Source organism: Muscardinus avellanarius, assembly GCF_963383645.1.
Source record: "Muscardinus avellanarius genome assembly, chromosome: 2".
In the NCBI taxonomy this organism is placed as follows: domain Eukaryota; kingdom Metazoa; phylum Chordata; class Mammalia; order Rodentia; family Gliridae; genus Muscardinus; species Muscardinus avellanarius.
In genome coordinates, this window is record NC_137787.1 from 779328 (window position 1) to 1051416 (window position 272089).

Genomic DNA, 272089 nt, shown 5'->3' on the forward strand with positions numbered 1-272089 from the left:
TCTTTGATCCATCTTGAGTTGACTTTTGTACAGGGTGAAAAAGTGGGATTAACTTCCAATTTTCTGCATATGGTTAACCAGTTTTGCCAACACCATTTGTTGAAGAGGCTTTCTTTTTTCCAGTGTATGTTTTTGGTCCCTTTGTCAAAAATCAATTGGCTGAAAGTGTGTGGACTTGTTTCTGGGTTTTCTATTCTGCTCCATTGGTCTATGTGTCTTTTTTTGCGAGTACCATGCTATTTTTATTACAATGGCTTTGTAGTATAGTTTAAAGTCAGGTATTGTGATTCCTCCTGCATGGTTTTTGTTGCTGAGAACTACCTTGGCTATTCTGGGCTCTTTGTTATTCCAGATAAGTTTAAGGACTGACTCTTCTATGTCTGTGAGGAATGATCTTGGTAGTTTAATGGGCATTGTGTTAAATCTGTAGATCACTTTTGGAAGGATGGCCATTTTAATGATATTTATTCTGTCAATCCATGAACATGGAAGATCCTTCCATCTTCTAAGATCTTCGATTTCCTTTTTCAGTGTTTTATAATTTTATTTGTAGAGATCTTTTACCTCCTTGGTCAAGTTTATTCCTAAGTATTTCATTTTTTTGTGGGAGATCCTGAGTGGAAGTGTCTTCTGAATTTCTTTTTTAGTGGATTTATGGTTGGTGTACAGGAAAGCTTCTGATTTTTTAAGATTGATTTTGTATCCAGATACTTTGCTGAATTTGTTGATCAGTTCTGTAAGCCTTTTGGTTGAGTTTGTTGGGTTTTCTAAATATAGTATCATGTCATCTGCAAATAGTGAAAGTTTGAGTTCTTCTTTTCCTATTTGTACTCCTTTGATTTCCTTTTCTTGCCTTATTGCTCTGGCTAGAGTCTCTAGTACTATATTGAAGAGAAGTGGTGATAATGGACATCCTTGTCTCGTTCCTGTTTTTAGGGGGAATTCTTGAAGTTTTTCCCCATTTAACATGATGTTGGCGGTGGGCTTATTGTAGATTGCCTTAATAATATTGAGATATGTTCCTTCTATTCCAATTCTCTGCAGTGTTTTTATCATAAATGGATGTTAAATTTTATCAAATGCTTTTTCAGAGTCTATTGAAATGATCATGTGATTTTTGTCCTTGATTCTGTTTATATGGTGAATTACATGGATTGATTTTCGTATGTTGAACCAGCCTTGCATCCCTGAGATGAACCCTACCTGGTCATGGTGTATGATTTTCTTGATGTGGTTTTGAATGCGTGTTACTAGTATTTTGTTTAGTATTTTTGCATTCAAGTTCATCAAAGATATAGTCCTGTAGTTTTCCTTCCTTGAACTGTCTTTATTTGGTTTGGGTAGTAGTGTGATGTTGGCTTCATAGAATGTATTTGGGAGAGTCCCGGTTTTTTCTATTTTGCGAAATAGTTTGAGGAGTATTGGGGTTAGCTCTTCTATAGAGGTTTTATAGAATTCACTTGGGAAACCATCTGGTCCTGGGCTTTTCTTTGATGGTAAGCTCTTTATTGCTGTTTCAGTCTCTTTGATTGTTATTGGTTGGTTTAAGTGTTCTATATCTTCTTGACTCAGTTTAGGAAGGTTGTATTTATCTAGGAAGTTATCGAATTCCTCCAGATTTTCCATTTTGTTGGAATATAGTTTTTCAAAGTAGTCTCTGATAATCCTCTGGATTTCTACGCTGTCAGTAGTAATGTCTCCTTTTTCATCTCTTATCTTCATAATTTGGGTTCTTTCTTTTTTTTTTCAGTTAGGTTGGCTAGTGGTTTATCTATCTTGTTAATTTTTTCAAGAAACCAGCTTTTGGTTTTGTTGATTTTCTGTATTTTTTTATTCTCTATTTCATTAATTTCTGCTTTAATTTTAATAATTTCCCATCTTCTGCTGGCTTTGGGGTTCAATTGTTCCTGCTTTTCAAGGGCTTTGAGGTGTGTCATTAGGTTATTTATTTGAAGATTTTCTGTTCTTCTTATGTGAGCACTCAGTGCTATAAATTTTCCTCTTAATACTGCCTTCAAAGTGTCCCAGAGGTTTTGATATGTTGTATCTTTATTTTCATTTGTTTCTAGAAATTTCTTGATTTCACCTCTTACATCTTCTATGATCCATTCTTCATTCAGAAGTGTGGTGTTCAGTCTCCACATGTTTATGTTGTTTCTCTTGGTCTTCTTATAGTTGATTTCTAGTTTTATTTCATTATGGTCTGAAATGACACAGGGAAGTATGTAACATTTTTTAAATTTGCTAGTGCTTTTTTGTGTCCCAGGATGTGATCTATTTTGGAGAAAATTCTGTGAGCAGCTGAGAAAAATGTAAACTCCACTGTAATTGGGTGAAATATTCTATATGTGTCCAGCAGGTCCATTTGGTTAATGGTGTTCTTTAGTTCTGAGGCATCTTTACTGACCTTTGTCTGGAAGATCGGTCTAGTGTTGTGAGAGGTGTTTTGAAGTCACCCAGTATTATTGTGTTGGGATTTATGTGTGACTTCATGTCACAAAGAGTTTGATTTATGAAAGTAGCTGCACCTATGTTTGGGGCATAGATGTTGATTATTCTTATTTCCTCTTGCTGGATTATTCCTTTTATCAGTAAAATATGACATTCCTTGTCTCTTCTAATAAGTTTGGGTTTGAAGTCTAGCTTGTCTGATATCATAGTTGCTACTTCTGCTTGTCTTCGAGTTCCATTAGCATGGATTACCTTGCTCCAGCCCTTTACCTAGAGTTTGTTCCTATCTTTACTTGTAAGGTGTGTTTCTTGTAAGCAGCAGATGGATGGATTCTGGTTTTTAATCCATTTTGCCACTTTATGCCTTTTTATTGGGGAGTTGAGGCCGTTTACATTCAGTGTGATTATAGAGAGATAATTTTTAATTCCCAACATGTTAAGATATTATTTCTGTTTGAGATACTGTTTATTCTTCTTTGCTTAGTTGTCTGCTGGATGGGAAATCTTGTTTCTTTGGTTCTGGCGTGTATTACCTATTTCTTCTTTGCAGTTAATTTCCTTGAGTATTTTCTCTAGTGCTGGTTTTGAAGACATAAATTCCTTCAGTTTCTGTTTGTCGTGGAAGCTTCTTATTTCCCCATCTAATTTGATAGAAAGTTTTGCTGGGTAGGAAATTTTGGCTGGAAGTTGTTTTCTTTCAGAGTTTGGAATATGTTACTCCAAGCCCTTCTGGCTCTCATGACTTGGTTTGGGAAGTCTGGAGTGATTCTAATTGGTTTGCCTCTGAATGTTACTTGGCCCTTTGTTTTTGTTGCCTTTAAGATTCTCTGCTTGGCTTCCACATTGGTCATTTTGACAATTATGTGGCGTGGGGATCCTCTTCTCCGATCCTGTCCAAAGGGAGTTCTGTAAGTTTCCTGGACCTGTGTATCGACCTCTTGCTCTATGTTTGGAAAATTTTCTGCTATTACTTCCTTGAAGAGATTATTGATCCCTTTGGTTTCACCTTCCTTTCCCTCCTCTATTCCAATTATTCTTAGGTTAGCTCTCTTAAAATGGGCCCATATTTCTTCAATATCAGATTCCTGCTGTCGGGTTTTTTTTTCTAAATTAGAAACTATGTGTTCATTTTTGGAGTGATCATCTTCTAGAAGCAAGATTCTATTCTCCATGTGGTCTGATCGGTTGTTTATACTTTGAATTGAGGCCTTCATTAATTGCATCCTTTATCTCTTTATGACTCTCTCTGAGTTCTTTTAGAAAGTCTATTATTTCTCAGGTATTTTCCTGATTTGATCTTCTAGAGATCTCTGAATTTCTGTTTTATCAGGTTCTGATGTTGTGGGGTTGTGGGCATTCATTGCTCCATTGTTATTCCTATTTCCCATGGTTTCGGAAGTTTCTGCCTTCTCTGGGTTCTTCCCTGGGCCACTACGACTTCACTTAAGGTGCTCTGGATCTTGAGTCTGTGGTATCTCAGTCACCACTACTCCTTTACTGGGTTGTATCGCAAAGTCTCAGACCCAGGGAGTCAGTCGAGGCTGCTTTAGACCATGGGGGTGCCAGGTTGGGTGTTCTTCCACGGGGAGTTGTGACTATGCTGTGATATCTCTGCCACCACCACTCCCCCACTGGGTTGGACTGCAAAAATCTCCCACCCAGGGAGACTATCTGCACAAGTCCCTGGGAGTGCAGTACTGGGATTTCTCTTCTAGGGGCTGCAATTTGACTCATGTTTGTTGAGTGCGCTGATGGAGTTATAGTGGACTCGGTGAATTCGCTGCTGCGCTGCTGTCAATATTGGCACCTCTGTCGTGTCCTCGGCCATGAGTCTGGAGTATATCTTCTCTGGTTTTGAGCTCTGCTCTGAGTCCCTGCAGGATGTACTCAGCTTGCTGTCAGCCCCTCCTCTCTGGAGCCTGGTGGGCTGTTGAGTGCCTTGGGTCTGGAGCCATCCGGTGAAGTCGCTGCTGCTGCCGGCAGTAAAACGCTGCTGCCGCGTCCTCGGTCCTGAGGCTGGCATATCTCCTCTCAGGTTCAGAGCTCCGTTCTGAGTCCCCCTCCTCTCTGGAGCCTGATGCTGCGAGGGAAGATGTTGTTCGCACGGCTCTGCGCCACGGCTCCGGCCGCAGTACTGCGGGCTGGTTTCTTTCTGGTGTCCCGTTTTTCCAGCCCTCTTTTTCTCTGTCCCTTGTATTACAGTTTTTGTTTCTCTGCTGATGGTGTTTTCTGGCTATGAAAGGTGCTGATTTTGTGGTAGTAGAGATCGATTGTTAGTGGGACTCGTAAGCCCCGCTTTTCTGTTGCCATCTTCCCGGAAGCCCCCAGCCCTATTTTTGATTCTTTATTTGGAAACAAGGTCTCACTAAGGTGCGAAGGGCCTCACTAAGTAACTGAGGCTGGCTGCAAATCTGTGATCCTCCTCTCTCAGCCTTAAAAATCCAGTGCTGGAGCCGGGCGTGGTGATGCATGCTTGTATCCCAGCATTCGGGAGGCTGTGACCTGGAGGATCACGGTTCGCGGACAGCCTCAGCTACTTAGGTCCTCTGCAACTTAGTGAGATCAGGTTTCAAAATAAAGAATAAAAAAATAGGGCAGGGGGTGTAGCTCGGAGGTTGAATGCCCCTGGGTTCCATCCCCAGACCCGCAAAAAAAAAAAAAAAAAAAAAATCCAGTGCTGGGAGTGCAAGCATGCACCATCAGGCCCGGCTATCATTGTTTTTTTTTTTTTTTTTTTTTTTTGTGGTACTGGGGTTCCTGGCAGCCCTTCTACCTCCGGGCTACACTCCCAGACCCATTTTTATATTTTTATTTGGAAACAGGGTCTCTTAAGCCAGCATGGCTGGCTTCGAACCTGCGCGATCCTCCTGTCTCCGCCTCCCAAGCTCGGGGATTACAAGTGTGCGCCACCACGCCTGGCTCATTGTTTATTTTGAAACAGGGTCCTGCGAAGTTGCTGGAGCTGGCCTCCCCCGACTATCCTACCTCAGCCTCCCACTTACTGAGATTACAGGCATGTGCCACCATGCCTGGCTTAGACTTTTCTTTGTAAGAAAGTTTTAACTTTATTTTTTAGTTCTAAATTTTATATTTATTTATTTATTTATTTTTTGCGGGTCTGGGGATGGAACCCAGGGCATTCCACCTCCGAGCTATACCCTGTGCCCTATTTTTTATTTTTTATTTTATTCGTTTTTATTTTTTGGTGGTATTGGGGTTCCTAGAAATCCTTCTATCTCAGGGTTATAGTCCCAGACCTATTTTATATTTTATTTGGAAACAGGGTCTCTTAAGCCAGCGAGGCTGGCTTTGAACCAGTGTGATACTCCTGTCTCTGCCTCCCCAAGCGCGGGGATTACAAGCATGTGCCACCACGCCTGGCTTATTTTTTTATTTATTTTATTTTTTTTGTGGGTCTGGGGATGGAACCCAGGGGCATTCGACCTCCGAGCTACACCTCCTGCCCTGTTTTTAATTCTTTATTTTTGAAACAGGGTCTCACTAAGTTGCGGAGGGCCTCACTAAGTAGCTGAGGCTGTCTGCGAACCGCGATCCTCCAGTCTCAGCCTCCCAAATGCTGGGATTACAGCGTGCGCCACCACGCCCGGCTCTATTTTTTATTCTTTATTTTGAAACCAGGTCTCACTGAGTTGCAGAGGGCCTCACTAAGTAACTGAGGCTGTCCGCGAACCACGATTCTCCGGTCTTAGCCTCCCGAATGCTGGGATTACAAGCATGCACCACCACGCCTGGCTTAGTTCTAAATTTTAAAAACATTATTTTGTGTGTGTGTGTGTGTGTGTGTGTGTGTGTGTGTGTGTGGTACTGCGGGTGGAACCCAGGGGCTGTTCTACCTCGGGCTATACTCCTAGACCTATTTTATAGGTTTTTTTTGGGTGTGTGTGGGTCTGGGGATGGAACCCAATGGCATTCAACCTCTGAGCTACACCTCCTGCCCTATTTTTTATTCTTTATTTTGAGACGGGGTCTCACTGAGTTGCAGAGCGCCTCACTAAGAAGCTGAGACTGTCCACGAACCGCGATCCTCCAGTCTCCGCCTCCTGAATAATCGGATTACAAGCGTGCGCCACCACGCCCAGCTTTTTATATTTTTTATTTATTTATTTATCTATCTATTTATTTATTTATTTTTGGTGGTACTGGGGATGGAACCCAGGGGCCTTCTACTTCTGGGCTACACTCCCAGACTTATATTTTATTTGGAAGCAGAGTCTCTTAAACCAGCTGAGGCTGGCTTCGAACCTGCATGATCCTTCTGTCTCAGCCTCCCAAGTGCTGGGATTACAAGCATGCGCCACTACGCCCGGCTTTAAGAACTTCATTTCTAAAAGGCTTGTTTGAGCCGTGCGCAGTGGTACACGCCTGTAATCCCTGTATTTGGGAGGCTAATACAGGAGGATCACAGGTGTAAGGCCAGCCTTAGCAATGTAGCAAAACTCTCAGCAACCTAGTGAGACCTTGTTTCAAAAGTGAAAATGATTGAAATCCCAGTACTTGGGGGGGTGTCCACACCTACAGCTCGATTTTCCTGTAGACCCGCTGGGTAGCTGTTTCTGTTTCTGTGGAAGAGAATGTAATCTTTGGAAAGCTTCCGCGAGGTTTCGGGCACTCTGCTTCTGAGCAGCTTACCTTTGCTGGGACCTGCGGGCTTCCTGAGGTGGGGCTGCCCTGGCTCTTGGCTCCTGTTTTGCCTCTTTGGGGTCCCCCCTCCCAGCACTCGGGGTCAGCTCTGTGGCTGTCCGTGCTGGGAGCCTGGCCACCCACTTCTCTGTGTTCTCAGGCCTGTTCCTCCTTGAGCGTGCGTCTTGTTCTTCAGCTCACATGGAAGTAATGTCTGTGCCCGGGAAGACAGGAGTGCAGTTCTACCCCAGCCACTTCAGTCCACTTCTGCCGAGCAGAGCAGGAGCATTAGGATGTGGTCTCCAGCCCTGACTCGGCCGGGTGAGGCCTCGCTGCAGGCGTGCGCTCCCCTCACCCACACTTCACAGGAGGCGATCCTGACGCGGCCATCCACTCTGGGGTGGGCTCCGCGATGCACTTGGCTCCCACACACTTCGTAGTCTGCTTCTGAGATCAGCTCTGTTCTGTTGATGTACGCATGCAGTCTCTGGGCCGCTCTGGTGCTGTGCTTGGTGGGGCTCCCGGTTTTTCTTTGGTCTTCCAGGCCCCTGTCTTGCTGATCTCAGGAGGTGGCAGCTGAGGTGGGAATTGGTCAGGCCCTTCGCCAGTGACCAGCATATGCGCAGTTATAATCGGGCCCTCAGTCTGTTAATTATGGTAGGCACTGCCTGCCTATCGTGATCAGTGCACCTTTATGATGGTTGAGGTAGAATTGGAGGGTTGGGGCTCCTTGGAGTTCCTTATTGGAATACTGTTGGTGTCAGAAGGGTGAGTACCCTTTCCCTCCCGCCCCAGGGCTGACCTGCACCAGAAAGGGCCTGGTATGTGTGGGGCAAGGGGCTGCCTGATTGCCCAGCTCGGTCTCCCTTGTGCTCTGCTCTGGTGAGCCAGTGTGGGCCGTGATGGACGTGCTCGGGGTGGGCCTTGATGGACGCGCTCGGGGTGGGCCGTGAAAGCAGGCTCCGGTGTTTGGTCAGGGACTTTGGGGTTCTGGATACCCAGAAAGTGGTCTAGAGGAGGGGTCAGGCTCTGGGCGGCTTTCCCCGTGGGTCCCCACTTCGCAGGGAGTTCCAGCTAGTGGCATCGGTCATGGTCTGGCTGTGTGGTGTTTGCCCTGGGTGGCCAGGCCGGTCCCAGCTGCTCCCAGCAGAGGAGGTTTTCTTCCCAGCACTCTATTGAGTGGCCAAGGTACTGGGGGTTGTGTGCTTATGTTTCACATGCTTGTGAATGGAAGGCCGGCGCTGCTCAGTGTTTCCATGGGTGCTCACAGGACGAGTACGTGCCACAGACTGCAGTGTGCTCGTGTGCACACACACATGCAGACCAAGCCATAGCATCGCTGCCAGCTTCCAGCTGTGACCCTGTCCCATAGTTCTGCAAGTTGTTGCCATTGGACAAAACTGAGTGAGGGATACATAGGACTCTTCTGTAGTTTTCCTTCTGTTCTCATTCGAATCTGTACCTACATGGAAGGAAAGAGTTAAACCCAAACAGGCGCCGTGGTGCGGGCCCACTGTGGCTCTGCTCTGCGTCTGCAGGATGCACCCAGAAGGCTCTGCCGCTGGGCCCAGGAACGGGGCGCCTGCAGACCCAGCCCTCTTGACCCAGGCGCTTTCCACTGGTGGGGGCCACAGCGCCTGCCTTCCTTCCCCGGGCCCGTCCTCGTTTTCTGTATCTCCCTGTGGACTTCTCCACCACGGCTTTCAGTGTGCGTTGGGCCGAGTACTCCGCAGTTCTGACCTTATGTGGGGCTGCCATGTGTTTTTGGGGCTGAGGTCTACTTGCTATTGCGGGGTCAGCGCCTTGCCCCGCCCTGCGTACTTGTGGTGGTCGTGAATCCGACGCACTTTGTTTTCCTGGCAGGGGCTGTTGGAGGCCGGGCCTTGATGACCGGCCCGCCTGCTCCCATGGAGGCCAGAGGCCCACCAGCCTTCGAGGAGGACCGGAGATGCCTGTCTGGGAGCCTTCCTGCTCCCTTACCCACAGAGGGCCCAGCTGCACAGGAAGCCTCCGAGCCCAGCAAGCTGCTCTCCTTGGCCCACAGACATGTGAGCCGGAAGACTGGGCTTTCTAAACTGTGTCAGAGCAGAATGGCGCTTTCTGGTAAGGACCTCCTGATTTCCGTGGGCATCGGCCTTGCACGCTGAAAATGTGACGTTGCTGTTTTCTCCCTAGGAGCCCTCCTGCTGGATGTGGCTCTTCTTTTCTTTTCTTCTTCTTCTTTTTTTTTTTTTTTTTTTTTGATGGTACTGGGGTTCCTGGAAGCCCTTCTACCTCCGGGTTACACTCCCAGACCTATTTTTACATTTTTATTTGGAAACAGGGTCTCCTAAGCCAGTGCGCGGCTGGCTTTGAACCTGCGCGATCCTCCTGCCTCTGCCTCCCAAGCGCGGGGATTACAAGCGTGCCCACCACGCCCGGCTGTGGCTCTTGTTTTCTGACCAGGAGGAGTTTTTGCCGAGGGCGGAGCCAGGCTGGGGCATTCTGGGGACTGCTCCCCTGCTACTTCCAACCTTCTTGCTGGGAATCCCGGGCACACAGTGTCCCTCTTCGGCAGTGCTGGAATTCGCTCCACACTTCAGGGCTAAATTAGAGCAAGATGTTACTTCTTCCTTGGACTATGAGAGAGCACTGTATCAGGCCAGGCTCTTTTAACAGGAAAATACGAGTTTGCTGCCGGGCGGGCGTGGTGGCGCAGGCTTGTAATCCCTGCGCTTGGGAAGTGGAGACAGGAGGATCGCGCAGGTTCAAAGCCAGCTGCTCTGACTTAAGAGACCCTGTTTCCAAATAAAAAAGTATAAAAATAGTTCTGGGAGTGTGGCCCGGAGGTAGAAGGGTTTCCAGGAACCCCAGTACCACCAAAACCAAAACAAAACAAAAAACAAAGCGAGTTTGCTAACTAATTAGCTTAGTGAGCGTTTGTTGACTGTGTGGTCGACTTAGGCTTTCTGCCTGGACACAGAACCCAGTCAGACGGTTCCTGCCCTCGGGTTTCACGCCAGAGAAGAGGATGAGGGCAGCCACTGTACAGTGCAGGCACCCCGCCCCACAGCTAGCTGATTCATCCAGTTAGTGGGTGCCTCCTAGGCCCAGACACTGCCTGGCCCTGGCCAGAGCCAGGGAAAGGACACTTCCTGCCCGTCAGGGGCCTGAGGTCAGGGTGGGAAAACAGGGAGTCCTTTGGGTTGACAGAGGTGGCCAGGAGCCGGGTCAGGGCTGTAGAGAAGGGATCGAGGAGCAGGCTGACCAGGCAGTGGCGTTGCTGCTGAGTCTGCGTTGGTCCCAGGGCTAGGTGCATGGGGGCCGGGGCGGGGTCTGGAGGTGCTACGAGAGGCAGGTCGAGGCCGCCGCCTCTCAGGTGAGCTTTGCTGGGTGCTGGTGAGGCAGTCTCAGCAGACCATTGATGTGACCGATGGATTTTAGGAGGGTCTGGCCCTACACTGGGAGCCGGGGCAAGAGCTGGAGGCGTGAGGAGGGGGCTCGCCACTTGGCAGCTGCTGCCTGGGAAGGAGGAGGGGGCACAGGGTGGCCGGGTGGCTATGTAGACACCAACTCAGAGACTGGTCAGGGTAAGGCCAGGAAGGTAGGAGGGAGGGTGCTCAGCTGAGGGCAGGTGGTGGAGGGGAGTGCAGTGCCCGGCAGCTCAGGGCTACAGGTAAGTCAAGTGGGGTGCGGGTTGACTGCTGCCTTGAGGGCTTCAAGCCACTGCAGAGGCTGAGAGCAGCTCTGTGGAGCAGTGGGAGGTGGGCTGTGGCAGCCCTTGGATTCTGTAACACTTTCAGGAGTAAGTCCCAGGGCAGTTAGCAGAAGGGCTGTGGGGTCTTGGGTTGAGTGGCATGGGAGGGGCGTTTGTGAGCCAGTGCTCCTCTGGGGCTCGGGGCCTTAGAGTGTGATTTAGTCCAGGCTATTAGTGCTCGTGGATGGGTATTTCTCTGTGCCATCAAACTCCTAAAGCTTGTAGTAGGCGCTGGGCCCGTTGAGGTGCACAGTCAGTGTGTGAATCAGCTCTGCAGGGAGCCGGGTCCCAGGCTCTGTGCAGACTCCGCATGGCTCCCGGCCGCTGCCGGAGGGCCGACCCTTTCTTCTTTCTTCAGAAGACAGATGGAGCTCCTACTGCCTCTCCTCACTGGCTGCCCAGAACATCTGTACGAGCAAGCTGCACTGCCCCACAGTGCCTGAGCAAGCGGACCTGGCCGGGTCCCTGGGCAGCACCTCCTGCTGCTCCCTGCTGCGTGGTTTGTCCTCAGGCTGGTCTGCGCCCCTGCTTCCAGCCCCTGTGTGCAACCCCAACAAGGCTGTCTTCACCGTGGATGCCAAGACCACAGAGGTAACGGCTTCAGTTCAAGGCTCAGCTGTGGGCCTGGGCCTGGGGTTTGTGCCTTAAACCTGGACCCTGAAGTAGAGGGGTTCATGTTTTTGAAATGCAGTGAGGTTGCTTACCTATGTAGTAGCAAAGAGATAAGAATTTGGGGAAATAGAAATCAGTGACAACAAAAGGAACCCTTTCCTCAGGACAGGTTGAGGAAAAACCAGGTGCCTTCTTCTTTTTTTTTTTTTTTTTTGTGGTATTGGGGGTGGAACCCAGAGGTTTTCTACCTTTGGGCTACTCCCAGCCCTATTTTATATTTTATTTATTTATTTATTTATTTATTTATTTATTTATTTATTTATTTATTTATTTTTTGGTGGTACTGGGGTTCCTGGAAGCCCTTCTTCCTCCGGGCTACACTCCCAGACCTATTTTATATTTTTGAAACAGGGTCTCTTACGCCAGTGTGGCTGGCTTCGAACCTGCGCGATCCTCCTGTCTCCACCTCCCAAGCGCGGGGATTGCAAGCGTGCGCCACCATGCCCGGCTAATATTTTATTTGGAAACAGGGTCTCACTAAGTTGCTAAGAGCCTCACTAAGTAGCCGAGAGCCTCACTAAGTAGCCGAGGCTGGCTTCGAACCTGCGCGATCTTCCTGTCTCAGCCACCCAAGCACGGGGATTACAAGCGTGCGCCACCACGCCTGGCTACCAGGTGCCTTCTTTCCCTGCTTCTAGTGTGCTTCCAGCTAGCGCAGATGGTCACCATTTGCATTAAAATGCACTCGCACCATATGTGTTTATATACACGCAGCTAATGCGTCGTACAGGCACACAGTATACTATAAACGCCCCTGCTTTCTTTAGAGTCCCGATGCCCCGTTTTGGCTGGTGCAGGGGTTCTGGGTGTCTTGGGGTGAGCCTGGCGATCCCAGCCTCTGGCAGGAGTGCGCTGAGCGCTGTGGGAGAGGGCGGCCGCTCCTGCATTCTCCTTGGTTGTTTCTCAGGAGCTAGAGGAGATGCGGTTGACATTCATGTCCTTTCTGCTCTACCTCCTCAGATCCTGGTTGCCAATGACAAGGCCTGCAGGCTCCTGGGGTACAGTAGCCATGATCTGATAGGCCAGAAGCTCTCCCAGTTTTTCCTGAAGTCAGCTTCCGACGTGGTGGAGGCTCTGAGCGAGGAACACATGGAGGCTGACGGCTGTGCCGCCGTGGTGTGCAGCACGGTGGTGAGTGGGCGTCCCCTGGCTCCCAGGGAAGGGCGGCACGTGGCGGGGGTCCTGCTTGGAGCTGTGCCTGCTCGGCTGGGCATCCCTGGCAGCTACAGCACCTTCACTTGAACCTGGACCCGGTGCCAACTCCCCCTTGGCTGAGGGGCCTTGAACGCAGTGCTGTTGCTGGACCGACTTGGTGTTCTGGAGAGGCCCTGCATTGAAGTGTTTTCAGAGCACACACCAGCTTCTCTGGAAACACCTCTTGCCGGGGGAAGGCGGGGCCTGCGTTTGCACCTGCAGTGACTACATGCATCACTGCAGAGGAGTAACGCAACTTTATTGTCTCATCTGATGCTTGCATCTCGGTTTGCTCATTGCACTGGTGTTTGGTGGTGGGTGGTGTGACTCGAAAGCTTTGATCCTCTCACATACGCCGCCGGGCTCATCCTCAACAGTGTCAGTGAGCTGAGTTGTTAGGTGCTGGGAACTGAGTACGAGGCGGGGGAGGAGCTTGGACAGGGGCAGTTGAGTCAGAAATTGCTGGTTCCAGAAGCTAGCTACTACAAAGAAAAAAAATGATAAACTGGGTGTGGTGGGATACACCTGTAAACCCAGTACTTGGGAGGCCAAGATAGTAGTAGGATCGCAGGTTCAAGGGCAGCCTCGGCAACTCAGTGAGACCCTCTTTCAAAATAAAAAGGGCTGAGGGTGTAGCCCAGAGGTAGTACAAAAAAACCCAAACCACCCTTGTCCAGAGAAGGGTCCAGTGTGCGCGTGGGAGCCTGCCTCCTCGGCCCCGCTTTCCGTTCCGCCCAGGGCCCCGGCCTGTTGGATGGCACCACCTCATTCAGGGCAGGCCTCCCACACAGTCCACTGGCGCACACCAGCTTTTCTGGAAACACTCTTGCAGACATGCGCAGTATGTGACCAGTTTTCTAGGTGTCTCAGGCTAGTCAAGGTGATAGCTAAGAGGAACCGCCACATTGAGGATGAAATAGCTGTGCTGAGCCGGGCGCGGTGGCGCACGCTCGTCATCCCAGCACTCGGGAGGCTGAGACCAGGGGATCGCGGTTTGCAGTCAGCCTCAGCTACTTAGTGAGGCCTTCGGCAGCTCAGACCCATTTTCAAAATAAAGAATAAAAAATAGGGCAGGGGGTGTAATTCGGAGGTCGAATGCCCCTGGGTTCCATCCCCAGACCCCCCCCCCCAAAAAAAAAATAGCTGTGCTGAGCAGCGTTCCCTCAGACGTATCACTCACAGGCGGGAACCTCCTTTGCACTTGGGCCAGCTTCTGGCGGGCGAGCGGAGAACGCAGGCTCCGTCCGCCGCGTGGGGAGGCCCCTCCTGCTGCCCCGCTGTGCAGGTGCCGCTGCAGGGTCTGTGTCTGCATGTCTGCAGGGGGACGTTGTCAGCCGCAGTGGCGAGAAGATTCCGGTCTCGGTGTGGATGAAGCGGGTGCGGCAGGAGCGCGGCCTGTGCTGTGTGGTGGTCCTGGAGCCCGTGGAGAGGGTCTCAGCCTGGGTAGTCTTCCAGAGCGACGTGAGTGTGTGTCCGTGTCCGTTCCTGCCGCTTGGGCTCGCGCACGGCACGTGGGGCCCAGTGGTGGTTGGAGGTCTTGCCGGCAGCGCTCTTGCTGTATGTGCCTGGGCAAGGAACCTAATTGTCCATGCCTTGGCTTCCTCATTGTCAAATAGGGAGATAGTCAGAAATACCCCAGGACTGTTTTATAATTAAGTGAAGTGTATGTGAAGCCCCGAGCGGTGGCGGGCGGCACCGCAGATAGCCCTGGAAGGTGAGCAGTGCTTTGTCACTATTTTTTTTCTTTTTTGCAGGTCTAGGGATGGAACCCAGGGGCGTTCTACCTCCGAGCTGCATCCTCAGACCTATATTTTTATTCTTTTATTTGAAACTAGATCTCACTGAGTTGCAAAGGGCCTCACTAAGTGACTGAGGCTGTCCTCAAACAGTGATCCTCCAGTCTCAGCCTCCCAAATGCTGGGATTACAAGCGTGTGCCACCATGTTCAGCTGCGTCGTCACTATTAACCAGTCTCCTGTGTGGGCTAGGGCTTCTGGGGAGCATCCGAGAAAGCCACCAACTCACCACTCCTGGTTTTTGGGTTTTTTTTTTTTTTTTTTTTTTTTTTTTTTACTGGGGATGGAACCTTTCTACCTCCGGGCTACACTGCCAGACCTATTTTATATTTTTATTTGGAAACAGGGTCTCTTAAGCCAGTGAGGCTGACTTCGAACCTGCGTGATCCTCCTGTCTCCACCTTCCAAGCGTGTGCCACCACACCTGGCTGTCACCACTCCTGTTTAAGAGGGAGACGGTGGTGGTCTCATGAAACCCCATTTCTGTTTCGCTTGAGCTTTTGATAGGGAATTCATGAGAACGGTCTTGCTTTTAGCTTGCATGTGCTGAAGTTGAGTGCAGGTTAAAGCCCACGTGCAAGAGGCTTCTAACAACTGAGGAGCGCTGCTTTCTCTGCAGGGAGCCATCACATCCTGCGACAGTCTCTTCGCTAACCTCCACGGCTTCGCGTCTGCGGAGGAAATGGTTGGGCAGCGCATCACAGACCTGATCCCGTCTGTGCAGCTCCCTCCTCCTGGCCAGGATGTCCCGAAGGTAGGACCTGCCGCCAGCAGCGCATGGTGGGTGCGGGATCTTAGAGGACTCTGTAAGCTTACAACAGGCCGCCCCTGGGGCGCGGCCTGCTCCCGAGCCTGTGCGCAAGTCTTGGCCAAGCGCCAGAGCCCGTGTGTTCTCCTGGCCGCTCTTGCCTCCGCAGTCTGCTCCTCAATGTGGGGCAGGGAGGGCTGGGTGATCATAGCCCTATTTAGGTTAGAATTCTCCAAGCTCACCAGTGGCATATATGTCCCGAGAGTCACAGAGGGGATTTGTGAGGCGGAGAAGCCCTGCGCTAGGTCATCTGTAGCCTGGGGCCCTGGGGTGAGACCCTGAGTGTGGTTTCCTCCAAGGCTGAAGGCCCACGAACCTGGGCTGCTGGTGTAAGCCCTGGATCTCAGCCAGGAGGAGGATGGCTCCCAGCTTCAGCAGAGAGAGACCAATTTGCTTTGGCTCTGTGTTCTCTGAGCCTCCGGCCAGCTGGGCAGGGCTGTCCACTTCCAGCGTGGCTCTCTTTCTCTCGGTCTGTGTCTCCCGTGGACTCTTGAGACATCTTTCCAGGCACACATAAATAGTGCTCAGTCATCTCTGGGTCTTGGCACACCTAAAATCCGCCTCCCTGGAGGCAGGGAGGGCTGACTGTGACGGGAGGTGGGCAGTGGGGTTGGGGCAGGGCTCTATTTGTATTTGAATGCTTGGTTTCCTCAGTTCCCAGCTAGTTGTGGCCTTCATGCGGGGGACTGAGTCCTTTGTGTGATGTCCCATCTCTACCTGCAGGCGGGGCATTTTGGACAGTCAGCTCTGGGCTGCAGCAGGAGTGAGCGGCCTTCTGGGTGCCCCCTGGGGATGTGGTTCTCCAAATACAGCCGAGCAGGGGTAGCCAGCTGAGCTTCCTAGCTCTGCGTGAAGTGGTCTCTGCCCTCTGTTCCTGTACTCTCTGCTCCCTCTATTCTGTTCTGAGGCAGTAGGCACTTGGGCCACAGCTGGCAGGGGCATCCGCTGTCCCACGCTGAGAGACTGCTTGGCAGCCCCACTGGCCTTGGGGCAGACTCTGCCTCTGAGACACCTGTCCTGGAGATGCACAGCAGAAGGCACGTGTGGGGTGTTCTTAGCCCGAGCAGCCACCACCTCCCTCAGCCACAGGTGAACCAGGCACGGAATCCAGGAGAGGGGCCCGTGCCCTGCTCCCCGCACTGGGAGAATCGGCACCCGGCTCACGGCCTCACCTGGCCGGGCCTGGCTCTGCGGGCCTCCGTCAGGCCGCACTTGTGGCAGATCTCTCTGACACAGGTGGGTGGAGAGCCACCCCACCTCCCACGTGGCCCCTGAAGTCCTCACAGGGTCAGCCCTTGAGTGAGGGCAGGCGCAGAGCCTGCGTCCCTACCCTGAGACCAGGAAGGAGCTGGACCCTGCAGCACTTGGCTAGGAGCACGGCCTTGGCCAAGACTTAGTTGGGAAGCGTAGCACCTTCCAGGCAACTGGGCAGAGGGAGCAGAGCACAGGACTTGGCTGCGTGGGAGAGGGGGCTGAGAAGGCCGTGGGCGTGGCCGGGTCCCCAGAGGTCAACAGCAGCAGGAAGCTGGGCCCTCAACACAGGTGTGCCCTGGGACACCGTCTGGAGGCCGGCCTACTGTGGCAGAGTGCAGGTGGCTGGGACGCTACTGGGGGCCAACCCGAGCCCCAGTCCCCTCACTGCCATGCCGCCTGTGTCTGCCCCCCCCACCCCCCGCCGCCAGGGCTCTGCCTTCCCTGCACAGGTGGGGCCCGGGCAGGTGGGTGAGGTGCCTGGGGAGGCCCCGCGCCTTGCTGCTGCAGCGCTGAGTTGCGCCTCTCTTCCAGAGTCTTAAGATTCAGAGGTCTGTTGGGAGAGCCAGGGATGGCACCACCTTCCCTCTGAGTCTGAAGCTGAAGTCCAGGCCCCGCAGCGGGGTGGCCCCTGGCGAGGTGGCCCCTGAGCCGGAGTACCGGGCGTCGGTCTGGGTGTTCTGCACCATCAGTGGCCTCATCACCCTCCTGCCGGACGGCACCATCTACGGCGTCAACCACAGCTTTGCGCTGCTGCTGTTCGGCTACGGGAAGACTGAGCTCCTGGGCAAGGTGGGCCCCGTCCACTCAGGCCCTGGGCAAGGTGGGCCCCGTCCATCCACTCAGGCCCTGGGCAAGGTGGGCCCCGTCCATCCACTCAGGCCCTGGGCAAGGTGGGCCCCGTCCACTCAGGCCCTGGGCAAGGTGGGCCCCGTCCATCCACCCAGGCCCTGGGCAAGGTGGGCCCCGTCCATCCACCCAGGCCCTGGGCAAGGTGGGCCCCGTCCATCCACCCAGGCCCTGGGCAAGGTGGGCCCCGTCCACTCAGGCCCTGGGCAAGGTGGGCCCCGTCCGTCCACCCAGGCCCTGGGCAAGGTGGGCCCCGTCCACCCAGGCCCTGGGCAAGGTGGGCCCCGTCCATTCACCCAGGCCCTGGGCAAGGTGGGCCCCGTCCACCCAGGCCCTGGGCAAGGTGGGCCCCGTCCATCCACCCAGGCCCTGGGCAAGGTGGGCCCCGTCCATCCACCCAGGCCCTGGGCAAGGTGGGCCCCGTCCATCCACTCAGGCCCTGGGCAAGGTGGGCCCCGTCCGTCCACTCAGGCCCTGGGCAAGGTGGGCCCCGTCCGTCCACCCAGGCCCTGGGCAAGGTGGGCCCCGTCCACTCAGGCCCTGGGCAAGGTGGGCCCCGTCCGTCCACCCAGGCCCTGGGCAAGGTGGGCCCCGTCCGTCCACCCAGGCCCTGGGCAAGGTGGCCCCGTCCGTCCACTCAGGCCCTGGGCAAGGTGGCCCCGTCCACCCAGGCCCTGGGCAAGGTGGCCCCGTCCGTCCACTCAGGCCCTGGGCAAGGTGGGCCCCGTCCACTCAGGCCCTGGGCAAGGTGGGCCCCGTCCATCCACCCAGGCCCTGGGCAAGGTGGGCCCCGTCCATCCACCCAGGCCCTGGGCAAGGTGGGCCCCGTCCATCCACCCAGGCCCTGGGCAAGGTGGGCCCCGTCCACTCAGGCCCTGGGCAAGGTGGGCCCCGTCCGTCCACCCAGGCCCTGGGCAAGGTGGGCCCCGTCCACCCAGGCCTTGGGCAAGGTGGGCCCCGTCCATCCACTCAGGCCCTGGGCAAGGTGGGCCCCGTCCGTCCACCCAGGCCCTGGGCAAGGTGGGCCCCGTCCACCCAGGCCCTGGGCAAGGTGGGCCCCGTCCATCCACCCAGGCCCTGGGCAAGGTGGGCCCCGTCCATCCACCCAGGCCCTGGGCAAGGTGGGCCCCGTCCATCCACTCAGGCCCTGGGCAAGGTGGGCCCCGTCCGTCCACTCAGGCCCTGGGCAAGGTGGGCCCCGTCCGTCCACCCAGGCCCTGGGCAAGGTGGGCCCCGTCCACCCAGGCCCTGGGCAAGGTGGGCCCCGTCCATCCACCCAGGCCCTGGGCAAGGTGGGCCCCGTCCATCCACCCAGGCCCTGGGCAAGGTGGGCCCCGTCCGTCCACCCAGGCCCTGGGCAAGGTGGGCCCCGTCCACCCAGGCCTTGGGCAAGGTGGGCCCCGTCCATCCACTCAGGCCCTGGGCAAGGTGGGCCCCGTCCGTCCACCCAGGCCCTGGGCAAGGTGGGCCCCGTCCACCCAGGCCCTGGGCAAGGTGGGCCCCGTCCATCCACCCAGGCCCTGGGCAAGGTGGGCCCCGTCCATCCACCCAGGCCCTGGGCAAGGTGGGCCCCGTCCATCCACTCAGGCCCTGGGCAAGGTGGGCCCTGTCCGTCCACTCAGGCCCTGGGCAAGGTGGGCCCCGTCCGTCCACCCAGGCCCTGGGCAAGGTGGGCCCCGTCCACTCAGGCCCTGGGCAAGGTGGGCCCCGTCCGTCCACCCAGGCCCTGGGCAAGGTGGGCCCCGTCCGTCCACCCAGGCCCTGGGCAAGGTGGCCCCGTCCGTCCACTCAGGCCCTGGGCAAGGTGGCCCCGTCCACCCAGGCCCTGGGCAAGGTGGCCCCGTCCGTCCACCCAGGCCCTGGGCAAGGTGGCCCCGTCCGTCCACTCAGGCCCTGGGCAAGGTGGCCCCGTCCACCCAGGCCCTGGGCAAGGTGGGCCCCGTCCACTCAGGCCCTGGGCAAGGTGGGCCCCGTCCATCCACCCAGGCCCTGGGCAAGGTGGGCCCCGTCCATCCACCCAGGCCCTGGGCAAGGTGGGCCCCGTCCATCCACCCAGGCCCTGGGCAAGGTGGGCCCCGTCCACTCAGGCCCTGGGCAAGGTGGGCCCCGTCCGTCCACCCAGGCCCTGGGCAAGGTGGGCCCCGTCCACCCAGGCCTTGGGCAAGGTGGGCCCCGTCCATCCACTCAGGCCCTGGGCAAGGTGGGCCCCGTCCGTCCACCCAGGCCCTGGGCAAGGTGGGCCCCGTCCACCCAGGCCCTGGGCAAGGTGGGCCCCGTCCATCCACCCAGGCCCTGGGCAAGGTGGGCCCCGTCCATCCACCCAGGCCCTGGGCAAGGTGGGCCCCGTCCATCCACTCAGGCCCTGGGCAAGGTGGGCCCCGTCCGTCCACTCAGGCCCTGGGCAAGGTGGCCCCGTCCACTCAGGCCCTGGGCAAGGTGGGCCCCGTCCGTCCACTCAGGCCCTGGGCAAGGTGGGCCCCGTCCATCCACCCAGGCCCTGGGCAAGGTGGGCCCCGTCCACTCAGGCCCTGGGCAAGGTGGGCCCCGTCCGTCCACCCAGGCCCTGGGCAAGGTGGGCCCCCGTCCACCCAGGCCCTGGGCAAGGTGGCCCCGTCTGTCCACTCAGGCCCTGGGCAAGGTGGCCCCGTCCACCCAGGCCCTGGGCAAGGTGGCCCCGTCCGTCCACTCAGGCCCTGGGCAAGGTGGGCCCCGTCCACTCAGGCCCTGGGCAAGGTGGCCCCGTCCACTCAGGCCCTGTGCGCCGCGGGCTGCCTAGTTCATAGGCTTCACCAGGAGGCCCTCAGTCCAGGGAGAGGTTCCTGCTGATGACCACCCTGGCCAGCTCCACTTGGACCATCTCCAGTCTGTGGGGTGGGCCGGGAGTGTCCCCCTGAGACCCGGTCTGGCAGATAGGTCAGGGTTAGGTCACAGTTGTGGAGGAAAGGGAATTGGAGCTGCAGTCTTTCCTGAGCCCACGAAGTAAACGGGGTCCTCTCAGGTTCTGATACGTCACGCTTTTGTTTCCTAGAATATCACTTTTCTGATTCCTGGTTTCTACCACTACATGAACCTTGCGTGTGACAGTTCTTTACAGCTGCCAGACCTGGCCAGCTGCCTGGACATTGGCAACGAGAGCAGGGGCCCCGGGGAGATGAGCTTGCAGCCCCAGCCCGGTGGGGACCTGGCCGGCGGGGCCCAGGGTAAGACATGGCTGCCTCCTCCCCATGTGCATGAGGTTCCCAGCCCCTGCGTAGCGGGACGGAAGGAGCAGAAGCGGCAGCGGCTGGGGCGGAGGGCGCAGCGAGGGGCTGTTCCTCTCCGTGTCACAGGCCTTCTTGTTCACCGGGGATGGAGCACTTGGGGGTCATTCTTAGGAATGTGTCAACAGCAAGAAGGCCTGGGGGGTCTCCTAAGACTGCAGCACTGTGCCGGTGTCTGAAACATTAGCTCAGTTTTGTCGTTTCAAAGAAAACTGATGTAGCTTCATGTAGCATAAGATTGAGTTGATGTAGCCTATCCCAGATATTCCTAAGTTAAATATTCCTAACATATTTGTTGACTCTAATGCTCACCTTCCACAGTTTTAATTCAGCACTTTATTTTTTTGCGGGTCTGGGGCTGGAACCCAGGGGCATTCGACTTCCGAGCTACACCCCCTGCCCTATATTTTTTATTCTTTATTTTGAAACAGGGTCTCACTGAGTTGCAAAGGGCCTCACCAAGTAGCTGAGGCTGTCTGCGAATCACGATCCTTTTGTCTTAGCCTCCCAAATGCTGGGATTACAAGCATGTGCCACCACACCCGGCTTAATTCAGCACTTTCAAGCACCTCAGCATGTATTCCCAAGGCCCCGTATGTGAGCAAGCTTAGGTGGGTGGTTTGTGGGAGCCTGAGCCCCCGGCTTCCTGCCTTGTGCCCACTCTGGCTCAGGACCTGGGGACGGTGTGGCAGCTGCGGATGCGCTGCAAAGCCAGTGTCTGACCTGTCACTCTGCACTTACCTTTCTGTTGCTGCAAGGAAGAGCTGCAGGCTCTGTGTGTGGGAGGGCCTGGCGCGCGTGGCCCAGTTCTGCCTCTCTGGAGTACCTGCAGGGTCTCTGCTCCCAGTGGGATGATAAAACTGTGAGGGGGCCCCACAGACGCTACCAGAAAGTGGAGGAACATCCTGCTGGCGCTCATGGGTGGGTGCTGTCCTAGGATGTGTCCTGCAGGAGGGCTAGCTGAACAAAGGAGACTTAACACCAGTACTGAGGGGTGACTTTCAGCAGGTGCGCCTGTGAGTACAAAGCTCTCCACATTGCTCTTAGGTCCGAAGGCAGAGGTGGTGCTTGCTGCTGACCACAGGCCGCCCCAGGACGAGACCCTGAAACTTGTGGGAGGCCAAGGTGTCTTCCCTGGGACTAGGACACAGCTGGAACCTGAGGAGTTGGCCTCCTCTGTCTCGCCTCTGCCCCGGACAGAGTAAGTGTCGGGAAGGTGCAGGCTTGCTGGGTTGGAGGCAGGAGGGAGGGGGGCGGGCGTTTTATAGAGAGCACTGCTTGTCACTGATGCGTGCTGTGCATCTGCGCAGTGCACACTCAAGGCCAGCGCTCTCCCGGGTGCACAAGGTGCAGTTACTCTCATTCTGTGGATGAGGAAGCAGGCCCTGTGATGTCAGGGATGGGAGGCAGAGTACAGAGAACTGATATAGCCTACCTTGAAAATCATACGAAGCAATTTTTTTGCACATTATTTTTGTGTGTGTGTGTACGTATGGTTCTAGGGATTGAACTCAGGGACATTCTGCCTCTGAGCCACACCCCCAGCCCTATCTTATTCTTTTATTTTGAAATAGGGCCTGAGTAGGTGAGGTGGCCACAAGCCTATGATCCTCCTGTTTCTGCCTCCCAAGTACTGGAATTACAAGCATGCACCACCACACTGGCTTTTTTTTTTTTTGGTGGTGGTACTGGGGGTGGAACCCAGAGGCTTCCTACCTTCAGGCTATACTCCCAGACCTATTTTATATTTTATTTGGAAACAGGGTCTCACTAAGTTGCTGAGAGCCTCACTAAGTAGCTAAGGCTGGCTTCGAACCTGTGCAATCCTCCTGTCTCAGCCTCCCAAGCACAGGGATTACAAGTGTGTGCCACAATGCCCAACTTAAAAAAGAAGATTTGTGTGTGTGGGTGTGGGGGGGTACTGGAGATGGAACCCAGGGACCTTCTACCTCCGGGCTATACTCCCAGACCTATTTTATATTTTTATTATATTTTAATTTGGAAACAGGGTCTCTTAAGTCAGCTGAGGCTGGCTTCGAACCTGCGTGATCCTCCTATCTCAGCCTCCCAAGTGTGCAGGGATTACAAGCATGCGCCACCTTGCCCGGCAAAAAGATTTTTTAAAAAATAAGATTGGTTCAGCCAGACATTGTGGCACACGCTTGTAATACCAGTACTTGGGAGGCTGAGACAGGAGGATCGCAGGTTCATGGTCAGCTTCCTACTTATTGAGGCCCTCTGCAAGTTAGGGAGATCCTGTTTCAAAATAAAGGAATAAGCTGGGCGTGGTGGTACACGCTTGTCATCCCAGCATTTAGGGAGGCTAAGACTGGAGGATCATGGTTCATGGACAGCCTCAGCTAGTGAGGCCCTCTGCAACTCAGTGAGACCCTGTTTCAAATAAAAAATAGGGCAGGGGCTATGCTTGGAGGTCAAATGCCCCTGGGTTCCATCCCCAGACCTGCAGAAAAATAAAAAAATAAAATAAAATAAAAATAAAGAAATAAAATAGGTCTGGGGGTGGAGCTCGGGGGTAGAACATCACTAGGTTCTATCTCCAGTGCCACAAAACATAAAATAAATTGCTGGGCGTGGTGGCGCACGCTTGTAAGCCCAGAGCTTAGGAAGCTAAGACAGGAGGATCGCACAGGTTCGAAGCCAGCCTCAGCTACTGAGTGAGGCTCTCAGCAACTTAGTGAGACCCTGTTTCCAAATAAAGTATAAAATAGGGCTGGGAGTATAGCCCGAAGGCAGAAAACCCCCTGGGTTCCACCCCCAGTACCACACCAAAATAAATAAATTAATTAATAAAATAAAACTGGTTCAAAAGTACACCAAATTACTAGGCACAATAGAACAGTGATAACAGGATGAATAGATTTTTTCCCTTATTTTCCTAAATTGCCTAATATAAACTTCCTTTACTCCAAGTAGAATATTTAAAAATGTGTCAAAGCCAGCCTCAGCTACTGAGTGAGGCTCTCAGCACCTTAGTGAGACCCTGTTTCCAAATAAAATATAAAATAGAAGTTTTTTTTTTTTTAAACTGGGGATTGGACCCAGGGGTACTGTACCACTGAGCTGCATCTCCAGCCTTTTTATTTAATTTGAGACTGGTCTTGCTACGCTGCTAAGGCTGGCCTCAAACTTTGACCCCTCCTTCCTCAGTCTTACTGTTGTGTGCCCCCACGTCCAACTTAAAAATCATTTTTTTCTTTTGCATGGAAGGTTGAACCCAGACACATTCTACCAGAGACATTCAACACCCCAGCCCTGTTTTATTTTTTACTTTGAAACAGGGTCTCACTAAATTGCTGAGGCTGGCCTTGAACAGTGATCCTCTTGTCTCAGCCTTCCAAGCGAGCCCCCCCCCCCCAGGTGTGCATGTGATGTGTTGCCCATAGAGGAGGCTCACCAGGCCTCCTTCCCGTTCAGCATTGTCCGCTCTGGGGCAGAGCCCAGGCCGGCTCCTGTCCTTGAGCCTGTGTGTCGTCCTCCCTCTGCCTTCCTTGGTCAGCATTCTGCGTGTCAGATTTGGCTGCGCTATTGTACTTTTCTAACATGCGGATGTGTTTTCAAGTGCAGAAGATTAGTGGTAAAAAGTGACCCCCAGCCCAGAGCCTCCCGGGACGTTCTTCCTCTGCAGTCTGATGTAGAGGTGTCGTGTGTATGTGTATTTGTGCGCATACTGCTTTTGTTTCTGTACTGAGGCTGGGGTCACGCTGTGCACATGTCTCTGCCTGTGCCCATCTGAGGATCCTCTTCTGTAGCACTTCAAAAGCCAAGCCCTCTGGACAGTGCCAGCCTTGACATCTGTTGTTGATACCATGATGAGTCTCTGACTCTCGAGCGCAGGAATTACAAGCGTGCACCACCACGCCTGGCTGAGTGGGTTATGTTATTTCTGTGAGACAGATTTCAAAGAACTCCAGGCAAAGTGCCATGACAGCACTGGGTTCTCAGAGTCACCAGCAGCCAGGCCTGGTGACCCCTGGCTGGAGGATCGGAGACCCCTGGGGCTGCCCTGGGTGTAGATCTGTGTGAGCTCTGGCAGGTGGGAGTGGAGGGAGCGCTCCCCACTCCCAGAGGCTCACCTGGAAGTCACGTGCACACGTACTCGCAGTGGCCAGGACCTGCCGATGGGCGGCACTTGACTGCTAGGGCCACTGGGGAATGTCCTGTAGCTTTCTGGGTTGCTATCGTGCTACAGATTTTGGGAGTCTGCCTGTTTATACCCTTAACCAGAATCTTGAAATCCCACAAGTCAACAACACAGAATTTTTTTCCCTAAATTTGATGCTAACATGTGTTGGGTGACTACTCCAGCCCTGCTCTGACGGGGATGCCCTTGGTAGCTTTTCTTCTGCCCCAGGGTGTGGGTGTTCAGAGGCTTACTGCCCTGTAGGACCATGGCCCTAGCCTGCCAGTCTTCCCAGCAAGTGACTGGGACCTTTTTGAAATCCCAGAGCAGCTGATTCCGAAACTTGGCCACAAGGTTTTGGGTAGAAGGGTTGTGGATAGGTGTGACCAAAGAGAGGGGAGCAGATGTTGGGTGCCACCAGTGGAGATCTCAGAAGGCGAGTGAAGGAGCAGGCTGTCTGGGCCGTGGCAGCACGTCCTGACCACCCAGCAGCTCACCAGACGTGTCTATCCCCTTGGCAAGGACACAGTGAGATCCTTCTGGTGTGGATGCAACCCACTGCTGGTCCCGCAGGATGTGTGCTCCCTGAGAGCACACAAGACTCATCTCTCAGCATGGGATGGGAGGGCAGAGAGGAAATGGGAGGGAAGAAGCAGGGACACTTCTCATCTGGCCTCTGCAGACTCTTGCTGCGCCCCGCCTCCCGTGCCCCTCCTAGCATGCTCCTTGTGCCTGACCCTTTGATGGCTTCATGAGTCTCTGGTGTACCTCCGCTAGGTTGCCGACATTAACTTGTGTGTCTGTTAACTCTGCTTGCCTGCTGCCCACCGTCGGCCTTGGACTCACGGGGACAGGGATGTGTGCAGTAGCTGTGCAGACGGTGGGCCGCCGGAGGAATCTCAGCCCCGCCCTGTGCTCCGGGGCCATCCCGTCTGCACTGTGCGGGGCCTCCACATTGACCGCCGTGTGCCAGAGGCACTTAGGGAACCCTGCCTGGCTCTGCCAGCCGCTCGCTCCTCCGCACGCCGCACACCTACCCTGTTGAGCGCTGTCTCTCTGTCGCCTGTGATGTCAGGCAGTGTTCATAGCCAGTCAGTTTCCAGTGTGGAGCTGGGCCCCTGAAATCCCCTTTTGTCCCGTACCTCAGGGCAGCTGCTGGGGTGCCCGCCTTGTGGGGGGGCTGGGGCTGTACTGCACTCTGGCCACAGGAAGCATCGGGTCACTGAGGACCCCTCCATGTGAAGTGGGAGTACTGCCCAAAGCCCGAGCTTGCATTTCTACACTTCGGTGTTGGGTTCTCGGTAGCATTATTTGATAAATCATTGCTAAGTATGGATTTATTTGGAGGTTGTTTGAGAATCGGTGCTTTTTAAGTCTTGGTTCCAAAACTGAGCCTTTCCTATGCTAAGCTTTTGGCATAAAATGCTTTCTACTTGCTCTAATAGGGTGTTGTCTTCTGTTTCCTTTTTGGGCCATTAGTGATCGTATCATCTGAATTCCTCTTCCTAGGGTAGACAGTGTCCCAGAGTCAAGCCCACCAGCCCACAGCAAACAACCATTGCCCATGGGCCAGCGAAGCATCCCAGAGGGAAGCCCCCCGGCTCCCAGAGAGCATCCATTGCCCCAGGACCAGCAGAATATCTTGGGAGGAAGCCCTCCAGCTCAGGAGCAGCCATTGAGCCAGAACCAGGACCAGGACCAGGACCAGGACCAGCAGAGCGCATCAGAAGGAAGCCCGCCAGCCCGAAATGAACAGCTGCCGTCTGAGAACCAGCAGAACATCTCAGAAGAAAGCCCAGCAGCCCATGGTGAATGGCTGTTGCTCGAGGACCCGCAAAATACCCCAGAGGGCAGCTTACCAGCCTGTGCTGGACAGTCATTGCTTGCAGACCAGCAAATGACTGCCTTGGGGAAAGAGGAATCTTTGTCAACAGAGAGCCCCGGGCAGGGTCTTCTGGGAGAAGGCAGGTTGGCACTAGTGGATTCAAAGTTCTTTGCTCCATGTAAGGATTCTGAGTCTCCAGCCCCAGCCGAGGACAGGAACCACAGTGCTGAAGTGGGCGGCCTGCATCCAGCAGCTCCGCGGGAACTGACGGGGGCTAGCAGTCCCTACATCTCTGGCCTTTGGGCGGACACCACCATGCCTGAGTCCCACGCCTGGGGGCAGCTGGGCCGGGGCCGTGTTCTGACACACTGCCCACTTTACAGGAGCGAGTGGGTCCTGCAGCAGCGGAGCCGTCCCCCTGGAGCGGCCTTTGTCTCCTTCGGGACACCCACTCTGGATGAGCCCTGGCCAGGGGTAAAGAGTGACCGAGAAGAGCTGCACACATGCTTGCTTAAGGAGCAGCTGTCTGAGTCGAGCTTTGTGGGGGCTCAGGGCGTCTCCCGCCTGGAGCACCCAGCAGAGAATCCCTCCCTCACCACTACTGAGCCCTTCTGTGATCAGAGAGGCAGAGACCTTCACGACAGCCGCTCGGGCAGCTCCTCAGCCTGCTACGCCTTGGCCGCCGATCTCCCCAGCATCCTGGAGGCCACGGAGGCCCAGGAAGCTGACGTGAATTCTTATTCCTGGAACCTCAAGGAACTCTTTCTCAGTGACCAGGCAGGCGGCACCTCGTCAAGCTGCTCCTGCGCCACGTCTGAACTTGACGAGACACCCTCCTCTTCAGCAGTGTGTTCTGATGTAGATGTGAGCGGTCTCCACAGGCTGGGGCCAGATGCTCTGGGTGACAGGGAGCTCTTGCTGCTGACGGGCACCTACTCTGACCTGGGTGGAGGCCGACAGTTGCGAGAGAGCTGCTCGGGACATGATCAAACAGAACTGTCTGAGGTTTACTTGGCGTCATCTGAACATAATGATGTTAGCGACAGAGAAAGCCCAGCCTGTGTCCTCCCCACGGCGGATGCTGCCCCTGAGGACATGGGCCCATCAGCCGTGGACCTGAGGACGAGCGCCCAGCTCACTTCCACCCCAGTGGTGCCGGGGGCCACGGGCCCGCAGGAGATCCAGGAGGGAACCTACACTGGGAGCTGCTACCATCGGGACGGCTTACGGCTGAGTATGTCCCCAGCCTGGGGTGGAGCTGCTGCCCAGAACACAGTGCAGGGCACAGTGCCATCCTGTCCTGGGGCCGGAGGGGCTTTGACCTCTGAATGGCTTTGTTAAAAAGTAACATGTCATCATTTGTTCCTTTGACATAAGCATTACAAATACATGTGCTCTAGCCAGGCGTGGTGGAGCACACCTGTAGTCCCAGTACCTGTGAGGCTGAGACAGGAGGATTGCAGGTTCGAGGACAGCCCCAGCAAGTAGAGATTCTCATCAACCTAGCAAGACCTTGTTTCCAAAGAAGAAATAAAATCGGGCTGGGGGTGTAACACTAAGGTAGAATGCCTCTGGGTTCTATCCCTGGTAACACACACACACACACACACACACACACACACACACACACACAGTTCTATCCCTGGTCTCGGTCTCTCTCTCTCTCTCTCTCTCTCTCTCTCTCTCTCTCTCTCTCTCTCTCACACACACACACACACACACACACACACACACACACACACAGTTCTATCCCTGGTCACACACACACACACACACACACCCCAAAAACAACAAACAAAAAACCAAATGCATGTGCCCAGGGAGAGGGAGCCTGAGGTCCCAGCTGCCCTGCTCGCCCCGCCACTGCCTTCCTAGGAAAGCACTCCTCACAGCACCTGGTAAAGGTGCCCGGCACAGACACAGGCAAGGGGCATGTGTGCCGCTCTGATCCCGCAGAGCCTCCTCAGGGCACAGCAGCGGCTGCTCTGTCCTCACCTTCCCCTTTATCTCCCCAATGTCTTAATACCCTCACCTTGTTTTAGTTAGTGCTTCCACATTGCTGATTTTGTAGTGTTGATTGCTGTGGGTGTTTTCCCCAAGTTTATAAAAGAAATGTACCTAGTAAAGGCCAGGCGTGGTGGCGCACATTTATAATCCCGGTAGTTGAGAGGCTGAGACAGGAGGCTCGCAGGTTCGAGGACAGCCCAGCAAGTAGTGAGGCTGTCATCAACCTAGTGAGACTGTCTCCAAATAAATAAAATCGGGCTGGGGATGTAGCTCGGAGGTTAAAGCCTAGGGTTCAATCCCCAGTTCCACTATCACCACCACAGCAAAAAAAGCTGGGTATGGTGGTGCATGCTTATAATCCCAGTACTTAGAAGACTGAGACAGAAAGATCACAGGTTTGTGGCCAGCTTCAAATACTTAGGCCCTCTGCAACTTAGTGAGACCCTATTTTAAAAATAATAAAAAAGAGCCAGGTGTGGTGGCACACACTTGTAATCCCAGCATTCGGGAGGCTGAGACCGGAGGATCGCGGTTCGTGGACAGCCTCAGTTACTTAGTGAGGCCCTTTGCAACTCAGTGAGACCCTGTTTCAAAATAAAGAATAAAACATAGGGCAGGGGGTATAGCTTGGAGGTCAAATGCCTCTGGGTTCCATCTCCAGACCTGCAAAAAATAAATAATAAATAAATAGATAAAAAAGCCAGGCATGGTGGCTCACGCTTGTAATCCCCTTGCTTGGGAGGTGGAGACGGGAGGATCACACAGGTTCGAAGCCAGCCTTGCTGGCTTAAGAGATCCTGTTTACAAATAAAATATAAAATAGGTCTAGCAGTGTAGCCCAGAGGTAGAAGGGTTCCATCCCCAGTACCACTGGGTGGGGGGAAGGGCTGGGGGTGTAGCTCAAAGGTAGAATGCTCCTAGGTTCAGTCCCCAGTCCCCCCCACCCCCACAGAATGTACCTACTACATAGTACTTGTTACTTGTAGAAATATTATAAAACATCAGTTAAAAAAAGATGCCACATTTATTTTGGTGTCTACCCAGGAGGCCATGTAAAAATGCATGTTAAGCTGGGCCTCATACATGCCTGTAATCCCAGTACTTGAGAGACTGAGATAGGAGGATCTCAGGATCAGGGCCAGCCTCAGCAACTTAGTGAGATTCCGTTTCAAAATAAAAATAGGGCTGGGGTGTAGCTCAGAAGTAGGTAGAATGTGTGTGCCACCGTGGCTGGCTTTGTCTGGCCCATTCATTTTCTTTTTTTTTTTTTCTTTTTTCTTTTTTCAGTCCTGGGGATTGAACTCAGGGACATCTACCTCTGAATTACATCCCCAGCCCTATTTTTAAACATTTTTGCTTTGAAACTGGGTCTTACTAAGTTGCAGAGGGCCTCACTAAGTAACAGTCTGTTTTCAAACCTAATGATCCTCCTGTTTCAGCCTCCCAGATCCTGGGATCACACGCCTGGCTCTGAGCTGGGGAGAGCCTGCCCCTGCCTGGGTTGCTCATAGACTTCATGCTGTCCTGGGAGTGGGCTGCTTCATCATAGCTGTCCAGCAGGGCAGCAGGGCTCAGTGCTCCGGCCCTTCTCACCTCTCGCCCTCCAGGCATACAGTTTGAAGTGAAGCGGGTGGAGCTCCAAGGCTCTGCAGCCCTGCTCTGCTGCTGGCTGGTGAAGGACGTGCTGCACAGCCACCGGGACGCGGCCACCAGGGCGCGCCTGCTCCTGGCCAGCCTGCCCAGCTCCACCCACTCGCTGCAGGAGCTCCCTGGGTCCAGCCTCGGGGAGGTGGGTGTCTGAGTCTGCGCGGGCCTTGCGCTTGCCCTTGACTGTGTGCCACATTCCCAGCTGGCTTTGCATTCTTGCTTTTTTCTGGGATAGGAATCGGGTCTATTTGTGGCTTTTTAACCTAATATACTGTGTAAGTATAAAGCAGACTAAGTGTGTGTAGTCGAGTGTAAACATTTCTGCACATGTGCCAGTTTAGACGGGTGAGCGGAGGCCCCTGGAAGTTGGAGGCCAGCTTTCCGTCTGTGGGCGGAGGCCCTTGTGGCGAGGGTGTCTTGCTGCTGGGGTGGGCTGGGACATGATGCATCCTCTCTTGGGTGCAGTAGCGTGGGGATCCTTAGACCTTGCTTCGCATTTGCAGATGCTCAGAGCCAAGCCCTGGTTTGAGGAGTCCCCGACACCTGTGGAGTTGGAGGGGCTGGCGGCCTGCGAGGGCGAGTATTCCCATAAGTACAGCACCCTTCGCCCGCTCGGCAGCGGGGCCTTCGGCTTCGTGTGGACCGCGTTGGATAAGGCGCAGAACAAGGAGGTGCTCTGCGTCTGGAGGGAAGGGTCCCGACTCTGGGTCTCTTGCTCTCTCATCTCCAAGTTTTAAGAGAGAGAACACCTCCATGCATAGCACCAAGGACTCGGCCAGTGTGTGGGAAGTCTGGATATGAGGAGGGCAGTCCCAGCGGTGTGCGTCTTGACTCCAGAGGCCACATGCATGTAGCCTTTCAGATTCAGACCCTGATCTAAATGGGCCGAGGCTCAGCCAGGCTCAGGGCTGTGCTTACCACCGTGTGTGTGGGCCTCTGTCCACTCCTCCTTTCCCTTTTCCTCTCTGAGTTTTAGGTGGGGGGTACTGTTTTGCTGCCCACGTGGCATGCTGACCAAGCTTGCTTTTACTGTGTGTGTGTGTGTGTGTGTGTGTGTGTGTGTGTGTGTGTGTGTGTGTGTGTGTTATTGGGGATTAAACCCAAGGGTATTCTACTTCCAAGCTGCACCCCCAGCCCTATTTTTTTTTTCAATACTGGAAATAAAACCCAGGGAGGGACATTCTGCCTCTGAGATATACCCCCAGTCCTATTTTTTATTCTTTATTTTGAAACAGGGTCTCACTGAGTTGCAAAATACCTCACTAAGTAGCTAAGGCTCTCTGTGAACCACGATCCTCCTGTCTCAGCCTCCCAAATGCTGGGATACAAGTGTGTGCCACCACGCTCTCAGCCCTATTTTTTGAAGCAGGGTCTTGCTAGGTTGATGAGAGTCTCAGTACTTCCTGAGGATGTCCTTGAACCTGTGATCCTCCTGCCTTAGGTACTGGGATTTCAAGTGTTCACTACCACACCTGACTTCAAGCTCACTTGAAAACCAAATTTAAGACCTCTTCCACTCAAGTGTGGTAAAACCAAAAAGCCTCCCCACCAAGAAAACAAGCAAGCAAGCTATCCAGCAGGCACTCCCGGTGGTCTCCTGGGTTCCCCAGTGGCCTCCCATGGCTCCCGACTGGTTTGCAGGTCACGTTTGCTGTGCACGAGATCGTCTTCCACATGAGCTGGATGCCTCCGTTGTCATGGCTTGATGTGACAGTAGTGACCTTTTACTCAGGAGTAGTGTCCGCTCCCCTCTGTGAACACTGAGAGCCAGGCGTGCCCGCATCCAGCCTGCTGGGACCTGGAGGCCGGGGGTGCTTTCGGGGGTCCTCTCGCCCCGGAGGGTCTCAACATTGCTGGGTGGTGCTGGAGGGACGAGTCTGGCCGGGTGCTGTCTTCTTGCTGTCGTGGTTGGCAGTGGGCTCTGGATTTTTTTGACCAAATCAGCAGGCATTCCTTCTCTGCAGTTACAGCCTTGTGCTTCTCCCCATCCTCTCTCCCTTCCCTCCTCCCTCCACTGCTGGACCTGAAGGGCAGTCCCACCACGGAAGCTGGACCACCATCTCTGGTTTCCTGTCCATCATGGCAGTGCCTTTTAGTTTCCATGAACACCTTTTGGTTGAGGATGTTTCATTTTCTTTTTAGCCCACTAACATCTTTTTAAAGGAGTAAGTGTTGAGTTCTTTCACACTATCAGCAGGTGTCTTCAGCACTGGGATGGCTGAGCCCTTGTTTCCATTGTTAATGTACGGAGTGATGTTATAACGCTTCCTTCCCCCATGCGTTGCTGCGGTTGGCTGGCTGACCTGTGCACCTGGCTTCTCTTTCTGAGGGAGTGTGAGCCTCTCTGCCAGGCAGCTTGTGCTCCCTGCCTGCCTGGTGCTTGTGTTGACTCTGGCTAGAGCTGTCAGAGAATTGTCTCTTTTATTCCCAAAGTGTGCACCTGTCAGCAGCCTGCAGCCATAACCCAAAAATCTGGCCACAGAACTTAGAGGAAAGATTTGATTTATTTTCTCAAGGTCTTGCACTCAGTCCATGTTAAACTGGGGACCGTGGGTCTCAGGGCAGGGTGGAGGGAGAGCACGTGGGCTATGTTCGCATCATGGACTCTGAGCGTGGGGGAAGAAGAACCTTTATACAAACCCAAGGTCCACCCCAGGGCCCCTCCTCCTGCACACCTGCTTACAGGCCTACCCAGTACACCAGGTAAATCCTCTACAATGGGTTTCTCTCTTTCTGGGATCACAGCCTCTTGACTCCATTACACCAGCCCCAAACATTACATGAGCTCTGTGGGGGACATTTTATAGCTAACTATAACAAGTTTTTTTTTTTTTTTTTTTTTTGGTTAGTTTCCTTCCTTCCACTTGCGAAATTAATTTTACTATTTTTTCTCATTTATCAGGTTAAGTGTGTACTTTTTTTTTTTTTTTTTTTTTGGTGGTACTGGAGTGGAACCCAGAGGCTTTCTACCTCCGGGCTATACTCCCAGACCTATTTTCTATTTTATTTGGAAACAGGGTCTCACTAAGTTGCTGAGAGCCTCACTAAGCTGAGGCTGGCTTTGAACCTGTGAGATCCTCTTGTCTCAGCCTCCCAAGCACAGGGATTACAAGCATGTGCCACCACTCCCGGCTAAGTGTGTACTTTTAATGCTGTTAATAATGAAAGCATGTGCAGTAGTAAGTTTTCTGAGTATACTTTAGCCATGCATTAGTGATTTTACTTTTATTTTCTTTTTATGAGTATATTTGCTGAGCATGGTGGTGTGCACTTGTAATCCCAGTTCCTGGGAGGCTGAGACAGGAGGATCATAGGTTCTCAGCCAGCCTCAGCTACTTACTGAGGCCCTCTGTAACTTTTTAAGACCCTGATCAAGAATTAAAAAATACGGCTGGGGGTTTAGCTCAGAGGTAGGATGCCCCTGAGTTTAATCCCCAGTACCGGGAAAAGAAAGTTTTTTTTTGCGGGTCTGGGGATGGAACCCAGGGGCATTCGACCTCCGAGCTACACCCCCTGCCCTATTTTTTTTTTCTTTATTTTGAAACCAGGTCTCACTGAGTTGCAGAGGGCCTCACTAAGTAGCTGAGGCTGTCCATGAACCGCGATCCTCCGGTCTCAGCCTCCCGAATGCTGGGATGACAGGCGTGCGCCACCACACCTGGCTGAGTCTGTTTTATTTATACAGAATAATGGATTTTATTGTGGCATATACCATACTTTGTTCATATCCAACCCCCTGCTTATCATACGCATTCTTAATATACAGCGCTCTTGTTATTTGGGGTCGCCAAGCAGTCTGATTTCTAAATGTGCCTTCATACTTCTCTGAGGCAGACTTTATTTTGAGTGTGAGGCAGGAGTCTGGCAGGCTCTGTGGGTGTCTAGATAAGCCTATAACTAAGGAAGGGAGAAGCCCAATGTCTTTCGTATGGTTTAAAAAGAATCTACACAAGCTTTTTTCCTTTCAAAAAACAGAGATGTCCATTTTAATATTTTTGCTGGGCTAGCAAGTTGTGGAGCCAAGTATCCAAGCAGAAAGTGGCCTCTTGAGGGTTAAGTCGTCATCATGGCATGGGGAGCATCCAGGTCAAAGGGCCAGAGGCCCCAAGGGAGCCACCATCTTGGCTCTGACAGCACCTTAGCCTGCCTATTGTTGGACAGTACATAAATAGTGTAACGGCAGCAGCTTTGAAGATGTGGAGCAGCTTTTCCAGGCCGAAGCTGTCTGCGCTATTTTCTTGTGTCTTTTTTCATGTCTTAACAGTGCCTTTTGGAGAGCAGAGGTTTTTAGTGTTGATGAAATCCAATTTATCAGTTTTTCTCTTATGCATTATGCTCTCGACATCCTATATGACCCAAGATCACAAAGATTTTCTCCTAGATTTCTTTCTTCAACATTTATGGACATAGGCTTTGCCTTTAGGTCTATGATGTGATTTGGGTTGATTTTGTATGTGGTATCAGGTATGTGTGTGTGGTTTTTTTTATTTTTATTTTTTTGCGGTACTGGGGATGGAACCCAGGGGCATTCTACCTCTAAGCTACACCCCCAACCCTATTTTTTTATTTTTTATTTTGGAACAGGGTCTCACTGTTGCAAGGGGCCTCACTAAGTAGCTGAGGCTGTCCATGAACCACAATCCTCTGGTCCCAGCCTCCCAAGTACTGGGATTACAGGCGTGCGCCACCATGCCCAACTCTTTATTCTTTATTTTGAAACGGTCTCACTGAGTTGCGGAGGGCCTCACTAAATAGCTGAAGCTGTCCACGAACCCGGATCCTCTTGTCTTAGCCTCCCAAATGCTGGGATTACAAACGTGCAGCACCATGCCTGGCTTGCGTGAGGTTTATTTTTTTCACATACACATCTGCTATTTAGCATCAGGTATTAAAAGATGCCTTTTCCCCACTGAATCATCTTGGTACCTTTGCTGAAAACCAATGGGCCATACAGGTGTGGGCTGGTCAGCTCACTGGCCTCTGTCCAGATGTTGGCCAGCCACTGTAACTCAGTCAGGCTAGACACTCTGTTCTCTTGCAAGAGTATTTTGAACATACTAGGTTCTTTGCTTGTTCCTATCAACTTTAGAATCCACTTATTGATTTTCTTTATATTTGCTATTTATTTTTGGTCCTGGGGATTGAACCTAGGGGTGTTCTCTATGGGCTATACCTCCAGCCTTTTTATTTTTTATTTTGAAACGGGGCCTTGCTAAGTTGCCGAGGCTGGCTTCAAACCCACAGCCCTTCTGTCTCAGACTCCCAAGCTGGGATTACAGGTGTGCGCCACCATGCCCAGCTCACTGATTTTATTAATGATGCTTGCTAGGATTTTGTTTAGGATTGTATTAAGTTTGTAGACTTCTGTGGGGAGTCTTCCGTGCCGCTTTTTGGTCCCGTGAGGTTGCTCTCATTAACGTTCTACAGTTTTCAGCTGTAATTTCACATATTTTGTTAGATTTATTCCTAGATATTTCATGCTTTGGGTGCTATTGTAAATGGAATTGAATTTTTTTCCCTTCAGTATTGGGGATTGAACCCAGGGCCTTGTACAGAGTAGACAAGTACTCTACCACTGAGCTACAAACCTATATCTTTTTTTTTTTTTTTTTTTTGAGGTACTGGTATTGAACGCAGGGGCATTCTGCCTCCCAGCATCCTGGTGGGTTGCTGACCTCCTCCTCTGTGTGTTTGTGCTACCAGGGTTGTTACTGTGGAGCTGGGGGAGGCAGTGCAGAAGCTCTGTCTGCCACTGTGAACTGCCAGTGGGCACCTGGGAGATGGGGTGCCAGACTCCTACCCTCTGCTTCCCTTGTAGGTGGTGGTGAAGTTTATTAAGAAGGAGAAGGTTTTGGAGGATTGTTGGGTCGAGGATCCCAAGTTTGGAAAAGTTACTTTAGAGATTGCAATTCTGTCCAGAGTGGAGCACGCCAATATCATCAGGGTGAGTGACAAGTCCTCCCAGTGATGTGCTTGACTGGTCTTGTGAAACTTTTTTAGTGGGGTGGTCGAAAACATTTCAGCAGAGCTGGCTTGGCCCCTCCTTCCCAGGTGCTGGATGTACTTGAGAACGAGGGGTTCTTCCAGCTCGTGATGGAGAAGCACGGGTCTGGCCTGGACCTCTTCGCCTTCATCGACCATCATCCCAGCCTGGACGAGCCCCTGGCAAGCTACATCTTCCGGCAGGTGAGGGGCCAGAGCTTGCTGGTGGACCTGGTCACCGGCCCACGGTCAGTCCTCTCTGAGCCGGATCCAGCCTGTAGATTTGGGGTTTTATGGAGTAGGTATGTATTTTGAGAAGAGAGTTCTGTTTTTGTTTTTGTTTTGTTTTTTTTTTTTTTTTTGGTGGTACTGGGGTTCCTGGAAGTCCTTCTACCTCTGGGCTGCACTCCCAGACCTATTTTGTTTTTGGAAACAGGGTCTCTGAAGCCAGCGCAGCTGACTTCGAACCTGCGCGATCCTCCTCCTCCGCCTCCCCAGCGCGGGGATGACGAGCGCCCACCGCGCCCGGCGCGAGAGTTCTGTATGTGAAGTGGAGAAAGTGGAGTTAGGAAGAAGGAAGCCAGAGCGGCCTGGGATGACCGGGAGTCTGTGTGATGATTGTATTATCCAGAACAGTCCAAATACTAACCAACAAAGTTGCCAGGCTGCGAGCCCCGGGATGGGTCTGAATTCTCGTCTCCGCAGGCCGTAAGGGAGATCATCGCTTGTCCCTGTGCCTCAGTCCTCTTGTCTGTGTGGTGGGGATCACTGGGCGCTGTGTGATAGGCCGGGTTGAAGTGGGGAGGGCCCTTAGGCCTGTGTGCAGCTCGGGGACCTGAAGGTTCAGCGCTGATAACCAGCAGCAGAGGTTGAGGTCCGGCGGGCTCATTTTACAGCAGGCGCTTGTCCTCATCCGTTCTGTAGCTAGTCGAGTGTGCACGCCCATTCATTATCCCACTGCAGTGGGCGCCGGGAAGGGGGCACAGGCACCTAGAAGGCAGCAGGAGCTCGCGCTCTGCACAGTGAGGGGAGGGGATGTCTCCAGCCTGGACTGCCCCAGCTCCCTGGAGAGGACGGAGAGAGCCAGCCAGGGTCAGTGTGAGCCTCCAGCTTTGCCTGTGGTTTTGTGCTGGTGGTGATGCCACTCCTGGGGACTGGCGGCTGGCCCGACTGGCAAGGCTGCTTTCCCTCCTCACTGCCGCCGTGGGCCTCGTGGCTGCCATCCTTCTAGGTGGTCGTGGGCACAGCTTGGCGTGGAGTCACACCTCTGCATCATTGTGTACTGGAGAATGCTCATTCTGTCTTGATTGCTCTGCTTTGTTGGCAAGGTCTGTTTTGAGCGGAATTTACCTTGAATGGCCTTTTGAAAGTCCTGCGGCCTCTGTTGCAGCTGGTGTCTGCCGTGGGGTACCTGCGCTCCCAAGGCATTATTCACCGCGACATCAAGGACGAGAACATCGTGATCGCCGAGGACTTCACCATCAAGCTGATCGACTTCGGCTCAGCTGCCTACCTGGAAAGGGGCAAACTCTTCTACACCTTCTGTGGGACCATCGAGTACTGTGCCCCCGAAGTGCTCATGGGGAATCCGTATGTGTCGCCCTGGCTGCAGTGGGCGGTTGCTGATGGGACGGCTCCTGTGTGTCTTTGTGACAAGGGTGTTGGGTGAAAAAGGGCAGCGTTTTGGAGAATACGTAGACAGGCAAAGTAAGATTGATCAAAGGTTGCTGGGCAGTGAACACAGGTTCCTTCTATTTTTATTTTCTCCGTTATGTCTGGAGTTTGAAATAATAGAAAGTTAGGGAAATATAAAAGGTAAAGATGAGAGTTCCCAAAGCTGAGACTCCTCAAGGAAGTGCAAAGGACCTTGAGCGGGTTCGTTCCTTCTGGGGACAGGGATAATACATTGAGTAAGGTCTTACAGGGCTGGCCACAGGGGACGTGGAGCAGTGGCAAGGATCATGGCGTGGGGGTTCCTTGAAAGCTGGAGCCCAGCACCGGCTCTTCTGACCAGCCGGGCTGGCTCTCTGGACCCGCTGGGCTGAGCCCCTGGGTTCCTGCTGGGGGAGGAAGCGGGCTGGGGAGGGCGCGGTCAAGTTAGCTTCTCTGGGTTGCAGGAGCGACTATGGCAGGGCCTCATTTTGGGGAACTTGAGAGGAGGGTTGAGGAGGGTTGTGCTGCTTAGGGAGGTGGAGTGGGATCCGCTGACGGGATTCCGTCGTGTGCAAAGGGATTCTGTCTCGCATGCACAAGCTCAGCCTGGCTGCCTACGAAGTGACCTAGGAAGCTTCCTGTAGACCGCAGGGCTACCCCACACCCTGCTTGGGTGTAGAGGAGAGCAGCTAGAGCTAGCAAGCCCTTGAGAGCAGGGGCCGGGCCAGTGTCCCTGCTCCGTGTGGTCCTGTAGGATGCCGTGTGGGTCCCAGACGCACCCGGTTGGAGCTGGAGCTGGGCCTCGACCGCCAGTCCGCAGCCTTTGCTCTTAGCCCTGCGGTTCCCGCGCTGTGCCTCGGGCTCATGTGAGAGGCCACCAGGCCCAGGTGGAGTCTGCGCAGGCTGGAAGTGCAGGTCCCAGCCCTCCATGCTGGGTGGCTCCTGGCCGTCCTGGGCCTGGCTGGCCCTGCATGCAGGGACGGGATGTTTTGCCAACAGCAGGGTTTGTGTGGAGGGCATTGAGCCCTCACTCTGGGACCCTGTGTGTGTGGAGGGCCACCACACAGGAGAGGGGCTGGGTGGTGGTCTAAGAAGGGCATGGGGCTTCTTTTCAGATGCTTTGGTTACCCTGGTGCCCACTTGACCTGCCATTCTGTCCACAGTGGTGGAGGGGAGCTGCACGCCGACGGCCCCTGGCCAGCAGCCAGTGCCTCTCAGCAGATCCGCTCCCACCCCTGCTGCTTGAGCTGCCTGCGCCATCTCCTCTCGTGGCCCGGCACCCCTCTTCAGCTGTGTGAATGGCAGCTCTGGGTCAGGCCTTGTCTTAGGGGCCCTGGGCCCACCCCACATCCTGTCCCCATCTTGTTGGTGAGAGGCTGAGCTCCGGTCCCAGATCCCGTCCTCTGGAACGACCTTCCTTATCCGTGGTTCCCATATATCCTTCTTCTCCAGGTGTCAGCCAACTATGGCCTTTGGCCAAATCCAGCCTGCCATGTACAAGAAAATAATATTTCTATTGTGGTAACGCACACAGTTTACTCTCTCAACCACCTTGAGTGTACAGCGGGCGGCATTGGGCTCATTCACACTGCTGTGCGACCACCAGGAGCCCTCACCTCCAGAACACCTTCGTCTCCCTAGTTGAGCCTCTTTCCCCACGAAACGCTGGCTGCACCCGCCCAAGCCTGACTCCCCCACGCCGCACTCTCTCTGTACAGCATTCCCGTAGATACCTCACCCATGGAACTGGGGACCTGTCCTTCAGTCTCACCCCCAGGGTCCCTGTGTCCAGCTCGCCTTCCTCTGAAGGCGAGTATTCCACTGTGGGTATCTGCTGCGCATTGCTTAGTTAGCTGGTGACGGGCCACGGGTTGTCTGTACCTTTGATGATTGTTGTTCTTATTATTATTTTTTTGGTGGTACTGGGGGTAGAACCCAGGGGCTTTTCTACCTCCAGGTTATACTCCCAGATCTATTTTATACTTTATTTGGAAACAGGGTCTCACTAAGTAGCTGAGGCTGGCTTTGAATCTGTGCGATCCTCCTGTCTCAGCCTCCCAAGCGCTGAGATTACGAGCGTGCGCCACCACGCCTGGCTGACTGTTCTTATTAATACTGCAAAAGTGAGTGGGCACATAACTTCTGCCACTTGTTTTTTATTTTTATTTTTTGTGGTGCTGGGGTTGAACTCACTAACATCCTACACTCTTAGCCCTATTTTGTTTTTTCTCCGGAAATGCTCTTGTTAAGCCCCTTGCTCAGTTGCTGAGGCTGGCCTTGAACCTCTAAGCCTCCTGTCATGCCTATGTGGGAGTATAGGCATGTGCTGCCATGCCTGGCCTGCCACTTAGTTTTTACAGATAAAGTTTTATTGGAACACAGCCTATGCTTATGTCTTGTCTGTGGCTGCTTTGCGCCCTCAGGCAGAGCTGAGCAGTTGTATCAGAGACCTTGTGGTCTGCAAGTCTTATAATGTTTATTCTTTGGCCCTTTACAGAGAACGATGGCTGGCCCCTGTATGACTCTGTGGCCATTTCCTCTAAGTTCCCAATGTTTCAGGCCTCTCTGTAAGACAGCAGCTTACAGAGAGGATTTTCTTGCTACAGCTGCTGCAGTCTTGTCCTTCCGTCTCACCTCTGAGGCTGACCTCTGCCCTGCTGTTCCTGAGGCTCCACGCTCTACTCCCCTGGGCTGCCCTTTCTGTGGCCAGCACCCACCCTTGCCTGGGCTTCTGCCTGCTGAGGACGACAGGCTCCCGGTGGCCCCAGGACAGCAGAGGGCTGGGCCTCCTGCTCACCTACAGTTGCTCTCGGCTCCCTGTCTGACTGCGGCCGTGGCTCTTAGGCCAGGCTGCCCTGAGCTCTGCCCCCAAGACTCAGAGCCCAGGCCCTGCAGGGTGGTGGTGCGGTTACTTGGCCAGGTCCTGCTTACAGCTCCACTCGTCACCAAGCCTTGCTGCCATTCTGTGTTGTGTGAAGACAGTTCTGGTCTCACTGTGTGGTTGTGGGGATAAGGGTTATGTTACAGCTTAAATGATATGAGGGCTTTTTTTTCTTATTCAACTAAAGTTTGTGGAATAGAAAAATTAAAACTAATTAAAAAATTAATAGGCAGCTTGGTGCAACTTTAACAAATCTTTATTACAAAATCAGTAGGAAATAGAGAAGGAAAAAGCAACATGCTGACACGTATGCTGAAGAGCCCCAAAATGGAACTCTGCCCCCCTCTCCATCCACAGCCTTTAAATGCATTTTGTATCGGTATCTTAGCAGCGTTACCAAGGCAACGGGCTAGTAACTTACTCCTTAGCCAGGTGGTGCCTCTCTGTCTCCAGACAGTGCATTTACCAAATGCAGGGGTCAAGAATCTATCTGGCCTTTGCCTCTATTGTATTGGGCAGTACTGGTTGCTCATCAACAATTGGTGCCCTGTGCCACGTGGTCCTTCTGCAAGGCCCGCTGACGCCCTTACAGGCCCAGGGATGCTCTGCCTCCCCAGGGCATGTGCTTCCCTACCTGCCCAGGGCCTCCTGGTGCCATCCCGGTGTGTGGCTGGGCTGAGCGCCCTATGCCCTAAGATGCCCCCTCCTCCTCGCAGTTACAGAGGGCCGGAGCTGGAGATGTGGTCTCTGGGCGTCACACTGTACACGCTGATCTTTGAGGAGAACCCCTTCTGTGAGGTGGAAGAGACCATGGAGGCGGCCATACATCCGCCCTGCCTGGTGTCCCCAGGTGAGCCCGAGCGCAGCTGGGGGTGGGCCACTGGTGTGAGGGCTGATGGCTTCCTTCCTGACGGTCACATGTACTTCCTGCTTCCTCACGCAGTGATTTGAATGTAAGAATAGTTTGTATGGAGTGTGGCGGTGCACACTGGTCATCCCAGTGACTCAGGAGGCGGAGGCAGGAGGGCCTCAAGTTCAAGGCCAACGTGTGCAACTTAGACCTTGTCCAAAAATAAAACCAAAAAGGGTTGTGGTGTAGCTCAGTGGTAGAGCACTTGCCTGGCATGCACGAGCCCCTGGATTCCATGCCAAAAAAAACAAAAAGGAAAGAATCATTTGAATATGACTTGAAAACATTTCGATGACGGATTGGTTGATTCTGGGGATTGAACCTCGTGGAGTTCTAACTCTGAGCTACTACCCCAATTTATTTTTCCCTGAGGTATTGGGGATGGAACCCAGAAGCATTCTACCTCCGAGCTACATCCCCAGCCCTATTTTTTTTTTTTTTTTTTAGTCTTTATTTTGAAACCGGGGCTCAATGAGTTGCAAAGGTCCTCACTAGTAGCTAAGGCTGTCCACGAACCCAGACCCTCCTGTCTCAGGCTCTCAAGCGCAGGGATTGCAAGTGTGCGCCACCACACCCGGCTTCCGTTTTTACATTTAGCGCTGTCCCACTGACTTGCTGAGGATCCTGCTCAGGTGCTGAGGTTGGCCCAAGCCCCATCCTCCTGTCTCAGTTTCCCAAACTCTAGATTACATGGTGCACCACCATGCCCAGCTACCCGGCACATCTGGATAACCTTTATGAGTGCTCCTTGGACCTTAGAGGCCCTCTTTGGGGTGATGGGCTGTGTAGTCAGTAACCTTCTGGGGCAGTACCTGTAAGACCAGGCACTTAGTCAGGAACCCCATCGCATGGGGAAGGGGAGGTGCTGAGTCAGGGTAGGCTTGACCCCCAGCAGCGCCCACGAGGCTGCAGGCCCCTTCCTGCGAACCGTGTGTGTAGCAGGCTGCTCAGTGCCCTGTGGCTAGTGGAGGTTCACGTGGGGTGAGGACCCGCACGGGGAGGCAGATGTGGGGCCAGTGTCCAGAAAGGCTTCCTGGGCCTGCAGTGGGTACCTCAGAAGCCCACACCAGGGAGATCCATGGAGCTGCAGGAAAGGTCAGGTGCCTGTGGGGAGCAGCCGGCCAGGCCTGCTAGCTGCTCCCCTGCTCTCGAGGCCTGCAGGCCTCGGGGGTTCCAGGTGATCTCGACCTGGACCCACCCAGGTTCCTGTGTCCCCAGAGCTTATGAGCCTCGTGATGGGGCTACTGCAGCCCTCCCCTGAGCAGCGCACCACCTTGGAGAAGGTGCTGACAGACCCTTGGGTGACCCAGCCCGTGAACCTCGCAGACTACTCCTGGGATGAGGTGTATCGGACAAACAAGCCAGGTGAGCAGCTTCGCAGCACCCCCCACGTGCCCGGGCCCAAGTGGCAGGCCTGGCTGTCTTCCTGGGTGGGCACCTTCCTCCATGCCTGCCTTGTGCCAGAGGCCCCTGGATGTCACTGGAGTTCCGAATGTGGCAGTGGGCCCATGGGAGCCCTGATGCGAGTTGGGGGCTGATGGTTTGAGGGGTGCCGTGGGTGGTGGTCTGTCTAGGCTGTGGGGGCCAAAGCCACAGATGAGCAGACCACCCTGGGGCTGGGGTGGCCTTCAGACGAGGCTCGTGGGCACAGGCCTGAAGCCCTGCTCAGAGCAGATGGCCCCAATGGGGCTGGTGGCTCTGGGCTTAGAAGCCAGCATCTCAGCAGGCGCTGTACGTCCAGAACACTACCTGTGGGTTTCTGCATCTGCCTTCCTGTTCTCTTGGTCCTTGGGCTTCCAGGAACAAGAACAGGTCCTGTGTTTATCATTAGCAAGAGATACAGGGTCTTCTTCCCCTCAGGAAGCGGCCTCCTGTCCACTGCGGGTCTGGAGCTCAGGAGCCAGAATGCGAGCGAGGCGGCCCGGTCCCAGCCTCTCTGCAGACCTCCCACCCCTGGGGAGGCGCCGGTCGGCTGAACGCCAGCATCCCGCGGCTCACCTCCACTTGCTTTGGAGAACCATTGGGTTTCAGGCCCTTCTGCTTGGATAAAGCAGATCCTTGAGGACCGGACCCAGTTTACCTCCTGAAAACCCTCCTGCAGCTTCGACAGGTGCTACGACAAAAGCCAGTGAGACTATTTGTTTAGTTTTATAAAAGAGACTTGGAATTCATGTTTTTATGACCTTGAGAAAACATTCTAGTGTTCATTTACTTTGTACTCTTAAAGGGCTTTTAATATGTAGCTTCTGAAAAGAATAAAGAATAGTTAATTCCCTTTCTGCTTTTGTATATGTGCGTAGATTTTGTTTCATTTGACTTGGTAGATGCTCCACTAAGTGATAGATGTGTGGAATCTGTAGAACTGGTTAGCCAGATAACCAGACTATTCCCTTAATTGATTTCCCTGAACATTTTCAAATTAAAATAACTGTTAATAAACACCCCCCACCCCCCCACTGGGCCTGTATGGATTGTTCTCTATGCTGGTAGGAGAGGCACTGGTTTCTTCGGGTTTTTTTTTTTTTTTTTTTTTTTTTTTGCGGACCTCACTTGCTGCAGCTGGAGAAAGGTCAGCCTCAGTCAGGCTGGGGGAGCTGCCGGAGGTTGGCCTGGGGCTTTGACGCTCACTCCTTGCAGAAGACTGGGAAAACTACCGTGTTCCCCATGCAGAGCTGGGTCTGCCAGCGTCTGGGTTGTGCGGGGAGACTCTGCTGTCAAACATGAGGGCCTCCTCAGAGGCCCTGCAGCTGGCTCAGCCCCAACCCTGTGTATGCGAGGGGCTCCAGACTCAACTCCAGTGCCCTGCCTCTGTGTCTGCCTGAGGGGCTCCAGGCTGAGCCCCTAGAAGTTACTGACACTTTCACTTTAGAACTTGAGTTTTCTGATGATCTAACAATGCTCTTTTCAAGAATGAAACAAAAATTTTTTTCTTACAGCATTTATGATGCTTATAAAGCATAAGACATTTTGGATTTTTTTTTCCCCAGACAGCTGTCAATGGACAAACTCCTAGCTTTCCAGAACTCTTACTTTTGTGTGTGTGTGCGGGTCTGGGGATGAACCCAGGGGCATTTGACCTCCGAGCTACACACCCTGCCCTATTTTTTATTCTTTATTTTTTGAAACAGGGTCTCATGGAGTTGTGAAGGGCCTAAGTAGCTGAGGCTGTCTGTAAACTGTGATCCTCAGGCCTCAGCCTCCCGAATGCTGGGATTACAAGCGTGTGCCACCACGCCGGCTTGAGAAAAAGTTACTAAAATTCATTGGACTTGACAGCTGTTGGAGGTCTGATGCTTTGCAGTTATTCTTTGCAGAAAGAAACTGGAGAGAAAAGTTTTGGAGCTCCAGCTGACAAATTTTCCTCTCCCTGTTTCAAGGATAGCTTAAGAAAGCAAAGTTTTCACAAACAAGCAAAACAAAAAGAAAACCTAAAGATGCTGCCGATTTCTCATAACAATCCTGTCTCCGCAGATACCCCTTTATTTCTAGAGTGCTGATTAGTTGAGATTCCTCAGTTCTGCTCAGGGGGATGGGGTAGCTCAGAGAATTTTTATAGATTTTGGGTGTAAAAGCATTAACAATTTATTTTGAGGTGTTAACAGCTGAGTATTTGGTGCTGGGTTTTTATTTTTTTTTATTTTTTGGTGGTACTGGGGTTCCTGGAAGCCCTTCTACCTCCGGGCTTACACCTATTTTTACATTTTTATTTGAAAACAGGGTCTCTTAACCCAGTGCGTGCGGCTGGCTTCGAACCTGCGCGATCCTCCTGTCTCTGCCTCCCAAGCGCGGGGATTACAAGCGTATGCCACCATGCCCGGCTTGGTGCTGGGTTTTTAAAAAAAATTTTCTTTTGGTGTTACTGGGCGTGGAACCCAGGGGCTTTCTACCTCCAGGCTATACTCTCAGGCCTATTTTATATTTTATTTGGAAACAGGGTGTCACTAAGTTGCTGAAAGCTTCATTGAGTAGCTGAGGCTGGCTTCGAACCTGTGCGATCCTCCTGTCTCAGCCTCTCAAGTGCTGGGATTACAAGCGTGCGCCACCACGCCCGGCTGGTGCTGAGGTTTGAACGTAGGGACATTCTACCTGAGTTACACTCTTGGCCTTATCTTATTATTTTTTATTTTGAAATAGGGTCTAAGTTGCAGAGGACCTCACTAAGTTACTGAGGCTGGCTGCAAACTTCCTGTCTCAGCCTCCCAAGTACTGGGATTACAAGCATGTGACAATACGCTCAGCTAAAAGCAACCAATTCTACAGCCTTCTTTTTTGAGAATCCTGTCAAAACATATGTTTGAATCAGTACCATAACACCAACCCAGTGGCAGGCACGGAGCAGGTAAATTTAGATCCAGGCAAGACTCAAATCCTTTTTCTCAGTTGTTGATAAAACAAGAAATGCACATAAATTAAGGCTTACAAGTGGTGGAATTTAGACAGCTGAGAAAGCACACCCTCTTTTTCACAAGTATCCTCTTTTGAAAGATGTCTATGCTTTATACTCAAACAGGTCCAGGTCTGAAATTTAAGAATGAATCCTCCCTAGGCCGGGACATTACTGTATTTCATCTTCAAAGGAACCGAACCTTCCTCCAGGGAGGGCTTCTGAAATCCTTAGGAGAAACGGAGCCTGTGGTTTTATTACTTGGGTCATGTTTCTTGAAAACGGTAACGCTTTCTTTTGGCGCGTGCGGCTGGGTATCTGCTGGACCCTTTTTTAACAATAAAGCGACGGCCTCTCTGGGGCTGGATCCCGTTTCCCTGCTTCGGGAAGGGCTGGGCTCGCGGTCAAGTCTCGGCCGGGCGGGGCGGACCCGGCGCTCGCGCTCGACTCCCTTCCGCCTAGACCTGGCGGGGCACCTTCCGAGCCACGGGAATTGCGAGCGCGGCGCGGGGCCGCTCGTTCGTGGTCCTGGGCCCGGGAGCCCCAGCAGGCCGCGGCGCAGGGCGGCTGCGCCGGAGCAGAGCGGCCCTCCCGTTCGGAGGAGGGAGGCGACGGGGACACCGGCGCTGAGCCCAGCGGCGGAACAAAAGTCCCGCGCGCTCGCACGGACGCTAGGGACGGCTGCGGGGACGGACCGGCGGGCCGGAAGTGACGTCGGAGGGCCGGAAGTGCCGTGCGGGCCGGGGCGCCGCCGGGGCGTCGCGCTATGGCTGCGCTCGGCCGGCAGGTGAGGCGGCGGGTGCCCGGCCCCGGTGCTCCGCGTCAGGTCGGGGCGCCTCGCGACGGGGGCCTGACCCGCGGGTCGGCGGCGCTGGCGCTGGCCTCGACCGTGGACTTCAGGGGAAATCTGTGTAGAGGCCGGCTCATTGTATCCTAGAATGTTCTTGTGGGAGGAATGTAGGTGACGGATCTGGAAAGCAGTCTGCGGCCTAGAATTTTCAGGCAGGCTTTGAAATACATCTTCCTTCTCTTGCCGCGTGGACCCTGCAGTCACAGCACAGACTTACAGTACCGCACTTGGAAACGCTGCTCTCCATATGCGAACTTCCTTTCCTGTGTGCTTTTAAAGTACAGAAATGGAGAGGGCGTGGTGGTGCACACCTGTAATCCCAGTGCTTGGGAGACAGACAAGAGGGTCACAGGTTCTAGGCCAGCCTAAATTTAGGAAGACCCTGCTTTAAAATTAAAAATAAAAAGCCCTGGGGATATAGCTCAATGGTAGAATGCCCTTGGGTTCAGTCCCCACCCCTCCCAGTAAATTTTAGAAATGGTTTTGCATATTGCTTGTAAAAACTGTTAGGTCCCGTGTATGACAGAGGCACCAAACATCCTGGCTCAAAAATCTTGTTTATTATGCTTGGATGGAATTGATTCTCTTTTGGTCGTATCTTTTACAGGTCCTTGATTGGCATCGCCTGATCCCCCTCACCTGGGCATGTTTGGGTAGGCGGACTTTTCATTTTGGAGAACAGAAAAGGACTGTTTCTTTGTTGCGTAAACTGACTACAGCTTCCAGTGGAGGAAGCCTTGACGTAGTCGCCTGTGTTGGACCCAAAAAGTGTGTGCAGGAACCAGAGTGCAGGACAAATCTTGTTCAGTGCCTTCCTGAGAAGAGGGCTCCTGTGGATAGAGTGTCCTTGGAGCCAGAGGAGGTCATCACTTCCCTCCTGGACATGGGTTTCAGTGAGGCCCATATTAAAGACTTGCTTAGTGTACAGCCAAGTGCCAGCCCTCAACAACTGCTGAGCGTCACTTCAGAATTGATACTCCTGGGTCTGAATCCTGAGCCTGTGTGTGTGGCCTTGAAGAAAAGTCCCCAGCTGTTGAGATTGCCAGTACTGCAAATGAGGAAACGCTCCAGTTACCTGCGGAAGCTTGGCCTCGGGGAAGGTACAAGGAGATGCAGATTTGATGTAGTTGAGAGCTGGGGAGAGCATAGCTCCAGGCGAGATGGGTCAGGGAAGGTCTCGGAGAGGAGCCAAGCGCCCTGGAGGAAGATGTGTGGCATGGCTGCTGGAGAAGGCCCTGCAGGAGGGATGTGTGGGAGATGGGGCCTGGGCAGGCCCTGCACCGTGCGTTCAGGGAGGAAGCTTCTAGAACCGTGTGGTGGTGGTGTATGTGCATATGTGTAATCTCTGATGTGAAAACTGGTTTGATCTGGGCTAGTGCTATGTAGGGTGTGTAGCGATTGGCACCATCCCTTACAGAGACTTAGATTCCGGAGAAGTGATTGACTGTCTGACTGGAGAGGTCTTGCAGGTTCCCAGGAAGCTGGTGGGGAGGTCGCCCCTCTGCTGTCCTCCTCCCCACAGTGTTCACACCTCAGGGACCCTTGAAGTTCCCATGTTTCTTTAGGGATCTTTGGAGAAGGGGAATGGGACCCACGAGGGTCTTCTAGGACCCTGAACACTTTGACCAGAGTTGTTCCATTATTTTTTTCAATATTGGCTCTTCCTAGTTAAAAAAAAAAAAAAAAACTTTAAAGGTTTAGGGTGCCAGGCACGGTGGCACACCTGAAATCCTAGTACTTGGGGGAGGGTAAGGCAGGAGGATCACAGGTTTGAGCCTCAGCAATTAGTGAGAGTCTCAGCAACCTAGTGAGACCCTCTTTCTAAAAAGGGGGGCGGTAGGGGTATAGCTCGGAAGTGGAATGACTTTGGGTTCAGTCTCCGGTACCACACACAAAAAAAGGTTTAGGGCCCACTATTGGTTAGGATCGCTACAGGACTCTCTCTAGAAGATAAGTTAAAGGGTAGCCTTGTGTATTTCTCTTAGCAGATTATCTCTTAAAATGTAAAAGCTTAATATAGCATGTGCTATGGTCTTTAATTACCCATGACACCACATAGTCATTAGGGTTGAAGATAAAGCCTAAATTTCCCAAATCCATTTCTCACACAGTTTAAAAAGAAAGTAACTAACTCACCTGTTATAAAAATTTCAATTTGCATTTTTATTAGTTAAGTGAGTAACTTTTTAAAATTTCTAGGTATTAAATTTTGCCAAGCTGTCCTTGGGAAGACCTTGTGCCCAGTTTGCAGGGACAGTCTCAGTTTGCCCCAGTCATCTTGATGCGGGCCAGCTTCGTCACTCACGGGCTGTGGTGTGGACAGACCACGCGGTGCTTTGCCTTTGTGGGTCATGTGCACGCTTATTTACCCTCATCATTGTTATGAAACTGCTTTTCAGGAGGTCATGCTCCCAGGTTTTGGGATTGTGGGTCTCGAATGTTTCAATGGCAGTTTTATTGCAGAGGAGCCCTAGAGTACATTGGCGCCTTTAATTAGATGGGAGGCCAGAAGGCAGGGACGTGGGGTGGGCGGTGAGCCAGAGAGGTCATTTCTTGGTGCTTCTGGAAGGCATTTGTGCAGTGGGGCAGTACTCGTTCATGTGTGATGCTGGCTTGAGTAAGCTGCGGCTCGCCCTTGGGTTTCTGGGATATCCTGAATTGTCTGTTGACCTTTTCCCAATGTCTTCTAGGGAAGCTGAAGCGGCTGCTCCATGGTTGCCCGGAGGTCTTCTCCATGCGCCAGCAGGACATTGATGCGGTCGTGAAGGTCCTCAAGGAGAAGTGCCTTTTCACCGTCCAGCAGGTCACTGAGATTTTGCACAGATGTCCCGGCGTTCTCCGGCAGGACCCCAGTGAGTTGGAGTACCAGTTCCAGGTGAGAATGTCCAGTGTGCAGTGGAGGGGGGAGTCTGCGGGGGCTCCGAGGGTCCAGGCCAGCGGCCTTCTCTCCCCACCTCAGCCAGAGCGAGCCTGGCCCTGTTCTCTTGCTCCCCACTCCAGATCCCGCCTGCTCTGTAACTCTTCCACAGTGGACAAGAGCCAGTCCTGTTTAGAGTGGGGGCTGGGGGGGATGTGAAATAGCTGATTTTGGAGACAGCTATCCTTGGAAGCTGTTTTTGCATGATTGTACTGCTGTTACTAGGTTACAGTTCCTTGTGGATGTTTTTGACGACTTAGGTTTTCTATGACTGTAGGATGTAGGTGTTTGGTCTCTGTACTTAGGATTCCTAAATGTGTTTGTGTCTTTCAGTATGCATATTTTAGGATGGGAATTAAGCATCGGGACATAGTGAGGACTGAGTTCTTGCAGTATTCGATGGCCAAGGTCAAACAGAGACACATTTACCTGGAGCGACTAGGACGCTACCAGACCCCGGATAAGAAGGGGCAGACGCAGATCGCAAACCCTTTGCTCAAGGACATTCTCAGCATTTCAGAAGCCGAGTTTTTGGCCAGGACAGCCCGCTCCTCTGCTGAGGAGTTTGAGGTGTTTAAAAAGCTGTTGGCTCGGGAGGAGGCGTCAGAAGAGGAGGAGGAGAGTGACCCATCTGATGCGGAGGAAGAGGAGGAGGACGAGGAAGAGGAGGAGGAGAAGTAGCTGTGATGGGGGACTGGGTGAAAGGGCCCAGGTGTCAGCATTCCCATGTTCTCAAAGTTTTGGACAGCTTCACCTGGGCAGTCTAAGCATTTTCTTATTCCAACACTGGTCTTTTTTTTTTTTTGGTACTGGGGATTGAACTCCAAGGCATTTTACCTCCAAGCTATATTCTCAGCCCTTTGTACAGTTTTTTGTTTTGTTTTGTTTTGAAACAGGGTTCACTAGGTGCTTAGAGTCTCACTAGGTTGCCGAGGCTGGCTTAAACCTGTGATCCTCCTTTCCCAGCCTCTCAGGTATTGGGGTTACAGGTAAGTGGCACCATATCTGGCTAATGCTGGTCTTTTCTGTGTGTGTGTGGTACTGAGATTGAACCCAGGGGCATTCTACCTCGGAGCTACACTCCCAGCTCCTTTTATTTATTTATTTTTTTGCTTTGAAACAGGGTATCACTGAATTGCTGGGACTGGTTGCAACCCTGAGATCCTCTTGTCTAACCGCCTAAGGACTGGGGTAACAGGCATGTGCCACCACATGGAGCTCAACACTGATCTTTTGATGAAAAAATTATCATGGACTATCCAGGATTAAGATGCATCAAACCAAAGAAGGGATGCTTTGGTGTGATCTCTTGTTAAATTCTGTGGGGCGGTCATGTTCTACCCTAAGTCACATCCAGGAGACAAGCTGGGCCTAGTAGTGCACACCTGCAATCCCAGTATTTGGAGGCTGAGACAGGAAGATCTCAGCTTTCAGGACAGCCTCAGAAAGTTGTGAGACCCTCATCAACCTAGGGAGACCCTGTTCCAAAATAAAAATAAAATAGGGCTGGGGGTGTAGCTTGGAGGTAGAATGCCCCTGGTTCAACCCCCAGTACTACCAAAAAAAAAAATCTAGGAGACTTAATACCAGCACATTGTTGGTTGTATTCCCTCTGTGGAGGCGTGCCAGTGTTAACTCTGACGTGTGGCAGATGGGTGCCTCTGGCTCAAGAGTCGCTGTACCTTTCCCTCTCATGATAAAGGTAAATCGCGAGGGGGCAGCGTGAAGCTTTTGTACACCATAGTACTTTATTTTATGAAAACAACTGGTAGGCTTCATAAAAACACTCGTGTTTTAACCCCAGCGCATCTCGTTGCTTCCTAATTGCATTCTGTGCAGCCGAGTGGAGGGGAGCGGGTCAGTGGCATGTGCTTCAGCTCTGCGGCTGCTGGGCCAGCGAGGCACCGGCTCCTCTCTCTCTGAAGAACAGGCCCTCCTGCTCGGGCCAGTTGGCTTTCGTACCAGCTCCTGGCCAGTGGTCACCTCCAGCCTGGTGTCTCTGGCCTGAGCCTACACCATCAGGGTGCTGTCCTGGAGAGCCCAACTCCCAGGCTCCAGGAGCAGTCTTAGACTGCCACCCCACATGGGACAGACCAGCTTCCCAGGACAGAGAAGAGCGCAGGCCAGGTCCGCTCTTGGCTTGTCCAGGGAGCTCCAGGGGCACCAGGAGTGGGCATCACCTGTGAGGCACGGGTGCCGTGCTCTGCCGTGTGGGCGTGGGTAGCTGAGGTAGAGGCCTGGCTTGAGAGTGTTCAGAGGAGGAGCCTGGACGTTCTCTGTAGCCTTTCCTCTGGGGAATGGCACAGGATTGGTGCCACAGAAGGCATCTGTTGACAGAACCAAAATTCAGGTCTGCTGGCTGGCATTTTAGCAACCATGTGAAGTGAAAGCCCTGAGGCTTGGCCTTGTTCTTCCACGCAGACAGTGCGGGACCCGGGAGGCACAGCTGTCACCTGGGGCGGCCTTGCCCCTTGTGTATCGGCAGTCTTTGGAGACACGTGGTTGTCCTTATCAGGAGGGAGGCGTTATTAGGATCTGGTGGGTAGATGCCAGGGGTGTGCGCAGGAGGGTCCCGGCGTCGGTGCTCGGGTGGAGAAGCTGCTCCCGGCCTGGCCAGGTATAATAATGCAAGTCTGTCTGTGACGATTCTAGACGGTATCATTTTCAGTGGTAGTGTTTTTGCTTCTGTGTAGAAGATGCAGCTTGGCAGGTCTGAAGTGAAGCCAATAACATGGTTGCTTCTTTGATTTTGACACAGAAGTCTGTGCCCTGACTGCTTTCTGGGGCGTTAAGACCAGTTTCCCCTGGATGGACTTGTATGTTTTCAAGGAAGGTGTTAGTCACAGGGACACGTGAGAACAGCAGGGCAGCTCATTTGGGATGTTCCCAGACGGCTGTGATCCCCCAGCACCAGGAAGTGCTGGCCAGATGCCCCGCTTGTGAAGCAGCAGGGCGGGTGGTCATGTGGCTGACAGGCCCACCGTGTGCACCATTCACAGCCATCTCCCCTAAGCTGAGCACCGAAGCCCACCCCTCTGCCCGGTGCCTAGGGGCTCCAGGCGGTTAGTGTGGTGGAGACGTCTCATCTGCTTTCCTGGGGCGTCACGTGGATCACGTAGGGCTGTGATGTGTCCCTGTGCTGCAGCGGAAGTCAGCCCTGGTGTCTGGGCGTTGTTCACCCGGGTCTCAGCCTTCACGCGCTCTGCTCTCAGCCCTCAGGTGAGTCTGGACGCTGGGCAGTGTTTCTAAGGTACAGTAGACATTTTTCCACATGACTTCTCTGAACAGAGATAAGTTGCATAATGTAGATATGTACAGAATTCTAATAAAAAGGCCTAGAATACAGCTCTTCAGAGAGTTTTTTCTTGGGGTAGGTATTGAGGATTGAGCCCTGGGACACTCTACTTCCAAGCTATAGCCTCAGCCCTTTATGTTTTAGTTTTAAGCAGGGACTCACCAGGTTGCTGAGGCTGGTCTCAAACCTGTGGCACTCAGTGTTGGCCTCCCAAGCACTGGGATTGCAAGCTTGCGCCACTGCGCTGGCTCGAGGAACATTTCTGAGTGGCATGGGGAGGCCTCTGCTGGATCCTGCTGGGTCAGTGGTGTACCGCGCGGACAGCGGCGGTTCCGCTTCCTCTGCTTCGCTCTTGGCTGGTGCTGGGTGTGGTGCGGTGGGTGATGTGTAAGGTGTGTTTTCTGGCCCAGCCCACAGCAGTCTACGGCAGTCAGGGACCAACAGGAGCCTGGACGTGACTCGTCCAGTCTGCCCCAAGGCCCCTCTGCTGCCTTCGACTGGTAAGGCTTCCTGGCTGCGCCTGGTGGTGAGCCTCGGCTCCCGCAGGGGCGGGATGGCTGCTTTCTGTGAAAGCCCCGGGGTTCATGGTGTCTTGGCAGTGACTTGGCACTGAGCGATGGCTTGCTGAAGCCCAGGTGATCTCACAGGCCCCAGGTTCACCACGGTCCATGGGCCAATGGCCACCAGCTGTCTTTGTGCATAGTCTTGCTGGAACACAAGCATGCCCATCAGTGACCATGGCCACGGAGGCAGATAACGCCTGAAGCGGGTTGCAGACACTGTTACTGCATTGCTACCCTTGTACCATGCGCTGCTCCGTCGGTGATGGGGGAGCGCGAGGGCGCGCCTGTCTCCACCTGTGTCCTCCTGCCCCGTCCTGCCTCTCCTCCTCTGCCAGGGCTCAAGGGAGACCTCTCACGTTGGAGTCAGGGCTGGCTTCTGAGCTCCGTAGACGCTCTGCCAGCGACAGGGACGCCTCGCTAACCCAGGTGCAGGGAGGCACGGGCTACACTCCTGGAAAACCAGCCTGGGTCAGCTCGCAACTGGAGTGCGAGCAGGCCTGGATGACCGGGACAGACCACAGAGGGGGCTGGCCCAGCCAGCACCGTGTCTGTGACCTTTTCACCTGTTTTAGACCCCATCTTCCAGGGTTTTGGCAACTTGAGGTGGGCGTGTAATGGCATCCAGAACCCTTTGAAAGAGAAAGGCAGCGGGTGAGGTTGAGGACGTGGCCGGGAGGCCGCAGGGAACTCCTATTGGTGCTCTGGGTCAGGCCCAGCTGGCCAGGGTGTGGGAGGACAGCCCCAGGAACAGGCTCAGCAGTCCCACTCTTAAGTGAGCTGCGGCTGCTGCTCCTCCGCCCTCCGCCGGGTGTGGCGCCGGCCTCCCTCTAGGCGAATGGACTACTGTGCTGAGCTTGGGTGCTGTCCGGGGCATGCTTCTGTTCCTGCTTGTTTGAGGACTTGTTTCAAGAACAGGTGGGTTCCAGGAGCCGTGTTTGGTGCTTGTTTGGACTCCGAGGAAGTGTTTAAAGGTGCACTCGTGTGTCAGGTGACTTTTGCTCTACTTGTCTTTCAAACCCACGTGGCGTTTGTGGGTTCTTGGTCCTCCCCAGGATCAAAGGGCTCGCATGCCTTGGGCTGTTCAGGGCTGAGGTGAGGGGTGAGAGCGGTGGGTGGACAGGGCCACCGTTCACGTCCAAAGCGGCCCCTCCGAGAGCTCACCTCCCCACAGTGGGTGGGCCTCTCGGGGAGCTGCTTGCTTCTGGGTCTTTTGAGACATTTCTCCTTCATTGTTTCCTGAGCCGCAGGAGAAAAGGTGGCTGTGCCCCAGAACCCACCGGAGCCCGCAACACAGGAGGCTGGGCCGTGAGGCTCTCAGGCCGGCAGTCAGCTGCTGTAAGCCGGCCGGTCTGGGGCGCCCAGCGACGTCACGTTACCAGACGTTCCGCTGTGTGTGCACTGGGCGCAGGCTGCAGAGGGGCTTCTGTGGTGCACCTCGGTATCTTCCTAATCATTGTGAAGAACACCCTTGCTCTTTAAGACTCCAGGAGTCTGTATGGGAGGCAGGGCTGGGTAGGTTCCTTTTCCAGATGAGTGTGGGAGATGCTGGGTTAAACCACAGTGAGGTTTCTTTCATTTCGGGTGCATGATGCTTAGAATTCCAGTGTATGCTGTGCCGCTGCAGGTGGGAGGCCACCTTCAGGACTTCCCAAGTGTTGCCTGATCACCCCTCCCCATTTTCCCTCCAGTGGAATACCATTTGCAGGGTCTGGGGGGCACCCGGAGCTCGTGGGCCTCCAGGTCCTCCACCAGTCGGTCCTCCCGCCCTCCAGACGCCAGATGTCTTGCAGCCTCTGCCACAGCTGGCCTGCACTGGCCCGGGGGAGGCTCATGTCCAGGTGAAGATGAGTCTGGGTCTGTGGTGGGCCAGGCTGTATCTGGTGGAGGCCTGAGGGGGGGTCCAAGCCTTCCTGGCCAGAGCTTGGTAACCCAGCAGCTCACCCGGTGCCTAATGAGCTGCAGGCTGCCAGAGGCCCAGGCCTGGGCGCAGCCGCTCTCCTGCGTCCAAATCCAAACAGCTCTCAGGGCGTTGGGAACATCCTTGAAGCTTCAGTGTTTGACTGTTACTTTGTCTCCTGAAATAACTAAGAGAATCAGTTTAATGAGGGGGAGTCTGAGGTGCACACAGCCCTGTGGGTCCCCCTTAAGTCCCAGCAGCGCCCCTGGGGGGGGGGGCTGGAGGGAAGACGGTGGGGGGGCTGTGCCGGGGGCCGGGCTGGCGTGGTGTGGGAGAGCAGGTGTGCACTCTAACTACCAAGCAAGTTCTCAGTAGCTTTTTTTTTTTTTTTGAGGCACTGGGGATGGAACCCATGGAACCCATGGCCCTTCTTCTGAGCTACACCCCAGACATTTTTTTTTTTTTTTTTTTTTTGGTGGTACTGGGGATGGAACCCAGGGGTTCCCTCCAAGCTACATCCTGCCCTATATTTTTATTTTTTATTTTGAAACAGGATCTCACTAAGTAGCTGAGGCTGGTGACAGACCTGCAATCCTCCAGTCTCAGCCTCCCAGGTATTGGGATGACAAACACGCACCCACATACCCAGCTCCAAACAGTGGTCATTCCTTTGACCACCTTGAACCTTTTGTGGAGGAACCTGGTCTGAGAAAATTAAAAAATTACCAGGCTTTACTGTTTGTGCAGTTTGCACGTGGGCCGGGTCCCACCATGTGCTTTGCCGTGGTAGCGCTGTTTTCTGTGTGTGCAGGAGCAGCACCAGAGCGGCCCCTCACCTCTGCACCAGCCACACCCAGCTGTGTGCGCGCACCCCCCCACCCCCCTGATTTGGCAGAGCTTGGCTGCACAGAGCTACATTTCGGGCAGGCAAGCCAGCTCCATGCCGGCATCACCGGCCCATCACCAGCCCCGCACAGAAGCCTGGCTTGAGTCACACCTGTCCTGGGTTTCTTGAGGCTCCTGGTCTCGCAGCGCTCCTTGAAGCAGATGTCTTGGTGAACTTTGTAGACTTTTTTGTACCTGTTGGCAAAGAAAGCTCTATGAGCCGGGAGTGGTGGTGCATGCTTGTCCCAGTACTTGAGAGGTTGAGGCAGGAGGATCGCAGGTTTGAGGCCAGCCTCAGCAACTTTGACCCTGTTTCAAAATAAAAAATAAAGTAGGAGCCGGGCGTGGTGGCGCACGCTTGTAATCCCCGCGCTTGGGAGGCGGAGACAGGAGGATCGCGCAGGTTCGAAGCCAGCCGCGCTGGCTTAGGAGACCCTGTTTCCAAAAATAAAAATAGGTCTGGGAGTGTAGCCCGGAGGGAGAAGGGCTTCCAGGAACCCCAGTACCACCAAAAAAATAATAATAATAAAAATAATAATAATAAATAAATAAATAAATAAATAAATAAATAAATAAAGTAGGGCTAGGGGTGTAGCTCATGGGTTTCAATCCAAAAGAGCCCTATTGCCAGGCGTGGTGGGCACGCTTGTAATTCCAGCAATCGGGAGGCTGAGACCGGAGGATCGCAGTTTGCGGACAGCCTCAGCTACTTAGTGAGGCCCTGTTTCAAAATAAAGAATAAAAATATAGGGCAGGATGTAGCTTGGAGGTCAAATGCCCCTGGGTTCCATCCCAGACCTGCAAAAGAAAAAAAGAGCCCTATGAACCAGAGGCTGAGGCAGGGCATTGCCCTGCAGCCCAGCCTAGGCTTCACAGACCATAGGTGACCGCAGAGGTGTCTGAGGGAGAGACCACTGTTTTCCTAATAAAATGTTATCTCCTGGGCACATTAAAATGGCCAAAATAGGCCGGGCATGGTGGCGCACGCTTGTAATCCCCGCGCTTGGGAGGCGGAGACAGGAGGATCGCGCAGGTTCGAAGCCAGCCGCGCTGGCTTAGGAGACCCTGTTTCCAAAAATAAAATAGGTCTGGGAGTGTAGCCCAGAGATAGACGGCCTTCCAGGAACCCCAGTACCACCAAAAAAAAAAAATAATAAATAAATAAAAATAAAATAAAATGGCCAAAATAATTATGTGGCTTTCTAAAATTTAACTTGGAAAAATACACCCATTTGCAGTGCATTCTGATGAGTGCTGACAAAGTCACACAGTGTTCAGGGTAAATGTGAAGTCTCAGAGGTGGGCCTGGGGCCGGGAGGTGGGACCCACTATTGCCGGGCACTTGGGGGAGAGGGGAGGGGTGCAGAGGGAGGGGTGCAGGAGGCCCAACTGCACGCCGCCTCTTCCCTCCTTAGCCAGGCCACTTAGAGCAGTTTCCTAAAGTCTCAGCTTTGAGTAAAGTGGCTCCTCGACCACCTTACAGCTCTGAAGAAGCCAGGAATGGGCAGGCATCGGGCTCTCCTCGCGGCCCTCAGCGCAGGAGCCATTTGAAAGAAACCTGGAGAGTCGGATGGCAGGGTGGAACTGAGGAGCTGGGCACGAAGGGCCACAGTGGAGCCCGCCTGCCCATGAGAGCTTGTTTAATAGGTCTGTTCAGCCGGGCCTGGCGGGCACGCTCATAATCCCCATACTTGAGAGGCGGAGACAGGAGGATCGCACAGGTTCGAAGCCAGCCACACTGGCTTAAGAGACCCTGTTTCCAAATAAAATATAAAATAGGTCTGGGAGTGTAGCCAGAGGTAGAAGGGTTCCATCCCCAGTACCACCAGAGGGGGGGAAAAAGTCATTCACAGAGACTTCTGAAAGCTAAGCCAGAGATGGGCCAAGCTGAAGCTGCCCACAGACTGCCCCAAGGGGCCCACGCTGCCCACGACTGCCTCGCAGAAGGACTTTCTGCTTCTTGTTTGTGTGGGACTGGGGGTGGAATCCAGGGGCATTCTGCCTCTGAGCTATACCCTCAGCCATATTTTACTTTTTATTTTTATTTTTCTCTCTATATTTTTTTTTCTTTTTTTTTTTTGTGCAGAATTGAAGTTTGAACCCAGGGTCATTCTACCTCCAATCTACACTCCCAGCCCTATTTTTTATTCTTTATTTTGAAATAGAGTCTCACTCATTTGCAGAGGGCCTGAGTAGCTAAGGCTGTCCACCAACCGTGATCCTCCTGTCTCAAGCCTCCCAAATGCTGGAATTACAAGTGTGCACCACCACGCCCAGCCTACTTTTTATTTTGAAACAGGGAGTGTCTCACGAAGTTGCTGAGGCTGCCCTTGAACCTGTGATCCTCCTGTTTCAGCCTCCTAAGTACTGGGATTACAAATGTGTGCCATCATGCCTGGCAACATAAAGTTTTTAATGTTTAGCATCCAATAAAAAATACCTTAAGACATTCAAAGAATCATGTGCAGAAAACTGTGACCCCTAACCTGTTGAAAAACAACTAAATAAAAAGATCCAGAAATGAATGTGTTCACAGAACAGACTAAACCTTATTACATCTCTTATGCTGGGCATGGTGGCACATGCCTGTAATCTCAGCACTCAGGAGGCTGAAACAGGAGGATCATAAGTTTGATGCCGGTCTTAGAAACTTAGTGAGGCTCTCAGCAACTTAGCAAGACTCTGTCTCAAAATAAAAAAATAAGGCTGGAGGGGTGGCTTGGGGAGAGAGTGCCCTGCTTTCAATCCCCAGTGCCCCCCACATTTGTTTGCTGCACATGTTCACTGATCTAAAGGAAATTATAAACATGAGGAGAGTTTTGGAGAACTGAAGGGAGAACCAGACAGAACTGCTGGGGTGATACGGCACAGCATCTAAGGTGGAAATTGGCCGGCGAGGTGGGTGCGCTTGGGATCCCAGCATCCGGGAGGCTGAGACAGGAGGATCGCGGTTGGAGGACAGCCTCAGCTGCTGCTTAGCGAGGCCTCTGCAACTCAGTGAGACCTTGCTTCAAAATAAAAGAATCAAAACTAGGGCGGGGGGAGTGTGTAGCTCAGAGGTGGATGACTCTGGGCTCCATCTCCAGACCCGCAATAAATAAGTAAGCGGAAGCTGAGTGGAACAGTGTCAGTGCTAGGTTACCTGGTCAGAAGAGAAGGCCAGGCGGGCCCTGAGGGACAGTGATGGGCCTTCACACCCGAGAGCGGCATGCCGCCATTCCCAGCCCCTCACAAGTCTGACGCGGTCGTCATTGGAGTTCCAGGAGAGGAGCGAAGCGGAGGGGCAGAAAGGATACACTCCAGATTTGATAAGAGCTCCAAGCCCAGAAACATAGGAAGCTGGACCAACTCCAGAGCGTAGAAACACAGCCACAGCCTGATGAAGCTGACCCAGACCAGTACCGGGTAAACTAAGAAGCAGCCAGAGCCGGGGGCGCGGGCCGTAACCCAGCCAGGGCCAGCTCAGCAGCCAGTGGGGCTGACGCGCAGCCTCGTGAGAGTGAGGCCGGTTCAGGAAACAATGGGCTGGGGCGCAGCTCGGCAGCACCACAAAGACGCGTCGCGCTGAGTCGTGTGGCGACCGTGGAGGAGGAGGCGGAGACTGCCCAGCGTCTCCCAGAGCGGCTCCGAGGTGAGCAGCATGCTGCGCCGTTCACAGCGTACGGAAGTGGGAAGTCGGAGAGAAATTCAAAGGGTGAGGGGGTCAGAATGGGCTGTGGGAAGTGCCCACCATTCTACTGAAGTTTTTTTTTTTTTCCAGTACCGGGGATGGAACCCTGGGGCATTCTACCTCCGAGCTACACTCCCAGCCTTCTTTTTTTAGTCTTTATTTATTTATTTTTTGGTGGTACCAGGGTTCCTGGAAACCCTTCTACCTCCGGGCTACACTCCCAGACCTATTTTTTAAATATTTTATTTGGAAACAGGGTCTCTTAAGCCAGCGAGGCTGGCTTCAAACCAGTGCGATCCTACTGTCTCCACCTCCTAAGCACGGGGATTACAAGCGTGCGCCACCACGCCCGGCTAGTCTTTATTTTTTGAAACAGGGTCTCACTGAGTTGCGAAGGGCCTTGCTAAGTAGCCGAGGCTGTCTGCGAACCACAATCCTCCGGTCTCTGCCTCCCGAATGCTGGGATTACAAGCGTGCACCAGCATGCCCAGCCCTCTGAAGTTGTTTACTAGAAAGTGGAGGTAGATTGTGATAAATTGAAGATATACTGGAAATCCCAGAACAACTGCTAAGCAAATGAACAAAAACATCTGAAGAACTATAACTAGGAAGCCAACCATGGAGGCAGGATGGAATCCTGGAGCATAACTAACCCACCATCAGGCAGGAAGAGGACGAGCGCAGAGGATAAACAGGACACAGGTGTCAGCACAGTGGCCTTAGACCCACCCCTTGGCCTTAATACTGTGTCATGTGAATGTTCTAACTGGGAAACGTGGAGATGACTGGCAGGACACAAGACAGGACGCTAGATGTTACATACAGGAGAGCGCCTCCAGAGATGCAGGTGGGCAGATGAGGGAGGACTCCTGGAAGGCCCCTGGCTCCCGGCGGCAGGTGCCACGTAGCCCGCTGGGCTGGAGGCCAGGCTCCTGGGCACGGCTGCCCTTCAGAGCCCCAGGCTGGCCCCCACCAGCCTACCGGCCCTGGGTGGCAGTGTCTCTGTGGGTTCCTGCGATGACACGCTCACTTCTCATCAAGTGATGCTGTATGCCTGTCTGTCCTGGAGCACCAGGCCTCCTCTGCTTGGGGAGCGCCCATCCTCTGGGGATGAGTCCTGAAGTGCCCTCTGCCCTCTGTCACCTTCTCCAACCCCGCACCACACCCCAGTACAGGCCATGGTGACGGAAACTCTCTGGAACATTCTTTCCCCACACCCCTCCTCCATGTCTGTCCAGTTTCCTGCCCCTTCTGCGAGGCCCAACCTGGCACCACGTGGGGCCCGGGGCTCTTCTAGCCTCTCTTCACCTCTGTCCCCTCAGCACTCTTCCTCTGCTGCCTGGGGCTCTGCGGGCTCTCACTCAGCCACGGCACACTGCCCTGCCCGTCACATGCGCGACGGAGTGAGTAGGCGCAGCCCAGTGACGAGTGTTAGCCAGGAGCTTCCCTGGAGACCCGTGGCAGCCCCCCCTCCACAGCCCACACCACAGATGGGGAAACAGGCACGGGGATTTGCCCAGGGCCACGTCATGAGTCAGTGGTAAAATGGGACTGAAGTTCCTATGTGCTGTTTCTGTCCCAGGGCCTTGAAGGAAGAAGAAAAGGAACGCTCAGCTCTGGGATCCCTGTGTGTGGGCCCGGTCTCCTCTGGAGGGTCAGGGCCTGGGGGGCAGGGCCGGGGAATGGGGGCCCTGGGATCCCTGTGTGTGGGTACGATCTCCTCTGGAGGGTCAGGGCCTGGGGAACAGGGCTGGGGAATGGGGATCCTGGGATCTCTGTGTGTGAGGTCTGTTCTCTGGAGGGCTGAGGGGGCCCTGGGATCCCTGTGTATGGGCACGGTCTCCTCTGGTGGGCTGAGAGGGCCCTGGGATCCCTGTGTGGGGGTGTGTTCTCTTCTGGGGGGCCAGCAGTACCCTGGGATCCTGGTATGTGGGTGCGGTCTCCTCTGGGGGCCCTGAGATCCCTGTGTGTGGGCGTGGTCTCCTGGGGGGTCCAGGGCCTGGGAGCAGGGCTGGGACGTGGAGGGCCCTGGGATCACTGTGTGTGGGTGCAGTCTCCTTCTGGGGGTCAGGGGGTGGCCTGGAGTCCCTGGTGTGGACATGCCTCCTCTGGGGGCCAGGGGGACCCTGGGATCCCTGTGTGTGGGTGCGGTCTCCTTGGGGGTAGGGGCCGGGGCATGGGATCAGGCTGGCTCCTATCAGCTAGTTCTCCCAGGCTGCATGGACCCGGGCGAGTCACACAGCCCCTCTTGGCCTGCAGTGGACTGAGTGGTCAGAGCCAGAGCAGCTGCAGCCCCGGTCCTGTCAGCGCTGGTGAGAAAGCGCTTTGGACAGGTAGGAACACCACCCAACCCGTGTAGCGAGGCTGGGAACAACTTACACGTGGTGGCAGACGCCTCCCTCCCAGACTGGGAAGGACTTGGTCTCTGAGAAGAGCCGTGTGCAGGGGCGCGGCACCTTCTTACAGGCTGCGATGGAAGGAGAAGGCGGGGCGTAGGAGGAGGCGCCGGTGCAGGCCCCCTGCTGCGTCCCCCCTGGGAGGCCCTGGCAGCCCACCCCATGGGCCCGAGGCCTGGCCTGGGACGTCCTGGCTGCTGGCCTCTGCCCTCCTCCTGGCGACCTCGGGCCGGGGCTGGCTCCCGTAGGGCTGCTCAGCCTTGAGGCCCTGCTCAGCCTGAGCCTCCATGCCCCCGTGGCGTCCTTCAGGAGCCCGTGCCCCTCCCAGCCATCCCAGTGCCTCAGGGGTCGTCTCCGAGGCGCCTTCCGTCAGCCATCGGCCCAGTCCTGAGCCTCCTGGTCTGGAAGGCCATGCCAGCCTCCCAGAGCCGAGCCAGGCTGTGGGTGCAGGTGCTTGGAGGCTAGGCCGCTGCTGGCCTGCCTGACTCACCCAGCTCACAGCGCCTGCCTTTGAACCCCGGCCCGCAGTCACAGCTGTGGGAGTCGGCACCTGGCACACACGTGCCTCCATTCTGGCAGGCGTCTTCTGAACAGCTCCCAGGGGTGCCTGGAAACAGGTCAGGAGAGGTTAGCCTCCGGCCTAGGGGGCAGGTGCCGCAGGCCACGTCCTCAGTGGCCTGGCCAGGGTGGCGACCGCGACAGGCCTGCGTGGTGAGCTGCAGTGTGTGCCTGGAGCTAGCAGAGGGGAGGCAGGCCTCTGCACCCTCGGACTCCTACGAAGGAGGGAGGGGCGAGTCCTCTGACCCATGCTGAGCCTCCATGTCCCCCTCCCTCCCCACACCTCTGTCCTGCTGACTCTGCCCCTGGCGGGCTGCAGAGCGGGCTGTGTGTCCTGCCTCTCTGTGTCCTCATGCTGCCGCAGCAGAGGCCAGCACGGAGCGGTCAGCAGTGCCGCCAGCGAGGAGCGGCCAGCCCCCACGGGACGCTCCCCTTATTATTCTTTAAGACACCTTGTATTTAGCCGGGCGTGGTGGGCACACTTGTAACCTCAGCATTCGGGAGGCTGGGACAGGAGGATTGTGGTTAGTGGCCAGCCTCAGCTATGAGTGAGGCCCTCTGCAACTCAGTGAGACCCTGTTTCAAAATAAAGAATAAAAAACAGGGGTGTAGCTTGGAGGTAGAATGTCCCTGGGTTCCATCCCTAGTACTGCCAAAAAAAAAAAAGTATATTGTATTTTAGTTTTTAATTTTAAAAACACTGAAAATCCACAAAATAGTTGTGCCTTTCCAGCACATCGAGTCCCAAAGGCTCAGCCTCCACCCGTCTAGTCCAGGCCCCACCTGTCCGGCTGGTCACCGCACCGCCCCCTCCGTCCTCACGGGCTCCACTGCACTGTGTCTCCCCTCTGTCCTCTGGGGCTCTGCTTGTCTTTCTGTCATTCCTGATGTGGTTAAAGTGAGCTGTGGGCTTTTCAAAAACAGCCCTTTGTTATGAAGTGTCTGGAACCTGCTGCGTGCAGGGAAGAGCAGAGTCCAGCTCTCCCATCCCGGGCCTCCCACCTCTCTGTTGCCCTCTTTCTCTTGAAGAATCACAAGGCCACTTGCAGGTTCCAGCTCTCCCTACACTCGTTGGCAGGTGTCTATCACAGGGCTCATGTTCTCCTAGCCACATCTTCGGCTGCAGGTTCCCAGGGGTTCCTAGCAGCACAAGACATTCCAGGCCCTGTCCCAGTCTTCCTGCTTATCCTGAAATGTCATTTACAGCTGGCCTGAGAATCTAATCAGGGCTCAAAAGTGCTCACACGGCCTGTGTTTGGTGTGTCTCAAGTCCCTCTTAGTCTCCTTTAGTCTTCTGGTCTTCATTAAGAAACCAGGCTGTTACCAGTAGAGTTCCCTCAGGACATAACTTAGGCTTTTTTTTTTTGCGTGAACTTGTCCCTCACACCATCTTCCCTATAAACGCTCTAAAATCAGAGAAGAGGGATCACTGGGGCCAGGTGTGCGTGGTGGTCCCTGCATACCCTCAGCCACACGGGAGGCATGAGATGCCCCAAGTCCTACTTGATCAGGGCTCGGCATTGGCAGCCCAGTCAGACCAGAGTCAGGTCCTCGTGTCTCGAGCAGGCCAAGGTCCCTGTCCTGGCTGAACTCTGATCTGAAGCCAAATCTAAGGTTGTGTTTAGCCTTGAGTCTGCTGTTACACATGCACACAAAATAAAACCAGAGAGAAGGCTGTTTTGAACTGGGTGGGGGCAGCATGTGGCCACGCGCCAGGCAGGACTGGGCCGCCTGTGCAGGATGGAGGACCAGCAGAGCAGGTCAGGGGACAGTGCCTGCCTGTCTTGGGGCAGCCACCCACACCATCAAAATAGTGTGCAAGGGGATACAACCAGGATGGTCCAGAGCCCCATGTAGTGGAGCTGGGTCACTTGACAGTCCTAGCACTCTTTCACACCTCCCTCCAAACTCCAAAGTCTTGGGGACCCATCTCCTCTCATGAGACTCTCCCTCAGACTTGAGGGTTCAGTCCTGACCTGGGCAGATGCTCGGTGAGAAAATGCCCATTGGGAATATTAACTGTGCTTTTGGGGTACCTGGGGGCTCTCTAAGGTTTTCCTTTCCTTGAGAAAGAAAAGTCTAACAGCTTCTAGGGAGGAGGAGCAGATTATCCGACAGAGAAACAAGAACAAGATTGGTGCCAGAGATATCAAGACTGGATCCAAGGCCTTTGAATATGGGATTTTATACCCAGCCGCGCTGTCCTTCACTGTGAGGGCTAATAGGAGTTTTTATAGGCATTCATGGTCTCAGAGTTTGGCCATGTGAAGTCCCAACAAGTACTTGGTGAAATCCCAAAAGCTCTCAAAGGGTGAGATGGGAGGATCGGCTCTGCAGCCTCGCAAGTCAGACCAAAGGCAGCATCATTAAACTGGGGGCACGGGGCACATGCTTGTGATCCCAGCAAGCATTCGGGAGGCGAAGACTGGAGGATCGCACTTCGTGGACAGCCCCAGCTACTTAGTGAGGCCCTTTGCAACTCAGTGAGGCCCTGTTTCAAAATAAAGAATAAAAAATCGGGCTGGGTTGTAGCTCAGAGGTAGAATGCCCCTGTTAAATCCCCAGCACCATAAAAATAACAGAGTCCATCATGTTCTTAAAGGCCCATCAGGACTCGGGAGATGACCAAGATGCCTGAATCATCCTGTGGTTACTGGACCGATGCCACCCTCACACACCTCCTCCCGCTCACTCCTCCCCAAGTTCCCTATAAAAGAGGAGCCATGCGCCCCAGTGCGCCTGTCACTGGAGATCCACACACTCCCTTGAACGCGCGTGTCTCACTTTCCTAAGTAAATCTGCCGGCAGCTCCACTCTCTGTCTTGGAAGTTCTTTTCTAATCCACAGGTGTGCCTGCAACAGATTGCTCCTAACCTGGCAAGACTGGGGCCTGGAGCGCGTGTGGCCACACCTGTGGGTCACTGTAGGCGGGTGGTGTACAGAGGCGTCGCCGCTGAGAGACCAGTCAGCGTCCTCTTGGAACATGGCACTCACACCCGATGCCGCGTCTCTGCGCTGGCACAGGCAGCAACAAGAACACAGCTCGCCGCCTTGCTGGGAGCGCGCGCGCGCATGTGTATGTGTGTGTGTGTGAGTGTGAGAGAGAGTATCACTCCTGCTGTCCACTCCAGCAAGACTGAGGGCCACAGACTCAGCGTTCAGGGTTGTGCACCTGCAGGGAGAGCCCCTGGGGAGCACCGGCAGGACCCAGTTCCTGCCCACCTTGTAGTTCATGGCTGGGTTTCAGATTTATCACAGGCTAACTAAGCTGATGAGAGTCAGCAGGAGTCTGGACGTACAGATCATGACTCATTTGCACACCTGGGGGCCATTAAGGATTTGTTTTTTCATATTGAAATCATCTGCCCCGGTGCTGGCGAAAGCTTCAGGATGGCAGTGGCCTCAGGCCAGCCCTGCAGGGGCCCCGGGTGGCTGCTCACACTCTTATTTCTGATTTTTATGAAATGGAACAAACTGAGTGGTGAAACGTCTGTTTTATTCACTGGAGGGGCTGCTCCTCAACCAAGGTCCTTGGCTGATGGCCGCTGAGGCGCAAGCCCGTGCTGCTGGCGACGGGGCCGTGAGCCATTCAGACCTCAGCAGCCAGGGCAGCGCTGCGCTCGGGCTCCTTGGAGCCACTGTCTGTAACCGCACCCTTGGGGGCCACAGCTACTCTGGACTTGAACACCCCTGAGCTGCTGGGCACCTCCTGGAGGTGCTAGCCTGAAGGGACATGCTTGTTACCTGGCAGGGCACAGGACCAGGGACTGTCCAGCCCTGTGTAGCCATGCGCCTGCCCAGCCTGGGAGGCCCCGCCCACTGATTCCCATCATCCCCCTCAGCGCCTGGGCTGCAGGGAAGTGAGTGGTGGCTGGGGCCGGCTGTGCTGCACTTGGAGGCCGGCGGGCGGCCATCTGTGGGGGCAGTGGTTGGGCCAGTCTGTCCAACACAGCCCCTGGGTGGACCGGAAGGGGCCTCCCCCACCTCTTCCCTGAATGGGGTAGGTGGTCTGCCCCCCTTCCCGGGCTGGGGTGCCTGGCTGTCCAGGGGCAGGCCTGTTCCCCGACCCCACTGAGGGTGGCCCGGGAGCAGTGGGTCGGAGCCCCTCCCACTGCCCTGACTTACTTTCGTTGTCCGAGTCGCTGCGCTCAGGGAGCTGGAGGGCCTGCTGGGGGGCCTCCTCAGTGACCGCGAACGGCACCAGGGTGGTGGGTTCTACGAGAGGCCAGGGTGACCACATGACACACCGCAGCTTCACGCCAGCAGGGTGTGCGCTCCCGGGGTGCCCGCGAGCCTGTGCATCACCTGGCCCGAGTTACGAGCCAGATGGAGGCTGGCAGCCCGCGGCTGTTGTTTCCTGGAAGCTCTAACAAGGCTGCTGGTCCAAGGCCCACACTCCAAGTAGCAAGGCGTGGCCCATCACCGCGTCCATTACTGCGTACTTAACAGAACTCGGAGCAGGTTCCGGAGAGCTGTGCACCTGCTTCTAGTGTTTTTGTCTCTGTCAAGTCCTGAGGGCAGCCCGCTCCTTCAGCTCACAGTGTGGGGACCTTTCCAGCGGCCCTCTGTGGTGGGCGGCCCGTGCCCTTGGGCTGGCCCAGGATCCCAGAGCCTTGCTCACGGTTAGGGTCAAGGCCCGTGGCTGGAGATGGGGCTGGGCACTGGGGGTCTTTAAGACCAGGCTCAAGGGCCTCTCCACTCAGGTGGGAACAGGCTGGGTGAGAGTGGCTACTAGAGTTGACCCCAGGGGGTCCTGTGGGGATTGCAGCACTCACGCGATTTCACAGTCACTGGTCTGCTGGGCGAGCCACTGAACCTGGCACTCGCTCTTCCTCGTCCGTCCATGAGCTCCGAGAACCTGCAGAGTGGGTGGGAGGGTCACCACCTGAGCCTGGCCAGGACCGTGGCAGGGGAGGCTGGGCATTACCTGGGGGGCTGGGTGGGCGTTGCGGGGGCACTGTGGGCGTTGAGTGTGCGTAGCTCTGGCAGGCGTGTGAGTGGCGGTCTGTTTCTGAGCACCCGCGGGCGGTGTCCTCCCTGGGACCAGCGTCTGTCGGTGCCACTGGGACCTTCCCTGGGGGCTGTGGAGCAGATGGGGGGGTGGGGAGGCTGGTCTGGGCAGCCTTCTGCTCCTGTCCCAGGCCGCTGCAGGGACCAGGCAACGCACACTGCCAAGTGTTGGGGGACGGATGGGGTGCTACTGCACCCTTCTGAGGACAACCTTGCACTGGACATGGACACACACTGGCCCAGGAGGCACCAGGACCCATGTGTTTTTCTCTGAAGGCTGGGCTGGCCCCAGGCGCCCTGGACACAGGCCTGCTCTTCAGTGGGCCTTCCTGACCAGGCCTGAGAGTAGGGCCCCAGTGGTCACCCCAGGAATCCCTCAGTTCCTGGTGGGGCACCTCTGTCCCTCATCCCAGCTCTGACTTGCTTGTGGGGACTGGCTCACAGGCAGGCACCAACCTGCTGTCCATGAGGCAGCATGCCTGGAGCTGGACGGTGGTGGGTGCGTTGAGCTGCTCAGTGCGCCCTCCGTCCTCCCTGTGAGTGCTCCCTGAGGAGCCCAGTGGGCTGGGAGGAGGCTCCCTCCATCCTCCCTGTGAGTGCTCCCTGAGGAGCCCAGTGGGCTGGGAGGAGGCGCCCTCCGTCCTCCCTGCTCTGGGCTGTTCTGTCTGCCCACTCTGTTTTCCGGCCGCTCCTGCGAGCTCTGAGAATACACGCAGTCCATGTGGGACTCTGGTGACCCCCAGGGTACCCTCTGCACTTGGGCACAGACGGCCTGGCTATGTGGTCTGAGCCTCCCACCCATGCTGAGTGGGCTTCCTCCTGTGCTCCGGGCCCTCTCCCTGCGCTCTTGTCCAGCGGCTCCTCGTGGCAGCCTGGGTGGCAAGGCCACTTCTGGGGCCTTCCCCATGCTGCTCCTGGGCACCTGGATCTTGCTGGCCCTTGGGTCTGTGAGGAGCCGTGCAGGATGGGGTGCCACAGGCTAGTGTTCCCGAAGCCAGTAGCCTGCCGCCCAGCCTCAGTTTCCTACTTGAGCACCCTCTACCTGCACGTGAGCTTCCTGTCTAGACTGTGGTGCCCAGGGGCCGCGGTGACCCACCCTCCTGGACGAGGACGCCAGCCCGGGACGGGCCACGGAGCACTCACAGGTGACAAGGTAGAGATGCGCTGGCTCGCTATGCAGCTGGCCCTGCTCCGTGCTCTGCACGGCCGTCACCGAGAGCTGGTACCGTCGCCCCGGCAGCAGGTCACGCACCAGGTAGGACACCAGCTTCCCGTTGGGGACGTAGCGGCTCTTGGTGCTCAGGCCGGTGGTCACATTGATGACATAAGCCTCCAGTGAGCTGCCTGGAGCAGGGGCATCCCAGACCACGTGGGCAGAGGTGGCCGTGACTCGGGAGGCTGTCAGGTTTGCTGGAGGCAGGGGACCTGGACAGGTGGGAACAGCAGAGGGGGTGAGGGCTGGGCGGAGGGCACCGGATGGACGAGGACAGAGCCTGAGACCTGAGTGGAGCTGCAGAGTCCTGGCCCGAGCCAGATGTGGAGGTCATGGACTTGAGAGCGGTCTGGAGAGTCCATCTGCCGTCCTGCAGAGGGCCCTGTGTCCAAGTCCTCCTGAGCCTGGCTGCACAGACCTTCCCTGGGACGTGGAGGAAAGGGGGCTGGAAAGGCAGCCGGGCTCCTGGGGGCCTGTCCTGGTGTCTCCTTGAACCCCCCGCCAGGTGGGCCACGTTCCCCACCAGCAGAGCCCGGGAGGCAGAGCTGTCCCTGCAGGCTGGTCCTGCACAGACTCTAACTTCTCACAGGCCCACCTCCCTGTCCACCTCTGACTGGCTGCTCTCCCTCCCCAGCCTCTGAGGGTGGCACCAGGGAGCTTAGCAAGAGCTGATTACGCGGCCCAAGGGCCTCGGGCAGCGCGGCCTCCTTGGCCGGTGTGTTGTAGGGCCCTCTGCCCAGGGTCCATTGGGTAGCTGCCCCGAGGAGCCTCCAAGGGCGCTTGTGTGCCGGGTGTGGCCTTGGGTGGTATCCCTGGCAGAGGACCCAGCCAAGCACAGGGGTTCCTCCCGGTGGTCAGGGTGAAGAGGCTTCCGGGAGTCCAGGGGCTGTATTCCTGGCATGGACACTTTTGAGAGGGCTGGAGATGCTGGAGGAGCAGGACGCGCCGCGGACAGAGGCCAAGCCGGCCTACTCACGGGTCCACACGTGCAGCGGCGCCGAGGCCTGGCTCTCAGCGGGGTGCTCGCCTCCTCTGGGCCCACTGAGCGTGGCCACCTGCACGACATATCTCCTTCCCGGCAGCAGGGCCCTGCCAGGGGGCGAAGGGCAGACACATTGAGGGCCTGCGGCCAGCTCCACCCTCAGGTGTGGGCTCTGTGTGGGAAGCCCCTCCACGGTCTGCCTAGGCCTGCAAGGGGGCCGAGGAGGCTCCTGTGTTGGGGCTGGAGCAGGAAAGGGGCAGCTGGAGGTCACTGTGCAGGCCAGGGCCACGAGGGGCCGGCTACTCTCCCCAGCCAAGAGGCTCCAGTCCCCTTGAGATGGACGAGCTCCCTGAGCTGAACTGCTGCCCAGAGCTGGTCCACAGAGCCCCGCCCTGCTCCAGGGGTCTGCAGTTTCATACCACCAGGGGGTGCTGTGCCCAGCCCCACACAACCCTGAGCAGGACTCTGGCAGCCCCGAGGGGAGCATTCTGTCCTTGACCTGAACTCCTGCCGGGACTGGGGGTGCCCTGTGGGGGTCCAGGGGAAGGGCCTTGGGAGCCCACACCCGTCCCTATGCTGTGGTGGGTCTCTGCTGCAAAGGCCACTCTGCGCCCAGCCCTTCCGGTGAACATGGCCAGGGTGGTGTTGGGGCCTCCAAGACAGTAAAGAAGTTGCCCCTTGGACCCCATACGTGTCTCTCCCTGGGCCTCCTCGAGTCATTCTTTGGAAGAAGCCAGGATGTGAATCAAGAAAAGTCATGGCAACATTTAAAACACAGTGAGCAGAGGGTTCTGGGAAGATGGCGGAGTGGGAAGTGGCAGGAATCTCTCCACCTGGACAAGAGCCAGGCAGGCTAGTTTCAATTCTGAGCGCAGCAGCCACACCCACCCTCACCCCTGTGGCACTTGCTCCTGGAGCGACCTGCACTCAGCTGCCGGAGCCAGGAAAGGGAAAGGCCTCTCCCCAAACTTCAGGGAGCTACTGCTGCTTCTGATCCCAGGTGGACGCAGAGGTGGTGGCGCTCCCTGGTCAGCCTCTCCCCCAGCTAACCCCGGGGCTCAAAGGACCCTGCCCTTCAGCCTCCTTTTCTTTTGGTCTGGAGAGCCATACATTAAGGACAGGGACATTTAAATGCATCTGCACCTCTGGGGAAGATGAGAAGGCGTGAAATTGCCCCTCAGCTTCCAAGCATTAAAAACTAAAACTGGAGCCGGGCGTGGTGGCGCACGCTTGTAATCCCGGCGCTTGGGAGGCGGAGACAGGAGGATCACGCAGGTTCGAAGCCAGCCTCGCTGGCTTAAGAGACCCTGTTTCCAAAAATAAAAAATAGGTCTGGGAGTGTAGCCCGGAGGTAGAAGGGCTTCCAGGAACCCAGTACCATCAAAAACAAAACAAAACAAAAAACAAATAAATTAGGAGTTGAGGACATAACTCAGTGGTGCAGTACCCCTGGATTCAGTATCTAGGACTGAGAAAGTAGGAGAGAATCTGAATTCCAGTGGTCCCCCATCAGCGGATTCAAATGCCCAGGGTTAACCAAGAGTCACAGTGTACAAAGAAATACAGCACATTCAAAGAAAAAGGATCTGGAGGCTGCCTGGAGAAGACACACCGCCGGCCTGCTAGACGGACTTTGGGGCGAGAGTCCTGGAAGATGTGCGGAGATGCAAGACAGCCGTGGGGAAGCAAGAACAATCCCAGATAGAACCAGAAAGGAGTTCAGGAGCCCAGAGAAGAAAGCAGTCCTGAGCACGGCTGAGCCTCTGCATGGAGGGGAAGGACCTGTCACAAGCTGGGAGAACAGGCATGCCACTTCTGCACGTGACCCACGTTCAGAGGGGAAGACGGAGCGGCCTGAAGGAGCGTGCCAGCTGGCCTTGCTGGCCAAGCCCGACGCCCCCCTGGACGGGGTTGTGCCGGCCTGAGTTGCCGAGATGGCCCCTCGAAGCCCGCTGGAGCACCTGCTGTCGGGACTGCTGCCCAGGGAGGGGGCTCAAGATGAGGCTTGAGCGTGCAGGGGACACGGAGGGGCAGCTGGGGAGGCGCCCCTCAGCTGCCCTGAGCCGGTGCGGGGTCCCTCTGTGGCAAGGCGCCCCGGAGTTGGACCTTTCCCTCTGACCAGCCCCACTCGAGCCCTGCAGGAGCCTGGGCTGCGCTGGCCCGCCTCCCTCTGCCGGAGGCGCTGCCCGGGCACCAGGGGTCTCTCCACCCTTTCTGGGCCTTCATGTTCTCATGCTGCACCGGGGCCCAGCCCACCTGGGCAAGGAGCACGGGGGCTTAGGGACACACAACCACTCAGAGGCCCCACACCCCCGGGGTCCCTCTCCTACCCAAATGTGATTCGGTCCACGCTCCTGTCCACCTCGGTGGTCTGGGGCTCAGCCTCCTCGGGGTGGAGGATGGACACTCGCACCCTGCTGACGGTGGCGTGGTGAATCCTGTGCAGAGCCCACCGGACCGAGATGGCGTCAGCTGTCAGGTTGGTGACCTGCACGTCCTCCACAGGACGGGGCCCTAGGGGCAACGGGCTCCTCAGCAGGTGCTCACCTGGCTCTGGGAGGGGTCCTCTGAGCTGCCCAGCAGGACCTGGGTGATGGGGTGCAGGCTCCACCTGAAGGGGTGGGCGCCACACTGGGCCAGCCAGGGCCTAGTTTAGGTGTGGCAGTGGCATGCGGGGAATTGTGCAGGGTCCTTCCTAGCCAGGCTGGCCAGGGCACCCTCTCTTCTTTGTGCCGGCTGTGTTGGCCCTAGCAGTCGACCTCAGTACCTGCTGGGCTCCGAGGGGTGCAAGGGGTGGAGCCCTCCAAGACCACAGGGAAGGGTGGCCGCTGAGCTCCCACCTTTAGAAGCTCTAACGCTACTGCTGAGGGCTGGGAGGGCCCCACAGCCCAGTGGGTGCTGCTCAGATGGTGGGTCCTCCCACACATCTGGGTCTCCTGGTGGAGGTCCCGCTCTGATGGGCGGGGAGAGGCTCCATGTCCTCCAGAGCCCTTGAAGGGCAGGTCCACCTCGGGAGCCTGGCAGGTGCTTCTTTCTGAAGCTGCTCTCGGGATGAGTTTGCCCCACTGCTTGGGCCTCGATGGCTCCAAGGACCACCTGCTCCATGCCACCCTGTGTACGTCCCAGGGCTCCCGTGGCCAGGTGCACTGTGTCCTCGAGTGCTGGAATCTCTGGCCTTTAGCACAAAAGGTGCTGTGGGCTCCTTCCCTGCCCCTGCCATGGGCTTGCTGTCTTGATAGCCTCATCCTCAAGAGTGTCCAGGCAGGGTCTCCTCGGGCTGACCAGTGGCCCCTCCCCAGGCCTCACCGCCTGCCTCGCCCCAGGAGCCTCACTCCGCCCCTGCACAGGGGGCCGCCCCACCCCCGCTGCACCCTTCCCTGTCCCCCAGGCCTGGCCAGGCCCCCGCAGGGCTGAGTGGACTCACGGGTGCGGGTGAGCAGCGCCGCGGGCCTGCTGATGTCGTTCTTGTTGTTGGCGTTGCGTTTGACTGAGAAGACAGAGATGTTGTAGGCCCGGCCGGCCGCCAGGGCCCGCAGCTGGTGTGAGGAGCGGCTCCTGTCCACAAAGTCTGTGCGGCGGTAGGAGCCATCGGAGGAGGCGTAGGTGACCGCGTAGCCGTCCAGCACCTGCCTGGCAGCGGTGCCCTCGGGCGGGCTCCAGGAGATGGAGACCCCGCTCTCCTCCACTCTCTCCACCCTGAGGGCCGTTGGCGGGAGGAGCTCTTCAGGGTGGGGGACACAAGAGACGGAGGGTCAGCTGCGGCCAGGGCAGCCTGCCCAGTCAGGCCTGCCTCCCGGCGCCTGAGCATCAAGGTGGCCCCCGGAGGAGCCCTCTCCTGGCCCTGCCACCCTGTGGGTGCCTTCCCTTGGGCAGGGGTCTGCCGCCTGGTTCTGGAGGCTCCCTCTTCTGGGCAGGTGGCCACGTTTATGCCCACTCTCAGGGAAGGAGCCTGGGGAGGCAGCACTGCGCGCTGAGTCCTGGGACCCTGGTCTGCCCATCGGGCCCTGCCCTGCTCCCCTGCTTCTCCGCCCGGGCGTCTCCCCTCACCTTTGGCGCAGTCCTTGCCCGTGAAGCCCACTTTGCAGGTGCAGCTGTGGGACCCATTGCTGGCCAGGCAGTAGCCGCGGCCCCCGCAGGGGCTAGAGAAGCAGGGGTCACTCACTGGGGAGGAGGGCAGCAGTGAGTCTGGGGTGCCGACGGCCCCTGGGCCCTGGGCACGGGTGTGGCTCAGGCGGCACCCTGACCTCACCTGCCCCTGCGATGCACCTCCAGCCTCCCTGTGCAGCCAGGACCGGCCTGACCCGGACTGACCAGCACACGAGGCTCCTGGCCTGGGCTGGGAGGGGAGACCCAAGGCTGGGGGAGGGGCCGGGATGTGATAGAGGAAGGTTCTGCTCTGGGAGGAGGGTGCTGGGCAGCGTCCACCCCAGGGAACCGGCCTGGAGACCTGCTGGAGGCCCCGCCTCCTGCGGGCCGATGAGGGCATATCTCAGAGGAGGGGGCAAGTGCTGGCCCTGGGCTGAGGGAGCGTGGACACAAGGCCATAGCGGATGCGTGCAGAGGGTGAGAACTGGGAGGCGTCATGTTGGGGACCGAGGTGGCCAGGAGAGGCCACAGATCTGGGGCGTAGGCCTGGTCCTACCTGTCTCACAGTGGTAGCCATAGAAGCCCTCTGGGCAGACGCACAGGTAGGCCCCCGCGCTGTTCTCACACCGCCCTCCGTGCCGGCAGGGGCTGGAGTCGCAGGCGTCCACCTCTGGAGAACACCCAGAGAGTGGGCCCAGGCTGCAAGGGGGGCTCTGGGGGAGGGAGGAGAGGACAGCGGGAAGAAGGGCCGGGGAGGCGGGGGTGCAGGCCGGGAGGGCTCTTGGGAAGCCCGCAGTCCTCCCCCACCTCCTTCCCTCCCAAGGCAGCCACAAGGCCCTGCCTGTCCCTCTTGGTGTCCTGTCCAGCACGCCACCGGCCCGCCCACCCCGACCTTCCAGCGGCCAGGCTCTGTCTCGGGGAGCGGGACCTGCCGGGATCCCTACCTGCCTCACACTGCGGGCCAGTGAAGCCCGTGGGGCACTGGCAGACATACGCCCCTGGGAGGTCTGTGCAGGAGCCCCCGTTCCTGCAGGGCTGTGCCAGGCACTCCGCGGTCTCTGCACAGACAAGGGTGTCTCCGCCTCAGGCTCGGCCTTCTGTGTGCTTGGGAAGGAGCCGCCCAGGGGCTGGCCTCTTACCCAGTTCGCAGCGGGCTCCCTCGTACCCGGGGCTGCAGAGGCACAGATACCCAGCGACACGGTCCTGGCAGGAGCCCCCGTGCAGGCACGGCTGAGACTGGCACTCGTCCACCTCTGAGGGAGGAAAGACCACAGGAATGAAGCCATGCGGCCATTACTGGGCCACAGAAAGATGGACACAAGTTAGTTTTGAGCTGGACAAATTCCCTGACATGTTTGGTGCTGGACACAACCCTAGAGGTCAGAGCCGCGCCTGAGGTGAGGTGCTCGTGACCACCTACAGGCTCACACTGTGGGTTCAATTCCAACAGCTCTCAGGTGGACAGGGACAAGGGACTTGAGTCCTGGCCAAAACGGCCTCTGCCCAGTTTTGCCATCTCGACATGCACCCGTCACGTGTGGAGCCAGTATATTTGGGGGCAGCCTGTAGTTTTAGATTTCTTTTAAACTGGGAGCTGTGCTCCGGAGCTTAGATGTTCAGTGTGAGAGAAGTCAATGTTTGTACTTAGAAAGTCAGAAAAGCCGGGTGTGGTGGCACACACTTGTAATCCCAGCATTTGGGAGGCTGAGACCGGAGGATCGCGGTTCACGGACAGCCTCAGCTACTACTTAGTGAGACCCTGTTTAAAAAAAAAAAAAGAATAAAAAATAGGACAGGGGGTATAGCTCAGAGGTAGAATGTCCCTGGGTTCCACTACTGGCACCAAAAAAAAAAAAAAAAAAAAAAAAAAGGAAGTCCATGGTGAAGATCTAATGGCTAGAATGTGGCATGCTCGTCTGCCAGGCTCCTCCTCAGCCTGGCCATACCTGCTTTTGTGTTTACTGATAAAGCACTGAACTAGAAACATCCTACCTCTGAGCTACACCCTCAGACACTTATTTATTTGTATTGAAACAGGGTCTTGCTAAATTGCTGAGAGTCTAAGTTGCTGAGGCTGGTCTTGAACCTGAAATCCTCCTGTCTCAGCCTCCCAGGTATTGGGATTACAGCCATGACCCACCACACTTGCCTCTGTCTTTGCCTTATAAAAATTACCTTTTAAAGCCAGGCATGGTGGCACACTCTTGTAATCCCAATATTTGGGAGGCTGAGACTGGAGGATCCCGGTTCGCGGGTGGCCTCAGCTACTTAGTGAGACCCTCCGTAACTTAGTGAGACCCTGTTTCAAAATAAAGAATAAAAAATAGAGCAGGGGGTGTAGCTCGGAGGTGAATGCCCCCTGAGTTCCATCCCCAGACCCACAAAAAAAGAAAAAAGAAAAAGAAAAATCACCTTTCAAAACTTTATGTACCACCTAAACAATATATGGCTTTTTTTGGTGTGGGGGTCTGGGGATGGAACCCAGGGGCATTCTACCTCCGAGCTACACCCCCTGCCCTATTTTTTATTCCTTACTTTGAAACAGGGTCTCACTGAGTTGCAAAGGGCCTCACTAAGTAGCTGAGGCCGTCTGCAAACCGTGATCCTCCTGTCTCAGCCTCCCAAATGCTAGAATTAGAAGCGTGCACCACCACGCCCGGAATATATGGCTTTTTGACCGTGAACTTTAATACGAGGCCCGTGCTGTGTAGATGGCAAATCGCCAAATCATTTTCCAAGTGCTGTACCGAATCTCAACCCCACCGGTAGTGTACAAGGAAGCCGTTGGTCTACCTGCAGTCTCACCCGCCCAGGCGTCCTGGATCTCTGAAATGTTGCCGACTGGATGCATCTCATTGTGCCTTGCTTTCTGCTCCCTAGTTATTGAGGAGGTAGCAGGTTTCTTTTTTGGGGGGGAGTACTGGGGCTTGAACCCAGGGGCATATCCCCAGCCCGATTTTGTATCTTACTTGGAAACAAGATCTCACTGGGTTGCTGACAGCCTTGCTGCATTGCCGAGGCTGGCTTTGGACATGTGATCTAGAATCACGTTTCTTTTTGTGTGTTTGACCCCCTAGTATCTTTTCTTCTAAGAATGCCCATCTGTGTGTCTGCCTGTTCTGCACTGGGCTGATGTGATGGTTAGTCTGGATGGTCAGCCTGACTGATCGTCAAACACCTAGGACTCGGGGTGCTGATGTGGTGATTGGGTCGTGTAAGGGCAGGTGAGGGGTTCTGCCCTGAATGTGGGCAGCGCCGTTCTGACCGCGCGAGACTGGGGTGGAACGCGCTAGCCGCGCGAGGGTGTGCATGGTTCACAGAGAGCCAGAGGAACCAGCAGCTGGTCGGGCTGAAGAAAGCACATCTGCTGGTGTCTAAGATTTCACCCTTCAGCCCTGCAGACCCAGTCTTCCGCTATCGTTTCTCTGGAGCGCGTCCTGGCCCCTGCATCTTGGACTGGGCCTGAGCTCGAGGTCGTTCTGATTGTGAGACCCCGGCTCCTGGGCCGCTGACCAGTTGCTGGTTCCTCTGGCCCCCACGTGCAGTCAGACATCTGGGGCTACACTGCTTGGACTGGAAGCTGATTGGATAAATCCGCTTTGCCTTACACCTGTCCTGTTAGTGCTGTTGTTTAGTGGACCCTGACCAACACAGCCGATTCTTCTTGTCTTATTCATTAGCGTTCTTCATGTAACCTTGAAGCTAGTCAAATGTAAACTATACAGCATACATGCATGCACACATGCTCCCAGGTTTCAGCTTAGATTTCACTTTATCTTCAAGGTCTAGGGACTTTGGTTCCTAGTTTTATACACTCGAGTTAGCTCATATATTTTTTACAGTACTTTTTGTGGCTTTCCTTGCCCTAAAGTAAAAAAGATATTTACCTATATTTTCAAACATAATTATATATAGTTTGGGGACTTTTTTGAACTGGGGATTGAGCTTGGGAAGCACTGCTACTGAGCTACAGCCTCGGCCATTTTTATTTTGAGACAGGTTCTCACTAAGCTGCTCAGACTGCTGGTCTCCAATTTCCTCCTGCTTTAGCCTCCTGTTACAGATCTCTCTCCCTCTTCTCTCTCTCTCCTCTCCCCTCTCCCTCCTCCCCTCCCCTCCCCTTCTCCCTCTCTCTTTCTCTCTCCCTCTCTCTCTCTGGTACTGGGGATTGAACCCAGGGGCACTCTACCTCCGAGCCACACCCTCATCCCTCTTTATTTCGTGTTTTAAAATTGTCTTGCTAGGTTGCTGAGCGCCTCCTTACATTGCTGAGGCTGTCCTTGAACCTGGGACCCTCCGGTCTTAGCCTTCCAAGAGCTGCTGTAGCCTCCTGCTTACAGGATTTAGCTGGGGTTACAGGCGTGCACCAGCACACTTGGCTTACTATGTAGTTAAAAATCAAGTCTTTAATTCACTTGGAATTAATCAGTGTGTATGGTGGGTAGGGAACAAATGGGACATTTTTCCAAGTACGTGATCATCTTATTGTAGCTGTCATGATTTATTTTCTCATATTCTTTTTTTTTTCGGGTCTGGGGATAGAAATCAGGGGCACTTGACCCTCGAGCTACACGCCGTGCCCCAGTTTTTATTCTTTATTTTGAGACAGGGGCTCACTGAATTGCAAAGGCCTAAGTAGCTGAGGCTGTCCATAAACCACGATCCTTCAGTCTCAGCCTCCCAAATGCTGGGATTACAAGCGTGAACCACCATGCCTGGCTTATATTATTTCCTTTTTTATTTTCATATTTTGAAACAGGGGCTCACTAAGTTGCAGAGGGCCTAAGTTGCTGAAGCTGGCCACGAACCTGCGATCTTCCTGTCTCAGCCTTCCAAATCCTGGGATTAATGCGACCAGCTTCTCACATGCTTTCTTATGAAGTTATGGTTTCAGCGCTTGCATTTGTGTGTATAATTCTTTTCACACGTTAAAACGTCCATCTTTTTGATGCTACCGCGCGCGCCGTCCTTCGCTCCTCGAGCTCTCATGGCCGTCTGTCCTACCCACTACCCAGGTGCTGGCGCTGCGCGCCGTCTGCGGACTCTCTTGGGGTGTTCTGCTCACACAGCGCCTTCTCTCGCTCTTTCTTCCCCACAGCAGTGGACCCCGTTCCCTCCTCTCACCTCGGCACCGACGGGTGGCACAGAGTCTCAAAGCCGGGGGTCCTGCCCCTGCCCCGGGTGGCGGGAGGGGAGTGCGGGAATGATCCGGGCCAGCAGTCGTCTCAGGGAAGCTGGGGCGCTGGACTGAAACAAGGGAGCAGTGGTTCCAAGACCTGGGCCTCGTCGCAGGTGAGGAGGCTGCTGCCTGCGGCGCTGGGAGCCCAGCCCGGCGGCCTCGTCCGTAAGCCAGGCTCGCCCTTCTCAGGGGGCTCTCCTCCGCAGCGCAGGCTTTCTTCTTCTTTCCTTTTCTCTGCTTTCCCTTTGCCTTTCCGTCCTGCAGCCTAGTTTCGGCGGTGCCCTGCCCTGCGGCGTTCTGGCTCACGTTTGTGTGACACTGGCGCGTGACTTCCATTCACCCTTTGGAGGTCCTGTGTCTTCACGATTCTCCTCCAAGACTAGAGTGTGTTTGTAATAAATCTGGCAATGTTTTTAACCTGGAGAGTTTAGTCTACTCATTTGTCTGTATTTTCTCTCATAATTCTTTTTAATTTTAATATCTGCCACATTTTTTTTTTGCAGTACTAGGGCTTGAACTCAGGAGCATTCAACCTCCAAGCTTCGCCTCCAGCCCTACTTTTTATTCTTTATTTTGAAACAAAGTCTCACTGAGTTGCGTGGGCCTCACTAAGTAGCGGAGGCTGGCCCCCGAACCTGCGATCCTCCTGTCTCAGCCTCCCAAGTACTGGGATGACATGTGTGCACCACCACGCCCAGCTATTTGCCACTTGTCCTTTTTATGGCTTTTCTTCTCCTTTTAGATAGTGATGAACCTTCCCATGGTAGTTAATAACTCTTCTTCCTCTTATCTGGTTAATCTTACTAATTTTCTCTCCTAAAAGGAACCTTTTGGCTAAGCCTCCGAGGCGGTTTGCATGAGAGTATTTTTATTATGCGTCTGCTTCCTGCTATCACATCTGAACAATCTGACGAGAGACTTTTTAGGTATTAAGTTTGTTTATTTCACTATTTATCCTGTTTGGGATTGGCTGAGCTTCTTGGGCTTGTGGGCTGATGTATTTCTTCAGTTTTAAAAAATGCTCAATGATTATCTCTTGGGATATTTCTTTTGCTCATTCTGTCCTGTTTCTGGGACTCCGGTTATGGGCTCATTGCCTGTTCTATATTGTCCCGCAGATAACTGATTTCTGTCCTGTTTTTTTTTTTTCCTCCTTGCGGTACTGGAGATAAAACCCAGGGGCATTTGACCTCTGAGCTATACTCCCAGCTCTATTTTTTATTCTTCAGTTTGAAACAAGTCTCGCTGAGTTGCAGAGGGCCTCACTAAGTAGCTGAGGCTGTCCTCGAACCGCGATCCTCCGGTCTCAGCCTCCCTAATGATGGGATGACAAGCGCACCCACCACGCCCGGCTTGTCCTCTTTTTCTTTAATGTTATAATTCCTTGCTTCGGAGACACGCTGTGTACAGGAACCAGGGAGTGCCACGTGGCACCTGCGGCCTCGGCTTTCCTTCCCCTTCGTCACGTCTGGCCGCTGTTGGGAGGCGAGACGCCAGCCTGGCTCCTTTCGCTTGGTGGTGCTTTGTCTTCCCTCGGGATGCCCAGGTGTCCCCGTCAGTCCAGGGCACTCCTCCAGGTGACTAGTGAGCGTGGTGCGCCCTGGTTCCCGGTCAGTGGGAGCTGCTGCGCCCTCCCGGCGCCCACGCTCCTCTTTCCAACTTTCCCCTCTCCTTCCAGCTGTCGTTCAACTTACTGACTTACTCTCCATTGATACCCACTTCTAAGTGATGTTTGTTATTTCAGTTCTTATCATTTAAATTTTTTTTTACTGTATTGGGGATGGAACTCAGGGGCATTCTACCTCCGAGCTACACCCCCAGCCCTATTTTTTATTCTTTATTTTTGAAACAGGGTCTCACTGAGTTACAGAGGGCCTCACTAAGTAGCTGGGGATTTCCTTGAATCGTGATCCTCCTGTCTCAGCCTCCCAAACGCTGGGATTACAAGCGTGCACCACCACGTCTGGAAATTTAAAATTCTTTTATTCCTTCTTGTTAAAAGTGATCTCTTGATCCTGTGCTGTATAGGCAACACCGTGTTTGATTTTGTTTCGTTGTCACTTTATAAAATACATGTTGTACAAAGTATGTGTCCGATGCGAAGCGTGCGCGGTGTAAGAGGTACTCATTATCCTGTGCGCTGGTCTGTCTGCCCCTCGCCTCAGGTGTATGCCGTCTGGCTCACTCTCACTCTTGGAGGTAGCCGTGCTTCTCGGGGCTCCCTGTCTTCCTCGGCTCTGTGGACACTGGACTCTCGTCCGGCAACATGCTAGGGAGAAGCGCACTGGGAAGCATCTTCTGACAGCCGTGCGGGAGCCCTGGCCTTGGAAGGACAGCCACAGAGGCAGGCTCTGCGGGGCCGGCGCAGGGGAGGGGTTGGGCTTTGGAGCCATTTGGGAGGCAGCAAAACACTTAAACACTCCATTCCTCTTAGGTGCCATTACTCCCATCCCCGAGCTCAGTTTTATGAAAATCATACTTAAAAAAAAAAGAAAATAATACAATATCACATGGCTTTTCTGATGGATGGAGTTGCCTCAGGGCCCTGGATCTCCAGGGCTTTGGTCAAGGGGACCTACCCCAGCATCGCCCCAGCTCTGGATACAGACCTGGGTAGAAGCCCAGGGCCACGCTCTGGGCAGCCGTGCTCCTCGGATGCTGTGCGTGGGGTCTAGTTCACATGCAGAGTGTGAGTCCACAGGTGTGTGGGGGCCGGGAGCAGGAGGCAGGCCCTGAACCTGGCCCTGCCTCTTTAGGGCCTGGCCACGCTGCTTCCTCTGCGGAGTGGGCTGTGGGTGTTTGACCCCCTGCCTTGGGTTTCCCTGGGGCAGGGAAGCCCTGAGTGGGAGTGGTCAGACCCCAGCTGACAGTGGCCCTCGTTGCTGTTGTCCCAGAAACCACAGCCCCACTTCACAGAGAGGAGCTGAGACCCTGTGCTCTTCCACGGGGCTGGGGAGGAGGGTGTGGCCCCGCCCAGGGCCCACAGCATCACCTAGGCACTGGGGAGGCGGGCTCCAGACCCCGTGCGGCTGGCAGATGCGGACGTGGCTAGGGGCTCTCAGGCTGTAGCCGTGGTCGCACGCATACAGGGCCACGGCGCCCACGCGGGTCCCGTTGAGACGCACGGTGGCATGCTCCACTTCATCTGGGTGGCCGCAGTCCGCTTCTGCAACGGCACAGCTGCCTGTCAGGAGCTGTGGGGCCACCCGGCCCCTCACCGCTCTGCTTGCCCTGGTCGCAGGGTCCGAGAGGCTGCTTCCGCCCTTCTGGGTGGGGGAGGCACTGGCTTCTGGGGATTGGCCCTCCTAGGGGCTTCCTTCCTTCCTGCCCTGCTCCTGGGAGACTAGGGGAAACCTCCATGCCCTCAGCCCCGTCCCTGCTGACGCACCTGCTTGGCACCGGTGGCCTGTGAACCCTGCTTGGCAGTGGCAGGAGAAATCCGAGCCTAGCTCCTCACAGGTGCCCCCATTCACACACGGGCTCCAGAAGCAGGGGGACGGCACTGCCGGAATGGGGAAGGCCCGTCACGATGGCTCCCTCGGCGGTACCCTGCGTCCCCCCCCACCCGGCCTGGGCCAGCCCTGCTCACACGTACAGAGGAAAGTGCCCCAGCCTCCCCGGATCTTACCTATCTCACAGTGTCGTCCGGAGAAACCTGGGGGGCAGTCACACTTGTATTTGCCGATGTAGTGGAAGCAGGTGCCACCGTTGTGACAGGGTCCGGAGGCGCAGGAGTCTGGCTTCCCTGAGAAAAGAGGGCACCTGGCAGGGTCAGGTGCCACGGCCCATCCCCGCCCACTTCCCCGACATCCTGGGCTGGCCTTCAGGATGGTGCTTCTGGAAGATGTACGGTGGGGAGGCTGGGGCTCAGGGCTTCAGGTTGGAGCACCCCCACTCTGCTCAGGCCGATTTCAGCTGGTGGGACCCCAGCCCAGGCTCGCCAGCCCTCCCTTGCCCCGCCCCAGGGCCACACCGATTTCGCAGTGCCTCCCGGTGAAGCGGTAGGGGCAGCTGCAGTGGTACTCGCCGCCCGCCTCCTTGCACGTGCCCCCGTTCCGGCAGGGTCCCGAGCTGCACAGGTGTGGCCGGGCTGGAGGACACAGAGACATGGGTGCTCGTGAGCCAGCCGCCAGGCCTGCTTCTCGGCTGAGCCCCAAGGCGCAATGCATGGGGCAGGCTCACACTGGTAGACCCCTGCCTGCCCCAGGTGGGCCCTGTCCGCATCTTCCCCTCCCTGACCCAGCACTTCCTGGGCAAGAAGGGCCCCAGCACAGGGCGCTTCCTCCTTCCTGCCACAGTCGTGTGGCTCGTGACCGGGGCGGCCGGCTGCGCTGGCAAGATGCTGGCATGGGCAGCAGTGGGTTAGGGTCTTAGTGTTTCCTGTGAGCGTACTGGCAGGGGCATGTCTTTTCAGAGTCCTGGTCACTTTTAGGCTTCTGAGGAGCTCAGGCACCTGCCTCTGTTTGGGGCATACCCTTACTAAGTTACAAATGGATGGCAATCACTAACCCAGACCCAGCTGTCCTCGGGACTCACATCTGGGAGCAGACTCCCGAGTCCTCCCTTCCTCCCCCTCTGAGCTCAGAGGCAGCCACGCCGTCACCTATGTGCTCTCAGGAGCAGGGGCCTGGGGGTGGGCTGGGGGACCATGCAGTGCCTGAGGTGGGCACAGGGTGGTCGGGGCAAGGGTGCTGGCGCTGGGGCCTGGCCTGGAGAGGCCTGGGGCTTGGGGGGGGGTGCTCTCAGAGCGGTGCCGCCCTCAGGACGTGTGTAGCTGGAGAGACCAGAGCCTTTTCTGGGCAGTGCCCAGATGTGGGCATGGTGGTCCTAGGAGTGCTTGGAGGATGAGGGCACAGCAGGCCCGGGAGGGGACAAGCAGGGACGCTTCTCTTTGGAACCCCGTCTCCTGCTGCAGGGTAGGAAAACCATGGGGTCCTGGCTTACGTCCATGGGCAGCTCCTTGGTGAATCTGATACGGTCTTGGTTCTCCAGACATCCCAGAGCTGTGGCCTTGCCCAGGGCCTGCCTGAGGCAGAAGAGCAGGCAGGGCTCCGGCCAAGGGGTGCTGAGACCCAGGTCCACTGAGCATGCCTTCACATTGCAAGGGAAACAGTCCCGGGTGTGTGTGTGTGGCACCCGCAGAGCTCTTGGGGAGGAATGCTGACATTCACAGCAGATAATGCTGTGAAATGCCTGTACTCTCCAGGTCGTATTAAATTTAACAAAACCCTAATGAAATCAGGGTTTTTTTTCCCGGGTGTGGTGGTGCACATTTGTAATCCCAGCGCTTGGGAGGCTGAGACAGGAGGATCGCACAGATTGAAGCCAGCCTCAGCTACTGAGTGAGGCTCTCAGCAGCTTAGTGAGACCCTGTTTCCATATAAAGTATAAAATAGGTCTGGGGGTGTAGCCTGGAGGTAGAAAAGCCCCTGGGTTGCACTGCCAGTACCACCCAAAAAAAAAAAAAGAAAAGAAAAGAAAAGACAAAGAAAAAAATCAGTTTTTAAAGTTGTGTTTTTTTTAAAATGCAATACAATGATTCTAGGATCTATTTAGAAAATATATTGAGCAGAAACAAAATGCAGCCAGTTCTGGCGGATGAAGATCAGACCAGGCGACAAAAGCAAAGCCGACAGGACAGAGGCTGCCCTGTGCAAGCTGTGCGCGCAAGGGAGGCCAGAGTGAAGGAGGGATGGGAAAGAAAGCAAAACCGCTGCGGGCGGCCGCTCTCCAGGGTGCTGACGCCGGGCGGCTCCGCCTCCAGCTCCAGCTCCGCGCTCCAGCGGGGTGCTCCCCCCGTAGCCCCCCCCACCCCAGGACCCTGCAGGTTCTCCCCTTCCTCTAGTCCCTCCCAGAGCATCCCTGCAGGCCCCTGGATGGCCTCCTGGTTCATTAGCTCAGACCACACTCCCTGCGGGGCACTTCCGCATCTCTGCAGGAATCCACTCTCCCTCCCGAGAATCCCTGCTGCCCCGCCCTGTGCTCCCACTAGCCCCAGCCCAGCATCCCCCAAGGGCCATGCGGCCCGCCCTGCCCCCGCGCCTGCAGGCCCTTCCCTTCCCTGGCACCTTTCTCGCAGTGTCTGCCCTGGAAGCCGCGGGGGCACTCGCATGTGTAGTAGTCCTCATGAGCATCACAGGAGCCGCCGTTGAAGCAGGGGTCCGAGTCACAGGGCGAAGGCAGGGCTGCGGGGGCAGAGGGCGGTCCTGGGACAGGCGCTTGCCAGGGTCACCCTGACATTCTGCCTGGAACCAAGGCCACTTAAGACGCACTCTGCAGGCCGTCTGGATCCCCACCTCTGCTGAACGCCCCTCCTCGGAATTTCTCTCATTCTTGATTTTAGCAGAATTCATCCTCCCTCTGCCGAGGCAGCTTTGGGCTGGGACACACTGCTGGCGTTATATGTAATGACACGGCACGTTTGTGATTAACCACCCTCATGCCAACAAGGGATGGCAGTGCACATCCCGTTACACAGATGCATGTATGCATCACATACCGGGGACCCAGGAAGACAGCAGCTCTGTGGCTGAGGCTGCCGGCTAGCGGGGGAGAGCCCTGGTCTGCCGCCCCTGCCTCCTGCGCCTCCCCCCCCCCCGCCCACCGGGAGCACTTACAGTGGCTGACGTTGTGGTCGGTGTGGCAGACACACAGGTAGCTCCCGCCATACTCCATGCAGTAGCCACCGTCAGGGCACTGGGTGTTCATATTGCAGGGTGTGGCTGTGACCTCTGCAGGGGAAGAGACTGCTCTGAAGCCCTCCCATCTTCCTTGACCAGAGCGGGGCTGCCTAAGACCCAGTGACCCACCAGGGGCGCCTGTGCCCGGCCCCCAGGGTCCAAGTGGAAGTTCCAGAGCTAAGGTTGAAGGTCCGGACCATTCGTGCCTGGGTTATGTGGATACCCAGGGACGAGGCAGGAAAGGTGCCCCTCCCCCAGCCCCGCCTGGACATTTACGTACCAAATTCGCAGAGGAGACCAAAGAAGCCCGGGGGGCACTGGCAGAGGGTGGCATTGGCGCCCAAGCACCGACCTCCGTTGCGGCACTCACAGCTGTGCGGGATTCCTGCCACAGAAAGGGGGAGGGCTCCCGCTGTAGGTCACAGGGAGGCGGGTCCTCCCTCCACCCTGCTGGGTCCTTGCTACCCTCCAGCAAAACTGCCACCCCCCCCTCCCAGACCTGCATTTCCTCTCCCGGAGTTCCTGGATGCACCACCCATGGGTGGACCCGCTCCCGACTCTGCTGCCCAGAGGCAGAGCGCAGCTCCATCCCGGGCCTAGGCCACCTCCCCGGAGCCCTCACGCACTCTCCCTGCACTCCGGGCCCATGAAGCCTTCTGGGCACTCGCACACGTAGCCCGGGTCCGCGTCCACACAGGTGCCCCCGTTCTGGCAAGGGGCTGAGAGGCAGGCATCGGACACTGAGGAGCTTCCTGCAAGAAAGACGGTGGTCACCAGTGGCCACCCAGAGGAGTGGGCAGAAGGCAGACTTTAGTGGGAGAAGCGGCCTTGCCACCCAGATCCCGTGCTTTCCGTAGTACTCCCTGGTTTCCTCCCCGGGCCAGGACCGAGCAGGACTTAAGCCACAGGCATGGTTTTCAGAAACTGATTTATAGCAGCTCTGCCCCCTGCCCCAGCTCAGCACCTGTGCCAACCCGAAGCCAGGGGCCTCCAGACACCTGACCAGACATTCCCAGCGATGAGGTGACATTTCCCAGGTGTCTTCCTGTGGTCAGAAACAATCCTTTTCAATTTGCGGACCCTTTTTGGGCCCATCATGGGGACGCTCCAGGACACTTGAAGAGAACATGTGCACTCTTTAAATGTCTGCGAGGCCCGGTCAAGTCCTGGCAGTCTTCCTGATAAAAAAAATCTGTGGTCTATGAATTTCTGAAGCCTCCGGCCCATCGGCGGGCCCGTTTCTCCTCGCGGTCTGCCATCTGCTGGTCAGGCACTTTGATTCGTGGCAGTCGGTGTTGACAGGTACGAGGATATTTTGAGTAGGTCCTGATGGATTGATTCCTTTACCATTATGGAAGGCCCCTCGTCATGTCTGGTGCCCCTTCTTACTCTAATGAAGCCTCTAGCCTCCTCTTGCTTACATTTGCCAATCTATTACTCCCCCACAAAGTCCAATATTTCCTGTCCTTTCAAAATGTATCTTTGTAAAATGGTATACAGTAAAATTCCTGTTTGGTGTATGGCACCTGTATGTGTGGACCCCAGCATAGTCAGGGCACAGAACGCCCATCACTCTATGTGCAGACGTCCATGTTCTAACTCTGGGTCGAAGCCCCTGCCCCGGTCCACCCCTCACCACAGTGCTGCCCTTTCAAGAATGGCAAATAGGTGCGGCCGGATGGTTGGGGTTGGATCTGAAATGTCCCCAAAGCCCCCATGTGGACGCTTGTGCACAGCTGACGCTGCTTCCGGGAGGCGGTGGGAGCTGCAGGGTGTCAGGAGTGCTCCTGAAGGGGAGCCTGGGGCCCAGCCCCATCTTCTCCTTACTCTCTGGCGGCCCCAGTGGCAGAACCCTCTACCTCCGCCACCCCCACGGCTGCAGGGCCAGGTGACCATGGACACCCGGCAGGTGTTCGTCACAGTGACAGGAAGCTAACCCACACGCAGTATGCCATCGCTTGAGCCTGGCTCCTCCCACTCAGCATAGTGCTCTGAGATCCACCTGTGTTGTGTGTATCAATACTTAGTCCTTTTTTAATTTTTAAAAATTTATTATTATTTTTGGTGGTACTGGGGTTCCTGGAAGCCCTTCTACCTCCGGGCTACACTCCCAGACCTATTTTATATTTTTATTTGGAAACAGGGTCTCTTAAACCAGCTGAGGCTGGCTTTGAACCTGCGCGATCCTCCTGTCTCAGCCTCCCAAGTGCAGGGATTACAAGCGTGCGCCACCACGCCCGGCATTAATGGGCCATATTTTTATGGATCTAATTCTAGATTCTCTCTTCTGTACCATGGATTTGGTGGGCATCCCTTTGCCAATAAAATGTGGTCTCCACCATTGTAGCTTAAAGTAAATCTTACTATTTGGTAGTGAGGTTCCTCCATATTTCTCTTTTCCAAAATTGTTTTGGCTATTCAAATTTTATTTCCATTTCATATTAATGTTAGAACCACCTTTTCTATAGCCTAGAAAAATCCCACCAATATTTTGGTTGGAATCACACTAAACATATTAATCATTTGGGGAAAAAAGACATGAAAACTATGTTGAGTTTTTCTCACCCATGAACGTGGTATGTCTACCCATTTTCTTAGATCTTCTTGGGTTTCTTTCACCAGCATTTTGTAGCTTTCAGCATACAAATTCTGTGCATGTTTTGCTAGATTTATATCTAAATACCTCATATTCAGGGAAGCTATTATAAAAATAGTATTATTTAAAAAAGTTTGGAGCAGATTACACATACCTAACTTGGGGAAGCTCGAGAGTTCATACATAACTTTCTGGAGTTGCTGTCCAAAACCCATCCTCTCTACAGTCTTCACAGCTCTCTGGGGCCACCCTTTTTGTTTCTCTGGCTGGAAAGCTGGGGCTTTCACTGTCCTACCCTACTCCTTGTGACTGTACTCATGGCGGGGCCAGGTGGAGGGGAAGACAGAGAAAGAGGAAAATGGTAGGAGTTTGCCCTTTCAGAACAGTGGCACCTCCAAGAGGCCAGGGCGGTCCCCTCCCCCATGGTGTGAGGTCCTGTGGCCCCCACCTTGCCACTGTTGGGTTGGTCCTGCTCCTAAAGTCTGGCTAGAGGGCGTGTCCTAGGCGCTCTAATGTGTGTGCTGCGGCTCACTTTGGGTTTGGGGTGTCTTTACATCCAGGCTGAGGGGATGCCAGATTAAAAAAATGGCAAACTCTCCACTGGCTTGGCGGGCTTCAAGGCTTGGGCTCTGTCCCCAGTTCACATGCTACTGTTTACTTCCAGAGTCCTCAGATAGCGACTCAGCTACTCCCCGCATCCTGCCCCGGGCTCAGGGCTGCATTCGGTGGGAGAGACGGGATGCAGCCTGTCTCTATCTTACGCAGGCCAGACGCCCACCGACACTCTGAAATGACTTGCACCCTGCACGTAGAGTGGGTTTCTTTAGTGAGTGTAGCAGGGTCCTGCTGTCCAGTGCTCGCCAGCCGCCTCTGAGCTGGAGCGCTGGCCACCTCGCAGGCTAACGCGGCAACCACAGGCCCGAGTGAGCGGGCCGGCGCGCACCGGGTCCCTCCGTTCCACTTCTTCACCCCTCGTCCCTTTGTCTCGTCTCTGGATTAGCAGCAGTTTGAAAGGACTGTTTTCCCCACAGTTGGGCTGGCTGTGACTGATGATGGCCGCCGTCTCTAGGTTCACAGTGTCTGTGCTTTCCTCACACGCCGCTTAACATCATCCTGCCTCTGCATTGTGCTCCCGTCCCCCGTCCTTTAGCAGACATTGGTGAACTCTGGCCACAGAGCAAATCTCGCTTGCCACCGTTCTTAAAGTTCTGTTGGCACAAGCCAGGGTGGCAGCTCACCCTGTGCTCCCACTGCTTGGAGGGCGAGGCAGGAGGGCCACAGGTCTGAGGCCAGCTTCAGCACCTGAGTCGATGCCGTCAAGGAAACGGAGGCCATGTTACTTGTCTCTCTACAGAAAAAGTTTGCACACTCTGGTATGCATTGTACTTCTACATGTGTGACCAACCCCGTAGTATGTATGACTTCTTTACTTATTCTAAAACTATCTTAAAAAGACCTTAAAGGGAAAGTGTGTGTGTGTGTATGCATGTATATGTGTGTATGTGTGTGTGTATGCATGTATGTGTGAGTGTGTGTATGTGTGTGTATGAATGTATGTGTGAGTGTGTGTGTGCATATGCATGTATGTGTGAGTGTGTGTATGCATGTATGTGTGAGTGTGTATGTGTGTATGTGTGTATGTGCATGTATGTGTGAGTGTATGTGTATGTGTATGTGTGTATATGCATGTATGTGTGTATGTGTGCATATGCATGTGTGTATGAGTGTGTATGTGTGTATGTGCATGTATGTGTGAGTGTGTGTATGTGCATGTATGTGTGTGTATGTGTGAGTGTATGTGCATGTATGTGTGAGTGTGTGTGCATGTGTGAGTGTGTATGTCCGTGTGTGTGCATATGCATGTATGTGTGAGTATGTATGTGTGTGTGCATGTGTGTGTGCATATGCATGTATGTGTGAGTGTGTATGTGTGTGTATGCATGTATGTGTGAGTGTGTATGTCCGTGTGTGTGTATATGCATGTATGTGTGAGTGTGTATGTGTGTGTGTATGTGTGTATGTGCATGTATGTGTGAGTGTGTGTATGTGCATGTATGTGTGTGTGTGTGAGTGTGTATGTGCATGTATGTGTGAGTGTGTGTGCATGTGTGAGTGTGTATGTCCGTGTGTGTGCATATGCATGTATGTGTGAGTATGTATGTGTGTGTGCATGTGTGTGTGCATATGCATGTATGTGTGAGTGTGTATGTCCGTGTGTGTGTATATGCATGTATGTGTGAGTGTGTATGTGTGTGTGTATGTGTGTGTGTATGCATGTATGTGTGTGTGTGTATGCATGTATGTGTGAGTGTGTGTGCTACTGGAAACTGAACCCAGGGGCATTCGACCACCAAGCTACACCCCCTTTTTTTAAATCAGTTTTAGTTTGGAAATGGGGTGTTGTTTCTCAGTTGTGGCTGAGCGTCTCACTATGTTGCTGAGGCTGTCCTCGGACCTGCAATCCTCCTGTCTCAGCCTCCAAGTACTGGGATTACAGGTATGTGCCACTGCCCACCATTATGAAAAAGTTTTGTCCTGATATCCTGTTTCTTTTTTTCTTTTTCTTTCTTTTTTTCTTTTTTGGTGGTACTGGGGTTCCTGGAAGCCCTTCTACTTCCGGGCTACACGCCCAGACCTATTTTTACATTTTTATTTGGGAACAGGGTCTCCTAAGCCAGCGCACGCGGCTGGCTTTGAACCTGCGCGATCCTCCTGTCTCTGCCTCCCAAGCGCGGGGATGACAAGCGTGCGCCACCACGCCCGGCTGATATCCTGTTTGTAACACTTCATTCCTCTGTGTAGATCCATGTTTTTATCTGGGACATTTTCTTCTGTCTAAAGATTTCCTTTAATGTTTTTACAACACCGGCATGTTGATGAACGCTCTTGGCTTTTGCTAACGGGCAAAGCCTTTATGTCATTGTAATTTCTGAAGGGTAGTTGCTGGGTGTGTTCTGCTAGGTTGAGGCTTTTCCTCCAAGCTGCCCGGCTGTCGCTGCGGCGCCTTGGCCTGCGTGCCTGGCTCCTGGAGCCTCTGCCGAGGCTCTCCTGCGTCTCCTCCGCTGCCTGCGAGACGCGTGTCCGCGTGGTGTCCGGTGGAGTGAGCGTGTGTGGCTTTGCGCAGCTTTCTTGATGCTGTTCTTGGGAACGAGCTTTACTTTGCAGCAAGCCTGGGGAATGGTTATTTCTTCGCTGCAGCTCCCTCTCCCGCCTCCTTCCTCCTCCTTGACGCCGAGCGCTTTCTCTTCCCGTCCCCTTCCCTCAGTTACGTCTCATCTGTGTTACTGCTCTCCAGGGCAATCTGAAGATTCACATGTACCTTTTATCACTACACTTTCTTTGTAAATATTTTCTGCTTCTCATTAAGCTCCTCCTTTCCCCTGGAGAGCCTGGAGCACCTGCAGCACATTCACGAGGAGATTAAACGGATGTGGCCCATTCTGCAGTCTCTGTCACTTTCTTCTCCGGTCGGTTTTCCCTGGATGTGGCCTGACGTCGCTGGTGGAGTGTTAGGATCCTGGGTTTTGGTGCCCCTGCTTCCCCCGTGCTGTGCTGTCCAGAGACCGCAGGCGGGCTTCTCAGAGAGCTCAGGGCAGTTCAGCCGCGGGCGGCGGGCACCTGTTTAGAAGCCAGTGTTCGTGCCTGTGGGGTGGACAGGAGCGTGCCTTGGTGGCCTGAGGGCCCTTCTGTCGTTTCTGTTGTTTCCAGCAGGTCTGGACCTCAAGGACCCCAGCCAGCCCCTCTCCAGCCCCCCATGCTCGGCTTCTGTGTTTTATTATTCCCTTTCACTTGCGTTATTACTCTGTATAAAATGTGGTCTCCTGGCAAAAACCTTTGGAAACCACTTACCCATTTTCTGACAGGAGTTTAGTGAAATATACTGATCCTTATATAATGGCTTGGGCAAAGTGGGCTGTGACAACACGAGCAGACTTTAAAGCAGCTAAACAACTCACCCCCCACCCCCGTCCGCACACCATAGCCCACCCTCCCTGGGGACTGTGTGGCCGTCCCCCTGCCTGGTGGCCCTCCACACAGAGATGGATGGAAGGTAAGGTCCATCCGCGCCTTATTTAGGGGTAAAATGTAACTTCCTCTCTCTTTTTTTTTTTTTTTTGGTGGTACTGGGGTTCCTGGAAGCCCTTCTACCTCCGGGCTACACTCCCAGACCTATTTTTACATTTTTATTTGGGAACAGGGTCTCCTAAGCCAGCGCGCGCGGCTGGCTTCGAACCTGCGCGATCCTCCTGTCTCTGCCTCCCAAGCGCGGGGATTACAAGCGTGCCCACCACGCCCGGCCCCTCTCTTTTGGTTGGTTTTTGAAGTACTAGGGGTTGAACCTAGGGGTACTCTACGACTGAGCTACACCCCATCCATCCAGCCTTTGTGTTTTTATTTTGAGGCGGGGTCTCCTACGTTGCCCAGGCTGGACTTGAACTCGCCACCCTCCTGCCGAGCCTGGCTGCCTCCAGCCTCCCGGGCCAGCTCAGTGGGCCAGGCCCTGGGGAGGGGCAGTGGCCTTACACTGTACTTTACAGTTCCAGCTGGCCTTTCTCTTGGTCTACAAAGTCCTAAGCCGCATTTAAAATGTATGAAATAACACAGAGAAGAGATTTCCTGACACGTGGGAAAGCCACTTTTCTTTCTGGGTCTGGAAGACGTTAAAAGCTAAGTATCTCCTGAGAAGAAGAGGAGCCTTGGGACTCCTGTCCCTGCTTTTTACAGATGGAGACAAGGCCCAGAGAGGGGAGATACTCTTTGGCCTCACGCAGCTGGGCTGTGCGTCCCATTCTGGAGTGGGGAGAGGCAGAGCGCTCCCCACGGGAGAGGAGAGGCAGTGACATCGAGGGCTGGGCCGCACACGGAGGCAGGGAGGGCAGAGACGTGGTGCCCGCTGGCTACCTGTCTCACAGCGAGGTCCCTCGAAGGGCTCCGCACACAGGCAGGTGTAGTTCCCCACCAGGTCCACACACGACCCTCCGTTGAGGCATGGGTCCGAGCTGCACTCGTCCAGATCTGGGGACAGAGGCAGAGCTGGGCCGGAGCCAGGCGCACCCTGGGAGTCTCCCCTCCTGCTGCTCACCTCCCAGCTGAGGTGGGCTGCTCACCTGTCTCGCAGGTGGTCCCTGTGTACCCGCCCTGGCACACACACACCGCAGAGCCACCGTCCTCCTGGCACTGGCCGCCGTTTCGACACTCTTTGCTGTCACAGGGGGACTGGGCTGCAAGTAGGAGGGTAGAGGGGACCCTGGACCCTGCTGAGCTCCTGGCGGGCAGAAGCCCTGTGGCCCTCCCCCGAGGGGCCTGGCCAGGGCAGCCGCGTGTGACCTGGGTCTAGGTGAGGCCCAGTGCTGGGGGATGCATGCACGGCACAGGACACCAGGCCTGCCTCGTGGGCGGACCCTCCCGGGCTGGCATGCCAGCAGACCATGAGAGAGCTGCACTCGAGGAGCGGGATTCCGAAGTGGGGGCTGCTGAAATGGCCACGAGCCAGGCCCTCACGTCCCTTGGGGAGCCTCACCAGACTGCACCTCAGAGGGCCTCCGGGGATGCGGGGTGCCCGTGTGCGGCTCCCAGCCTGTCTGACGCGAGGAGGGGCAGCTTCTTCCCAGGAAGCTCCATCCCACCAAGGCCACCCTCAAGGTCATGCCCTGCCCCACCCCACTGTGCTGGAGCACTTGCTGAGATGGGCGAGACCCCTGCGGTGGCTCCAATGCCATGGAGAGCCCAGTAGTGCTGATGTGTCTCGCAGCTGGTGGGCCCGGGTGGTTCCTCTTACCTGACTCGCAGGTGGGCCCTCCGAAGCCAGCAGGGCACTGGCAACTGAAGCTGTTGACTCCATGGGTGCAGGTCCCACCGTTCTGACATGGGTGGGAAGCACACTCGTTCACATCTGAAACACAGGGCCGTCACAGGCTGGGACACCAGCAGAGGAAACGGGTTGGGAGGACCCACCACGGCTTCTGCTGGGGGGCCGACGGGTGACGGGTGAGGATCTACCCTCTGCTGGGGGGCTGATGGGTGATCCCTGAGTGTGGCTCAGAGAGGGTGTCCAGGGCAGTGGCAGCAGCGCCTACCATGCCCCCTGCCACAGCCAGAGCTTTTGGCCCCCAGAGCCCCCCCACGGTGGGGACAGACTCTTGACCTAGGCCCTGAGGCACCGGCTAGCCCGCTGCACTCCCCAAGCCCACCCAGGCCAGCACTCACCCAGCTGGCACTTCCGCCCGGTGAAGCCGGCGAGGCAGGAGCAGGTGTAGGAGGGGTTGCCCGTGACACAGTCGTCGATGCACTTGCCGCCATTGAGACACGGGCGCAGGGCCAGGCACACGGAGGCTGCAGGCAGGGGAAGGAGCCTCTAGGACTGGGCAGGAGCCCCAGTGGCCCCGTCCTCTTCCTGCCCCTGCCCCTGCCCAGAGGGTCCCTGGGGAGCACCGCTGTGGCTGCACCCCACACCCCACGGCGCACTCTAGGTCTGCGCAGGGAGCCCGTGACCAGCAGCTGACCCTGTGTCCTGAGCTCCAACCCTGCCTCCTCGGAGGCAGAGACCCCAGAGCCATGCCACACATCCCTCTGACCCCCCAGCCCTACTGTGGACAGCTCTGGAGGCTCAGGCCTGTCCCGGCTCCCCTCCTGGTTTCCTTCATAGAAGGGAAAGGCCGGCTCCATTTTCAAAACCAGTTTTCCCATGTCATGGAGGTCACTCACGGAGGCCTCAGTGGCCCCCACACCCAGTAGGGTGCCAGGGCAGGCAGGCATGGCTCAGCCAGTAAACATGCCCGGTGGGCGAGTGTTTCACCAAACACCAGCACCTCTCAGCGACTTCTCCCTGTGCTTACCACATGTGCCCACCCAGCCTGCCAGCCGCATGGCCACCAGCAAGTGGTGGCTGCCTACTTTGTCAGGAACCAGACTCCAGACAGTCCGTGCTGCACTGCCCCCCTTCTGACATGGCTCCTGAGCCCCAGGGACTTGCTGTGTGTCGTGCCCACCCCACCGCACCCTGCGCGAGCGCCTCTGTGCACGCTGTTTCTAGGGCTCCGCCCTCTGCTGGACAGTGAGAAGCAGAGGAGAGCCCTCGGGGTTGGCCAGAGCCTGTCCTGAGGCCCCATTCTCAGGCCCGCCTGCCCACCCAGCCCCACCTGCGTGCTGCTCCTCAATGCCACCCAAGGCCCCTCTGCCCCACAGGCTCTGGTGTGTCCAGCCTCAGCCACCACCCTCCCTTCCCCAGGTGGCCAGCAGGCGCCCAGCCCAGGGGCTTGGTCCTCGGCCGGCCTGCCTCTCCGGGACTGAGGGTGGTGGCTCCTGGGCTCCCTCCCCTTGAGCCCCCTACTCCCTCAGCTGGGGTTCAAGCTGGGGCCCAGCATGGACACGGAAGCCCCAGCTTGCGTGGGGATTGCGTGGTTGGGGCAGGAGGGGACCCGGAAGTGCCTCATTGGCACGATGTCACACCAACCCGCAAGCACACGCCCTAGCCGTTGGTCCTGAGGACCTGGAGGCCCCCAGGGCGCTACTCCCACCCCTCCCCGGCTGAGGGGAGACAGGCTCCTGCTCCTCCCTGAGGACCCAGGCTCCTGCGGCGAGCCTGTGGTCACAGCAGCTCGAAGGCCCCTCCAGGGAAGACAGGCATGGGGGACCCACTGTGATCTGCTCGAGCTCTCGTGCCTTTAGCCGGATGGACTGGTCCAGGTGCCCGCTGGGCTGCGCTGCACCGGTGCTCCTGTCCCCGGCGGGCACTGGCCCCTCCTCCCTGCCATCCCCCAACACAGCCCGTGCCTCACCCCGCCCTGGGTCTCGCTCTTGTCCTCTTACTTGTATGGCCGCAGCCCCCCACGCGCACCTGGGCATCATCGATTCTGAACGCCCAGCGCCCGGGCACGCCCACGTTGGTGGTGGTCTCCACCTCGGCCATGTCCGTGGTGCGCGAGCCGGGGATGTTGAAGTAACGCTGCCCGTCTCCTGCGTTGAAGCCCGCCTGGGGGTGGGGGTAGTGAGGGGGGCAGGTCTCCTTAGGGTTCCTGAGACTCCTCCCCAGGTGGACAGGGCCAAAGATGGTGGGGGAGACGGCCTCGTAAGCCGGGGACTCCATAGGTGCTGGTCTTGACAGCCAACAGTCCCTCCAGCCTAGGAGAGCGCTGCCCTGGCCCCCTCCCACACTCCTGCAGGGCTCACCTCTGGGTTTCTGGGCAAGAGCGACCCCAAGAGGAAGTAGGGGCAAGGAGGTGGGTGGCGCAGCATGCTGGGTGGGGTCTTCCTGCCGCCGTGCAGCTGCAGGTGCCTCTGGCTCTGAGGATAGTGGGGGACACTGGACATCTCCCATGGTGGCCACATCTGCAGAGCACTGGGGGTTCTGCCTGCTCTGAGCCCAGCCTATCTCCTCAGCTCAGGACAGTCCTGGGGGTGAACAGAGCCCCTGAACACCGAGCGCCAGCCCGTGTTGGCCTACCTGGGCTGCGATGCCCCCCAGGCCCTCGGCGTTGCCCCCGCTGCTGGCGTGGGTGCCGGTGGTCCAGGAGATGGACTCGTAGTTGAAGATGGTGAAGGAGAACCTGCCATTGGTGATGAGCACCGTCTGGAACGTGTTGACCTGCCGAGGAGGGGGCTGGATGGGGGCCTGCAACCCCCGACCCGCTCTGAGGTCCTGCCCTGGCTCCATGGCTGTCCCTCCTGGACAGCAAGGTGGACCTTGGAGGCCTCATCTGCCCGAGTGCCTGGGCACAGAGTCCCCTCTTGCTCCCCCTGGAGTGAGCCAGTGGCGGAGCAGACGGAGCAGACGCAGTCCCTGCCCTTGGGGCTCAGCTCCTGCAGGCCTGGGGCACACAGATTAGTGCTCACAGGGCCAGAGCCACAGGAGCTCCTGTGCAAAGAGAACAGAGCATGAAAGGAAAATGAGGAAGGTGGAGAGGGAGGGAGGAAAAAGCAGCTTTTACTGCTATGAGCTCTGATCCAGAACACACTGGACTGGGAATTGTGTGTATAAGAGGTGCCATTTCAGATGGGGGAAGGACAGGATGGCTCAGAGATGAGCTTGGGACAAATAGAAAACTCTCTGAAGAATGCAAAATTAGGACCCTCCTTTATACTGCATATGGAAAGAAATCCCTAGCCAAGTATGAGTGTAAAATAAAATCTTAAAAAATAAGCTGGGTGGTGCACGCTTGTAATCCCTGTGCTTGGGAGGTGGAGACAGGAGGATCGCGCAGGTTCGCACAGCCGTGCTGGCTTAAGAGACCCTGTTTCCAAATAAAAAAGTATAAAAATAGGTCTGGGAGTGTAGCCTGGAGGTAGAAGGGTTTCCAGGAACCCCAGTACCACCACCAAAAAAAAAAAAATCTTAAAAAATAAAACCATAAAAATTCTAGAAGAAAAAAATACGCCAATGTGTATAGCATATCCAGGAAGGGTTTTTTTTTTTTTTTTGTACTGAGGATGAAACCCAGGGCATTTCACCTCTGAACTACACTCTCAGCCCATTTTTTTTTTTTTATTCTTTATTTTGAAACAGGGTCTAAGTTGCAGAGGGACTCACTAAGTAGCTGAGGCTGGTCTCGAACCTGTGATCCTCCTGTCTCAGCCTCCCGAATGCTGGGAGGTAAAAGACTTTAAGGTGTGATATTAATTAACAATAAAAGCCAAAAGAGAGGCTTATGCATTCGAGTACAGGAAGCCTCAGGAACAGGTGCTGTACTATCCAGCTGAACGGCAGTGAACTTAGCATGTGGCAGATAAAGCTACTGACACCCTGGATTCCAGAAGAGTCTCTACAGACCGGTAAGAAAAGACCAAAAGTTTTCCAGAAATATGGGCAAACGTATGAACAGAGACATCACAGTAGGCTCCAAGTAGCCAATAATACTAGAACAAATCCCACATCCCCAGAAACCAGAAAAGCCCGTACTGTCGCAGGGAAGGAAAACGATGGTTCTAGCGCTTAGCTGGGGTGCGGGGTCCCCGCAAATGTGCCTATGTAGGTGCACCTGCTGAGGGCCGATGTGGTTCAGAGGCGTGTCAGCTGCTTCTGCTGAGGCACCCAGGCCACACGGGCCACCTGTCTCCTCAGAAAGGAGGGGAGCTGCCCAGCTACTTTCTTAAATAAAAGCGGATGCAGGAAACCAAGCTCTCCGCTTCAGGGAATCAAGCTCGAGTGCTACCACTCAGAAGACAGAAACCAAGAGTGGAGGGCCAGGCCTGTGGGGAGTGGAGGGTGAGGGCCAGAGGTGAGCGGGGAGGGGCAGCGGACGCGAGGCGGACCCTGCCTTGGGGAGCCGGCTCCTGTAGGTGCCGCTGGACATCTGCGTGGCGTCTGGGTTACCGGCTGTGCCCCTCACTCGTCCTCTTTGCTTTGGTGAGGGCTGCTTCCCATCCCTTGACAGCAGCCCTCGGAAGGCGCCTTTAAAGAGTGCTCATGGAGATGTGTGAGCAGGCCCTGGGCACCACGGTGCTGCTTCCTTGAGAGCTTAGCACTGTCTGGGTGCGGTGTTGGGCGGCCACAGGAATTCCTGTGTTGGTGTTCCTGCTGGCTGCCCTTATTGAGGGGTGAAGCAGAACACCCCAGCGGGACCCCTTCGGTGCCCCTCCCGACCTGCGTCGTCTGCCTGAAGTCCCCAGCGTGCGAGCCACTGGGCAGGGTGCGCGATGTTTCCGTGTGCTGGGGCGGGGAAGGCCAGGCTCCAACTCCTACACCCGAGCCCTGTGACCTCAGCTAAGAGGCTTGGGCCTTGAGGTCTGTTTTCCTCCCAGTATGACCCAGTGACCGTCTCTGACCTGCCTCAGTGGGGATCCTAGCCAGACACCCCTCCCAGGCCGCAGGCTGCGACTCACAGGGGAGGAGGAGCTGCCTCCGAAGAAGGTCACTCGGTACCACGTGGCGATAAAAACCCAGGTGGCAGAGAAGTCTGGGAGCTCGGGGAAGTAGCGCCTGACGTCGTCCGTGGCTCTGCGCAGCGTGGCGGGGTCGGAGGCCTCGCGGTAGTAGACATCGCCCGCCCGCCGGTTATCCACGTCTGCCCAGAAGGCGGCCACCACGCAGCGGTCCTTGGCGATAGGGAAGGCCACGGGTGTGAACTGAGAGACCTCCTTCAGGAAGGAGATGACGCCATTGTTGTTTACCTGCGAGACAGAGCCGACGGGGAGGGACCAGGGCTGTGGCAGGTGGCTGGCCCCGCGGCCTCCCCGTCCCCACCCGGGCAGTCTGGGAGGGGGAGCCAGCCTTGGGCAGGCACCGGAGGGCAGCTGACGCACCGTGGCCTGAACCGGGACCATGTGCCCTTTCCCTTCCGCCCCCAACCCAGGCAGTCCGTGTGCCCAGGCCGGCTCTGACCTACGGGGGACCCAATGATCTGCGGACTGCCCGGCCCTGGGCTTCCACCATGAGGCCCAGCGAGGACTTGGCCTCAACAGACAGACACACAGCCCTGCCTGACAGCCCGGCTCCTCAGCAAAACCTCAGCCAGGGACCTCGGAGGGCGCAGCAGTGCCCACAGGGAGCCGGGCCTGGAAGGGGAACAGGAGGGGCAGGATGGCAGTCTGGGGGCTCGGGAGGGGCCGAGATGGCCAAGTGGGGAGTCTGTGCCCAGGCCTCCAGTCAGTGGGGGCCCCGGAGGCTTCAGAGAGCGGGGCCTGTGCAGCAGCTCTGCATCCAGCAGGCAGGGCTCAGGCCTGAGGGCACCGCTGGCTGTGCTCCTGCTTCCCTCATTTGTGAGACTCAGCTTATGCAGCGGCCACAGACTGAACATGTGCACCCCCGAATTCACATGTGCACCCCGCCAGTGATGTGCTAGGAAGCGGGGCCTTTGGAAGGTGATGAGGTCATGAGGGTGACCCCCACCAGTGGGATCAGGGCCCTTCTAAGAGAGGCCTGTGTGCGGGACACAGAAGGCCACCCAAGGACAGGCAAGCAGGCCTCTGTAGCACCGGAAGCAGGTAGCCCCTGGATCAGGGACTTGCTGATCTCCAGAGCCAAGGTAGAGGCGCTCCTGTTGTTTATGAGATGCCCCGTCTGAGGCATTGTATTATAGCGGCTGAGTGAACGGGACGCTGGCTCATGGCGGCCGCGTGGTGCTGTGTCAGCCATCCCAATATGGGGTCCACCTTGTTTATCATTCGATGCCGGGGAAAACGTGCTCAGAACTGGGCCTTTGGGAAAGGCCCTGGACCTCCCTCTGGGGAGGACATACTGCATGGCTGGGCTGGGTGCAAGGGTGGACGCACGCGCCAGGCTGAGCAAGCCAGCGAGGCTGCTTAGGGCCCGCGGAGACGGCGGCCATGGAGGCTTGCCACTCACACTGCTCCTGAGCGGGACTGCAGTTTTAGTAGCTCAAGGAAGGAGAGGGAACGGTGAAAGTTCAGGGCTAGCCCCAGTCAGGAAGCCCGATACGCCTGCGAGCTGAGCCAGGTCAGTCAGGGAGAACCAGAGCAGCAGCCCCAGGGGACTTGAGTCCCCGGTGTAGGACGGTGGGCCCAGGCTGGCAGCTTCCCTGCCTTAGGGAAGTGTGCTTGGAGGAGGGTGCCATTGCCTCGGCTTCCAGGTACCCCTGAAAATACTGTACAAAATCCTGGACACACAGGTAACCGGGCACACAAGAAAGCCAGGCACCACCAACAGGAATCAGCAGAAAGAGAGAAACATCAGCAAACTCAGGCTCTAAAATAACTGGGTTCGAAGAGTAAGTGGCCAGCTTTAAAATCTCATCAAGACAGTAGTCAAAATGTAAAGTAAGAAGAGAGTTATAGGACTCACACTTCCAGATTTCAAAACTTACTCCAAAGTGACAGCAAAACAATGCACTACTGGTATAAAGATAGACTTAGAGACCGAAGAGAGAACGGCGAGCCCGGAAACAGACCCTTAACCAGGCGTGGTGATGCGCACCTGTGAGCCCGCTACTCAGGAGGCCGGGGCCGAGGACCTCAAGTTCAGGGCCAGCCTGGGCAGCCTAGCAAGACCCTATCTCAAAAAAAAAAAAAAAAAAAAAAGAAAAAAAAAAAAGGTTGCCGGGCGTGGTGGCACACGCCTGTAATCCCCACGTGCAGGTTCGAAGCCAGCTGTGTGTGCTGGCTTCAGAGACCCTGTTTCTAAATTAAAAAGTATAAAAATAGGTCTGGGAGTGTAGCCCGGATGTAGAAGGGCTTCCAGGAACCCCAGTACCACCACCAAAAAAAAAAAAGTTAGACAAGAAATAGAACGACTTTGGGGTATATTCATTCGAGTCACCCCTCCATGCCACTCTGGCATGGGGCTGTATTTCTATTTTCTGTATTTCTATCTTCCTAATAAACTTCTTTAAATCGTCAAAAAAAAAAAAAAGAAATAGAACGACTTTTTTCAAAGGATGCCAGGACCAGTCAGTGGGGTAAGGACCATCTTTTCAACAAATGGTGCTCAGAAAACTGAATATTTGTGTGCAAAAGAATGAAGTTGAACCCTTAATACTGTGTACAAAACCTGACTCAAAATAGATTAAAGACCCAAGTGTAGCAGATAAAACTTTTATGAAACTCTAAGAAGAAAACACAGTAAAAAGCTTCAGGACATTGGCTTTGGCAGGGACTCTTGGCTCTGATGCCAAAGGTACTGGCATCAGAACAAAAGAAGACATGGAGAATGGGGCTGCCTGACAAACTGTGTGTGTCAAGAGACGCCATCAACAAGGGAAAGGGCGGCCACAGGATGGAAAAACAATATCTGCAAGTCATAGGTCCGGTAAGGGACTCGTACCAGAATATCCTGAGAACCAACGACTAGACAGAAGCGGCCCAATCCAGAAGAGGCACCAGGGCCTAATCACCCACAGGACCCTGCTCCCTTGCTACTTTGCTTTGATGGAAACCGAGTGTTTCCTGCAGGTTTACTCATAAATGAAAACACTGCAGGAATACCAAAGATAATAGCGTTTGTGTTCGTGTTTCATAACAGCAGCATGGAGCCAGGCATGGCGCACATTTAGAATCCCAGCACTTGGGAAGCTGAGACAGGAGGATTGCAGGTTTGAGGCCAGTCTCAGCAATTTAGTGAGATTCTCAGCAACTTAGTGAAACCCTGTTTCAAAATAAAAAATAAAAATGGCTGGAAGTGCAGCTCAGAGGAAGAATGCCCACAGGCTCAACCCCCCAGTACAAACAAAACACCAAAACAGTAGACTGGTGCCAACATCGAATACTGACGGCTCCCTCCTGAGACCCTGAGACTTCTGGGGTGCACCTCGCTGCCTGTGTGCCTCACTTCAGGGGTCACTGGAGGTTTGGGGAGCCTTTTGTTCATGTTTTCTTCAAGTTTCCTTTCTGTGACACAGAGATTGCCAGCCGCTCCTTCTTCTACACTGTGCCAGAAAGAACGCTCTTAACACCATGATTGAAACATTTTGCTATTTCCTTCATTACACTTGTAAACGTCTTCTAAAGTGTCTGGGCTTCTCTGAATTTAAAATGTGGGGCAGGTCATGGTGCTGCAAGGTGTGGGATCCGGTAGTCACACTGAGCGGCTCGCGGTGGTGTGTGACCCGAGTCTGTGTCCTGTGTGCGGTGCCTCCCAATCCTCAGATGAAAAGGCTGTCAGAACAGTGGAAGTACTATGATTTGACTTAAATGTCTTCTCAATAAAAAAATTATGTACTCTTAAAAATAAAAAAAAAAATAGGCCAAGGACTGCAGAAGATATTTCTCCAAAGAAGACGTCTGAGTGGACGGCAAGCCCAGGGAAGGAGGCTGAGCAGCTAATCATGAGGGAGATGCAAGTCAGGGCTACGAGAGACACCACCACACGTCCACTGGGATGGCGACTGGAGACAGACAGACAGACGACAGACAAACACATCCCAGGAAGTGAGGCTTGGGCACGGACGAGGAGAAACGGAGCCTCCTGCACGGCTGGGGGGCCTGAAGGTGGAAGGTCCCTCAGAACACTAAGTGTGGGAGTGCCACTCGGCTCAGCAATTTCACTCTGGGTAAGAGACCAAGGTGCTGGAAAGTGAGGCCTGAGGAGTCGCGGGTTTCAGAACCGCCCACGGCGTGGCGACCCCAGGAGCCAACAGGTGCCGGTGGCCTGACAGCCCCACATCCCCTGAGAATGAATTAAACGGTCCAACTTAAAGGCAAACTGTCTAAATGCTGGCCAAAGGAACGCTGGTGTGGTCAAATGAGGATCAGACAAGGCAGGCCGCGGGGCAGCGTCGTCAGAGGTGGGGCGGTGGAGACGGCAGGACTCTGCCCTCAACGCAAGGCCAGGACCTACACAAGCCAAAATGGACCAAAGCCCTCGGGCCGCTGAGGACCGCGGCAGGACACCCAGCGCACCGCTGGTGAATGTTTGGCTTCAGCAGACCAAAGGAGGAAACCGTAGGATCATCTTAACAGGAGTGGAGATCGTATTTCATGAAAGTCAACACTCATCAGCGATAAAAATCCCCAGAGAGTGGGTCGTCAGGGACTTGGATTGTTTTTTTTTTTTTTTTTTTTTTGGTACTGGGGATGGAACCCGGGGGCCTTCTACCTCTGAGTGACATCTCCAGCCCTATTTTTAATTCTTTATTTGGAAGCAGGGTCTCACTGAGTTGCAAAGGGCCTCACTAAGTAGCTGAGGCTGGCCGCGAACCCAGATCCTCCTGTCTCAGCCTCCCGAATGCTGGGATGACAAGTGTGTGCCCCCACGCCCGGCTGGTCGGGGACATTCTTAACCTGGTGAGACACAGCAAAGGCTGTGTTTATTCTGAGACATAGGACACTTTCTTTCTGAGATGAGGAACAAGTCAAGGACTCCGCTGGCACCGTTTCTGCTAGATGATTCACAGACTCAAGCAACAGCCGGGCGAGAAAACGAGTCAAAAGCTAAAACTCTCTTAAAAACCAACTATCCCGAAGGGGCACCGCAGGCTGAGTTTGCCCAGGACATGAATGTGAAAGTCCAAGAGAAACCGCAGATGGGCAACTCCTTCACATCAGGGAGAGATCTGCTTAGACTGTGGGATGGAGTCAGGAACACCAGGAGTCCTTTGTAATTCCGTACATCAGCAACGGAAGGCGATCAAAGAAAAAATACCATTTACAGTGGTAAACAAAATCAAGGACCTGCGAGCACCTCTAATAAAGGGTGGGCAAGATCTGAAACGCTTACAGCTTGCTTTTTGTTGTTGTTGTTGGTTTTGGTTTTTTTTTTTGTTTTTGTTTTTTTTGCGCGTCTGGGGATAGAACCCGGGGGCACTCAACCTCCGAGCTACACCTCCTGCCCTATTTTTTTAATTCTTTATTTTGAAGCAGGGTCTCACTAAGTTGCAGAGGGCCTCACTAAGTAGCTGAGGCTTTCCTTGAACTGCGATCCTCTGGTCTCAGCCTCCCAAAAGCTGGGATTACAAGCGTGTGCCACCACGCCCGGCTACAGTCTAGTTTTATGACCCTGTCCGTCAATAAGGAAAAAAAGTAACTCATAGAAAAGAGCTGGTCACCTCACAAGGGAGAGCATCTGATGGTAAACAGACGTGCCTGCTCAGCCTCATTTAAAGGGATGCCAGGCTGCCTGCCCCACGCTGAGGATGTGCGGCGAGGGCCAGGCACCGGGGCTCCTGCATGCTCTGCGTCCAGCAGGGCCCAGGACCGGCATGCCACGCACCCGGCCTGGCCCCAGGTGGGTGTCACAAATGTGTGCTTGTATGCGTGGGGACGCGCCTCCAGGAGCTTCCAGAAACAATGTAAGAGGAGCCTACAACTAGGAACAGCCCCACCTCAAACAATTACAAGCAGAACTACCATATGACAGACCCAGCATCCCACTTCTGGGTGATACCCACAGAGATGCAGTCAGCGCCTCACGGAGACACCCCACCGCCACCCCGTTCACACGGTCACAGAGCAGCACACAGTACGGCCAGGATACAGAATCAACCTCAGCATCCACTGGCGGAAGAAGACACACACACACACACACACTATTCAGCCATAAAAAGAAGGAAATCTTGCCATTGGAGACGATATGGTTAAACCCAGAGGACAGTATATTAGGTGAAATAAACCAGCCACAGTAAGACAAGCGCCACACCACCTCCCTTTATGTGGATTCTGAGAACGCTGGACTCAGACAGAGGGCAGAAGAGGCCACTCGGGCGGCAGTGAGAGGGGAGGCAGGAGTGCAGGCCAAAGGGTCCGTCCACCCTTTCAGCTCCACACAAGTGAGTCTGGGGTCTCCTCTGCAGGAAGAAGCTCTCTTAATCAGGCAGGATTGTTTACCTGAGGTCTGCTAAGAGACTAGATCCTCCTGAGTGGTGACTGTGGCCAGGGTGTTAACGCATTTGGTCATGGAGACCATTCACAGTGGATGTATATCAAACATCACCTTGAGTAACCTGAGTATAGACAATTTTATCCGCCAACTGTATTTCAATGAAGTTGGAATCTTTAAAATTAAAACTAGCAACAACCCCAAATGTCTTCTACTGTAAGTCAAAGTAGCAAAAGATGGCCCTAGACCAAGCCAGGGAGAGAAGGCGGAGCACTGGGGTGCCTGGCTGGAGGCTGGGTGGGCTGGCAGCTCTGGGCCTCAGCGGGCGCTCTGGGTTTGAAGTCCATCGCTTGTTTCCTGCACATTTACCAAGAACCCTTTTCTGCACGTGTTTTGAAGGAAAGAGTTAGACTAGAGGTCACGGGTGGGAAGGTGCCTCTGGATGGAGGAGGAGCCATGGGGTGGGTCCACCCTGGGAGGTCCCTGAGGATGGCCACCAGCACCCCTCCATGCTCTTCTTAAGGCCCCCTCCCGAGTCCCGCCTTCCTCCTCTTCCTGAGCTCAGGCCTGGGGTCCAGGAAGGACGCAGAACAAGCCGGCCCTGTTCCTCTGCCAGGACCACAGGCGCCCTCACTTGGGCAGGGGCCTCCTGGACTTCCTTCCTGCAGATGGAATGTTGTACTTTCTGTGGTGGGTAGGGAGTGAGGCCGGGCCAGGGGTGCTGGGAGCCGCGTGGCAGCCTGTCCACCTGGCACTGGGGCCCTTCTCCTTCAGGGCTGGGCACAGGCTACTTCCCAAAGATGTCAATTTTGTTACTGTTTTCTGAGCTTGCAATAGCGCTTCATAACAGGCAGTATAAAGGAGGGAAACAAGGATAAGGGGCTGGAGTGCAGCCCTGCAGGCTGCCCGGGAGCCATGGGCATGGGCGCCAGGCACTGAGATGGTCCCAGTCCTCACTTGGCAAGGCAGGACCTGCTCAGCTGCTGGCACCTCGGAAACCTGGTGTTGAAGCCAGTGCTGGGGTCTAGGGCCTGAGCCAGCTGGCCGGCCTTCAAACCAGCCACATTCATACACTCGCAGCAGCACCCAGGGACCTCCCACCCCAGGCAGGGAGGGAGGTGGTGCTCTTGAAGGGTCTGCAGGCCGGGCTCCCGCCCTGCCCTTCCTGCCATCCCGGGCCACCTCCTGTCTCTTCTGGGCCTGAGGCTCGTGGTCAGCTCTGGCGCTGGCCTCCTCCCAGCCACCTGGGAGTCATGGTCCAGGGCGGTGGCATGAGTTCCTGGGAAGGTCTCATGCCGGCAGCCTAGTGAAGTCTGAGTTGGACAGCCGAGTGGGGCTGTGTGTGTGTGTGTGTGTGTGTGTGTGTGTGTGCTCCTCACCCCAGCTGTGCCCCCTCCTCCTCCCGGGTTGCGCTGAGGGCCAGGTGCCTGGCCGTGGAGGGACTCTGTCCCCTTCCAGCAGACTGAGATTCTTGGTGGGGGTAGGGGTTCGCTGGTCAGCTGCCTGGAGGTGGCTTTTTGAGGGCCAGGACCTGCGGGGACCAGTGCAGGGCAGGCAGCAGAGAGAGGTGGTGCACCCAGCTTTCCAACTTGGATGAAGCCAGAGAACCCCAGAGACACGCCAGGGAGCCCCTGTGGCCTGGGCTTGGTTGCCTGTGGCTGCGGCTGCGGGCGAGAAGCACTCTGGACCAGTGGGCCTGGAGGGGACAGGGTCCCAGCGCGCTCAGAGGAGGCCCCAGGTGCTGGCGGAGCTGTGCCCAGCGCTGCCAACATCAGATCAGAAAGGTGGCACCTCGGCTCCCCGCTGCATCTTCTCTGCCAAGAACCAAACAATAAAGCCCCGAGGCATTTAATAAGCTTGTTTTGAAAAATGCAGGCATGTCTTTTATTTCCTGGCAGCTTTCCGGGTGGTTAGGATTCCTCCCACAGGCATGGAGGGGGCTGGCACCCGGGCAGAGGGCACAGAGCCTTGGCCAGCCGGCTTCACGCTTGGCCCCGGAGGAGGGCTGGCCCTGGCTGAGCACCCGGCAGGGCTGGGCCTCAGGGAGCTGCCCCGGCGGCAGTCACCAGAGAGGGTTTTAGTATCCTACAAGGGGAGGGCCACGCCAGGGCTGGCAGGGCCATCTCCTGAGGGCCCAAGGCGGAGGGGTGGGGAGGCCAGGGTAGAGGGCCAGCCCCTCCCTGCCTCCTTTACCACCCAGGGCCTCCGCTGGGCCCCAGGCTGGACTGGGCAGTGAGGTCCTAGGGCTGCCTCTCCTCTCTCCTGTCCTGTTCTGTACAAACCTGTCCAGGTGCCCTCCAGTCTCATGTTCAGCAGGAACAGAACCCAGCTCTGCAAGGCCCCCTGGACTCACCTGGCCCACGGGCAGTGGGCCCACCTTGCGGGGTACCCTCACCCCATCCCTCACTGCTGGCTGCTGTGCCCAGGGCCTGGCCCTGCTCCGATGGAAGAGCTCCTCATGGCACCCTGCACCCCTGTACAGCTGCAGCCACAGGCGGGCTCCAGGCCATGCTGGCACGTCCCATGTTCCCCACACACCAGGGACCCCAGCCGCCAGCTAGACTCTGGGGAACAGGGCCACTCCTCCAGGACGCTATCCCAGGTCTCATCCCTCATGGTCTCCAGGGCTGGCCTCCCTCCACCCCCTCTGAACGGCAGCAGAAATGTTTGCTGAAGCCTAGTTCAGGGGCCAGGGGGCTGCGTCTGACCCTCAGCGAGCCCCTGCACAACCTCAGAGGACATGAAGATCAGGCTGTCGGTTGTGCAGGTTTAGGGTCAGGGTCCGGGGCCCACTGTCCCAGTCCTACTCATCACAGAGTCCAGGGAACCCAAGCACGAGCTGGATGCCAGGCACTGGGGAGAGAGCAGTGGCTGTACACAGCAGGTGCTTAATAAATGACATGTGTCTGGCAGAGTGATAACTTGTCCTGCTTCGTAAAGAGCCAATTTAAAGGTTTGAGGCTCTGAGCCTGGGGAACGTTGTGCCCCCACCCTATCTGCTGGTGTAGACGTGCATGGTGTTATCCACAGGACCAGGCTCTTCCATAGTCTGTCCTTGGGTCTGCCCCCCCCTTCCCTCACCAGTAGGACCAGCAGGACCCTGTCTGCCTGGAGGCCAAGTCTACACGAGTGCAGCGGCCGGGCCCGGGACCAGCTTCTCTGGCCACCCCTTCACCATAACAAGGTGGCAGGAAACGTCTGGAGCTTTTGGGATGGGTTAGGGGCTCAGGGCCACTCACAGCACAGAACGGGGGCGGGCCACCTTTGGGAGGTGTAGTGATGCTCGGATGGACCCTGAACGGGCCCCGGGGACACAGGAGGAAATGCAGGCACTAGGCTCACCCTGACCTCAGATGTGCGGTGCCTCCGTGATCCTGGACATGGCACACAAAGTCCTACCCTGGGGTGTACTGTCCTCACTGGGTGCCAGAGCCAGGGAGGGGCACTTCTGGGCTTCTGTGGCACCTTCACTAGCAAGAGGTGTAGATGTGACTGTTTCTCCTCTGGGTGGCAGGACACAGTAGGGAGGCTCCCTGCAGAGCCCCTGCCTACGGCCAGGGAGCCCTCTGGGGGGGACCGGTTGTCAGGTGGGGGCCCTGCACAAAGGTGTCGAAGGGCAGATCACACCACAGCATGGTTAATTCTGGAGAGGCAGATGCCGGCACACAAGTCAACCGCCAGTGGTTGGTTTAAGCCACTTACAGTGCACACCTAGGGTGGAATGTTATTTGTGGTTAAAAACTGTGGTGCCAGTTGGGTGTGGTGGTGCACACCTGTAATCCCAGTACTTGGGAGGCTGAGACAGGAGGATTTCAGGTTTGAGGCTAGCCTCAGCAACTTAATGAGATTCTCAGAAACCTAGTATGAAAGACCCTGTTTCAAAATTTAAAAAATGGGAATGGTGGTGTACCCCAGTAATCCTAATATTTGGGAAGCTGAGATGGGAGGATTTCCGGTTTAAGGCCAGCTTCAGCAATTTAGTAAGACCCTGTTTTGAAATAAAATCTAAAAAGTGTTGGGGGTATACGTTTGAGGTAGAATGCCCTTGTTAAATTCTCAGTACAAAAATTCATAAAGTACAAAGGGTTGAGGGTATAGCTCAGAGGTAGAATGCCCCAGGTTCAATCCCTAGTACAAAACAAAACAAAACAAAACAACAACAACAAAAAACACAGCTGCACAACAAATTTAAGGCATGAACTAACAGCAAGAGAAACGTGCAAACGCAGAACTCTGTCTGTGATGACAACCCCAAGCTGGTTCGATAAAGCTCCAAACAGCTTGAAAACAAGCTATTTAGGAAGAAAGCCATTCACAGTTGTGATGGAATTATGGATGTGACATCCCAGCCGTCAGGAAATGAGTAACAATTATTTACCAGAACCTCCGAGGAGCTGGCACGTTCTGGAGGCACGGTGGACAGACAGACAGAAAGCTCCTAGCACAGAAGGAAGACACGGGGCTGCTACGGAGGCAGGCCCAGCAAGGAGCCGGGGTGGGGACAGCAGGCGCACGTGGGAGGTCCGCAACAACGCGCGCCCATCACTTCCACACCCGAGGTCCAGCGTCACACCGCCTCCAGCGGCTGGGGAGCGGGGCACGCGGGCAGACAGGGCTGCCGGGCAGCGCAGGCCTGGCGGGGAGGTGGTGGTCAGGGGCACGGTGCTCACAAGGGCCTTCATTCTGGTCACATCATGTGATGTCAAACTTCCGGAAATGTCAGGGAACCGTGACTCGCGGAGTGCCAGCCCTTGTCTGCGCTGGCTTTCTCTCTCCCACCTCAGTCAGTAGGAGCCCATCTCCCCTAACCGCTTAGAGCAGGCTGCAGGCAAGATGACCCTCACCCCAGTCATTGTGTCGTATGTTTCCCACAAACAAGGACGTGTGAGCAGATACAAAGACTCAAACCGGAAATTCAACACGGATGCCGTAGTATTTAGTACTACTTTCTCCCCATTTAGATGTTTAGTCATTTATTTACCTACGCCACTGTGAATGCACGGATCCTCCTTTATTTAGCAGATTAAACCTGTGAGTTTGTTTGCTTGTTTGTTTATTTATTTATTTATTTATTATGTGGTACTGGGGATGGAACCCAGAGGCCTTCTACCTCTGGGTTATACCCTCAGACCTATTTCATTTTTTTATCTGGAAACAGGGAGGGTCTTGCTAAGTTGCTGAAAGCCTCACTAAATTGCTGAGGCTGGCTTTGAACATGTGATCCTCCTGTTTCGGCCTCCCATGTACTGGGATCACAGGCGTGCACCACCATGCTCGGCGCCATTATTTACTTACGGGTCAGTTTTTCCAGACACGGCTCGTGGAGCCCCTTCCAGTGGCCTGTGTCCTGACGTCTCCATTCTTCTCTAAGCACATCTTCATTTTATGGCACAAGGTGTCTTTTTCCTGCCACAAACTAGAATCTCCAAAGAGCCTGTTCTTTCCAGGGGCTCTTGGTAGTTAGAAACCAAGATCTGAGTGGGGGAGGTGCTCACTGGCTGCTACCGTTTCCATTTCTCAGTGGGCAGAGCTAGGAAACACAGTCATACACCACTTAACCACGGGACACATTCTGGGAAAGGCATCATTAGGCAACTCTGCCACTGGGCAAACGTTACAGAGAGCACTTACGCATGCCTAGATGGCTTAGACACGGCCTCTTGATGCCAGCAAGAGACACAGGCACACGGACGCATGCTACCAGCCTAAGATGGCTTCAAGACAGCAGACGGGGTGCAGCTAAAATAACAGAAGCACAGTGTGGGAAAACATAAAGCAGTAAGAGCTGTTCATTGCACTATCAAGTACTATGGACTGCACGGCGTGTGTCATACTTCACTTTGAGTGTACAGTGCTGGGGATTGAACCCAGGGCCTCACACACCAGGCCAGTGCTCTCCCACTGAGGTACATCCCAGCCCTTGGTGTGCTCTACTTCTATATGACTAGCAGACACCGGCATCACCACAAACACACAGTGCGCTGCATATGATGTTCTGATGGCTCTGACATCACTAGGCGGTGGGGAATTCTCAGCTCCTTTGTGATCTTACGGGACCACCATGGCAGTGTGAGCAGCCAGTGACCAAAGCACTGTTATGCAGGACATGGGGCTATAGGACGTATGCATGAACACATACATATGTACCAGTGTCCAAATCCACCTATCACAGCTGGGCATAGCAGTGCACACCTGTAATCTCAGTACTTGGGAGGCTGAAACAGGAGGATCATAGGTTCAAGGACAGCCTTGGCAAGTAGTGAGACTCTCATCAACCTGCTGAGACTGTTTCAAAATTAAACAGAGTAGCTCAGAGGTAGAACACCCCTGGGCTCAATTCTTAGTACCAAAAACTAAAATAAAAATAAGCCCACCTATGTACATAAGTGCACAGGTATGTGACAAGTGTATCTTGACATGTCCGATTTAAACCCACACAGAATCACTGGTTTCATCTTGTGCTTTCTCTCTTCTGCCTCTGCAGCTCTTCTGTCAGCAGTGAGGCTCAGATCACTCTCAGTCCGTCCACTCACTCACTCAGTGGCTCAGAACTGCTAACCGTACCACTCTGAACAACTGGGCTGAACTCGGACTTTGCCATCTGTTTAACATTCTTCATGTTTACTTTGCAGGTATATAGTCAAAGTATGGTATTTAAACTACTTGCTAAGGTGAGTAAATAATGAAACTATCATAAATATTAAAATATGTTCAGAATATGAGAACATCAACATGGACAGTAAAGAAGAGAAAGATGCAGAAAGGATCCAAATAGAACTTCTGTCAGTAAAAAAATAACTGAGATGAAGACACACTGAATGGGATTAACAGCACGTTAAACAGTGCGGAAGAAAGAACCTGTGAATTTAAAGACATAATAATAGAAACATTCAAAATGAAGGACCCAGAAAAAAGAAAGTTCCAATGAGTCTTGAACAGTTATATGCACTTTGATGTCAAGTCTTCAAGAGGAGCAAAGAATAGGAGAAAAAATTTATGAGGGTGTCAGTTTTTAAAAATTTTTTGATAACTATGTACCCACAAAGCATAAACCCAAACAGAAGAAATATAAAAGAATCACAACAATGTACCTAAAAATCAAATTGCTGAAAAGCAGCGATAAACAGAAAAATCTTGAAAGAAGTCAGTGGAAAAGATGCATTACGCAGAGATTGGCAGCAGACTTCTCATGAGGAACTATGCAAATCTGAAGACAGTGGGACTTGTCTTTACCAAACTGGAAACAAAACAGAAGCACCCCAACCCACACAATCAACTCAGAATTCCACACACACTTAGCAGAAATATCTTTAAAATTTAGACGTAAACAAATAATTATCAGATAATGTATACCAGGAGGCCTACACTATAAGAACATTTCAGGAAGTCCCTCAAGCAGAAGGATGATAGTTTTATGGAAATTTGGGTCTACCCAAGGAGACTGGACATGGTAACGATGGAAGCAAATATAAAATACTTTCTAATTTTTAAACCTGTTCAGATGATAATTTTTCACAGCAGAATATTAACAGTGTATTATGGGGATTATATACAAAGGGACATTCATGGAGCCAATAGCAGGAAGACCAGAAGAGGGCACAGATGCTTACTAGAATAAGGTTCTTACAGAGTGCTTGAAGGAGCATTCTATTATTTGAAGGTAAATAATCTGAAGTTTAAAATGCACGTGAACCTAGAGCATTCATTAAAAAGCAAAATAAAAGCCGGGCGTGGTGGCGCACGCTTGTAATCCCCGCGCTTGGGAGGCGGAGACAGGAGGATCGCGCAGGTTCGAAGCCAGCCACGCTGGCATAAGAGACACTGTTTCCAAAAATAAAATAGGTCTGGGAGTGCAGCCCGGAGGTAAAAGGGCTTCCAGGAACCCCAGTACCACCACCAAAAAAAAAAAAAAAAAAAAAAAAGTAAAATAAAGAGGTAAGTAATGAGTAAGCCAATAGTAGAGATAATATGAAATCATCTAAAAAGTTCCAAAGAAGAAAATGGAGAACAGATATGAAAAATAAGATGGTAGGCTGAAACCAACCATATCTATAGTCACACTAAATGCAAACAGACTAAGGACTCCAATTAGAAAGGGGAGTTGTCAGGCTGAGTAGACAAAGATCTAATGCCATACTTTTTAGGCCTTTACCAGAAAGAATTAAGGCTACAATCTTCAAAGTAGGCTTCGCTGAGGATTTTATCGGGAGACAGAACAAGAAATCATATCTGCCTGGCACTGGCTGCAGTCAAGTCAGCACTGCACCAACCACACGCACATTCCTTCCTCCCATAGCCTTCCTCGGAGCTGGGAGTGCCCTCTCCCCTCTCTCCCTCCTCTCTCTCCTCCTCTTCCTCGTCCTTCCCTTCTCTCTCTCCTCTCCTTCCTTCCCTCCCCTCCCTCCACGTAGAGGCCAGCAATCACAGGGGAAGAAATCACTGCCCACTCCTCACAGGTGGGGAGCCACAGGTCATGCGCTGCCTGCCAGGTGACGACACTGCCTGGGCCATGTTCCAGGTGGACAGGGCTGGGTCCATGCTCTCAGAGGAAGGTCAGCACAGGCTGACAGATGGGTGTGGACCAAGCTTCATGTCCTGGAGCCTGAGCGCTGAGGTGCTGGCCAGCAAGAGTTCAAGGCTGAGTCGACTTTCAGTATTCCTTCTTGCCTGTGGGCTCTTGAGGGACAATACCCACCCCTGACCCCTACCCATGGGGGTCTTAGACTGGCCCCCAGGTTTTTTGGGACTGGCCCCACATTTCTTGGACTGGCCCACTTGAGGCCCAATGACAGGAAGTTAAAGAGTTCTAAGATACAATGGTCAGGGGCTGTCACTGTGTGAGGGCCCCATGGCGGAGGAGTCCTGGGGGATGGGTATACGGGGTCTTCCAGGGACCCCTCTAGCACCCTGCCTGCCCCCTGGATACGCTCACCTGGCACTCCCTTCCCCCAACAATGACGAGCAGAGGCTGAGGTGAGCCACCCATGGGGCTCCTGATGCTAACAAACCCGGATCTTCTCTAAGGCTCTGGAGACCCTCCCTAGGGTGGGGCCCCACCTGGGGCTGTGGCTTCAGCTCCAGGCAGAAGCAGGGCTCCCTCTCGCTGCCCACATCTGCCCCAGGGGGCCACTCCACCTCCACAGTCCCACAGCCCAGCAGGCCGCCTCTACCCAAAGCCTGGCAGTAGGGTTACTACTGTTAGGGTGCAGAACTCCACCCCGCCCCCACAGCCATCCCGTCTGTGTTCAGAACCTCCTAAGGAAAAGTACTCTCAACTGTCCAGAGCCTGCACTGCCATGTATAGCTGCCATGACGTGCCTCCCGTGAGGTGAAGCCAGGCCGTGTCTGCGCGCTGCCGCACTGAAGACGCAGAGCCCGCCTTGTGCCGGCACTTGTGATCTGTGCTGTGATGGTGGGCGGGGCAGAGGGGCGAGCACTCCCCTTCCACCAGGGCCAGGCCACTGGCCAGGGGAGCAGAGGCCTCCTGCGGGGCCTTTTCCTGCTCATACAGTGCCCGCTGGGGGCTGCTGCTGAGCAGCCCTGCCCCTGTGAGGCAGGCTCCTCTCTGCCTGGGCGGCCTGGGAGCACCAGCGAGGCCCGCTCCCTCTGGAGTAAGGGCCTCCTCTCTCATCTGGCTGTGTGCTCGCCTGTCTCCACACCCTGCACCCTTCCCTCCCTGACCACAGAGCACTCATGCCTATTTTAGGCCAGGTGTCCTGGACGTGGCTCCCTGAGGAATTCTTTCCCACTGACCAAACAGGAGGGTGAAGTGTCCTGTGCACACTATGTTCACACCCGCAGTGTGTCCAAGCAAACGCTGAGTTTCAGGAAAGCTCTGATGGAGACATCTATTTTGCTAGCAGCTAGAGGTTCGTTTCTGAAGAGATCATTTGTTTTGATAACGTTTCTTCCCACTTTAGAAAGAATAGTGTTTCCCATGGTTTGGGCAAAGGCAGCTGTTTTTGGCAAGGCTGTGAAGAGGACCAACTGGTTTAATAATATTTTCACCTGTGATTTTGAGTGGGAAAGTTGAGCCTGGTCAGATGCCTGAGAATTATTCTACAGTGTCTGTTAGGATGGCGCCAGGCTGGGTTCTCCCATTCCTAAGGCGTACAGGCCTCTTCTGGCAGACAGACCTCAGCCCTGCTCTGCCCACCCACTGTGTACCTCCAGGAGCCCTGCTCCTCTGCCAAGGCCTGGCCCAGAGGGCTTTCAGGGGTTTACAGAGAAAGGGTGACCCCACCCCGGGAGCATCGGCAGACACTGCCACCCAGGTGGGGACGCCTTCCTGGTGGCCAGGGGCAGTCAGCGCAGGTGGCACGGCGATCCCTGTGGTGGGTGGTGTGGACGCTGCTGGGGGCTGCAGGGGTGCAGACTCTTGGGGTTGTGCTGCTCATGGATGGGCTGTGGGTGGGGTGGTCAGGTGGCGGGGGCGGAGGAGGTGGCCGCAGCTGGTATCTCTGGTAGCAGTGCTGCCGGGAGCTGGCGGTGCCATGAGGATACTTGGTGGTGGCGGTGGTGGGCAGGACAGAGGCTGTGGCTGGGTGGTGTTCTTGGGGCAACTGGGCCAGCCCGGCCTGGCAACCTGGGTGCCTGCGTGCTGAGCCCCCGACTCATCTCTTCCCCTGGCTGGCCTAGAGTAGTCACCCAGCTCTTGTCCCTCAGCTGGAGTTATCCCTGCACTCAACATCCAGCCCCAGACGATGGGGAGTCATGGCAGGGCGCGAGCTGGGGGGCTGGCCCCTGGACTCAGGAGCAGAGGGAGGGCTGTCCAGGTGGGTCTGCAAAGAAGAAAGCGCTACCTGCCGGGTGCCCCCGGGGCAACGGGGGCTGCTGAAATGGCCAGAGAGGGCTGAGAGTCCCAGGCCAGTGCCCATTCCAGAATCGGAGGCCAGAGGCCATGCCTGCGGCCACATCGCTGTCTGTGGAGGCGCCTGGCAGGGCAGGTCCCCACCGCAGCGCCGGGGGGCAGGCTGCTGAAGCCCCCAGGGCGGCGCGGGGCAGGGCCCCCCTCGCCCGCTGTCCGGCGTGCCCGCGCTGCCCGCCCGCCCCCGGGCCGCCGTCCGGCCTTGGCCGCCACGGGAGGAAGCCTGTCCTCACTCCACCTCTGGCCGCGCGGGAGCCAAGCGCTGGCGGGGCGCAGCCCCTCCTCGGCGCCGCGGGCCGGGCTACTCACGTAGAGTCCCGAGTGCTCGGCGCCGAAGAACGGGAAAGGCACGGACAGCGGCCGCAGCCCCGAGCCGCCGTCGTCCTGCTTGGGGGTGGCGGCGTCGCCGCGCTCCGGGCCGAACGGGTAGAAGTCGGCGAGGGCCACCGCGCCGCGCGCCCCGCGCGCCCCCAGCCCCAGCGCCGCGGCCAGCAGCAGCGCCCAGGCCGCGCCGCGCCGCATGGCCGGTCCTCGGCAGGTGGCCGCAGGCCGCGGCGCACTGGCCGCCCCGTCGGCGAGCTCGCAGCCGCCCCGCGGACGCGCTGCGGGCAGGACAGCGGGCAGGCCGGCCCGCCCCGCCCCGCGGCCGCGCCTTAAGTAGCCGCCCCCCCCCCCCCGCCACCCGAGGGGGCGGGGCGGGGCCATGCAAATCAGCCGCTCTTAAAGCACCAGGCCGCAGGCGCGCGGGACCCCGCCCCTGGGTCGGCTCCACTGCGAAGCCCAGCCCAGGGCCCTTGAGCCCGGCTCCCCTGGCCGGGCTTGGTGGGTGCGCTTCGTAGGGCAGGGCGTCCTCCTCCTCCTGGGTCCCAGCCTCCGGTCTGGGGCCAGCGCAGAGACCCTGTCCCTGGGCTCCCTTCCAGACAGAGGACGGGGTCAGTGCCTCGAGGGGGCACAGTCAGCAACACTTGCAGATAGCACCGGGACCACCCTGTGCTGCCCCTCCCCGCCCGGCCCAGGGCAGGCAGCAAGGCTAGGCCTGTCATGGAGTCTCCTCCCTGTCTTGGTCCTCTCGGCCAGCCCCGCCTGGGGACTTTAAGACATTAGACAGTCAATCTCCCAAGGGCATAACCGAGTTGGGGAGTTCCTGGGGAGGTATTCTGTGGGTGCAGGCACCCACGGCAGCCAGGAAGCGCCTGGGCAGGAGGGCGCGGGGTGCCTGCTGCCATAATGTGGATCCGCCCTGCCCTGCCTCTCGCGCTGCCCCGGGACATGGCTCTGTGAGTGTCTGTCCTTCGTCTTTGTCCAGTCTGTTCCCGCTGCATCCCGGGCGGCAGCCAAGATGACCCTGGGGCCTCAGTCCCCTGCAGTCCATCTGCCCTCAGATCCAGCTCGGGTGACTGGAGGCCGGCGGCGACAGCCCCTCAGGGGAGCTGCTGCTTTGGTTCAGCTGTGTTTCTCTGCATTTCCTAAGTCTTCAAGGAGCTCACGGCAGGGCTAGGAACGGAACCAGGAGCACTGCTTGCCGTTTTGCAGAAACGTGGAGGGTGGTCTGTGTGTCATGCTGGGGGTTCCCGTCACACAGGGCCTGGTGTGGTGGTGCCCCACTCTCTGACCCCAGCCCCGTGGCCAGGCTAGCGGACCCGAGGAGGCGCCCAGTGAGGCTGCCCGTGCTGATGCAGGCACCTCTGTAGGGTGCCTGGCTTGCTTTGCCCTGTCCCTGGGTGGTGTGGCAGTCCTGCCCTGGGGTGGGGCTCCAGCTTTGAGACCACCCCCACAGCTGCAGCAACGGTGGTGTGCTCCCACGCCTCACTGCGGAGGCACAGGGGTCAGGATGCAGCCCCTGCCACAGCCTTAAGGACAGGGGTGTGTTTTTCCTCTGTCTTTTTTTTCCTGTGAAAGCCTGACAGCCTCTGCCCTCTCTGAAGTGGCCCTGGGCCCCTGCTGGGAAGCCCTGGTCTCCTGAGAAGGGCAGGAGGCAGCTTCGGGGGCATGCACCCAGCCCAGAGCGCCCTGCACTCTTCCCATGGTGCCTCAGGCTCTGCTCTCAGGGCGGGCAACCACTCTTCAGAGCTGGCCTCTCCTGCCTCGGGGACCCTGGGAACACCCATTTCTGGCCTGGGTTTCAGTCTACCTGGGGACCTCTGGAGCTAGGTTTGCCCCAGGGCCAAGCACATTGGCATACAGTGGTGCTCAATAGATGCACCGAGTGGCATGGTGGAGTGGCAGGCCATAGGGGTCCTGACCAGCCAGAACTCATGGGCGGGGCCAGCAGCAGGCCACGCCCTCCAATCTTGGCCTCCCCAGTGACCAGCTGAGCTCAGCCACCCATCCTTACTGATCACCCTCACTTGGTCTATGCAGATCCTCAGCTGTGCCTGGGAGACTGGGGGTTAACACACAGCCCACCACTGCTGGGCATTACATTTCATTAAAAAAAAAGTGTAACTCCACAGGCAAAAAAAAAAAAAAAGAAGGAAAATGTTTTTTTTTCAGGTGCTAAAAATATGATCAGGAAATACTTTTCAGCAATGTGCTGTTTTAGGTTCCCCTCCGGACTCAAGGGCGCCTTTGTCTCTGCCACAGAAAACCCACATTTATCAAAACCCAAATCGTTTTATCAAGCAGGCTCATGTTCTGTGGCAGGAAACCCGAGCCTCCCAACAGGCCTGTGACACTTTAGTTTCGGGCCGAGTGTGTGTGCGGTTGAGATGCGGAGCCCCGGGAGTATCCTCAGGGTGTTCCAGGATGTGGACCCTCAAAGGTCAGGGGCACTCTCCCCACCTGCGCCTGGAGGCAAAGCTGGGTCAGGTGGTTCCATGGGGAAGGCCAGCGGCTGCGGCCCACCCCAACTTTCTCTCCTTCCCTCCTGGTCCCATACCCCTAAGCCTAGCCTCCGTAAAACCCACTGGTCCAGGAAGGCTGGGGTGTCCCAGGGTCCTGAGCGGGGGTGGGGGACAGGCAGGGCCCAGGCTTCTGTGAGGGCGGCTGGGGCTCGGTGCAGCTGGTCACAGAGGGACTGCAGATCTGACTCACTCCCGGGCACATACCCATGTGGTCCCCGGCCCAGGTATCCCTGACCTCTGACATGGCCTCTGCTACTGACCTCGGGAAGTGATTAGACGGCTCGGCATGTACCTCCGGAGACGGCCCTGCTGTCTCACTTAGTGTAGGGAGGAAGTGGAGATGCCATAGCTCATAGCTGTGGGCTCGGGCAAAGGCTCTCCCTGGCCCTGGGGTGATGAGAGACGCTGCCCATCCAGGCAGCCTCTTCAGTCTCCTTGAGTGTCCACATTTGCTCCTCTGTCCACTGGGGAGCCACGCCGGGGCTCCTGGGATGGCTTAATGCAAACACACGTGGCTCCGGGCTCCGCGTGGCAGCCTGGGAGGGCGTCCCTGCGTGGACAGTTCTACCCTCTGCTTCCCAATGGCTGGGGCGGGGGACATGGGACGGCCCTGTGTGAAGGCCCTGCAGGCTATAAAGCCGTGCTTTTGAGGCATCTGAATAGCACAGGAAGAGCTCTAATGACATCATGTCAAGTTAAAAATTTAAAAAACGCCAGGCATGGTGGCGCACGCTTGTCATCCCCGCGCTTGGGAGGCGGAGACAGGAGGATCGCGCAGGTTCGAAGCCAGCCGCGCTGGCTTAAGAGACCCTGTTTCCAAATAAAAAGTATAAAACAGGTTTGGGAGTATAGCCCTGAGGTAGAAGGGCTTCCAGAATCCCCAGTACCACCAAAAAATAAATAAATAAATAAATAAATAAAAAAATTTAAAAAACAAGCTGGGCCTGGTGGTGTAAACTTGTACATTTGGGAGGCTGAGACAGGAGGATTGCAGGTTCACGACCAGCCTCAGCTACTTAGTGAGGCCTTATGCAACTCAGTGAGACCCTGTTTCAAAATAAAGAATAAAAAAAAATAGAGTTGGGGCGTAGCTCAGAGGTAGAATGGTTCTGGGTTCAATCCTCAGCACTGGAAAAAAATTAATGTTTTTGAAAAAATTTAAAACAAATTAGTGAGGCCCTTTACAACTTAGTGAGATCCTGTTTCAAAATAAAGAATAAAAATAGGGCTGGGGGTTTGCCTCAGAGGTAGAACACTTCTGGGTTCCATCCCCAGTACTGCAAAAAAAAAAAAAAATTAATAAGCAGTATTCCAAGCATCCCATACTTGGTGTGACCTAGGCCACTGAGTTTGCGCAAGCTGGGTCTCACCTCAGGGTCTCTGTGGGTCATGCATTAGGGGAATAGTTATGTTCTTCTTTATGTTTCTCTGCTGATTACCATTATTTTTTGCAGTCAATTGACAGGATGAGGTTTTGATCAAGCATGGCCCCACATAGGGTGGTGATCCCAGGAGAACGTCTCCTAGGAAGACATGGCTCTTGGCTTGTGAACGTATGCTCTGTGACACCCTGCAGTGACAAAGTTACCTAATGACCCATTTCTCAGAACATATCTGGTCATTAAGCAACACATGATCTATTTGAAAAGTCAGAGTGTTCTGGGAGTCCAAGTAGGCAGAGCACACTGCTTCCGCCAGGCCCCTTCCTGCCCTAGCCACGTCTAGGCAGTCTTACCTCCTCCCCAGGGTCCTGGCCGCCCTCGGGGTGACATTCAGTTCCCAGGGCAGCCCCTCCTGGCTCTGGCCTGAACCCCCTCCACCACCTGACTGTGCTCCCCGCTGCCCTCCGCAGCTCCGTCCTGAGACACCTGGGAAGGTCGGTGCCCCCAACCCCAGCTCCTGCCCAGAGGCTGATGGGACCCTCAGTACCCCCTGCATGTCCCAATCCCCTGGGACGGGCCACAAGGGCAGTGACTTGTGGGGATTTTATGTTCTGTCACAAAAGAGCTGGGTCAGTGTGTGTGTGTGTGTGTGTGTGTGTGTGTGTGTGTGTGTGTGTACACGCGCGCGCACGTGGGCTGGGGAGAGCCAGCCCAGCCCCTCCCCTGCTCGCTCTGGAAGGCCCCACCTTGGCCTTGCCTCTGCAGGGGCCACCTCTGTCCTCTGGCTTTTCAGAACTAGCTGCCGAGCTCTTGGCCTGGCCCACCTCCGCCATGGTCCTGTGGCAGTGCAGAGGCAAGGCTCCCTCACCACTAACCAGGGCGCCGAGGGCCCTGTGAGGCTCCTCTGCCCCCTGCGCTGCAGGCATCAGACTCCAGGCTCTGCTGGAAAGAAGGGATTAGGCAAATACCAGTGTTGCCGTTAGAGAAAGCATCTTTTTCTAAATATATAACTGTATGATAAATAGGTAAAACCTGTGCTGATTTAATTGTTTATTAAAAATCTCAGAGAAAATCTCCTGCATTCCAGAAGCTCTCCATGAGCAGCCGGGGAAGGGAGGGTTCCACGTCACCAGCGGGCCAGCTGGTCACTCCACGGTGGCTTCCTTGGCGCTGAGAGGCCACCCAGGCCCCTCATGACTGGGTGGGCTCCTCTGTGTGCACCGGCCATGTGCTGCCGTGGGCAGGACTTCAGCCCCATCCTGGTCAGGGCCCTGCAGGGACGTGGATAGGAAGGTCGCGCCCTGGGGACACATGGGGCCCCTGACCAGGGTGGAGGTCATTCTGCAGGGCTGCAGTGTGGAGTGGCCTCACAGGAAGCTGCAGACCTGTGCTCTTCTCCCCAGAGCCTGGCCCAACTTCAGGATCCTTCTTAACATGGCCATCAGCCCTCAGGCAGACTGTATAGTGAAGCCTATCTGCCATCTCTAGCCGCTGGTGTAGTGAGGTTAGAATATATGGCAATCCCATTACAAAATCCAGTTGGACAACGGACCCGATACATTGGCCTATTTTAAGTGTGCTGTGATCTTGCAGTGGGCCCGGGGCTGCCACACACAGGTACTTGCTGCCCTGTACCAGAGGGCTTGCAGGGGGCCCGAGGCAGAGGCAGTGCCCCCAGGGACAGCCCGGCCTGGCTGTGCATGCAGGAGTCACCAGGCTGGCTCCTGTCCCAGAGATAGTGGAAACTGCTTCTTACAGTACCACAGAGGCCGCTTGACAGGCCCCTCTGGCCAGCACTAGTGGGGAGACGGGAAAGACAAGAGGTGGCCTCGAAGCCGACCCAAGATGGTGGCCGCGGCCTCCGCTGGATCACCCCAGCATTCCCAGGCTCTGGGGCAACTTCAGATTTCCCACCGGGATACCTCTGGTGGCTGGTGAGTCACGGGACCTGGATCTGAGTCATTTCCAGCCACCTGCCATGGGACAGGCCTGCAGCCCTGGACGCGGGAGCTTCACAGCCTCTGCGCGGGGCGGGGGCTGGCCTCACAGGACATTCTGTTTTTGGCTGCGGTCAGGGAAATGTTCTCCACGTGTTTCCAGAGCTGAGGGCGGGATGCAGCTGTGGCCGAGTAAGCCTGCCTGAGGGGCCTGGCCAGGGCGGCACGTCCGGAGGGAGGGGCGGTCCAAGCCTGGTGTGGGATGGGGAGGCTGCGCCGAGCCTCTGCCACAGGCAGGGTGTGTGTGTGTGGGGAAGCCAGGCAGCGAGTCCAGCCCAGCGAGGGAGGGACTGCCGCCCTGGGAGCCCAGGGGCTGGTGGACAGCTTTGCCAGTGTCTCCTGCGTGGTGCCCATGCCCGCACCACACCTCCTGTTTGGCTTGGCCGGCCTGAGCAGTGTTCAGGACCCCAGTTTTCCTGGAAGCCTGGGGCCCTGGGCCCCTGTCCTTGTGTGTGCAGCAGGGCTCACGGCTTGGCCTTGACGGCCGGGCCAAGCTGGGCCTGTTGCCGACGCTGCACTTCCTGGTCCAGCTGCTCCTTCAGGCTGGCCACCTGGAGACAGGCAGGGTGGGTCAGGTGGGAGGGCACGGGAAGCTGTGCAGAGAGGGTTGGGAGGCTGCAGCCCTTGGCTGCTGAGGGGAGGAGAGCCTGGGGAGAAACACCAGGCGGAGGTGCACCCACAGCCTCCTCCCTCCATCAGGGACACGCCCATGGGCGTCCTGAGGACAGGGAAATACGTGTGGCTTTGCTTATAAAAGGGGCAGTTGTGGACGCCAGCAGGGGTGGTACTGGCACCCGCTTTGCCTCCCCAGGCCTCAGTTTCCCCAGCTCTAAAGTGAGGGTTTAGACAGATGGCTCTAAGGGCCTGCGCTCTGGGCTCCGCGGCTGGCAGCTCAGCCCTGGCTGTCATGTGGTGTGTAGGTACTGGTGTGCAGTGCCTGGGCGGGCCCTGAGCAGGATTTGGCTGCATGCCTTTAGCCACTGGAGCCACGGGTGCCTGCCACTCTCTGGACTGGCTCAGGCCCTGCCCACTGTGTGCAGTAGCGGTGGGCCCAGCCCTTCACACACACAGTGACTGCCCAGCCTCTCAGCACCTCTGAGAAGACTGTCCTTACCACCCTGACAGACAGGCACCCAGAGGGGGAGGCAACCAGCCCGGAGCCCGCGCTCCGCCCTCAGTATGGGTGGATGAACCTAGTCTCTGTGCCCTGGCAGAAGTCCAGAGTGCTTGGCGCTGGGGCCTCTGAGAGGGGTCGCTTGGTGGCCCCTGAGGGTCCTGCGTGTTCCCATCCCTCCTCTGCCCACCAGGGCGGCGGGAGTCCCACCTGCTGCTCCAGTGCCTTCACCCTTCGCTGATGGATCTGTTCCCGGGACTCCGGGGCCTCTGTGGCCTGCAGCTGGGCCTCATGCAGCCGCCTGGCCTCCATAGCCAGGTCTTGCTGGTGCTGGACGGCCAGCCCGCGGGGCTGCCGAGTGTGGGCTCGCTCCAGCTCAGCCACCTGGGCCTGGGGCAAGAACGAGAGCCCTCACTGCCTCTGTTCAGCAGGGCTGCCTGGCCTAATGGCCACGGTCCCTTTGCTGCCCTCTGCCCCTGGCCCAGGACTGGAGTGGCCCCGGGATTAGGATACACACTGAGCCTGGCTGGAGCCCAGGCTGTAGGCCTCCAGGGTGGACTTGGACCTGTTCCCTTTTTAGATGGGCAAGCAAGGTTGGTGCTTGCCCATCTCCTGACAGGGTCTTGTCTGGGAGGGGTGACCAGTGTGGAGTGGGACACTGGGGCCCCTGAGAAGCACAAGGTCAGGTCTTGGACTGGGGGGACACACTTCTGTGTGGGGCCTTACCCTAGGGGCTGCCCAGGGCCTCCTCTGTTCCTGTAGTACTGTGCAGAGCCAGGCCCGGTCCCCACGGGTCCCCCACCCACAGGCCCACCACGCCCAAGGGACTTTGGTGTCTCAGGAGGGCAGGGCACCTGGAGAGAGTGATAGGTGGGACCCATGGATCTTCAGTCCTGGCACCAGCACCGCCCCGGGCCTCGGTGTGGCCCAGGTGCACCCCACTTCTGTCTGGGCTTCGCCTCTGCACCTGTCCTGCGTGAGAGCCAGTCCAGCTACTCTTCCTATGTGTACATGGGCAGCGTGTATGTGCACACGTGAGGCAGGTGCTGGGCCTGCCCCGCAACCTACACTCACCGGGGGTTCACCTGGGTACATCCCATGGCTGCTCAGGACCCAGCCAGCTGCTGCGTCTGTAGCCCCAGCCCCCCTGCGCCCCTCCTGTTCAGCGTCTCACACGTCGTCTGTGGGGTTGGTGGGGAACTTCGGTGTGAGGTCAGGCCTTCCCTCCAAGAACATGGGGTGCCTCTGGGAAGGGCTCTGAGTCCTGGTAACAGGTGGGCTGAGCACTGCCTGCCCCAGGACCACTGGCATCTGAAGCTAGTTTAAGAACAGGGCCAAGCCCCCGCCCCTCTGCCTCAGAAGAAGGTACCTCTCCTCAGGAGCACCCTGGGATCCATACCCCAGGCCTTGCCGGGCTCCTCCAGGCCTCCTGAACTGGGGTGCCTGCATGTCCCCAAGGCCTTCTGCAGGCACAGCAAGCTAGTACAGCCACCCCAGGCCCAAGAAATCAGTGTCCTCAGCATCCCCAGCCTGTGCCCAGAGGCTGCAGGCCTCCCAGAGGACCAGCCCTCAGCCACCCGCCATGACAGATCCTCCTGAGGGCTGCATATTGGGAAACTAGTTTTCCACATGATGGTCATCTGGAATGGACCACGAGTGGGCTCTCGGAGGATGCTTTAGAGTTTGGAAGTTCTCTTGCTGATGGGAGGGCAGCAGCAGAGGCCTCCTGCCCACCGCCCCAGGAGGGCGGGTTGGAAGCAGGGCCTGCTCTCCTGCCCGGCCGCCGCCCCAGCTGTGCGTGCCCCATGCATCGGCCTGCTAGGGCAGGGGCAGTGGCCTGGAGGGCCCACCAGGCCCGGCTCCCTCAGTCTGTGCTGACCTCCGCTGGCTGGGAGGCAGAGCGGGGGTCTCTCAGGGACCCTGACATGTGGTGGGTTGCTTGCATGGGCAAAATTATGGGTCCTGTGGCTGGAGCTTTACAAAAATCAGGACTCTTTCTTCTTCAGGACTCAGAAAAACAAAGCGTTCTCCTCCACTGGAAGAGAGAGTCCGGTTTCTTTAAAACTCCAGTTACACTCTTGGAAGTGCATGTCATAAAGAGAAAAGTGAAATCCAAAATAAATAAACGGCCACATCCGGGTTTCCCCTCCTGAGACACCAATAAAGGGTTTATGGTTTGTGGGCCCTCACAGCTGACCTCCTGGAACTCATTAGCTGTTCCTGCCCTCCCCCACCCGGGCCCCAGGGGCCCACGGCCGGCACCGTGCCCAGCCTGGCTCTGCAGTGCCCTCCGCAGGGTGGAGGTCCCCAGCGCGGGCTGGCCACCCTTCAGGAGCAGTGCTGGGTCCTGGGGACTGGCCCACTGGCCGCCCTCCCGGGTGAGGGCAGGTGGCTGGGGTGGACGAGGGCTGGTGGTCCGGCTCGCCGGCCTTTGTCTCCTGGCCTTGGGAGGGGCCTGTAGTGCCCCCAGCACAAAACCCCTGCCTTCCCACTCTGCAGAGCGGCGTGGAGCCCCAAAGGGCCAGGTGGCCAGCCCAGCAGAGGCTGCCTCCCTGCCCCTGCCCCACCCCAGCTGCCTCCTCTGGAGTCACTGTCCTGCTCTAGGACCCCGTGCACCTCCAGATTGCCCCTGGTCTGACTTAGCACCAAACCCCCGCTCTTTTAATTTTTTATTTCTTTTTAAAAAATTTGAGCTGGGCGTGGTGGTGCACGCTTAATCCCAGCATTTGGGAGGCTGAGACAGGAGGATTACGCAGGTTCAAAGCCAGCCTCAGCTACTTAGTGAGGCCCTTTGAAACTCAGTGGGACTCTGTTTTAAAATAAAGAATAAAATACAGGGCTGGAGATGTTGCTCAGAGGTAGAATGCCCCTGGGTTCCACCCCCAATACCACAAAAAAAAAAAAAAAAAAATTTGAAACAGGGTCTTGTTAAGTTGCTGAGAAGCTGCTAGGTTAGCCTTGAACCTGCGAACCTTTCTTGAGTACTGGGATTACAGGTACGCGCCCCCACACTCAGCTCACCCCTGCCCCCACTTCTGCGGGGTGTGACCCCTGACCTGCACCACACGGGCCTGCGCTGAGCTGAGCTGAGTAATACATGCAAAGGCCAGGGCGACATGAGCTTTTCCTGACCTCCCTGCATGGCCTTCCTGCTGGGACCTCCTCCATGGAGCTGGGTGGTCTCCTCAGAGGGCTCTGAGAGGCGACAGCCTCGGAGGGCCTCACAGAGCACTGGCTGGCTCCACAGGTGTGCCAGGCCTCATGCTCAGGGTAATGCCAGAACCCATTGTGGTCCTCAAGGACAGCCAGGGCAGGCATATGGCGACACCCAGAGGGGCCGCAGCTACCTACAGCGTCCCTGCAGGGCACTCAGCACCTTTTGGGTGACCCTGAGCTTGGAGCCATCCCCACTGGCAGCTCCCTATTCTGTTCCCAGCAGACCCTGCCTGGCCTCCCCGGGGATTGCCCCCTCCCTGCAGCACCCCCACGCTTCACCAAGGACCACCATTTCGCTCCCACTGAAGCCAAGTACTGTGCCAGGCAGGCGCACAGCGCCATGAACTCCCCCTGCAGGCACAGGGCTGCTGTCTGCAGAGCCCTGGCCGCTGCCTGCCCCTGGGCGGGAGGGGGCTGACATGGGCTGGGGATGCCCAAGTCCAGGCATCTCAGGTGTTCAGTTTGAAGCTGGCCCCCACTCAGTGAAGGGAGGCAGTGTCTCCTCCTGGGCCCTCACCTGCTGCGGCCCCTCGGCCTTTGGGCCCCTGTGCTGCAGGGCTTCCGGGCGCTCTTCCAGCCGCCTCCCCTTGTCTGTGCGGCCCTGGCCATGCCACCGGCTCTCCTCCAGGGCCTTGCCATGTGTGTCCAGTTGCTCCTGGGGAGAGGAGACAATGGGCCCTCCTGGGCACACTGGGGCAGGAGCATGGTGGCACAGGCCATCCGCCCAAGTCATCCTGTGGTCTGTATCTCGGGATGTGAATGTGAGAACTCTGCCAAGGACCACATGCCCTGCCTCGACTGGGCCGCTTGTGCTGCATCGCGGCTGTGAAGGAGCGTGACCTTCCGGGAAGCCTCGTCAGCTCGGCCTGGGCAGAGCGGGGGCTCGGGGCCCCTGCTGCGGTCTCAGCAGGCACAGCTGTGGCCCCTCCCTGCCCCCAGACCTTAGGAAGCCATTCCTGCCCCGGGAATGAGGGTCACAGCGGGGGCCACCAGGAGTCCTCTCTGGGAACAAGTCCTGCCCATGGTGATGGCCAGGCAGGCTCCAGCTTTCAAACTCCCCGAGTGGCCAGTCTCCTCTAGGACCTGTGGGCCAGGAAGCACCAGGAACCACAGCTGTCAGAGTCCAGTGCTGGGGTGGAGGGCAGGGGAGCTGAGCCTGGAGCCTCGCAGCTGCCGGGTGGTGAGAGCTGAGGCGGGAGTGACCGAGCCTCCAGTGTCCTGGGCTGGGGAGCGGAGGCCGTGTGGGCTCTGCAGACACTCTCTTATGTCTGACACTTTAGTACGCAATTTAAAAATTTTTTATTTATCCGGGACTGGGGATTGAACCCGGGGGCATTCTACTTCCAAACTGCATCCCCAGTGCACGCCCCCTTTTTATTTTTTACTTTTGAAAAAATTCCAGCAAGTTGTTGAAGGTCTCAATAAATTGCTAAGGCTGGCCTCGAACCTGCAATCCACCTGTCTCTCGGCCTCCCAAGTACTAGGATTACATGTGTGTGCCACCAGGCCTGGCTACATTATTACTTTAAATAAGGAAAAGTTGGGGGACAATGTTTGGATCCAAAATTTCGGTGTTTCACCTCATATATGATGTTGAACGTGGTTATTTTCTCTTGATGTGCATTTTCCAGTAGAAAAGTAGAAGTTTCCTTCACATATGGCTTAAATATTTCATGGTAGTTTTAAGAGGCCCCAAAGCAATGACACGAAGCATCCTGCTCCGCCTGTAACTGTAGTAATTGGACAGTTACAGGAGAATCCCCATGGCTGTGGCCCTTCAGTTCTTGGCGCCAGGGCTGGACAGGATGCAGGAGAGAAGCCTGAGGCTTGCTCGGCCTGAGGGTTAAGTGCTGCAGGAAAGAGGAAGGCCAGCCTTCTCCCCAGGGCTGGTGCCAGGCCCCAGGGAGCCTGAGCAGGGAGGAGCTGGGCTGGTGGGAACGCAGCTCCTGTCTCAGGGTCCCCGGACACGGGCAGGAGGCCATCTCACAGGGTTCTTTGGGGATGAAGGGAAGACAGAGGGTGGCGAGGGGCTGGTGGGGGTGATGTAGACTCTGACTCTGAGGCGCCCCTGAGGGTCTCGCGAAGAGCTTGCCTTGGTGGGTCTGGAACAGTTTCCAGTGCCAAGGGGGTGAAGGGTCCCTTGCTGCCCTCAGGGGCTGAGGAAGATAGACCAGGCTGCCAGCACCCTGTGCCAATGCTCTGGGCCCTTGGCCTGCGGGGCCCAGGTATGATGCCTTTTATCCATGGGTGACATGGATTGATTTAGTCACCATGGGCAAGTACCCTGGGCCCTCAGGACAGCTGAGCCCTCAGAGCAGCCAGGGGACAGGGCTGCTCCGGGGAGCCCTAGGTGCAGAGTGAAGCCCTGACCCTCAGAAGCGGGACTCTGGCCCCCACTGGAGTCCAGGGTCTGGACCACCTCCGGACTCTGCCCATCCACGCACCTCCTCTCCCCTCTGACTAAGCTATGCCCAGCTTTACCTTCAACATTTTCTTGGAAGATTTCAAACATCGACTCCTCCCTGTAAACTGTGTGTCCAGTTTCCCACTAAGTACACCACAAACAAATAGAACCAAACTGGAAAGCAGCAGATAGTCCCAGAACAGAAACAGACCCACCCCGCTGGTCAGAGGGCCATCGAGTGCCCAGGCAGCCTCCAGGGAGCCACACGCCAGAGCGCGCATGCGCAGCCTTCTCTCTCATAAGCCTCGAGCCCAGGAACAGCTAAGAGCAGAAATCCTAGAAGCCTGACGAGAAGGAAGAGCATTCACATTGGAAATCTGTGGGACGCAGACCAAAGTGGGGAAAATGTGGACACCATAGGTGCTTTCACGACCGAAAGGGAAAACCCAAAGGCGGATTGGCCGCTCATTCCCCTCAACAAATTACAGCAACAACAGACAACGAACAAGGGTGCTAATAGAGATGAAAATGGAGATGAATGGATGGGGCAAAAATTAGAGGAGGGACACAAGTTGGGAGGTCAGACGAGGAGAAGAAACAAGAACACGATGAGAACAGGAGCAGGAGGACTACGTAGGCACGAGGTCCAGCTACGTGTGCACGGCAGGCAGGACGAGGGACACGAGGTCCAGCTACGTGTGCACGGCAGGCAGGACGAGGGACACGAGGTCCAGCTACGTGTGCACGGCAGGCAGGACGAGGGACACGAGGTCCAGCTACGTGTGCACGGCAGGCAGGACGAGGGACACGAGGTCCAGCTACGTGTGTACGGCAGGCAGGACCACATAGGCATGAGGTCCAGCTACGTGTACGCCGGGGCAGAACAAGGGACACGAGGTCCAGCTACGTGTGCACGGCAGGCAGGACGAGGGACACGAGGTCCAGCTACGTGTGCACGGCAGGCAGGACAAGGACATGAGGTCCAGCTACGTGTGCACGGCAGGCAGGACCACATAGGCATGAGGTCCAGCTACATGTACACCGGGGCAGAACAAGGGACACGAGGTCCAGCTACGTGTGCACGGCAGGCAGGACGAGGGACACGAGGTCCAGCTACGTGTGCAAGGTAGGCAGGACCACGTAGGCATGAGGTCCAGCTACGTGTACACTGGGGCAGGACAAGGGACAAGAGGTCCAGCTAAGTGTGCACGGCAGGCAGCACCACGATCTGCCGGCCTAACAAAGGAGCATGAAGCAAATGTGTTCAGGAGCACCTAAAGATACACGATGACTTTCTCCAAGTGACACAGCCGTCCACAAGGGACAGAAGACCAAGACCAGCGACAGAGAGGCGGGGAAGGACCGCAAGGTGTGAAGCGGGAAAGGGGCCGCAACGTGCCGTTCAGAGCGGCAGGGAGCTTGCAGGGAGCTCAGTCCACCTTTTGAGACAATGTGAGTCCTGCACGATTTCGGCTGTCCAGGCAGTAGATAGAGAGCACCCAGTCCACTCCATGGCATGTGGTGGTCTGAGAACAAAGAAGCCGGAGCAGGACAGCTCCAGAAGGGATTGAACATTCCCCACAGATGCAAACGCGCGCCACGGAACACGCATGATCGACGCCAGCTGCGGCCCAGCATCCGCGGCGTGGGCCCGAGGCAGGCGGACGCGCCCGGACTTCGCTTCTAGAACCTGGGCCACGGCCCGCTGCAGCAGGAGGGGTGACGGGCTGCCATGAGGGGCGTGGTGTGTGTTTGGGCAGGAGTCCAGGAGGCTGTGAGGCCCTGGAGCCGCTGGGCCGTGACCCTGCGCCAGTGGTGGATAGCACTGGCAGCCTCTCGGAGGGGCGTGAGGAGGGTGTGGGTGACGCTGGGTGGGGGCCAAGCCCGCCCACTCGGAGGCTGGCCAGCGCGGTCCCCATGCTGCGGGCTGGCCGCACTGTTGTCCTACCGGGTTCCAGGAGTAGCCCTGGCAACGGGGAGGGGCTCACTCTCAAACAAGAGTTGTACTGTTTGCATAGCATAGCCTACCATTTAATTAGAAAAATATGGTTTTAATTAACTTTCTCTTGACAAACACGTTGGCTTATGTGAACTGGGGGCGGGGCGGGGTGGGGGGTCCGCGAAGGGGGAGAAGTTGTGTAATGCTTTCTCTGGAGTGTGCCCGCCCAAGGCCTGGCAGAGATGGAGGGCACCAGGCGGCCTGCTGGGGCCCAGCAAAAGCCGGCCTCGGGGGTCTGGCCACGTCCCCAGCCCCCAGCAGCTGGAAGCCCTTGGGCTCTGAGCTGTGCCTGGGGTTGCGGTCAAGAGGGGCGGTCTCCAGGGAGGCTGCAAACCCTGTCCCAGGTGCACACCAGTGACCAACACCTTACAGACCCTGGGAAGCCTCCTCCAAGGCAGACCAGGGCTCCGGGCTCCTGAGGGCACCTGGAGCTAAGACTCCCCTGGGTGGGGGCAGGGACACTCGCCGGAATCACAAGAGGAAAGTGACATTGTACCCACAGACCTCGGCACACTTCACCGAAGACCAGTGACGTCCACAGAGAGCGCTGAATGCAGAGCGAGGGGGTTTGGTGCCGCCCAGAGCAGCCCACGCACCAGGCGAGGAGACCCCAGGGGACACCAGCTCCCGAGCCTGGCTCTCGCTGTGGGCCAGGGGTCCCCAACCCAGCAGGTGAGCGCGGGGCTGTGGGAGACACCCCAGCTCTGCTACCTCACCGGGGATGGAGCCTTGCCCTGTGGATGAGCTTTAAGTGCCAGGGCTGCCTGGCTGCCATAGGATTGTGGAACCTCTCTCTGCCTGTCCTGGGGCTGGACGAGGACACAAACACGCCTCCAGCGGCCCTTCCTCTCTCCACTTTGAACACGATCAGAACTCTCTTCTGTAGAGACACGCATGGGAAAGCATCACACGGGGCGGCAACCTGAGGAGTCGGAGCTCCAGCTGCAAGGAGCCACGGTGGTCCCTGACAGCCCCAGGGTGGGCCGGGGGTGGGGCAGGGGGGCTCAAGAGAAGCACAGGGCGGGAGTTCAGGCCGCGCTCAGGAGGCGGAGGGCCGCAGGACAGAGCTGGGATGAGCTGCTTTTGGAGCGGAGAGAGCACGGCAGGTGTGACTCTGCCACGGAGAGGGCCTGACAAAATTCATGGAAGGAGCCAGTGCCAGTGACGTTTTGGTGGCATTTTTAAATTTCAAAGATGAACAGGTCTTCTGAACACCTCTCCGCCAAGAGTGGTGAGGGGAAATTCCACAGAACTACAAAATCCCACTCTTCACTCCTCTCACGCTCTCTGTGCTGGGGATTGAACCCAGAGACGTTCTATCTCTGAGCTACACCCCAGCTCTATTTTATTTTTTATTATAAAACAAGTTCTCACTAAGTTGCTGAGGCTGTCCTTGAATCTGCGATCTTCCTGTCTCAGCTTTCCAAGTATGGAGATTACACTTGTGCACCCCCATGCCCAGCCCACCCCGACACGTCTTGCACCATCTGAGGGGATGTCCAAGGGCAAAGGGCGAGCCAGGAGTCTAGTGGGAAGCGGCCTCTCCGTGACAGAAGGGGCAGACCGAAGGGCCGCTGGAGCCAAGCGGGGAGGTCCTGTGGTGGCCAGCTGTGTGCCCTGAAGTCACGCTGTGGCCACACCATGGCACACGGCACAGGTGTGTGGTGTGGTGTGCTTGAGGACGCCGGTCCCTACGCTGCATTGACCTGGGACAGACATTCAGGCAGCTCATCTAGCCACATGAGCACTTTTGGCCGGTGGCAGCTGAGCGGGCCATGAGGTTCACGTGAGGTGTGCGGGACTTGGTCCAGGTCCCGCTGCCTCCGCCTGGCTGCTAGAGGCCCACAGTCTGGAGCCAGGAGCCTCCCTACGAGCTGCGTGGTGCTCAGCTGACAACCAGAAAACAGAACCACAGTTCCAGAACCACAAGGAACCAGACCCTGCCAACACCCTGGATGAGCCTGTACTGGCCTTTCCCAGAGCCGCGGTGAGCGGGGCGGTTTGAAGTCGTTTGCCGGGGTGATTTGCCGGCCCACCGAGCCTGGCACTGTGGGTCAGGAGCCCTGGGTACGGCAAAGCCCTGGGAGCTTACCATGGCGCTTAGAGGAAGGGGTGGCAAGGGTCGTAGCGCCTCTCTGGGGGGCAAGTCTGGAGAAGGTCTCCCAGGAATTAAAGACCTCAACCCCCAGGACCCAGGCAGAAGTGGTCGGGAGCGGTGAGACCCTCCACCCTCTGGAGGTGCGTGGGAAGCGGCTCTGGCCCGGCCCTGGGGGAGCCCTGGGCACAGTTACACGACACACTCACCCTCAGCTCTAAAAGTTAAGGCACTCCGAGCCTGCTATCACCCCTGAGCCCAGGGAGCTGACCGAGAAAGGGGCAGAGGGGCCTAGTGAGCGGCCACGAGGAGGGGACTGAAGGCGCCAACCTTATAGACAGGACGAGCGGCGGCCAGGAGGAAGCCCGCGTCACGCGCAGCACACAAGTGGGGCCGATTCCCCAGGAAAGGCGAAGACACGGAAGTCTTGAAACCAGAGCCAGGCAAGAGAATGAAGGCTGAGGACGGAGGTAAGGGCCGAGGCCTGCCAGGGCTGCGGGGCTCAGCCTCAGAAGCAGGGCTCAGGACGAACTGTGTGGGACACCAGGCCATTCTCCGCTGGCAAGCAAGATGGAGAGACCGCGCTCTGCAGAGCGGCACATAGACTGAGCTAAGGACCCTCAGAAAGAGAAGGAAACTGTAGTGGGAACACTGGGCGCGACGCTCCGCGCTGCGACCCGTTCAAGAGATGCGGCGGCCGTGCAATATTCAAGGAAGGTATATGTCCAGGTTGACCGAAAAGGTATATTTCAAAATGTGTAACCTGTAAGCAACACATTCTACTCAGCCGTCCAGGGACCACACATAGGAGGCAGACAGCGAAAAGGGAACTTGAAGCCGGGCGTGGTGGCGCACATTGTAATCCCTGTGCTTGGGAGGCTGAGACAGGAGGATCGCACAGGTTCGAAGTCAGCCTCAGCTACTTAGTGAGACCCTGTTTCCAAATAAAATAGAAAATAGGTCTGGGAGTATAGCCCGGAGGTAGAAAGCCTCTGGGTTCCACCCTCAGTACCCCCCCCCCCACAAAATAATACATACATACATACATAAAAGGGAACTTGGCCAGCCCTGTCAGCCTGGCCCCAACTCCTCAGATCACACCCCCTGGGTGCCTCGCTAGCCCTGCACAGTGCCCGCCCAGGCCCTAGGGCGTGGATCCCCTTTCCTCTGCCCCAACACACGCCTTCTTGTCTAGGACCAGAGGGATCTCCCTGAACCAGAACTCCCCTTGGGAGCCCCTGCCCCTGCTGATGAGGACTTGGTACTCTCTGCCGAGCTCTGTCTTCCCCTCCCCAACAGAGCCCCCCCCCCCCCCCCCGCCACGGCCTCCAAAGGCCAAGTTCGTGTGGACTGAGAGTGAGCCCTGCAGGCAAGGCCTTCAGCGCTGCCTCCGGTCAAGGCCTGGATGGCTGCCCTGGGCCCCAGTGGGCTTTGCCCGGCCCTTGCTCCTGAAGCTCTGAAAGGCCAGCTCTCCCTGTCAGCAGGTCCAGGAGCCCCCCTTGGAGAGGGGTGACCTGCAGCCTTTGACCCACCCCGTGCCCATGCACCTGGCTTCTTCTCAGCACTGGGCCTGGGGCCCTGGTTTCCTGTGCGTCCGCAGCCTCTGCGGGCTGTGGGGAGGTTTTTGGGAAGGCCCCAGCTGTCCTCTGGCCAGATCTGCCCCGGAAAACCTTACTATACCCCTGGGGTTGCTTTGACATGAGTCCTGGGTGGGGTCTGTCCCCTGGGAGAGGGAGGCTTAGGCCAGCTCCTAGAGGAAAGGACGGGCCCGGGGCGGGGGTCCAACCAGCCGGTTCTGTGCCTGGGGCCAAGACCGCAGTCAGTTACTCCACTGTGGAAGAATAGGACTGAAACCAGCTCTTCCAGGAACATCCTGGGCAGGAGGCCCATTAGCCAATGGTCCTCTAGTCCACCTGCTCCAGCCTGCACCCCATGCTCACAGGGTCCCCTTGTTTACACCCTGGCCTCGGCCTGACCCCAACCCAGCTGCATCCAGGATGCCAGCCCATGAGTGCCCACCTGCCGCCGCCGCCTCTCCTGGCTAGCTGCACGCACACTGGACAGATGCTCCGTCTCCAGCCTCCGGAGGGCCTCCCTCTGCAGGGCCTGGGCCGCCTGGGTGCTGCTCAGCGTGGCCTCTGCCAGGCGCCTGCCTGTGGACAGCAGCAAGGCTGGAGGAGCTCCTGTGGGACTGCCAGCCCGGATGTCCCACCCAGCTCACAGGCTGCAACCGGAGGCTTGCAGAGCCTGGCCGCTGGCCTCTGCTTGATGGAAGAGGCCTCCATCTTGGCTCCAGGGGCCTGGGCTGGCCTGGGCTGCCCACACCCTCCCCCCTCCATCCTAGCATTCCTGAGGCACTGACTCTCCCTGGGCCTTGGGCTGCCCCCCTGGGCTGCCCCTTTAATGAGGGCCAGTAATGGTGGGTGGAGGAAACTCGGCAGGAGGCTGAGTCTGGCGTGGCCATGTGGGCAGAGGGCGCCAGGGGAGCAGGGCCAGGGCCAGGCCCTCAAGAGGGCACCGCAGGAGCCTGGGGCTGGGCCCAGTCTGCAGGGCTTGGGAGGTCTGAGGACTTTGTCCAGGGACCGGGGAGAGGTGAAGCCGCCAGCCTGGGAACTGCCCACCCCAGGCATCCTTTAGACGTATGGCCGTGGCGCGCTGGGTCGGGGAGGTCACCTTCCTCTGCCTTGGTCAGGGCCCTCTGCAGCTGCCCGGTGTGCCTCTGGGCTCGGGCGCACGCGCTTTCCGCCTTGCTCAGCTGGCCCCGGGCATCGTCCTGGGTGGGAGGACTGAGGTCAGTGGGCACCTGGCCCAGGGGCCTGCCACTGGCTGGAGGCCAGGTGGGCAGCTCGTGATCTACACTGGGGTGGGCTGGGCTGCCGGGAAGGGCGGCCATGCAGGTGGCTGAGTGGGCCTGCTGGCCTGGAGTGAGGACTGACTGGGCCTGGGGTCGAGGTGTGGGCACTGACAGAGTGGGGACCTGTGGGTCAGGTGGCAGAGGCCAGGACCCAGAACCACACACCCCTCCCATCAGTTGGAGGGCCGGGAGGGCCCAGGACTGTCTGTCTTTCCTACCAGGGTCCAAGTGTGCCCTCCCAGTTGACAAGTTGGGAAGGGAAGGCCCGTGGTGGCTCTGGGGGGAGTCCTGGGGCAGGGACCTCGGGCAGCCACTGGGAGAATGTCCCCATGTAAGGGGTCCTGAGGGTCTGTAAGGGTGACCTGGCCAGGTCCACCTGCAGTGTCCCAGCCTCGGGGGACATTCTTCAGTCATGGCATGAGGTAATGGATGCTCTGCTCTGGGCCCCAGGGGGGTGTCACTGCCGGGCCACCCAGGGCTTCGCTGCCCACCACAGGAGGCAGTGAGGTGTGAAGGGGTGGCACATTCATGGAATTTGTCATCACTGGCAGAGGACAGTCTGGACACTGAGCCACAGGCCCTGCCAAGGCCTCAGGAGGCTTGAGGTGGACAGATAGATGGACGGCGGTCTGAGTGGGTGGCTGTGCTCCTCCCTGTCTCCCAGAGCCCCTGGACGTGTGCTCCATGGCTGGGAGGACGCCGGCCCCCGCCTTACCCGCTCCCGCTGGGCATCCCGCAGGTTCTGCACAAGGTTGGCCAGGGCATCCCGCACAGATGCCACGTCCATGTCACCAGGTGTAGGTGAGGGCCGGTGGAGAGGGGAGCTGGCCCGGGATCTGTTGGCGCCTGCGGGAGGGGACACGGAAGGGCCCTTTCTGCTGTTCCTGCCATGACGGCCGGGCAGGCGGTATAGGCACATGCTCCTGGAGCTGCCCGGCCCAGGGCCACCTCCTTTCTGTGTGAGATGTGTGGGGCCTGGGGAGGAGTTGGGGCAGGTCAGGGCAGGGCTGGGCAGGAGGACACTGACCTCTCATGGGGGAGCCAGGTCGTTCTGGAGAGGCCACCGGGCTCTGCCCCTGAAGTCCCAGGCCATGGCGGAGTGTGGCACACAGCCTGCTTAGCTGGGCCTCTGCGTCCTTCCTGGCACTCTGGGCCTGGGTCAGCTCCTGTTCCAGGCTGTGGATCCGGCCACAGGCCCCGTCTAGGCGGGCCTGGAGGCCGTCGGCCAGGCTGCTGGCCTGCTGCAGCCTCCTGGTGACACCGTGCAGCTCGGAACGCAGGCTCTGCTCAGCATCCCGGCTCTCACGGAGGTGTCCCTCCAGCTGCTTTGCCTGGGCCTCCCCTGTGGCTTCTGCCTCTGCCAACCTCCGCTGCAGCCCCAGGACCTGCAGGAGGACACGGGAGGGCAGGGCCCAGGCGCCTGAGCCAGATCACCAGCGGGTAGATCCAGGCCCATCGCCCCTTTGGGGTTTGGCCCTCTCCCTTGCAGGTTACAGCCGGGGGAGGATACCCTGGCTCTGCCTGCCAGCTTCTGCTTGGTGGATGGGGACACCTGAGCCAGAGGAGGCAGGGAAACGGCACCGCAGGGAGACAGGGCACTCTGAGGCACCTCCTGAAAAGCCCTGGCCAGGGCCTTGCAGCCGCCCCCTCCTGACCATGCTATGCTGAGCTCCTGGCCTGAGCAGCTCTGCTCCTTGCTGGGCCCCTCTACTTGTGCCTGAGCTGGGGTGTGGAGGGGCTCAGACGGCTCCCAGCTTGAGGCACAGGGTCGGGGTGCAGGGCCTGGCTCTCTGGGTGGGTGCAGTGTAGGATGACTGGTCATGTGGACTACAGGACAGAGCGCTGTGCTCCTGGGAACAGCCAGTGTTGGAGGGTCCTGCAGCGTGAGCGCTTGAGTCTGAACCAGGGCTCCTGCAGCCCAGGAGCCCGAGGCTCAGGGGATCTTTTGGCTTTGGGGGTGTCCGAGGCCCCTTTAGCACGTGGACTTGGCTGGCAGGGCTGGAGCTGGACTGAGGGTCTCTGTGGCGAAGTGTGAGTCAGGGCTGGGACGAGTGTGTAGGTGTAGGGCATTGCTGTGTGTGGCCCTGGGCAGAGGCATGAGCTGGGGGTCCTGAGGCTCTTTGGGAATCCATCTCTTCAAGCCCTCCCTGCCTCGCCCCCTGTAGAACTGTGTCCTCAGGGCAGAGCTCAGTCCTTTTCTAGCTCACAGATGGTGGGGATCCAGGGGAGGCTGTGGCTGCAGTCGGGCCCCTCACCTCACACCTGTCTTCCCCACCCCAGCTGCATGTGGCCAGGTTTGCAGGGGGCTGTGGGCAGACCTGCAGGGGCACGCTGGTCAGTGAGGAAGCAGGTGCCTGGCCTCCCTCCACTGTCTACCTCCCTCTGGTGCCACCAAAGGGAGGCCTGGCCCACCAGAGGACAAGGCCCTTTGAGGGGCAGGAGTCTTCTTACCTCCCTGTGAGCATCCTCGCGGGCGGCCTCGGCCTCCGCCACCTGCCTCTGCAGCTCCAGGGCCTCCTTCCGGCTCTGCTGCGCCCGCCGGGCGTCCTGGGTGCCTCGGGCCTGCAGCTCCTGCACTTCTCGGCACCTCCTCTGGCTTTCGGCTTCCAGGGCCCTCACCTGGGAGTGTGGGGTGACCGATGGGCAGGACCCGGGCAGCCTCCTGACAGCTCCCTCACACAGCTGCCCACGCTCAGTGGGCCTCCCCGTGGGCCCCGCAGGACTAGGTTCTGCAGTGCTCTGAAAGAGGCCAGGTTGGCCGCAGAGTGGGGGACCACAGGGGCGGCCCTCACCTGTCTGCGGCAGGCCTGGAGCTCCCGTCGGGCGTCCCTCCGGCCCTGCTCCAGCGCCTGCAGCCTGGCCCTCAGCTCCTCAGCCTCCTTCCGTGCCGCAGCCTGGGCCTCCTCCAGCACCAGCAGCTTCTGCTCCTTCTCCTCCTTGGACCGCTTAAAACTAAGCAGGTGCCATGGGCTGGCAGACACCCGGGGCCCAGATGCCCCGCATGTGGGCCCCCGCATGGCTACACAGCAGGTCTATGCCCACCCTGGGAAGAAACTGCCCCAGTGTGGACTCCACACAGTGCCCCCAGACCCAGCCACAGGGGCTCCTGTTTTCCTCAGCCCACGCCTGTCCAGGTCCAAGTTACCGCTGGTGTGACCACTCTCCCACTGCCACCTGCCTTTCTAGCCCCTGTGGCCTACCTGCCCCTGCTCTCTGGCCCTCCATCACACTTCCCCAGCCCCCCAGCCCTCCTTGGTCTACCTGGGGCCACCTGTTCCCTGTCTAGCCTGCCGGAGGGGACTCCTTGAGGGAAAGACTAGCTGCCGTGTCCCACCTCTCTGCCTGGGCTGACATGCAGGCAGCTGAGGGCTGGCGCCTCTCTCCCACAGCCCCTGGCCCTGCCTGTGACCTCCAGCCTGGACTGAACAGCAGGACCCCAGGGGTCCCCCACCACGGGCAGCCACTGTACCTGGCCTTCTCTTGCTCGGCCCTGCGGATGGCGGCCCGAAGCTCAGTGTTGGAGCGCTGCAGCACCTCCTTCTCTCGGGCCTCATCGCCCAGCGCTCTGCGGGCCTCTAGGGCCTCCCGGTGCAGCCCCCCGCGGGTCTCCTCACTGCCCTGCAGCTCCTGGCGCAGCTCAGCCAGCCCTTCTTGGGCCACGTTCAGCTGAGCCTGCAGCCTCTCGGCCTGGGGGGAGGTTGCAGCTCTTGTGGTCCACTGAGGGCTGTGGCAGGGCCCTGGGGTGCAGAGGCAGCTGCTCCAGGACGCCGAGGGCTGTGCATGGACCTGACTCTGGTCTCCAAGCACTGTCATCCCATCCAGCCCTGGGTCCCCAGAGCTTGGAGAAAGCAAGCCACTAGCTTGCCTGCTCGCGCCCCTGCTGAGCACCTGGGGCAGCTCAGGGCTGGGGATGGAGAGCCCAGGTGGACTCCACCCTGCCCCCACCCGGGCCTGGCCCCGTGTTGGACTCCAGGACAATGGCCAGTGGTCAACAGGGCTTGCCTGAGGCAGTCTGTCCCCACCCACACTCAGCTGCCCACTTGGTGCCCCTGGCTCCCACTCCTCTCCTTCAAGACCAACAGGGAACCTGGGGCCATATCCTCTCCTGGAGTGGGCAGCTGACCAGCAGGGCAGCAGGCCTAGGACTAGGCATGATATGGTGGGCTGGCCCATCCATCCACTGCAGCCTCTTCCTCTGCTTCCTGCACTGGGGTGGTGGCAGTTAGAAATGAAGGCCTGCCAAGGCCCAGGTGCAACCCCACCACGCGGGAGCCGGAGCCGTGCCGGCCCATGCACGGGCGCCGTCCTCCCAGGCTCCCAGGCACGGCCTGCACTCTCGTTCTAAACAGGCATGCAGCCCTCAGGCTGAAGCATGGGGGGCAGGCCAGGAGTCCAGCGTCGGCTCTCCACCCTGGGACAGGAGGCCTCTCCAGGCACCTGGGGCTGGGGCTGCCCGGGCTCAGCCTGGCCCCCTGGCCCGGCCAGAATCCCCAGAGAAGGCTCGCTCTGGCTCTGGCTCTGGCCATCCTCTGGGATGAGGAAGGCAGCGGGGCGTGTGCGCCAGGGAAGCCGCAAACGCAGGGCGCCAGGTCTCAGGCTCGCCGAGAGCAAACCCTGCTCCGGGGCTGTTTTCACAGGACGTTGTCCAGCCCCCAGCTGCCTGGCTCCACGTCCACCCCCTGTTATTGTTGTTCTGTTTTTGGGAAGGGCCCGGGCCTCCCCTCGGCTCCCCTCCCACCCCCACATGTGGGAGCCACGGCTGTGCTGAGCATTTTCCGCTGAGCTCAGCAGAAAGCTGCCCAGAAGGTCAAGGAGCAGGGAAAGGGCCATCCATCATAGCAGAGGCCTCCCATTTCCCAGGGCAGGGGACATGGAACCAGCAGGGCCCGCGCAGGGGGCCTGCCCGCCCACCGCCCCAGGAGAGCGGCCGGCCCCTTTACAGGAATTTTACAGCCAAATCGCTTAATGTGATTATAATAATTATTTCTTTACTAGAAATTGTATAAACAGCCTCTTTTGAAATCTCCTGCAGGGAGGCAGCTCCAGGGCTCTGCAGGGGGGAGCAGCGAGGGAAGCAGGGGAGGGCTGCCAGCCTGTGTGAATGCATGTGTGCGTGTGCTCACCGGGCAGCGTGTGTGCATGAATGTGTGAGTGTATATGTACATGTTCCTCTACACATGCATGATGGGTGTTTGCTGCTCGCCTTTGCATGCGTGTGTGTGTTGCAGTGTCTCTGTGTGTGAGTCTATATGCGTGTGAGTGTAGGTGTTTATGTGCATGCATTCAGTGTGTGCTCATCACTTTACATGTACAAGATGTGTGTGGTCTCCAGCTGTGCATGATGTGTATGCACACATGTGCATGTGTGTGAATGGTATGCACGTGTGGGTTTGTGTGTGTGTGTGTGTGTGTACATATGTTTGTGAACTCAGGTGGAGCTTTGGGAGCCTGGAAGGTCTTCCAGTTGAAGACCATAAAAATGGTGTGGCTCCTGCGGCCACCTGGGCCAGCCTGCTGCCTGGAGGCTCTGCTCCTCAGACACCACCACTCCAGCTGCCTGTCACCCCCACCCTGTTTCTGGAGCCCCTTCCCTTCCTGGGGCCCCTTCCTTTCTGGGATCCCCTCTCCTTCCTGGGGCCTCTCCCTTTGTGGGGTCCCCTCTCCTTCCTGGGGCCCCTTTCTTTCTGGGGTCCCCTCTCCCTTCTCTTTGTCGGGGCTGCCTCTGTGAGCACCTGACCTGGCCTCAAGGCCTGTGCCCTCTCCTTCATCCACAAGAACAAACGTGCCCTGCCCCTGCGCCCCCCTGCTGCCCCGTTTTGAAATCCCGCTCAGCTTCCCCGCGTGGCTGCTGACCGGGCCTGACTTTGAAATCTGCTGGAAGGAGTCCCTTCTCTTTGGGGCCAATGTAAACAGCCCGTCATGTTAAATCATGCACTCTTCCTCTCAGGCTTGCGGCCGGCCCCTCGGGGGTGCTTGGGGAGGGCCGAGCCCCTCTCCTCACGTGGCCTGTGGCCTGCGGCTGGTGTGCTCCTGCAGCGGGCTGGCGCACGGCCAGGCAGCGAGAGGCCCCTGGTCCCCATGCCCCGGGCTCCAGCCGGCCCCTCCAGCCTAATCTGCGTGTCCCTGCCCTCACCCACCGCACCCCAGGTCCTGTCACCTCCTCAGACACACCTTCCACTCTGCCTCCCGCCCACTGTGGCCAGGCCCGGGCCTGTCCCCGCCAGCAGCTTCCGGGCCTTTGTGCCAACTGGCCAGGCCAACACGGGTCCAGAGAACCCCGCAGCCCCGGGAGGCCCCTCCTGTCCCTCAGGACTCTAGGCACCCGCACAGCAGCCTTACCTACCAGCGCCCAGCAGTGGCCCCTCACCGTGTGGAGGTTTCCACAGCTGTGAGATGGCCGCCTCAGGGCCGAGGACCCCACTCCTTCCCACCAGGTCATGGCGCTCTCAGATGACCTTGAGGGGGCTGCACCACTGCACAGGAGGTCTGCCCCTGCCCGCCTTCTGACTGCGCAGAAGGAGAGGGTCGGCCTGGTGTGCTCTGGCCCCACCGTCCCACCGGAGGGCAGGTGGGCAGAGCGCGAGCGCAGCCCTGTGAGCCAGGGCCAGCAGGACCTACCACGCCACGCCCCTGCAGAGCCACAGTGGAGCCTGCTCACCAGACCCGACTCAGGCCAGGCCTCCCGGAGCCAGGCCCTAAAGACAGACCCGCGCTCCCTCAGCAGAGGGTGGGAGCTGCGGCCACCTTGCCAGCTCAGAGGGGTGCGGCTGGGGCTTCGAGGCGGGTGCGGGCCCACCTGGGCCGGGCTGTTTGCCTCTTCCAGTCCCCAGGGTCTTTGGTACCCCACTTCCCCCTGCACCTTCCCGCACCCCCTCCCTCCCTCCCGGAGGCCCACCCCTCACCTCTCTCCGTGCTTTATCCCGCTCAGCTGCCATCTCGTGAAGGCTCTGGCTCAAAGCTGTAGCCTCCCTCTGATGGGTGGAGATGGCGGCCTCGAACTGGGCCTGGAGGGCCCTCAGCTCCTCTGCCATGGTGCTGATGGTGGCCTAGGAAGGGGAGGCAGGCTGAGGCCTGGTGGAGGGCTGGAGCTGGGCCGGGGCTCGGTCAGGGTTCTAGCGGGACTGGGGCTCCTTGCTCTGGGCTTTTCTCTGGGTCCCTGAGCTGTTGGGCCAGGCAGGTGGGCCTCAGGGACCCATGCACCCACCCTTTCCTGCCTGAGACATTCAGGAGGGGCACTGGTGGCCAGCCGTGAATGGACCGAGCCTCTGCCCTGCTGGCTTGCTAGCCACACAGGGAGGGACTGTGGCCAAGGCCTGCAGCACCCACTGAGCTGGCCGCGGGGTGCGAAGGGCTCCCCTTTCCGGAGGATGTGCCTCTGGCTCCTCTCTTGGGGGGCCCAGGCCCATGGGCAGGAAGGGAGGGGACTTGGCTTCCAGGGAAGGGAGTGCTATCTCAATCACAGGTCCCAGCAGACAGTGGAGTAGGGGCGCCATCCCCTGTGGCTGGAAAGATCAGCTCCCGTGGACACTCCCACCCGGGCCACTCACATGGGCTCAGCCTGGGCAGGTGAGCGCCGCTTCCTCTCACACCCCCTCGCTTCCTAGGGACACTGCTGCCTCTGATCTCTGCGCCTGACATAGCCCCTCTGCCGGAGCAGGGTGGCCCAGCTCACTGAGCTGGCATGTCTGGCTCAGCCTGGCTTCCTAGCAATGACCCCCGCTAGGTTGGGGCCCAGGGCTGACCAGTCGCAGTGGTCATGGCCCGTGACCACAGTGTCCTTGGCAGGAGGGATGGGCGCTACTCCCCCTCGGGCTATGGTGCCTGTGGGCTTCAGGGGGCAGCAGGTTTGGGGCAGTGTCCCTCCAGTGCTGCTCTGTGCGGCAGGGAAGCACAGGGTGTTCAGGAGACCCTGCTTCTGCCCCCTGGGCGTGGCGGTGGGAGTGGGGGTCCGTTAACTCTGAAGGCAGCCCCGGCCGGAACCTCCTCTGCCTGCTCCCCACTGCCCTTCTTGACCGGCAGTTTCTCCAGATGGACAGGTGGCGGCCTTGTGTCCTGGCTGCCTCAGCAAGGCCACCTGTGAGTCTGTGGGCGCCCGCGTGGTCCCTGGACAAGGCACAGGGGCTTCCTTGGCCATACCTCTCCCTCCCTCTCCTCTCAACAGGCTTTAATTCCCATCTTCTGAGCTGTGGTGGCCAAAGCCCTTCATGACCTCCCCAGGGAGCTGTGTTGGCTGGCAGGCCTGACCCTGCATCAAGGGGAGGCTTGGCCAGCGCCAGAAGGTTCTGGAAGCCAGTGCTGGCTCCCATAGAGGCCTCCTGCATCTGCTCCTTGGGCTCAGGAGGCTTCCTGGTTCTCTGTCCACAGGGTGGAGCTGAGCGGGGAAGGAGGGCTGCTGCCACCAGGCGGGGCTGGAGCCAGCAAGAGGCTCTCGGGGAGAGCCCCTCGGTGACCAGGGCGTCTGGCCACAGTGTCAGGGTGTGAGGCCCTGGCGGCTAGCTGCACATCACCTCAGGGATCAACCCCAGGCCTCTGCTTCCACGTCAGAACAGCGCGCGGCCTCCCATGCCTGCTTTCTGCACACACACCTCCAGCCCAGCTCCGTGGCCTGCAGGGCCGGCTACGCAGGCGGCAGGAGTGGCTTTGCAGCAGGCAGAGGGCCTCAGGGGCAGTGCCAGCCTCCTCCCGTGGATGGGGCCTCCAGGCCGTGAGGCCCAAAGTGTTTCTCCTGTTCCTGCTGATCTTACCTGTGACCAGCACACGCCGGCTAGCTGGTGGTGTGGCCGCCAGACAGGGGACACAGGCCAGGTCCACCCCACCCTCCCTGCTGGCCTTCATGCAGCCTGCCTGCTCGGCCCTCCCTGGCCGCTAGCAAGGACCAGATGCACTGGGTGGGGAGGCCCAGCGCCGGGGCCTGGTCCCAGCTGGTGGCAGTGCGCTCACCTGGGCTCCCACCTGCTGGCGCTGGGCCTCCTGTTGTTCCTGCTCCAGCTCCTGCGCTGTCCTGGAGAGCTCCTCGCTCAGCAGGGTCCTCTCTGCTTCCTTCAGAGACAGGGCCTGGGCAGGATGGGGTGCATGTGAGGGAGCCGGGAAGGTGTTCACTTCCTCTCGAAGGAGAGGCGCCGCAGCCCCCACAGTCGAGGCTTGCTCCAGCCTCCTCTCTGGGCCCCTGGCCTAGAGCACCACCTACCCGGTGTCTGTCAGGGAGTTCCCTCATGGTGTTCCCCTCCTGCACCTGTCCAAAATCCTGCACAGATGGGGGCTTTGTGACCCCCCAGATCCCTGCAGGCAACGCTTCCTGTAGGGCACAGGAGCCATCGACGGCCCTGTAGTCCTAGAAACGCCCATGTCGCTAACGGCAGGACAGCAGCTGACCCCAGAGGCCGAGTCTTATCCCCAGCTCAAGGTGGAAGGCTGCCCCGTCGCCAGCCTGCGGAGGGAACTCCACAGTGCCCTTCAAAGTAAGAGAGACATCGGCCAGGAGACACACGTGTCCACGTGTGGGGAGACCCGTGCTCAGCGCCTCGTCAGCCACCGTTAGAAGCCTGCCTGCCATGGAGCCAAGGCAGACACAGGGGGGAGCGGCAACCGGCGGCTCCCAGAGGGGTGAAGGTCCAGGCTCCCGGCAGGACGTCATCTGCTCTGAAAGAGTCGGGACCCGGGACGCCCAGATCTTGGAAGGGCTGCAGGATGCAGGTAATGAGGCCCTGGAGATGGCGTGGCTTTTCACATTTTTTGTGTAGAACAAGCAAGGGGAGGTGACTTTGTTCAGCTGGCCTCCGGCAGTGGCTGACTGTAAATAGTACGCAGTAGAAAGCTCCCTTCGAATTTAGCACTTGGGTCTTTCTCTGGCTAGTGCTGTGTGTCCTGTTCTGTCTTGACGCTGGACAGCGGCGGTGAGCATGGTCCAGCCGGCCCCAGATCAGGAGGGCACCACCGACGCGGGCTGGGTTTACCGTGTGGCTGTGACTCAGGACAATGTCAGCCTTCCGTGGCTTTACCAGGATACGACTACAGGCTATTTGCAAGCAGTCTTGGGTGGCTGTTGTGTTATGAGCCTTGTCTGGCTTCGTCTGGCTCCTGGATGGAGCTTCTAAACCCCGGCCACTTCCCACGGCACTTGCGTGGGCACTGGGGAGGTGACTCGTGGCGGGCTCCCACGCAGTTTCAGGGTGAGGCTCGTTCCCCTGGCAAGACCAGCCAGGTGATTCGAGCCCTGGGACCTTGAGCCTTGTGCTCCAGGGAGAGGCTGGAAACAGACTGCAGTCGAGTGGCTGGTCACTGCATTGACCAGGCTACCTAGGAAACCCCTGTACAGCCCCTGGGCTCAGCAAGCCTCCCCATTGGAGACGTCCTGAGGTGGGAGGTGTGGATCCCACGGCAGGAGGCGCGGGCTCTGTCTTCAGGCTATTCCTACATCCAGCCCTTGTGAGAACAATGCACGGCAAACCTGGCGTTTCCTGGGGTTCTGGGGTCACTCTAGGGGAAACCAGGCTGAGGGGACAGGGGAATGCCGCTCTTGTTGCTGGTTGGGCAGAGTGTGTGGCCTGGAGGCCCTGCGGGGAGGCAGTTGTGTTGGGATGCGCCCTTGGCCCGTGGGGTCTGCTCCAGCCCTGGGCGTGTGTAGGGGTGCACTGCTTCAAGAAACGGTACAGCTTCCGGAGGAGTGGGTGGGAGCGCGCACGCACGGCTCTTGGCTGAGCGGCTCCTCTCACTCCTCGGTCGCCCCTCTGTGGAGCCGTGCTGTTCGCATCTGCTGAGGCCCTTTGTCTCTGAGACTCTGCCACGCCTGGCCTGCCAGGTCTCGGGCCAGGGCCGTGGAGGGCTGCACCTCTCCCTCTAAAGGCCTTGCTAAGTGAGCACAGCAAGAAAGTATTTGTGAATATTCGGGCGCAGCTTCAACAAAGAGCGAAATGTGGCGCTTGCTAGGGTGAGGGCTTCCCTCCCACGCCAGCTGTGGGCAAGTCCCACTTTGCCTCATTGCCCCGGCCCGCCCCAGGGCTGACGAACGAACCCGGGGGCCTGTGCGTGTCAGGTGAGTCCTCTAGCAAGTCCACGGAGCTAAATCCCCAATCCCCAAGCCACACTGCAGACCCCCAGGCCAAGAACAGAGAAGGTGGCGAGATGTCTCTCCCTCCAGCCGCCCTGTAGCTTTGCCTCTGGCTCCACACAGAATTTCTCTTCTTTGCTGAGGTCTCCTGAGGACAGTGGTGTGACTGAGTCATGGCGGTCTCTGCCTCCTCTGCTCTCTGCACTGGCGGCCTGGCATGGAGGACTGGGTCCAGGCAGGCAGAGATCCAGGGAAAGTGCCCTGGCTGCAGGGAGATAGCTGTCCAGAGGCCTGGCCTGTGGTCCTGCTCTGGGTCCAGGGAGGGCCACCAGCACGTGGAACCCTGCATGTCCAGCTGGGCCCCCTCCTGGATATGCTGTGACTGTGAAGCCCCAGGGACAGGCAGCGCTGCCTGGGGGTGTTCCCGGGTGGGACAAAGGGGCTTCTAGGAGACCAGAGCATCACCATGTCTTCGGGGTGGTGCCGCTATATCCCAGGGGTCTGCCTGGACCCTCCTCCTGTGGCTCTGACTCAGCCCTTGGCCTCTCTCTGTCCTCTGAGGCCCAAGCCCCTTCCCCAGCCCCTGCATATCACCCCTGCTCAAGAACAGCCGCTGCTCCCTGTCCCCCCAACCTGCTGTGTGATGCCCTCCGTGCTCCTCCATGTCTTCCTTGCAGTCCTGCTCACAGTAGCCAGTGGACCTGGGACAGTGTGCCATCCCAGACATCCCGAAATGCCCCCAGCCCCCGTTCCTCCGTGAAGCCCTTGGCTTCCTCTATCTCAGGATTCAGATTTGGGCAGGGGGAGCAGGGACCGAGGGCCTGGAGGCTGTACTGGGCAGTCCTGGCTGGTCACAAGAAGGCCTCTCACCAGTGAAGGGGCTCACAGGAGCACCCACCTCAGAGAATCAGATTAGAAACGTATAGCCCAACACGTGGCCTTGGCTATTGCGGTCTCTCCAGGCCCTCCCCTGCAACTTGGAATTTGTGCCTACATCTCTCGTCCCTGCTGCGCTGTGTGTCAGCAGGAACCTGTTCATGTGTCTGCTCCGCTCACTCAGCAGTGAGCACCAGTGTGGCCTGTGCATGGGAGAAGCTTGGGCTTGTACCGTGGCCTTCAGCCCAGTGTGTAGTCTCAGCTAGGAGGTGGCCAGGTGGCCAGGTGGGTGGTTGATGGCTGTACACGGGCTGGTGCTCAGGTTGGATTCTGATGGGTGGACTGATGGGCGGATGGCCAGCTGACTAGGTGGACGGGTGGATGAGAAGGTATCTGGGTGGGTGGTTGGCTTCATGGATGGACAACTGGGCATGTGCACAGACAGAAGGATGTTTTCATGAGTGGATGGATGGGTGGGCAGACAAGTAGGTAGATGGGTGGATAGGTTGTGTACAGATCTGTGGATGGATGGATAGGTAGGCGGGTGAAGTGCGGATGCATGGATGGATGGATGGATGGATGGATGGATGGATGATGAGGTGGTGCATGGATGTCTGTATGTATGGAGAGGTAGGCGGGTGAATGTGCGGATGGATGATGGATGATAAACGAACGGGTTGATGGGTAGATGAGTAGGTGAGGCCATGAGTAGGTGGACCAATGGATGAATGAGTGGGGTGGTACCTAAATGCATAGATGGCTGGATGAATAGGTGAGTGAAGTGTGGATGAGTGAATGGGTGGGTGGGTGGGTGGAAAGGTGATGCGTGGACATTAGATGAGTGAATGGGTGGGTGGGTGGATGGATGTCTTTCTATCAGGACTGCCATGGAAGACCTCAGCTGCATCAGTAGTGACCTGGAAGCAGCAGTAATCTGCGTGTGCTGGGCCTGAGAGAGCGCGGTGGGCGTGAGGACCCTGCCTCCCACCTCCTTCACCTGCTGCGTCTCCTGCTCCAGCTGCAGGAGGCTCTCGTCCCGCTCGTGCTTCAGGCTCCGAATCTCCTCCTCCAGAGCCAACCGCTGGGCTGCGGTTTTTGCCACCATCTCCTTCTCCTGCTCCAGCCGGTGTGCGGCTACCTCCTTCTCCTCTGCTAGGGACAGACTGAGGGCCTCCTGGCCAAGGCAAAGGTCAGGCTGTGAGGTCAAGGCAAGGGAGACAGCCCACTGGACACCAGGGCTGACGGTCCATCCAGCCAGCAGGGGTGGGGAAGGGTCTCAGGGTCTCGGCACCTGCCTTCCCACACTCATCTAACGCTTCCTACACGAGTCTTGAGTCTCTACCAAGCATCACGGATAGGCAAGAGGCAGAAAGATCTGGAAAACCAGGCCTCAAGGGATCTGTGACCTGTAGGACCAGTCGGCAGCATGGCCCCTCCGGGCACCATCCCCAGCCTGCAGCCAGGCAGCTGACTTCAGGCCCAGCCTCTACAGCCTCCCTGCACGCCTGTTCCACCCTGTGAAGCCCCCGGGGGAAGACCACATACCCTCACTTGAACTATGAGGACGAGCCGGCACCCCGCCCTCCCCTGGGGAGGCCGTGATGGGGGCCCCCAGAGGCAGCCAGGCGGCCTGGGAGGCGGACCTTCTCCCTCTGGAGCCGAGCCAGGTCCTCTTGGTGTGCCAGCGCGCGGCGCTCCAGCTCCAGCTGCGCGTCCCGCTGCTGCTGAGCCGCTTGCCGCTGCAGCTGCCCCACGTCCCACCGCAGCTTGGTCTCCTGCAGCGCCCAGTTGCTCTTCAGCCGCTCCGTCTCCACTGCAGAGCAACGGACGGTCAGGGCCTGGCTGCCGACCGCTGTCTGTGCTGCCCCAGGGCAGATGCTCTGCTCATGGCGGGCACCTGGTGGGGTGGGTGTGGGCCCAGGGAAGGGGGCAGAGGCCACTGTGCTGACCCTGTGGCTGCGCCCACTTCTGAGCTCAGGTCAGCGTTGGGCAGGCTGGGGGGGTCTACCTGCTCTGTGTAAGGGCAGGGTGGCCCAGCTCCTCAGGGGGCCCCAGGGACAGAACCCCGTGCCCTTCTGGGGTCCCACACATCTGGAGACTGAGATGGCCCAGGGCAGACTCTGGGGAGGCCGGAGCACCTTGCAAGGACTGCCGAGCAAGCCGGGCACTCTGGGCCTCTCCTTCCAGCTGCTCCTGCTGGGCCTGCAGCTGCCTCGCCAGCTGTTGGGCCTCGAAGAGGCTGCTCTCCAGAGAGTCCCTCTCGGCCCTGCGGGGAAGCACCAACCGTGGACAGGTCACCCAAGTGCTCCTGCTGGTAAGGAGCCGCGGGGAGCCCAGGCCGGGGCAGCAGATCAGAAAGCAACAGGGCGTCTCGTTCGTCTCAGATCTCTAAGGATGAAGCGGGGCCCGGCTCAAAAATATGTTTGGGGTGGAATAAAAAAAATCATATGCCGAAATGAAACCAGCCACAGCAAAGCAACTCAGAGCTATCAAAGCAGTCGGAAAAGCACAGGAGGGTATTTCATAATCTCCTTAAGCAAGACCGGCATGAGCCACAGTGCTCGTTCCAATTCTGGATGCTGCCCCCAATGCTGTTTGGGGCTCCCCATCACCTCAGCCTCGTGGCTTCCTGGGGTGAATCCTGCGCCCAGCCTCAGAGAAGGGCCTGGGACACACGCCTGCAGTCAAAGCCCTGTGACTCAGCTTCCAGGGCTGCTGCAGGGAGATCCTGCGCAAGATGGAGGACGGCAGGAGCTCCAGGGACTCAGAGGGAGGACAGGTCTGTGTGTGCTGGAGGAGGGACCTGGGCAGTGATGGCCACATCTCAGAATGGAATCTCCTCAATTCAGCAGACTGAGGGAGGGAGAGGTCGGATCCTAGGGCCATGTAAGTGCCTCGGTCCAGCCTCATCTCAAGCTAACTTCTCAGCTCTATGAGCGTGACATTCCCATCTTCCTCCCACTGGTCCTAGCTAGGCTTCTGCATCCTGCCTCACATCTTCCGAAGGTGACCTCTGGGTTCTCCCCGGATGCTCTGCCACCCCGAAGGTGCTGTGCGTCCGCCCCTCTCACCGCCATCCCACATACACACAGCACAGACACTCACCCTGCCTTACACACTGACCCTCCCCTGCTGTCCCCTGCACCGCACACTCTCCAAAAGGCCAGGCCACAAGAGACATGCTCTGGCCAGCAGGCCCGTGGGTACCTAAGATCAGCGGCTTCCTCAGCTGTGAGCTGGCCCTGCCTCTCTAGGGCCTCCTGCTTGGCCAGCAGCTGGGCCCGCTCCTCAGACAGGGCATCCTTCTCCTGCAGGGCTTGCTGCAGAGTGTCCATCTGGGCCTCCTGGTCCTGCAGGCTTTGTGCCAGCTGCTCCTCCAGGGCCTGCTTCTTAAAAGTGACCTAGGGGAGGAGTGAAGGGACAGGGTGGCAGGGAAGTGAGTGGGCAGGTGCGGAGGGACATCTTGAGAGAAAGCCTGGGGGTGGAAGGGGAGAAGGTGCGTGGACATAAGCTGTATTGAGTCTTAGAAGAACACATACACATTTTACAATAGAGGGGACCTCCTGGGACCATGATAAGGGTGCCATTGAACTGGCCGGTCCATGGCAGGGTCCACTGCCAACCTCCGTGACATCCTCTGTTGGATCAGGAATGTCCCGGGGTCAGGACACACAGGATGGACGTGCCATTAGAAGGTAAAAATGAGGGCTTCTGACCAATGTCTCTACAGAAAACACCACGAAAGTCTGCACGCAATGTCCACGAGGCCTCCGGAGCTGCAGAGGCAGCTAGGTCCGAAGAACCACGATCTTAGAAATAAGGAAAACAAAGGACTGAGCCCACCATTCTGTGTGTCTTCTGTCCTCACATCATTTGCAGATCTAGAGTTCAGGCTAAGAAGTGAAGATGCCAAGGACCCTGCAGCCATTAAGCACACCCCCCCCAAGTTTTGTTTTATTCATAGAATAAAACTTGACTCTAGTAGAAGTGGTGAGTCAGAAATGGACTGATTGCCATAAAAACGGACGTGTCACCCCAGCTGCTGACGCATCATCGTTCTCATCTCCTACGATTGCTGCCTTTCAGAATCAAAGGTGAATCCTCTCTCGAAGAACAGCATCGTCAATATCCTCAAATTATGTTTATAAGTTTACATATAAATTATAAAGTGAAATGGATCAAAGAACTAAGCTGAAAGCCAGATGAAAACATAGAAGAGGTTACCGTCTTGTGCTGGGCAAGAGTGGAGGATTAATAATCTAGAAGACAAACCAAAGGATATTCAGACTGAATCATAAGAGTGAAAAGAAAATATAGAAAAAGTGTGATAGACATAGAGGACAAGGGAAAGATCCACTGAACGTGTAATTTGAAGCTGGGCGTGGTGGGCACGCTTGTAATCCCAGCATTCAGGAGGCTGAGATCAGAGGATCACAGTTCACGGACAGCCTCAGCTACTTAGTGAGGCCCTCCACAACTTAGTGAGACACTGTTTCAAAATAAAAAATAAAAATAGGGCAGGGGGTATAGCTCGGAGGTCAAATGCTCCTGGGTTCCATCCCCAGAACCCCCCCCCCACAAAATGTATAATTTGTCAGATTCCAATTCTGATATTCAAAGAAAATTACAGACCAATATGACTCATGAACATAGACATAAACATAGATGTGAAAATTCTCAACGAAGTATTATAAATTTAATATAAAAATGTAAACATGAACATAGATGTACAAATTCTTATCAAAGTATTATAAATTTATTATAAAATGTATAAAATAGATATTAACTTATGACCAAGTATATATGCAATATTGGTTTAATATACCTATTGTTTTAACATTCAAAATATTAACCAGTATAATTTATCACATTAGCAAAATAAGAAAAACAATTATATGATCATCCTAATAGATGCAGAATAATCATTCAGCAGAATTCAGTAACCTTGTTGATTTTTTTTTTTTTAGGTACTGGGAATGTAACCCAGGGCATTCTACCTCGAGCTACACCCCCAGCCCTATTTTTTTCCTTTACTTTGAAACAGGGTCACTAAGCTGTAGAGGGCCTCACTAAGTAGCTGAGGCTGAGGCTGTCCACGAACCCAGATCCTCCTTTCTCAGCCTCCTAAGTATAGGGATTACAAGCGTGTGCCACCATGGCCGGCCCCTTGGTGATTCTTAAAACTGACAGTATACTAAAAACGAAACATAATATTTTCAATCTGATAAAGAGCATCTATGAAAAGTGCATAGATAATATCATAGTTAATAGTAAAATATTGAGTTCTTTCTCCATGATTGTATTTATTGGAAAAATGGCAACTATTACCACTCCTATTCAATTCTGTTTTGCAGGTCTTAGTGAAATAAGAGAAAAACTGGAAATAAAAAGTATTGAGGTAAAAAAGTTAAATTATTGCTACTCTAAGGTTCATCCTATATATAGTTTGTCAGATTCTAATTCTGACAAAGTCATTAACAGAAAAAAATATATAGACCAATATTCCTCCGGAATCTAGATGCAAAAATCCTAAATGTTAAGCCCTCATATTTATAAGTGATTTTGCCAAGGTTACATGATTCAACATCACTACAAGAAATTATATTTCCATATACCAGTAAACAATAGAAAATAAAATTAAATAACCAATAGTACTAAAATTGAGTGACTCTTATCAAGAATAGGCAAGACCTTTATGCTGAAAACCTTAAACATAGCTATGAGGAATTAAATAAATAGATGGTTTTTCATATTCATGGATATACCATATTAATGGAAAGAAGGCCAATTGAGCTAAAATGTCCAGTCTCTTCAGAATGATTGACAAATTTAACACAATGAAGTCAACAGGTCAAGGTCCTTGCAAGCTTTTTAAAAAATGGCAGTGGTGATAGAAATTGGTAAGCAGATTCCAAAAAAATAGATGGGTATGAAAAGTATGAAGGACAGAAAAGAAGTTCAAAAAGAAAGTCAAGGTAGAAATATGCATGGTATGTAATGTCAAGATTTACTGAAAAGTTAAAATAGGGCAGAAGGTTTGGTGAAAGAATAAATAGATGGGCTTATTTGCACAGATACTTCAATTTATTTTCAACAAGCTGCCAAAGTAATTTAAGAGTGAGAGGAGTCTCTTTGAAAAATGGTGCTGAAACAATTGGACCTTAGTTTCACTTTACCCCATATACCTGGCTTTCCCACTTCAGTGTGCACCAGAATTGCCTGCAGTACTATTTAAAGTCCAGATTTCTGGTGCTACCCATTGAGTTTCTGAGTCAGTAGGTCTTGGATGGGGCATAAAAATTTGCATTTTACAAGTCCTCAAGTGGCACATATGCTACTGGTTTGGAGAAAATACTTGGATAACCACAGAGATTAACTTGAAATGGATCAAAGAACTAAGCTGAAAGCCAGATGAAAACACAGAAGAGGTTACCGTCTTGTCCTTGTGCTGGGCAAACATGTCTTCAGAAAATACTAGTCATAGCCGGGTGTGGTGGCACACACTTGTAATCCCCGCACTTGGGAGGCTGAGACAGGAGGATTGCACGGGTTCGAAGCCAGCCTCAGATACTTAGTGAGGCTTTCAGCAACTTAGTGAGACCCTGTTTCCAAATAAAATATAAAAAAGGTCTGGGAGTATAGCCCGGACGTAGAAAGCCTCTGGGTTCCACCCCCAGTACCACCAAAAAAAAAAAAAAAAAAAAAAAAAGTTAAGGGAAGACCCAAGCCTGGGGAAGTATTTGTGTGCATCTGTCTGACAAAGCACCTCTATCTATAATATATGTAGAATCTCTGTATCCACAACCAAAATATAAAAACCCAACTCTAAAAATGGGCCAATAGACTTGAACAGACACAAATGTTCAATAAAACATGCAAATGTACTCAACACTACCATTTATGAGGAAAATGCAAATTTAAGCTCAGCGACACATAACGGAACATGCTGAATGTCCAAAACATAAAGACAGATGATATCAAGTGCTGACAAGTCCAAGGAGCAACTAAAATCACGAGTGCCGCTGGCAGCTGAGTGACGTGATGGGGCCACTTTGGAAAGTGGCGTGGCAGCTTCTGACAAAGCCCAGCATACTCACACACAGTGGCTCCGATTCCATTCCTACACAGTTACTCAAGAAGAATGAGAGCTCTCGATGGATTCCAAGATGGAAGTCTGGAAACAACCCGTGATCAACTACTCCAGGAAAGAGGGTGAAACAATTGGAAGGCACCTACTCTTTGATGTGGGCAGCTGTGGGAAGGTGTGATTTTGCTTGTGAACAGACAGAGAATCAAGAAAAACAGACTCTGGAGAGTCGTATGGAGGGTGGGAAAGAGGCCTCAGGGCAGAACCCCTGGTAGAGTGCAAAGGATGGGGAAGAAATGAAAGAAAGAGGGAGAGACCCAAGAAACATGGCCAGCACGGGCTGAGAGCCATGCAGAAGTGCAGTCTAGTAGACAGAGCAGTTTAGTAGACAGTGGGCCTGGAGCCTACTCAGCTCACTAGCGCTGGAAATCACTCTCTAATCCCCAGCACAGAACCTTGAGAGGGTCATGTCTGAGCTCACTGCTGTGGAAGCCAGGGGTTTCTACAGTCTCCTGGCTGTGGCAACCAGCAGCAAATGTCATACACTGATTCTGCAGACAGTGGCCTTGAGAGCTAGTTTGGCTATGGGGAAAGCTCTGAAGTAAACCACTGAGAGCTGTGTGGTGGGAAGTGCGTCTGTAACATAGAAGGGCGCAGAGGTTGCTTTCTACGCAGGGTGTTGTTTCAGCCAGAATTCTCACTGCTGTGATCCAAACCAACTGACCACATAACTTAAAGGAAGATTTATTTGCTTACAGTTTTGGGAGACTGAAGTTTCAGTCTATGTTAGGCCAGCTGTGCAGAGCTCAGGATGTGGCCGCAGGAAGCAGAGAGAAAGAGCAGGTGTTCAGTTTTCACCCCAGGGAGGCCAAAAGCAAGCAAGAACAAGAAGCAAAGGGATTTGAGACCCCAGAACAATCCCCAGGACCACACCCCTAGGGACCCACCACCTCTAGCCACACACTACATGCCTAGGTTACCACCCAATGGATCAATCATAATGGAATATCTATTAATGAGATTACAAGCCTTATGAGTTAATGATATCAACTCTGAACATTAACACATGATGAGTTCTTCAGAGGACGCTGTATATCTAACCATAACAGACATCAACATGGGAAGCCATCTATGGGTGAGGAGACAAGAGGTCGTGTGTTATTGCTTGTGGGAGGTAAGTGTTGGGCCCTGGAGTGAGGATTGGGAATGTGTGGGATCCGCCACTGCCCGCTTCAGTGCAGGTGCTGTGGCCAGGTGCATTCATCTTCCTTCTGCTTCTTTCTTCCTCTCTTTTCTTCTCCTTTTATATTTATTTTTCTTTTCTTTTTCCTCTATCTTATTTCCTCCAACTTTTTTTTTTTTTTTTTTTTTTTTTTTTTTGTTGTTGTTGTTGTACTGGGGTTGGAACCCAGGGGCCTTATACCTCCGGGCTACAGTCCCAGACCTATTTCATATTTTTCATTTGGAAACAGGGTCTCTTTAAGCCAGTGGAGGCTGGCTTCGAACCTGTGCGATCCTCCTGTCTCAGCCTCCCAAGTGCGGGGATTACAAGTGTGCACACTACACCTGGCTCCTCCAACTTTAAAAGTAATTAATTGGATTTTTTTCTCTTCTCAAAATTTTCCCACCATTTCCCCTTGTATTATATTTAAATATTGTTTTTCTATTTTTAAGCTCTTCTTGAGCTTTTAATTTTTATTTTGAGATAGGATCTTGCTGAGTTGTCTGGGCTTCCCTTGAACTTGAGAGGCTTCTGTTTGGGCCTCCTCAGTAGGTATTTTAAAGAGTCGTTGTCCTTATGAATCAATAACTTTTGCTGCATTATTTTGCCCCTCTCTCCTATTAGTTTTGGTGTTGTGGTGGGAACGGTTTTTAATTTGCCGAGACTCTCTTTCCACCCCACACTTGTTGCTATGTGATCGTTGTAGTACTGCCGGTTGTCTCCTTTCTGAGTGGTTCTGGGGATTGAGCCTGGTGCTTTGAGCATGTTTTCTGGGTGTCTTGCTACTGAGCTATACCCAGCTCGGTTGTGAAAAACTGCAACTCAATGCAGCCATGATTTAGTCCTGCTCAAACCTTGGTGAATGCTTCCATGGAAAGAACAGGGGAAAAAGCCTCCAAGCAACTCCTTGGGCCCGAGCAGCCACAGCTGGGAAAGGCTGGCAGTCCTGACCCTAGGTGTCCAACTCTCTCTGCTGTTGCTACAGCAAAGAGAAAGCACAGCTGCTGGGCACACCACACCTACAAGTAGCCTAAGCACAGGTGGCTTCCACACCTGTAGACTGTATAGCACTGACAATTACAGAGGCTGCACCCCATTGACACAGCTGTCCACAATGGTCCCCACTCTCGAGACATCTGTAGTGAGAGTGGGTCACTTGGGCTCCATTTGAAATTAAAATTATAAAATTACAATGCACTCAATAAAAATAATAAAATGAAATAAAAAATAAGTCAACACTACATGCAAACTGATTTCCCTGGACATGTTGTTAAGAGAAGCCTTCTCACTGAGGAGGTCCTCACACAAAAGAGGAAGAAAGTTCCATCCCAACAACACATACATTTTAATATCAGAACACAAGAAATATGAAAGGAAGGTACAACATGACCCCTCTGACAGCTAACTCTTTAGAAACTGATTTCGAAGATTAAAGTAGATGACATGCTGAATGAACTAAAAAAGCTAATTTAAAAATAATTAACGAATTCAAAGAGGGTACAAATAAGCAGGAATGAAGTAAAAATGCCAATATTATAGGAAATGAACACAGCAACTCAATGAAGAGGAGAGATTTTGAAAAACAACCAAACAGAGATCTTGGAAGTGAAAGGGTTTAGAAGTCAAATAAAAGACTTGGTGGAAAGCCTCATCGATCATTTAGATCAGGTGAAGAAAGAATGCCAGCGCTTAAGGGCAGGTAGCTGAGTGATTACATTCACATGGCAATAAAAAAAAAAAAACTCTGAACAGAGCATGTGAGAGCTCTGGGACATTAAAAGATCAAACTATGAATTAGAGGACTAGATGAGGGAGTTGGGCTATCAGGCAATGGCACAGAAAACCTATTCAGTGAAATAATAGCAGGAAGTTCCCGAGTTCTGGGAAAGATATGAACATCCAGATAGTGAAGGTACTTAGATAAACGCCAAAATAGACACGACCAGAAAAGAGCTTCTTCGCAACATATTACAGTCAAACTGCCAACAGTATAGAACAAACAGGTACTACTAAAAATAACAAGAGAGAAGCACCAAGCTGCTTACAAAGGTAAAGCGATAAAAATAACAGCAGATTTCTCAGCAGAAACGCGAAAGTCCAGCAGGGCACAGAATGATGTTTCCAGCCGTGAAAGAAAATAACCTCCAGCTTTGATGACTGTATCAGCAGAGTTACCCCTCAGAATTGAAGGAGAGACAGGCGTTCCAAGATCAGCACAGCTGAAAGAATTTATGACCGCTGAACTATTATTACAGGAGATACTCAAAGGAACCCTACACCCAGATAAGGAAGCAAAATAAATACAATCACAATAACATGTGGAGGAGTAAATCTTACCGGAAGAGTTAGTTAAGCAGAAGAGAAATATGGAAGAATCAAATGTGGCCATTTTACACAATAACCTGGGCGATGCATAAGGAAGAAAGAAACGTAGATTATTCAAAACAACCCAAAGCCAAACAAGAAAATGACTGAGCTTTTAACAATAATTGAGTGTAAATTATCCAAAATCTAAAGAGAAGATGCAGATGAGCAGATTCAATTAAAAAAAAAAAAGACCCAGCTGTTTGCTCTCTGTAGGAAACTCACCTTGCGGTAAAGATGTACATGGACTCAGTGTGAAAGGATGGAGAATGCCATTCCAATCAAAGGACAGAGAGACAAAGAGGTTCACTGCAATAGTGACAAAGGGTACAGTCCATCAAGAAGCTATGACGATTATAAATAGACACGTACTGAATGTCAGAGGGCCCAATTTTATAGAACACACACTAGATGACATAAAGACAGATAGGCTCTAATGATACAGCAGGAGATTTGAACACCCCACTCCAGCTAGACGATCATCAGCAAACGTCAACAAAGAGGCGCGGGCACTAAGTTACTCCGTGGGTGAAATGGACTTCGCCCATCCAACAGCTGCTGAATACAGTGTTTTCATCAGCACAGAGCGCTTTCTCCAAAACAGATCACATTTTAGGTCATAAAGCAAATCTTGACAAATACAAAAAACCCTGAGATACTTTCTTGCCTCCTCTGGGGATATGGAACCTCGGGTCCTGGGGTTGGAGCCTCCCCTGGGTCCCCTGGGCCTGGCCCCATGGGAATCGGACTGGCCTTCAGTTGGCACTGTGGTGAGAGAGTGCCGGTGCCCACACCGCCATCCACCATGGCTGCAAGGCCCCGGGAGCGCAGGCAGGATGGTGCCCTGTCCACAGCCCGCCTTACCTGGCCCACCTGCTCCTGGAGCTGGGCCCTCTCGCGCCTGAGCAGAGCCACCTGCCCTTCCAGCTGCTCCTGCCGCCGCTCCAGGCGCCCGCAGGCCTCCTGCAGGCCCCTCCGCTCAGCCTGCAGGTGCTCTAGCTGCTGCCCCGCCTGCGCCAGCTGCTCCCTGGCGCCCGCCTGCTCCTGCTCCAGAGCCTTCCGCTGCTCCCGCAGCTGCTCCCGCTCCTGCTCCAGCTGCCCGGCCGATGAGAAGGGTCCGCGTCCCATCATGCCCTGCCTTCCTCCCTCAGGCCTGGCCAGGGCACCCCAACACCTGCTGCTGGGGAGGGTGGGGCCCAGTCCAGGGAGGGAGAGGATCTATGGGGGAAGTCTCGCAGCCACCTGGGGAAACTGAGGCTGGCCTCACCTGTAGCACCTGGTGGTTGAGGGAGCCTTTGTCTTGGGCCAGGCCTTCCATCAGGGCCGCCACACTGGCCAGTGAGTCCCTCTGCTCTACCCCCTCTGACCTCAGCCGCGCCACCAGCAGTTCCAGGTCAGCGTTGCTGGACTCAGCCTGGGGGACAGCAGTCACGGGGGTGCTCCAGAGAGCCTCTCAGGTTCCCCCTGAGAGAACTGTGGCCCAGGAGAGGGAGCTTGGGTCATGGAGGTGAGTCCGCTGAAACTTAGTGGGGCACGGTGGAAGGACCCCACAGTGGGGAACTCTGGGGGACAGCGGCCCCAGGTCCTGAGGCCCAGCGAGGGGAGGGGACCCTAAGGAGCAGGCACAGCCAGCAGAGTTGAGAGCTAAGTGGCGGGGGAGGCCTGGGGGCCAGTGCGGAGGGCAGGGCCTACCCGGGCCAGGGCGCTTCGAAGGCCCTCCCGCTCATTCTCCACGACGTCCTTCTGGAGCCGCGCCGCGCTCAGTGCCTCCCGGGCCAAGGCCAGCTCCTTCCTGAGCCCAGAGACCTTCCCCTCCAGCTGCTCCAGTCGCCCCTGGCTGAGGCCCAAGGGCAGAGGGCAGAGGGAGTGAGGTCACCTCAAGGCAAGCCGAGACCACCCCAAGACCCATGAGGTCTGCGGACAGGGTAGCCTCCAGCAGCCCCCCAGCCCTGGGACCCTCCAAAAGAGGAAGGAGTCCAGGGTGCGTGTGCACAGGGCTGGGCCATGGGGGGAGGGAGAGGGGAGCTTGGGTTGAGATGCCTGGCTTGGGCCAGCAGTGCCTTCTACAGCCTTGGTGCTCTGCCTCACAAGATAAGCCCGGTGAGGACACAGCCCGGCCAGTGGAGGGACAGCCTGTGTGTGTGTGGTGGTGGGCCTCCCAGTAGAGGGACAGCCCTGTGTGGTGGTGGGTCTCCCAGTAAGGGACAGCCCTGTGTGGTGGTGGACCTCCCACTGGAGGCACAGCCTCTGTGTAGGTGGTGGGCCTCCCAGTGAGGGACAGCCTGTGTGTGGGTGTGTGTGGGCCTCCCAGTGAGGGACAGCCTGTGTGTGGGTGTGTGTGGGCCTCCCAGTGAGGGACAGCCTGGGTGTGGGTGTGTGTGGGCCTCCCAGTGAGGGACAGCCTGTGTGTGTGGTGGTGGGCCTCCCAGTGAGGGACAGCCCTGTGTGTGGGTGGTGGGCCTCCCAGTAGTGGGACAGCCTGTGTGTGGGTGGTGGGCCTCCCAGTGAGGGACAGCTTGTGTGTGGGTGTGTGGGCCTCTCAGTGAGGGACAGCCTGTGTGTGTGGGTGGTGGGCCTCCCAGTGAGGGACAGCCTGTGTGTGTGGGTGTGTGGGCCTCTCAGTGAGGGACAGCCTGTGTGTGTGGGTGTGTGGGCCTCTCAGTGAGGGACAGCCTGTGTGTGTGGGTGGTGGGCCTCCCAGTGAGGGACAGCCTGTGTGTGTGGGTGGTGGGCCTCCCAGTGAGGGACAGCCCTGTGTGTGGGTGGTGGGCCTCTCAGTGAGGGACAGCCTGTGTGTGGGTGGTGGGCCTCCCAGTGAGGGACAGCCCTGTGTGTGGGTGTGTGTGGGCCTCCCAGTGAGGGACAGCCTGTGTGTGTGGGTGGTGGGCCTCTCAGTGAGGGACAGCCTGTGTGTGGGTGGTGGGCCTCCCAGTGAGGGACAGCCCTGTGTGTGGGTGTGTGTGGGCCTCCCAGTGAGGGACAGCCTGTGTGTGTGGTGGTGGGCCTCTCAGTGAGGGACAGCCTGTGTGTGTGGTGGTGGGCCTCTCAGTGAGGGACAGCCTGTGTGTGTGGGTGGTGGGCCTCTCAGTGAGGGACAGCCCTGTGTGTGGGTGTGTGTGGGCCTCCCAGTGAGGGACAGCCTGTGTGTGGGTGGTGGGTCTCCTAGTAGAGGGACAGCCTGTGTGTGTGTGTGGGCCTCCCAGTGGAGGGACAGCCTGTGTGTGGGTGTGTGTGGGCCTCCCAGTAGAGGGACAGCCTGTATGTGTGGTGGTGGGCCTCTCAGTGAGGGACAGCCTGTGTGTGTGGGTGGTGGGCCTCTCAGTGAGGCACAGCCTGTGTGTGGGTGGTGGGCCTCCCAGTGAGGGACAGCCCTGTGTGTGGGTGTGTGTGGGCCTCCCAGTGAGGGACAGCCTGTGTGTGTGGTGGTGGGCCTCTCAGTGAGGGACAGCCTGTGTGTGTGGGTGGTGGGCCTCTCAGTGAGGGACAGCCCTGTGTGTGGGTGTGTGTGGGCCTCCCAGTGAGGGACAGCCTGTGTGTGGGTGGTGGGCCTCTCAGTGAGGGACAGCCTGTGTGTGTGGGTGTGTGTGGGCCTCCCAGTGAGGGACAGCCTGTGTGTGTGTGGGCCTCCCAGTGGAGGGACAGCCTGTGTGTGGGTGTGTGTGGGCCTCCCAGTAGAGGGACAGCCTGTGTGTGTGGTGGTGGGCCTCCCAGTGAGGGACAGCCTGTGTGTGGGTGTGTGTGGGCCTCCCAGTGGAGGGACAGCCTGTGTGTGGGTGTGTGTGGGCCTCCCAGTGAGGGACAGCCTGTGTGTGGGTGGTGGGCCTCCCAGTGAGGGACCTCTGCCCCTCGGGGCCTGGGTGCAGCCCACCTGGCCTCCAGCTCACGCCCACTCCGGTCGCCCTGCTCTGCCCACAGCCGGAGGCTCCTGTGTAGCTCTGTGTTGGCAGCTTCCAGCCTCTGCTTGTCCGCCTCCACCGTGTCGGCCCGTGCTCTCAGCTCCTCCATGACAGTCTCCAGCGCCACCTTCTCCCTGAGAGCAGGGCAGGGCGTTGGGGTGGCCCTCTAACCTCACTGGATGTATTCATGATTCAGCTGTGCGTCTAGGAGGTGGTCAGCAGGGCCAGTGGGCGTGGGCTCTTAGAGGCCACAATGGATAGAAGGAGGTCAGGAGGGTCCGGCCACTTCCCCAGACCCTGCGGGAGGCCCCACCTGTGCACCCCATCCCACTGGCCCTGCTTGCCATCACCCAAGACCTCACGTCTGCCAGTGCTGTGCCTTCTGCCTCTGGGCCTCCAGCTGGGCCTCCAGCTGGCCCAAGAGGTCCTCGCGGTCCTGAGTCCCATCCTGCAGGAGTCTCTGCGAGGCCCGCAGCTCCTGCTGCCCCTTGGCCAGCTGCTCCCGGAGCTCGGCTGCCACGGCCTGGGAGGACCGCAGCTGCAAACGTAGTGCCTGCCGGTGGTGCCCTGTGAGCCTAGAAGCCTGTGGGCTCCCCTCCCCCAGAAGGCCCCTCCCAGGCTGCCGGGCCCAGGCCCAGACCACCAGGGCAGGCTCTGCTCCAGCTCCTCAGCCAGACTCTGCCCCAGAGAGGCCAGGGTGCAGCCTTGCCTTTGGGGGCTTCATGGGCAGTGGCCCCCACCTGCTCCCGCTGCCGTCGCCGCTCGATGGCCATCCGCACGGCCTGCAGTGCAGGGTCCAGGCTAGGTGGGGAGCATGTTCGTGGTGGGGACAGCCCCCGGTGGGGGGACATGGCACGTGGGGGGCTTCCAAGTAGGCTCTGCATGTTCCGGCCTTCTGTGTGGCTGCTCCAGGCCAGCTCGGGGCACCTGGCATCTGACTGGGCCACCTCAGGGCACAGAGGAGAGAGCACAGGGTTCTGACCAAGTGGGGCCTTCCAGGGTGTCCCAAGGGTACACTGGAGCCCTGGTCCCTGCAGGCCACCTCAGCCTGCCCCTCCAGGACTCAAGACAGGGCGCACCTCTGTGATGCTGGCCAGGACCTGCCGCAGGGACTCCACTTCGCCCCTCAGATCCTCTACGGCTAGGGTACTCCTGTGGGGCTGGGATTCCTGCAGGTAGAGACCCCTCAGCCAGGCAGGCGGACAGCCCCACTGCCCAGCTCCCCCACCTCCAGCCCCACGAACCAGTTTCTGGACATCTGTCCGGAGGGAAGCAATGGTCCTCTCCCTCCGCGCGTTCTGCTCCGTGAGCCTCTCCACCAGCTGCGTCTGCTCCGAGAGTCTGGGGGGTGGTCGGGGTGGGGGTGAGGGTCCCTGAGGGTGTCCTGGCTCTGCCCAGGCTCATGCTGAAAGCAGTGTCCCCAAGCAGCCAGGCTCAGAGGCGAGCTATCCTGCAGTGACTGCCCTCAGCAGGTTAATCCTGGATTAAACCATCGGTGGCAGGATGGACTGGGAGGTGGCACTGGTTGGAAGAGGTGGCTCACTGAGCCTGTGATCTGGGAGGGTTTATCTTTTCACCAGCTGCTTTCTCTCTTTCTCTCTGTTTCTCCTCTTTCTCTTTCTCTCTCTCACTCTCACTCTTGTTCTCGCTCTTGCTCTCTGCCCACCCCCTGCTTCCCGCTGCCATGAGTGGAGCAGCTCTCCTCCTTCCCCACACCCGTCAGCCTGATGCCCTGCCTCCCTCAGGACCAGAACCATGCAGCCGGCTGACCATGGACTGAATCCTCTGAACTTGGGAACCACAGTAAACCTTCCCTCCTCTAAGCTGTTCCTACCAGGCATTTTGGTTACAGCAGTGTAAAGCTCACTCTCAGAGCCTCCCAGTGATGTGGGGCCACACCTCGGCCTGAGCAGGCCTATTCTCATGCCTCTCCTGCTACAGAACCTCCCGTGGCCCCTACCATCTCCAGAGCAAAGCACAGACCCCAAGCTCAGCATTCAAGGCCCAGCTCTCCGGCCTCACATCCAGTGGCTGCCCAGTGGCCTGCCTTGCCCTTGCAGTATAGCAAACAGGGCGCCCACCTCCCGCCTGGGCCCCAGCAGGTTCCTGTCTTGGAGCTGCTCTGCCCATCATTCTGGTGGTGAGGCAGCTCCTCCTTCCTTCCTGGGAGCACTCTTAAAGGCCCTGGCTCCTGTGGCACCGTCCACAGGCCCTGGGCTGCTCCCCGCATCCCCTGGGCACCCACACACATCCTGTCTGGGTGGGCACTGGACTCACTCCAGGCAAGGAGGGCTCATGCCTGTCAGCATGGTGGGGTGTTTGTGGCAGAGCTACCCAGGTTTGGTGGCATTGGGCCCGTGGTCAGCAGGCTAGCCCTCACTGGGAGCTACCTCCAGAGACTTCTGACCCCCCAGCGGTGCGTCCAGAACCTTTCACACTTCCTCTGAGGCTCACAGACCCCAGGATGAGAAAATGGTCTTGTTTACAGGGGACAGGAGGGAGCCTGCTCCCTACCTGCTTCAGCTTCCTTGAGGATTTACCCATAGCAAGCTCCCCCCAAAGACCGCTCTTGCCTCTGGGCACCAGCCTCAGTCCAGAGGTGTACACTGGGGCGGGCTCCTTGAAGCTAGGGCCATTCTTTCTCCTCAAGGGGGTTGGCTCATATTTGGGCCATCAGTCTCAGGGGACACTCCACAGCTTTGGGACTGTGGTCAGGGCTGGGAAGAGTCAGGTTTCCGACCTGCACAGGGGGGTGTGGCCGCCCCTCAGGAGCCCTCTCCGGCCCGCCCTGCCAGCCTGCCCAGGCCGGGGCCCACCTGGCCTGCAGCTCCACCTTTTCTGCATCCCAGCGGCCCTGCAGCCGCAGCATCTCCCCGACCTGGTCCCGCAGCCGTTGCTCCAGGGCGCCCACTGTGGTGCTGGCTGCCAGACGCAGGTGGGAATCGAGGCTCAGGCAGGCCGTGTGCAGGCGTCGGGCCGCCTTGACTGTGTCTGCTTGCATGTCTGAAAGGCTCCTGGAAGGCAGAGGAGCCTCTGGCTGAGCCTCAGGACCCTCTGCAGGGCCAGGCGGTGCCAACCCAGGGTAGGGGGGCAGGGCCAGGCGGTGCCAACCCAGGGTAGGGGGGCAGGGCCAGGCCAGGAGAGGTCCCCAGCTCATGTCTTAGAGTTGCAGGAATGCAGGGTCTGAGGCAAGACCGGACAGGACAGTCCTGAGCCTCAGCCTCCTGTGTGCAGAGGGGCCAAGATGTGTCCGCACAACAGACTCTCGTGATGTGCCCGGCAAGGGCTGGCTGGACCCCGAAGCCCACAGGCGGAGTCCTCCTGTTGCACCCCACCTGCTCTGCACTCTTCCAGCTCCCATGTCCCCCTCTGCCTCTGCCTGCTGGTCCTTCCCCGCTGCCCACATGCCTGCTGGCCAGCCCGAGGCCACGCAGGCCAGAGCGGTGGTGCCGGGAGGGCCAGAGCTGACACTCACCTCTCAGTGGCTGTCCGCAGCTCGGCCAGGTGTGCCCGCAGTGCCACGGCCTGTCTCCATAGCAGGAGGAAGTCCCGCGGCTGCCCGGAGCCCAGCGGTTGGGCCTGAAACCCAGTGGCCGTGTTGGTAAGGCTGGTGCCCACTTTCCCAGGTGTCATGCCGAAGCAGCGCCACCTCCTAGCCAAGTCCTAAGGCCCCCATTTCCTACAGGCCAAGGAGCCTGTGCGCCCCACCCCCACCCCCACCCCGGGATAGCGCTGTGCCCCAGGAGAGGGCAAGTCAGCTTCCACCAGGCAGCCCAGGGAAATGGGGGTGCACCAGCACCTGCCTGCTGATCAGGGTGGGGGGGTCCATAAAGGGACCGGGCTGCTGGCTGCTACCAGGATCAGGTCCCCAAGACAGCAGAGGTCTCCCTCCTGTGCCTCTGGGACCTCAGGGCCACACCCAGTGGTCCCCGTGCCCCTGCCTGGCCCTGCCTGCTGAGCTCTGGCAGCTCTCAGTGGACTTCCAGGTGGCCCCCACGTCTGCCCGCCAAGCCCGCACAACTTACTTCTAGAAGCCATGGGTCCCTGGCCAGACCCCACGTCTGTGCCCAGGGCCACCCCTCTGTATACCTGACTGCAGGCCACTGCAGGCCGCAGGGACCAGACACCCAGGCACCTGTCTTGCAGGGCTTGAGGCTGCCGACCCGACGCCTCCTAAGTGAGGTGGGCCACCCAGCATGCAGGCACGCTCACACCAGCCCTGGGCCTGGAACCAAGAGAGCGACTGGGCGGGGTTTCCTTGACCCCAGGGACTGGGCCAGAGCAAAGTCCAGGCTCGGCGAGCGGTTCAGGGGGCGTCCTTGCACAGTCATGGCCCCCAGCGCTGCTCTCTGGACAGCAGAGGTGAGCGGACAGGTGGGTGAGCTGAGACACACCAACATGCTCTTACCCACATGCTCACACATACACCAGGCCCACACGTCACACAGGCTCACACTCAGGCTTCACACACTCACATTCATGTCACATACACGCATCACCCCAATACCCTCATGCCTAGACATACACCACACACACCACACCCGCACTCACACGCCCAGGTCACGCTCACACCACCACGCCCACGTGTCATGCATGCTCATTCACACATATTTGCATCATGCCTACACACTCACACGTGCTCACCACACCCACGTTACACACGCCCACACCCTCAGTCATGTACTCTCTACACATCAGACTCACATACATGTCATGCACACACACGCATGTGGAGCTGGAGTTGAGGAGGACGAGGCCATCTCTCTCCTGTGGACTTGCACCAAGACTGGACAGTGGGCAGTGGGCGCACAGGCCAGCGCTCGCGCACACCCACGCTGAGCACCTGCTGAGCCCATGCAGCCATCGGAAGCACCGAGAGCCACTTCTGGAGAATGCTACACTTACCCTGGGCTTCAGGGAATTAAGAGCTCTCAGCTAAAAAATAACCAAAACCCAAGGAAGCAGAGCGCCACAATCCAGACCCGACAGAAACTCCTGAACCCGACCTCGCAGAACGGCAGGCGTCGGAACATCTGACACAGACTGTACGATAACCACCGTGACACGCACGGTGAATGACCGAGAGGTTCAAGAACAGGAGTTTAGGGCAGGATATTTGCCAAGAAGCAGCCATCACTCCTGAAGACCCTTGGAACAGCAAGCAAGTGTGGCCACACCCTCCCGGAGGTGCAGGGGCCAGGCCTGTTCCCCAGCAGCGAAGGCCTCGAGCAAGATAAACAAAAAGAAATCACGCGTCAGGAAAGCTCAGAACCCAAGAGCGAGGCCGAGGTCGCAGAGCTCCAGAGTGCGTAGACCTATTGCGTCAAGGGGTCAGGGAGAAGCCACCCAGGGGCAGGGGAGGCCCCTGGACAGCTTGGGGAGCCAGCAGGGGTAGCGCTCTAGGAAGAACCAAGACCCTTCCTTGAAGAGGCTGAACTGAGTCAGCCTTGGGCCCTCCGAGCTGCGGCCGGAGCCACCTCTGCTGTCTCCACCACCTCCTGCACCGGGGACCCTGCGGTGACAGAGGGCTCCCTGGGGCACACCCTTCCTGTGCAGCCCTGGGGGGGGGGGGGCAGAAGGTCATAGTGGCAGCTGCCAAGTAACAGCTTGGGGCTTTCCCCGGGGTGGCCCCAGGGCTGCTCTTCCTGCCTGACTCCATGTGGGAAGGGCGTGAGGAGACACCGGTGGGGAGGCCCGCCCAAGACCAGGACGCAGCCCACTTTCTAGGTGGCTTCAGGGGAGAAACCTTGCCCACTGCACACAGCAGACGGACACTGGACTGCATGCTGACCCCTTCAGGGAGGGCTGTGGGAACGCCCCCGGCCCCTTGGCTCCTCATCGGGGGACACCAGAGCCCCTGGCCTCTCCTTCCCATGGGGCTGACCTTGGAGCACGGGGCTCGGAGCCCTAGGCTGGGAGTGCATCGCTGCAGGAGCAGCCGGGTGCTCCCGGCCCTCCAAGGCACCCTCCCTACAGCCAGGCTTGCACGGAGCCAGGCTCTCGTTCTTGGGGTCTCGGCCTTCCCTTGTAGGATGGGCCGGGGTGTCCCTCACTCCAGAGCCTGCTGTGCCCAGCCTGGCAGAGGAGGAGGCTGTGTCAGGTCAGCGTGCCTGTCCACCACTGGCAGCCGCAAGGGCCAGCACGGCCCCGCGTGGCTCAGGGAAGCAGGCTGGGCCTCTCGGCCGAGCGCACCTCCCTCCGCAGCAGCTCGCTCCGCAGGTGGAGCACGCTGCCCGTCGTCCTGGCCAGCTCCTGGGCCAGCTGCTCATTGGCCTTCTTCATGTGCGCCAGCTGTTCCCGCAGGAGCGCGTTCACCTGGGAAAGGCCGATGCTCCTGGATGGACAGAACCCAGAGCTGTGGTGCTGGCCCCTCCTTAGCCACGCCGGGTCCCAAATCGAGGGCTCAAATGGAGCTCGGCCCCAGCTCTGCCCCACGCGGCGCTAACCTCCTGGGGGGCCACACAGAGGCCATGAAGGGATGCTCCCAGTCAGGGAACAGAGGCCCTCCCGTGGCAGAGGCCGCGCTCCCCGCAGCCCTGCCGGCCTGCAGCCCCACCTCTGCTGCGAGGCCTCCAGGCGGCCCAGGGCCTCTTCCAGGTCCATGCTGTGTTCCAGCTCTGACCGCCGCAGCCGCGCCTCGGTGCTCTGCAGCCGGGCCTGCATCTGGAGAGGGGCGGCATCCACCTGGTCTGTGGTCCCCAGCCCACTGGGCAGGGGTGGGAAAGAGGGCCCCTGGCAGGGTCAGGGATCACGGCTAGGGCTGGGGCTGGGGTTGGGTCCAGGCCAGACAGCTGCTATCCCGGTCTGCCCTATGCCGGCTCCATGGCTGGCAGAAGCGGGAGGAGAGGAGGCACACTGGCTGAGTCCATGTGCCCTTCCCACCCAGAGGCAGCAGGGTAAACTGAGGCCCTGTGCCCAGCAGCCGGCACTGCCCACCTGTCAGAGCGGGGCAGGGAACTCAGGGTTCAGGGGTGAGAGCTGAGAGCTCTCTGGGGCCATCCCTTCAGAGGGCATGAGCCTGGGCATCCCCCTTCCCAGGCCTTGAACGGAAGGGACAGGAGTGGACAGTCACACACCTGCCTGCCATGTGCCCCAGGGCCCAGGCTGCCACCCAGAGCAGCACCCCATATCTGGAATGGGGTTTGGGCCCAGCAGCCCACAGCAGGACCCACTGCCAGGGCCACATGAGCAGTGGGGCCGAGACCTGACCCGGGCCCGGGGCGAGGGCTGCGGGAGTCCCATCCCAGCTCCCACACCTAGCGGGCACCATCATGGTCACGCTGACTCACGGGGCTTACTAATCTGCCGCCGGCCTTTGCGGCTTCTAGTCCCTTCGGCCTCTTCCCAACATCTCCGCCCAGTGCTAGGAAGGTCCCCCTCCGCCCCATCCCCCAGGGCTGCAGAGCCAAGGAAGAGGCGGCAGCTGCCCGGGCTGAGGCTGCTTCTGGGCGGATCAGGATGAGGGCCTCTCACTGTCCTGCCCCGAGGAGCTCCGGGGTGGGGACACAGGGCTTCTCCCTTATGAAGGCCAAGCATGGAGGAACAGGGCCACAGAGAATTGGGGGCCCTGGAGGGTGGGGCGTCCCAGGACTGGTGCTGCCCCCATCCTGGGAGCCCCCGGGACCACTGGAGCTCGCTGGGCTTCTTGTGCTAGCCCTGCTCACACACCACAGGAAGAGCGGATCTGGCTCGGGTCTGGGCCAGCCCTGGCGGTGCGGCCCCAGTGGGCACTGACCCACTCTGAGCCTGTTACCTTACCTGTCCCCACACCGGGCTCAGGAAGAGCTTGGGAATGGCATGGTGGGGGCTGGGCCAAGTGTCAGGGGCTCTGAGCCCCAATAGCCTGCACCTGGCCACCCTCGCCTGCCGGAAGCCTTGGTCTGCTCAGAAGCTGCTGTGCTTGGGAGTGCCGGCACAGGAACGGGCTGTGGCCAGGTTTCTTCGCCTCTCTGCCTCAGGCTGCAGCCCCCAGGCCACCTGGCAGCACCGGGCCCACGGCCCAGGCCTGGGGTCTGAAGGGTGGCCACCCGCGGGGTGTAAGGGCCGGCCGCCAGAATGCTTCTCCAGAGGCTGTGCCCGGGCCAGGCGGCCCCTTGCCTGCTCCTCCTCCCCTCAGGAGTGGGCTTCCTGCCCCTACTGCTGGGCAAGGCTCTGGGACTGAGAGCCGACCAGGTGGGGAGACAGCTTTGGGGGGCACCCATCCTGCTTCGCCTGCCTCGGTTTCCCCATCTGTGCTGCTGGCGACACGGCCCTCCCTAGAGGTGAGCCGGCTGATGGCCCCTCGGGTGTGACCCCAGGACCATGGCGAGCCTCAGAGGGCCAGGCTGCTTACTCACCCGCTCACTGACCGCGTGGCACCTGCTGGCCAGCTCATCCCGCTCAGCACCTGCCTGGGCCAGCAGCTCCTCCACCCGGGCCAGCTCCTCCTGCAGGAGTGCACTCTCCTCCTGTGTGTGGGCCAAGGTGGCAGGCGGCTCCTGTACCCCTGTGGGCACAGCACCAGGTCAGTGTGGGCAGCCGGGCCAGGGCGCCACCTGTAATTCCATGCCTGGGCCTGTCCGAGGGCAGGGAGAGGACGTGGGGGGGCTTAACCGCGGGCTTCGCCTCCCCACCTCCTGTCCACATCTTTAACACACTCAGACCTGTGCCCAGGCCAAGCCCAGGCCCACTAGTGCAAGTGTGTGTGGGCGGCCTGGAGCCGGGCATCCTGAGACAGCTGCACAGGGTAGGGGACCTCATCCCTGAACCAGCAGCTCTGCTAAATACGCAGTGGGGTTTCTCTGCTTATACCACACACATGGTGGTTGCTGGGGTCCTTTGGGAAGGAGGACAGACCTTCAGTATAGAAAGTGCTGCCCTGGCCAGACCGAGGGAGGTACAAGCTCACACTGGGGCAGGTGGCCTGACTGCAGAGTGGTCTCTGCAGGGACCAAGCCTCGGGGCCAGTCCCTCGGCCGCAGTGTGATGCAGAGCGGAGGAGACAGGGCAAGGGACCCAGCAAAGCTCAGGAGTGGTGGTGGACGTCTGTGTCCTGACCAGGGCCGACCTTTACCCTCTAGTGAGAAGAGTCTCCACGTGCCCAGGGTGCGCCCTGTGGGGTCCACCCCATGGAAGGGCGTGGCTGGAGAGCAAGCGTGTCGTCCCTGGGCAGGGCCACCCGGCTGGACTCCAGCATGCTGCCCCAGGCCTGCCTGTGCCCCTGCTGCCCCGAGTCCCTCACCTTGGGCAGGCCCCTCCTTCAGGCTCCTGGTCACGATCTCACGGATGCGGGCTGGCACAGGGGTGGGTGAGGCCTGCCGGCCTTCCCCACGCACGGTCAGTGCCCGGTCTTCCCTGCTGGCTGTGGGGCTCAGGATGGTGTCCTCCAGCCTCTGAGAAAACAACCCAGAGACACCTGGCGCTAGCAGGCCCTGGCATGTGCCCAGTGGAGAAGCAGGGCCACCCCAGAGTTACCCCAAGAGAGCAAAGTGTCCAGGAGGGGCAGGGTGAGGCCAAGCAGGTCACCCAAGGCACGTGCCTCGGTTTCCCCACATGTACAGTGGGATTACATCCACCCCCCTAGGCAGGTTTGGGGAAGTGGAGAGAAGGAGATGTCAGCCCGCGCTGGTCTCTGGGCCTGCGCCATCTCTGAGTGGCATGGCCGAGCAGCCGGCTTAGCAATGTCCTCTCTTGGACACTGGGAGGCTGGTGCCTCTGGTCCACAGAGAGACCCAACGTCTTGGCCCACCCAGGACCTCGCTGCACACATAGTGAGCAGTGGAAGAGTCTGAACCCCACCAGCCGTCCCTGGGCTGGTGTGAAGGACGGGGAGTCCAGGCAGAAGGCCCCGCTGGCTTCGGGCTCAGGTTCTGAGAGCGCAGCTGGGAAGGCACTGGTGGGCCCTCTAGGGCCTAGGCGCTTTCTTCTCAGTGTCTAGAGGCTGACTGGCTCTTACCACACTAGCAGGAAGGGAAGCTTCCAGACTGTCATTGCAGGAAGAGCCAGCCCCCAGCGGCCCCCAGCCCCTCTGCAGGAGGGACTCTGGATTTAAGGCCGTGAGTCAGAGACTCAGAGGGACCCACAATTGCCAAGGGCCTCTGAGAATGATGGCTTCCCAGTTCCTGTCCCCCAGTCCCAGATGCTCCATCCTCTGGCTCCCAGCTTCTCTGTGTCCTCCACACTGGGGCTCCGAGTCCTCCCCACCCAGAGTTCCCATGGGTGACGCGCAGCAGCCTCCTGCTCCCTCCCCCACCACTTCCTGAGGAGCCTCCGGGCTCTGCCCCTCAGGCCCCAGTTGGTGGGGGAGGCCCCCCATGCGACCCGCTTCCCCCGCCCCTCCTCTGGACCCCAGCCAGGGCTTGCCATCTGCCAGTCCTGAGCCCCTGGGCACATGCTGCCTCCTCCACAGGGCCCTCTCACACATCACCCCGCCCTGCTGGCCTTTGCCTGCCCAGGACGAGGCTCTGCACGGCATCTGGAGGCCCCATCTTGCTTCCCCAAAACCCGGGGAAGGCCAGCCAGTTGGCGAAGGCCACCGTGCCCAGGCCCAGGGCCCGAGTGGCCTCCTTCAGGAGGGGAAAGGGCTCTCCCCAGGGCTCGAGTCAGTCCTGGGAGGTCTTGGGGAGGCCCTTCTCCACATTCCCCAGGAGGCTCCCCAGTATTGCCCTGGGTTAGAGGGTGTGGAGTCCCCCCCCCCCCAGGGCCAGCAAGGACCCTGGTGCCCAGACCAAGCACCTCTGCGGTCTTCCTGTGAGGAAGGGGACTCACAGGGCGCCCCCAGTGTCTGTCCTGAACGGCTGGCTTCGCACAGGGCAGGGACCTGGAGCCCTGGCGGTGGTAAGCGGCACCCCAGGCCTTGGATGAGAGTTGGCCGCCCCTCCACCACTGGAGCCGCCCTGTGCTCCCCCGGGCATCCGCGGCGCCACCCGCTAACGGGAAAGCCGGGAAAGCCGCGGCGCAGCACGAACTTGACTCATTCCTAACGTTTACAGAGGGTCACTTATTAGCCGAGACGTCCCGAGAGGCGCTGGGGCGTAATGGGTTCCAGCTGTGGCCGGGTGCCTGTGAAGGGCTCAGCAGAGCGGGAGGGTGTGGGGAGGGCAGGGGAGGGGCGAGGAGGGATGCATCCCCTCCCCCTGACCCCTGCGTGGGAGGGGCGTCGAGTGCCGGCAGCCCCGCCCCAGGAAACAGGAGGCGCAGGAGGGGCCAGGGCAGGCCAGGGCTCCTCTTGGGCTGTGGTCTGGGCTTTGAACCCCACTGGGTACCCACCAGGCGCAGCCCCCCTTCCCACGCCGCTCCAGCCAGCTTCTGCCTCCAGGGTCGCGTGCACCTGCCCCCAGCAGCCTGGGCAGGCCCCTTCCTCTCCTGCCCGGCTCTGGTGGGGCTCGGGGACGGTGGGGAGACTCCCGGAAGGCCTCGTGGCGCCTTGACCAGGCAGAAGGGACTCTGGGGTGGACCTCAGTTTCCCAAAGACCTCAGACTCATAGTGGAGCTGGGCCCTGTCCCCGTCGTTCCCTGCTCCTGCCTCAGCTCATCCTGCACTGAAGACTCTGCCAGGAGCCAGCGCGTCTGTGTGAGACCCGGGGCGACAGCTGCAGGCCACCGCCGCCTCCCACCCTGGTGGCTGGGGGGACAGCCCTACCCTCTTACCTCCCCTCGGAGTCAGAGCAGGAATCCTCCTAAGAGAACTGAGGGACCCCACGGCTGCCGGTGCCTTGGCCTGGGTGTCACCTGTCTTCAGAACCTCCTGTCCCTACCTGTGAGCGGGCAAGTGGTGTGGTGACCCTGGCCCTCCTGGATCCTAGAGCTGGGGCTACGGCTCTTGGAGGCTGGGGTCCAGTGAGGTGGACAGTATGGATTCCTGGTCTAACTGCCCCATAGGAATGGTGGCCACTTGAGGCAAGTCACCTCCCATCCTGCGGGCATCAGGCCTCCTGTGGACGCAGGTTGGGGGGGTGCGGGGGGGGGGCTCTGTTTGTGTGTGTGTGTGTGTGTGTGTGTGTGTGTGTGTGTGGTACCGGGGGTGGAACCCAGGGGCTTTCTACCTCCGGGCTATACTCCCAGACCTATTTTACATTTTATTTGGAAACAGGGTCTCACTAAGTTGCTGAGACCCTCACTAAGTAGCTGAGGCTGGCTTCGAACCTGTGTTATCCTCTTGTCTCAGCCTCCCAAGCACAGGGATTACAAGCGTACGCCACCACGCCCGGCCTGTGGTTCTGGGTTGTGGCTGAGCCTCCCTTCCTCAGGCCCCTCCCTTATCCTGGATACCAGCCAGAAGTTCCCTGGAAGGTGGGTACAGGGGTCCCCTCATCCTGCCCCTTGTGGCAGAGAGGTCTGAGGCCAGGGTCAGACAGCCCACGGGGTGGAGCCCTGCCTGAAAGGCCCCGCCCCCCACAATGCGCTCTAGCTGCTCGAGGCTCTGGGGCTCAGACTGCTCTTGGCCTGGTCTGGGGGGCCATGCTTAGCTCCACCCCCGCCCCTGAACCTGGCTTCCCTTGCCCCTACCCCAACCCCACACCCTGACCCTTCCAAGTGACCCTTCCAGGCGGTCAGGGTGGGGTCAAAAGCCCTGGAGGAGGATCCAGTCAGGAAAGGGCAGGGTCCCCACAGGGCCCAGACCTCAGGGGGCACTGCCTCCCCCAGCCCTCAGCGTCCTAGCCTTGTCTTTCCCTGCCTAGGCAGCTGTCAGAACCAGGTCCAGGGTGCTCCTGCCCACGGGCAGGGTTGGGGGCCTTGGCTCTAGGCTGAAGTCAGCTGGCTGGGGGCAGGCTCAGTCCCCCGTGGGGAACCAAGGCATGGGTGGGGCTGTCCTGTCCTGAGTCGGCTCCGCTGGGGGCTGGTGCTCAGGGGTCCTGAGAGCTGAGCCCTGCATGGTCCTCCCCAGGATGCACGAGGAAGAGGGAGCTCCTGTGGGGTGGGGGAGGTGTGCTGCCCCCTTGCTCAGCTGACCTGCCCGAGAGCAGGGACTGCAGAGGCCTTCCCTACCCACATGGGTGGCCTCGGGAACCCCTGGGAACCCACGTTTCAGCAGCAACAGCCTGCTTCTTTGAGGACCCACAGGGGTCTTCAAGTGCAGGGATTGAGGGAGGCGGGGCAAGGCAGAGTTGAAATGTATACAGGAAGGGCCATTTTACTGCTGAGCTGGAGACCCATCCCTGGTGGCCCACGACAGGGCAGGTAGACAGCTCTGTGCTGCTCCCTAGGAGGGACGGGCTGGAAAAAGGATCCCAGCAACTTCTGGGATGGAGGAGGGCAAGCCTTCCGGACACAGATTCTACCTGAGGAAGACAGCAGTCGTGAAGCCGGGCGTGGTGGGCACGCTAGTAATCCCAGTACTTGGGAGGCTGAGACAGGAGGATCGTGGTTCGTGGCCAGCCTCAGCTACTTAGTGAGGCCCTTTGCAACTCAGTGAGACCCTGTTTCAAAATAAAGAATAAAAGTAAGGCAGGGGTATAGCTCTGAGGTAGAATGCCCCTGGGTTCCAGCCCCAGTACTTAAAAAAAAAAAAAAAAAAAGACCTCAGTAGTTGGTCACCAAAACCTCTATTTAAAAATCACAGAGGGTGAAGGGCGCCCAGTCGGGGACTCCTATGCAACCAGGAAAGGAACTCAGGCCTCACTCTCTGCAGGGCTGGGTGAGGTTGGCTTAGCAGAGAACAGCCCTCTCCTGGATAGCTGGATGGGTCCGGGCAGTCAGGGTTCCACAGTGCGCCCATGTGGCTGTGGCCGGCACTGCAGGAGGCTGCCTGTCCAACTCCTGGGAATCCTGGCGGCGCACAGTAAGACAGCGAAGTGGCCCTTCAGTGGGCCCAGGTCTCCTAGGGCTTCCAAGGAGCAGCCGTTTGCACATTCCCTTATGTTGAGCTGAGCTGGAGGCTTCTGGCCTCCTCTGGGGAATAGGGAGGCTGGGCAGGTTAGGGCCTCGCTCCGGGTCGCCCGCTCACATGCCCAGGGTGGTGTCTTCTCTCTCTATGGAGTGCACACAGCCAGGTGCCTAGGGGCCCCACCTCCCCACAACCAGAACAGGCGACTAGCAGAACGGGTCAGAGGCCCGGCCCCCGCCCAGCCCGCCACAGCGGTCTGAGTCCTTCCTCCCCTCGGCTGCTGCAGAGGCCTGGGTGGGAGGCCCCTGCCATGCTGTTTCCTTAAGAAGGAGACGCCCTGCGGCCTGCCTCTGAGCTGCTTGCCACCCCTGGCTGCTGCTTGGGCACCGCTGTGGTAAAGGCTCACTTCCTGCATCCCCATGTCCCTCAGTGCCTAAGAAGCCCAGGGGTTCTGAAGGCCAGCCGGCCAGGCGCTGAAGCAGGCGTGGCAGGTGTGTGTGCAGGGGGGCTTCTCGTTTATCTCTGTGCTCCCGGCCCCAGCACACTGGCAGGCACACAGACACGTTCAGACATATCCATGGCACAACTGAAAGCCCAGCTGACCTGCCAAGGTGTGACTCACTCACTGAGAAATGACTCTGAATGAGGAGCTCAGAGGGAGGGCTGCCTCCTTGCCTGCTCCTGGGTGTTAGGTACCACGCAGGAGGGTCGGTAAGAGACCACACGGGCCTGGGTCCGCGTGCAGGAAGGGGGAGAAAGGTCCCAAAGTCTGCCTGTGCCCCAGGGGGGAGAGGGGCAGAGCGGGGTGAGCCAGGCAGGGTAAACGGGAGCAGACTGCAAAGGCCTGAACACTCCACTGAGGAAAGTGGGCCAGCCTTGGGCCACAGCCAGGTAGGGGGCCCTGAACGGGAGGGTATAGCCTGTGGTGAGCGCGGGACCACAGTGGTTCAGGGGCCTCGGGCTAGGCCAGCATGACCCTGTCTGGCTCGGAAGTGGCTCAGGGCTTGGAGATGGGCGTGCGCCACCTCTCAGCTCCTCTTCCTGGGTTGGTGCTCTGGCCGTCACTCTGGAGTCTCCTGAGACTGCCTTGAATGCTAATGAGAGGGTACCTGGGCCCCGCGGGGAGCCCCAGAGTGGGGGCTGGTTTCCTGGAAGGCTAGGGCGGGCTAGGGGTGCCGCCACTTTTAGCCCTGACCCCTGAAAGTCCAGGGTGCTGGCGGCTGAGTTTAATGATATGCTCATGAGAACTCTGGGCAAGGGCTGGGAGTGTGGGGTGCACCGGAGGGGCAGGTTCGCTCCCCTCCCAGGCCTGGCCCTGGCGTCCCTTCCCCATGGCTACACCTCATCCTGTCTTTTAATAGGCGGGTGATGGGGTGAGCGAGGCGGCCCCCACGGTCTCTGCACCGAGGAGGAGCTTGGGAACCGGTGCTGGGCTTGCGCTGGTGTTTGACGTGAGGCAGTCGGGGGGCTGAGCCCTCGCCTGTGGGGTCTGCACCAACTCCAGGCTGTGTCGGAGCTGGGTCGACTCAGGGGCACCCCGTCGGTGTCAGGAACCCCCCCCCCCCACACACACACACATGTTCAGAGTCAGAAGTGGCGAGAGGGAGCCCAGTCCCATGGCTCAAGTCTACGCAGAGGGAGATGTGTCCATTAAAGCCAAAGGGTAGGCAGAATGGGCAGGGGGCGCTGTGAAAACAGGTGACTGTTCCTCAGAAAATCCACTGTGACCCTCCAAGGTGAAACCAGAGACAACTGTGTAGGCCCCAGTCAGTGGTGGCATTGCTCACAATAGCCAGTAGGTGGCGGCAGCCTCAGTGTCCACTGCTGGTGGACAGAGAAGCAACCTGGTCCATCCGCACAGCCTTGAAGGGACTCGCTACATCACAGGTGCCCAGGGCACCGCACTCAGAGGAACAAGCCATCACAAAGGATGGATGCTGTGGGGTCCACTCAAAGGAGGTCCCGGAGGGGACCTCAGATTCACACAGACAGAAAGCGGGGTGGTGGGAGCCAGGGCCGGGGGAGGGGCGGGAGTCCGTGTCCAAGGGGGACAGAGTTTCCTTTTGAGAAGATGGAAGTGTTCTGGAGGTGGACGGTTGTGGTCACACAACAGCGTGTGTGTGTGTGTGACCACCACATTAAAAAATGTGATGAATGCTTCTTAAAAATGGCGAAAATGATTAATTTTATGGTATATATATTTTATCACACATAAAACGTGAAAAGAAATTAAAAAAGAAAGGCTGAAAATCAATGAGCCAAGTGCACATCCCAAATAATTAAATAGGTGCAGTGGCACACGCTTATAACCCTAGTGGGAGGATGAGACAGGAGGATCACAGGTTCAAAGCCAGCCTTAGCAATTTAGACTGTTTCAAAATAAAAAGGAAAATAGGGATGGGGGTGTATCTTCGAGGGAGGATGCCCCTGGGTTCAATTCCTAGCACCAAAAAAGAAAGAAAGTAAGGAAGAAAGAAAGAAAGGGAGATGCAACAAGCAAAAGACATCAAGAGCGATGAGGGATGCCTGCCTGAGTAGTGGGACCCAGGATAAAATCCCACGGAGGGGCCAGTCCGTGAGCAGCGGCAGGAACTCGGGCGTCCAGCTCATCCTGGGATGACGCCTCCCCAGCCCAGCGTCTAGGCTGTGGGCGGCGGCGGGGCCCGAGGGTCCCTGGGCTCTGCCGCACCGGGATGGGCCTATCTGGGCATCTGCTGGCGCCCGCCTGCTGCCTGCTCACCCGGCCTGGTCTCCAGATCTCAATCGAATGCCGTGCAAATCACAGCTGTGGGCTAGGCGCAGCGCGGACCTTGCCAGGCTCTGCGTGGCTTTAGATGGCAGCTTCCCGGAGATGGCAGAGCCCCTCAGCCACATCTGCCAAGCACCCAGCGCCATCCTGGGTATCTCCCTTGGCAACTACAGGCCATGTGCTTCAGGCTGCAGCTCCAGTTTCCCCGGCATCTGCAGGGGTGATGGAGTCCTCAGATGGCCAATGTCAGAACCGTATAGGACCAAGTGCTGCCAGTACCTGGCTGACTGTAGTGTGCCGGCCCCTTATCCGTCATCGACTAGCCCAGACAGACCCCTCGGTGCTGGGCAGAGGGGCCCTGCAGGTGGAAGTCCCTGCCGGGGCGCTGCTCTCGCCTGTCGCCTGACTCAGCTCTGGCGCCTGTGCGGTGTGCTCTGTCCGTGTGTGGGCCTCTCTCTGCATGTGTGCTCGTGTGTACGGTGACGCGGCCATATCATTTAGCCAGCCGGCCACCCGAGGGCAATTACTGCTTTCAAGGGACCTGCGCTGTTTATTGAGGGCCACGTCAGCCCCTGCAGCATGGTGTTGAGGGACTGGAAGCTCAGTTGGTAAACAGCTCTGAGTCAGCCAGTCTGGTCTCCCGGGATCCCTGAGGCATGGGGCTGTCTGGCCGTGGCGCCGGGACCAGGTGGCAGGGTGCAGGGAAGACACGTGGGGAGGCAGGAGTGGGCGATGGTGGGCTCTGGGGAGGGGCAGGGAGAGGGACGTGGCAGCACCATGCTGCTGTCTTGCAGTGGTCACTATGAGGACAAGCAGAAGTAGAGCTTCTGGAACTTGCAGACAGACATTGGGGACCCCCCTTACAAGGCAGCACCTCTCCAGGGAAGCCCAGGGAGGAGCCCAGAACGCCAGTGCAGGGGTCACCCGTCCCTCCTGCCCGAGTGAGCAGGCTGTAAGCTGGACTGCTGAGCGGGACCGGGCTCCCCAGCCCCTCTCCTGCATGGACACGCGTGTGTGCACATGTCCGTGTGCGCACGTGTCTGAGCTGTATGCACTTCTGCGGTCATGTTCGTGTGAGCACGTGAGTGCTGCAAAGTGCCCAGGGAGTCAGGGCAGAGCTCCTTCCCCTCTGCCGCGTCCCACCCGCAGTGCTCAAGGCGGCAGCCACTCCACTGACCTGGATCACCGTGTCTAGCCCCGGCAGGGACTGTTCCATGGTCTCCCCATCACCAGCCTGGCTGGAGGAGGAGCTCATTGTGGGCCAGAGCACAGGACCTCAAAGACAGCGGAGCTCCTCCTTGGGCCCCAGGCTAGCCAGGACCGTCCTCAGAGCTGAGCCGTCCCGTAGCGCGGAGTCCTCTGAGCCTGGGCCCAGCCGTCCTGACTGGAGACCACAGGCCAACCAAGCCCATGGCGTTGCTGTGGCAATGGGAACGCTGAGGACTGAGTTTCCCTGGAAACGGGAGCACAGGACTCCTGTGGGGACTTGGAATGCTGTTGGTGGCAGACGCGTTTCCCCGGAGAGAAGCTGTCTTCCTGGGCGACACACCTGGGGGCCACGCCCGCCCTGGAGGCCGGCCACCGGTTCCGCTTGTCTGCAGCCGCGGACTCTGGCTTCTTCCAACTGTTGCCCAGAGGACTGAGCAGTCAGCGGTGCGGTGCCGTGTTGCGGATGGTAGACTGAGACCCAGGAAGGGGAGCCATCTGCCCTTGGAGCAAAGGAGGCTCTGTGTTCCCGACTTTGGAACCTGCCTGCCCAGGAGCCCTCCCAGGGCTGCCTGCTCCCTGAGCAACGCGTTGGCCACACAGAGCTGTGTTTTCTTGTTTACCTGAACCACAAAGACCCCCTGGGGTCTGTGGGGAGGGGCTTTCTGAGGCCTGGGTTAGCAGGCTGTTCCTGCTGCCTCCAGCTGGCTATCCCCGCAGACAGAGGGCTCTGTGCTTCCTGGGGCCATGAGACTGGGTATGGTGCCCACAGGCCGCTGTGCCAGGGTTCGCTCAGGCCTCCTCCCTCAGGGTCTGCTCATTCCAAGCTGGGCCCTCCTGAGCCAGGCCGATGTGGGGCAGCAACTGGAGGTGGGCCCGACATCACGAGGGCCACCCTTCTTGTGAGAGGCCGCCTATACAGGGGGCTCTGGGCTGGGGAGCATCCTGTCTCTAGCAGGGACCAGGGTTCTCAGAGCCAGCCCACACACTGGGAGGAAGCTGCCAGGCACGCCACGACAGACCACACAGTGGGGTGGACGCTTCATGGGTCAGCACTCTTGTCCTGAGTGCTGACAGGGGAAGGGCTGATGGGGCCAGGCCACTTCTGAGACCGGAATCCAGGAAGGGGAGGTGCCTGCCTTCAAAGGAACCTCTCCCGAGAAATGCCTGTGCTCTGGCCTCCCCCAGGGGTCCTAGGCCCTGCCTACCCCACCTGGAGAGGACAGCTGCCAGGGTGCCCCTACTTGTGTCTGCTCGGGGCAGACACAGCTTGCTAGGCATCAGGGTGAGGGTTCGCTGGACAGTCCCGGTGAGGCCTGGACAGTCCCTCTGACCCCAGTGGCTCTGGATCCAAGTTCAGACACCAGGGGCCCCGCCATGGCCCAGGACCTCCCTGGGCAGCCTCCGTGTACTCCCAAAGGCCTGAGAGCCCCTGGGCTAAGCCTGAGGGGCTCAGGAAAGGGGCGGGCAGTGTTCTCTGCTGGGTTTAGAGGGCAGCTCTGCCCTAGGTGAGGGTCCTGTGGGTGGGGTGGGGGCCCAGTGTGCAGCCCCTGGGCAGGAGCGAGTTGAGTCTGTGTGGGGGTGTGACCTCCTGAACAATCAGTGAGGCCTCCCTGAAGAGGGCCTTCCTCAGCCCAGGGGGAGGCCCGAGTTCAGGGGCCGCCGGCAGGCCTCAGTGTGGGAGGGGAGTGGGGCCCTGGCAGGGACCCTTGGTCCTGCGTCCCAGGTCCAGACCAAAGCCATGTCCACGTCCATGTCTACTGGGCCCAGCCAGGTAGGGGGCCCACATGGGTCCTCAGAAGGGCCGCAGGTGGGGTGGGGTCCGACTCGAGTTTCTATAAGTTTGCTGTGGCTGCAGAGGTACCTGCGGCTCAGATCAAAGGCCAAGGTGGTGTGGCCACCGTCTTGGTGGGCACAGTGACCCCCAGGGCATGGCCATCACAGCGCCCATGTAGATGGCAGCCTGCCTTCTTGTTTTCCTTGGCTGTCCTGGCCCCTTCTTTGTGGAAGGAATTTTCTGGGAGGAGGGGCTTCCTGGGAGCCGGAGGGCTGGGGTCCTTCTGGGGTCCTAGGATGCTCCACCCAGAGACGGACCCACTTCCTCCCCAGCTCCCGTCTGTCCTGTCCCTGGTTAGTCTGAAGGTGGCTGCTGCTTGTCCTAACCTTCCCCTCCTCCCCCCAAGGCTGTGAGCGGAGCCAGCTCCTACAGCCTCAGGTTCCAGACCCCTGCCCTGTGTCTTCCCTGGGCGCTGTGGCTGGCCTCACTGTGGGGTGCCCGAGGAAGGTGCTTGGGACAGGCCTCAACCCTGGGCCTGGAAACGGGACCCAGGAATGTTCTAGAAAGAGTGAAGGGTGTGATGGAGGTCCTGCCTGGGGAAGGTGCCTCATGGGCAGGTCACTGGGGAGGGGGCTCAGGAGGGCCCGCTGTCCTGACCCCCATCCTAACCTGGGCTGGACTCCTGGACCGGGAGCTTGAGCCTCCTCCCTGGGCTTAGGCTGACTCGCATGGCGGCCTTGCTGTGGCCATCTGCCCAAGTTGTCCAAGGTGAAGCCTTGTGCTCCAGGGAAGACCCCTTTGGGTCTGACAGGCATTCGCCAGGGCTCCTTCTGGAAGTGGGGCCGCGCTGGGTATGCCTCAGGACCACCGGACTCAGGGTTCCAGCTCCTGGGGCACTCCACGATGGGACAGTGCCGAGCCACGTGTGGTGCACAGACGTGGTGGTAAGTTCAGGAATGGGCAGGTGACAGGAGGCAGACACTGCCAGGGGGAGGTGGCCCTGGCACCAGGCGGCAGCTCCGCCGAGCCACCTCGGAGCCCAAGTCAGGGTCACAGCTGTGATGCGGTCTGAGCTCTTTGTGCACGGCCCGCTTCACGCCCGGCACCTTCAGGAGACACACTCTGAACACAACCTGGGCCACGACCCGGATGAGCCGAGCCTCCGCCGCCCGCGGGAGTCACTCTTGTGAGCGCAGTGCTGCCCCACGGGCCAGTCCCACTGCCTTGGGCAGTGACTAACCCGGCTGAGACGGGACAGAGGCAAGTCAGATTCCAGGGTGATTACGGCCAGACAGGTGGCCCTGGAGGCTGTGAGGTCAAGGCCGCCGCCCTCTCCCCAGGAGTTGCCCCTCTGGTGACCCATGCCGGAGGGTGGGTCAGAGCCGTGAGTCCTGCTGCGGCAGGCGGAGGATGCGTCCTCATTCCCAGCTGCTGAGTGAGGACAGAGGCGGGAGGCCAGGGCGAGGCTGGCGGACAGACTGTCACAGCGGAAGTGTGGAAGTGCGTTTTCTGGGACTTCTGAGGCTGGCCTCTTCTTCCCAGGGAGGTTGGGGTCAGAGGTGGCAAGTCATGTTGTCTATGGAGCCAGCAGGTGGCATAAAAAGGAGAGGCCACTGGTGTGGTGGCACATGCCTGCAGCGCCGGCCGCTCAGGAGGCTGAAGCAGGGAGGCGGCAAGTTCGAGGCCAACCTGGGCAACTTAGCAAGACGCTGTGTCAAAAAAACAAAAATGGCCGGGATGTAGCTCGGTGGTAGAGTATCTGCGTAGCATTGCAAGAGGCTCTGGGTTCCACTCCTGGTGGTGTGTGTGTGTGTGTGTGTGTGTGTGTGTGTGTGTGCGCGCATGAAAGAGAGAGGCAGAGAGAAAGACAGACAGACCAGCTGGGGACCTTGCCCATGTTCACGAGATCCAGACAAGGGTGAGCCCTGAGGGTCCTCTGGGTGGAGAAGACCTCACTCTTCAATTTAGAAGATTCCTCTAAAAGCTCGTGTGCTGAAGGCACAGTCCCCAGTGCAGGACTGTGCAGAGTGGGGATGACTGGGGGTCCCTGGTCCCCTCCTCTTTTTCTCTGTGCTCCTCTGCCCTCTCTGGCTTTGCTCCACCGTTTCAGCCATAAGCCAGCTCACTGTGGACTGACCTCTGAAACCCCGAAACCTCTGACACTGTGAACACTAAATACACATTTCCTCTTCTAAGTCGTCCTGCCGGCGGCCACTGTAGGCCCTGGGGAGGGACTGCCGGGCACCAGGACACAGAGAAGGAAGGCCGGGGAGGTGCCACCCCTACGCCAGCTGGAGAAGGCTTGCGGCCATCAGGCACTAAAATCCCCCTCAAGGACCTAAATGTTAGGGCGAAAACTGTAAGACTCCGAGCAGGAAGTATACGGGATGCTTCATGATGTTGTACCTAACTGTGAGTTCTTGGCTCTGATGCCACAAGCACAGACAACAAAAGAAAAATAAAAGTTGAACTTTATCAAAATTAAATACTTTGTACATCAAAGGACAGCACTGAGAAGGCGACAGGGCCGCCCAAAGAACAGTCTGCGGGAGAATATTTGTAGATCGTCTATCTGACATAGCATTAAGATTCAGGATATATACACAGTTCCTCTAAGTCAATAACAATAAAACAACCCAATTACAAACTGAGCCAAGAATGCGAGTACACATTCCTCCAGAGAAGACATACAAGTAAGCTCATGGGAAGTGCGTCCAGTATCACTAGTCACTAGGGAAACAAAGATCGAAAGACTATTTAGACCCCATTTCACACCCGTTAGGATAGCTACCATCAAGAAACTAGAAAAGGAGTTGTTGGTGAGGTGGTGGAGAAGTCAGAGGCCTGTGCCGAGTGGGTGAGAGTGGGAGAGACGGCTCTGCCTGACAAACAGCGTGGGGGCTCCTATACACAGTAGACGGGACACCACGTGACCCAGCTGCTCCACCCGAGGATCGGAGCCGAGACTTCCGCATCTGAAGAAATGCACGCACTGCTGTGTTCCTGCAGCTTTATTCAGAACAGCCCAGAGGGAGATGCCACCTGCGCGTCCACTGAGGGGTGACGGACACGTATGTGTGGCCCATCTGCACTGCGGGGTGCGAGCCAGCCTAGGAGGGACACCGACGTGCATCGCTATGTGGATGCACCTTGAGGACCTGACTGCAGGGAACAAGCCAGCCACCACGCACGGGAGGCCCAGCGGGGCCGGGGCAGAGACGGAGTGTGGCTGCCCAGGCAGGCGCAGCAGGGCTCCCAGAGCCGTGGGCTGCACCCACCGATCCTGGACTGAGCGGCCCAGTCTGCGCTGATGGCGGCCCGCAGCCTGGGGAGCTTGCACCCTGGCTCTGAGCACCGCCGGCCTGGCACCACCAGCAACGGTGGAGGTGTCTAGACCCTGTGGGCCTGAGGTGCATTCCTGGCCTCTGCTCCCCGGAATGTCCCCTCCCTGCCCTGTCTTTCCCAACACATCTGGGAATTCCTGAAATACAGGACCGGCACCCTTGTCCCTGAGCTGCACTGAGACAGAACCAACACAAACATGCGCCATCCTGAGGGCGGCGGCCAGGCCCCGTGGACTACGCCAGCTGCTTCTGAGATGCCGACCCCTGGTCTCACCCCCCCTGACTTGCCACACTGCCCCCTCCTGCAGGGGTCTGCAGGTGGCAGGCCTAGTCCTACCACAGGCCTCTGAGTGGCCAAGTGCTGCCCGGCAGCCAGGACGGGGCCGCGTCTCCTTGGCTAGCAGCCTTGTCCCTCCTCTCTCTGCTGGGCTCCCTGCTCTATCCTGCAGGCCCAGAGGAGCCCAGACCTTGCTCCCCAGGGTCCCACTCAAGCACCACTTCCCAGTGCTGTCCACTCTGAGAGCAGGCCCCGCACTCCAGCCATACCGAGTTTAGAGGCATTTGCCACTGACCAGAGGCCACCGGGGTCTGGTATGAGCTGAGGCCTGGGGAGAGCCGAGTCCCCAGGTTGCTGCAGTGAAACCCATGCTGGGCTGGGCAGCCTGGTGGATGAGGACCTGAGCGGCCGCATCCCCAGGCCTCAGAGTCCTGTGCGCTCCGGGTGGATGGCATGGCTGCGTCTTCTGGAGACTTGCGAGACGACCCTGAGACTGTGCAAGGGGCTGGGGAAACCGGAGAAGCCCTTGGAGCCAGCGTTGCGGCCCCAGCCCAGCAAAGGGAATGCGCTGCCGGACCTGTGGCCAAGGCCATAGTCAGGACTGGACTGTCCAGGACTGCAGAGGTCCAGTCCTCAGCAGCAGGTCCATCTCCCCTGCAGGCCAGAGTCCTCGGAGACAGAGGCTGTGGCTGGGGGCTGCAGAGGTTGACACGTGTCTAGATGCTGGGCGGGGCAGCTGTGCTCCCACCAAGCCCAGTGGAAAGGCCCAGCGGGGTCTGAAGATGCACGCCGCTGCCAGCTCACAGAGGCATTGAAGTAGACCCCCGTCCCGCGGCTACGGCCCTCGGAGGGTTTCCAGGAGCCGGGTAGCGAGTGGTTCAGCCTGTGGGTCTGACTCGGGTGCAGCTCTGGGGTCTGAGGCCACGCTGGTGGCTGTGGGGTGGTGTCCTCATGATGCCTGCGTGGGGCGGTGTGCACGCTGGCTGTCTGCGCATGCTCTGAGCCTGAGCACCCTCTGCACACAGCCACAGGGCCAAGGGTCGCGGGGGCGGCTCCCGCTGCCTGTCCCGGCTTGCACAGTTCTGAGCAGGGAGGTGGCGGGTGGGCAGGGTGCCCGGGCAGGTGCGGAGGGCCGGCGGGGCGAGGCTTTCAGCAGGCGAGGCGGGGCTACGCAGCAGCTTCCCCCAGAACCCGACAGCTCCGCTCCCAGGCCAGGTGGGTGCTGGCTCCCTTCAGGAAGGCTGGGTGGGGGGCCACAAGGGGGAAGCGGGACTCACCCCAGGCTCCTGCCCCTCAGCGGACACAGGTGGCCGAGGGGAGAAGTTGGCAGGTGCTGCCCAGGCCTGGCCCGAGGCTCTTAATCTTCAGACTGCGTAGAGAGGCCACAGCCCCATGGGGGCGTCCAGGCAGCCTCCATCTGTGTGGCCTTTGTTTTCTGAGCTATGAGGACATCTGTGTCCCCTCAGCCTGGCAGGGAGGCCGCGTCAGAGAAGGCCTGATTCATGGAAACCCTGCCCCCTGGCCTGGGATGGGGCGGGGGACGTGCTCTGACCATGACCTGCTGCTCTGTCTTGGGCCTAGGGGAGGAGACCGTGACCAGGCCCAGCCTTCCTCCCTGGGCGGCCCTGGTGACATTCCTAATTGCCGTTGACTGCGTCGATGCCACTTCAAAGCTTGGCCCCCGTTCAGCTATTTAACCCGTGGCACTGAGCCTTCACTCTGGAATTCTGCTGTGTGGGAGCCTAGCCCCGCCTGGGCAGGTGCCTCCTCCGCCGTCCACACCAGCCTGCGGAGCGGTGCCCGTGGCTGCGCAGCCATGGCCGTGCAGGTGCCCCTGTGGCACCACTACCTGCAGGCCATCCGCTCGCGGGCGGCGCCTCGCGCCCAGGACTTCCAGCGCGCGGAGGACGTGCTGCTCACGGTGCTGGAGCGCGTGCACGCCCTGGACCCCCGCTTCCTTGTGGACTACTCCAGCGACCTGGAGGCCTTCCAGTTCTCCCTACGCTCCTCCGAGGACCCGCTGGATGTGGAGGTGCCCCTGCGGGTGGACGCTGAGGCCCTCCTGGTGGAGGAGCTGGGGGCCGCCGAGCCGGGGCCTGGCCCTGTGCTCTGCCGCCTGGGAGTCCCCAGAGGAGGGGCTGGCCTGGAGCAGTGGACGGCGGAGGACGTCTTCAGCCCCTCCTCGGAAGGCGACCCCCAGTGCTGTGGCCACATCGTGCCTGGCAAGGTCCTGCGCGTCCTCAAGGACCTGCTGGTGGCCGCTATTGTGCACTGCAAACACCACAGCCTGATCACACCAGGTACTGCACAGCCGCTCTGCCAGTGCGTGTGCACCAGGACCGTGCTTACCCAGTGTCTGCGTGAAGTGTGTGCATGCGCAAGGCTGTGTCCAGGGGCACGGGTGGCGACTGCGAGCACGAGGAGGTGCTCTCAGAGTTCCCTGTGCACGTGTGCAGTGGCGCTGCCAGTGTGCGTGTCGGGGCGGTGGGTGAGAGACCGCCTGTGTCCTCCTAGCCCGCGCCCGCCACGAGAGCGAAGTCTGAGCTCACGTGACCTGTGCTCGCGCCGTGCTTTGGGGCCCTCTGACCAGCGTGCGCTTCTGCTTGACTTGCCCCACAGACTCCTCATCGGGCGCGGGGCTGCCAGTTCTGTGACGGCTGCTCATGGTGCGACAGGCTGTGTGCATGTATGTGTGCAGGCGTGAATGCCTGCGGGTGTGCCTACCAATACATGTGAGTACACACACAGAATGCACTGTGCGTGTGTGCAGGGGTGTGTGTATGTGTGTGCACGTGTGTGCAGAATGAGCATGCCTGTGGGTGTGCCTCTGAGAACATGTAAGTGCACACATAGAATGCATGTGTGCATGCATATGCAGGGCTGTGTGCACGTGTGTGTGCACGTGCCGGGTGAGAAGTCTGCGGGTGTGCCTCTGAGTTCATGTGTGCACACATGAATGTGCTTGTGTGTGGTGTATGTGCACGGGCACGGGCATGCTAGTGTCTTCCAATCATGGCTGAGTGCTCCTTGGAGTCCCGGCAAAGCCGGCTCTGAGGCGGGTGCTTTGGCGCGCACGGGTGACTGGCAGGTCTCCTGGCTGCTGTCTTACTGATGTGGTCTGAGCCTGGGGATCGGGGCTTCTGCAGGACAGAGGCAGTGGGCTTCCCTAGCAGGGTGGCTGGGAGGAGGCCCGCGGCCCGCACAGGAGCCAGGACAGCGGGCCCCTGAGTGGCGCAGCCTCTGGGGTGAGTGTGGGTCAGGCCTCCCTCACCGGGACCGGGATGGTGTCCTGCTTTTCCCGGAGGGCTGGAGTGGGGGCTCCCTGGTCCTCACATGCTCTGTGAGGTCAGCAAGGGCGGCCATTCTGCCTCGCAAGGAACAGTGGCCGCCAGCGTGTGGAGTCCCGTTGTGGCAGTACCTCCAGGTCCTCGGCCACCTCGGCCGGCAGGACCGCCACCTCCTCTGGGGCTCCCAGTGGGCTCTGGGGAAGGGGCCACAAAGCTCGCAGCTGGGCGCTGGCCTGTGAGCTAGGCAGTGGGACCTAGAAGGCCCCTGGGCTCCCGGATGGACGCGAGCATCAGAAGGCAGCCTCCTGGGCCAGTCCCTCCCCACCCTGTCTGGTGGGTGTCCTAGGCAGGGGACTGACCTCTGTGGTGACCAGAGACTGTCATTAGGTGTCTGTCCCCGTGCTCTCTGGCCCTCGGGCCTCTTATCTGGTCATCTCCTGAACCCTCTAATTGCCATGGCGGTGTGGGGGACGTTTCCACCTTCCTGCCTGACCCACCGCGGTGTCTGCCCTGTCCTACACCTGCAGCCCCAGGTTGGGGGGACAGACCACTTGATGGGGGAGTGTGGGAGGCTCTACGGGGCTCTGGGGTTGTCCACCCCAGGACAATTGGAGCCTCAGCCCTCCTCAGAGCCTGCCCAGGTCCACGGGCTGAGAAGCAGACCCTGCCCGTGCTGTACAGGGAGAGGTGGCCACCGCTTCCTGACACCTGTCTCACCAGGGCAGCAGCGCGGGCAGCAGAGTTCAGTCCACCCCCTGCTGGGAACCGGTGAGACCAGCTCAGGCTGAGCAGCCATGGGGCCGGGTGGGGCTGGCCACCTGCCAAGCTGCCACCTCAAGTACAGAATGTGTGACCCCCAGAGGGGGAGGAGCCGAGCCGCCCGAGTGGCTGCGGGTGGCGGCACCTCCAACACAGACCTCCTGTCACTGAGGGGGCGGCCCCGCAAGACGTGGGGTGCTGAGGGGCCACGTGAGGTGGGTGGGCTCCTCCCTGAGGGCCCCGGGCAAGGGGTGGTGGAGGCCTTTCCCTCTCCAAGGCTCCTGGGGGGTCTTTCCTTTAGCAGTGGCCTCTGCTGGCCTCTGCCCTGGGAGGGTGGGGTGGCTGGTCCTCCTGGGTGGGTGGTGTGGGCACCCCGCTCTCGCTTTTTTTGGCACTAATTTGTTTTGGCCTACCATCTCTGCCTGCCCCCTGACCCAGGCTCCCCTAGGGGCCCAGAGTCTCTCTGTGTCAGGGAAGTGGCCCTGGGCTGAGTGGGGTGAGGTCCAGGAAGCAGGAAGCAGGGAGTCTCCTGGTCAGAAGGTGCTGTCACGGGCTGCAGGGTGGCCGGCTCGTGGGCAAGGACTTGGAGGTGCAGACTCTGGGCCTCGTTACGCAGAATGCCCAGGCCAGCCCATGGTCAGCCCTCTGGGCCTGTCGCCCAAGCCAGCGCCTCCTCCCTGGGCCCCCAAGGCCTTCCCTGACTGCGAGTCTTCTCTCCCATGAACCCAAACCTGGGGCCCGGCTTGTCCTTCGCTGCCCAGACCCTCCTGGGTGGGAGGACCAGCGTGCATGTGTCCAGTAGCCTCCAGACCCGAGTCTGCCATGGAGGGGCTCTTGGGCAGGAAAAGAGAGGCAGCTTTGGACTGGAGAGGCCCAGCCTGGGCTTCCAGCTGTTCCAGGATGTCATGTCCATCTCTGCTGCTGGACACAGGCTGACCGGAGAGCAGTGTTGACCCCGAGGTGTCATGCCCTGGCAGCTGAAGGCTGTCCTCTGCAGATTCATCAGCCTGTGGGGGTTTGGGGGCCTAAGAGCACCCCTGCGGCTTTCCTGAAGATTGATGAGCCCTGGGGAGATGCCCGGCTTTGTGTGGGCAGCCGTGTAGACAAGTCCTCAGGGTCCTCCGGTGAAGGGCTGCGATCGGAGCCACCCAGGGCCTGCTCGGGGCCAGGTGGGGTAGGGGGCTTCCGGCGGTCCTTCTTCAAGCTGCGGGGCCTGGGCAGAGCCCGGTGTGCGGAGGTCAGCAGGCTGTGCAGGCAGGGGTGGAGGGAGGCTGCTGGCACCATGGTGCTGAGATCGCCAAGCTACAGAAAGCGCCAAGCAGCTTCGTAGAGCAGGCACGGACCCTCTTGCTTGGCCATAGTTCCTGGAGGGACAGAGGTGTCCAGTGGAGGGAGGGGCAGCCACCACAGGCTGGGCGCAGGCAAGGACAGCAACGAGGGCTGCTGGCCTGACCGTGGGTCTTTGCAGGTGCGCTGAGCGCGGCCAGCCTGACGGAGGGGCAGCTCCACCTGTCCTTGCTGGTGTCCAGTGGCTGGAGGAAGATCCGCTTCAATGTTGTGCCCGTGGTGAGGAGGAAGCAAGGTGTGCCCGCCCTGCGGGGGGTCCCGCTGGTGCCTGGGTTCCCCGAGGGCACCTGGAAGAGGATCACGGGCCATGGGGTGGACCTGGTACCGGCCAACGCCCAGCACTGGAGGTAGACAAACTTTCTCCCCGCCCCCAGCCAGGAGCTGCTGCGGGCCCTGCCCTCCTGGGTGGCCTTCTGCTTCCCGCTGTTCTTGGGGAATTCGGGACAGCAGGTGTGCAGAGCAGGGGGAGGTGGCCGGGGCATCTGGCTGTGACAAGGGATGGGCAGAGTGGGAGGCAGGACCCTTTGTCACGCCTCCAGCCACCTCTGCTCAGGGCGGACAGTGGCGGGAGGATGTGTCCAGGCTGCTGCAGGTCCCCACAGAGCGTGGAGTCCAGTGGACCAGCAGGGGGCCTGCGGACATCTGCCATCTGGGCCGTCCCTTGAGGAAGCCCCTCCTGAGGGGTTTAGCCAGACACCCGCTCTGCTGGTCCTGGCCTCAGCAACCCTCCTGGGCCCCTAGCCTCTGTCCCCTGGTGCCTGTGACCTCAGTGAGGACCCTTGGCATTGGTTTGGTGTCTGTGAAAGAGAGGGAGGGGCAGAGGCTGAGCCTCTGTGAAGCCCCGCACTGCAGGCCAGGAACCGAGCCCCTCCACACCTGGCCCTGCTACCTACATGCGTGTGCAAGAGCGTGGTGGTCTGGTTGGGCGACTCGCCCAGTGGCCACAGGCCTGAAGGTGACACAGTCCGAGGGCTCAGCATAACCCTGTGTGCCTCCCACCCCATCCCAGCTGACCCCTGTGCACAGAGCCGGGCTGTGGCTTCTTGAGTGACGCCTGTCTGCCAGGGAAGACGAGGGGGCTGGGCTGAGCAGAGTTTATTCCTGCAAATCCATGAGTGCCCGGCCCTCCACAGAGCCGGGGCTGGGGTGGGTGGAGACTCCTAGTGGCCCTTCTGCCCTTTGGCTGATCTAGCAAGCACACGGTGGGCACCTCTGGTGTGCTGGGGGCCTGGGGCGGGGAATCCTGACTGGTCAGCTGTTCCCTGGCTGCCGTGGAGGTGGGCTTGGGCTTCTCAGGTCTCTGGGTGGAGCAGACACCCCCAGGGCCCAGGCACCTTCCTTTCTACACAGGGACTGGATGGTCAGAGACTTCCCGCATTCTTCCTCGCCTTGCCTGGGGGGGTCTGTGGAATCAGGTGTTCATGTGGAGTGGCCCCTGCGTCAGCTCCTGAGAAGGGTGGGTGGAGCCAGAGGGCCCTGGGTCAGGCTGCAGCCCAGTGTGTCTGCTGTCGTGGCCGGAGCCCTCCCTGGGGCTCAGGGGCCTCCGATGTTGGAGTAGGAGAAGCTGAGGTTTTTCTTTCTGGTGATAAACTGGGTGCCAGCACCTGGAGAACTCCAGGCCTGACAGTGTGTCTGGGCCTCCAGGACCTCCACTGCCCACCTGCTCGCCCGACTGCTTGGTGCACTGGGAACCCTCCAGGGCCACCGCCTGGACAGCCTCTCCATCCTCGACCGCGTGAACCAGGAGAGCTGGCGAGATGGCGGCCAGAGCCCCGGCCTGAGTTTTGAGCACCTGAAGGTACGCACAGGAGGGCTATGGGGGGGGTCCTGCATGCCCCGCCCCTCCGGAGTCTGACCAGGGCCCGGCAGGGCCAGCCTGTGTCCTTCACGCCAGCCCCACTGTGCAGCTTAGAGGGAGCGCATGTCCAGAGGAACCCTGGTTCCGTGGAAGCCAGGCCATGGCTCCTGGGGTGCCTGGCAGAGTGGCTGTGGGGCACAGTAGCACAGCAGGCCGCCTTGCCATCCCTCAGCAGGTGGCCTCAGATGCTGCTGGGTCCGGCCTCTGGTCGGTGCACAGGGTGGGCCTTCCCCAGCTGGTCTTGTCCCCGTGCCTGTGAACATTTCCCAGGGGATCCCTCTAAGTAGAACTAGCCCAGGACGCCATGGGCGCCTCTGCTGCCCCCTGAGTGCTAGCCTTGGGCAGACTGTTCCACAGGACTTTATAACCGGCCAGCACTGAGGAGGTCAAGGAAGGGCAGAGCCAGGGGCTGACCACCCCAGCCCACAAGGCAGGGAGGGAGGTGGGGGCTGCGGCAGGCCAGCCCCTCCTTGGAGTAAGCTCCACAGGTAAGGGCCCTCTGCTTGGCTCAGTTGTTGAGGGACAAGTGTCTGACCTGTCTCAGACAACAGCTCTGCTGAGGGTCCCCATGTGACCTTCAGACACTCTGTCCTCTCAGGCCCCTGCCTGAGGTGGGCTGCATGGTGGCTCCTGGTCCCCAAATGGGGCTCAGAGGTGCTGGGGGCTGGTGGAAGGAGAGCGGCGGAGGACACAGCAGTGCGGTCGAGGGGCAGGACTGGAGGACAAGGTACAGGAGGAGGGCATCATGGTCACAGTACACAGGATGCAGGATGCAGGAGGATGGGGAGCACTGCCATGGTGCACAGGACAAAGGATGCAGGAGGATGGGGAGCACTTGCATGGTGAACAGGACAAAGGATGCAGGAGGATGGGGAGCACTGCCATGGTGCACAGGAAGGGGGACCCTTTTGCCTAGGCTACGGGGGAGGCAGGAGCTCAGTGGTGCGGCCTGAGTAGTCCCGGGGATGGAGAAAGCCCCTGAGGTCCAGCATAGGAACAGAAAGAGGGGCCAAGGGGGACGAAGGGACACAGAGGGTCCTGAGCCTCAGGGCCCCCAGGCTGGGGCAGGTGGGAGGGCCCACGGGGCTCAGGCAGAGGGAGGGGGTAGCGCAGGCTGGGTGCCGGGCTGGGGGGTGACAGGTGTGAGGACTGTCCCCAGATGGCGCTGCTGTGGGCCTCGGTGCTCTTCCCTGCGCCCGAGGACTGGGACGAGCTGCAGGGGGCCGTGTACCGCCCGCTGGTGGTCCTGCTGTGCTGTCTGGCCACCAGGAACCTGCCGCACTTCCTCCACCCTGAGCACAACTTGCTGCGGGCTGACGGTCTGGACCTCAACGCCATCTACCAGCGTGTGGAGCGCTTCGCCAGCCAGCCCGAGGCATCCCTGCGCATTCACGTCACCCACCTGGGCCCCAGCCCCCCACCACGCATCGACAATGGGGTCAAGGCGCTCCTGCAGCTGCCCGCCAGCGACTGCACCTACTGGACCACCGCCTACTTCGACGTCCTACTGGACAAGGTAGATGCAGCTGGCCAAGGGGCCTGGGCAGGCTCAGGGTGCCCAGGGCGGGCCAGAGCCCAGGCACAGCAGCCTGTCCACTCTTGGTCAGCGTGTCTGAGGCCGCCCCATTTCTCACAGAACTGCTCCCCCAACCCACACGTGGGAAGTGCTCAGAGCCCCGCCTGCCGCCCCGGGTTCAGGGCTTGGGATTCCTCAGCCATGGCCCTGGGGACAGACCTCCTCGGGCTTGCTATTGGGAGGTGCTGACTGCTCCAGCAGCTGCCTTTCCCTCTGTGGAGCCCACTTCACTCCTGCCCCCTCAAAGACTGGCCCTGCTCTCACCTCAAGAGCAAGCACTGCCCTGTCCTGTGGCAGCGAGGCTGGGCGGCCTCTTCCTTTCAGCAGAGACTCCTGCACCCAGGCCCACTGCCGCACCTCCTTTGGGAACTGTCACCCCCCTGCAGGCAGGCGGGTGGGCCGCTCCAGGCCTGTAGCAGACTGTGCTGGGAGGGCGAGGGGTGGGCCAGGGCATAGCCCAGCACCTCTGTGTTGGTTGGATGGGCCTCCTTTATGACGGTCTGTCCAAGGACACCCACACGGGAGGGGCGCGGGGCTGCCTCCTGGGGATGGCAGTCTAGGCGGCCAGCTAGAAGCAGGATGTCCAGGGCCAGGGAGCCCCGTGGTGCTTGTGACCGGCGACACCAGGACCCAGTGTCCTGGTGACCCTCTGTCCCCGCCCTGCCTGCAGTTCCAGGTCTTCAACATCCAAGATAAGGACCGAATCTCGGCCATGCAGAGCATCTTCCGGAAGACCAAGACGCTGGGCCAAGAGGAGAGCTGAGCTGGGCCCTGTTCTCCTGGGACACTTGGAGCGGGGTGGGCCTCTCTTTGAGGAGGTGGTGGAGGGACTCTGTCCCCAGGGGCCCCTCAGACGGCCCAGGGGATGGCCATGAGCATGGAGAGCTGGGTAGTGCAGGCTCCAGCACAGCCGCGGGGTCCACAGGCCGCGGGCCTGCCATGGGGGCAAAGGTACTTCACGGAAGAGCGTTGGTGCACTAAGTCTGGAAAACCAAGCATGTGTGTGGGCCTGGAGCCCCGGGCTGCCTCTGCCTGCACGGCACGCTGCTTCTTGGTGATGAAATATTATCGCCTACCTGGTTTTGAGTAAATTAACTCTCCAGTATGCACAGCAGAGAAGGTCTCACTCTATCTAAGTGTAAATATGGAAACCTGGGAGTAAAAGAGACGCGTGTGCGGACCATCTCAAGCCTCTCCGTCCTCCGCGAACGACCCAGTCCCCTGAGGCCCCCACCCCCCCAGTTTGTGAAGGAGCCAAAGCCTCCAGAGGGCCTGCAGCCCTGTGCAGCCCAGGAGCCCTGCCCCGCTGGCCTGCCTGCTTCCCCGCCACCGGGCGGTCCTCTCTGTGTGTTGGCACGCCCCCTGGTGCCTGGTGCCCCGTCCACCGCCACCGCCTGTGGCCCAGCAAGCTCCGGCGCCCAGCCCGGTGCACATTTCCCACACCACATCCTCGGTGTGGGGTGGGTGTTCGCTGGCCCGCTCCCTGGGGCACTGCGCAGCCCCGTGTCCCCGCCTCCTCCACAGACTGAAGGTGTGTGTGCAGCAGCCGCTCGAGGGAAGCAAGCACCCAGGGCCTGGCCGGCACCACCGGGACACCAAATGCCCTTGCGCCCTCCCCCTCGAGAGTGGGGGGCTGTAGAAGGCAGACTCGTGGCCCAAATCTGATGCATACTGGACCCAAAGGGTCTGAGGCCACCCCGATCACTGCCTCGGCGTCGAGTTGGATCATAAAGGCCGTACTTAGCAGAAGCACTGTGGCGGTTGGAAAGGCCAAGGGGCCGTTTTGAAGCCACCCCTACTCCACAGACCAAACACACCAGGGCACAGGGCAGAATGGACGCCCCTTCAAAGGCCAGCTCACCAGCATGGCCTTGCAAGTCAGGGACCACAGTGAGTGACCGTGGGTTCCAAGTCCAGCCATGAGCGGTGACCGGGTACCGTGCTGGACACATGGTCCTCAGGAGCAGGATGCAGGGGGAGGGCCACCCATCGGGCCCACGTCCCTTCCCATCCCATTAGGGTGAGTCCAGAGACAGTCTGCATCTCTTGGAAGAGGGGCATGTGAGCTTTGCACCGTGGCAAGGCCTGCACAGATGCCAAGGTCTGCACGGGGGCGGGGGCTCCGCAGCAGGCTGAAGGCAGCATTTGCCTGCAGATGCGGTGCTGGACTTCATAGAGAACAGGCCCCCGCCAGAGGATGCTGTGCCTACGGTCTGAGCTGACCCCAGCCCCGCTGCTCTCAGGGCCCCTGGATCCTGCCTTTGGGGTGGCAGTGGGGTGAGCAGCGATCCGTGGGATGGTGCAGATGGTCCATTCGGGTCAGATTGGCAGCAGGAGTGGGTGGTTCAGTTACCAGCGCAGCGGTCTGACCCTCCTGTCATTACGTCAGGTGGTCCGTGCCTTTCTCTGGCCTGGCACACGTGGCCTTGGGGGCTGCTCTCGGACCCACAGGAAAACCTGGCTCTGAGCATGGTGGTTCGCTCTGTGGGGGCAACATGACAGGGGCTTTTCTAATTCCAGTTTCTAAGAGACAGTGGCGAGGGAACCCGCTAGGGGCTGAGGATCAAGGGTAGAAAGTGTCCATCGTTTTGTGTAGATTCAAGCGGCCAAGGTGAGGAGCACACCGAGGTGAAGGGCTAATTCTCGAAGACGAGGTGAGGCGCGGTGGTGCTGAGGGCAGACCTTCAGGTCGCAAGGTCGCAGGGCCAGAGCGGGAGGCAGAGACTGGCAAAACTTCATGTGTACCTGAGAGCTGAATGCCCACTCCTGGTGCTGGAGAGAAGCACAAAGAAAACCAGGACGTGTTTAGAGGGCTGGCCCGATGGGTGTGCTTCATAGAGGGCCTGCTTCTTTTAAGCATCATGGAGGCACCAAGACTTCTGCTGGCCCAGGAGACGAGATCTCAGTGCATCTCCGCAGCAGCAATAGCCATGGACCGCACAATTTCTCACCTCAACAGACACAAATTAGAAGTTAAGAATGATAAGGTATTTACAATATTCCCTCCAAATACTGGAAATTGACACAACATGGTTCAAAGAAGAAATCACAAGGGGAACTTGGAAACTATACAATTTTTTGAGTGATAATGACAACATCATCCAGAAAAACTTGAGAGATACTGCAAAGAAAGTGCTCGAAGGGGAATATTTAGTTTTAAATGCTCACAGCAGAAGAGGTATTCAAAAACCAACCGCCTAAGCTTCTGCCATAAGAATCTAGAAAGAGGGGTGCCCCCAAGGATACATATAGCTATTACATGCCAATTGAAACTAAAAAATCTGTGTAAAAGAAAAAGAGGAGTAAATTACAACCAAAGGAAGCCAAATAAAGGAGATAATAAAATTTGAGTAGAAATCGGCAGAGAAAAACTACAAACACTGGTTTTGAAAAGATTAATAAAATGGATATTCTCTGAAAAGACTGATCAATGGGGAAAGGGAAAGTATAGATCAATATAAACCAACATCAGCAGTGAAGATGGGGAAAGCCCTGGAGACTTCAGGGGTGTGGCAGGACAACAGGGACGCTGAGAGTGCCTTTGTGCCATGCATTCAGCAACTTAGACAGAGTGTCAACGTGCCCTGGTGACCTGAGCTACCAATGCACACAAGAGGGCAGAAGAAAAGGAATCGGAGCATTTCCCTCTCAGGTGTTGGTAGAATTCACCAGCAAAGCATTTGGGAACAGGAGCTGTGTGTATAGAAAGTTGTTGTTGCTTGTGTGTGTGTGTGTGTGTGTGTGTGTGTGTGTGTGTGTGTATGTGTGTGTGTGTGTGGTACTGGGGATGGGACCCAGGGGCATTCGACCTCCGAGCTACACCCCAGCCCTATTTTGTTTTATTCTTTATTTTGAAACAGGGTCTCACTGAGTTGTGAAGGGCCTTACTAAGTAGCTGAGGCTGTCCGCAAGCCGCGATCCTCCGGTCTCTGCCTCCCCGGTGCTGGATTACAAGCGTGCCCACCACGCCTGGCTGTTGTTGTTGCTTTTAATGGGGTCAGACTTTAGGCAGCACCGTGCGTGCAGTTCTCACCCGTGCATGATTTGAGAAACGTCAGTAAGAGGCCTGAGAACTGGGAAGGGAGTAGAGCTTCCATGGCTCACAGGCAGCCTGGAAAAGCTGAAGGAACCTACACAGAAACAACCACACCTGCCAGTTCAGCGAGGTCAGAGGACAAGGTTAACAGGAAAAGTGCTGTGCCATGTATTAAAAATAAGCAATTGGAAATAGTAACTTCAAAATGCCACTTAACCAAAAATATGTGCAAGATTTCTACAGTGAAAACCGGAAACATTGTGTAGAGTAATTGACAGACACCCGAATTAGTGCTCATGAGTTGGGATTCGTGTCTGGAGGACTCACCCTGCCTCTAATCATAACCTAGCTTTGGTGCAGTTCCTATTAAAATTCCGGGAGTGGTTCTGAAGAAACAGCCAAGAGAAGCCCAAAATTTCTAGGGAAATTCAAAGGACCCAGGATAGGAAAAGACTTTACGAGGGTCAGCAGATCCAAGCTTCACACTGTTGACTGTCCAGCTGTAACACTTGGGGCTTGCCTGGGATAGAAAATGCAGCCGTAAGCCGGGGTAGAGGGACCAGAAATGGACCTGCATGCATTGAGTCAGGGACCTTCGCCATGTCGGCGGGTCAATCAGATGGTTCAGCAGATGGTGTGGGACACCTGGATATTGCTGCGGATAAACATGAGCTTTGACCCCTCTTCTACTCTGCACACATGCGAGCCGTGCCACAGACCTTACCGCTGCACGCGCGGCTAGGGATGAGTGGAGGGCCGCATCTCGCAGCTTCTAAGTAGGACAGACCTCTGACCAGACATAGGGACACAGGCCACGAGAAACAAACAGGGAAGCACTGTGATAAACAGGACTTGAAAATGTACAAAATCTGCTTCTGGAGATGCTGCCAGAAGAAGGAATGGGCAAGTCACGGGGGGAAGAGAAGCCACAGGATGCCGCCACCTGGTGATGTCTAGAACTTGTAAAAGGACTTTCACACACGCCAACAACAAAGGGATGGGAAGTCCAATCACGGAGGCGAAGATCTGAACTGACAGTTCTCAAAAGAAGGAATGGCCGGTGGCACAGGAAAAGAGGCGCGGCATCTTCCTCCTCAGAGAACTAAAACCAAGCCAGACTACATACAGCTCACACGGGCTAGAACTGAAGACCGCACAGTGCGGCCAGAGGTGGGGCTCCTGCATCTGGTACACGGCGTCTTGTGGCCACGGCCCTGCTCGTCGTTATTCACTCAAGGAAAACAAAGTTTCGGGGCCAGGCAGAGTCTGTAGAGGAAGTTTATTCTGGCTGTGTTCCCCGAGGCCCACTGGCAGATGCTGAGATGACGAAGCTGGGTGTCTGTGATCCCCACGGTGGGACACATCAAAAGCAGCCTGACGCGCGGTGACATGCGTGGAGCTCGGAGGTGCCCAGGGACAGGCTCAGAACGGTACAAGTGCTGTGTGGGTCCATGACCTGACACCCAGACACCGCAGGCTAATCCACAAGCTAGAAACCCCACCAGAGCGGGCTGGAGCGGAGGGACCCTCCCTCGGGGGACTTTGGCCAAACTTCCCTGAATTCTGGTCACCTTGTCTGACTCTGCAGAGACCAAATGCAGACAAGGCCTCTTTCTGGACAAGTCTTGACGTGGCCATGTGGCCCTGGTGTCCTGGCCCCTAGGCAAGACCCCTCCCCACTTTGCACCCGGCCCGGATGGCAGCTCTGCTGGGACTGGCTCGTGTGGCCCTTGGAACCTCTCTTCTGGTCGCAGAGAGCGATGTGGCCGGTGACCTGTCTGTTCTGGGCCTTCCTGGGACGGCTGGGGTGTCTGAGCCGCATGCCCACCTTGGCGAGAGGGAGAGCCTGCCCAGCCTTCCTGCGTGGGGTTCTTGGGTGTGACCAAGGGTGTGACTGTGTTGCCCTGTGCTCATTCTGGGGGCCAGGTGACGCCTGGTCAGAAACTTCCTAGAAGTGAGGGCTGGGGGCTAAAGGGCTGAAGCAGACGAGGGCCCCGGGGCCCCGGAGCCTCCTGGGCTACAGGGTGGGGCTTTGTGGCTGCAGGACTTGGGTCTGGCCTGGGCTCTCGTGTCCCCTGTGTGAGTCTGCCTTTCCGAGGGCTTGCCGAGGCAGCACATGAGGGTGTGTTTGGGGTGTGACATCTGGGCCCGGAGTGAGGTGACAGAGTAGTGTCCCCAGCTCCCAGAGGATCTGCTTCCAGAAGGCCGTGCAGGGAGGGGCGGGGCCCAGGGGTGCCCTCCTCGGGGACTCTTCCACGCAGAGAGAGGAGACGCCTGGCTTTATTGACTATCCCCAGGAGCCAGCGGCTTGTGGGGACCGTGGCTCCTTCGGAAGGTGCTGTGGGTCTCGTTTCTAAGAGGTCCCCCTTGGTGGGAGAAAGGCACCCGCGGCCTTCCTTGGCTGGGCCAGCCTTCCCGTCCCCAGCCTGGTGACCTCACAATCCGTTGGCTCCTGCACACCCAGCCCCTCCAGGAGGACGCAGGCCAGCCAGGCAGGTCACAGCTTGTTCTGGGGACAGTGCTGCAGAGTCTCCTTCAGGGCCGCGGCCAGCTGGTCCACGTTCTCCCGGGTGGCGTTGCAGCCCAGCAGGCCGATGCGCAGTACCTGGTGGACACAGGCCGGGCAGCTGTCAGCCTCTGTCTGTGGCCCCTTGCTCCGATCCCGGGCTGGTGAGAGCCAGGATGGTCACACCATGCGGTCACCCCCTGCTCTGTGTACTGGAGGGAGCCGAGGCCCCTCCCCTCTCACCCACAGAGCTCGAGAAGGGTGCAGGCGGTGGCTAGGGGTGGTCACTCAGCATCGCCGACTCTGCGGAGCCAGCTAGACTGAGGCCCAGGGCTTGCCAGGTCCACTTGGAAGGAAGGAAGGACATTCCAGGTGGAACTGGGAAGGCTGTGTCCATGACAGTGCCCACAGCCAGGGCGAGGAGGGGCTGAAGCCACCCCTAGCACCCCTCTGCACACAGTGCCTGGGTAATGCCCTCTCCAGGGTGGTCCCGTGCCCTCCGATGACCTGGCAAGGCTCCAGCAGTGATCCGCGTGGGGTGGCTGTGGAGCACCCGTGCCAATCCTGGGCCCGTGCAGCCCCTCACCTTCCCCAGGGAGGGCCCGAGGCCACCCGTGATCTCAATGCCAAAGCGGTCTAGCATGTAGCCGACAATGTCTCTCCAGTCGTAGCCAGCGGGCACTGCCACGGTGGTGACGGTGGGCAGCCGGATGGCCTGCAGGAAGGCTGGTTCAGGGCGGGGCCAGGGATCTCACCCCGCCGCCCACCCAGGCCTCGGCTCTAGAGAAAGGGTCAGAGGAGAGCAGGGGGGAAGTGGGGGCACGCTGCCAGCTACTGTCTATGGGGCTCCTAAGGATGGTGTCACGCCACCTGGAGACCCCAGGGGTCTTGGGAGTGCCAAGCAGGTCCCTGCCACCTTGGGGACAGGCTCAGTGTCCACAGAAACGCTGACCTTTGTCCCACCAAACCATTTGTGTTGACCACTCCCAGCTGGACCTGGGGACCCTAGCCCTTTGGGTTAACCCCACCCCAGCCCGGCCCCCTCACCGGGTCTTTCACAAAGAGCTGCAGGCCCAGCTCCTGCAGACGCTGGTGTAGGTACGCGGTGGCCTCTCGGTGCTGCCGCCAGCTCTCCTCCAGGCCCTGGGGGGCAATGGCACTGAGCCTCCGCCTCACAGGGAAAGCAGGCTTGGGACCCATCCTGGGAGCCCCTGGAGCGCTGGGCTAGACCTGGCTCAGGCTCTGGGAGCGGGAGGGGCACACCAGTGGGTCATGGGCCCCAGTGGACCCTGGGGAAGCAGGAGGGGGGAAGCACCCAGGGCAGGGGGGCTGCGGCCTCACAGGACAAGAATCAGGGCCCACTCTTCCTGTGAGCCTGGGTGCCGTGACCCATGACCTCCCCAAGGGGCCCTTCCCCCACCCCACCCAGCGCTTACGCAGCTCTACCTCGCCCTCCACCAGAGTCCACTGAGGCTGCCCCTCCAGTGGCCCTAACTCCCTTGACCTCTCGTCCTTCCCCACCCAGCTCAGGCCCGGCCTGTCCCCTGGGGTTAGCACACTCTCTGCCCAGCCCTGACTTGCGTGTGGGTATTGCCTGGTCCCCAACTCTGCCCCCAGGCTGCAGCTTTGTGAGTGGACATTGGAGGGGGACACCGTGGCCACAGCCCAGCGCCCTTCCTGGCCCCTCCTGGCCTCTGGGCTACTGGCCAGCTATGGTCACACTTTTGTTCTGACAGTGGACTCTGCACCGGACAAAACCACAACGTGGTCACACCCAGCTGGCCGGGGGCTCAGGCCTGCCCAGGAGCCGCACATGCCCACAGGCATGCCAGCCCCGGCCCTCGCACGCACAAGCTGGCTCCGTGTGGATGTGCCCCGGGGCTCGTGTGGAGACTGCCCGGCATGGCAGTGTCAGTCCGGGACACCGTGGCTGTGTTCTGCTACAGCCCATGGCCTCGGCCCCTTCAACTTAGGCTCCCTAGCCCCGAATGACGAGCCCATACATTTCTGCTATAAATTACTTATTTATAGTAATTAAATTATTAGCCCATGGTTCTGTTAAAGTGACCCAAACAGACTAAGACACCCGCTGACCCCCTTGCCTCCTGACCCTCTCTCTCCCTCTTTTTTTTTTTTTTTTTTGCGGTACTGGAATTGGAACCCAGGAGCCCAGGGGCATTCTACCTCTGAGCTACACCCCAGCCCCTATTTTTTATTTTTTTATTTTGAAACAGGGTCTCACTGAGTTGCAAGAACCTCACTAAGTAGCTGAGGCTGGCCTCAAACCGAGATCCTCTGGTGTCAGCCTCCCAGATGCTGGGATTACAAGTGTGCGCCACGCCCAGCTTCTCTCTCTTAATCCTTCCTGCTCCCTGGGCCTCTGCTCTGCACCTGAGGTTTGGAAGAGTCACACCTGCCCCACGGCCCCTCTGTCCCCTGGCCCACCCACCACCAGTGCTCTGCCCTCCTCACACACCAGGCCCAGATCTCCCCTGCTGGCTGTTTTCACCCTCTCTTGGGCTCATTCTTCCCCGCAGGCCAAGCCCCCAGGCAATACAAGCTGACTTGTTTGTTCTAGGAACCCTGTCATCCATTCCCCCAGAGCAGCTCCAGGGATGCAGGAAGAAGGCCTTCCTCAGACACTGCACCCAGCGTGGGGAGTGGTGGGGCTGTGGGGAACCCAGCCCTACACGCACCTTTTCCACCAGGAGTGCCAGGCTCTCCCGCAGGCTGTATAAGCCGATGACAGGTGTGGTGTGGTGGTATCTGGGGATGGGAGAGCACGTAACCCAGCAGCCCAGGCCGGGCCGGGCCAGGGCTAGTGGTCCCAGCCCCAGCAGCCCAGCCTCTCCGGCAGCAGGCAGCCCCTTCCTGGCACTGTCCGGTTTCAGGATTACAGACCCAGAGAGGAAGGGCAGCTGGCCTGCTGCGGACGGTGAGGCTGGTGCCAGGCCCTGGCCAGCCTGCCGAGGTAGAAGAGAAGAGACACAGAGTTGCCAGCTGCCTCCCCTTGCCGAGGTCCCTCGGCCCCGCATCCCATGGAACCAGCTCTGCACTCTGCAAGTGCCCGGCACCCTGTCCCAGGTGTGACACGGGGCCTTGGGATTACTGCTACGGTCACTTCCCGGAGCCCCGGCTCATCCTCTTCTTCGAAGGAGAACTGAGGTGTGTCTTTGGATGGGCCAGGTCCAACGAGCCCAGGGGTATTTAGGACTGGAGGAAAGGTGGTGGGGGCCATTCTGCTGGCCTGCACCTCTAATCCAGGTGAAAAGCGGGGGCCCGGGTGGGGGCATTTGATGGCTGGGAGCGGGGCGGAGGGTAGGGATTCAGAGCCTACTGATTGAAGCGTGAGGGGGTCCCCGCCCCGGCCGCCCCGGCCGCCCCGGCTGCCCTCACATCCTGGGTTGGTCATCACAGCCCCAGAAGTTGGCAATCCACTTCATGTCCATGGAGAAGGAGAAGGGCTTCGTCTTCCGAGCGTAGATCTTTTGTCTGGTGGGAGAGGCCAGCCTGAGTGTGGACCCCTGCTCTGCTGGGCCTTGCTCGGCTGATGCGGGTGGGGCTCTCAGGCCACCCCGCCCCACTGGTCCCTGGGCCACGTGGATGAGACCCCAGCTGGTGCCCCAGCACCTAGCCTCCCCTCCTGGTCCCTCACCAGTCACCTTGACTTGTGCCTCGGGACAGGAGGGGCAGCTCTAACCCCAAGAGGACCAACGGGAGACTGAGGTGGCCTCTCCTGGGGTAACCAGGCTCTCCGTCAGGCCCAATGCTCTGCCCATTTTCCTGGGCTGGTGCTTCTTCCCTGAGCCATGGTCCTCCTCGCCTGCTCCTGCTCCTGCTCAGCTGTCCCCTTGCCCTGGGGAGCTCAGCCTGTGCCCTGGCAGGCCGGCCTTCTCAGGGACCGCAGCTCTCTGCTCTCAGGCCCCAGGCACAGACCTGTGGTGAGTTGCCCTGATGGGCTGCAGAGTGGAGAGGGAGGCTGGAGCCTGTCGGTGGGGCTGCTGCTGCCCTGATGGGCTGCAGAGTGGAGAGGGAGGCTGGAGCCTGTCGGTGGGGCTGCTGCTGCCCTGATGGGCTGCAGAGTGGAGAGGGAGGCTGGAGCCTGTTGGTGGGGCTGCTGCTGCCCTGATGGGCTGCAGAGTGGAGAGGGAGGCTGGAGCCTGTCGGTGGGGCTGCTGCTGCATCACTTGCCAGAAGCTGGGCTGGGCAGACGGGGTGGAGGTAGGAGCTGGGGGATTGTCTCTAGACTGCTCGTCTCTGCATCCTGCATGCCAGCCTAGGCCCACGTCTCTGCCCCTCCCTGGCTACGCTCTTCCTGTGCACGTCTGGATGGACCCCAGCCTTCAGGACACCCTAAAGCCTACAGGCAGTGGGAGCCAGGCGGAGCCCTCTGCCCATCGGCCACTGGTCTCCCTTGCACCCACGGCCGGGTGGGGCCTGTGCAACTCACTTGGCCTTGTCGCTGAAGGAGATGGGCGAGGTCCCTGGAGGGCTGTTGAGGACCTTCTGGGAGCCGGAGTACAGGACGTCAATACCTGGGGATGCAGGCTCGTGACAGACCCAGCCCTGATGACCCAGGTGGGGCCATCTGTGGTCATGCTTCCCAGCCCAGCCCCTGCTTGAGAGTCCGGGCTCAAATCTCCACACTGCTGCACCTCAGCACACACGCTGGGACCTCAGGCCGGAGCCTCTGAGCACAGCCTTTCCCTTTGCAGACGGACAGCCCGGCCTGGGAGCACCCGGGGGACAGGACCCCTGTCCCGGCAATGTGGCTCAGTCCTACACCTGATGGATAGGCCTGGCCTGGCCTCTGTCCTTCCTCTAGCTCCCACTGTAGCTCCAGGGCCTCTTAGGTGCCCCAGGGAAGCTGCCCCTTCCTGCCTGCTCCCCCATGCCCAGGGCCCAGGTCTGACAGCCCAGCAGAACCCTGGGTTACAGATCAGCTCACAGAGGAACTGGGCCGGGACAGGGAGCCAGTGCTGGGTGCCGTGGTCAGCTCATGGAGCCTGGTGTGTGTGTGTGTGTGTGTGTGTGTGTGTGTGTGTGTGTATGTGTGTGTATGGTGGTGTGTGTGTGTGTATGGTGGTGTGTGTGTGTGTATGGTGGTGTGTGTGTATTTAGTGTGTACGGCAGGTCCTGGGAAGCTCACAGAGTGACCAGTGAGCTGCCCTGCCCTCGTCTCTGGATGCCCGTCTTGCCGTGTGAACTGTCCTGCTTCCCACATGAGCTGAGTGGACTTTTTTTCATAAGGCACATAGCCTTGGTATTTTGTTACAGTAACAGACTGAAATCATAGCCCAGCCAGGGTTATGCCTGAGCCTGAGGAGGTGGTCCCGCACAGGTGTGGGCGGGTGGTGGCCTATGGGCAGGGCCAGAGCCGCTCAGGAAGGGCCAGCACCCTCGGCTCCTCAGCCACGGGGCCTGGGGAGGGGCGACCGTCCCCCTTACCTTGCTGGTCCATGTAGATGGGGGCCCCACCCAGGGATGCTACGGAGTCCACCAGGAGCAGGCACTGGTACCTGGAGGTGTGGAGAGAAGCGGTGTGGCCCCGGGGCAGCCTTCGGCCGGGTGGGGTTTTGGAGGAGGCATGAGGCGGGGACACCTTTCACCCCCCATGTGGGCCTCCGCCGGCCTGGCACCTTTGGGACCTCACCACCGGCTTCTTAGAGCCAGAGCTGCTGGGGGCTGATGGGGTCCAACTGGGCCTTGGCAGACCGGTGGTCCTACCACGGGGTCCCAGAGGTGAGTGAGGGCTCAGAGCTGAGAGCCGGGGGCAGGCCCAGCTGGGGGCACAAAGGCTGGCCTCCCTGTCCACAGCCGCTTGGCTGCCCAGCTGGAAGGGCCACAGACGAGACAGTGAGCTCCCTGTGGCAGCCCTGGACTGGGCCCTGTCCTCAAGGTCAGTGGTGCCCCTGCCAGGGTAACCCTGGGTGGCTGTGCAGAGCTTCCCTCCCACTGCCCTGTGGTCAACCTTACAGACAACACTACTGGGTCCCAAGGGGCCCTGGGGACCTTGGAGCAAGGTCAGAGGCCGTGGGGTACGAGCAGGGTGCAGCACCAGCCCTCCCCAGCCAGGGACCTGGAGGGCACAGGGCACGTGGGCACCTGGCATGAGCTCTGCCCTGGCCCTGAGCTGCCCACAGCGAGCCTGTAGGAGACAGCCCAAGGGGTGCCTGTACCCCAGGCCAGGTGGTAGGGGCAGGGCGGGTGTGGGCAGGCAGGGCCCTCTGCAGGCTGTGCCCGGGCACTCACCGGTGGCAGAGCTCCCCGTAGCCGTCGAGAGGCTGCAGCACGCCGCTGGACGACTCTCCGTGGGTCAGGAACAGCAGGACGGGCTTGTGCTGGGCCAGGCCCTGAGGACAGAGGGGGCTGCTGTGGACAGAGCTGCCGGGGCTTCTGGTGGCAGGGGTGGGGCCAGGTCACCCACAACACCCCTCCCTCCTCTGTGGGTGGATTGGGCAGTGGTGGTCTGTGCTTCCATCCCTTCCCATCAGGGAGCCGGGGGGGGGCATCTCAGCTCTACGGGGCGGAGGTGGGCTTTTCCAAGAAGAAGACTTTAGGCCAAGAAAGGGTGGCCACAGCCTCCTTGTCCTGTGGGCGCCATTGGACCAAAAACTGGGTCCCAAAGTCTGGTCAGTCTGGACTGGCCTGGCCCCACGAGGAGGGGCTGGGGCCTGAATGTCAGGACGATTCTGCCTCCCTGGCCCTAAAGCCAACCTCCTGCCCCATCCCACTGGCCCTGTCCACAGGACAGGGCTCCTGGCTCAGTTTCCCTGCTAAACATAACCAGCCCCACCTGCTCCTGGGTATTAGAGTGTCCCTCCTGTGATGAGTACTCAGATGCCAGGAAGGGCTGAGAACCAAGGATCTAACAAGCCTCCCTGAGCTGCCCACCCCACTGGGCCAGGGCCCGTACCTCCTCCACATCCTGCAGCGTGTAGTAGTCTCCGGGCTCCTTGACCATGGAGTGCACGCGGGCTCCTGGGGTACAGGCAGAGGGGCAGTGAGCCGCACCCACGCTGCGGGAGCCAGTGGCGGAACAGGTCCATGCAGAGCAGGTACGCCCAAGGAGGGCAGGCTGCCTGCCCTGGCACCTGTGCTGGGCACCGAGGAAGGGGCGCCTGCTTGGTGAGAACAGCTCTTCCCATGACCCGGTGCCTCCTGGCCTCCAGGGCCACCGGAACCCAAGCTTCGGGGCCATTTGGGGACCACCATCCCCGAGCCCAGCGAGGCCAGAGGACTGGAGCACGTGGCCTTGGCAGTGTCCGCACACAGATGACAAGCAAGTGCTGCCACCACACTAAGAAGCACCCCCCTGCAGCAGGGGCTTCTGGGCTGACTGCCTATGTTGCTGAGTGATTGAATGAGGGTGAGTGGTGAGTGGAGGGCACAGGGCTTTGCTGCGCAGGCTGGGGCGCCAGGAGCCAGGCCCCTGTCCTGTCCCTTTCTCAGAGCCCTGCAGCCTGTGTGCAGTCCACAGTCAGAGTCCTGGAAGGGGAGGGTCCTCAGGGAAGAGCCAGGAGCGGTGGGTGTGTAGCTTGCCTAAACCGTGGTCTTCTGCACTGGGTGCCCACGTCCCTCTGGGTCCCCGCCTCTGCCTGACCTGGCTCCCCTTGAAGACGCTGTGTGGGCTGCTGGGGGCTGCGGGGTTGGGCCTCCCGGTGGCACGGCTGCCAGCCTCAGCGTGGCCATACAGGGCTGACCATGGAGCAGCCTCCGCTGCTTCCGGAGAGTCTCACTCTGGAGGACAGCTGTTCCCCTCCACCTCTCAGGGTGGAACTGGCACCAGGAGGAAGGGTGCTGGGATCGGGGAGGCTCAGCCTCTGAGACCCATCCTATCACAGAGCAGAGCGACGCCTGGGGCCCCAGAGGGCAGCAAAGGCTCAGACCAAGAGTCTCTGCAGCACCCCACCACACACACACACATCCCAGAAACAGCCACCCAAACTCTGGGACATGGGGGGGCACAGGAACCCACTCTCCAGCCACCCCTCAGGGCCCAGGCCCGCAGGCACGGCTGCCTGCCTGGAGGAGGCGGCAGGCTGGCGACAGTGCAGGAAGGGCCGGAGGAGGGCCCTGGCCCAGGCCCAGGGAAGGCCGCACCCCACCCCCGCACGCCCTGCCCACTCTTCCTTACCAATGCGCGCCCCGATGTCAGCGGCCCGCTGCCCCCACATGCCGTTGACCCCCACCAGGAAGGAGTCGCCAGGCTCCAGGAGGTTGAACAGCGCTGTCTCCATGGCGCTGTGCCCCGAGCCGCTGACGGCCAGCGTGAGGCGGTTCCTGGTCTGGAACACGTACTGGAGGCCGTGCTTGATCTCATCCATGATCTGGGTGGTAAGCACACAGGTCAGACTCGCCCTCCGCGCACTCCCGAGTGGACTCGCCGCCACCTCCGGGCCCACCTGGAGCATCTCCCTGTGCATGTGGCCGATCATCTGCAGCCCCCCAGCCGCCTGGACACGCGGGGCCAGGTTGGAGGGGCCCGGCCCCAGCAGAAGCCGGTCAGGGATGGAGAAAGGCTTCCGCAGGGCCTCTGGGGGGGCCACCACCAGCTGGTGGTTGGCCATGGTCTGCACCCGACCTGCTGCTCCGGGCCCCAGGGCCGCACTGGCCTTGGCCAGCGCCCGGAACATTTCCCAGATGGCCCTGCGCTAGACACACAGGCAAGGCCGGTCGATGGGCTCCTGACGCCCTGTGCCTTTTATTGTTACCGAGCCTTTATCGATGTTTGTCTTGCTGTCAGGGTGGCAGCTGGGATGTTGAACCTCTCTGGGGGAGGGGGACTTTCACCTCCAGAGTCCAAAGAAAAGTAGGGCACAGAGGGGCTGCTGCTCCCCAGCTCCAGCTCTGCACCCTCGTAGCCTCTGGGGCACGCAGGCTGGTGATCCTGCTTAGCCAGGGGTCTGAACAGTTTTTGTTAGAGGTCAGAGAGCACAGATTTCAGGCTTGCAAGCCACACAGGCCATCACAACTGCCCCACCCTGCTATAATCTGAAGCAGCTAGTATGGGCATGGGATCCAATAAAACTTTATTTACAAAACAAACTGGGGGTCACACTTGGCCCATGGACTGCAGCTTGCTGACCCTGGTTTAGCTGTGGACAGTCTCAGTTTAGCAAATACACCGGTGCTTTGTGTACAGAGACCCCCGTTCACACTGCTACATGCTGAGGGTGTGCTTGGCCCTGATCTTTAGGAAATCTTGTACCTCTTGAAGCCAGAGGGTCTGGAGTCTGAATGTGCCCCCATACCTGGAGGCCCCTCTGCTTGCTGGGTCGACAGATGGATAGAATGAAGAGGATCCAGACTTGGCTGAGGGGTGGCGGCCCACAGAGTCGTCTGTGTCCTGGGATATCAGGAAAGCTGAGCTTGCCCCCGCCCAGCAAGGCCGCTGGCCTGCACCCCCAGCCCAGCAAGGCCGCTGGCCTGCACCCCCAGCCCAGCAAGGCCGCTGGCCCGCACCCCCCACCCAGCAAGGCCACTGGCCTGCACCCCCCACCCAGTAAGGCCGCTGGCCTGCAACCCCTGCCCAGCAAGACCCCTGGCCTGCACCCCCAGCCCAGCAAGGCCCCTGGCCTGCACCCCCCAGCCCAGCAAGGCCCCTGGCCTGCACCCCCAGCCCAGCAAGGCCCCTGGCCTGTACCCCCTACCCAGCAAGGACCCTGGCCTGCACCCTGCCCGCGGGTGAGGCGTGTGGACAGGAGCGCTCTAAGGCCTGGATGCACTACCCCTCCGCCAGCACAGCTATTTCTTACTGGTGCTCAGGGGCTTGGCGGCTGCCTGTTGGGACTCCCTGTTCCCCGTGGGCTGATCCAATGCCCCTTTGAAAAAAAGCAACAGGGTCCTTCACAGTGAGCAGGAGACAGTAGCCTCCCACCCCGGGACCAGGCACTGGATCCTCCCTGGGGCCTGCACCCTATTTCAGCAGAGCACATGCTGGGTCACCTACCAGGCACTTGGGGAAGTAGGCTTCTGATTCGCGGTGTGGTCAGCCTGGCCCAAGTCCCAGGTCAACTCACTGCTCTGCTCTGAGCTGACCTCAGCCCATCACCAAACCCCTAGACTGGGCAGACACACCCTTCAGGGCCCCCCACTGCCCTAGCCCCTACCCCCTGCCCTCAGCCCTCCATCTCAAGTCCCATGGCTCTCCTGAACTCATCCTCCACCAGCTCCCAGCTCCCTGGGGCCTTCCGGCATGTCCCCTAAAGCACACTCCGCTTTGCTGTCTAGCAAGGGCACTGGGGCCCGCACCCCTGCAGGAGCGTCCCCTCTTCCCAGAATGCCTGGCACTTCCATGCTGTGCTACCGCCCAGACTCCAGGAGCTTCCCCCATGTCTGACAGTCTGCGTGATAAGGATGTCCCTCCTCTGGGTGTCTTTGGATGCCCTTCCTCTAGGTGTCTTTGGATGCCCATCTTCTGGGTGTCTTTGGATGCCCTTCCTCTGGGTGTCTTCTGATGCTCTTCCTCTGGGTGTCTTTGGATGCCCTTCCTCTGGGTGTCTTCTGATGCTCTTCCTCTAGGTGTCTTTGAATGCCCTTACTCTAGGTGTCTTTGGATGCCCTTCTTCTGGTGTTTTGGATGCCCTTCCTCTAGGTGTCTTCAGCTGCCCTTCCTCTGGGTGTCTTTGAACGCCCTTCCTCTAGGTGTCTTTGAATGCCCTTCCTCTGGGTGTCTTTGGATGACCTTTCCCTGGTGTCTTTGGCTGCCTTTCCTCTAGGTGTCTTTGGACGCCCTTCCTCTAGGTGTCTTTGGACGCCCTTCCTCTAGGTGTCTTTGAATGCCCTTCCTCTGGGTGTCTTTGGATGCCCTTTCTCTGGGTGTCTTTGGATGCCCTTCCTCTGGGTATCTTTGGATGCTCTTCCTCTGAGTGTCTATGGATGCCCTTCCTCTGGGTGTCTTTGGATGCCCTTTCTCTGGGTGTCTTTGAATGCCCTTCCTCTGGGTGTCTTTGGATGCCCTTTCTCTGGGTGTCTTTGGATGCCCTTACTCTAGGTGTCTTTGAATGCCCTTCCTCTGGGTGTCTTTGGATGCCCTTTCTCTGGGTGTCTTTGGATACCCTTCCTCTGGGTATCTTTGGATGCTCTTCCTCTGAGTGTCTATGGATGCCCTTCCTCTGGGTGTCTTTGGATGCCCTTTCTCTGGGTGTCTTTGAATGCCCTTCCTCTGGGTGTCTTTGGATGCCCTTTCTCTGGGTGTCTTTGGATGCCCTTTCTCTGGGTGTCTTTGGACGCCCTTTCTCTGGGTGTCTTTGGATGCCCTTTCTCTGGGTGTCTTTGGATGCCCTTCCTCTGGGTATCTTTGGATGCTCTTCCTCTGAGTGTCTATGGATGCCCTTCCTCTGGGTGTCTTTGGATGCCCTTTCTCTGGGTGTCTTTGAATGCCCTTCCTCTGGGTGTCTTTGGATGCCCTTTCTCTGGGTATCTTTGGATGCTCTTCCTCTGAGTGTCTATGGATGCCCTTCTTCTGGGTGTCTTTGAATGCCCTTCCTCTGGGTGTCTTTGGATGCCCTTCCTCTGGGTGTCTTTGAATGCCCTTCCTCTGGGTGTCTTTGGATGCCCTTCCTCTGGGTGTCTTTGGCTGCCCTTTCTCTGGGTGTCTTTGGCTGCCCTTCCTCTGGGTGTCTTTGGATGCCCTTCTTCTAGGTGTCTTTGGCTGCCCTTCCTCTGGGTGTCTTCTGATGCTCTTCCTCTGGGTGTCTTCTGATGCCCTTCCTCTGGGTGTCTTCTGATGCCCTTCCTCTGGGTGTCTTTGAATGCCCTTCCTCTGGGTGTCTTTGGATGCCCTTCCTCTGGGTGTCTTTGAAAGCCCTTCCTCTGGGTGTCTTTGGATGCCCTTCCTCTGGGTGTCTTTGGCTGCCCTTTCTCTGGGTGTCTTTGGCTGCCCTTCCTCTGGGTGTCTTTGGATGCCCTTCTTCTAGGTGTCTTTGGCTGCCCTTCCTTTGGGTGTCTTCTGATGCTCTTCCTCTGGGTGTCTTTGGATGCCCTTTCTCTGGTGTCTTTGGATGCCCTTTCTCTGGGTGTCTTTGGATGCCCTTTCTCTGGGTGTCTTTGGATGCCCTTTCTCTGGGTGTCTTTGGACGCCCTTTCTCTGGGTGTCTTCTGATGCTCTTCCTCTGGGTGTCCTTGGATGCCCTTTCTCTGGTGTCTTTGGATGCCCTTTCTCTGGGTGTCTTTGGATGCCCTTTCTCTGGGTGTCTTTGGATGCCCTTTCTCTGGTGTCTTTGGATGCCCTTTCTCTGGTGTCTTTGGACGGCCTTTCTCTGGGTGTCTTCTGATGCTCTTCCTCTGGGTGTCCTTGGATGCCCTTTCTCTGGTGTCTTTGGATGCCCTTTCTCTGGGTGTCTTTGGATGCCATTTCTCTGGGTGTCTTTGGACGCCCTTTCTCTGGGTATCTTTGGATGCTCTTCCTCTGAGTGTCTATGGATGCCCTTCTTCTGGGTGTCTTTGGATGCCCTTCCTCTAGGTGTCTTTGGATGCCCTTACTCTAGGTGTCTTTGGATGCCCTTCCTCTGGGTGTCTTTGGACGCCCTTTTTCTAGGTGTCTTTGGATGCCCTTCCTCTGGATTTCTTTGGATGCCCTTCCTCTGGGTGTCTTTGGATGCCCTATCTCTGGGTGTCTTTGGATGCCCTTTCTCTGAATTTTTTTTTTTTTTGGTGGTACTGAGATTCCTGGAAACCCTTCTACCTCTGAGGTACACTCCCAGACCTGTTTTTATATTTTTATTTGGAAACAGGGTCTCTTAAGCCAGCAAGGCTGGCTTCGATCCTGCACGATTCTCTTGTTTCTGCGTCCCTAGTATGGGGATTACAGGTGTGCGCTACCACACCCAACATTCTCTGGATGTTTTTGGAGGCCCTTCTCTTGCTTTCTCTGGATGTTTTTGAATGCCCTTCCTCTGGATATCTTTGAATGCCCTTTTTTGGATAATTTTGGATGCCCTTTCTCTGATGTCTTTGGATGCCTTTCTCTGGATGTTTTTGGATGCCTTCCTCTGGGGGTCTTTGGATCCCCTTTCTCTGGGTGTCTTTGGATATCCTCCTCTGGATTTTTTGTATGCCTTTTCTCTGGATATTTTTGAATGCCTTTCCTCTGGATGCCCTTCCTCTGGGGGTCTTTGGATGCCCTTCCTCTGGGTGTCTTTGAATGCCCTTCCTCTGGGTGTCTTTGGATGCCCTTCCTCTGGGTATCAATAGATGCCCTTTCTCTGAATGTTTTTGTTTTGGGATGCCCTTTTTCTGGATTTTTATTTTTTTGGTGGTACTGGGGTTCCTGGAAACCCTTCTACTCCAGGCTACACTACCAGACCTTTTTATACTTTTATCTGGAAACAGGGTTTCTTAAGCCAGCAAGGCTGGCTTCGAACATGTGTGATCCTCCTGTCTCCGCCTTTCCAGCATGGGGATTACAAGCATGCACCACCATGCCCGGAGATTCTCTGTATGTTTTTGGATCCCCTTCCTCTGGTGTCTTTGGATGCCCTTCCTCTGGTTTCTTTGGATGCCCTTTCTCTGGATGTTTTTGGATGCCCTTCCTCTGGGTGTCTTTATATGACCTTTCTCTGGATGACTTTGGCTGCCCTTTCTCTGGATGTTTTTTGTATGCCCTTTCTCTGGATGTTTTTGGATGCCCTTCCTCTGGATGTTTTTGGATGCCCTTCCTCTGGGTATCTTTATATGACCTTTCTCTGGATGACTTTGGCTGCCCTTTCTCTGGATGTTTTTTGTATGCCCTTCCTCTGGATGTTTTTGGATGCCCTTCCTCTGGGTGTCTTTATATGACCTTCCTCTGGGTGTCTTTGGATGCCCTTTCTCTGGATGTTTTTGGATGCCCTTCCTCTGGGTGTCTTTATATGACCTTCCTCTGGATGTTTTTGGATGCCCTTTCTCTGAGTGTTTTTGGATTCCCTTTCTGGGTGTCTTTGGATGCCCTTTCTCTGGATGTTTTTGGATGCCCTTTCTCTGAGTGTCTTTGGACGCCCTTCCTCTGCATGACTTTGGCTGCCCTTCCTCCACCAGGGGCACCTCTCTCTGACTACATGCATGTGTGTGATACCTTCCATTTACCCCTGCCCTCTCCCAGTAGAACCCCCTCTGTGCAGATCTGCAGGCCCACTGTGGCAGGCAGGAGGCTGGAAAGCCTGGACCCCCCTAAGAGTGGGTGGGTGGGCATAGCCCTGGGGAACCCAGGGAGGTGTGTGCTTTGTCCAGGGCAGAGAGCAGCACTTGCTTGTGTGGACATTACCAGAATTCGGGGTGTTGCAAGTCAGGAGGGCGTTGACTCAGGCCCCAAGCTGATTGGAGCCTTTGTCAGTGAGAACAGCAAACAGCAGGGTAGGGAAAGATTTCTGTCTCCTGGAGATAGGGCCACCTGGATACTTGGGCCAGAGGCTTCAGTCTGCAAGGTCCAAGCAGCATCCCATAGCCACCATGTCAACTGGGAGTCAAGAGCATGCACAGAATGCCTGCGCCATGGGCAGGCGGGGCTCAGTTCTGCCGCAGTGCCAGACATGGGCTTTAGTCTTAACCTGTGAATGTGACCTCATCCTTGGGGCTTTGCAGATGAGCTCAAATGGAGACAGGTCTTTCCAGAGTAGGGTGGGCTGAGCCTTGTGATTGGTGTTCCTGTGAGAGAAGAAATCTAAACACAGAGGCAGACACACACAGGCCCTGGGAAGCTGAGGCAGAGACGGGGCAATGCAGCCGCAGCTCAGGGTGGCTCAGGAAGCTGCAGCTGCAGGAAGCTCTGTTGGAGACTTCAGAAAGGGTACTTGTGATGGCTCCATCCGGCCTCCGGAGCCTTGTGTAATATCCTCCCTCTGGTTTTAAGCAGCTCAGATTGCAGTGGTATGTTAGGTAATGTGTTATCATAGCTCTGGAAAACGAACACCATACCATAAGCACCCTGTGCCGAGATGGACTTACAGGTGTTTCCATCAACCGTAAAATGCTGGACACTGTCATGCCCTGGCCATGGGGTCTTGGCCCAGGCCTCTCTCAGGCCCAGCGACCTCTCTCTCTCTTTGGGGTCCTTGGACTTTGTTTTGGTCCCCGGCTGGCGCTCGGCTCCTCTAGGGTCACCATGTCTTCCCCACCTTCTCCCGGTTCCTTCCTGCACATCTCCAAAGGCTGGAGGCTGACGATGGCACATACAAGTCAGGCCAACCCCTCAGGAACACACAGAGTTCTTATGAACATTCCTGTCCTCCCCAGGGCAGGAATGCATGGCGCCTCATCTGCCCACACGCTGGCGAAGGCTGAGGGACGGGCAGGCGCCCCGCCACACCCAGCCCCACCTGGCAGGGGCACACCCAGGCTCTCTATGGAAAGGCCTAGAAACGGCCTCCACGGCTGGACCCTCAGGGCTCCCCAGCACACCTGCCCAGCCCCAGGCCCTCTGGGGAGACCCTAGAGGGCTGCCACGTTCCCCAGAGTGCAAAGGACGTCGCAAGGGCATCGTCTCTTGGAGCGCAGTGGACGTGGCAAAGGCATGGGTGCTGAACCAGGCAGACCCTGCCTCCTACTGTCTAGCTGCAGCTGTGCCCTCTGTGGTGGGACCTGGGTCCTGCCTCACCTGCAGCCCAGGGGTTATAGGAGGATTAGCAGACTGTGAGAAGACCGCCCTGGACTGCGTCTCTCCTCCCGCCGCTGTCTGTGCGCTGCATCCTGTCCTTGGTGTAACGCTCACCATGCGTGATGCCACACTGGGCTGGGTCCTGTGCCTTTTCCCAGCAAATCAGCGACTGGGCTGACCCCACACACAGACACCATGGACTTTTCTTAAACAAGAGAAATGGCGTGATTTCCCTCAGCGGTGATTACGTCTTGATCAGATCCACCTTTACGCCCTCTGTGCCAACCACCTCAGCCTCATCTCTCTCCATTCTGGAGAGTTGCCAGCATCTTGTTTCATTAATTTAAGTCCGCATGGTCCCCGTCATTATTGACATCAACCGTGTTGATCCATGAGAACAACGGATGAGAATAAACGGTTATGGGTAGAGGAGCGAAGATGCACGGCTCACTGTTCTTGTGGAACAAGGAGAGGACCCATGACAATGGCCTTGGATAGCGGAAGACAGTGAGGAGACCTCACAGAAGCCATGTCAGAGCCCAGAGCTAACTGGGGAGAGCTGTGGGGACGTGAAGGTCTTGGGACAGCTGGAGCCAGACCGGGAGCTGGAGCACTGCCGAGGGGTGGAAGGGATGATAATGCTGCTGGGGAATGGTGGGACCCTGTCATACAACCCAGCCCCCGGGACCTCAGAAGGTGACAAGCTGCAGACAGGTCCTTAAAGGGAACCTTTAAGGTTAAAAGGTCACTAGAGTGAGCCTAACTCAAGAGGACTGCTGTTCTTACGTGAAGAGCGGGCGAGGACAGACACACAGGGCTGGCCACATGCGGACATGGGGATGGGGAGATGGGAGTCTACGGGCCAAGGAGAGGCCCCAGGAGGAGGCAGTCCTGCCACGTCCTGTCTCAGACTCTTGGCCTCCAGGACTGGGAATGTCTGTTCAGCCTGTGGCATCTGTTACAGCCGCATAAGACTGATTGGCAGGTGGTAAGAGGAGAGAGAGGTGCCAGGATGCGAGGGGTGGCTGGGTGGGGTGCTGCTGGGCAGGGCGTGGTCTGCTGTTAAGATTTCCAGGGGGCAGATTTGCAGGACACCCTCGTCTGCCTCCCGTGGGGTTGGGTCTGGCCTCAGTTTCCAACTCCTCCATCTCACACTCTTCCTTCCAGCGGTCGATAGGGAGGGAGGGGAGCTGGCGCGCTCAGTCCACTGCCCCATCGCCCTCCAGAAGGCCTTCAGAACAGCTCAGTCCTCAGCTGCTCTGGAAAGCAGGTGACCCTGCCCCTGCCCCTGCTCCTGGTGAGGCGAGGGTTTCAGGAGAGTACTACAATGTGTAGAATGTGCCGGAAGAAAGCGCTCAGCGCCCATGTTAATAACCACGAGTTATTAGCCATCGTCCTCCGGGAAAGCGCAGGGTGTGGGAGCCTTCTCCCAGCCTGGGACCTGGGTGTCCGGGCAGCAGCAGGACCCCGGGGCCATGTCTGCCTCCCGCGGCTCCTCACCAAGCCCCTGGAGTCCCTGGGCGGTGGCCTCTCCTGCCAGCCATGGTGTTCTTGTGTGGGGAAGTGGAGAGCCTTCCTCAGCCCACATGGCCTCCCCTACTCCTGAGGACCCAGGTGGCCTGTGTTTGGTGCCTGGGGGCATGATCTCAAACACAGGTAGGTGTGGGCGTCACCAGTGCATGGCGGCCCCACCCAGAGCTGGCTGGACAGGCCAAGTGGGCCCGGGAGTCTGCACTTTGGACAGAGGTGATTCTGCCTGGAGGATCTGGAAGGTGCCCAGCTCTCAGTGTCCTTCTTCAGCGTTGCTTCTGGCCAGCACTCAGCCTCATGTCTGAGTTCTGGAGAGGCACAGGGATGCTCTGTCCAGAGGACAACGGCCCAGCTATGCCAGGCCTGGGTCTGAGGCCATAGCTGTTGGCCCCGGAGGGCTGGGCTTCCCAACACTCCACAGGACAGGAAGGCCAGAGGGCACGGGGTGGGGGGTTTGTCAACAGCCTTCTCTCAGCCTGTGCCAGAGCCCACCCTGCCCAGAGAGCCTCCCGGGACTGCACAGCGGTGAGGGACACTGCGGGGGAGGTGGGGGCTCTGGGGACACAGCGGCACCCAGCGGCCACACTGTGACTGCACACGCACATGACGCTCTCCCTCTAGACGCAGGGCTTCTGGTCTTCCTGAAGGCGGCAGTGACCCAGGCAGGGTGTGTCAGGTGTGGGCAGACCACAGAGGCCCAACGAGGGCCCCTGTTCCGCCGTGGCAAGGGGAGCTGGCCCTGCAGTCTGCATGAGTCCCCTGCCTGCCCCGAGGAGGCCAGACATGGGCCCTTGCCCCCCCAGGAACTGAGTCTAGGGTGGACCCCACGAGGCGGTGGCAGGTGCTGGAGGAGCAGGTGGGCGCTCGGCCCCAGCCCTGACCGCAGGGAGGGGCTGCAAACCACTCAGCAGACTGGGTGGGACAGAGAGGGGCCTGCGGCCTACGGCCACACTGGCCACTGCTCCTGGGGACACGGTGGGCACAGTGGGACCCCGTGGAGGGCCAGGCTCTTGCACTTGAGGGTCAGTGAGGGCAGCCAGGCTTCTGTGAGAGACTCGAGAGGAGAGGCCAGGTGGGTTGGAAGCTCCGCAGAGGCCTGGAGGGAAATGCCTGTGGGGTCCACATGCCTGTCGCCTCCAAGAGGCCTGGCCAAGCTATGCCCCAGCCCTGTACCAAGCAGACAGCCAACATGCTCCCAGGGTCCTGACGCTCAACCCCGCCCGTCATCCACACAGCGGCCAGGAGGCCCCTCTGGAGCAGGAGCCCCCCACGCCCCCGAACTGCTTGTCCAGCCATGGTGCCCACGGCCACACTGCACGCAGTTCCTGCACGCATGCGGGCAGCCCTGGGTGTGTCCTGGCACCTGCGGCCCACCTCCTCCAGGGGTGGCCCACGCAGAGCCCACGCAGAGCCCTGGCGTCTCTTCTGCCACCACCTGCGGCTGACCTTGGCCGGGCGATGGCCGGCCTGCACGTCCCTCCTGCAGGGTCGGGGTCGGGGTGCGGTCAGCAGGCTGAGCCCCCTTTGGCTCTGTTTAGTGTGGGGAGGCCCTTCCAGTTCAGCTCAGCTCTGGGGGAATGGGCTAGATTTGGGGTGGCAGCAAGGCGGAGTTTCCTTTGAGGGATGGGGAACCTACCCACCTTGGCCTGGCAGTGTCAGCTGTGATGGAAATCCTCTGAAGACTGAAGAGGGCACCATGAAGCCCCGGCTCCCATCGCCAGGCTCCACAGCCATCCTGCCTTTCTGTCCTTGATCCCCCAACACATACACAAGTCAGGGTTTCCTTGTATAATTTTGCAGAATTATAAAGCAAGCCCCAGCTACTATGTCATTTCACCCGAATATCCCAGGCTACATCCAAATCCAGACATTTTCTACAGGGTGTGGCGGCACATGCTCCTAATCCCCGCGCTTGGGAGGCGGAGACAGGAGGATCGCACAGGTTCAAAGCCAGCCTCAGCTACTTAGTGAGGCTCTCAGCAACTTAAATGAGACCCCGTTTCCAAATAAAGTATAAAATAGGTCTGGGAGTGTAGCCTGAGGTAGAAAGCCTCTGGGTTCCACCCCCAGTACCCCCCCCACACACACAATCCAGACATTTTCTTTTAGATTTTTGATGCCATTCTCACACTTGAGGAAATTAAAGATTGATCCTGAACACCATCTAAGAGCCTGTCCACAGACGAGCTGTCCCCATTGTCTGGAGCTGGTGTGAGAGAGCTGGGACCAACCAGGTGAACAAACAGGCTCCAGAGGGGCAGGTCTGGAGCTCAGAGGCACGGCTAGGGGTACCAGTGTGGACAGAGGGAAGAGGCCCAGGCCTGAGCCCGCGAGCTTCGACAGAACCAGGCTGGGCCTGTTATCTGCTCACGGGAAGCCTCATTCCAAGCTCTGCTTCCATTTCCTGGAGGAGAGAGATCTGTGAAGGTCTCTGTGAAGGCCAGAGGAAGAGGCTGTTCAGGAGGGAAGATACTCCCATGGTGCTTGGACACGAGGCCCCAGGAAGGGAGATGGTGTGCTCTCTGTCCTTCTGGGCCTCCCTGGGGGAGGGGGAGAAGGCAGGAGGCTCAGCCTCCTGGAGGCCTGGCCACACCTGATTCCTGGCGGCACTCAGGTCTGAGGAGGGCCACAGGGCAGCGATGCCCTCCTGGGGACCGCCCCCAGACGCTTCCCATGGCTCAGCTCATGACTTGGTATTCTCTAACTCATGCCGAAACTTAATCCCCGAAGTGACTTGGCGATGGCACTGGAGGTGACCTGGACTGGAAGAGGCCATGGGGGGGGTGGCAAGACACAATGATTGAAGAGAGGCCTGAACTGCCCGCCTGCGCTCACCAGATGCTTTTAAATCCCCAGCCTCCAAGCCGGGCGTGGTTGTGCACGCTTGTAATCCCTGTACTTGGGAGGCTGAGACACGAGGATCGAGGTTCGCGGCCAGTCTCAGCTACTTAGTGAGGCCTTTCACAACTTAGTGAGACCCTATTTCAAAATAAAGAATAAAAAATTGGGCTGCAGGCATAGCTCAGAGGACGAATGCCCCTGAGTTTAATCCCCAGCACCACACACACACAAATAAATAAAAAAATAAAAATATATAAATTCCCAGCCTCTAGAACCATGAGCTGCTGCTGCCGCCACCTCCTCTTCCCTTCTTCCTCTCCCTCCTTCTTCTTGTACTGGGCGTTGAACCTTGGGCATTCTACTTCTGAGCCACACCTCCAGCACTACTTTTATTTTTAGTTTGAAATAGAGTCTCGCTAGGTTGATGAGAATCACTCCTTGATGAGACTGTCCTCAAACCTGCGATCCTCCTATCTCAGCCTCCCATGTACTGGGATTACAGGCATGGCCTACCAGGCTCGGTTTCTTTTTCTATCTAATCTGTAGGATTCTGCTATAGCTACAGAAAACAGACATAGACAAGTCCTCCCTTGGCCAGGGTCGTGGGGTGTCCTCGTGTCCCCTAGGCCTGGCGCCTGGGGGTGGAGAGGTATTCCAAGGTTGCAGCTTGGCAGGTGACCACCAGGGGGCCAGGGGAATCAAAGACCCAGGCAGGCTGGAGAGGCAGCCTGGGGTCTGGGGAAGAGGTCGAGACCCCTGAGAGAAAGCTGGCCTTGCTGGCCTGGCTGGACACATGGGCCGCACGTGTTTCCGCACTCTCCCCTGCCAGATCCATCTGGAAAAGGTTGAGCCTGGAGCCCAGATGGGAAGTGGGATCCCTCAGGTCCTTGACCTGCCTGTGGGCCAGCCCTGCCCTCAGCCCCGCAGCGGCACGGCCCCTGTGCATGCACCGACGGGTCCCTCCAACCACCATTCACTGCAGGCCCCCTAGGAGGGTGTGTTTGCAGGCTCCTCCTAGGAGGAGGCAATGCCTGCCGGACCCTCACCGCTCTAGAGGGCTGGCTCGCCTTTCTGGCCAGCTCTAGACACATCTTGGGTGCCCTCTGTTGGCAAATATCATATGCTGGTAAATATGAGGACAGGGAGTGCACAGCTCGACAGCAGGAACAGGTTTATTTGGGGATAAATTTGGGAGGAGGCACCTGAGCAGGAGAGTCAAGGTGAGTCAGAGGCCCCTGGCTATAGACTAGTGGCCTTTTATTGGACTTTAGGAGGGAGGGTTAGTTACGCCGTCCTGGCTTTTCCCCATTGGTGGTCTTGACAGGGGCCGGGCAGGTAGGTTTATGGGCTGGGGTCGCTTTCTCGCCACTGCTGGAGTTCTTTGTCCCCCACCTCCTCTGGCAGGCCTCACAGCAGACCTCACTGTGCCAACGCCCTCCCTCTCAGGCATGGCACTGGGGGGCTGCTGGAGACCTCCGGGCGGGCGGCTCACAACATGGGGGCACTAGATCCTGGTGTGCAGGGGTTTTCAGCCGTACCTTGGCCTCCTGACGCTGGCCCCTCCATTCCTCCCGTCACCTGTGACTGCGCCAGGGCAGGAGGTGGAGGCTGGGACATGGTGGGGCTCAGAGCTGCCCAGAAGGAAGCCCTGCAAGTCCGCAGCTTCGCCGGCTTTGGGCTGGCCGTCTCGCAGTCCGCCCCAGAAGCAAATGAAATAGGAATCGATCCCTGGACACCTTCCGCCAAGGTCAAGCACCTCTGCCAAGATCTAAGAAGAGATTTAATTTCAGCCACTTGTGCTGTGACTGGTTTTGCAGTGTCACGGCCCTCGCTGTGTCTTTGGGGAAGCAGCTCCGAAGTCCCTCGGTGGAGCTCAACGAGCAGAGGGACTTCAGAGCCTTTGAAAGGCTCCCCAGTTTACTAGTGGGGAAACTGAGGCCAGAGAGAGGGAGCTGAGGCGGACTCAGGGCAGGAGCCGCCAGGTCCACAAAAGGCACTGGCAGAGGGAAGCCAGCTCAGTGCACTTGGCCCTCCCTTCCCGGGCCACTCTCCCTCCCACAGTGCTGGCCGCACAGCTCATCCTGGCCAGTGGCAAGCACTGAGTAACGCGTCTGGGCCCGTGCCCGGTCCTTGGCTGTCTCTGAGAGCCTCTGAGGGGTCTGTCCCCCATTCACAGGTGAGGAGGCTGAAGCCCCCCAGCTGGTGTCCTGCTGGACCCTCAGCACCGTTCTCTTTCTGCTCTGAGTTGGAGCGGCACAGAGCCCCTCCAAGGGAGAGCAGGTACCGATGCCCTACTAAAGGGCTCCCAGCTTCCAGAACCGAGATTCTCCAGAACCTCCTTTCTTACAGACGCGCACGTCTCAGGTATTCTGTTACAGCACGACAGGGCAGACTAAGGATACTTGTCCAGAAGCTTTATTTCTTATTTTAAATTTCGAATCCATCTGGAGTTCAGTGTGTAGACCAAGGAAGATGCCTTATCTTCAGGCCCTACGGCTCCTTGACTCCAGGCATGCGGTCTGGGAAGATGGCGGCTCCCGTGGCTCTCAGTGCTGCCTTCCCTTCCCCAAGCCTCCTGTCCGTCCTCTGTTTATCTCCTCATTGGTTCCTCTGTGGCACTGAACTGATTATTACAGACTCACGGGTGATTTGCCACGGGACGGGTACGTTTCCCTGTGACTTCTCTTTTTTTATTTTTTTATTTTTTGCAGGTCTGGGGATGGAAGCTTTGACCTCCAAGCTACACCCCCTGCCCTAGTGCTGGGATTACAAGCTGCACCACCAGCCCGGCGTCTTGTTCTTGCTTCAGTTCTTTCTCTATTCACTTTTCTTTGATTTCTTTTCGGCCTGGCTTGTCTTCAGAATGACCTTTAGTTTCTAAAATTCCCTCATCATTATAGAGGAGTTGCATAATTTTACAATAATTTATTACATAAATTATTATGCATAATTTAAATATTATGCTATTATATAATTACATTACATAATTTACATTATTATATATAATCTGTAATATATTGTAATTATTGGTTAGTTTTTCTCCCCAGAAGATATTGTATCTCCCAGTGATTCAGACTGATTCTATGTCTTCAATAACATTTTATAGGTTTTTAAATAAAGAGCCTATTTATTTGTTACGTTTATATGGTTACTTTTAGAGTTCTGTTGCTGTTTTGAGTGGAATCTGCCATCCAGCCCGTGTTTAATAATTCTTTAAAATATTTTGAAAGGTTTTGAAATCCATGCACTCATCACCAGATTTTACAAATGTTAGCATTTTCCCAAGTTTTGCTCAGGCCCCATTTTTTCCTAAGAAGAAATAAAATGTCACTGGCAGCTGGAGTAATCAATGGTATGCTGCTGGCAAAAGGGAAGACAAGCTGGTCAGTGGAAGCAGTTGGAGTGTATGGAAACAGATGTGGTGCATCGGTGTGCGTGTCTGAGCAGGGATCCAGCGACGAGCAGGGCCAAGACCTCTCCACTCAGGGCCGCGCCACCAACAGGAGTTGGCTCAGGCTGTGTCACAGGCCTGGTGGCGAGGCTGCCTCTGGAGCTATAGAGAAGAAACCGGATGATAGCCGCGTCTTAGCTAGGCCGACATTGCTTAGGACACAAAAGAGCACTAGCAATAAAGGAAAAACAACTGGATGTCAGCAAAATTATAAGGAACAAATAAGCAAGCCACAATATTCATAGCACCATAATTGAGAAATGAGCTGGGCACGGCAGCATACAGAGACAGGAGGATTGCAGGTTCAAGACCAGCCTCAGGAACTTTTACAGACACATAGTAACCTGGTGAGAACCTGTTTCAAAACAAAAAATAAAAAGGGCTGGGATGTAGCCCATAGGCAGAATGCCCCGGGTTTTAGTCCCCAGTACCTCCCCCATCCCCACACCACTAACAAAGAGTTGCATCCAAAATATATAAGGAATCTTGCAATTCAATAATAAAAAGTCAAGTATTTATGTTCATTTATAATGGGAAAAATGTTGAATAGATACTATACCCACACATAGAGAAAAAACGGCCACGTGGAAAAGTTCTTAACTTTACTATTCAAGATGTACACCTAGGATGGCCAAAATAAAACTGATGGCAGAAACGTTGGCAGCATGTGGAGCCACGGGAACTCTTGGTGGAGGGGTGCGACGGGCCGGCTCGGGCGGAGCACTGGAGACCGTTGGGACAGATTCCTTGGAAGATGGGCAAAGAAATTCCGCTTAGTTCTGCAGAGGTTTTTCTGCAGCGATATTTTCCCCCTTACCAAATAGACTTCTTCAAGTCCCTGTTCACGGTCCAAAGTGTGGAGATCAGTCTCCAGGACTTGGGAGGGAGAAATCTGAAATAACTGGACTTGGACAATTGCCTCTCGTGTAACTGACAAAATTTATTTCCCAAAACCAAGATTCTTATATCCTCCCCCAGTGAGATTCCTAGTAAAAAAGTGTAAACACCAAAGAACAATAGTGAAGGACACGTAAACAAGACAAAAGGGAGGCCTGTAACATCACTGGTCTTGTGATTAAGATTAGCCCGATCTTGTGATTAAGGCCAGCCCCTCGGCCTTGCAGATGGGCGGCCTCAGAGGGCAAATTCCAAAGAGGACAGGAGTCACACCCAGAGTTTTTGGAGAATTCGGTCTTTAGAATCTCCTTTAACCCTTTCAGAACCTTCCGTTCCTTAGGCTTTGTCCATGTCTGCCGCAGACTGCTCAATCGGAATGGCCGTGAGTCCACTCAGGATCAATTTATCATCTCAGAAAAGATGGGCAAGGATTCGGGTGCCATTCTGTAGCCGCTTATCTGCAGCGATTCTTTCCCCTCTATGAAATAAATTTCTTTAAGTTCCTATTTGCGGCACTTTGGGAAATAATCTGACATGGACAAAAGCTTCTTGAGCTATTGACACTTTATTACAAGAACCCAGAAAATTTATACCCTTCACCAGTGAGATTAATAGTAAAAAAAAAAAAAAAGGAAAGGAGTGTAATCACCATAAATCAATAATCAAGGTAAGAAAACAAGTTAGTCCGGCATTCAAGAGATTAGCTTAGAATCTGGATCTCACAGCAGATCCAGCTGCCCTTGCAAAGGGCAAATTCCAGAAGAAACAGGCACGCCCAGGGCTTGGAGAATAGGCTTCTCATGGAATCTTCTTTAACTTTTTGGAACTTTCCATCTTTAGGGCTTAGTCCATATGGCAGGCATGGGGAGATGTGGCGATCCAGGTGGATGTGATGGAATTCTCCCAGGTTTCATCTGCATTACCTTCTAGAATCTGAAAGCTTAAGCAAGCTCACAACACAGTTTAGCAAGTAAACACCAAAAGTAACATGAAGTTTCTAGAATTAGTTGTCAGATGTACTTCTCTAGCTGCTGAGCACTTTTCCTCAAACGACAGGCTTATTAGAAGCCTATTCCTCTTTTAATAATCCATTTCCACACCACAATCCTTCTGCAACCTGCTTTTAATCTTTCTAATTTCTTTCTTTCCCATTTGGGACAATCTTATGATAAGCTCTTCTTCATACAAGAATCCTTTCTTATTCTCACCATATTTCCTTTCTTTTACACATTTATTATATCTATCCTTTGTTCTGACATGTTCATTTCTTAGCCATGTGGCGCCTCCTTGTCTCGGGCAGCGCTCATACTGGGTGTAAAGGTCAAGAATCTTCCTAGCCTTCAGCTCTATTGTATTGGGCAGTATTAGCTGCTCATAAAGTTTATCTTCTCTGTATCTAGGCAGGATCACAAGGAGAGGGGGTAAACAGTGTTACTGGTTGCCTCTCCTTTAGGGCTAATGGTTTCAGCTAACTCAATGCTTTTACTATGAGTTAATGATTTAGAATGAAAGTCAGAGATAGAGGGGAAATCCGCGTTTTGTAATTACTGTGACTGGAATGCTGCCACTGCATCTGAATTCTAACTAGATTTTATTACCACTTGAACAAAGCCGAGGACATTTAGAGGCTTAGACAAATTACCAGAAAGTTTATTTTCCACGAACTCAGTTTCTCTCACAGTCCTGATCTTGCACCACCGGAGCAATTTGTGTGGAGAGTTAAAAGAATCATTACCAAAAGAATAATAGTTATGAAAGAATATCTAAAAGTGGGGGAGTACTTTGGCCAGAGACAACACCCTCTCTCGGGGCTTATCTCGCGTTGAGATCCTGCCGATTAGCTGCGTGGGAGGTCTTCACGCAGATGCCGAGAAAAGGCAGGTGATCTCGGCACATGTCCTCCTCTGTGTAGTAACTTCTTTGAGCTGGATGGGGACGAAGTTGGAGGTCCCAGCTTTAGGGTAACATTCATGCATGTAGACGGCATGGGGGAATCCGATGGGTCCATGTTGTGTACGTCTATGATAATCCAAAGGGCTGCGATAGATGTCTGTCAGGTCCCGTCTGTAACACCATCTGATGTCTGAAAGCTTCAAGCCTATGAGACAACACTCACAACACATTTTAGCAGACGGCCCAAAAGCAACATGACAAGAAGACGCAGGCGAGCTGATTCCTGCAACTGTTCTCTGATAAATATCATTGCAGACTTCAGAGTCTTTAGATTTAATTGTCAGATGTACTCCTCAAGCCTCTACACTCCTGCTGCTGAGCACTTTCCTCTTGGGCATACACAAGCGGTAGGCTTATTAGAAACCTCTTCCTCTTTTATAATCTATCTTCTTCACATACCACAAACCTTTCTACAACCTGCTTTTAATCTTCTGATTTTTTATCCTGGTCCTTTCTTTCCCATTTGGGACAATCTTAGGATAAAACTTACTTCATACAAAATGCTTTCTTATTCTCACAAGATTTCCTTTCTTTATCTCCATCAAAACTTTATACCTGTACACTTATTATATCTGTCTTTTGTTCTGACATACTTATCCCTTAACCAGGTGGTGCCTCTTTGTCTCCGGGCAGTGCACGTACTAGGTGCAAGGGTCAAGAATCTACCTGGCCCTCGGCTCTATTGTATTGGGCAGTAGTGGCTGCTCATCCACTAGGGTGCTTTGAAGCTGCACACAAAGTTTACCTTTTCTATATCCAGGCCGGATCACGAGGAGAGGAGGTAAACAGAGGCACCAGTTGCCTTTCTTGTAGTTTTTGGGCTAATGGCCTCAGTTGACTCTTAAGGCCTTTACTATAGGTTAATGATTAGAATGAAGGGCAACGATAGAGAGGAACTCTGCATTGTAATTGCTGCAGCCTGAATGCTTGCACAGCACCTAAGCTCTGACTAGATTTTATTATAGCTTGGAGCAAGGCAGGGGGAGTCTAAGGGCCCAGATAAATATTACCAGAAAATTTCTCTTCCATGGACTCAGTTTCTCCCACAGTCCTGATTTCATATCACTGGAGCAAGTTGTGTGGAAGGTTAATAGAATCATTACCAAAAAAATAGTAGCTGTGAAAGACCATCCAAGAGCAAGGAGCACTCTGACCAGGGACCACGTCCCCTCGGGGCTGCTTTCTTTAAGCATGTGCCACGTCATGCGTGCAGTGATCACGCAGACACCAAGGGAAGCGGGGCCGTGGCAGAGGGGGATGCCACCGATACCTCGAGTGGCTGCTCACAGCGTCTCCAGGTGCTCAGCACGCGTCATGGGCCTGCACATCCACAGCCAGCAGCTCCCTTCTGAGCACAAATTCCAGAGAAATTAAAAGTATACATCCCCAAGCCTGCGCTGGGCATGCTCCAATGTTGTCCAGCCTAGCCACGGCCTGGGAAGAGCAGCACAGGTCCACACACCGGCTCTGTGGGATAGTCAGCCTCGCAGGAAGGGGGACGTGCCAGAGGGCACGAGAGTGCATGCTCAGAGTCCATGTCTGTGAGGGTCAGGGCCAGGTGACCCGTAAGACAGAAACCAGACCCGTGTGGCCTCGGGTGGGGCATCTGCTGAGAAGGGGCCTTGAAAGCCAGCTGTAAAGGAAGGAGGACCGGGCACCTCTAGCTGCCCAGTGCTTGTTAAATTAAGCCTCAAGAGCGGGCATGGTGGTACACGTCTGTAATCCCAACATTGGGGAGGATGAGACTGGAGGATCGCAGTTCACAGTTCGCAGACAGCCTCAACTACTACTTAGTGAGGCCCTTTGCAACTCAGGGAGACCCTGTTTCAAAATAAGGAATAAGAAAAAAAAAAAACAGGGCTGGGGCTGTGCTTGGAGGTTGAATGCTCCTGGGTTCCAGCCCCAGTACAGAAAAAAAAATTTAAACCTCAATAAAGACACAAGCCAAACAGTAGGTCGCAGAGGTGGTGGAAGCATTGTATGCACTCTCTTGGCTCATCTTCCCCGCACCCCTCAGAGATGACCTCACGGGTGGGGAAATTCATGTCCTCAGAACTTCCTGTGTGTGTATGGGAAAACCCGTGGGTGCAGTAAGAGGCCCCGGGGACACTGGCTGGCGGCCTCTTCTGCCCAGTGTGACATTCGGATTTACCCATGCAGGGCATCGTCCTGGCTGCTCCGTGCCTGGTGTTAAACACAGCTCCTTGGCTTCCCCATTCTTCTGCGAGGGACGCGGAGGTGGTATCTGGTCAGGGAAGTTCAGCTCTACCGCGGTGAACACCCCGAAGTGGGACTCCTCTGGTAGCACTGAGGTGTGTGCTGAGTCTGGGTGAGCATGTCTACACTCCATGGTCCGTGCAGGGTGTGCAGCCTTGCACACGGCCTGCAGCCTGCCCACCCGATTGGGCCAGACCTGACTGTTCAGGCCTCTGCAGGCTGCGGCCGCAGCGCCTCACGAGGGTCTTACCTGGTCTCCTGCGTCTCCTGGTCTCTTGCGTCTTCTGGTCTCCTGAAGTCTCCTGAAGTCTCCTGGTCTCCTGGTCTCCTGCGTCTCCTGGTCTCCTGAGTCGCCTGGTCTCCTGGTCTCCTGCGTCTCCTGCGTCTCCTGGTCTCCTGGTCTCCTGGTCTCCTGCATCTCCTGCATCTCCTGTGTCTCCTGCGTTGCCTGGTCTCCTGCGTCCTCTGGTCTCCTGAGGTCTCCTGGTCTCCTGCGTCTCCTGATCTCCTGTGTCTCCTGGTCTCCTGGTCTCCTGTGTCTCCTGGTCTCCTGCGTCGCCTGGTCTCCTGCGTCTCCTGGTCTCCTGCGTCGCCTGGTCTCCTGCGTCTCCTGGTCTCCTGCATCTCGTGGTCTCCTGGTCGCCTGGTCTCCTGCGTCTCCTGCATCGCCTGGTCTCCTGGTCTTCTGTGTCTCCTGCATCTCCTGGTCTCCTGCATCTCCTGGTCTCCTGGTCGCCTGGTCTCCTGGTCTCCTGCGTCTCCTGCGTTTCCTGGTCTCCTGGTCTCCTGCGTCTCCTGGTCTCCTGCGTCTCCTGTGTCTCCTGGTCTCCTGCGTCTCCTGGTCTCCTGCGTCGCCTGGTCTCCTGTGTCTCCTGTGTCGCCTGGTCTCCTGCGTCTCCTGGTCTCCTGCGTCTCGTGGTCTCGTGCGTCTCCTGCATTGCCTGGTCTCCTGGTCTTCTGTGTCTCCTGAATCTCCTGGTCTCCTGGTCTCCTGCGTCTCCTACGTCTCCTGGTCTCCTGGTCTCCTGCGTCTCCTGGTCTCCTGCGTCTCCTGGTCTCCTGTGTCTCCTGGTCTCCTGCATCTCCTGCGTCTCCGGGTCTCCTGCGTCTCCTGGTCTCCTGGTCTCCTGCATAGCCTGGTCTCCTGGTCTTCTGTGTCTCCTGCATCTCCTGGTCTCCTGCATCTCCTGGTCTCCTGCATCGCCTGGTCTCCTGATCTTCTGTGTCTCCTGTGTCTCCTGGTCTCCTGCGTCTCCTGGTCTCCTGCATCTCCTGCGTCTCCTGGTCTCCTGGTCTCCTGTGTCTCCTGGTCTCCTGGTCTCCTGCGTCTCCTGGTCTCCTGCGTCTCCTAGTCTCCTGGTCGCCTGGTCTCTGGTCTCCAGGTCTCCTGCATCTCCTGTGTTGCCTGGTCTCCTGGTCTCCTGCGTCTCCTGGTCTCCTGGTCTCCTGCATAGCCTGGTCTCCTGGTCTTCTGTGTCTCCTGCATCTCCTGGTCTCCTGGTCTCCTGCATCTCCTGCGTCTCCTGGTCTCCTGGTCTCCTGCATCTCCTGCGTCTCCTGGTCTCCTGGTCTCCTGCGTCTCCTGGTCTCCTGGTCTCCTGCATCTCCTGGTCTCCTGCGTCTCCTGGTCTCCTGGTCTCCTGGTCTCCTGTGTCTCCTGGTCTCCTGCATCTCCTGCGTCTCCGGGTCTCCTGCGTCTCCTGGTCTCCTGGTCTCCTGCATAGCCTGGTCTCCTGGTCTTCTGTGTCTCCTGTGTCTCCTGGTCTCCTGCATCTCCTGCGTCTCCGGGTCTCCTGCGTCTCCTGGTCTCCTGGTCTCCTGCGTCTCCTGGTCTCCTGTGTCTCCTGCGTCTCCTGGTCTCCTGCGTCTCCTGGTCTCCTGTGTCTCCTGGTCTCCTGCATCTCCTGTGTCTCCTGGTCTCCTATGTCTCCTCGTCTCCTGGTCTCCTGCATCACCTGGTCTCCTGGTCTTCTGTGTCTCCTGCATCTCCTGGTCTCCTGCGTCTCCTGGTCTCCTGCATCTCCTGGTCTCCTGCGTCTCCTGGTCTCCTGTGTCTCCTGGTCTCCTGCGTCGCCTGGTCTCCTGCGTCTCCTGGTCTCCTGCATCTCCTGGTCTCCTGGTCTCCTGGTCTCCTGCATCTCCTGCATCGCCTGGTCTCCTGGTCTTCTGTGTCTCCTGCATCTCCTGGTCTCCTGCGTCTCCTGGTCTCCTGCGTCTCCTGGTCTCCTGGTCTCCTGCGTCTCCTGCATCTCCTGGTCTCCTGGTCTCCTGCGTCTCCTGGTCTCCTGCATCGCCTGGTCTCCTGGTCTCCTGGTCTCCTGCGTCTCCTGGTCTCCTGCGTCTCCTGGTCTCCTGCGTCGCCTGGTCTCCTGCGTCTCCTGTGTCGCCTGGTCTCCTGTGTCGCCTGGTCTCCTGCGTCTCCTGGTCTCCTGCGTCTCGTGGTCTCCTGGTCGCCTGGTCTCCTGGTCTCCTGCATCTCCGGGTCTCCTGCATCTCCTGCGTCTCCTGGTCTCCTGGTCTCCTGCGTCTCCTGGTCTCCTGCATATCCTGCGTCTCCTGGTCTCCTGGTCTCCTGCGTCTCCTGGTCTCCTGCGTCTCCTGCGTCTCCTGGTCTCCTGGTCTCCTGCATCGCCTGGTCTCCTGGTCTTCTGTGTCTCCTGTGTCTCCTGGTCTCCTGCGTCTCCTGCATCACCTGGTCTCCCGGTCTCCTGTGTCTCCTGGTCTCCTGCATCGCCTGGTCTCCTGATTCGCCTGGTTTCCTGGTCTCCTGCATCGCCTGGTCTCCTGGTCTTCTGTGTCTCCTGCGTCTCCTGGTCTCCTGGTCTCCTGGTCTCCTGGTCTCCTGCGTCTTCTGTGTCTCCTGCGTTGCCTGGTCTCCTGGTCTCCTGGTCTCCTGTGTCTCCTGCGTCTCCTGTGTCTCCTGGTCTCCTGCGTCGCCTGGTCTCCTGGTCTCCTGGTCTCCTGTGTCTCCTGCATCTCCCGGTCTCCTGCGTCGCCTGGTTTCCTGGTCTCCTGCGTCTCCTGTGTCTCCTGGTCTCCTATGTCTCCTCGTCTCCTGGTCTCCTGTGTCGCCTGGTCTCCTGCATCTCCTGTTCTCCTGGTCTCCTGAGTCTCCTGGTCTCCTGCGTCTCCTGCGTCTCCTGGTCTCCTGGTCTCCTACATTGCCTGGTCTCCTGGTATCCTGGTCTCCCGCGTCTCCTGGTCTCCTGGTCTTCTGCGTCTCCTGGTCTCCTGGTCTCCTGTGTCTCCTGGTCTCCTGCGTCTCCTGCATCTTCTGGTCTCCTGGTCTCCTGGTCTTTTGTGTCACCTGGTCTCCTGGTCTCCTGGTCTCCTGGTCTCCTGGTCTCCTGCGTCTTCTGTGTCTCCTGCGTTGCCTGGTCTCCTGGTCTCCTGGTCTCCTGCGTCTTCTGTGTCTCCTGCGTTGCCTGGTCTCCTGGTCTCCTGGTCTCCTGTGTCTCCTGCGTCTCCTGTGTCTCCTGGTCTCCTGTGTCGCCTGGTCTCCTGCATCTCCTGTTCTCCTGGTCTCCTGAGTCTCCTGGTCTCCTGCGTCTCCTGCGTCTCCTGGTCTCCTGGTCTCCTACATTGCCTGGTCTCCTGGTATCCTGGTCTCCCGCGTCTCCTGGTCTCCTGGTCTTCTGCGTCTCCTGGTCTCCTGGTCTCCTGTGTCTCCTGGTCTCCTGCGTCTCCTGCATCTTCTGGTCTCCTGGTCTCCTGGTCTTTTGTGTCACCTGGTCTCCTGGTCTCCTGGTCTCCCGCGTCTCCTGGTCTCCTGATCTTCTGCGTCTCCTGGTCTCCTGGTCTCCTGTGTCTCCTGATCTCCTGCGTCTCCTGCGTCTCCTGGTCTCCTGGTCTTTTGCGTCACCTGGTCTCCTGGTCTCCTGGGTCTCTTGCGTCTCCTGGTCTCCTGGTCTCCTGGGTCTCCTGCGTTGCCTGGTCTCCTGTGTTGCCTGGTCTCCTGGGTCTCCTGGTCGTGAGGTTTTCTGCCGGCCACTTGACATGTCGGCCCCTTCTGGCCCTTGACATGTCCTCATGTTTGTGCGCATGTTTTTAAGGGGGTGATCTACTATTTGGTCACCTTACTAGGGTTTCTTACTTGTTCTCTTTGATTTTCTAAGTAGCAAAAGCATCTCCCCTGAAGGTAGTGTTGATGTTTCTTTCCTCCAACGCCAAGATACAGCTTTTCTTGTTTTCACACTGAAGAAAAGCGCCAGGAAAGTACTGACTGTGAAGAACAGTGGCAACAGCAGAAAGTGAGTTCTGACTGCAGCAGAAGTGCACTCAGCTCTTTGCCCAGCGTGTGGTCCATTCAGAAATGTCTCCTGCCATGGGTTTTTATGCTAGGCTCTTCATCGTGTGTGTGTGTGTGTGTGGAACCCAGGGCACTGTACCTCCCAGCTACACCCCCAGCCCTATTTTTCAGACTTTTTATTTTGAAACAGGATCTCAATGAGTTGCAAAGGGCCTTGCTAAGTAGCTAAAGCTTGATCCTCAGGTCTCAGCCTCCCAAATGCTGGATTACAAGCGTGCGCCACCACGCCTGGCTAAGTCGGCTTTGACACATACTTGTACGCTCTTCTGGGGTACAGTGTGATGCATATATCTACGGTATAGTGATCAAATCTGGTGATTAGCATTTCCTCCTCCTTAAACATTTAACGTTTCTTTGTGTTGGGGAACTTGGAGTTTTTCTAGTTCTTTATAAAATGTACAAGAGATTACTGTAAATCCAGCCATCCTGCCCTGCCGTGGGACACGATAACTTACTCCTCTGAGAGCATTTGTTCCTCCCCATCCGCTTCATCCCCGAGACAGAGCAGGGAGCACCCTGATCCCCACCGAAGGCAGCTGCCTCAAACGCACGTCTCCCCAGTGGCCGGGGTCAGGAGCCGCTGGCCCTCGCCGAGCTCTCTGGAGACCGCCAGCCTGGCTAGTTTTGCTTGCTTTCTATTTCATGACTCTGGGTTTTACCTGATTCCTTCCTTACGTGGTGCGCCCCTTTGCCCCAGGGCCACATCCCTCCAGTGGTGGGAAGTGTTAGGTTGAAAATAGAGTGAGGGGGTTTAGGAGGGAGGCAAAAACACTAACCGGGCTATCAGAGACCGCTGATTCGGACCCAGCCCCTCCGGAGATTCAGCCGGCCGTGGGGGAAGGGACCGATGGGCCACGCATCTGGAGAGTTGCACATAGTCCCGATCGGCCGGCTGAGTCACGTGGCAGGTCGGAGGCACCAATGTTTTATAGGCATGCCGATTCTCTCGTGACATCCTGAGTCTAGTGATGTTTGGAGTCTCGAGGCACCTGGAGTCTCGCGACGGCTTCTGGCTTCCGGGGTTCCGCTACAAGATCATGTGGGAGAGGGACTCAACTTATCATCCCGGCCTTTTGGTGATAATGGGCGGAGACCAAGTCTTAAGCTACTTCCTGCTGTCAGGGGGCATTGTAGAGGGGCCTCCTGGCCAGGAGAGGTCAGGTCCTCCGGAACTGGGCAGGTGAGAGGATGGCTACAGCGGAGTCGGAGGTTACCCTGGACAGCTTGGTGATATGTGTTCGAGGAGACTTTATCAGATGAGGTGCCGCTACCTTGAGAGTTACTCTGGCCTGGCAAGGAGGTTGGGATCCAGGAGCTGTCAGTCTTCGGCCAGGCTGAGTAGGACCAGCGGCGGAGCCTGGTCTGGAAAGATTGTCCCCCTGTGTTGAGGCACCTGGGGCTCACCGCTTTTCCAAGAGCACTGTTTCAGTGGCCCTCCTGGCCGCATGCCGGGCACAGTCTGACTGGTTGGCTTGGCCTTGCCGCACTTGAGGCCGGCTCCTGGAGGTAGTCATCATTGCTGTCCTCCACCCCTAGATGGCGCTCCAGAGGCCTGAGCCGCCGTTGCCAGCAACAGGGCAGCTCCCAGGGATCTGCCTTTTGATGAAGTTGGAGTGTACACTCCATCTCTGCCTGTTCCTCTCTGGAATTAAAACTTTAAATGCAATGTTAATCAAATCTCAGATAGGGATTTGAGGACCGTTCTCAACCCATTTTTTGAAAAGCCTCCTGGCAGGGGGAACAGAGCGGGTTAGAGTGGGAGGCTGTCCTGGGATAGGATGGTGACCAGGGCGGTGAGGAGAGAACCTGTAAATCTGTCCGCAGAAAGCAGCGCCTACAAGCCAGCCCGGTCAGACTCTGGCATCCACGTATCGCCACAAAAAGTGGACTGTGCCTGTGACTCAGCAAAATTGCAGGCTGGAGCAGGCCAAGATGGCGACTGCACAGTGTCACATGGTCGTGACTGTGTGATGTCATAAGATGGCGACCAAGATGGCGACTGTGACGTCACCAGGCAGTGACTACACGCCATCACAAAATGGCAGCTGATGAGGGAGAGCACTTAGAGGGACGGAATGCAGGGGAAAAAAACCTTGAACATAAAGACTTCCGACCATTTACCAGACCGCTTACAAAAGTTCTTAACCGTTCTTGGGCCACTGCAACCCATTTCCCAACTCGTATCAAGGCAGAAAGGCGCTCAGGGCATCTGCTAGTTTAAAGGTTTGACTTCCCATAATTGGTTCACGGGTGGAAATGAACAACAGGAAACAGGTGTCCCCATTTTCCTGATTAATTGTTCAGAAATGGAGGTTAAGAGATTGGGAAAGGACGTCTCCATCCCTTCTCAAAGCCGGAGAATGACCTGGTCATCCGGAGGGTGGTCCCAGTGGACCAGGGGACAGTGGGTTACTGAGCGCTTGGATTTTGGGGTCCCAGTGGACTGGAAGCCCCAAGTCCAGAATCTGCTAACCAAGGGAAGGAGAGGGAGCTTACCAGAGTGAAGTGTTGCCGGCCAGCGCCGGCTGCGGCAGAAGCACTGAGAAGCTGCTGGGGGCGCAGTGGAGCCGGGGCACATGGCACCTATGCCTGGCGTGGGCGGCACTGGCGGCTGGAGTGGCGGAATCAAACGATGGTGAACAAGTGGTGGCATGGCTTGCCAGGCCTGCGCCGTGTAAACAAAATGGCTTCCAGGTGCGCAGCCATGGCCGGGCCATGGGGCATATCGCCCAGCAAGCCAGGCTTGGGGGCGGGTGGAATGGAGCAGCAGCAGCGCCTGGAGCTACGCCTGCAAGTCAAGCCTGGTGCGGGTGACTGTGGCGGATGCCGAGGCCGGGCTGTGCGCCACCCAATGAGCCTGGCTCAGGGCGGGTGGAACAGAGCGGCCAGAGGTCCCAGTGGTGACCGGAACACCGAGCCGGAAGAGCGGTTGTGGGAGGTCCAAGCGGTGGGTGGAGGTCCTGGCCCGCACAGGCGGTCAGCAGGCAGAGCAGGCGCCAGCATCCCCCCAAGGAGCCTGGCTCGGGGCGGGTGGAACTGGCAGCCTAGTGGCCAGCAGAACCTGCATGCCAAAGCGGCGGTGGCGGCGGCGGTGGTGATGGGGTGACCAAAAGTCCTCCTGGGTTTCGGCACCAGAATGTTAGGTTGAAATAGAGTTAGGGGGTTTAGGAGGAAGGTTAAAAACACCAACTAGGTTATCAGAGACCACTGTTTTATACAGACCCAGCACCCTCCGGAGAGTCAGCCTGCCATGGGGGAAGGGATCAATGGGCCATGCGTCTGGAGAGTTGCATAGTCCTGATAGACCGGCTGAGTCACGTGGAGGATCGGAGGCACCGCTATTTTATAGGCATGCCGATTCTCTTGCGACATCTGTCGTCTCACATTTGGAGTCTCAAGGTACCTGGAGTCTCGCGACAGCTTCTGGCTTCCAGGGTTCCTCTTCCTGTTCCGCTGTGAGATCACGTGGGAGAGGGACCCAACTTATCAGGAAGGAGCATTCTTCTGTTCATTCATTTCTACGTGGTATGGTTTCAGTTTTATTTCATTTTTTTTCTTTTGGTGGTACTGGGGTTCCTGGAAGCCCTTCTACCTCCGGGCAACACTCCCAGACCTATTTTATACTTTTTTATATTTGGAAACAGGGTCCTTAAGCCAGCATGGCTGGCTTCAAACCTGTGTGATCCTCCTGTCTCTGCCTCCCAGGCGCGGGGATTACAAGCGTGTGCCACCATGTCCAGCGTTATTTCTTCATTTAACCAGCTAAGTTTTCCACCCTCCCAGGTGTTAGTTTTCTCTTGGCTACGCCTTTCTCGTGGTTTGCCTTGGGCTCAGTAAACAATGACCCACACAATTTCCTCTTCGAAATTTTATTGATATTTGAGTATTTTATTTTATGGATATTTGGGGGGCTCTCTGCCTAGTTAGAATGGTGTCAGCAGTCCTGGACTCTTGCATGGGCCTGAGTAGAGCAGTGGGGTCCCAACAGGTGGTTCCCAACAAGCCAGGTGGGGAGGTGCAGGTGTGGACAGAGTCTGGCCCACTAGGGAGGGGACCCAGGAGCAGCCAGGCCTGGGGGGGGCACTAAGGGAACCAGGAGGTGGCGGCTCAGGAACCAAAGTCCTCCACAGGAGCTGCGGCTCACCAGGGAAAGACAGGCCAGAGGACGTAGGCCTGGGGATGGGATGGGTGGGACCTGCACCCCGGGGATCCCCACAGACTCACCTCCCTGCTCCACTGTCTGTCTTCAGGAGCCTGCATGCAAAGGAAGCTGCCCTGCGCATTTCAGTGCCCCTCCAAACAACACACTCAAGTCCTGCTCCGGGGCCTTTGCTGTCCCCATGCCTGCCCCAGATGCAGAGCAGACCCCTGGAGGCAGGCACGCCCCCAACAAGCACCAGAGAGGCCCTTCCTGTCCCCACACCTCTCATACCAGAAGACTGAGGAAGCTGGGCGTGCAGGGCTGGAGGAGGGGCAGAGGAAGGGACACGAGGGAGTGGGCTTGCCTGGCCGGCAACTCCTCTGTCCAGGGTCACCGGGGATCCAGATGCTGGTGGCCCACCCTGCAGTGGGCTCTGGCAGGCCACACCACCCGGCTGCCAGCTGCTACCAGCAGACACTGAGTCAGCAATGGACCGTCCAGCGCACCCAAGCAGAGCCCAGCAGCACGGCTGCACCCCGCAGGCCCGAGGTCTCAAGCCAGAACCCAGGGGCCATTCACTTGGGCCCCCACCAAAGCCCCCTGCACTGGGAAGCTGTATCTGTCAGCATCTTCACAGCCATTATCTAAAGACCTGCCCAGTAACTTAGAGGGAGGGCGATGGATTCGCTCAGTTTCCCTTGGCGATGCTGGGGTTCAGTCCTGGAGGCTGGTGTCTGGATCTCAGGGCGGGCAGTGGGGAGCAGAGAGAGGGAGAGGGAGTGCTCCTCACACCATGGAGGTCGGAAGCCAGAGCGCCATCAGCACACAGGGCCCCTAAGGCCGCACCCCGGGCCCAGCTCCGCTGGCCATAGCCGATGGCCGAAGCTGCCACCCAGGTAATTCATTACAGTGGTTTATCCACTGCTGGGTTGCAGCCCTCGTCAATCACATCAGCTCCAATTTCCGAGCTCTTCAAGGGGCTGTTCTACACCTGGCTATAGAGAAGCCCACTCGGGGCTCTGGTTTTCTGCTTCTGGGGCCCAATACCACCTCTCTCCTGGAGGTCACTTCCCTTCTTGAAATGAAATGTCTGGTCCCTCTGTTCCTGCCTCCCAGGTGGCAGCTGTGGAGGGGCGAGCAGAGAGGGATTCCCGGCTAGGTCCCCGGCCCCCCCAACCTCACACCACGACCCCACCCCGACTGCTGCTGGTTGGGGGTCTCACAGTTTCTTTCCCAGTTGTGCGTTACATGCCTGGACGCGGGTAATCCCATTCCACAGTGGAGAAGCAGGGCTTAGCGGGATTAAAGGCCGCCCACCCAGGCTCACTATCCTGAGAGGCGGAGCCGGAACTCCACGCAGAGGGGCTGGTCCTCAGGCAACTTGTACACCACCGCGGACTCACTTAACTACTCTTCCCCCCAATCCCACGGAGGGTGCTGTTCTCAGTTACACCTGGGAGTGTTTGTCCAGGGAAGTATGGAGGAGGGGCAGGCCGCTGCCAGGACAGCAGGAAGGGGCGGCTCGGGAGGGCTCCAGGCTCTGGCAGAGAAGCCTGGGGTTTTAGGGAAAGGGTGTTTACAGGCAGGCAAGGCCCAGGGGGTGCCGCAGGACAATGCCAGAAGCCAGTCATGAAGACCAGCTGGCCAAGGGCCCCCGGGGAGCTCTGTGAAACGGGCTGGGCCCAGGAAGTGTCCCACGGGCCACCTTTGGGAACAAATGACCAAATTTGGGGTGAAAACAGTCCTGCAGGGGCCGGCCTGGACACCGACGCACTGCCTTGGGGACGACTCCCTCCCCTCGTCTCTCCATCCTGGCCTCAGTTTCCCCATCCGTGCGATGCAACGTTGATCCCTCAGGGCCTTCCAGAATTGCATCCGCCTGGCTAATGCGCAACCGCATCACCACGCAGGCAGAGCTCGCAAAAGGCGTGGCTTGGCGACAGTGCAGGGACCTGTGCGGGTCGACCGGGCTGGATCGGAGCTGTCTTCTGGTAGTGAGATCCCAGGGCAGGCCCCACGCCCCAGGCCCCAGGCAGCCAGGGGGCCTGCTGGAAGAAGGACCGCCCCAAGTGGGGCTGAGCCCGGTTGCTATGGCAACAGCGTTCCTGTGAGTAGGGACCTAGCTGCTGGTAAAGGAGGTTGCCCCGGTAACCAGGGGCCTCCTGTGGGGCGGGTCCTGGGGGCGGGGCAGTTGTGCAGCAGGGCGGCTTAGAGCATCCCCCGGACCCCATCCCCTGGAACCCAGGACCCTCTGCCAGGGCCCTCAGGTCCACCTTCGACTCCAGATTGGAGTTCCTTTCTCCCATGTAAAGCCTTGTTGATTCTTTATCTGAGTGTTTCTATCGGCAATTCTGAAAAATTCTAAGCCCCTCTTTCTTTAGACTCCAGGAATTTCAGTAGTGCTTCTTAAGCCCAGGACTTCCTACTCTCTGCTGGGACCTGGCCTGGCCTGCAATCCCTACGGGTGGGCGGGAACCCCAGCTGCTGACCCAGCCACCCAGAAGGCTCCAGCAGGTCTCCGCACGGGGTGAGCTTGTGGGGCGGTGGTCTGCCTGACCTGCCTCTGGGTGTCTGCAGAGCTGTCCCACGTGGTGCACCCCTCAGTCTGGCCCTGGTCCCCTCTGGAGGGCCCAGCTGCTGCCTGAACATTACAGCCCATCCTTCCTTCCCTGGTGCTCGCTCAGCCTGGCGGCGTGGCCACCGCAGCCCAGTGTCCTGGGGAGCGTGGCACCTCGGATTTCCTTGGCCTGTGTAAGCTTGATTTGAATTTTGTGGTCGGTTTTTCAATCATTTTTTTTATTAGTTTGAACCATTTGAAATAATCATTTTCATAGTTACACATGGTTGGCTATTGGTGATTTCATATGCTTGGTTTTCATATGCTTATATTGTTTGGTTTTATCTAGGTGTCTACAGCTCTGATGGGACTTTTAAAATGTCTTCTTGTTTTTCATTGCTTTTTTCCCCAGGGTTGTAACTTCAGACTGCTAGAAAAAGAATGCAAAATGGAACTGGTGTGTGTTGTATAGCCTATTGCCCTGTTGGCATAAAAACGTTGTGCCTGAATAAGACCAGAAAGTTGAAAGTACATATACCCAGGAAGACTGCCCACTTAAAACAGTGGCTGCCCTTGGGTACTCCAATGGTAGCCCGGCCATGCCAGCTGCTACTCATCAATTATGATTCCTTTCAGGAGAAAGGGGGCGGGTTATACCGTGTGCTACCTCCTCTTAAATAATTGAGCCAGATATCCCGTAATCTTTCTGCATCAGCACCTACTGCTGAGACTCATTCTTTTTAGCAGCTTTGGAGAAATCCCTTTGCCACGTGAGCCATTTCATTTAACACCTTGATTCCCCTAGCCTCTGCATCGGTGTGGTGATAAATCTTGCTGTATTTGGGGAAATCGTAGTGCTCATGCAGCACAAACAAGTCTCTAGACATGGGTAAGCGGATCAAGGGTCAGGGCACTCTCGACGCAAATGCAAGGCTGCGAGGCCCCTCAGAGGCTGGTTCCCCGAGCTCTGCTGGACATGGCGGAGTAGATTAACTTTGGACATTTGGATAAAAAGACCTCACTGTCTAGGTCCTCGTGTCTTTATCTGCGATGTTCATTTTGTCTGATATTGGCTGATTTTCTTTCTGCCCACTCATCTGTGGTTACTGCTTTTCTTTTCTTTTTTGGATACTGGGGATTGAACCCAGGGGCATTCTACCTTTGAGCTGCACCTCAGCCCTTTTTATTTTGAAACTGGGTCTTGCTAAGTTACTGAAGGTCTCCCTGAGTTGCGGAGGCTGGCCTCAAACCTGTGACCCTCCTGTCTTAGCTTCCCAAGTACTGGGATTGCCGGTGAGCACTGCTTGGCGGTGGCTTGTCCCCCGAGGTAAAGCAAGGCCACACTTACTGTTTGCTTGTGTGAAAACTGCTGGCTTCTTGTGGACAGTTTTTTCTCTTCTCTTTTGGTACTGTGGGTTGAAATCAGGGTGCTCTACCTCTGAGCTACCTCTCCATTGCTATTTTATTTTGAAACAGGATCTCACTAGGTCGCTAAGGGTCTCACTAAATTTCCGGAGCTGGCCTTGAGCCTGATCCTCTGCCCACCAGGGGCCTCTGTTAGCTTTTACCTCAGGAAGCCATCTGGGGAGGATCAGCATTCATCCTGGGCATGAAGGGGCTGGAAAGAGCTGCCCTGCTTGTGGTCACTCCCTGGCTGCCCCACACCTGTGGGCCTCCCAGGCAGGGGAAGGCCACACTCGCCACGCAAGGGATACAGCCAGCTGGGAGAAGATGCTTCCCGGGTGCCTGGTCTCCAAGAAGCAAGGTGATAGGGTCCGCCTGTGCGCAGGAGGGAGGATCCTGCTGGGGCCATGGAGGAGGCTGGGAGGCCAGGGGGGAGCAGCAGACCACAGTCCCCAGCAGGGGCCTGGGCCAAGAGCTGCCCAGCGGAGGACTCTGCCTGGCCAGGCAGGGTTGATGCTAGGGCCCCACACGGCCAGCTTTGACTGGGAGCGGCCAGTGAAGAGGTGGCCCTCAGCTGGGGCTCGCAGTCAGAGGGAGGCACTGGGAAAGACTGGAGGAGCTGAAAATAGGGCGGGGAGGACGGAGAGAGCAGGAGCCACAGGAGCAAGGGGTGTGCTCCTGCGAAAGACAGCTGTGGGGGGCGCCTAAGGGGGCTGCCCGCCTGGCACCTTGCGGTTCTGAACCCTCCGTTTGCTCCCCAATTTCACCCCCCATCTGTCCACAGAGGAGCGAGGCCTTGGTTCTTAACCTGGGCATTGGCAACGAGGCCCGCCGGCAGTCACCCCCGAAAGGGGCTTCCTACAGGCATCCTCAAAGCAGGGAACTCGACTGCCCTCCTGCAGGACTTACTCAGGACCGTGCTGTGCCGGGCTAGGTAGTCTTATGTGGGGAGGTGCTGAGTTCCAGTTCCATGCAGGCAGAAACAGAGTTTAAAGGTATAAGGGAAGCCGGATGTGGTGGTGAGCACTCTTAACCCCAGCACTTGAGAGGCTGAGACAGGAAAATCGCAGGCTCGAAGCCAGCCTCAGCTATTTAGTGAGGCTCTCAGCAACTTGGAAAGACTCTGTTTCCAAATATAAGATAAAGATGTGGGGGTGTAGCTCAGAGGTAGAAGGCCCCTGGGTTCCACCCCTAGTACCACAAAGGAGGAGGAGGAGGAGGAGGAGGAGAAATTAATAACAATGATGATGATGATGATGATGATGATGATGATGATGATGATGATGATGGAGGAGAAGGGCTAGGAGTTCAGAGTTCGGGGGTCCGTGTACCAAGGCTGCAGCCATAGGGGAGAAGAGAAAACATTTGAAAACACAATTCAGATGAATTTTTTCTGAATTGAAGACAAATAGTTTCAGACTGAAAGAGCTTACAGACTGTCACACAGAAGACAGGAAACAGAAACAATAACCCCCTTACAAAAGCTCTAGAACCGTCCTGTGAGAGAGGGCGGGCCCATGGACGCTGGACTCCACAGCCTTGAGGGAGAGCAAAAGGGCGATTTTTAAGTACTCAGGGAAGCACACTTTGCAGCTGAGATTTTACATTCAGCCAAATTGGAAGTATAATGAAGATAGTCTCAAGGGCACAAGGCTTTAGAACGTTTTCCAGCCCAGATCCATGCTGAGACACTTTTTATTTCATAAGTAATATGAACTAGGAGAAGGTTCAAGAAATATGAAAAATCAGCTGGAAAGAGTGGCATGTGCCTGAAACCTCAGTTCTCCGGAGGTTGAGGCAGGAGGATCACAGGTGCGTGGCCGGGCTCAGCAACTTACTGAGAACCTGCTTCAAAATAGAAAAATTAAATGGGGATGAGGGTAGAATGCTCCTAGTCCAATCCCCAGTGTGTCTGTCTGTCTGTCGGTCTGTCTCTCTCTCTCTCTGTCACACACACACACACACACACACACACACACACACACACACACACATATACAAACACAAATACACACATGCACACTTGTAGTCCCAGTATTTGGGAGGCTGAGACAGGAGGATCACAGTTTCACAGACAGCCTCAGCTACTTCGTGAGGCCTTCCACAACTCAATGAGACCCTGTTTCAAATAAGGACTTAAAAATAGGGCTGAAATGTAGCTCAGAGGTAGACTGCCCCTGAGTTCAAGCCCCAGCACCCCACGACACACACAAAGTAAAGAAACGCAATATGAAAAGCAAGGGCTGAGCGGGCATCTTCGCTGTATATTGCCTCCGAAGCAAGGGCCAAAGGGAAGAAGCAGGTACTTACACGTCAGAACTGTCGGTGGCAGTGTCCGCAGCGCCCGCAGAGGGCGGGAGACCCAGCAGGAGCTCCTTGCTTAAGTGCTCAGGAGAGCCCAGCGGGGCCTGGGGTGCTACCTTTGGTTGGCGAACGTCCCCAGATCCATGTATTATGCCTTGGTCCCCAGGTTGCGGCCGGGAGGCACTGTGGACCTCCAGGAGGGGCCGTGCAGGAGGTCCCCGGGTCACTGGGAGTGTGCCCTGAAGGGAACTGCGGGTTCCCAGGCGCTCAGTCCCTCTCTTAGTTTCTTGGCCTGGCAGGTGAGCAGTTCACGCCGACACACGCACCTGCCATGAAGTTCCGCCCTCAGCCAAGCCCCAAAGCGTGGGGCCTCATGGTCTTAGGCTGCAATCTTCAGAACCATGCGTCAAAATAACCCTTTCTCTTTATAAGTTAGTTGCCTCGGGAATTTAATTATAGTAACACAAAGCTGACTGATATAGTCAGTAAATAAAAAAAGAGTAAGACTTAAATTCAGGGCAATTGCTATAAGAATAAAATAAGTATAAATCAGCAAAAGAAAACTCAGCATGCAATGAGAAATAAAGACAATGATAATGAGTAAGTGGTAGTTTTTAATAAGGTGCAAAACTAGATCTTGATATATAGTAATTACAATGAATGTAAGTGGATTAAATTCCAGTTAAAGACAGAAACAGAGTAGTAGACTTAAAAATCCCAACAACTGGCAACCTAAAAGAGATACTCCCCTGTAGAGGAAGGCCACAGTGACACCCAGCTCTCCAGAAAGCCCTTGGGATTGTTTTAACACACTGATTGTGTCAGTGGTGTTTTATCAAACACTCCCCAAATTACCCAACTGGAGTGTGCCATCTGCTTCCTGCCGGGATCTTGACTGAACGCTCTTTGTCCTCAGACACTGATGCAATTAGATTAAAAACTGGTAACAAAACTGAGCGTAATGGCGCAGCTTGTAATCCCCATGCTCGGGAGGCTGAGACTGGAGGATCGCGGTTCAAGGCCAGCCTCCTCTACCTAGTGAGGCCCTCTGCAACTCAGGGAGATCCTGCTTCAAAATAATAAAGAATAAAAAGTAGGGCTGGGGGTGTAGCTTGGAGGTAGAATGCCCCTGGGTTCCATCCCCAGTACCGCACACACACACAAATACATAAATAAATACTGGTAACAAAGGGTTAAAATACAACAAACACCACTGGACAGAAAACACCTGGATTATTAAGTTATCCAGGGACTTAAAAGGAAGCCCAGGGACCCTGAGACATATTAAATCTGAAAAATAACGAAACATTATAGGACCGAGTTTGTGAGAGCAGCCGAGGCAGAGCTGCAGAAGAAATACTGTAGCTTTAAATAGACCAATCAGGCGGGGCGTGGTGGCACAGGCCTGTAATCCCGCGCTTGGGAGGCGGAGACAGGAGGATCGCACAGGTTCAAAGCCAGCCGCGCGCTCTGGCTTAGGAGACCCTGTTTCCAAATTAAAAAGTATTAAAAAATAGGTCTAGGAGTGTACCCCGGAGGTAGAAGGGCTTCCAGGAACCCCAGTACCACCAAAAATAAATAAATAAATAAATAAATAAATAAATAAAAATAAATAAATAAATAAATAAATCAGAAAATTGGAAAGTTTTCAAATGAACTGCCCGTATGCCTTAAGGTAGAGCCACAGCTCAAATCCAAAGGACCTCGAAGAGCCGAAATGACAGACGGGCGGAAGGAGTGAAAGAGACGAGCCAGCTACAGGCTGGGCCTCTGAAGACATTGTAAACTACACCAAAAAGAGAAAAGTGCAAATAAAGCAGGGAAGAGAGAGAAGCCCAGGAGCGCTGAGAAGCGCATGCATGCTAGGAGTTAAATAAAACGACGTGGATTGATTCCTAGAAAAATGCCAAACGTCAGCTTAATTTCTAGAAAAAATATCAATGGCCTCAAGAAACGGAGAATTTGACCAGACTCTCAAATGCGATGAAATGGAGGTGAAAAGCTTCCCCTGTGTGCACGCGGAGGTACGAGGGCTCCCGCTCCCGCAGCCCACGGAGGGTCGGGGGTGTCAGCATCTCCCTTGGCCCGGGTCGGGTCGGGAGGAGCCTGGAGACAGCACACAAATGCCCGTCCTCCGGCCAGCGGCGCAGTGGGGGCCAAAGGAGGCTCTTCCAGTGTGCCCCCAGCTGCAGAGGCTGGTGGGGGCGGCTGGCTGGGCAGGTGGGGAGGGACCCGGCCGGCTGGGCAGGTGGGGAGGGTCCCGGCCGGGCTGGACAGGTGGGGAGGGTCCCGGCCGGCTGGACAGGTGGGGAGGGTCCCCGCCGACTGGGCAGGTGGGGAGGGTCCCGGCCGGGCTGGGCAGGTGGGGAGGGTCCCGGCAAGCTGGGCAGGTGGGGAGGGTCCCCGCCGGGCTGGGCAGGTGGGGAGGGTCCCCGCCGGGCTGGGCAGGTGGGGAGGGTCCCCGCCGACTGGGCAGGTGGGGAGGGTCCCCGCCGACTGGGCAGGTGGGGAGGGTCCCCGCCGGCTGGGCAGGTGGGGAGGGTCCCGGCCGGGCTGGGCAGGTGGGGAGGGTCCCGGCCGGCTGGGCAGGTGGGGAGGGTCCCGCCGGGCTGGGCAGGTGGGGAGGGTCCCGGCCGGGCTGGGCAGGTGGGGAGGGTCCCCGCCGGGCTGGGCAGGTGGGGAGGGTCCCGGCCGGGCTGGGCAGGTGGGGAGGGTCCCCGCCGGCTGGGCAGGTGGGGAGGGTCCCGGCCGGGCTGGGCAGGTGGGGAGGGTCCCGGCCGGGCTGGGCAGGTGGGGAGGGTCCCCGCCGGGCTGGGCAGGTGGGGAGGGTCCCAGCCGGCTGGGCAGGTGGGGAGGGTCCCGGCCGACTGGGCAGGTGGGGAGGGTCCCGGCCGGGCTGGGCAGGTGGGGAGGGTCCCGGCCGGCTGGATGCTGCAGCCGCCCGCGCTCAGCCCCCGCGGGGCGGCGGGGGCGTGAGGCGCACCTGTCACCCTGGTCCGCCCCCGCCCCCCCCCCCCCCCGCCGAGGAGACCCCCGGCCGCCCCGGGTCCGCAGGTGGGGGCCGGGGCGGCGCCTCGGGTGATGTCTCGGCCGGCCCCAGCCATCGGGCGGGGCTGCGGGCGACAGCTGGGGGCGGGGCGGGCGGGGCCGTCACGCGCGTCACCGCAGAGCGCAGCAGAGCCGCAGCCGCCGCCGCCGCCGCTGCCCGTGTCCATGCGGGGCCGCGGCCACCGGCGCCCGGAGGTAAGCGGCCGGCCGCCCCTGCGCCGCGCGTCCGGGGTCCCGCCGCCCCCCGCCGGGCCCTCCCCGACCCTCCCGCGATCCCGCGGAGAACAATGGGGGATTCAGGGCCCGCTCCCGGCGCGGCGCGGCGGGGCCCTGCAGGGGGGCCTTTCCCCGGGCGGCCGGGGGTCGCCGGGGGGCCCTGAAGGGGGCCGGTCCCCGGGGAGCCGCCCTGGGGGAGGGGCGGCCCGCAGCTGCTCTGGTCCTCGGGTGGGGGAGGGCGATGCTGGAGCCGGGAGCGCCCGCGGGGACTGCGGCCCACGGCGGGGGGGGGGGCCCGCTCCGTGCCCGCCGCCTCCCAGGCCGACCCCAGGCCCCCTCCAGAAAGACCCACCGCCTGGGAAGGGCGGCTAGCGGACGCGGCCGAGTCTACGCAGCCCGCGCCCCGTAACAGGTGTGGCCGCGGGAGGGGCCCGGCGCCCCCAGGCTCGGGGACGGGAGGGACGCAGGCGGCCAAGACCCTGGCGCTGTCCCTGCCCGCCCCCTGCACCCCATCTCCCCCAGGCCAGGGCACCGCCCTCGGGCTCCCAAAAGGGCTGGGCGGGGGGCCTGCGGGTGCGGGGAGGGGGGGGCCTGCGGGCGCAGGGCCGGAGGGGGAAGGGGAGGAAGGAATGCCAAGTCATGGGGCCTGCTGGGCGCGAGCCGGCGCGACGTCGCCCCTGCGCGGACCCGATGCGCGCCCACGTCCCCAGGAAGGGGATTTTACCCGGAGGTCGGCAGACCCCTCCCCAAGAGGCCGCCCCGGTGGAGGCGCCCGCCTTGCCGGGATTAAAGGCCTGCCAGGGAGCGGATTGGGTCTTGCGGCCCTTTTGCAGAGGATGAGGCGCGGAGGATGAGGCGCAGAGGGGCCCCTGCTGCGCACAGGGCTGGGCCCTAGCCCTGGGGACTGGCGCAGGCTCTTGCATAGACGCAGTGGGGGCTGGGGGGTGAGGGGTGAGGGCGTCTGACAAGCCAGCTAGCCCAGCCCCTCTTGGTCTGCAGGGCAGCGGGGTTCTAGGGGAAGCTCTGGGGTCCAGGGGCGTTGGGGCTGCACCTGCGGCGGCCATTTTGCAGGTGTGGTGGCCGCTTGCCTGGCTGGCGGGCGCAGCGTGGGCAGGGCTGGATCTGCTCTTGCTTTGAGAAAGCATCATCTTAGGGGTTCCTTGCTTCTGGTGGTGGCGGTCTAGAGCTGGGCTGCCTGGCCAGTCTCCTCCTGGTCTGAGGGCCGGGAGGGCATGGGCCTCCTTCAGCCGCCTCAGTAGATCCCTCAGGACTGTGGGTGGGTGTGAAGGACAGGCCATCCTCCTGGGTGGTGGGGCCCAGGGCCCAGAGGCTGGCATCAGGGCCTGTGGTGTGATAGCCACCCGTCATCCCTGGGTACTGCCCTACTGGGAGCTGCCCCTCGCAGGCCCCTGTCAGACAGCCCTGCCTGGGCCCCCAAGCCGGGCCAGCCGCCGCAGGGTGGAGGCTGAAGCTCAGCACAAAGCCGGAGCCAGTGATGGCTGAGCTGGACTTAAGGGCTGGCCGCTGGCAGGGGTCCTCACGACCCAGCCAGTGTCCCCCTCCCCCGTGTCTCTGCTGACCCCACTGACCATGCCTTCTGGAAGGGGTGCAGGACAGTGCTCCTGTGACCTGTGTGGAGAGCCCAGTCAGGGGAGAGAGGGCTGTGGGTGGGCAGAGGTGGGGGCTCAAGGCCCTGGAGTGGCTGGGGTCTCCCCAGGCCGGCCATTGCCCTGCCCCTGTCCCCCTGCACCGCTAGATTAAGGTCTGTGGAAGGCCTGCCAGCACCAGGAACCACACCCTGGCTCTCAGTATTGACCTCAGGCCCAAGAGGGTAGGAAGGGCCCCAGTGGCCACCAGGCAGGGCGACACGTGTGCTGAGCTCCAGGCACACTGCACAGAGTGTTCTTAGGCTCAGAGGACAGAGGTTGCCACCTCCTGTGCTGCTGGTCAGAGGGGCTGCCCGCCACGTGCCACTTGACAACACCCATCCCACCAGGAGCATCCTGGGGGTGGACCACGTCTTGCCCAAGTTGTCCACAGGTGGCCCTGGCACCTCCTCTCTCAGGGCCAGGGCCAGGCAGGGCTGGGCCCCACCCTCTGCCCTCTGCTGGTCGCAGACAGAGGAGGGCTTGTGATCCTGGGGCTTGTGCCTGGCCCTGCTGCCCTGCTGCGTAACTCCTGAGCCCAGCCAGGATCCTGGCCCACAGTCCGGCTGAGCCCAGTGCCCTTGTGTGGTAACTGCAGGAAGGGCTGGCCTAGCAGGGCCTGCCACCGCAGACAGGACACCGCAGGGGAGGCAGGGTCCTCTGCTGAGGCTGAGCCTCTGGGTCCCTGGACCCCTCCCCGTGCCCTGAGGGGCAGGCCCAGCTCTGCAGGGAGGGAGACAGGCTGGGGCGGGAATCCAGGTAGGAGGAGCTGCCCCACGCCAAAGCCTGCTGATGCGGATTTAGTCTCCTAATCCCAGACCCCTGCTGCCTGGGCAGGCTGGGCATGGCTTGGGATTCACACGGCCTTGGGGGCCCCCATGTGCCACCCCCTGTTCAAATTTCAGGACTCCAGGAGGGCGAATCTGAATACCACACACCCAGGGCTCAACCCTCAACCTTCCCCACAGTGCCCTTGGGGACAGAAGCAGCACCTGCTACACACACACACACACACACACACACACACACACACACACGGACATTTGCACAGTGCACACTCATACCTTCAAGTGTGCACACCCCTTGCACACCCCCGTCACCCCGTCCTTGTCCTTGCTCCCAGCACCTGCCCACCTGTACGCCTGCCTGCAGCCCCCCTCCAGCCCTCAGCCTCCCAGCTCAGGTCGGGCTGGGAGGAAGACAGCGGGGCTGAAACTGGGGCTGTTTCATGCCTGGGGTACCTCTGTGCTCTGGCCCCAGGAGGAAGTGGAGTGTCCCCATTTTTAGAAAAGCTTTTAAGCAACAAAACTTTACTTCTCCCAGTCTGGAGGCTGAGAAGCCCAAGGTGGTGTTAGCGGACTTGGTACCTGGTGTCGGCCACTTCCTGATTCGCAGACAGCCCTCTGGATTTGATGGGGAAGGGGTGGAGACATCCCGGGGGCCCTCTTTTTGTTTGGTGGTACTGGGGTTCCTGGAAGCCCTTCTAACTCCGGACTACACTCTCAGACCTATTTTTACATTTTTATTTGGAAACAGGGTCTCCTAAGCCAGCGCGCGCGGCTGGCTTCAAATCTGCGCGATCCTCCTTTCTCTGCCTTCCAAGCGCCGGGATTACAAGCGTGCGCCACCACGCCCGGCTGGGGGGCCTCTTTTATAAGGACTCTAACCCCATTCCCCTGGGCTCTGCCTCCATGGCCTGGTCAACCCCCAAGGCCCCCTCCATATCTCACCGGGGCTGGGGATTTCAGCGCACAGATTCAGAGTGGGAGAGACCTCACTTTTCAGATGCAGGGACTAGGGCTCCTGAGAAGCCTGGGCTTCTACCTGATTCCCAAGATGGCTACTGTTTCATGCTCCGTCCACCTCCTGGCCATCGCCGCCCTCCCCTCTCCCAGGGGGTCACGTGGGCAGGGCTCAGTGGGCAGAACCACCCTGCTGGCTGGGGCCGTCTGCACCCCTTGGTAGGTTGTGCGTTCCTCTGGGGGTCTCAGGTGGGCTCCGAGATGGAGCTCCAGGGCTGGGAACACCCTGACAGCTCCCATGGCCACTTCTCCTGAGCTGGCCTCTGGCCTGGCCTCGGCAGGGGGGGCTGCTCATGCCGCAGAGCGGTGCCTGACAGTGGCTCTCAGGTGGGTCTCGGTGGTCCTCCGCACCTGTTCGCTACTCAAGCCAGCGTGTGGAGGGGTGCACTGGACTGGCCGGACCTTGCTTCCAAGGCTGCAGTGGCCATCACCTGGCCTCACTGTCCACCGGCCAGCCCAGGGCTGCAGGCCCTTGATGCTGGATGGAGCAGCAAGGAGAGGCGGGGCCAGGCCACCTCTGGCAGCCCTGCACTTGAGCAGCACATGCCGGGCTGGCTATCTTTTTCTTACACTGCCTGGATTTCTTTGGTCCTCGGCTTCTCTGGCTCTGCCGAGTGCCCATCTTCCTGACTTTCCCCTTCCCGGGAGCCACCTCCCTCCTGCCTCCTGTGTCTGGGCTGGTTGCCTTGGGTCCTGGGCCTCCTGGCCTCCCGGCCTCCGGGTCTCCTGGCGGCTGCTTGCCACACCCCCTGGATGGAGTTTCTCTTTCTTGGACCCCACAACTGCTTGTTCTTGGTCTCTTGTTCTTGGCCTTGTCTTGCTGGAGCACACCCTTCTGTGGCTTCTTGAGAAGGAGCAGAGTCTATGAGTGCCTGAGAGCACCTCTGCATGGTGTGGCGAGCCACCTGTCTGCCTGGGAAATCATCTCAGAACCCAGGAGGCGGGTCTTCACCACCTTCAGCATCGTTGCTCAGGAGTCTTCCCAGAGGTCCTCCTCCCCTGGGGCTCTACACCTGCGTGGGGTGGGGCTTGGAGTGTTCTGCTCTTAATGGCACTCACTGGCCCTTTGAATGGAAGACAGGTCGTCTTCTTGCACCTGCTGAGAATTTCTTCCTCCCTCATTGTCTGGCTTCTTCGCCGGTGTTCCCGCCTTTTCTCTGTATGTTCGGTCTCCTTGTCTGTGTTCTATATTCTGGACAATCTTTGGGCGTGGCTCTCTAGTTCTCGGGTGGGAACGTCTTGTCCCACGCTCCCTCTGCCTGACCCCAGCTGTTTTCGTTCCGTAGCCTCCTGTTCCTGTGTGAGGCGGTGTGCCCTCTCCAAGCACCTGCTTGCCATGATGCGCTCCTTGCTGGCTTTGGTCCTGTGTGGTGAACTCCGTCTTTCCCACAGGGCCTGTTTTCTGCTGCTTTTATTGGTTCAGAGGGAATGCTCTTGTCGGGTGTGGAGGACCACTGATGGGGGAGTGTTTTGCTGTGCTGGTTACTCTTGGAGTAGGGGTTTAAGGCAGGCTTTGGTTCAGGTGAAGTCGTGGTGCTACGGCCCTGGAATCAGTACGGGTTCCAGCTCCATTGGAAGCTCCTTTCTTGCCCAGAGTTCTTCCATATCTGTGGAGGAAACCTGCTGCTGCTTGCCTGGGGGTCCCGGGCGTGCTTCCCTCTGTGTGGTGGGCGGCAGGGATGCGGAAGGTTTCTGTCTCCGCCGGGCTCCTCATGCCTGCCTTCCTCTAGGTGCCCGGGCCTGAGCCCTGGGGCTCCCATGCTTGCCAGCATCTCTCTGCCCTCTGCAACATCACTCAGGGCTGAGGTCTGGGGACCCTTCTCCCACACCCTTTACCCTTTGCTGTTGGGGTGATTCCAGGGCTCTCTGCCCCTTATTTCATGGGACCTCAGGGTGATGGGTGGGCCTGGTGGTCACTTGGCCAAGGGGCCACTTCTCACTCTTCTGGGTGTCAGCAGAGGCCTGGCCTGCACCTGAGTTTATGTGCATCTGTTGGGATATGAAGAAAACTCTGGGTGTTTTGTTTTGTTTTAATATCAAAGTCTGACAAGAACCAGTGTTTCAGGGAGAGGTGCTGTGCCGAAGCTGTGTCCTTCCATGCTTCGGGTGTGTGTGTGGAACCCGGTGGCAGATGGCCCAGGGTGAAGGCCCCCAGGGTGCATTCTCTGCTGCACTGGCCTCCCCTGGCCGCAGGGAGGGAGGGCCTGCACCTGGGCTCGGCCAGCTTCTGCCCTCCCCCTCCCAAGAGCAGCCGTCAGCAGACACCCAGGCCCTGCGGGGTCTCCTGCGTCTTTCTTGGTTTCCGATGCTGTAACACAATTCTGGAGAGCAGGTGGTTCACAAAGTATAGCGGTTTCTTGGGCTTGCAGTTCTGGAAAGTTCCAGAACAAGTAGGGAGGCAGCCTCTGCTCGGCTCTGGCCAGGGCCTCGTGCTGCAGGGTGAGACAGAGGACCACTGGTGGAGGAGTGTGAGACAGCAAGTGTGCTAGGAGGAGAGCCCTCTAAAGCCATTCCGGGTTATCCACAAGCCCACAAGTCACCTCAGAGACCCACCTCTCAGACACCTCAACCCAGGCTCCGGGATCACGTCTCCAACACCTGGTGTTAGGGCCACATCCTGGCGTCACACCAGCGTCCCCGCAGCCCCCTCTCCTGTGGGGTTCAGCTGTTCCTCGTTCTCCCACACTCCCTGCCCACGTTGGTGCAGAACCTGAAATGGCCTGAGAGTCCTCTGGACGCCCAGCTGAGCGCCTCGGGGTGCCCCGCGTGTGGGGAGTGAGTCCACACGGGCTCTGTGCACATCCTGTCCTCCTCAGGGACCTGGCTCCGTCACGGCCACTTGTCACGGCCACGTGGATGCCGTGCTCAGCCCTTCCTTTCTTCCTCTCCCCCGCCCTAGGATGCATCCTGCCTGGGCCATCTGAGCCCGCGCACTCCCTGCGCCCAGGTCCTCTTTCTCACCTTCCCCTGCCCTCCTCTGCTTTGAGGGGAGCTCACCTTCCCCTGCCTGGGCTCGGTGTCGACGGGGTGGTCCTAGCCTCCACCTCCTCAGGGTTCAGCTCTCTAGATCGGCTCCAGGACCACCCCCATGCTGTGGCTGCACCCATGGACTCCAGTGCCCTCGGGGATGCAGGCTGCAGCCTTCCCTTAGGTTTTTAAGTGATGTCACATAACAGGACATGGAAGCAGCCAAGTATCTCCTGCTCTGGAAATAGAGCACTCCCAACCAGTTCCCAGCCAGCACCGACAGCTCACCCTGCAGGAGTTCACCGGCCCTACGAGGAAGAGGGGCTGTCACCACCCACCGCAAGATGGGGGCGCAGGGGCAGGGGGCTCCTCTGTGCCGCCTCAGCTGTGCAGAGAGGCCCCAAACACACCCGGTCCCTCGGACCCCGGCCTCACCGTCCATCCTGCCACCGTGGACTTGGTGGTGCCTTCGCATTCCTGCGATCGTGTTGTTCTCCCTAAGCGCCATGCCCATTGCTTGCGTGTGGGAAACGTTCATGGCTTGTGTGTCCCTGTGTGGTTTGTCCGCACCCTCCTGTGCCTCTGTGATGTCCGGGGCTCCTCACGAGTGTGCACACAGCTCGGTCCATCTGTGCACTTTAGACAATGCCGCCCTTGGCACGCAGCTGCGTACGCTGAAGTCCCAGCTGCTCGGCGGGCGGCTTGAGCCCTGAGCGGGACGCCCGCCTGGGCAGCGCGGTGAGACCCGTCCCAAGAGGAGAGCTCCTGTGGGTCCGGCCTCCCGCTCCTCGCTACTGCCCGCTTTCTGGTGTGATCTGCCGGGTCTAGTCTTTTTTTTTTTTTTTTTTTTAATTGGTGCACTGTATTCATACATCATAGTGGGATACAAACTTTTGTAGACATACATGCACACATTGCCCAGTCAGCCCCCACCCGATCCCCACCCCATTCTCTCCCCATCCCTCCCTCCCATGCTTGGCTTAGTGGTTGACATCTAGTATTATAGCAATTTATCCAAAATTAAAAATGATAATCTCACATAACAGTTTCATTGGTCTGATACCAAGCTTTTGATGACTTAAAGATAACATTTCAATATTTCTTTTTACTTTCTTTCTTACCAGAGAATATTTTTTTTCTATTTTTTTTAGGTGAAACTATCATATATTTATATATTTATTTTTCAGAAAAAATCTATCCTAATATGGAATATGGACTCTAGATACCCAAAACGATCTTGAAAAAGAACAAAGCTAGAAGATATATATTTTCTGATTTCAAACCATATAAAGCTACAATAATTGAAACAGTGTAGTACTATTCTAAAGGCAGATATATAAACCATTGGAGTTAAATAAAAGCCTAGAGCTAAATTTTTCCCTATATTGTCAAGTTATTTTTGACAAGGTTTCCATGAACATTTGGTGGTAGAAATAATAATATTTTAACTAAATATTGTTGAAACATAATAATTACATGGAAAAGAATAAAATTGGACCCTTACCTAATCCCATATACAAATATTAACTCAAAATAGATAAAAGACCTAAATATAAATCTTAGGACTATAAACTTTTAGGAGAAAATCTGGGTCATAAAACCTCACAACACTGAAATTGGCAGTGATTTCTTGGATATGATTTCAATGGTACAGGCAACAGAAGAGTATACAAACTCCCTAAAAAAAAATATTGTATATCCAAAGACAATGTAAACAGAGTTAACAGTTACTAATAGAATGGGATAAAATATTTCCAAATGCTATATCTGAAGGTATATTAATATTCCAACTAGAAATCCTAAAAATTAACAACAATAAAGGCAAACAAGACCATTTAGAGATAGGTAAAAGACTAACATAAGTAATGAATCTCCACAGATAACCAATCTTAGTTGAATGTTGGATGGAAAATCTTGTTTCTCTGGTTCTGGTGTGTGTTACCTATTTCTTCTTTGTAGTTAATCTCTTTGAGTATTTTCTCTAGCGCTGGTTTTGAAGACAAAAATTCCTTCAGTTTCTGTTTGTCATGGAAGCTTCTTATTTCTCCATCCAATTTGATAGAAAGTTTTGCTGAGTAGGAAATTTTTGGCTGGAAGTTGTTTTCTTTCAGAGTTTGGAATATGTTACTCCAAGCCCTTCTGGCTCTCATGACTTGGTTTGGGAAGTCTGGAGTGATTCTAATTGGTTTGCCTCTGAATGTCACTTGGCCCTTTGTTTTTGTTGCCTTTAAGATTCTCTGCTTGGCTTCCACATTGGTCATTTTGACAATTATGTGGCATGGGCATCCTCTTCTCTGATCCTGTCTAAAGGGAGTTCTATAAGTTTCCTGGACCTGTGTATCAACCTCTTGCTCTATGTTTGGAAATTTTCTGCTATTACTTCCTTGAAGAGATTGTTGATCCCTTTGGTTTCACTTTCTTTTCCCTCCTCTATTCCAATTATTCTTAGGTTAGCTCTCTTAAAATGGGCCCATATTTCTTCAATATCAGATTCCCGCTGTCGGATATTTTTTCCTAGATTAGAAACTATGCGTTCATTTTTGGAATGATCATCTTCTAAGAGCGAGATTCTGTTCTCCATGTGTTCTAATTGGTTGTTTGTGCTTTGAATTGAGGCCTTTACTTCATTAATTGCATCCTTTATCTCTTTTTGGCTCTCTCTGAGTTCTTTTCGAAGCACCTCTATTATTTCTACAGTTATTTTCCTGATTTGATCTTCTAGAAATCTCTGATTTTCTGTTTTATCGGGTTCTGATGTTGTGGGGTTGTGGGCATTCATTGCTCCAGTATTATTCTTCTTTCCCATGATTTTGGAAGTTTGTGCCTTCTCTGGATTCTTCCCTTGGGTCATTATGACTTCACTTAAGGTGCTCTGGATCTCGAGTCAGTAGTATCTCAGACCCCACTACTCCTTTACTGGGTTGTATCACAGAGTCTCCGACCCAGAGAGTCGATAGAGGCTGCTTTAGACTGTGGGGGGTGCCAGGTTGCACGTTCTCCTATGGTGTGATATCTCTGCCACTGCCCCTCCCCCACTGGGTCAAGTCCCAGGGAGTACAGTACTGGGATTTCTCCTCTGTGGCCCGCAATTTGACTCACTGTTCTTGAGTTCGCAGATGTAGCTGTACTGGATTCGGTGAATTCTCTTCCTCTGCCACCGGTGGCAATATGGCGCCGCTGCCATGCCCTCGGCCGTGAGGCTGGCGTATTTCTTCTTGGTTTTGATTTCCACTCTGAATCCCTGCGGCGTGTGCTGAGCTCAGCCACTGGGAGCTTTAGATTTTACCTGCGGCGAGAAATCCCGCCTGGCTGTTCCGCAGCGGCTCACCTCGGCTTGCTGTAGCCATCTGGTGAAGTCGCCGTTGCCACCGGCAGTATGGCGCTGCTGCCGCGTCCTCGGGCGTGAGGCCGGTTATCTCCTCTGTGGCTCTGAGCTCTGTTCTCAGTCCGCTTTCTCTCTGGAGCCTGGTGATTTTTTTGTTTCTCTGGTGATGGTGTTTTCTGGCTATGAAAGGCGCTGATTTTGTGGTAATGGAGATTGGTTGTTAGCGGGGCTCTTAAGCCCCGCTTTTCTCGGTCGCCATCTTCCCGGAAGCCTCTCCCGGGTCTAGTCTTAAAACACACTCTCCTGATCCTTATTACGGCTGAGTAGCTCTTCCCATAACTGGCTTGCTGGAAACTTCCTTTCGTGGCTTTAAAGTTCTCCTCCTCATCTCCCTGGGGCCTCTCCTGTTGGTGAAGTGTCTCCGTGCTTCTCTGGTGGGTGCGGCGGCGGCCCGTGCTGGCCTTGGCTTGGGGGAGCCTTGTGGAGGGCCAGCGAGGAGCCCCACTCTGCCTCGTCTTCCCGTGGGACTGTGTGGTTCACGCTTAGGTCTTCAGCCCATTCTGACACGCAGAGAGATCTAGTTGCGTGTTAGTCCCTGCGGCTAACCAGTTGCCCCTCCCCACGGGTGTGAGAAGCCACCTTCCACCGATGACAGCAGGCTGTGTCTGCGAGGCCTGCTGCTCGGCTCCCTTCTGTGGGCGGGTGGTTTTCTAGCCCTGCCCCAGTACCACCCAGCCTTAAAACTATGGCTGCCCATTCCTGCCTATCTGTAAGGGACACACTCCAAGGCCACCTAAACCGAGCCTAACTCTCCTAAACCGAACCTAAACACTCGAAGGCTGCCTAAAACCGAGCATAGCCCCCCATCGACGCTGCTTTCTCCTATAGGTATATATCTGTGATAAAGCGTAATTGATAAATTAGTGACACCCTGTTTCCAAACAAAATATAAAATAGGTCTGGGAGCGTATCCTGGAGGTAGAAAGCCCGTGGATTCCATCCCCAGTACCACCAGAACAAATAAAAAAATGAAAAAAAAATAAATCAGGCACAGTAAGAGGCTAACAACGATGACCAATAATAGAATAGATTTTCTCATAATGTGCCATAGTGAGTAAAATTTTATTCCTAATAAAATTAGTATTTAAATTGATATGGGATTTTAATATTGAACCTAAACATTAAATTTTCTGTTTAGTATCCTAGACCCCGGCTGGTCCTGGGCAGCTGAGTCAAGTGTCGGTCGGCTTTCCGTCTCTTGAACACTACCTGAGCTCCTCCCCTCACAGGGAGGCCTGTCCCAGCTCACAGTCTGGGGGATCAGTCCATGGCCGGCTCCGTGTCGCTGCGGCCCGTGTTGGCGCATGGTGGTGGGAGCCTGTGGTGGGCAGAGCTGCTGCCCTCAGCATCACGTCTCCGGGATGCTGGCAGAGAAGAGGAGGGGTGGGGTCCTGCTGTCCCTCAAGCACCACCAGTGACCAAAATACCCATGCTGGGCCCGCCTCTGCGTGGCTCCACCACCTCCCAGCCGAGCCAGGCGGGGCCCACGCCTTCAACGTAGGGGCCTTTGGGGGCATTTGAAATCCCATGTGATGCCCCAGACAACACAGCCCGGGTCAGGCCTGCCACCCTACTCGTTCCTGGTGTTCTAAGCACCTTTCTCTTCCATACACATTTCTAGAAGCGGCTTGTCACATTTCACAAAAGAACTTGAGATGTCACCGAAACTTCATTGAGTTTTGATTAATCTGGATGAAAAGTAACATTTTTAAGATATTGAGACTCTCTCCCTCCCCACAAACAGGCGTGCTAGTTCTTCAATTGGATTCACATGCTGTCTTGATACGTTTTTAAAATTTCCTCCTAAAAGTTATCTGTATCTTTTGTGACACTTATTCCTAGGTATTTTGTAGTTTGGGTTGTTGTTATTATCGGTGCTAGGGATTGAACTCAGGGGCATTCAGCCTCCAAGCTACACGCCTTTTCTTATGGTACTGGGAATTGGGCCCGAGGGCATTCTTATCTCTAAGATATACTCTCCTAGCCCTTTTTATTTTTTATTTCAAAACAGGGTTTCACTAAGTTGCTAAGGCTGACCTCAAGCCTGCAATCCTCCTGTCTCAGCCTCCCAAGTACTGGGATTACAGGCATGTGCCACCATACCTGGCTGGGTTATTATTTTAATTCTCTGCTCTTGCTTGCTGACCTTCCGCTGACTCACATACTTTGCGGAGGAATCTCAATTTCTAGGAGATGAGCAGCCAGTCCACAGGCCACGGCAGCATGGTCCTCCCTTCCCAGTCCGCAGAGGCTGTTTGCTCTGTGTCTCTTGCTGGCCCGGCCGGAGCCTCGCACGCTGGTGACGAGAGCAGGAACATGCAGGTGTCCGGGCTTATTCCTGAACATGAAGGGAATGTTCCTTCTATGTCACCATGGAGTGTAAAGTTTGGGTGGGTTTTAGTTGCTAGCTCCTAGGAGGTTAAAAATCATTTTCTTTTATTCTAACATTCCTTGGTGTTTTGTCATACATGGGTCTTGAAAACTTCTGAATGTGTTTTAAGGATCTACTGGAGATCTCGTGTGCTCTCCTTAGCCTGATGTGTGGTAAGTTACAAGAAGGGTGATCTAAAGTCAGTCTACACTGACCTTCCTGGAGGGAATCCGGCTGTCCTTTGCATTTATTGCTGGGTTTTCTTGATAATTTTTTTGGAATTTTGTGTCTGTGTTCATTAAGGGAATTTGATCTATGATCTTTATTGCTCAATTTTTTTCTTGTTTAATTTGTGGTCAGATTCATAGTCTCTTTCTAAGCATCTGGGCTAGTTATTGCTGTAGCTGGGATCTGGAGTATTCCTCTGGAGGCTTAGACCCCAGTGCAGCAGTCCAGAAGTGGGGCTTTGGGGGTGGCTGGATCCTGAGTGGGTGAACCCATTGGTAGTGGAGTGGACTGCTGGGGGGAGCTGGGAGCTGCAGGCAGGTGGTCACTAAAGAAGTAGGTGGCTGGAGGCATGGCCCTGGGCCCTTCCTCCTCTCTCAGCTTCCTGGCTGCAGCAAGCTGAGCCAGTCTCCTCCGCCATGATGCCCTGCTCACCTCAGGCCCAGAGCAGTGGAGCTGGCCAACCATGGACTGAAACTGTGAACCAAAATGAGTCTTTCCTCTTGGAAGTTGTGATTGTCAGATGTTTTGATTCCAGTGACACAAAGCTAACACAGTTATCTTTTACTAATTTTAATTTGCCTTCAAATGACATGATCCATTGGATACAGAGTCTTTGGAAGTTATTGGGAGTTGCTTTATGGCCAGTCCATGGTCACATATCATGCATGTTCTTTTATGTGGTGGACAAGAATACTCTTCTCTAATTTTCTGGAACATGAGTCCATGCATGTTCATGATTATTTTGATTTTCATACTTTTATATAGTCTTATTAATCATAAGTCTGCTTAGCTATCAGTTAGTGAGCAGTGTATTAAAATTCCTGCTATGTGAATTAATGAATTCCTCCTTACATGACTCTGAACCTTGTCTTCATATTTTCATTATTTTGTCTCTCTGGGATCTTTTTGCCCAATTTTTGGACATATTTCTGCATTCAGCTCCATTTAACTTGCTAATCAACATGTCAAGTTTTATTTATTTTTTATTTATTTTTTTAGTGGTACTGGGGTTCCTGGAAGCCTTTCTACCTCCGGGCTACACTCCCAGACCTATTTTATATTTTTGAAACAGGGTCTTTTACGCCAGCGCGGCTGGCTTCGAACCTGCGCGATCCTCCTGTCTCTGCTTCCCAAGTGCAGGGATTACAAGCGTGCACCACCACGCCCAGCAACATGTCAAGTTTTAAATTTTAAATAATTACCCTTCTTATTTTCAGAAGTTCTACAGGGCTCTCTTTCATATTTTACCGTATTATTTTTCATTACTGCTGATTTCTGCAAACATTCAAAACTACTTATTTCATGATCTCTATCTGGTAAGCTCAGTGTCTGGCGTCCTTGAGGATGCCCTGCTTCCCACCCCCCACCCCCCTCCACAGCCTGTGCATGGTGAGCTGCTTTCCACCTGTTTGTGCTGGGAGCTCCCGGTTACCCTGCTTCTCCTCTGGGGCTCTCGGGGACCTGGGAGATGTTTTGCAGGCTTGGATTCGCTCTTGCAGGTGCTTTGGGTCTGACTCTGAGCTGATTCCCCAAGCTTGGGTTTTGAAGATCATGTTGGTGTTCTGAGTTTGAAACTAAAACTGTGAGGACGGGTCCATGACCTCCCATTCTTAGAAACACTTGCTTTGTTACCAGCTGGAGCCAGATGTCACTCTGGCTCGTTTTTCTGTGGCCCTTCACTGGCAGAAGCTCCCTGCCTCCCATCTCACTGAGGTTGTGTCTGTGAAGCTGCCCAGAGCGTGGTGGTGAACGGCTCAGTGTTGCTGGCTGCCACCTTATTGTCAGCTCTTTTTCCCCTCCCTCCCTCTTTCTCTCTTCGTTCGCTTCTGAGAAGTCATCTTATTTTCTTCCCGATGTCCGATGTTCGCTGTCCATCCTGAATTTCTAGTTGCTCTGCAGTGAGAGGCGTCTCATCCCACATAGAGACAGGAGTGGCAATCTCCATTTACCCTTTTCTTCTTCCTGTTGAGAAATAATAACTTAAGTGAGAAAAATGCATGCTTGTCTTTATACACACTAGGGGTTGCCAACCAAAATGAGAGGGTCTTATTTATTTAATTTCCTTGGATCATTTGGTAATAACATTAAAAAACAAATATTTTTTAGTTTAATATGAACACAGTGTAGAAGAGTCAAATAATTTACTAAGTTTACTTAGAAAACCAGTAGTGTTTATTCCCTGATCCTTATTAATTAATTAACTAGATAATTAATTTTTGGTGTTGGGAATGGAAACCAGGGGCATTCTACCTCTGAGCTACACCCCCAGAATGATTTTTAATTCTTTCTTTCTTTCTTTCTTTCTTTCTTTCTTTCTTTCTTTCTTTCTTTTTCTTTCTTCCTCTCTCTCCTCTTTCTCTCTTTCTTTCTTTCTTTCTTTCTTTCTTTCTTTCTTTCTTTCTTTCTTTCTTTCTTTCTTTCTTTCTTTCTTTCCTTTTCTTTCTGTGGTACTGAGGGTGGAACCCAGAGGCTTTTCTACCTCTGAGCTACACCCCCAGAATGATTTTTAATTCTTTCTTTCTTTCTTTCTTTCTTTCTTTCTTTCTTTCTTTTTCTTTCTTCCTCTCTCTCCTCTTTCTTTCTTTCTTTCTTTCTTTCTTTCTTTTCTTTCTTTCTGTGGTACTGAGGGTGGAACCCAGAGGCTTTTCTACCTCTGGGCTATACTCCCAGACCTATTTTCTATTTTATTTGGAAACAAGGTCTCACTTAGTTGCTGAGAGCCTCACTAAGTAGCTGAGGCTGGCTTTGAACCTGTGCGATCCTCCTGTCTTAGCCTCCCAAGCGTGGGGATTACAAGCGTATGCCACCACGCCCAGGTAATTCTTTATTTTTGAAACAGGGTCTCACTAAATTGTGGAGTACCTCACTAAGTAGCTGGGGCTGGCCACAATCCCAGACCCTCCTGTCTCAGTCTTCTAAGTACTGGGATTTCAAGTGTGCACCACCACGCCCGGCAACCCTAATTTATTTTAAATTTTCCTAGCTTTTTTTTTTTTATAAGTTTTCCATCGCTAAATAATGAGTTTATTTTTGCCTTAGACGTTACATATATAGAATCATAAAGCATTTGTTTTTCATGGTTTTTCAGTGTTTTGTGAGATTCATCCACTTATCATTTCTCCCTTCTGAAATGCTGCTGAAATTAAAAGTAAACTAAAAAGAGCACTCGGCCCTTCCACGAGGGCGGTGAGAGGACAGGAGAGGACAAGCAGCAACTGTATCTGGAAACTGAAAAGCGCACCTATGGTGGCGACCGACCAGATCTTGGAGCTGAGTCCCCGTCCTTCTCACGGCCGGCAAGCCCTGGGGACCCCTGACCGGCCCCAGCAACCAGGGGCCCTCAGGGACGAGGGTCCTGAGCCCCCGGGGAGTGGTGGGGCCCCAAGCCTTTGAAGCTAGACATTTCCTGTGTGTCCTGTCACCTCAGCATCCTGGTGCAAATATTTCTCTTCATTATTTATTATTCAGTTAAGAATATTTCCTAATATCCAGCACGATTTTTTCCTGGACTGTTTAGAATTGTTTTGCTTAATGTTGAGCAATTGAGGGATTTTTCAGGTGATTTGGGGGCAGAGTATTGATGTATAACTAAATTCTGTTGTGGTCAGCAAACATACGTAGGCCTTAGGATTTTAATTTAAAATGGAAGTTTTCTTGGTGTGTCGTGCATGCCTGTCATCTCAGTTCTTATGAGGCTGAGACAGGGCAGTCGCAGGTCTGATGCCAGCCTCATCAACTTAGCAAGGCCCTCAGCAACTTAGTGAGACCCTGATTCCAAATAAAAAAAAAATTTAAAGGGGCTAGGAATGTAGCTCAGAGGTAGAACTTCCTAGGGTTCATTCCCCAGTATATATAAAAAGAAATGTATTGAAACCTTCTTGAAGACCCGTATATAGCATACAGTGTCTATACTTAAAGGATCTACAGAGAATACAATTTAAAACACCTTGGGAAGGCCATTAGATAAGGATACGGGTCAGTAACCATCCCAGTGTCTGTGCGTTCAGTCCTGGTGCTGCGGCTTAGGTGTGGAGCATCCTCCAGGAGCGCTCAAGTGCTGTCCCGCAGCCTGCGCAGTAGGGGGGCGCTGGAATCACAGGCGGGCCTCGTCGCGGGCTGGGTCCGTGGGTGGATGCGTGATTTGAATGGGTTTGCTGGTGCTACCTACGGCAGGCCAGGAGCGGCTGGGGCGGGAGGCCCTGGGTGGCTCCAGGGCTCCATTTGTGATTATCTTCTCTCTCTGCTTCCATGAACTGAGCAGGCCCTTCGCCATGCCCAGCCATGGTGTCTCGGAGCTGAACATGGGTGGAACCTCTGGTACCATCAACCTTTGATCCTGACTCCACCTCTCAAGTACTGGGATTACAGGTGTGCTCCACCATGCCTGGTTTGGAATAAATTAATACAGGAGAGTTGTAGGATGGAAAATCAGTAGCATTGCTGTGTGACAATAATTAATTGAACTAGAAATCAAGAAAGCAATCCCACTTATAATAGCTACCAAAAATTTTCTAAAAATAAATTGAACCAAAGACATGAAAGATCTCTGTAGTGAAAACTATAAAACACTGATGAAGGAAGCTGAAGCAGACACACAGGTGTGGAAGGGTCATGATTGTTAAAGTGTCCATACTGCCCAGAGCAATCTACAAATTCAGTGCAGTCTCTATCAAAATACCAATGATACTCTTCAAAGAACTAAAAAATCCTAAAATTTATATGGAACCACAAAATCCCTGAATAACCGAAGCCATCTTTTAAAAAAAAAATTATTGATGCATTATATTCATACATCATATTGGGGTAAAAAACTTGTGTGTACAAACATGTACACATCATCCATTTAGCTCCTGCCCAATTCCCACCCCATTACCCCCCATCTCCTTCCAATGCCTGTTTTAGCGGTTGACTTCGATATGTTTAAGTACAGTGTGTGTTTTAGAGATTTTCCTCTTCCCCTCTCCTTTCTCCTCCTTTAGGTTGTCTTGTTTGCTCCTCTATAGGATTTCCTTTTTCATCCAGAGTTCCTCCTATGACCCATTTTTCCCTAGCCCTCACATATTAGGGCAAGCATCTGATTTCTTATTTTTTGTGACTGACTAATCTCACTTAGCATAATGTCCTCCAGGTTCATCCATTTCCCTGAAAATGATGTAATTGAGGTTTTTTGATGGCTGAGTCAAATTCCATTGTGTACATATCCCACAGTTTTGTAATCCATTCATCTGTTGATGGACATCTTGGCTGGTTCCATAGTTTGGGCTATGGTGAATTGTGCAGCTATGAACATAGATACACATGCATTTGGTAGTTAGCCAAAGCCATCTTGAGCAAAAATAATAAAATAAAAGGCACTGCACTGCCTGATTTCATGTTATAAACCTGCAACAGTCAAAACAACACGATATTGGCGTAAATCTAGACAAACCAGTGGAACAGAATACATAGCCTAGACTTATATCGCTAGTCGTCCGACTTTTGACAAAGCTGCTAAGAACATGGCAAAATGACAGTAGTTTTTTCAATAAATGGCCATGGAAATTGGATGACCATATGCAGAAGAGTGAAGTGGGACTCAACTCTCACCCGGCTTGAAAAACAACTTGACATGAGCAGGTTTATATGTAACCTGAAATCATGGACCCATTAGAGAAAACAGGGGAGGTGCTTCAGGTCATTAGGATGGCAAAGATTTTTTTTTAAGAAGAAGATCCCCAAAGTACCAGAAACAAAAGCAAAACGATTTGAACTGGGGGTTTGGGTGTAACTCAGAGGTAGAATGGCTCTGGGTTCAATCCCCAGTACCACCACCACAGCAACAAAAAATCGCAGGTTCGAGGACAGCCTCAGCAAGTAGTGAAAGTGAGATTCTCATGAACCTAGGGAGACTCTGTTTCAAAAATAAAAATAGAATAAGGCTGAGGGTATAGTTCAGAGGTAGAATGTTCCTGGGTTCAGTACACGCACACACACACACACACACACACACACACACACACCACAGTGCATACTATTGGTGAGAATTTAAGTCTATATAACCACTTTGGAAAATGATATGGTGGTTCCTCAAAAAAACAACAACAACAACAAAAAAAAAAAAACTAAGAATAGAAGTGCCATGTGATCCACCAATCTTGCTACTGGGCATACATCCAAAGGAAGGGAGGTGAATATGCCAAAGAGACATTGTACCCCTCGTCCATTGTAGCAGAGAGGTGGGAGCAAGCCGTGTCTGTCAGCTGATGACGGACGCGGGGTGCTGCATATACACACAGCGGAATACTATTCAGCCGTAAGAGAGTAGCACCCTGCCATAATAAAGCCAGGCACTGACAGACGGCACTGCATGATCTCACTCGTTTGCAGAATCTTTAAAAAGCTGATCTCATAGAAGTCGTGAGTAGAACAGTGATAATCGGGCTGGGGGAGTGGAGGGGGGAGGTGGAGAAAGGCTAATCAGGGGATGGCCGGTTACCGTCAGGAGGAGCGGGACGCCCCGGTGTGCTGTTGCACAGTGGATGAGTGTACTGACAGTAACAGACTGTGCATTCAGAAAGGCAGAAGAACGTTTAACCATAAAGAAATGCTAGGCTGGGCGTAGTGGCGCACGTTTGTAGTCCCAGTACTTGGGAGGCTGAGACAGGAGGATCCTGGTTCACGGCCAGCCTCAGCTACTTAGGCCCTCTGCATTAGTGAGACCCTGCGTCAAAATAAAGGATAAAAAAGCGAGCTAGGGGTGTAGTTCGGAGGTAGAATGCCTGTGGGTTCAATCCCCAGCACCACAAAAAAAGGAAAGAAGGAAAAAGAAAAGAAATGCTAATGTTGAGGAAATCACCTTGAGCCTGACCTAATCATTACGCAAATGTATGCGTGTACTGAAAGGTCACGTTACTTCATTGATACGTGCATCTTTATACGTGGTTAAATACAATTTAAAAATAACAAAACCTTTAGAACAAAGAGCTGGTCTGGCAAGCGTGATGTTTTACTTGGAGAATTTGGCGCATATGGACGAAGTGGGTTTATCTACAGTCTTAATTCTGTCCCATCCAGCCTGGTTTTATTGTATTGTTTCCCTCCTTTGTCGTCGTCTATTGGATTAATACAAGGTATTTAAAAGCGTTTGTGCTTTGTTTCTATTAACTTGCGAGTCATACATCGTCTACCGCAGGCCCTGAGAACATGCGTCCTTGACCCCTAGCGGTAGCCAGAGGAGGCCGCTCTTCCCCTCGCGTGATCCTGGTGAGACCCGCAAGCTCGCCTTTCGTTTCCGTCACTTCTGTAGAGAAGCCAGTTGTCCATCTTATCTTTCCTCCTTTGAAGGTTTCTTTTTGAGCTGCGTGCTCCGTCTCTGACGTCCGGCAGCCGTAGGTGTCCGCTGTGTGCTGCTCTGTGTTCAGCCTGCGCTGTGATTGAAAAGCTTTTTGAATCTGTCGACTGGCACACTTTAGCAGCTTCAAACAATCCATGTCATGCTCTTAAAATATTACTCTCTGCTCTCGGGTCATTCAGGCAGCTATTTAAAATACCACAGGGGTATTTTATGTGGGGCGGCTTTTACAGAACAGAAACTGATTCCTCACAGTTCTGGAAGCCGATACAGGTCACTTTCTGGTTCATAAGCAGCACCGTCTTTTTGAAACGCACCATCGTGGGTCCCTCTCGGGCCCTTCCGTGAGGCTGCACCCTCTCGGCCTGATCACCCCGGGCCCACCTCCTAGTACATCACTTTGGGGTTGGGATTTCAACATGGGAACTTCGGGGGCACAAACACTGCAGCCGTGGCCTCTCCAGGCCCCGTGACCTTCCTCTCGCATTCCAGTATCGTGCAGCTTGACCGTGTCACTGCGCCCTCTCTTTCTCACTTTTTTGCCATTTGATTTTCCTGTTTTTAAATTTTCTAGTTCCTGTTGCCCTCTTTCCTGTTCATCAACACAGCCTTCAGCTGTAGTCAGAATCTTGATTTCACAGTTATCACATTTTTTTTCAAATCTAGAGTTTCCACTCGATTCTTTATGGTTTCCAATCTTCTGGCAAAACGCCCTATTTCTCCATTGACTTCCTGTATGTTTTTCTCTCCTATTGTGAACACACCAGCCATGATTGTTTTAAAGTCCTGTTTGGTCATTCCTGAGCCTGGATCCTATGTAGATACGTCTCTGTCTCTCTCTTTTCCTTTTTCTCTTTGTGGTTTTCTTTGTTTTATTTTCCTCTGTATTTTCAACCATGTAGTCTTGTCTCTTTTCACACCTTGTAATCTTTGATGTGATGTCAGAGTCACTTCCTAACGCCGCAGAGGCCCAGATGTTCAAGAGGCGGGGGCTTCTTTCGAGCAGCTGGGTTCAGGGTGGATGCAGGTCTGCTGAGCCGAGCCCACCCCTGGCTCTGTGCTCCCCCTGGGCTTCCCCCTGGCTGTGACCGCTATTCCCTAGCCCGGACACTGTGCAGGCCTCCTCTTGACATCCAGAGGCTTCCTTCTCTAAGATTCCACCCTTCTGCCTTCTACCCCTTATTCAGAATCTGGACGGTGTCTGAGAGGAGGGGCTGGTGCTGGTCTGGGTGCCCCACCTCCCCTCCTGGTCTTGGCTCACAAGCTGCTTTGTCTTGAGCTCTGCAGGATTCTCCGTCCCTGGGCAACCGCTTTGTGCCTGGGAAGACTCCAGCCTCCAGCCTCTTGCCCAGTGCCCGGAATGCAAATGCGCCAGGGAGGGCGAGTATGGAATTCCCTCTTCTGGCCTGCGCCCCTGCCCTGGAATCTTGGCCTGCTGGTCCCACCCTCGTTTCAGTAGCTCTTTGATTCCTTCGAGGAGATTTTAACTTTTATCCAGCTTTTCCAGTGGTGCCTGGTGAGGCCCGGGTCAGCCGCCAGCCGCTGCTTCCCCGCAGGCTGCCTGCACAGCAGAGTCCCTGTACGCACGCAGAGCTCTAAACAAGAGGCCCAGCTTCATGTGCCAGCGTGGGCTGGGCGGTCGGCTGACACTGGTCTCAGCCGGCGCAGGGTGTGAGCGCGTGTGTGTGAGCGCGTGTGTCCCCTTCGGCTGTGGTGTCTGGGCTTTGGAAATGGCTGCGGCTTCACCGTACATCGGTGCCCGGAGGGGTCCCCTCTGTTCTTGTCCCGAGAGTCTCTTGTCTTACCCTAGTCCATTGATGAGCCAAGATGAGCGGATCGCAAAACCGTGCTGTATACACTCGGGGGGACTTTACTCAGCCAGAGAAAAGAGCACGATGGTGTCGTTTGCAGGAAAACGGACAGACCTTGGCAACATTAAGCGAAGTGAGATGAGCCGATCTCAGAAGCGCGTAGGTGTATGTTAGCTTCCATGTGTGGAAGCTAGAGAGACACTGAAGGACAAAGGGACCCCAGGTAGAGGAGTAAGGACTCTGCCGAGGACGGGAGGTGGAGATGGACTAGAGACGGAGCGAAGGCGGTAGCTTAAAGAAGGCTGCGCACATATGTGAAGTTCTCAAGGTCGGTCTCAAGGACATTTGTGGGGAGCGGGAGGGGGATCTGGAAGAGACCACCAAGTGCATGTACATTCCTGCCACTCTGCCTCAGCACCATGTGTAATTACAGTGCACCAAGAAAAGTGCAAAGAAACAATGAGAAAGGGAGCAAAGAAATCAGCCGCGAGTGAGGGTGCACGCCTGGAATCCTAGTATGTGGGAGGCTGAGACGCGAGGATCACAGATTCAAGGCCGGCCTCGGCAACCTAGTGAAGCACTGTTTCAAAGTTTAAAAAAATCAATTAGAAGTGTCAAGGGTGTAGCTCTCAGGTAAAATGCCCTGAGTTCAATTCCCAGCACACACACACACACACGCACACACACAAAATAATAAGAGGAAAAAAATAGAAAGTCCTGTTTGAATAGCTGTGAGAGGAATTACTTCCTTCCTAATTATTTCCTATTTCAGCACTAGAGAGCCTGTTTTTTTGTTTTTGTTTTTGTTTTTGTTTTTGTTTTTGTTTTGTGGTGGTACTGGGGTTCCTGGAAGCCCTTCTACCTCTGTGGCTACACTCCCAGACCTATTTTATATTTTTGAAACAGAGTCTCTTACGCCAGGCGGCTGGCTTCGAACTTGTGCGAGCCTCCTGTCTCCGCCTCCCAAGCGCGGGGATTACAAGCTTGCGCCACCATGCCTGGCTTAGAGAGCCTGTTTTTAGCTGGCACAAGGCATGCTGCTACCTGCGCACTTGAAATCGCGTAGTTTTTTGCCTTACTGGGGATTCACGGGCTTCCTCTACCCTTTTCTGCCCCAGCTGAAATGTCCTAGACTCTTCCAGCTTCAGAAGCAGGGATTCGTCAACGTGAGGGACCCGGGAGTTCCCACTCCTCGCAGCCCTGGAGGGCGAGCAGTGACGGGCTCGCAGGGGCTGCAGTGGGCGGTGTGCAGCCCAGCTACACTGGCCTTTGCTCCAGCAAGCTTCTGTCCACCATGTTGTGGGCCTGGCACCGCGCCGTAGGCCCTGGAGGAGCTGCTTGTGGAGGGCGGTGCTCTCTGGGGCCTGGCCTGATCAGCTGTGCTCTGCGAGGCAGGGCCCCGGCCCGCAGGATCTGGAAGGCCAGCCACTGGGTCTGCGTTGGCCCAGATGTGCCCTGTGCTCCATCCTCGGAGGCAGGTCCTCCTGCCTGGATCCTGGGGTCATCAGAGGGCAACTCAGAGGGGCAGCAGGACCTGCCCGTGGTCACAGTTGGGAGGCTGGGCACTGCAGACGTACGGCCTCTGAGCCACATTCTCCAAGGGTGTCAGTATTGAGTGGGAAAGAGGAGGCGGAGATGGCTTGACCCAGGGTGGGGCGTGGCCTTTGCTCCCCTGGGATGCACTCACCCTGTGATAGGATCCGTGCCTGTTTTACATGGATGGCCGTGGGGGAGACCAAGCGTTCCTCTTCACACCAGGCTGAATGGCGCCTCCCGCAGCCCTGGCCACTGCTGTCATTGACCACCCTCCGCCTGGAGCTCGCCGTCCCCATTCCCGAGAGCCCTGTCCTTCAGACCAGGGTCCCTGGGTGCAAGAGCTCAGCGTCCATGGGCAGCCCCAGAGAGACCTTCAAAGTGGCTGCCCCTTGTTTTGCCCTCAGTGTCAGTGACCTTCCTCAGAGTTCTAGGACTCAAGAGGCAAAAGTCACTTTGGGGTCATTGGCCTCCGTCAGTTTGCAGATCACACCGAGGCCGGGGGTGAGTCCCACGGCTGGGAGCAAGGCTGGGCAGGTGGGCACAGGACGCCTCACGGTTTGCTCTTCCCATGCCCCGTCAAGCGCTGTGTCCTGTGGACTCTGAGGCCCAGCCATTGCTGGGTGTGGCTCCCAGCCTGGCGGGAGCAGTCTTGCCCCTGGGCCTGCATCCAGGGGATGACCCTTCCCGAGGAACCCCCCTGGGCTGGAGGGTCTC

At 56.8% G+C, this 272089-nt stretch overlaps 6 protein-coding genes across 6 annotated transcripts; 3 read left to right on the plus strand and 3 right to left on the minus strand.

The window, feature by feature from the left end:
* Nucleotides 1-8999: 8999 nt before the first annotated feature.
* PASK (PAS domain containing serine/threonine kinase) lies at nt 9000-46718 on the plus strand (the record flags this gene model as incomplete). Its single annotated transcript, XM_080720055.1, has 19 exons — nt 9000-9195; nt 11187-11419; nt 12461-12631; nt 14015-14155; nt 15110-15244; nt 17084-17341; nt 20427-20598; nt 21706-21859; nt 26490-26607; nt 26808-27858; nt 30239-30420; nt 30782-30949; nt 36097-36222; nt 36330-36464; nt 37651-37850; nt 41511-41644; nt 42923-43069; nt 44342-44472; nt 46551-46718. The coding sequence occupies 19 exons, from the start codon at nt 9000-9002 to the stop codon at nt 46716-46718; spliced, it is 4020 nt and encodes a 1339-aa protein (XP_080576181.1).
* Nucleotides 46719-46854: 136 nt separating this feature from the next.
* On the plus strand, nt 46855-53654 carry MTERF4 (mitochondrial transcription termination factor 4; the record flags this gene model as incomplete). Its single annotated transcript, XM_080720056.1, has 6 exons — nt 46855-46875; nt 47546-48038; nt 49629-49813; nt 50189-50532; nt 52277-52393; nt 53561-53654. The coding sequence occupies 6 exons, from the start codon at nt 46855-46857 to the stop codon at nt 53652-53654; spliced, it is 1254 nt and encodes a 417-aa protein (XP_080576182.1).
* A 78-nt stretch (nt 53655-53732) lies between these two features.
* SNED1 (sushi, nidogen and EGF like domains 1) lies at nt 53733-117457 on the minus strand (the record flags this gene model as incomplete). The annotated part of the gene is made up of 36 exons (XM_080720057.1): nt 53733-53858; nt 54875-54949; nt 54991-55062; nt 55433-55525; nt 55655-55711; nt 55781-55875; nt 56608-56690; nt 62545-62632; nt 63052-63168; nt 67245-67334; nt 67895-67977; nt 68047-68200; nt 69273-69554; nt 70319-70431; nt 72655-72838; nt 73749-74045; nt 74372-74485; nt 74967-75080; nt 75355-75468; nt 75550-75663; nt 82582-82755; nt 82978-83091; nt 83218-83334; nt 83563-83679; nt 85658-85774; nt 86207-86320; nt 86550-86654; nt 86896-87021; nt 93768-93881; nt 93974-94087; nt 94645-94758; nt 95073-95198; nt 96675-96837; nt 97309-97449; nt 99684-99971; nt 117245-117457. 36 exons carry the CDS (start codon nt 117455-117457, stop codon nt 53733-53735), a joined length of 4722 nt encoding a protein of 1573 aa, XP_080576183.1.
* A 586-nt stretch (nt 117458-118043) lies between these two features.
* Nucleotides 118044-181139, minus strand: CROCC2 (ciliary rootlet coiled-coil, rootletin family member 2; the record flags this gene model as incomplete). Its single annotated transcript, XM_080720058.1, has 42 exons — nt 118044-118128; nt 118423-118652; nt 121907-121997; nt 122291-122431; nt 123626-123708; nt 124482-124661; nt 125448-125588; nt 126469-126663; nt 128005-128142; nt 128466-128570; nt 131474-131618; nt 132084-132225; nt 132391-132533; nt 132813-133004; nt 133586-133779; nt 136005-136138; nt 136659-136962; nt 137555-137685; nt 137867-138224; nt 139291-139458; nt 139632-139791; nt 140309-140526; nt 143742-143885; nt 145780-145893; nt 149760-149936; nt 150406-150575; nt 150901-151028; nt 151970-152163; nt 160300-160530; nt 160703-160849; nt 161128-161272; nt 163304-163465; nt 163694-163884; nt 164072-164278; nt 164411-164672; nt 166148-166345; nt 166807-166910; nt 169524-169665; nt 169888-169994; nt 171668-171816; nt 172552-172702; nt 181062-181139. The coding sequence occupies 42 exons, from the start codon at nt 181137-181139 to the stop codon at nt 118044-118046; spliced, it is 6879 nt and encodes a 2292-aa protein (XP_080576184.1).
* Nucleotides 181140-188304: 7165 nt separating this feature from the next.
* Nucleotides 188305-196078, plus strand: MAB21L4 (mab-21 like 4; the record flags this gene model as incomplete). Its single annotated transcript, XM_080689551.1, has 5 exons — nt 188305-188788; nt 192003-192228; nt 193526-193679; nt 194899-195255; nt 195986-196078. The coding sequence occupies 5 exons, from the start codon at nt 188305-188307 to the stop codon at nt 196076-196078; spliced, it is 1314 nt and encodes a 437-aa protein (XP_080545677.1).
* A 5770-nt stretch (nt 196079-201848) lies between these two features.
* Nucleotides 201849-210493, minus strand: AGXT (alanine--glyoxylate aminotransferase; the record flags this gene model as incomplete). Its single annotated transcript, XM_080690352.1, has 11 exons — nt 201849-201956; nt 202444-202572; nt 202905-203000; nt 204554-204623; nt 205254-205349; nt 206308-206392; nt 207306-207376; nt 208110-208210; nt 208774-208838; nt 209995-210187; nt 210263-210493. The coding sequence occupies 11 exons, from the start codon at nt 210491-210493 to the stop codon at nt 201849-201851; spliced, it is 1245 nt and encodes a 414-aa protein (XP_080546478.1).
* Nucleotides 210494-272089: the final 61596 nt, after the last annotated feature.